The sequence below is a fragment of the Falco cherrug genome, chromosome 4 (genome assembly GCF_023634085.1).
Source record: "Falco cherrug isolate bFalChe1 chromosome 4, bFalChe1.pri, whole genome shotgun sequence".
In the NCBI taxonomy this organism is placed as follows: Eukaryota; Metazoa; Chordata; class Aves; order Falconiformes; family Falconidae; genus Falco; species Falco cherrug.
Genome location: NC_073700.1, coordinates 100,729,472 through 101,017,829, shown reverse-complemented (window position 1 = coordinate 101,017,829; position 288,358 = coordinate 100,729,472). Strand labels below are relative to the sequence as shown.

General features: G+C 40.3%; 3 protein-coding genes and 1 long non-coding RNA gene across 7 annotated transcripts; 2 read left to right on the top strand and 2 right to left on the bottom strand.

The window, feature by feature from the left end:
- Window positions 1-15,111: 15,111 nt before the first annotated feature.
- On the bottom strand, window positions 15,112-45,478 carry ABHD5 (abhydrolase domain containing 5, lysophosphatidic acid acyltransferase). The gene is made up of 7 exons (XM_055708643.1): window positions 45,271-45,478; window positions 28,439-28,524; window positions 27,774-28,146; window positions 24,888-25,042; window positions 21,170-21,281; window positions 20,452-20,638; window positions 15,112-18,175 (listed from the first exon to the last, which is right to left on the bottom strand). Exons 1-7 carry the CDS (start codon window positions 45,393-45,395, stop codon window positions 18,086-18,088), a joined length of 1,128 nt encoding a protein of 375 aa, XP_055564618.1. The 5' UTR covers window positions 45,396-45,478; the 3' UTR covers window positions 15,112-18,085.
- Window positions 45,479-66,653: 21,175 nt separating this feature from the next.
- ANO10 (anoctamin 10) lies at window positions 66,654-194,904 on the top strand. Of its 3 annotated transcripts, none has more exons than XM_055707295.1 (13): window positions 66,654-66,788; window positions 69,734-69,886; window positions 70,988-71,170; window positions 73,439-73,573; window positions 75,287-75,406; window positions 77,881-78,450; window positions 80,814-80,869; window positions 82,438-82,512; window positions 83,513-83,695; window positions 87,080-87,271; window positions 89,613-89,741; window positions 151,799-151,915; window positions 194,024-194,904. In XM_055707295.1, the coding sequence occupies exons 1-13, from the start codon at window positions 66,770-66,772 to the stop codon at window positions 194,057-194,059; spliced, it is 1,968 nt and encodes a 655-aa protein (XP_055563270.1). In that variant the 5' UTR covers window positions 66,654-66,769; the 3' UTR covers window positions 194,060-194,904. The 3 variants fall into 3 exon arrangements, with proteins under 3 accessions (XP_055563270.1, XP_055563271.1, XP_014140986.3); XM_014285511.3 differs by lacking the exon at window positions 66,654-66,788 and adding an exon at window positions 67,301-67,762; XM_055707296.1 differs by lacking the exon at window positions 151,799-151,915.
- A 2,923-nt stretch (window positions 194,905-197,827) lies between these two features.
- LOC129735865 (uncharacterized) lies at window positions 197,828-200,973 on the top strand. Its single transcript, XR_008731750.1, has 2 exons — window positions 197,828-197,945; window positions 199,241-200,973. It is a non-coding gene; the product is annotated as an uncharacterized LOC129735865 (long non-coding RNA).
- On the bottom strand, window positions 200,813-243,053 carry SNRK (SNF related kinase). Of its 2 annotated transcripts, none has more exons than XM_055707294.1 (7): window positions 242,735-243,053; window positions 231,691-231,789; window positions 229,676-230,359; window positions 213,385-213,526; window positions 210,669-210,881; window positions 209,486-209,620; window positions 200,813-204,674 (listed from the first exon to the last, which is right to left on the bottom strand). In XM_055707294.1, exons 3-7 carry the CDS (start codon window positions 230,262-230,264, stop codon window positions 203,456-203,458), a joined length of 2,298 nt encoding a protein of 765 aa, XP_055563269.1. In that variant the 5' UTR covers window positions 230,265-230,359; window positions 231,691-231,789; window positions 242,735-243,053; the 3' UTR covers window positions 200,813-203,455. The 2 variants fall into 2 exon arrangements, with proteins under 2 accessions (XP_055563269.1, XP_005445919.1); XM_005445862.4 differs by lacking the exon at window positions 242,735-243,053 and adding an exon at window positions 241,867-241,885.
- Between the last annotated feature and the right edge of the window lie 45,305 nt (window positions 243,054-288,358).

The window sequence follows — 288,358 nt, the reverse complement described above, 5'->3', positions numbered from 1 at the left end:
TGCCTGGGTGCAGCCTCAAGACCTGCTGCCCCAAGTGCAGAGGGGAAAGGCCACCAAAGAGAAGGTGGGTGGCTCCTAAGCTTAAAGGAGATGAGGTGGGATGGTGCAGTGGGATGTGTTGCAGTCGGCAGGGGCAGCAATGGGAGAGGAGTGCTGAGCGGTGGGGCTGGCCGCGGGGCTATGCCTGGGTCCCCATGCCACCACACACCCATAGGGCTGCTGTTGGCAGCAAGCACCGTGCAGGGATCGCACCCATCGCTTACAGGCAGAGGCAAGGACTGTGTGTGTGAGGGAGCGGGGTGTTACTGGGCTGAAACCACCGTTTCACACCAAGGGCTATGGAAGCCGGTGGTGGGCTGGTTCCTTGTATAGTGTTCCCGTTTAAAACTAGACACATCTCCAGGCAGTTAATCCCATTTTCCTCTCATGTGGTGTCTTTATGTGTGCTCACGTAACAGCAGCCATCCCAAGGAGGAGGCAGGAGATGGAAAGGGTAACACGGCTTTCTCATTTGCACTGTCATGCAGATATATACGTGTGCATTTGCACGTGCATCCACAAATGAGAGGCACGAGAACATACATCCACCTGCCAGCACTCCCCTAGTCCATCCACCCATGCCAGTTCCCTAGGAAATGGAGAACTGAGTGACTGAGAGCAAGAGCTTTGCGGCTGCTTCGCAGCAGACCACTGCCCCTGTTTGGGAGGGAATTTGCACTAAAGAAACTTTAAAAGGTGTGAAAATACTTTACAAAATCTTAATGAAGTCCCCAACCACATATCCCTGTTCCTGAGCAGACACTTACTTCCACCTTCCTCTTCTCTAAAGGGACAGATAAATTGTGCCAATTCATGATCCCCGTTCTCCCAAGAGGGAGCTCCATCCGTTATGAAATGGAGCAATCTCTGGGACAGCTGATATTGCCTTTTCCTTTCCCAAAGGCTGACAAAGCTTCAGTGATCAACAGCAGGGGAGGGACTCAACTACCATTCTCTGAGAGCCTGTGAATGCAGCCAAAGAAATACTTTGCCCCTAAGGGGACACTGGAGAAACATCTATGCATTTCCTCTGGTGCATTCATGAGAAGGCAGAAGTCTGAGGACTGCTGCTAAATTTGTCAGAGGACGTATTTTCCAAAGTACTTTTAACTCAGGCAAATTATCCAATTTATTTGCAAATTATTTGAAAATTCATCCTCTACTCAAAAGAGTAAGTGCTGTAATTGTGCCAGAGATCTGCTGTATCCGCACCACGTTCTTCAAGCACAAAGAAACATCGTAATTCTCAGCAGCACCCCATCGTGTGAAACACACTGGTTTGAATTTTCCAAGCATCGCAAGCAAAAGATTTCCTTGAGTCATCCAGAGCTGAGGGGCTTCAGGAGGAAACACAGGGGTAGTTCAGCTGTGAGGACAGGGAAACCACCGATGGAGCTTCCCAGTGTGGTTAAGAGCCTTCTGGGAGGGTGGGAAAAATAAGCAGGAGGTGTTTCCAGGAAGGAAAAATGGTAGAAGGGAGTTTGCTTTGAAAGTAATGTGTACCTCCCCCCACAGGCCACATACCATGATGGGGGAGATACAGGAGGTAGCTGAGGTCTGGCAGCAGACTCCCCCAAGCATCAGGTGCCCTGTGGTCCCCTCGGTGGCTCCGTGGAGCAGTGGCCTGTGTTTTGTGGGTCACAGAGCAGGACAGGGTCCCATGCAGCATGCGGGGTTTTAATTGACCAAACTTCCCAGGCTTCCCACAGAGGATATTACTACTAGGAACCATCCTAGCCCGTGGGGTCAAAGGCAATCATCATATATAATATCTATGTAATCATTAGCTACAACAAGGGGAAAGTTTTTCTTCCCTGATTTGTACTTTGTGAGAACTCTTTTTTCAAGGAAAGGGTGTGGGAGCTTCTCATCAGCAATGACAGCAACCCAAAGCAAGGGTGACAGTCCTTCCCCATGTGACTGGAGGTCTCTCGTGACCCCAAAGAGGTGATACTGCAAAAAAGGATTCAGAGAAGAGTCGGTGTAATTCCAGGTTTAGTTCGTCCTGTCACCAGCTGCTTGAAAGACTCCAGTGCTGGGCCAATGTCTGAATTGAGGGATATGGAAAGGTAATGATGCAAGGAGGAATGTAGTCCTTTGGCGTGAATGTTTGTGGCTGTGGGGAGAGGGAGACTGTGGCTGCCCTTGCAAGGAGTGTGCCTCACATTTCAGAGAAGTGAGAAACAAGGTGGTGACCACATATACATTTGAAGACTGCCTGATAAAACCCTGATCCATGTTCAAAAACAGATACAAGGCGGGGGGGGGGGGGGGGGGGGGGGGATGATGGGATGTGACCCCAGGGGAGTTGTCCTACTTACTACCTTCACACCCTTTTGGATAAGACATGTGGTGCCCTCCCTCCAAGGAAGAAGGATGCTCAGGGCCGGTGCCAAGTGATCTTTGGCCGGTGGCCTCTGGGCTGGGCCCCATTTGTCTCTTGTTCCCTTCATTAGTAGTTCATTGATGAGTTTAGGCTGCCGCAGCCCTTCACAAACAGCTGTTGAGGACCCTTGCCCAGCTCGCACGGTGGGTTACCAGATAAGTGGGCTGATAGTGGCTCTTTGCATCTTCACCCTGACTGGCACCGCACCGGCACCGCCTCTGCAAGCTTTGCAAAACCCATTGTCCAGGAATATAAAGAGTGGCCCTACCCTTCCCCCTAGGTGCCAAATCAAACAGTGGGGTTTTTTTCTTTTGCTTTCAAGCAGGTTCTCTAATTATTAACCACACAGAAGGGCTTAGGGTTTACTGTGTGGGCTACTGCAGAGCACCTCGCTCTGCTCGGGGAAGGTGCTCTGTGCAAGCTGGGGGGCTTGTTTGCTCCTTGGTGCTCCTGCAAGATAAGAAAGACATTGAACAATGGGAACCCAATAATCTTCCTTTTTTCCCCCTTGACCATTAATTTGATTCATGGTATTTTTTGTTTGCCACTGATGAGTAATGAGCTATTTCATCTTCACTCAGATCTATGCAGAAATGATAGGCACACATCACGCAATGTAAAAGACAGAGATTTAAGCCCTTTGCCCAACAACATGCTGATAATAACATGTCCCTTAGAAATAGTGCTGTTGTAGCAGAGGGCACAAGTATTTTTTTTAAATCTACCTTTGATTAGGGACATACATTTTTGGAGTGATGGCCTGCCAGAAATACAGTGTTACACAAGCTCTCATCATCTGAACCAGCATCCTGGAGTTGCTCATTTTTCTCTCTCAAGGTCATTTTGTTATTATGCAATTGCACAAGCATGGCAGGGACCAAAGGGGTAAAAAGACAAAGAAGATTTTGACGCACTCCCAGGAGCACAGGGCCTTTAGGACCGCCCATGTAAGTAGGTATGATTGAAATACTCCCCACACTTTCTCTCAATTTGGCCATTTTTTGTGCAGCTCCTATGCAGCCCAGGGCACAGAAGTGCCACCTGTACACTGGGTGCCTCAAGGTCTCGCCCTCCCTGTGCCAGGCTGGAGCTGTGCAAGGAGGGTGCTGTGCACATACCTGAGCCTCCTTCTCACCCACCTGTAGCACTAGGCTACAGGTCCCACCCTGAGCAGTCGAAGACAAAAGCCCCTGTGCCAGGTCAGCCTGGTGGTCCCTCCAGCCCAGTCCCCTTTCTTTAACGATGCCCAGTGCAGCAAGTGCTCGGTGCCTTTTGGACCAGTATAGGTTAGGGGCCATGGCACCTTGGCTGGCAGGCAGCCCTCGCTTATGCCCCTCAACTCACCCCGAGTGCCGACAGGAGAAAGTATGTGCAGGTTAATAGCAGCGCCGAAACAGAGAAGGTTTTCCAGAGCCCTCCAGAGCTGACTCATAGGACAAAGATGAGCCAGAGATGACAGGGGGATAGAAATAAGGGCCCTGACAAGCTTCTCCATCAATTATCTATTTATTTGGTGCACCATCTTCTCCTTCTGCCTGTTGGCAAGGCAGAGAATTCATAAATGACAGTAATAAATGCAAAATGACAGCTAATCTTAATTGACCAAAGCTTCCCTCAAAAGCCTGGGTCGTGCTGGATGTAATATGCCCCTAAACATAACAATATAAACCAGGAAATTACATTGGTGGTTTTACATGCCTTTAATTGGGCAGGTTTTATGCTGCCAAGCAGCAAAATCAAGATGGGACCCGGCTGTGAAGGGTTGGGGTTTTTTTTCCCAAAACGGCACCTCTGCAGTTCAGTTGCCTCGCATCGCTCCTTCGTCCGACCATCTCTGCTTCCCAAACCTGCAAATGTGGGCTCCAACATGGGACCACTTGTTGTGGGATGATTTCCTGCTTAGTTTAACCTCATCTTTCTGGGCACCTGCCACCTGCTCGGTGCAGCCACCATGCCGATATGCAGCTGAGACACCCCCGGGGGGAGCTCTGTATTTTGATGATGATACTTTACCTTGATGGGTTACTAGTTTTCTCTCCACCTATAATGCACCATGGACTGCTATTTTTCCAGGAAAACATTTTTCCTCCCAGGAAATGGTTGTTGATAGCAAGGTGCCCTCTTACATCCCATCAACTCCAGCACATTTCTCTCTGGAGACTGGTGTGGGTTGCCTGGGGGCTCACTGGGGCCGGGGGAGGAAAGGAGGAGGAGGCCAGGCACAACCTCAGCTATTCCCTGACAGGCAGGTGGTGTTTGGTGCACCCTGGAAGACCTCTACTCCCATCGGAGGCTATCCAAAAGCTGTAATATTTTCCAGTGCTCCCTCTGGGAGCTGTGCACCACAAAGCCAGGGCTGAGGTGGCTGCTCCTGCTCCTGCTTTGGGCTTGCAGCATCATCTCCTTCCCCAAATTTCTTGGCTCAGTAGGCAGTGCCTGGGACGCCGGGGGCTGGGACGTGTGAATGATGAGGGCCAAAGGAGACAGGAAAGTGAGGAAGGAAACCTGAAGATGAGCATTTTTGCAGTCCTGCCAGGATGCTCCTCCATGGGGTTTGTCCCCCCCTCCCCAGTTTGGGTAGGTCCCCTCCCCGCAGCCTCCCCTGCCTGCCATGCCAGCTCAGCTGGGGTTGTACTGCGGCACTTTCCTGAGAGCATCCCAGAGACTTCAAAACCTCCTCCTCGTCCTGGCAGAATGACTTGCAGCTTTTCTGAAAACTGGCAGGCAGCCTCAGTGCTTTACCATGGGAAGAGGGTTAACCCCTTCCCTCCCCTTCTCCTCTCCCCTTCCCTCTGGCCCAGTGCATCATCCTGATGGCTTGTCTGGGAACTGGCTGGGAGGAACGACAGAGGGGGAAGTGTTTATTTTTAACAGCATTTAGCCCTCATGTCTCCGTGGGTGACGGGAACGCAGCCCTGCAGTGATAGCCTGAGGTTTAAAGGGGCAGTTATTGAGGATTTAGGGGTGGGTTTGTTGGTTAGGGGGTGTGAAACGTTTAGAAGTGGAGAGAAAAGATTTATCCTTCAGGTGCTGCAGGAAGGAGCTGGCAGTGGCTCAAAGGGCTTCCAGCCCTGAAGGAATATTTGAAAGTTTTCCTATTTTTTAGCTCTAAGAAAAAGCAAGCTGCAGCAATAGCACAGCAGGGATCCAGGGCTCCCACCTCCTCTTCCTAACTTTGCCTTGAGCTTGCGGCATGATCTTCTTCAAGAACACCTGATTTCTTGTTTAATTTTCAAAAATGTTACTTTTTTCTTTTCCACAGGATACTTTGCAGGTACGAAAACATTGGGGTTCAATACACTGCAGCTGCAAACCTAGCTATCCACCCTGCTCCCCGGTTGGCACCTGGTTAACCCGGGACCCTGGGGTGCTGCCTCCCTTCCCTTCTGCCCCTGGGCTCCTCTGTGCCCACCATGTCGCCGGGGCACCCCTGGCCCCCTGCCACTGCTCAGGTGGGAATGACCACCTGGCAGAGGCTGGCCGGGACAGCCAGGGAATGTGTAGTGGGAGAGGTGAGGGCTGAGGAGGAGATAGACCAAGAGGCTGTCACAGCGAAGGGGGTCCAGTCCAGCAAGCCAGGCTTTAAACTTTTTTCTTTTTCTTTTGCACATTTCCACTCCTGTGATGTCAAGACTTCAGATTATTGTGAGATAAATTTAGAATAGATATGAAATGTAATTTAGAGACCTAAAATTATCCTCTGAGCCTGTCTATCCAGTGACTGTAAAACCAGAAGAGAGGAGAGAGAAGAAAAAATTACTGGGGTGTAGGGGGAAATAGGAATAAACAATGATTAGAGGGGGCAGCCATGACAGATAGAAATCTTGGGCACATGAGTGCCTGATCGCTGGGATCAGAGCTGGACAGCAAGTTATCTTAATTTGTCTCTTCATGCATTGAGAAAATACAGCCAGCTATTTCGAAAATAAAATTGAGAGATGTTGTTTCATGTCGCAGTGGGTAGCCCCACGCACCTGCCCACTGCTTCACCCTCTGCACCCTGCTCCGGCCAAAGGCATCACCAATGCCTGTAGCCCAGTGGGACATGATCCCTGATCTTTCTTTCTTTCCCTGATAAAGTCATGGGAAACATCATTTGCCCTGGGTGCTGAACCAGACGTGGAGCTGGTGGGAATCAAATAACTAAGGTGAATTTTTTCAGGAGTTTTGGGAAACTGAGTAAACACAACTTGGCCAGTGATGGGGATTTGGCGTAGCAAGGTTGGACATGGAGACCACTGACAGCCCCCAGCATGGTGACCCAGGCCCAGGGTGCCACCAGAAAATCCAGCCAGGAGCAAAAGGAGATGGGGATAGAGACAAGCGACAATGTATGACCAAGGTGTCCATGCCAGGGAGAAGACATCCACAGCACAGGCCCACAGTCCATGTTGGAGGCAGGGCCAGAGGCAGGCAGCATAGTGCAGGCAGGACTGGATGCCCCAGTCAGAGCTGAAACAGGTCTCCTGGTTCCCCATGAGAAAACAACCCAGTGGCACCAGAGTACTCAACCCCCACCACAGCACCAGAGCCCTCAGGGGGAGTGTGGCAGCCCCGTGGGGGTGTGAGGATGGAGCAGCAGGGACTGCAGATGTTTTCTGCATGCTGAACACAAGCTGCAGAGAGGAGATAAATGTTGGCGCTGCAAGCTAAGCTGTGCCTCATATCGCACCTTGCTTTTATAACCTCTTCTTTTTAATATCCTGTTGAGACAAACAGCCTGTGCATATGCACTGGGGGGGGGGGGGGCTGCTGAGCAGCTGAGCATCCTAGAGCATCTCAGCCTGAAAGATGCTCAAATGTCACAGAATTTCTTAGAGCATCTGAGCCTGAAAGATGCTCAAATGTCCCCTTCAGGACGTAGGCTGAGATGCTCCAAGAAATTCAGTACTGCAGCAAGTGCTGGGCTGCCAAATCTCTCCTGTCCCAACCTTGGCTGCCTCAGGGGTGACAGAGAGACATGACATGGCCACAGGATCTGGGTCAGGTACCTTGGTTTAGTGGTGAAAGACCATGCAGGGCAGGGATAGACCATGCAGGGCAGGGATTGCAGCAGGACAGGAAGATGATGTTAACAGGTGCTGAGATGGTCAGTCCAAGGACTGGTAGGATGCTGCAGACATCTCCCATGTCATCTTTTTGAATGCCAACTGGGCACTATAATGCTTTTGTTTAGCTGGAGCTGGCAGGCGTGGTGATGAATACAGGTTGGGTAGGTGAAATGTCTTCACGTGTGATGGCGCTGCTGGCCACCATGAGTTTCTGTCATAAAAATGCTCCTGGCTGCAGCAATGCCACATCTCCTTCTCTATCTCCCATCAAAAGAAGACGTGATGATACTGCAGCCCAAGGTATTTCTCCTTCCCCCCTCAGCACAAATCCCAGCTTGCAGAGGGTGTTGTTAGGTGTCCGGCAGCACACAGGAGTGAGGAGGCAGAGAGCAAGAGCCTCTCCTTTACTTACACCCATGTCCCCTGCTGACTGGTGCACAGCACGTGGTGGCATTTCAGTTTTTCCCTTGAACCATGAATTGCACCCTGTTTCTGTAACAGGTGCTTTTGGGGCAGATACATCATCCCTCACACAGTCTGTCACCATGCTCCCACTTCTGATCAGAAGGAGGGGTGCGGGGGTGTGTGTGGGCATCAGCCAGGGTGTCACCTCTTCTGGCACCATCAGTACTCAGAGCGGGAAGGCAGGTGCCCAACAGCCATGTCCAGCAGCACAACACCCACGTGGGCTTGGTCATGGCAGTAATTCCCTAAACTCTGGGGTGAGCTTTCAGCCTCACAGGCTTGCTCCAGCACCCTTTGGTATCCTGGCCAGCCCCGTGCTCCAGTCGTAGTAGGGCCAAAACCTGCTCCCCGCCGTGGGCTGGTCACCATCCCGGGTGGGGGAGCCGAGGAGATGGAAGCAGTCTCACTTTGCCCCAAGGCCCATTGCCCCAGTGAGGGACTGGGCTGACTGGGAATAGCCAGGAGAGCACATCTTACTCCCCTGTCCCCGTTACCAACACCAGGTGGTACTTTGGTGCCCCTCTCAGAAAAAACCCACCCGTTTAACTAAACACGTAGCTCAGACTACTCGTTTCTGTTGCATTGGGAACAACCTATTTTGCAGGGCACGCTAAGCCTTGCGGCTGCTTTGTGCCCCGCTCTGGGGCAGCCAGCCTTGGGTGTTGGGGTCCTAGAACCCATCTCCATGGGGGTGGTCCCTCCCTTGGGGATAGCGGGGGTCTTGTCCCCACCAGAGCTGCCCGACCCTCAGGCAGCCCTTCCCGTGCCACTCTGTCCTAACAGTGACATGCAGTGGTGGCACGCTGCAATGGAGCCTTGCAGATACCCTCGTGCTGGTGCCAGTTACAGCACCTAAGGGGTTTCTGTAGCCGTGTATTTATTTTTGCTCACTAATAGGTCGATATTATCTCGATAATTAATTCTGCTATTTTTTTACAGCATTGCTTTCTTCGAGTCCCGTTTTGTTACACCCGTGCATGCACGCATGCAGGCCTGCTAAAACGTTTTCTGCAGAGAGCTGGCTATGCAGCAGCAAAGCTGCCACCACTTTTCCTAGGGCATGGCCAGCAGTGGGCTGCTGCACGGCTGGAGCGCATCCAGGGAAGGGTAACAGAGCTGGCGAAGGGTCTGGAGCACAGGTCGTACCAGGAGCGGCTGAGGGAACTGGGGCTGTTTAGCCTGGAGAGAGGGAGGTTGAGGGGAGACCTTATTGCTCTCTACAGCTACCTGAAAGGGGGGTATAGGCACGTGGGTGTCAGTCTCTTCTCCCAAGTAACAAGCAATAGGATGAGACGAAATGGCCTTAAACCGCACCAGGGGAGGTTTGGATTGGATGTTAGGGAAAATTTCTTCACAGAAAGGACAGTCAAACAATGGAACAGGCTGCTCAGGGAGCTGGTGGAATCACCATCCCTGGAGGTGTTTAAAAAACACTTAGATGCAGTGCTTAGGGACAGTGATGGACTTGGCAATGCTGGGTTAACAGTTGGACTCAATGATCTTAACATTTTTTTTCCAACCTGTGTGATTCTATGCTTCTATTCTATCTCCCGGAGCGAGCAGGGTGTATTGAGAGGTGAGGCTGGAACGGGCCAGGGGACCCTGGCTGCCTCACCCATACCCTGTGCCCCACACAGTCCCCACTCTCCCCCATTTCTGGGGATCTCGGCACCTGCCCGTGACAGACTCACTGAAACATGGGGTGCACCTCCCTGCCTGTGGCCCCGGTGGAGCAGCCCCCTGCCAGGGGCTGGCAGCCCTGGCACAGCCTGCCCGTGGCCGTGCCCCAGCGCATGCTGCTGCACGGCTCACCTGCTGCTGCTTGCAGATCAAGTAGCTAATGTCTAAGCAGTCCCATTTAAACCCACAATCAAATTACAGGAACAAAATTAGAAGCCAGACTGGAGCCACTTTAAAAGTTGCCCCTTATTTAATAATTCTGTCGCAGTTATTTTTCCTCTTATCACCATTTATTCTCATTCTGGGGCTGGTCTGTTATAACAGAGGAGGTTCATTTGTGCTCCCCCTCCTCTTTCCAATGTCTAGTCTTTCTGTGCGGGTTTCATTTCTGCCTTGTGAAAAGACATTAGGATAAATAAAACAATTATGCAGTACTACAGAAGTCTACATTAATGGGACCATACCACAATCACCCCTTCAATGACCCTCCCTTTCCCACATAAAAGGGGTGAATCAAATAGATGAAATTCCTGTTTCACCCCTGTCCATACCTATAGGTATCAATCTGTCAGGTGTGGAAGAGGAAATTGCAGTGCAGCTCTTTCCTTCAAGGCAGCACCGCACAGAAGCAGGAGCCCAGAGGAGATGCCGGGGTGGTTTGGCAGTGCCATCTCCTCTCCAGAGGGGTCTGCACAGAAGTGACGGAGGAGAGGAGGTGAGAACCTCCCCCCTCCCTCCCTGCTCCTGCCATCCTCACCCTTGGTGGCCAACAGTGCAGGCGCGGGGATACTGGGGTGGTGGGGATGTACAGCCCCAGCTGGGAGCTGGCTTGCACTGAAGCAGCCAGGGGCAATAATTTTGTAATCATTTGCCTGTTAATAAAAGATATGACTTGATGAGAGGCCAGATTCATTCACCTGGCTGGATGTTCATCCGTTTCCAGATTATCGCTGAGGAGAGGAAAAAAAAAAAAAGCAGTTTCTCACTAGCCCTTTGGCATTTCAGTCAAAACTATTTTTAGAACCCTTTAAAAAACAAATCTATAGCCATTCTACAACAGGCAAACACTGCTGTCTAGTTAACAGTTGTTGTCTCCCAAACTACAGCAGGAATCTGCCAGTGTTGAAAAAAAAAAATAGTTGATGCAACATTTGGGTGACAACTGCCTCTGTGGCACACCTGAATTCTCTTTTTTTATGAAGAAGGCATGACCCTAACTCACGGTGGGTACTGACTCAGGCATTTGCTTGTAGGAACCATGGCAGGTGCCACACAGCCTGCAAGCTGCTTTGGCGTGACACACAAAGTCCCAGCATGGCCTGATCCTGCCTGTACAGAACAGGGACTTACCCACTAGCACTGGTGCTGAAGCACCAGAGATGTCCATGAAGGAAAGCATGAGGATTTGTGGCCAGGGAGAGGAGTTCCTCTCTGGGGGGACCTGCTGTGTGCCTGGCCTCTGGCAGGGCATGGAGAGGGGCTGAAAGCTGGGCAGCAATCAGCGTGGGGGGGTGAGCTGGCTGGCAGGTATTCTCCTCAGCTTTCTCTGCACCTTCCCTGCACCCATTAGTAAGCCGCAAAGTTTAGCTGCGTATTCCTAAAGGCCTCCGCTGCCAGTAGGCTAACTGCCAGTGGATTGCTTGGACAGAGGTGCTTAAGATGCCCAAGAGTCTCAAAGGTTTAATCCTGCAGCTCAAGCAGCTGGACGCAGGGAATTAAATCATGAGTTGGGGGCATGCGGCAAGCAGAGCTGGCAGTGGCACAGTGCCCAGGACCTGCAACAAGCCAGAGCCAAGGGCTGGATGGGGCTCATCATCCCACTGCTTTCAGGAATTATCATGTGCTGGTCCTTCTCCGCTATGCATGGCCCCACTACTGCAGTCTTCCTTCCACCCATACAGCCTTGCTGAGTGGAGTGCTTGCAGAACAGTTTTCCTTACCCTGTATTCATCAAAGCATGTACTGGCAGCACACATGAGGCAAAACTGGCCACCGCATGTGGTCAAACAGCCGGGCTCAGCGTCAAGCAGGATGAGCCGAGGGAGATCTCTGTCAGGCAGTGAGGAGAATGTGAACCTCGGGTAAACGCGAGCAGTAATCCCCTTCTCAGAGGGGTGCCCTAGCTGGGGGATTTGGATCCACTGAGCTGTTTAGCCTCTGTTTTATGTTTGAGCTCTGAGTGAATGCAAATATCTTCAAATAAAGTTAAAGCAGAAAGGCTGCTGGATATCAGGCAAGCATTTAAATACCACGAAGCCACAAAGGAAGCGATAGCCTCACCTTGCTCCATGCACAGCTCCAGTCATTTGCACATCAAGTAGGTGAATTCAAGAGTGCAGAAATAGACTGTAAATATATGGAGATTCTGCTTTTGCAGTAGTTCCTTCTAAAAGCACATCTGCCTCTTAGTGTGCATTTGGGGTCACGCTCCACCTCACAGCCCCCACACCACTGCCCAAAACAAGTTGTTTCAGCTTGCTAGCTTTCCTCTACAAGAAGTGTAAATACAAGCGAACACCTTCTAGTGCTGTCAGCACTTTCACCTTGCTGCTAATTACTATAGCAAATAATGTACATATCCAAACATGTCTACGTTTCAGTGCAGTATGTTCTGGTGTTTTTTATTTTTGAAATATGTGACAAATATTCCCGCACTTTATATTTCTACAATCTACTGACCACGTACAAATCTTAAGGTAACATATTCCTGTGACCAAAATGCAATGAGGCAAACTGGAATAGAGCCAAGGCCCTCCACTCCTCTCGTAAATGATGATCTTTACGATCTTTAGTGACATCTTCTTGTGCATCTTTATTTTTCATCTTATCTCAGGCAGTCCAGTGTCCCCCCTACCTCACGTTTTGCCATCAGCTCATTTTTGACTTGTGAGAATACCGTTTCTTGTGATTTCTTAAGCGCTGCAAGAGTCAGTCGTTCTTTAAATGTTTCCCATCTGAGTACCAGTCTGAGGCAACAGCGTCCAGCTTGTGAAATAGCACTTACGTTCAAAAGGACAAGCTTTAATCAAAGTAGCGATACCAAAACGTTACAGTGCCCCACATAGCGTAGATCCAAGCTCCCCAGTCTGACTTCCCTCTAGCTGGTGCTGCAGGCATCCTCCTTACCCCCGTAAGCCGTGCGGGTGTGGGCTAGATGAGTGGGCAGTGAAGCAGACAGAGCTGGCTGAACAGCAGAGCTCAGAGGGTTGTGGCCAATGGCACAGAGTCCAGCTGGAGGCCTGTAGCTAGTGGTGTTCCCCAGGGGTCAGTACTCGGTCCAGTCTTGTTCAGCTTGATTCACCAGTGACCTGGATGAAGGGACAGAGCGTACTCTCAGCAAGTTTGCTGATGATACAAAACTGGGAGAACTGGCTGACCCAGCAGGAGGCTGTGCTGCCATTCAGTGAGACCTGGGCAGGCTGGAGAGCTGGGCGGGGAGGAACCTCATGGAGTTCAACAAAGGCCAGTGTAGGGTCCTGCCCCTGGGGAGGGACAGCCCCACACACCAGCACAGGCTGGGGGTGGGCTGCTGGGGGGCAGCTCTGCGGGGAAGGGCCCGGCGGTGCTGGGGGACAGCCGGTTGCCCGTGGGCCAGCAGTGGCCCTGTGGCCGAGAAGGCGGATGGGACCCTGGGGCACGTTAGGGGCAGCATGGCCAGCGGGTGCAGGGAGCTGATCCTGCCCCTCTGCTCGGGCTGGTGAGGCCCATCGGGAGTGCTGGGCCCAGCGCTGGGCTCCCCAGTCACGGGAGACGGGGAGCTGCTGGGGAGGGCCCAGCGGGGGCTGCGGAGCTGGTGAGGGGCCTGGAGCACCTCCCTGGTGAGGAGAGGCTGGCAGAGCTGGGGCTGTGTAGCTGGAGAAGGCCGAGGGGGGTCTCACCCGTGCGTACCAACACCTTAAGGGTGGGTGGCAGGAGGACGGGGCCGGGCTCCTTCCAGTGGTGCCCAGCGACAGGACCAGGGGCAACGGGCACAAACTGCAGCACGGGAAGTTCCAGCTGAATATGAGGGAAAACTTCTTTGCCCTGAGGGTGGCACAGCCCTGGCACAGGCTGCCCAGAGAGGCTTTGTAGTCTCCTTTTCTGGAGATGTTCAAAACTCGCCTGGACACGACTCTGCAACCTGCTGTAGGTGAACCTGCTTCAGCAGGGGGTTGGACTAGATGATCTCCAGAGGTGCCTTCCAACCCTGACCATTCTGTGAGTCTGTGACTGTGGCAGCCCTAGCCAGCCCAAATAAAATTGAAAGAAAGGAGCTTGGAGAGGGAAATGCTAGCTTGCTGTCTAGTTGAAGTACCCCGAGAAAGCTGTGATCAAGCCAGAGACTCAAGTGTTTTAGCTGGGCAATGAGGAATTAATTACATGAGGAGATACTGCAGTTTAGCTCTTAACTGGATTACAGAAGCTGGCCGTCTGGGACTGTGTCATCTCCTTGCAGGCACTCCTTTGGCAGCAAGCTACCTTCTCCTCTAGCCCAGAACTCCACACCTACCCCAAGCATGCCAGCCAGGTTCTTCTCTCTCCTTGTTTGCCAGTCCTCACTCCCTCTGCCCTAGGCATCCTGAACCTTTCCCTCACCATTTCCCTTACCCTCACTCAGAGCTGAACTGGTTCTTGAAACAAGCGTTCACACACACACACACACACACACACACCCTTCAGCTGAATTTTGCCGTTTTCAGCATCCTTGTTCCTTTCTAGCTCTTAACTGTTCCTTGTGGTGTATGCTGTCATGCCAGCTACGTGCCTCTGCTCTACGCACTAGTCCACACATCCCCTGCCTGAACACCTGAAGTCTCCATCCATTTTCACTTGCTGCCACTGATACCAGAAAGCAGTTGTGTCCTGTTCTGAACTTACTAGTCTCACTAAAACGTGCACCTCTCCAGTTACCTTTACTGACTCATCCTTTGACAAGTTTCACTTGTTTCCTACAAAATAAATCCCTAGATGAAGGCTTCTGGCAATCTGGGTGCACTGCTATGCTTAAACATGGCAGGATGGGCTCATGGTGAACTGGCTGATGTAAAAGAACCCAACAACATGACAGATACGTGAAGAAGCCCCAAGAAATTACACATTTAAACAGCAGTTGACTATTAGCCCTATGCTTCTGGAAGCTCACATTTTAATGAATGCTAGCAAAACAGGCGTTCCTGAATATGCCTGCCCATACATTGAATCCAGATGTTTTTACTGCATTAAATCTTGTCTTACTTTCAGAAAGCTGTATAACTGATCTGGAAGGACTGGGAATTCGAGGAACCACAACAGACCACAGAAATCACTTCAGACAGAGACTGTCACATCAGCTCCCCACAAACAGTTGTAGCAACGTTCGAAAGATAAGGTTTAAAAAGAAATGCCAGCATTGGTTTAATCCAAGTGAAACCAGACGATGGCATTTCTCCTGTTCGGATCCATTTTTCCAAGCGCAACACCCACAAATTCACATTCTCCATTTCCATTTCACAATCAGATACAAAGAGGGACTTGTGATTGTTGCAAATGTTTTATTATAGAATCTTATCAATAAATTACTTCTCTGAAAATCAGTTTTTCAGAACTAAAATCTAATCTGGCAGGGTTCAATAAGTAACAAGATGAACTCAGCCATGCAAACAAAATATTACTAAGTTACTTTAATAAAATTTTATCACAACAACCCCAGGAAGAAGAGCGTGTCCTGGAGACTTAGACAGTTAATCTTTGATTTTTATTAATATTTTGGATTCTTTTTGTTATGCCCTAGCCTCTGGTACACAGCTGTCTTCATTTTGTTGCTAGAACAGGATAGATCTTTGGGTATCTTCATGCCTGTGATTCTCGTCTTATTTTATAGCACTGTAATAAAAACAGCATTCAGTATTCAGTGCTCACTGCAGTACATTTAAGCAACTGGTCATCGCACTGACACAGAACTATTGGAAAAACCGAGCTTGCTCCTAGACAGTAATTGCTCACAAAAGGTCTAGCTCCCATGTCTTTTTAGTATGTGCCATTCATTTTCTGTTCAGCACCTCTTCGGATGTTTAGTAGAGTAACTTTATTGGGTTATGTTGCACACAATAGGATATTCAATACTCCACCTTGACCTTCACAGCAGTATCTAATACTGCTTGGAAGACAACCAACAAACATTTTCTTTGTATATACAACCAGCATTCTGAACTTGCAGCTACTTGTTGAAAAATGGTTACCAGTTTCAGTTACAAACAAGAAAACCTAAGAACACTGAGACATTTGAAAGTAAGCATTACCATGGTTTTGGGGATGGTTTAGCTCAGCTTGTTAATTACGCTTGATTTCTAGGGCTTCATTACATAATTTTTACAAAAGCAACACCATGTCTTAATATTAATCAAACATAACATTTAAGATTTTTTTTTTATCGTGCAAAACTTAAGCAGTAAGTCTTATTAGTACAATAAGCTGAAAAAGCAAGGGATATTTAAAACAATATTCATATTCAGTGTGCAATTTTTATCCCTACTTCCATCTTTTGATGTGGAATCTAGAATTCCATTCAGTAAGTGCTATTTGCAAATACCAAGTTTGTTTCACATTTGTTATTTGGAGGAGACTCAGTATATTTTTGCACTACATTTTTACAAACAGAACAGCTGTTTAAGTTGAAAAATACAAATTAAGACACTGAAAAGGGTGAGAAAATACATACTGAAGGCATCCACCTAAACGGTGGCATGACTGATAATTTATAGCTTATATTCAAAAATACAATTGATATTCTGATTTTTCATTTTGAATTCAAGATTTTAGCAAATAACCGAAAACTTTGTTTAAAAAAATCTGGCATCTGCTAATTGAAAAAGTAATTCAATAGTAAATGTTAATTAAAAACTTTAGCTTGTTAGATATTAAGTGCTACCAGTCAAGGCAGTCAACAAAGACTGTTTGATGTTTACATAGCACCATATAGATAAATATCTCCTTCAAAAAGAGGGAGATTATGTTCAGCTGGTAAAATAATCAGAGTACTTCCTGAATATTTTAGGTATCTTTGCCTTCCACATCATAAATATGTGCAACAATTCCTTAATTTGAGAAAAAAATGCACTGAATTCCACTCAAGCTTTAAAACGGTGCTATCGTTAATTCAAATTCTCTATGTATAAAAGTATCAAGAACTCTTCAGTAGTCAATTTAAGATTCAAAAGCAGATCAATAGTTTCATGTAAACTTGTTAAAAAACAAACCACCACATAATTTGGCTTTAAAGTGACAAAGTATTTTGCTTAATATAATTTACTAAGCATGTGAAGAACTAACCTACGATTTCAAAAAGATGCAGAGACTGGATTATCTCCAGTAATGAAATACTCAATTAACATTTATACTTATATAAACAATCACCAAAACATGTAATTATAATTTGTTACAGTGGTATTGTTCATTCCAGTAATAATCCTTCCTATAAGGAGGCTGCACGTTAACTGAAATACACTATGCTGTTGTAGTTCCCGATTAGAGAACATCGGTATTTTCCCTCTGCCTCTCCTCCACCCTGAAATTACTAAAAAGCGGACTAGGTTTTCTGTCTGAAGAGAAAAGGAATTACCTACCCGTTAGCAAAATCTCGTCAACTTACAATTGTTAGATTTAGGCTAGTAACAAATCTTGCAGAAAAATGTTAAAAATAGATGGAGTAACTAGCAAGCCATCTTCTGCATTTTAAGTCACTGAAATCTACATATCAAAATATTTTTGATATGTAAGCATGAGTGCTGGGGACATCATCGACTCTTAATAAAGTGAGCCTTCCATAAAAGCTGCACAGATGGAAAAAAAGACTCCTTGAGATAAATGGAAATAAAATCCAACAGAAGAAAGAGTTCCTAGTATGAAGCCCCAATTCCTTACAAAGTAACACATGTATTTCAGTGGCAGACACTGCTCATTATTTTGGCCTTGCCCTTCTCCCAAAATCAGCTTCATAAGCTGTTATCACTCCAATGAAAAAAACCAACACCCTCTTAAAGTATTGTGTATGGAGCTCTGGATTTCAAAAAGAAAATACATGAGTGATTTCATATTCTTGCTATGAAACATCAACTAAAAAATACGGATGTTTGTAAAGAAACCAAATTGCATTTTATACATTGTCTCCGTATCAATACAGTTCCCTGTGCTAGTGGAGAATTCAACATTTCTAGAGACCAACATGTGCAAAATTCAACTAAATTTTGAAGAAAATTCCAGTTTAAAAAGTTACATGTCATTTCATATATGAGAGGCCAATAATCTAAAGCAAAGTTTGCTTCAAATCTCCCTAACCCCCCCCGCCCCTCAAAAGGCACTCAGTGGTTTAAGTGTGCAAATGGCTTCTTAGAAGAAACAGTGTGCAAACAGAGCCTGTTCCATTAGCTCCGAGTTCCTTAGTGATTTCCTAGAGAGTATTGCTATTGAATGCTATCTACGGTATGACTTTCTGAAGAACAGAAGACAGTCAGTCCACAGAATCACAGATATCTTTCACTTTCTGATTGAAGTCTTCAGGTTGATCAGCATACACATAATGACCTGCACCAAGGATAGCCTAGAGGATAAAGGTAAAGAAACAGGTCAAAATCACAAGAACGTAAAAAGCCAAATAAACACTGGGATATGTGAAGAACCTGACTTTTAATAACATTATTACTTGAAAAGAAAAATTTCGAAACAGTAACTGATGATCTCTTGCACCCGGCCTGTGTTAATGCAGTTAGCACAACTGCTGCCAGGAGGTGGTATCATACAGCCTAAAAAGGACTGTAAACACAAATGAAAATAAAAGCTTGTTTCACCTGTTGAAGGAAATTTGCTACACAGGAAAAGAGGGTAAAACTACTGCTGATTCAGCTGCACACCTTGTTGAAAAAGACAACCATACAAGTCACCACAACACAAACTTAGGAGAATGTGCTTTACATGTCAAACTGCTGATTCATCTTCATCCCCTTCATTCTCTGCTCAAATAGTTCTGCTGGTTGGCTCTTCAGTTCTGTCTCTTATTATAAAAATGATACGTAAGAGACTAAAGAAGGTACTAGGGCAAATGATTAAGAACTCAGAAGCTTAAATTGCTGGGGATTTTCTAGATTTGTGGAAGCACATTTCAACCCACTGAATTAATAACTCTTATGTTAAGCAGGGACAAGTAAAATGCAAATGATGCAACATATTGGGGGGAACTGCTCAATTGCAACCCAGATTATTTCACAGCAAATATGTAACAAAAATAAGGGCAAAAAGTAACCACACACAGGGTGGTTACCCTATTCCTAAAATTTATCATTTTCTGCCAGAACTAATACGAAGACAGCCATCACCACAGTGTACAGCAAAGACACTTAATCCATTTTCTTTCCATTCTATAATCACTCCAAGATTAATTTGTATTTAAATCTATTTTTCCCCTCCCTCCACTAAAACACTCCCTCTTAAGTGTCTAATTGAAGCCCACTAAAGTATAGCTATGATATTGTGTTAAAAACTCCCACAAACTCAAAGTAAAAATTAGAAATAAACACACATAATAAAACCCCAGAACCTCTGTGCATTTTACCAAAGATGGCACTATCAGTCCACATCTCAACCTAAGCCTCATGCCAAACCTTTGCATCTCATAGTTTTTTTAACGTCCCTATAATTTCTTTTTTTTTTTTAATTTACATTTTAGAATCGGTATTTACATTTACCTCCAATTTACATTTTAGAATCGGTATTTGTCTTTAAAAATTTTAACCTGGAATACAACCGCTTTCCACAGTCATTTCTAAAAGCCACTGACCAGACTGGAAGAATCTGCCCGAATAGTATATGCCTATCCTGGCAATATGTTGCGTACTTCTTAACAGAGACTCTTTGTTATAACTTTCTCTCTTGACTCAGTTAAGTGACACTTTCAGTCTTGATGTCAACATTTATGACATGCATTTGTGCTCTTTAACATGTAAACAGTTCAATAACAACACCTTTTCTCTGAGTTCCAGCTCTGATGTCAGCTACACCAAGATTATAAAATTTTGAGTGACTTCTTGTAGTGCACCATCAACACCACGTATCATACACTGCTGTCCAGACAGATCAGTAAGAAGACAGATGGTCTATTCAAACATTTTATCAAGCCATAGCACTGTAACATATATGCATGTTCAATTACCACAGCTGCCTGATGTGACAATGCATGAAGAACACTTAAATTCATTTGGTTTTATAGAAATCCACAAAAAATGCAGTGTGTACTTTCACATCAAGTTGCAAGTACACACATTTTAAATGATAATGTTGTACCTTTAAACAAGAATGTATTAGCTAGGAAGGCAACACTATGTATTTTTTTAAAGACTTAAAGAAAGACGCTTAGAAGAACCTTAAGCACCAGCTACAAACCACTCCCTTATGAGAGAAATAAAAGCATTATACAGATTAGAACAGCTTATGAAAGCCTCCTCACTATCATACATAAATGCAGAAATTAGGACTGCTGTGGTTTAAAACACAGACAAAACCCCAGATACTTACCAATGACCACAAAACCTACTTGTATAGCATACTGTAGAGGAAATTATTTTGCAGAGCACAAGAATGACGTTGCTCAAAGATCTAATTCACCTTCTAGTGCTACAGTGAGTATCCTTCTTACTCTGGGAATTCAATACTCTTTTGCCTGCTTTTTCTCTCTCTGTTACAGAAAACATAAGTTATTACTCCTGGCTTTAAACCAAAGGGCCAGCATTTCCACAGTTGGTATAAAAAACCCGTTAAGATACGACTTAAACAAATCCACACAATACACAAACAAACAAACAATTGCTTTAAAAGTCAACTTACTAGTGTCTTCACATACGAATTTGGTCTCAGGGACTGGATAGTGCTGCCAGAATTGCCATCTATACATGAACGTGCTCCATAGACCACAGTGATAGGAATGTTTTGATCCATTTGTGGAATCCGTTGCAGCATCGGCCTTTTTGCCCACCCGTAAGGGATTGTCATGTTCTTGAAAGCTGTTTCACCACTTCAAGTCATTCAAAAGGGTAAAAACAATTAAATTTCCACTGGATCTGCATTTTCTCTAAATTGGAATATCTGTGCCTTTTGGTAACACAGATTGCAATAGTACATGAGGCTAGGATTTTTTACTAGTAAGAAATAAAAGTTTTCAAGGTCTGCATGTAATTTTCAGCAGAAAAAGCCTATGTTTTTACAGTACTGATAATACTTAAAAGAATGACATGCCTTATTTTTAAGAAATTATTTACAAATTAAACCACTGCAACAATGTTTTTGTTAAGTGTCCAAGCTCTCTCAGAATTAACACACAGGCAGTTTAGAGGAAATACAGAATTAGGATAGCTTTTACATCTATCAGTTTCTGGAATTCAGAAAAAGTGCAATGCTATTTTTTTCTTCAATTATTAAAATAAATATTACAATTTAAAAAAAATCCAAAACATGCATGCTGTTGCCATGGCCATTGGAGGGAGTAGCAGGCACTCAGTAAATGAAAGACAGACTTCAAAACATGCACCGGGAAACTCGTACTCACCTGGGTGACTGCACATTGCAGTGATAGATATATTCAGCCACAGTGTTATCATCAAACATTGATGAGTATTTTCGCTTGAAATCTGGTCTTAAACGCTGAACAAGGCTCAATCCTGTTCAAACAGAAAATACTATTAGAGGAAGAATTAGTATAGACAACTTTATCAGATTGCCTAACAGTTTTCATTACAACCCTTCAAACATGTTCCCTTGAAACTTGTGGCTAAGCTTGATGACTTCTAAACCAATGTTTTGTTTCACCACTTGCATGTCTTGGGAAAACATGATGGCATTACACCATAATATTCCAAAGGATTTTATGCTGCACCAGAAGAGGGGCAATTCAATGCCTGTTGAATACATACAGGGAATGGTTAAGAAGGGCCACTTGCAGCAATAGAAGAAACATGTAAAGGGGACCAGCAAAAGGGCTAAGCAGAGTATTTTTTTGCCACCAGTTTAGTCTCACATGATACCAACACCATCTTTCTCCTTGCTCTGGCTGCACTGGGTGGGTCAAAAGCATCCCACCCTTCAGAACCACAAGGCACTGTTGAAAAAGCTGGGCTATTTCTCTTCCTTACATGTAAGTATGTGCTCTCCTTTTACATAACACTCTTTTTCTGAAGCTAGTTCTTCTTTCAGCTAAACAGTAGTTAGATCAGAAGTCTATGCTGAAAAACAGGTGTATAAATCTTGACATAAGACAAAAGAACTGTCGTAAGATTCAACCTGGGAAAGACATTGCCCCCATGCTCTCTAAACAGCCAAAGCAGAGAAGCGGGTCTCTTCAGGGGCTAGTTCAGGCTTTCTGAAGTTAAGCTCCTATTCTGAATCACTTCTTTAACGAAGAGAGGCTTCTTCTGATGATGACCAGATGCACCTCTGGGACAAGAGCCTCACCACAAGGCTAATCTTAGTCTAAGAACACTATTCCTCCCTGAAGAGATCATCTCACAGTTTACCTCTTGGACATTATCAAGTGAAAACAGAATCATATCATAAAATGGTTTGGGTTGGAAAGGGCCTTGAAGATCACCTAGTTCCAATCCCCCTGCCATGGGCAGGGACACCTTCCACCAGACCAGGTTGCTCAAAGCCCCATGCAGCCTGGCCTGGAACACTGCCAGGGATGGGGCATCCACAGCTTCTCTGGAAAACCTGCTCCAGTGTCTCATCACCCTCACAGTACAGAATTTCTTCCTAATGTCCAATCTAAATCTACCCTTTCAGCCCCTTGCCCTACTGCTACATGCCTTTGTAAAAAGTCCCTCTCCAGCTTTCTTGTAGGCCCCTTTAGGTGCTAGAAGACTGCTATAAGGTTGGCCTGAAGCCTTCGCCTCTCCAGGCTCAACAACCCCAGCTCTGTCAACCTGTCTTCATAGGAGTCATGCTCCAGCCCTCTGATCATCTGTGTGGCCCTCCTCTGGACTCACTCCAATGGGTCCATGTCCTTCCTATGTTGGTGGCTCCGGAGTTAAATCAGTACTCCAGATGTGGTCTCATGAGAGCAGAATAGAGGAGGAGAAGCACCTCCTTCAACCTGCTGGCCTTGTTGAACTCCATGAGGTTTGCACAGACCCACCTCTCAAGCCTGCCAAGGTCCCTCTGGATGTCATCTCTTCCCTCCAGCAGGTCAACCACACCACACAGCTTGGTGTCGTTGGCAAACTTGCTGAGGGTGCGCTCAATTGCACTGTCCATGTGACCGACAAAGATGTTAAACAGCACTGGTACCACTACGAACCCCTGAGGAACACCACTTGTCACTAGTCTCCTCTTGGACACTGAGCCACTGACCCCAACTCTTTCAGTGTGACCATCCAGCCAACTACTTATCCACTGAGTGGTCCATCCATCAAATCCATGTTACCCCAATTTAGAGACAAGGATGTCATGCGGGACAGTGTCAAATGCTTTGCACAAGCCCAGGCAGATGATGTCAGTTGCCTTCCCTTATCCACCAATGCTGTAACCACGCTGTAGGCAGCCACCAAATTTGTCAGGCAGTTTGACCTTAGTGAAGCCACACTGGCTGTCACTAATCACCTCCTTATTTTCCATGTGCCTTAACATAGTTTCCCGGAGGATCTGCTCCACTATCTTGCCAAGCACAGAGGTGAGACTGACCAGCCTGTAGTTTCCTGGGTCTTCTTTTTTTCCCTTTTTAAAAATGGGGGTTGTGTTTTTCCTTTTCCAGTGAGTAGGAACTTCATACTATTGTTAATCAATGCAATTATGATGATGTCACTTCTTTCCACTTGTCCCTGGCCAAAGGCCTGGTACTATTTATGTAGACCTTGTCACAGTGATCTACGCTTTTGTAACCTTGAGACTAGACTATTGCAACACACCCTTACGTATGCTTTAGAACAATTCAGAAAACCAATACAGCACAAGAGAAAGTAATTCCCTTGTGAAACAGCGATTTAAGCCCTGAAGTGATGAAGATTTTGCAAACATTCTGCAATTTGCTCTGCTGCTTGTATTTTCTCTATAGAGAGTTCAATTGCTGGACTTACAAGTGCAAACAGACAGACAGGTTTTTTGTTTGTTTTTTTTTTAACACAAATGATACAGTTGGTTGGGAATAAAAGAAAACACAGAAGAAAGTGACTAATTCTGCATCTTCCCCTGCCATCAGCAGAGGCCACAGCATGCCCATTTCCAAAAACTAAAGGACTGAAAGTTACCAAATTTTAGAATTCACTTTCTGTTTTGATAAAAAGTGTTTTGCCTGTGGGTCCAAACACAAAACCATTCTCCTTCCCTGGGAATTTACAGCAGAGAATGAAACAAGGAGTCAAGGCACCTTTGGAACAAATTTTGGAATGAAATCACACTGGTTCATTCTCATGATGTTAACTGAAGACACTCTCAACTGTCTGGCTGATGTTTTCCACAGTGTCTATGGAAACACTAAAATAAATACTAACACTGAAGACTGACCTCCACAAAAAATACAGTGACTTTACCGTTGTCACTGACCTCCACAAAAAGTACAGTACCGTTGTCCTGAGGAATTTTTAGGTATTCAGCTCTAGGAATGGAATTCCCAAATCTAATCTAAGCACCAAATCATTTTTGGTCATCCCTACCCAGTCCTAGTATTGGAGTAGACAGAGTTTATCTACCATCTCATCAGTGCTGTTGAAGCAGCATAGAAATATGAAGGAGAGACTGCCACTGTAATGCAGGACACCAATGAGACCCACAAAATTTGCTAGAATAATAAAAAAATGGCTAATGGAAAGAATCCAGTTTCAATTTAACTTCTCCGAATTCAGGCCAAAGACTAATGAGTTTATGAAAGAATGCCTTCCAATGGTAACCAAATTTGGAAATTCTGTTTGTTCATCAAACTCCACTTGGAAGGAAAACTAAATGGACTGTGACCGGAGGCAACCAGAAAAAAAACTTACCACATTCATGCTTCTGCTAGGCTTCCCCAGCAGATGACCACATAACCTGACCCACTGTACCTGTAGCTTACAATAACGTAGCTTGTTATAAACTGTCATACTAGTATTTCCAATAGAAAGAGCTTACACTCTTGTCCTGAAGAGTTCGTCTTTCCTCAAACCCTCCCCACTTTCTTCTCCATCTCTTTTCTCTGTGGGTAATATGGGCTTGGAACAAAGCTTATCTTAACGTGGTATCTACCCTATGATTATGTTTAATGAAAACAGAAGCAGGATTTAAATGTAGCTTAAACTCACCAAAGGGTCCTGCTATCCTCAGCCCAGCTAACGGATTAAAGGGACTCAATATAGCTCCTAGTGCTTTGATCCAAATTGGAATTGGTCTTTCGTGGTCAGCATTGTCAGGCCTCTCCGGAAAACCCCATGGCTCCACTAAGATAAGATGTTTGACCCTGTTGGCAAAAAAGGTTCAGAGGTTTAGAGCTCATTAAATTTTCTTTGACTGAGTGCAACGGAGATGTGTTACCTGTGGACTACGCAACCTATTTTAGTCACTTCTACCACAGTGGCTTATTACCTACTTCCTGATTCATCAATGATTTTGCTTTCAATTGCTAATTAGAGAGAGACTGAATTGCAAGTAATCATATGCATGAACACCAGGAACTTGGACGCTCATTTCACAAAGAGAAACTCAGTATTCAATAGATACCCACTGTCATACACATTTGAGAAAAAGGCCAGGTTTTTTTCTGTTTTTAAAAATAGCCTAATCTATATGCTCAGTCAATATTATTTGCAGGAGCAGTTTAATTTGAGAGAAAATAATATAATGCAACTGTTTCATTTAAGTAAACTTGCTTCCAAGCTACCTAAGCCATCTGTTCTAAGAAAAGATGCAACTAATCTGAAAAATTATCACAGTAAAATTTGAACTGAAAGAGGCAGACCAAAATTAGCAGGTGTCTTCTAAATGTATTGATTTTAGGTCATGAAAGAAACATCAGAGAGACGATTTGTAAAAATACTACTCAGAGGAATAGTACAGAAAGCATAGTACAAGTCTCCAGCACATGCAACCTTTCATCAATTCAAGCAAAAAATCTATTTCATCTCGGCAGATTAGAATCGTCCATTTCTGTTTAATCCCGGAAAATGATGTCAGAAGTGATTCCAAAGGCTATTCTGGACTATGATCAGTTCCGAGGTTGAAAAAATATTAACCTCACAAAGATGTTTCTTGGCTGTCAGCTCAGCCACGAATGTATTTGCACACAGCAACAAACACCACTGTAAGAGACTATAGGATAGAATTTAACTATACAAACCAAGCAGGAGAGATCAGACACTAAGGAGTGCAAGCAATGAGGAGCTGTTCCGGGCAGTCACACATTCTATGCAAAAACTATGGCATTAAACATAACACAGCAGAGACATGAATAAAAGTAAGAGTATGCTTTTTTTCATGCTTCCTTTCTTAATACTTTCCAATCTATCTGGCATTTCACCTTTTGGCAATCAAACCTAAAATGTAATGCGGGATAACAGGAAGCTGACCATGAGAAGAATCCCAGTAGTAATAGTCCAGAAGTTGCAGCATTTGAAAATCACCACCACCCAGGACTATTCTAAATGGGAATCTTTTTAGATTAGTAAACTCAGATGTCCCATGAACAACTTTGGTACAGCGCAGTAAATTAATGGATCATCTAAGCTTGCAGAAACAGATCTACTTGCCTAACAATATGTATCCAGAATCCCTTAAGCCTCTAAAGCATTGTTAGATAATCTGGCTGCAAGCTATGCTATGTTTATCACTTGATACAATGCCATCTTAAGATCTGACCAGTCAATTTTCTAATTTGATGGTGTTAGTTTAATTTCAGAGAAACATGAGTAATGTGAAAGCACAAACCGAAACACCTCCAAATTAATTAACTCCAACTTAAGCACAAGTGAGGCATGAAAACAGTGTCACTTTCGATGCAAGTCAGCAGGGGGCAGAAACAAAGTCCCATCCCACAGGGACAGGACAGTGCCATTTATAGGTATTTCCGAAAAAGGGGTAAGGAAATTGTGATTCCTAGAAGAAACTAACTACAGTTAACTAAAAGTTGTTTTATGCCCAAAGGGATAACAGGTTTACATCCCTAAAGCAGAGGACTGCATTTCTTCACTGCAATTCTGGATTTAGACACATACCTACTTTCACACATCACATCCAGCCGCATGTGACAGCTGTCATCCACCTAGAAGTGGCAAAGTGTTTCAGGAAAAAACGACGTATGAATTTACTTCAAAATGTCCAAATGAGAGACAAAGGAAGGTATATGGTATAAATCGATGTGAATATAAAAGAGTAAGATATGTTTTATATAATACAGACTCTGCCATATGATGTGGAAAGCTTATATTCACAGTTTTTCACAGGACTCCACTATGTCTATCTAAACAAAAGTAATGTCCTTTTCTTGGTACAGAATGACCTCAGCTGGTGGGATACTAGCTCACGAGGGGCTATATAACCAGACTATATAAAAAAAGAGACAAATTATTAGTTTAAGGGAAAAAAATGGATTAGCTCTTGGCCACAGTGTGGTGCAGAAAATGCTGATGAAATACAATTACAGGACTGCTGCAGCTGGGTTGTTTCGCAGAGAAGAAATATGAAGTGGCATTCAGACAATTTAAATCAAACAGTCACTAAAATCATTTTTACATCTTCATGCTGGCACCAGACCGACTGCTAGCATTTAGACATAAATTACCTACGGGAATTATGCTCAGAAGTTTCAACGTTATCCATAATAATGGGAAGTTTGATAGAAACAGGCCTCTTTTCCTTTCACAAACTTACATTTGATCAGAAATGTCACAAAACATTCACCCACAAATACCATCTTTGCTATTTCACCTTATAACATGGCAAGGGGTTACTGAACAAAAACAAAGTACAGAAAAACAAACAGAAAAGTATGTTTACCATATCTACTTTTTTCTATTCACCTGGAAACAAACCATATGATTAATACTTTGGGCTTAAAATTCAGTGTCAAGTTCCTTTAAATCAGCACAGTCACTTTTTAAAGATAATCTATAAAAAGCCTGATGAAATAAAATCTGTGTTAAAATCATGAGTCAAATACAGAAAGGGAATTCCTTCATTCCTTTATTTTCACATACCTTGATGGGTATTTTAATGAGTAAGCAGCAGCCAGGAATCCACCTAGGTTGTGTCCAAGTAAAATCATTTTTTCTAACCCCACCTCCTTTCTCCATTCTTCTATGGATTCCACAAACTGATTTTCTGCTTCCTGAGCATCAGTGTCAAAGTGCGGTCTACTGCTACGTCCAAATCCCAAGAGGTCAAAAGCATGAACGGTCCTGTTCTCACAGAGATCTTCAAAATTGAGAGCCCACAGTCCAACACCTCCTCCAAACCCATGCAGGAGAACAAGCGGAGTTTTATGTGAAAGGTCTGGAGAGAATGTCAGCGTCCATATTTTATTTCCATTAGATATATACACATATTGTTTATTGTATGTGCTTGCAATACCTGAAGGAAGAGTAGGAAAAAATGATGTTGCTAGACATGCCTAATAAAATATGATGCACAGTTTACAGAAACCACTGCTTTAAATAGGAGCTCCCTTTCCAAGGAGAGCCTACAAACAAGTATCTGAAGAAGGGAACAATGAAAATCTAATTCTAAACGTGTTTATTTCACCACAGTGTAAAAGCCATATTTAAAAACTTCTTTGGTTATATTTAATGTAGATTAAATCTAGTAGATTACATGTAGAAAAACTAGTTGTATTTATAAAACTTATAAAAAACCAAAGACTTACATTTTAGCATTTTGTCCTCAGCCTCTTTAAGGTGTAGCAGTGAAGTGGGACACCAGGCAGGAAGCCAGCTGAATAACCATCCTAACCTACAACAGCAATACAGAATAAAAATTTCTTCAGCATAACAGTAATTGTTTGCACCATGTGATGTTTTGAAGACATTTCTTCTGCTGCTCTTCATAAAAGAACCCATGTAAACTACACACCGTGCAGGACAGGAGTGCACAGTGGGAGGGAATTCACTTTCTCCTGACTTTATAAAAGTGCTGTCGTGATCAGGGGCATTCTTCAAACAGTGTGCTGTTTCTCCAACATCTGTTCCTTATCAGAACGTACTGATCTATCTCCGTCAGAGCAGGCTTCTTCTGAGAACCTGGAGACATCAGCCCTCCTGCCAACCCAACAAGCCTGGCAGGATATGTAACACAATCACTGGAGTTTCCAGCCTCCTCTTAAGTTCCCTTGGAAGTCTGCCTGCACACATATTACCTTGCGTGAACTTACTATTTCCAAAAAAGCAATAAACAGTGTGCTCACCAGACTAACCAATTCATACACTAGATAAATCTAAAAAGTGAAAAATAAGCAGGTTTATTCTAGCGAAGTAAAAACCTAGGGCCTTCCTTACCAACTTAGAAACAAAGTTCCAGAGGAAAACAAAACTGCAATGTCAATTCCCCGAAGAGAAGCTGCTTTTCCAGCTGTCATTTGCTATCTTGGTAGTACTAGCTTGACCGTGACAGCAGGGGCAATGACTCAGCTAGCAGCACTGCCTCACCCACAATGCTACAAAGCACACAACAACTGCGTACAGTTCTTCCTGGGTGTTAGTTTATCCCTTGTTTTCAAAATTGAATCCTCTTTTTTCCCCTCTCACCTGCTTTTGAAGCGGCTCAGACTACCAGTGCAAAGGCTGACTATCCCTAATAGGGAAGAGGAGAAGGTCACCAATCCACAACCAACTTACTTTCTTTAGCACTTCTTTTCCTACACTGAACTGCTTTCCAGTTAAGTTATAGGATTTTCAGGACTGAACGCTGCAAGTAATAATTGTATAACAGTTAATGTTAAAAGACTATACAGATACTACATGTGATTTTCCAGTGCACAAACACTAGATAACAAATTACAGATCTGGACGCCCAAGTTCTTTATCCAAAGGACCTTCCCCCCACCATTTTAAGGGGCTGAGCTACTGAGCTGCATAGCTACTTAAATTTGTGATACAACATGGAAGGCTTTCTGCAAGCAACTGCAACTGCAAGCAGCAGTGTTCAGATTCACAGAAACATTAAGGGATACCAAGAAAAAAAAAACCCTGATCAAAAAGGGTTAGTCATCCCATCACCCATGCCCATTGCTATTCAGTATTATTTACTCCTCTGGGAAACACGCTGATGCCTGGCTCTTCTATAAATAACCTCCCTAAACCACCAGACTCTGGGAATCGTTATAATGGCGTACTGAGGGACTGTGAAGGGAGAGTTGTATGTCCTTCCGTGCCATGTCCTCATGCAATCTAAGAAATGAAGTAACTCGGCATCTTACAGGAGCGGGCATCCAAGTGTTTTGCTTCCACGTTAATCTACACATTGATTAAAAAGTAAGATTTTTAAGAGGTTAAAAGCTGGCACCAGCCAAAAGCAATTTCACCAGCAAATGACTGTGAAATCTGAGTTTAACAACATCACTAACTGCGTTCCAATGTTATGAATTACTCTGGTAAATTATTACACAATAGCTATGTCACCACCCTTCTGAGCCAAACTTTCTGCTAGTTATATGCTCAAGCAGGTATTTTCATTCATAACTCAGGTCAGAAGCACAAAACTCAGTCACTATTTCCCTCAAGCCAAAACTATACAAAATGTTTCTTCTTGGCAAAACTGCTGATTTAGCAAAGAAACTTCTTTAAAAAATATATATATATATTTAATCTACAGAAACAGTAGATTGAAGACAGTGCAGAGATATGACCACAATGAAATAAAAATGAAATCTACAGTTCACAGTCCCAGAATTTCACTTCCCAATCTTAGGGAGACACCTGGATACGCAGAAAAAATATTTAGAAAATTGTATCAGAATAGGAAAGCTGCAGCATAGATGCCCACTCATTCTTTTGCTAGCTATCAGTACTGTTAATACATACTGAGCTTTTCATTCAGAAGAGACATCACATGCATGTATAGCTTGATAAATACAGTCAGGAAGCTGAAACGCTTAAAATAAAAAAGCATGTTTCCAATTCAGTCATTTTGTACTTGCTGAACTAAAAGTGCAAGTGAAGAAGGTTTTCTGTCAAAAAAAAAAGTAATCCCTTTCTAGAAAAGTTATTTTAGAAAGAGAATATTTACTTACCTATATTCAAGACTTAATCCTTTGTCACCCCTGCCCCCCTTCCAAAAAAAAGATTCACCACATTGCTAGATGTTTTCCACATGTGGAGAACAATCAACTGCTTAATCTATCTGAATAATTCCTCTGATAGCTTTGGAATCCTAGAGCATGGCTATATCATTTCTTTCGTACATCTGTGCTAAATGTGTCTCCTAAATGCACACAAGAATGTCAATTGCTTACATAGCCTATCATTTTTATTTCTGTGATATGACGTTAAAAGGAGCTATGTAGTGTCAAAAAGAAAAAAAAAGCAACAGACTTCTCAAGACAGTGTGCTCATCAGCAATGGAGATAAGACATGAAAGAAAACGAAAGGTTTCAGCAGTAAGTTTCACACTGTAAGTGAGCTACCCACTGACAGAAGAGGCAGACCTCACTATGCTCTCATCACCTACCACTTCACAGACACTCTGCTTCCATCTTCATTTTTACAAAAACAAAGCTCAACAGTGGAATCTTGTATCTTGAAGAGTTAAGAAATCCATTTGGCTTAGCTGTTTGCTGTATCAAAAAGAGCGAGCTAAATCTGGCAACTGACAGCCCAAATTTCTACAATTTGTATACTGACTGTACATATGAGTGTTACAGGTCAAATTACTAAGGTACATAACCAGTGAGATTTAACCCATATATTCATTTGTGGCCATGCAGTAACACAAACCAGTATGCACACCCACGCTAAAATAAGCAATAACCAGTAGGGCAGAGCATGCCATAGGATGCTCCCTCACATCTTCTGTTTGGGGTCAGTTACGCTTTTCACAGCCACGCAAAAAAGAAGTCACTCTCTCTGCCAACAGACCTCCACACTTGTGACACATCTGGGGCAGGAGACCAGAAGGCAAGGGAAAGCCCCAGAGACACCTGCTGAACAGCCTTAGATATGGAGAAAGTCAAGCTGATTAGTGTGAGGCTAGAAGATTAGTGAGACCATCAGTAGCCTGTGCTGATGGCCCAAACCAGTAATAAATAATGAAAACAAAAGGAACACAGGCAGAGAGATCTGACAATGTGGAGCTGCAACCTCTACGCGCAGGGGCAAGCTGCCAGTCAGGCCCTAACGCGATGCCTGGCTGGACCAGGCGGCCTGTTTCCCTGGATCCATGCATAATAAAGGATAAAAATAAATAAATAAATAAACAGAGAATAAAGAATCATTATTACCTTTAGACATCTACACAGTAAAGAATAACTGAATATTGTGTAAAATGTAACTAAGCGTAATACTGCTTTTCCTTAGCTGTTTGAATGTTAATTTGAATCAAGAACTTACTGTCACAGCACAGCTTAAATTGCCCAAGGGTAACTTTCAAAATAACTGAGAATCAAGTAGAGGCAGAGGCATAGTGAACTTGACCCACCCATCCGCCTCCACTAATTAGGTCAAATAGGATGAAGAATGTGGCAAATACGTAACTCACATACAACCATTCAGTCAGCTAGATTTATCCTGTTTAGCTTGGTGAGAACTGATTGATCTGTAGCCAGTTACAAATTTTACATACTCCACAAAAAGCTCATGAAGGGTCTAGATAATACTGAAGAATTGAAAACATCTATTGTAACACTGAGTTTTGCACTCAAACCGCTGAACACTTTATTTGATTTCTGGCTTGTAATGTGGATTTAAAAAACGAAGCTCTACCATATAAAGATGTTCAATGAATGTTCAGCAGAAGTTGTAACTATCTAGGAGATAGAAATGTACATACACATGGAGCTCATTCTCTCAGTTTTCAAGGTTTCAATTTATTCACATTAGAGTTATATGAATGCATGGCCTGCAAGTTGTATTAAGCTTAAAACCATAAACAGAGGCATCTTCCCATGTACACCACATCACTGTAGACCTGTAATAATCTATGGGAAGCCTGTGTGGCAAAAGAGCAAACCAGAAAACCTGTAAGTAACAGAACTCCACTAATTCATGGTAAATGAAAGCAACACCATTTGCTACATGATGATTTGTCAAAAATTGCTGACCTACTGAGACAGGACGTGCAGAGATCTTTCTACAGCGCTGAATAGAAAATCAGCTTTTCACTAACAATTTTGAAGCTAGTACAGTAACCAAAAGTTCCAGTACAGACTAAAAAACAGGTGCTGAAACATGCACCAGTGACAGAAGCACGGAGAATAAACTTTCCTGTCATGAAGATTATTCAGACTTAAAACCAACATCAGCAGGGAAACCAGAGCTCAGGGTATACAACAATCACAGAGTAACTCACAAACAGGGGATTACGGGAACATAACTGAATACACGAGCAACAGGGCTGCCTATCTGTTTCTGTCTTAACTCTCAGCAAATGAACATATTTAATATTGTTAATTGAATTTTTGCAGACAGTGTTGCAGACTACCAAGGTTTTAGCTAGGGAACAAGCTCAAAAACTTAAAAAGCTGAAACACTGAGTGAACTCACTGGTAAACCATTTCAAGCTTTACCCTTTACTCTAAAATCTTATTAGAATCAAGCTGAACTTTCAAAAACCCTAACCCTCTCCTTTCTCGACTTTTGGAATTAATTCCAGCTGTTTTTAAGGAAGGAAACAAAATCAAATTAACGCAGAGAATTTGCTGTAGTGTTTTTGCCCAGCACCGAGCTGAACGGTGGTGTGATTTTCAGGGCCATCCAGCTGGCATAGCAGTTACGAACATCCATCAGTTCAAGCTAGCCCCACATTCAGAGAATCCTGCACTGTAACAGGAAAACAAGGGTGAGTAATGGAAAGACAGCTCAGACTATCCCCTCTTGTTTCTGCATAAAGTATCTTTGAAGTACTGTGCTAACAAAGGAATTCAGAACTGCCAATGTGTTGAAATCTCAATATGACAAACATCATAAGGCTTACTATTCTAAGGTCTCACATAACCCTACCACACAAAAACACTTCAGCATTGCACTTCAATGAAACGAGTCATATAATTGTTCTGCTCAATTGAGTTATAATGCTCAGCATTTTATCAAAACAAACCCTAGATAATGTAAATATTATCATTAAGCCGTAAGGAACCCTCAAAAGAGATCAATAATTAAAAGAATGGGGCAACCACCTACAGGGAAAAGCAACTCGCTCAGCCCTTGCAATTGTTACAGAAATACTAAGAATGGGCAAAACAGGAGGAGTGAATCAGGCATTCAAAATAGGGCGAGAAGTCAACATACTAAATTTAAGGCATAGTGCCAATGTTAAAAGTAAAACCATTTTACCATAACGCTCTAAGAACACTCTATAGTTAACATAGGATTTTGGACAGATGGATGGATGCTTCAGTGAAATAACTAGAGATACCTTTTTACCTTTGTCATTATATTTTTTTCTTTTTTTCCTTAAGAGGAACAGCAGAAACAAGTCTGTTTACTGAACTTTTCTGCATTTTTCTCGGCATCAGCAGTAGTCTACACAAAGCCTAAGAGGTAAGGAAGATGTGGCTTCCTCCATTGTCAACACCACCAAGTTTTCAGAGAATATTATATTTCTGGTTACTAAATTTCAAGTTTACAGGTAGTAACTTGAAACAATACAAAGCAAAAGAAACAGTCACAGATTACACAATCAAACAGGACTTTGCGTGTCAAAATGTCACGAGAAAAGTAGTAGGCTTAAATCTGGCTAATTTATGTTCAAGGTAGAGTTAAGTTATAAGAAACTTTTTCTTTCCGATTTCATTAATTTAATGGCCTGCAACACCAGAATACTGAGTGCTGTTTACATGACTGATTATGGCAAGAATTAATGCTTCTTTATTAACATGTACCATCAACACTACCATTACAAAAAACCTACTATTTCAGTAAAGAAAAATATTTTTCTTCCCAGCATTCATGATAACCAAGTTCCATCTTGTTCTCTATTTACTCCCGGGAGAATTTCTTTTGAATTTAGGTTGTTTAACAAATCACTGGGGGAAAAAATACTTTGGAAAAAAATGCAATAAACCTATTTCAAACTAGTATGTGAAAGAACAAGAAAACATGTTCCTAAAACTCCAGTAGATTGAAAAGTAAATGAGGAGATACAGAGGTGGCAACTATTTTCAACTCAGTAAAGTTTAAAAATTGTTATATATTGGAACTGCATATCTCTGAATCAAATCCGACAATATTTTTCTGGTTGGTAACACAACGTTAAATGACTAATAGTGATAAGAAATTTAAAATGCTAAGGTAGTACCACTAAAATTAGGATGTCACTTAATCATTGTGGATTTAATTTTATGAACAGGTTCAATTTCTCCTGTACAGTTTCAGACAAGCCAGCAGTCTCTTCAGCATTTCAGCAACTGTAATCATTTAAAATGCAAGAAAATTACACATCCAGGGTTGGTACTAGTTTAAAGCAGAAATCTTGCTATGAGAATGAAAGTTGAGGTGGAGAAAGTTTTAATGTAAAGTAGTAAATAAAATACATTCTTAAAGAGCAATTCTTAAAATGCTCCCTCTGTTCAAAGAATATGTAAGAATATAAAAGTGAGATTTAATTAATGAATTTTATCGAAAATAACAGAATGCATTAATGATTAGCATGAAAAAGGACTCAAATTTCCTAATTAAATTTGGAAAGTTTACGAAATTATAAAAATACGTTTATTGTATGAAAGCAACATGCTCTGCATGAAACTCAGAACAAGATGCAGCGAATTAACATACATTAGACTTAAACCTTTGACAGAAGTAGTTGACTGCTGTTAATATTCAGTGTTAAGTCTGTTAAGTCAAGGAAAGCCAATTTTTAAAATAAGAAAGATAAAACGCGCAGAGGAGTCTGTGTGTTAGTCCAGCTCTGAGAACCACCCTATTTCTGCATTTTTATTCCTGATGGTGTCAGTATGCGGTAAACTGAGGGATGTAATGCCTGAATCCCAGGCCATCCTCACTTCCAGCAGACCAGAGCAGATCTAAAAGCTTACTATTTCCTCCATCTCACCAACTCTACTATTTTGTGGCTGCTCTCTCTATCAGATTTGTGAAATAATTCAGCTTTAAAAGGAATTGTATTTTAAACTAGATAATTATGGACACCCAGCTGCAGAGAAGCCAAACAGTTAACCAGCCAATCTGTGGGCTAAGAAGGCAGAAAAAAAGACCAGCGAGGCAAGGTGGAGGACAGCAAGCTTGCAAGTCAGAGCTGCCAATGACAGACAGTAACACAGAATCATGACCTCGGCCAGCCTGGATTTAACTGGGCAGGGATGCCTCAGGAACCCGACTCAGGATATGGTTTAATGAGAACTTTAAGAGCATAACCAATTTTGGGAGTCCTTGTTGTCCTTCCTCCCTGTCCTCAAAGTGCAGCATGTTCTTTAGCGCTTCAGTATTCTGAGAATAATGAATACAGTCAGAATTGTTCAAGCATTCACAAGCTGTGTACAATAACTGTTATTGCAAAGACTGCGTATGTCAGATGTAGTAACCACAACAACAATTTGAATGTGATGCTCCTAGGACAAAAACTAAGCTCCGGCAGCTGCAGACAAACAACAGGAGAAGAAAAATATCCCACGTTCCACTTCATAATCATTACATGAGAAGACCAAAAATGCTGTAATCCTCAGGGAAAAGACTTTGATGAGCATACCAAAGAGGCAAGATCCAGAAGCAAGAATGAGAAATACGTTATGGGAGCAAAAAGCTTCAATACTTTAACAAATGTTTGTTTGCCATTTTCATGAAGGAACAAAAAAAATGTATGGAATTACTGTGAGTGGGTTAAAAAGGAAAACAATTCTCCCCCCAGGTGACATTATAACCCTGCCTGTAAAGTTCTGTTTAGATGAGTTCTGACCCAAGATGTTCCATGCAATTAGATGTTGTGAAATTCTTGGATATTTCAGTAACATTAAAATAGAATGTTTTGAAAACCTCTACATAATATTTCTAGGAAGTGTAACGTACATCAGTCCCATTCCAACAAAAAGCCCATGATAGGTTATTGCAGAATATTGCTACACTAGGTCAGAGGTAAAAAACAATGCATTCCTCATGTACTTACTGCATCTTGAACTCTGTATTCAGAACATTCAACATCAGAATTAGTGTTGAAAAATTCAGAAGCAAATTTTACTACTGTATTTATATTAGCTGTGCTACACTGGACTACCACTTATTAAAATTAACCTGAGAATGTAAATAATGAATGTGAATCCATAACCAACAAGCACTTTCTGGCTATTTTAGTGACAGTGAGTTTATTTCTTGAAGTGTTATTTAAATTGAGCAACCTGAGCATTCAGCCAGTGAAGAGAACATAAAATTCTGTTCCCTCCCATGCTGAACCTCAGCCAAAGGGTACACCTCACTGTATACCTTGCATGACTGAAGCCCCTTCCCCATTTTCTTCTCTGTCTCCCGGTACTGCCTGCCTTTTTTTTTACCCATATGCATCCTTCTTACATGTTTTTGTCATTTCTTCCATCTTTCTAGCTATACCAAAAGCTGTCCATTTCAGAGCATGTGCTTTTTCAGTATGTCCCACAAGAATGAAGTTTATCCATGGACTGCCACGCAAGCCTGCAACCTGTAATGCTCATGCTGCTTACAAAGTAGCTGTGTTAGCACCCAATGCAAAAAAGGATTAAGTGTATGTGCAATAATGAAGAAACCATGTGTGTGGTCATACAGCTATTACTTATTCCTATTACTGTTCACTGCTATATAGATTCCAATCCTACCGTCCTTCAAAAGATCACAGTCTTCTCCACAGTCAGGTTAAAGCTTGGCAACAAATACACTACAGAGCAGAGAACTAATTAACTCTGACAAGCTTTCAGGAACACTGTTCCTCCTTAACTTACAACACACCCTCTAACATGCAGGCACTTCCTCTTAAAAACTTTATGGTCCACTGACTGCTAATAGTCATCTGCTAAGCAAACCCTTGGTTAGTTCCTTCCATCTCTTCTAAGGACCCATTATTTTATATTTTGATTTAAAAGATAACTTAAAACATAATCTAGAGAAAAATCATATTAGCAACTACAGACAAGGTATGGAAGAATACAAAGATGCAGAGGAGAGGAAAGGGGGAAGCTGCACTGTCCCACTAAAATTCTCAACCTTGTGACAGAGATCATGTGTGTAACACCCAGGTTAGGTGCCACTGAGGACCTACATCCCTCTGCCTCCTCCACAGTAAACTCATGTCTGATAGAACTTGGCACTGCCACACCTATTGAGTCTTTTTACAAACAACATGTTGCACATTACATTAACAAAATGTGAGGAAAAACATAGTTAAAATAAAGAAAATTAAAATTTCCTCTTGGTACCCTTCAGACATTATGTAACTTTCTACTACTTCCATTTCATTCACTCACCTACTGACGTCCTGCTGCTCTTCAGATATTGCATAACCTCAACCTTGTTTAAGTCTCTTTGTCAGCCTTCTCATACCTACCATGCCAGAGGCCCGCACTCCAGACTGTCCCTGAGTTCCATCAAACAGGACAAGAACAAAACACACATGTAACAGGCTCCTCTCATAAATCTGTACCACTGCCCACCCACACTCTACCCCACTTACCTTTCATTTACATTCCATAGTGTATTATGCACAATTTAGATCACACCTTAAATAGGAGATGGATGTTTTCATTTTACCATAAGGTGCCATGTAAGAACACCGATAAAAGACTGCCTAAAGCACGTGATTATTTCCCATAGCTCCAAGCACTTGTACTTGGTGTGAATACAAACTGAAGACTGGTTGTTTCACTGCAGATCATCAGAACAACTTCTACACTGTCTTCCTTTATCATAACCACCTACAGTGCTAACAGTTACCCATATCAAACTTCAAGAACTGGTACTCAACATTTTGGGCTACCTAGCCTCATTTCCACTTCTTGGAAAACCTAAGAAGTGCACAGCCCTTTTCATAACAGACTGTTTTGTGTACATGTCTACGCTACAAATGCTTTAGATGTCAAGGAAGTGTCTTAAAAATAGGTAGAAAGTTAAAAGGGTCTAAAAAGCCATTGCATCAGTGTCCCCTTATGCATAGGTACGATATAATTAATAAGCCTATAGTGTCAGTATGACACTTACTAAATGCAATCAAGAAAAAAATAATCTACAATAATCTGCTAGCATGAACCCACCCCATTTCTTTAATTCATTGCAATACCCTTCTCTTCCTCACTTCAATATGAGTGGACTTGCTCAATGGCAATAGGTGCTCTTGCATCTTTTGTTACATAATGCATTTTTACACCTGTATCTTCCCCTCCTTTCTGTAGTCTCCTATGATCCTGAGTTTTCTATTAACAAATCCTTCAGAGCACTGTCCTTCTCTGCCATTTCTCACCATGTTTTCTTGGTGTCACTTAAAATCCTCCTCTTTTACCCTCTTAACCTTATTCCAGACTAACCTCATTCCCCTATAGCTTCACTGACTCACAAATCTCCCTTCTCCACTGACCTCTCTCCTGTTGTTCAGCTTCTCATCTGGATCTTTCAGAGCCAATGCAAATGCAGACACTCACCTTTCCTCCCATGACCTCTTCTCTCTGGCTGTCAATACAAATCATCTAAAAAACCTATCCTGAAAGAACGTCAGAATTGCAAGTAAATACTCAAAAGTTATGAAACATGAGAATCAAATTTCCTCAACAAGCAATCTTAATAAAGCACTATATAAGAGGGAAAAGAAAAGATGCTTTAACAATTTATCAGTTGGGAGAGTTCTTCAGATTCTCCCATAAAAGTTCAGAAAAGTCAGAGATCCTCCTGACACAGACAGTGTCTCTTTAAGAGGGGTAAGTCTCTAACTGGGTCTACCAGCTCCCTAACAGGATCTAAAAAACTTCTAATATACTCAAACACATGCAATACTGGCTAAAGTTTGTGTTCTCCAATGACCCATAGTCACCAACACTACGGCAGCCCCACAGCTAGCTGCCCCTCTGGATTTATGACTCTGCTTTAATTTCCACTGGGGCTACAACCCCCCTCACTCACTGGTACCCTAATCCTACTTTGACAATTCTTGTAGTAGAGTCTTTGCTTGATACTCTGAAAGCTTCCACTTGACCCATACAATTAGTAGCAGACTTTCTAACAATGCTCTTTAACCTTTAACCCTTACTCCCCACCAGTAGCATCCTAAACACAAATTAAAAGCTACTACGTAATTACTATCTTCCTCCCTCTGCTTCTTATATTTTTCTTTAAAGACTTGAGCCAGATGTATGATAAATGCAGTCAGATTTTTGTTTTATGGGGGATTTCTGTCATAGCAGATGACTTGGCCAGGTAAACACTGAAGGAGAGCGGGATGTTCTACGGGAAGCAGTGGAAACCTTCAGGCCGGACACTGGAAGTGTCTGTTTCCTAGTGACAGTATCCCTAAGAATTTATGCCTCTCTAGTGCATGCATGATGCGTGCCTGTGTGCTCAGCAGTGACAGTGGAAACCACGCACTTGAATGATGCCTCAAAGGCGGCAACCAGGGCCACTGGAAAGGAGCAACTGAGAGGATACCCTGCTGTTCCAACAGAGGGGGAGATCTTCCACAGCTTTCTGGAGCACATTGGCATGGCCTTTCCTCCTACATCTAATGTAAGAACAAGTTTCAGAAAGACTGGAGGAGAAAACCTTTCAGCCTAGACATGCCCAGCCTGTGGCACTCAAACCTCTAGATGATGTTTCCTAAGGCACTGTCCCTTAGGAACCATAAAGAACTATGACAAACTGAAGAATTCTCTGAAAAATCATAAACATATTTGCTGAATTGTAAATGAAATGGATGAGATGCCCCAATTCTACTTGTTTTGTTTTTAAAATGTGAAACAAAGGCCAGGGGCCTCACTGTTGCCCCATGAACAGATCTTGACCAAGGCTGTGATCCTTTGGCAACCCCTTGCCATCAGCCCTGTAATCTAATTTCCAGCTAAGCTGAGGGAACTTGAAAGATGGTAAGTAAACGTATAAATGGGTCTAACTGAAACCTAAAAGTCCCCTTCACAAAGGCAAGTTCGTCAGGTATAACCATGGAGGACCAGTGTGAAATGAGTGAAGCAAATGGAAAAAAAAAATCCAAAGAGGAGCCAAAACCAAGTAAAAAGAGCTGAACAGATCATCTACTTTGAGATAGTAACTGCAATTATTAAAAAAAAACCAAAACTTTTTTCCACAATGTTTGCCTATGGTTGCCAGCCGGAAGAAGCTCAACATTACTGTTCTATCCTCATTAGTGTTTAATCAAGCCTCTCTTGGGGGCATTTAGATGAGATTCCTCCTTGTACAAGGACACGGCCATGACCATTTTCTTTCTGCCACTGGTATGAGAAAATAGCCCCTATTATATTTCGCCATCTTTCCCTCTCTCCCTTGAGCCTGTGTTGGGGGAGAAGAAAGATCTTCCTGACGAACACAGGCCTTCCCTTCCCAAATTCATACAAGGACAGGAAAACCGTGAGAAGAAATCCTATAAATACCTGAAAACCTGCTCATACATGTACTTTCAGATGAGCAGACAGATGTAACACAAAAGGCATTAAGCACTGAAGCTATGACTGACACAATCCTGCCATCAAAACAGACAAAATCAGAAAAGAGGAATGAAACATCCTTTAACCTTTTCCCACATGTGCTTACCACAATGCATTTATGTCTCACTCGCTTTTCAAAAACGCAAGCTGTCAGTACCAGACCTGCTGTCAGTCACCCGCACTATAGAAAAGGCTCTTGGAAACAGTCTCCTTTCACAAAGAAAAGCTGGGCCTTGCTTTCAGCAGTCTACCCATTCAGTTTGCTTTAAAACCCAGAGGACATAATGAGGAAAAAAAATCAAGCAAAAATTCCGAGTTGAGAGTGTTCCTTCATGTTTCAATATCATGCTTTAACATACCATTGATACCTGTGTGAACTGTCCTACTAAGAGGCAGACATAGGCTCTATTAAGCCTAATAAACCATTCCTCTTTATTAATCAAACAGCTCAGTTCAAAATTGTATAAATAATTCTGTAATACAAACAAGCTTGAAGGATAATACAAAAATAATGGTGATTACTGGTGTTGCAATTAATGTTTTTACGTATTACTCCAAGCCATTATTTTTTGAGACTACAGGCCAGTTAACATCAATTTGATGAAGGTTTGCAAGTGCAGATCCCCTAAAAAATTAGTTTTAAAGAAAGCTATTCCACTTATCTCAGAGGGGGAAACTCAACATTCTGTTTTGGGGATTTTTTTTTTTAGATATATATATACACACACATACATTTAGTAGCTGCTATTTCTAGTTATCTTACAAGCCACAAGCAGTCCTGCTGAATTCAGAGTGAGCATAAGTGAATTCAGCAACAAGTGAATTCAAAAGGCTTATGCTAGGCTGTTTACCTCACAGGCAGAAGTCTACATCTAAAAATTAGGCAGAGAAGGTCCAGGGCTATGATGAGGTTTGGAAATCATTAGCAGGTGACACGTTAACCAAGCAATCACTTCCACGATGAATGCTAAAACATACGTTTGGTTCATCTTTTCATTCAAAGTTAGGACAATGTCATGAGCATTCTTCAGCTGAGATCTAGAGAGTAACCGAGCCACTGCTATTCTGTTTTCACCATACTTTACACAGTTACCAGATTGCAAGAAACTGAATGTGTTGCATAACAAGTTGAATCACACTATTTTTTTCAAAGCAGATAAAGTAAACTTCATATTTATTTTTCATATACACCTGGCACTAACAATTTAATCTAGGGTTTTGATAGTATATTTTGTAACTTTCCCCCTCGCTGCCAGGGAATTTTAACTCAAAAAATATTTAACCTATTTCAATGGTTTATAAACTTCCTCTGGGTACTGAGCTTTGCTCAACTGCAAAAGATGAAGAAATGCTAATTTTGCTATTGTTAGAAACTGACCAATAAAAGCACTAACAACTTGGAGCACTAATATTTCATCAAAGCTAATGCACTTTCTGATTCATGGAAAAAAAGGATGAGATTTTGTTCTGAGAAGTGTTTAGGGAATTGCGGGCTTTACTCTTTCACATCAAAAGGCCTAACTGTTCAGAAGGGTGACACTGACAACATCCTGAAAATCACCCCCCTTTAAAAGCTATCCAGCTGAGCAAATGTGGTGAGAGCTTGCCATAATCCTTTCAAAAATTTAGCCTACGATTCCGAACCCTATGCCCAGATCATCTAGTGTTACGATCCTGCAAGCCTGACAGGCTACTGAAGCTGAGGGCGCTTGGCACCACATCAGCAGCACTCAGTACTCGGTGTCATCAAAGCAGACAGCTAATACAGTTCAGGCTAATGCGCTGAATGAACATACAAACAAAACAGGTTGAGGCAGAGCTATTTTAAGACTCTTACTTAGAAAACCTGTAAACCATCAACAAGAGGCTTTACAAATGACATGTATGTTATGAACGTGAACAGGTCAGAAAGAACACAGAACCAAGAAGGGGACCGTAGTTTCAAATGGGTAACGTTGCAGAAGGCAGGGTGAAGGTTATTTTGAAAAGCTATTTTGAGGAAAGGAGGAGAGCGCAGTAACAGTGTAGATGGAACTGCACAGTGCTTTGAAAAGGAAGCCTTTGAAGTTTATACTTGAAAAGAGAATGCTGCGCATATATGGTGATAAAGGCATAACAGGGAGTTTGGAAAAGACAGACAGTCCAGTTCTAGTCAGATTGAGCTGGCAGCAAAATATGTAAGATGAAATACCAAAGCCAGAAGCTGGAAAAGGGACCAAAAAGAGAAGACCAAGAATGCAGGTAGTTTTGAAATCTAACGGAACAGACACATGACAAAATGCGAATAGTAACATCCTTGATATGAAGTCATGAGTGCAGGGCATGATTTCGATGCAAGCAGCTGAAGAATTTTAAGTGGTATTTCACAAAGTAACACAAGACTTAATTATGAGAAAAGGGAGATGGAGAAACACAAGAAAAGGTTTTGAGGGCCACGTAATGAGCAATGAGATATACCACCTGGTATTTAAAGGATGGAAATAGGAAAAATTAACGTAAACAGTGCACACAAAGCACATTTACACATCTGACGGGATAAAGCACATGTGTAACTAGAGCACTGCTACACATCTTCTGATAAGAGTATTTTTTGCTCTAGAACCATAAAATATGATGGAACAAACTGGGAGATAAGTGACCAGCAGACATATTAACTATGTATGACAAACAGACTCAGAGATAGGATGACCGCATTATTCTATACTGGGATAAAGGGGGGCAGACAATATATTTAGGGGCAATGCATGAGTGTTAAGAACAAGTCTGTACTGGAAGCTGAAATGCACAACGAGAAATAAAACATGCACTGAAAGACAAGGTATGAGAAGGCATACAAGAGTAAAGAGTATGTGAATGGAAGAACAGCAGACCACTGATCAATAACCTGGTTATTATAGAACCATTTGAATGTATACGGACAAAAGATACCGTGCAGAACTAAGTAATTTCAGGCAGAAGAATGATAAATAGCGATAATGAACTCACATATTGAAGGTGTGAGTAAGTAGTTACAAACAAATATTAGGGATGTATCCTAAGAAAAGGGGCAGAATAATTTATTCTACAGGAATTATTCCAGTCATGCCTTGGGATAGTGAAAGGAAAGCAAAGGTTCGCAGTGACAGCTGGTGATGAGGTAGGCATGCGATACTAGGAAAGGGAAAAGCTTGAGCAACAGTGCCTATGTTAGTAATTTAAAGATGCGCTCTCGTCTCCTGCCGGTGCCAAGTGTTACACTGAGGAACGGCGGCAGAGGGGCTGGCAAGCCTTACCGCCTGTCCCACACCCAAGGGGACACACAGAAGGGACAGAACAAGCCCACAGCAAGTTTGTGCATGCGAGCGAAGCTGCGAAGGCGGGCAGCGGCCGGGGGCAGCGGCCGGCCTCGGGGGTGCAAGCGAAGGGTGGGTGACGTCGAGGCCGACGGCAGGCGCCCCCTCAGCACTGACAGCAAAGCGCGTCTCTACACACCTGCAGGCAGGTCGGCGACAGCCCGGGCCGGGCCGGGCGCGGCGGAGCAGCAGGGCAGAGCCCCTTGGCGACAGAGCCCCCGGCCGGCCGCCCGTGCGGGGCCGCGCTGCGCGCCCCCGAGGCAGGCGCGGCAGGAAGCCGGCCCGTGCGGCAGGAAACAATGGCAGGCAGCGCGCCCGGGCGCGGAGGGGGCGCAGCGGCGGCGGGACTGGCCGGGGGAGGGGACCCGGCGGGCCGCTCGGGCAGCCCGGCCCGGCCCCCAGCCGCGCGGCGCGGTGCCGGCCACCGCCGCCCCAGCGCAGCGGGCTGCACGGGCCCGGCGAGGCGCGGCGGCGGCAGGGGGAGGCGGGCGAGCGCAGCCCGCAGCGGCAGGGCACGGCCGGGGCGCCGCCGTCGGCTCCCTCCCCCCGCCGAGGGCACCCGCGGCGAGGGGCGAGGGCCAGCCCCGGGCCCGCTCCACTCACCCTTCGCTGGAGGTCTCCTCCTCGGCCATGGCGGCGGCGCGGTGGCCGGGAGCTGGCAGCGGAGGAGAGGCGGCGGCGGCCGGCAGCGCAGCGAGGGACAGCGCGACAGCGGCGGCACCGGCCATCACGCGCTCCTCCCTCCCTCGCGCCCGCCTGCCCGCCCGCCCGCCGCCTGCGTCATCCTCGCGGCGGCCACCCACACCATAGAGCGGGGCGGCCGCCCGCGGCCAGAGCGCCGCCGGGGCAGGCCCCGGTGCCAACCGCTGCCCGCGGGCGGGGCGGGGCGTTGTTGCGCGCCGCCGGGCGGGCGGGCGGGGGCGGTGGGTGGTGTCCGCTGAGGCGACCGAGTGGGGTCCGCGGGCCGCGGCCTGTGGGAGCGGGTCAGGGTACGCCTGAGAGGAGGGACGGTCCGGGGCGCTGCCCCCGCACCGGTGGCCTCGCTGGAGCAAGGCTTCCGGGGTGTTCGTAGGCCCCGGGGGCGCGGGGATCCCCCCGCCGGATCCCGCGGCAGCAGGGGCGGGAGGGCTGCGGCCGCCCGGCCGGGCAGGGGCTGAGGTGGCGGGGCCAGTGTCAGTGCGGCGTCGTGCTCAGCCGCAGCATCCCGCGGGGCGGCGGCGCCGTGCCGGTAGGTACCGGCTGGGCGAGGGCCGGTCTTGCTGCCTCCCCGCGGTGTAACGCAGGGGCTGCGCGCCGGGCGCTTACATCGAGGCGGCCAGGCCAGACCAGGCTAGGCCAGCCCACACGTGCAGCAGGAGCGGCAGTAGCAGACCCCAACCGAAAGCCTCGGACCCCCATCCTACCCCCCCAGGCATCATTGGCCGCAGCTTGCTCGGCGGGGCCCGCGGCAGTGGTGGTCAGCACTAGGGTCTCAGGCTGGTAGTTCGTGTTTGTGTTTACATACAAGCAGCAAATGAGGAGCTTTGGATGTAAGTTAAATACTATCTGTCCCTGAGGTGATTACCAGTAGAACCCTATCGTGATTTCCATTTTCAAGTGTTTTGAAAGACTTAAGTGCAGCCATGCCTGTGGGGAGGAGAGGGGTACGCTTGTTTTAGACAGCGTTTAGCTTCACGATAGAGGTTGCGTTATTTTTCAGCCGCGTAAGAGCTCTGTTTGTATTGAACAATCAACAAACCTTAACTGAAATAAAGCAGCAAGGTGCAGCCATTGGAAGGAGTGGCAAGATGTTTTTAAGTCTTGGAGAATATTGCCACTGAGCTTAAAGCACTTTAGAAAAACATATGGAAGATTGATTACTGTTTCTTTTGGTTTCTGAAATCCTTTGATAAAAAGCGTAAGGTTAATTTGCTAATAGCTGAAATTACTCAGAGCTAAAACCACTCTGCAATTTCAACAGCAGTGATTGTTGATACTACACTATCCCACCCAAAGTTTGTTTGGCTGTGTCACAATGGTTTGTCAAACTGACGTTTTTCTCTGGAGAGTGTATTTATTTTTTATTATTGCTCTGAAAGATTTTATTTACCAAAAATGTGACTATCAATGAGTGCAGAAGTATATGATCACTGGGAAACATTTGCAATGATGCTTTCTAGAATTTGCGAACAGCCTGAAACGACAGTTGCAAACGCTATGATTTTTTTTTTTCTTCTTAATTTCAACAGATTAGTAAACTTAAAACTTCATAAACAAGCTTCACACCCTACTCATAGAACGTGCAAGGTTCGACACAATTATCTCTGCAATTTTAATTGTGGTGCTCACACAAGCACTAATTGGTTACACTTGTTTAAGAATGTAAATGTACAAGTAGCCCACACCCACTCAGCAGCCCTTCTTTCTCTTACTGAGAAATGACTCAGTTTCTTTAGAGCTGACTTGATTATGTGGACAAATCAGCTGTATTTCTCTGCATGAAGAAATGACTGCGATAGTGCTGATAGTCAGAAGAAAGGATCATGCATCATTGGCTGATGTTGCTGTGTAAATAAATGAAGGACAGCTGTATTATAATGATAAGCAAACAGTTCAGATGAGTTTTTCCATTTTTGCATTTCAGAGAAATTTCTGGACACTGAAACTGTCTCTGACTTGAAGGGAATGGTCCCTGCCACTGTTTAATCTCTCACTTCTCTATGCTGATTTTTAGTGGGACTTGTATCTGACGCTTTTTATTGAATTAGTTTAATGTCATTCTCTTTAATAAGAGGGATATTACCCAATGTTGCTATTATAAGCCAGAATTTTATTTTCAGATCCATTCTTCTAACACAGATAAAGTTAAAATGGAAACACTTTCCTTTCTCACAGTGAAAAAAAAAAAAAGATAAATAACAGCAGATGCCTGCTCACTTTGTTGTTATCCTTACAGCTTCCGTTGCTGTACTTTTTTTCAGGGCAAACACCTTTTCCTGCTAGCATCAGAAAAAAAACCAAGTTCCCTTCGCTAGCAGAAGAAAAGCAATTGAGCTGACCTCACAAATTCCCCTTGTCCTGGACTGACATAAAAAAAATACCAATCTCCATGCTAGAGAAAGACTCCAGGTGATATTACGGAAGTTTTAGTGTCAAAGCCATCTTGCTGACTCTGGGTTTCACATAATAACTTTGAGACTATGTATGTTAGAGGCTAGTTCACAGTAATGATAATTGTTCTTACCTGTTTAACGTTTGGGGTTGTACTGACTGTCAATATTCTTCGAATACACAGAATTTCTGTATTATATGCACTATGCTTGTGATCCTGCTTTTGATCCAACAGAGGTAGCTACTTGTCAGCTGGAGCTTGTGACTTAATAAAGCATGAAAAGAGAGCAGTAGTGTTTATCACCCGCATTTTTTATAATGACCCAGTTAGCTATTTCTCCAAACTGCATCACAAATAGCTTGCTAAAATCAGTCTGAGCAAATAACAGAGAGGGGAAAAGGTTGTTTATGCTTGTTAATTATATGAACGTGAAAAAAGGCAGCTTGATGGAAGTAACATCATATACTGTGCCTATTCTGGCACCCCAGCTCACAAGCAAAGGGAATCACACTAGTTGCATCCTTGTGTTTCAGCAAGTATGTAGTTGATTACTGTACAGCCTCTGCAGGCCCTTTGTTTCTTGCTCCCACAGATCCTCTTCCCCTGAGTGTCTGCTCCACATGTTCTCCATCCTTTAGCTCAGGTGTAACTTCCACCTGAAAATGTGAGCCTTGCATCCCAGGTAGCCCAGGCTGAAAAGGAGAGGAACTTTATTTTGAGATTTTGTGGGGACTCAGAGTAACAAAGAAAAATCAGAATAAACCGGATTGGTTTCTGCTCATGATGCCGAGAGGACCTTGAAGCCATCATAGGATGTCCCTGGGAGCTCCTGTCTATGCCTTGCTGTCACTGGAGGACCTAGCTTATCTGCTATGTTACTTCAGGGGAGAAGCCTAATGTTTGTCAGCTGCCTCGGGGACTGCAGCTGCAGGTTTTGAAGCTAGGTAAGCCTGGGTGGAAGCCCCAGTAGGGCCGGAGGACTGAAGATACACACAGCTCTCAGCATGTGTAAATGAGGAAGTCTGCCCAGAGTCCTGTTTGTGTTTCTCTGGGAAGAGTTCTTGGTGTTGCTGAGGTGGAGGAGGAATCGTGACATCAGCTGAGGCTCTGCGGCCTGGTTCTGGACTTCAGTATTATAGCAGTCTGGCAGCTGGATGTTTCAGCCTTGGGTAAGTCCGTGAAGAAAGGAAAAGTCATAACCATGTCAGTCTTTGGTAGCGTCTGAGGTTCACGTTACCGGGCACTTGTAGACCCCAGTGGTCCACAGGGGCACTGCAGCCCACGGGCAGCTTGTTCAGCTTTTTACCTATCTCACTGCTTTGTGGTCTCTGTGACAGTGCTCCCCAGTAGGCTGGAGTGACGGTCTGAGGCCAATGGCAGCATGCTTGTTATGTTCCTAGTGTGACTGCTCCGTGTTATCCTGTTTCCTAGACATATCTGGGTGTGGGTGTGGGAAAAGAGTTTAAAATCAGTATAGGCTGACCAGGAAGTGTTCAACTTCTTGGAGGTCCTCCTTCACATTAATTTTGCCAACATCTTCTGACCAACACGTCTCTGCCTCTGATGAGCATAGGGAGGCTATTTTTACAGACAACCAAACTCCTGGAAGCTGTGAGGGGTGTTAGTGACATGGGAGACCCTCCTTGAAGCAAGGCTAGTGTCTTGCTACGGTCCTTGTGCCTGAGGCCTGCCCTGCATAGGGAAACAATCTATCTCAGCTTCTTGTCCTTTCACATTCTTGCTGTGCAGGAGGGCAAGATTTCTTGTGCCCCTTTCAAGACTCGTGTCTGATCCTGCTCTGGGAGCAGGTGCTCTGTGGACTGGGAAACCGATGATATTGTGGCCATGACTGTGAGGGGATGGTCCTGGAATAAATGGTAGGGCAAACAAGAGTCTCTGTGAGCCTGGCACTTGAGCAAAAGAGGTGCAGTTGAGGTTTTGCTGATTACTTCACCAGGGTCATGTCGTGTAAGTAAAGTAAATAGCAGTGCTGACTGAGTTGCTGTTTGCAACATCTCAGAGCGGGTTTGCATTCAGAGCCCCAGAGCCCCTATAGCACCATTTTGAAACCGTGCCCACAGCAGTTGCGGTAGGAAGTTGGGTAACTATGTGCAAGAGTCAGCTATGAGAAGGCCAGGAGAAGTTTAAGTGCTCCAAGAAGCAAATGAACTGCAAAGCGAGGTGCCTAGTATCGGCAACAGCTGAGACCATGACAGGCTGTGTTGCTAGCCAGAACTTCCATCTTGTCATACTTGGCTATTCCAGAGTGCATGACTCACATGTGATTAACCTGAAATTCCTTCCTGGATACAGGAGTGGCTGGGGAGAGACAAGGTCTCATGTTTTCAGGTGGGTGGAAGGGTGCTTCCATCAAGGGTAGACTCCCATCAAGGCAGACTGTGTCTGCCTGGTCATAGGCGCTAGCTGTGAGAACCCGTACCAATGCGGCATGCAGCTCCATGAGTCAGGGCGTGTAATCGAAGCAGCGTCCCTGTGCCACAACCTCCTGTTTTCCTCAGCTGTGAATGTGAATACCTACGTGAACACACAAGCTGAAGACAGATGAGCCTTCCAGGCTTTCTGGAGAAATCCACACAGAGCATGAGGCTATTCTAGTTTTGATTACAACCAGTAAGAAGAAGCAACTAGCTGAAAAGGTCAAGGTAAACTTTAGATGAGATTGACCATGAAATAGCAGTGAGTTAGTCGTCTGCAGAACCAGAATGAGGAGTAGGATCAACGTAAACTCCATGAAAGTGAGGAAGGCAGCCTTCAGTGACCTTGGAGAAGAGTAAAGCAGGGGTCCCCTGGGGAACTTGTATAACGAGTAAACGGAAAAGAAAGAGTGAGTTCACAGGAGTTGCCAATCCTAAGAATACATATACAGGTTTTCATTGTGAAGTCAGCAACAGTAGTCAGGAAACCAGCCTGGCTAAATCACTCAAACTGAAGAAACATGTATAGGGAAGGAGAAGTCAGATTAGACTATTAGGGCTGAGAATAAAAGTATAACAGAAGCATGTAGGAAAAAATCCGAAAGGTACAAGCGTGAAATGAAATGCAACTAGCAAGCAAAATGAAACCCCCACATCACTCTAAAAGCCCACTAATTGTATGAGGTAGAAAGGGTTCTCTGACTGTGAAGTGAGAAAACTAAAAGGTGCCAGGAAGGCAGACTAGACTTCACTAAAAAAGATGAGTAAAATAAGGAAACTAATGCATTAGCCTCAGTTAAGTAAATGGTAGAATGTTTAAGTTGGGTATTTTCAAATTGACCTCGGAACTCTCGTTAACTTCGTCCTAGCAGATTTAAAGATCTTGCTAACAGAATCTCAGTGTCAATAGTCAATGTCTTTGAGAAGTTATGGATGTTAGGTAGGATAGAGGGAGGCTGTAAAGTGACAAGCATGGTGGAGAGAATGGAGGAGAAAAAAGAGAAGGTATGAAATTACTAAGCAAATTAATTTAAATTCCTAGAAAAATAGTGAAAAATATATTTGTACATCCCTGAAAGATAACATAAGGACAGTAACCGTCAACAAGAAATCACGTCTCAAAAATCTGATTGCCTTTACGACAGCATGACATATCTTATGTATAGAGAAGAGCTATAGATGCAACATGTCCTGAGTTTCAGGTAATTTTTTATATGATTCCCATAAGCAAATTAATGAAGCACGTTCCACATTGATCTGCAGCTAGGCGTGTGCAAAGCTTGTTGGAAAACCAGAGTAACAGGGTGGTACTCTATCAAAATGGAAATGTGTATCAAGTTGGATTGCACAGATCCAGAATCTGGTGACCTGGACAAATGCTTATAAAAGGGAACATGCTTATTGAATTTACATATGTATCAGGCTGGGAAGGAGTATGTATGCTGGAGCACAGGGACAGAATAAAAAATGGTTTTCAATTAGAAATATGAACAAAATGGGAAGCTACTCAACCAAAACAGCTGCAGACCTATGCAGGAATAATCAACTGGTAGGGAAAACTGGTTAGGCAGCAGTTCTGTACAATAGTAACTCAGGCTCTGAGTGGGTCACAGACTGGGTGTGAGTCAACCGTGGCTTGTTATTGCAAAAAAAAAAGATAAGCGTCCTGCTGGGATGTATTATGAAGATTAGAATTTGCAAGACTTGGCAAAGAATTCTGCTTTGCTTAGCAGTTGTAAAGCTAGTTTTGGATGTTGCACGTGAAGAAGGATGTGGACCACCAGGAGAGCAACCAGAATGTCAAAGGGCCTAGAGAAAATAGTGACTTATTTCAGATGGGTTAATTAGTGAAGAATAAAATGAGTAGGACATTTTGTCAACATGTCCACAAATATGTCCACCAGGGGCAGAAATTGCAATCAGGATATTTTAGGTTAAACATTAGGACAAACATTTTGCAAGGGAAGAGGTACTGGAGGAAAGATTGCCATGGTATGGTCAGGGTCTGTCACTGGGGTCTTTAAGAACAGTCTATGTATATATCATCCATAAACAGAAATTTAGTAGGTGTAGCGGAGCTGCCTGGAGGCAGGGAGGCTATCCATATGACTTTCTGAGGACCCTTCAGCACTATGTTTCTATTGTTGCTAATACCATAGAATCATAGAATCATTTGGGTTGGAAGGGACCTTTTAAAGGTCATCTAATCCACCCCCCCTGCAATAAGCAGGGTTATCTTTCACTAGATCAGGTTGCTCAAAGCCCCGTCCAGCCTGACCTTGAACACTTCCAAAGATGGGGCATTGCTTCTCAGGGCAACTTGTTCCAGTGTCTCACCACCTTAATTGTAAAAAACTGCTTCCTTACACCAAATCTAAATCTAACCTTTTTCAGTTTGAAACCATTGTCCCTTGTCCTATGACTACAGGCCTCGGTAAAAAGTGGATTCTGCCTACCAGTACACCCCTTGTCCCATCTCATGTCCTGGTTTCCGTGCCTCTCCACTTGATACTAATTGAAGGTTTCAACCCAAAAAATCCTCCTCATAATCCTGCTCCTAGTTAAGTTAATTTACCTGTGAAACAGAGTGCAACTTCTCTGTTGTAATCCTGATCTCATCCTAACCCGGTTGGCTGTAAATAAAAACTTGTGCAATGTTTTGGAGTTTTCTTTTTACATAAAACTACATCTCTTTTTTTTTACCTTAAAATGTATGTTGTAATACACAACTGGTCAACAAGCTCCAAACATCTGCCATGGGTAAATAAAGGAAGTGTCTTGTGGGTATTGTACTTGATATCTGGTAAACTCTGAACCTGAGAATTTCCAGTCATTACCGTTGAGAAATAATTTCCTACTGCAGGCTTTTTTTTTTTTTGTTAAAAATATGATCTTTAATACTTCTCTATACTTGAAACAAAATAATAAATTCTAATGTTAACCAGATTCATAAAAATAAGCGTTTTCCAGACATGTTGAGTCCCATTTATTTATGTATACAACATTAGCAAAAAATAATTACCTTTACTAGTAATATCTTTTGCTTTGTGTGTGTGAAGAGAATATTGAAAGCAGTATTTAAAGTCTGTAAACATGTTTGGTTACAACTATTTAATTGTTGTTTCTTCTTTTGAGATTAATTTCTCTTCTTTTGTTCTTTTTTAGTAATAAATTAGAGCTCAGTAAGGCAAAAAGAAATATTTTTTATTTACACTGATTCTAGCTGGTAGAAAATAGTAGTAGTAGAGTGGAAAATATTTCTCTTTGTGGAGTTTGGCCTTTTTAACATAAAGATCACTTTTATAAGGCGATGCCAAGATGAGTAACTGCTTAAAAACTCAGTTTAGAATTACTTCCCCCCCACACACACTTTGTAGCTGCTGCCGCTGGCCAGATTCAGCCTTGTGAGTTGTTTTTTTTTGAATCGGGGAATTCAGTAAAGGAGAACTCAGTTGTGTCTGTGGTGCACTATTTTTATTTACAAGAAATGTACACGAAGTTCTGTTTCTCTGAAAAAAAGGAAGACTCGAACAACACAAGGCAGATGGTCTGTTTACAGTTTGTTCTTTTGACTTTCTCTTGGTGACGTACAACTTGCTTCTCTTGCTCTCTGTGACTTTTTTCTATTTGTGTGCTGGGTGCTGATGACAACAGATACACACTGTCCTTCCAAACTATACTCAGCCTTTGCATTTGCATTCAAACCGCAGTGCTACCCTTTATACCACATACTTTATACCTACCCCAGTCTTGTCATGTTTGTCCAGATTTTAGCCAGTATTTTTTACTGTGTCAGTTATTGGTAAATAAAGCACATTTAACATGATTAGATAATTCTGTTCTGCCCACTATTTTCAGCAGTGCCCACAGAACAAAGTCAATGGCTACTCCCAGAGACAACAGATCTACAGGATAAATTGATTAATTAAATATGTATTTATGTAATCTTAGTGTTCAAATTGTTGTGGTATAGGGCAGCATGTATGCTGCATTTGGGTCTTTTTTCCTTCTCAATGAAAATACACTATCACTTCTGAGGGAAAAGGGCTCTTTCTCCCTCTGCTATTTCCCGCAGGACTGCAGGAGAGGGCTGGCTTTGAAACTTCTGCTTCCCACAGGTACAGAATGGTGCTGAAGTGTTGCTGTGAGAGACCCACGGAACACAGAGATAAGTAGGAGGAAAGGACAAGTGACCTTGCTGTGCACAGGGCAGCTTTTTCCTCTCCTGGATGCTGTGAGTCTCAGCTGAGATCCTAATTCAGCTGCCCCGCAGCTTCGATCTATCACGGCTGCATGATCTGCCTCTGTGTTGGGCAGGGAGCGCTCATGGAGTTCAGAGCTTGTCCAAAGGTGGGAAAACCTGCAGTTCAGCAGTGGAAGAAATGGCTCCTGTGAGCAGCACTGTTGGTGCATCTGAAGTGGCAGAAGCTCCGTTTACAACAAATGCCATCCACGAGTGTTCAAGGATTTAACAAGGCAGTCTCTGAAATGGAGTAAAAATCTTTCAGAGAGGAAGAGAGTATAATGTTTTTCCTGACTGGTGTGGAACAGACTTATTCTTTCATTGTTACCACACCTGCACCTCAAGACAGCTAGCTGTCACACCTCCAGGTAAGCTCCTTGGTGAACAAGTTCTTCAGATGAACTGACTAGATCCAGATGGGGTGCCAACGGCAGCTGTGGTCACACCTTTTCATTAAATCAAACGTATGATTCTGTGTGATGTAGGGGAGTTTTGTCATTGACCTAATTAGAATCAAAAACAAATCCAAATAGCCGCCTGCAAGACCCTGTGATGTCAGTGAAAGTTCTGCCATTGTACTTTTGTACCAACTTCTTAACACACCACAACTTCCATCTGCGTGTGCACAGAGACCCAATCAACTAGAGCTTCTGAGATAAAGCTGATCAAAAATAAAATACTGGACCAAAATCTGCTTTGAGTTATTTTATGTTTCATACAAATTTAACTCCATTAATTGTTGGAATTTCTTTTCAGTTGCACTGATGCAACCAAGGGCAGAGCTTTTGCCTCAAGTGTCTCCCCAGCTTCAGAAAACCTTCTGATCAGGAATCTTTTAATTTCTTTCATTTTTCTTAATGTTATTTCACTAACCCTTCTTTAGCTTTGCTGATGAATATACATTTGATTACTAAATTTAGTGCTTCTCTTCACATGACCTATTTCTTTTGAGTCTTAATGCTGTTGCTTGGATACGCTTCTCTCTTCTGAGGCACTTGGTTTCATCTTGCTTTTTTCTGTGCTTTGGGCAATACAAATTGATTGTTATTGAATATTTTTTCAGGTTTTTAAATTTATTTGGTTTGTCTGGCACCTTGGTTTCAGCAGAACTTTTGTCTTTGATTGCAGATCTGTGGTTTTATGTGTAGTATATCCTGTGTAACATTGAACAGCTTGCTATTCTTGCTTTTCTTTACAATCAGCTACAAAAAAGACACCATAATGCCAAGTAAAGGCCAATTGCTACACAACTTATGGGAATATGAATATTTATAGATAAACAGGGAGAGATCCAATTTCCTTTTTGTATGGGTACTGTAGCTGCAAGTTAATTCCTGGAGTACCTTACATGCATTCATCTTTTTGTTTTAGTCCTGGGCTAGTAAAAGTATACAACCAGGAATAAACTAAAGCATTTTAATGTGGGCTGAAGTATTCTTACTCATGTATGGAGTTTTGCTTACACCATTTTGAAAAAGATATAGTAGACCAGAACAAAAAAAAAGCTGAAGGAAGGGTGGCAGAGACTTTCAGTGATAGAGAATAGCTACCATGTGTGAGGAAGTTAAGTAGGTTAGAATTATTGGCGTAGAAGAGTGACGATGGAAAGCAGCACAGGAAAAATCTTTAAAGCAGTGGATGGTGTAGAAAGGTGAACAAGAAGCAAGCATTCACATAATCTCACAATACAGTATTTAGGACCATCCTGTGAATCATATAACAGATGAAAAAAAATCACGAGGGAAGTACTTTTTCAGGTGACAGAAATAGTGGAATGGGATGCTGTTGCAGACTGAAGAGAAGTAGGTAGGGTAATGTTTGCTGGCTGCCACTGAAGATAGTGGTGACATACAAACCCCATCTCAATGCTTTTGTCACTGATTGCTGGAAGCTGAAAAAATGTACAACAAGAAGCTTCAGAGCATGTTGCTAGGTTTTTGTATGGGTTGTATTCTGATTTATATAATTTGCCGTCTGGCCTACGCTGCTACATTTTCACTGCTACTTGTAACTCTGCTTATTGGAGTAAAGCTAGCACACGTATACACCACCACCACCACTACCACCCCGTACGCCACAGGCACATCTTGATTTTGTTGTGTAGGGTGTTTTGGACATGTAGAGCAATTCTGAGAAGAAAGGGGAAACTTTTGAAGTTTACTTTTGTCAAAACATTCCATATGCTTACTGGTATGTGGCTAAGTAATCACACTGACGTGAGTGTTACTGTGTATTTTCTTTTTAGGCGCACCCAAAGTTTCATTATGGTTTGTACTGCTGGAGAAATAATAGAAATCAAGGGAAGTTCTGTGCAGCGAGCAGTAATTGATGGGGATGTGTTATGGAAACACATGCCTGAAACAAGTTAAGTACTTGGACATTCCATTCGTTAACAGTATTACCAAATGTTATTTGTATGAAGACATTACTGTAGGCTCTGCGAAAGAAAATAAATGCATATGCTTGTTAATGATCACAATGAGAATAATATATATAATCATGTTCTTCATGGGTAACTTCTTGTGTAAAGAACTGTTGGCTTTTGAGGCTAATGCAGAACACTGCTCTCAAGAAAAAGAATAATGTGCTCACCTAACTAGAGAAGCAAAAAGCTAAATAAGGTGCTTAAACATAGCTGACTAGTACCATTTTAGTTGCTTTGTGGTATATCTCTCCTGTCCTCCAGCTGTTGCTTCAGAAAGCTGCAGATCTGTCATCAGTCCTGTGGTGTATCTGCCAGCCCTCCACAGATATCTTTGATACCCAAGGGTGTGTCAAGCGGCACTAGATGATGCAGACAATCTCTGTGTGGCAGCTGAAAGGTCACCCAGGGGGCTCTTGCTGACACTCCTTCAGGTAACAGAACTGTGGAGGAATCTATCTGGGGAACCAATTCCTCACCTAGATGTGTCAGAGCACTGATGTACAGCCCCAAAAATGTATGTTTATACAGCTAGATATCTGGACTGAACTTAGTGGAGTCAATACAAATAGATCACACTAAAAAAATATGTATATGTGAGTTATGCAAGAGCAGGTTCTACACCGTATGCAGTACAGTACTGGGTACTACTACTTTGATTAAATTTTTACTTGATTTTGGTACCTAGTATGGAGGAAACTTTAAGAAAGGTCAGATAAATGCTAAGGTATTGTTTTTTCTGGTCTTTTAAGGAACTATTAATTTTCTTACCATTTTCCTCCTTATTCAAGTTCAACAGAGCCTGTTGAAATTGTTCTGTACAAAATGTACATTTAAAATAGCAAATAAATGTATGACTTTTGAAATTAAAAAAAATATGGTGAACTAGCTTTATTATCGACTGCATCCCTCAGAGTTGAATAATGACATGTAGTGAATAAATCAACAATTAAATGTAACTACCCCATGACAAACAAATAAAAAAAATTAACAAAACAACCTTTACAGATCTAGATAACAAAATCAAGTAAGATATTAATATTGAGAGAAAAATATCCATCAATAAATAAATAATTGAAATAATATTACACGAATAATACTATGTTACCGTAAGAGATTTACATTTTTTTAATAAATGTTAACATTTTTGGCAAACGTATGATGTTGTTTTTCTTAGTATTTATCACACAACATTACTTTGGTCATACAACAAAACCCCAGGAGTATATTGAGATGTTCTGAAAGCACGTTTAACTAAATGAGGCACAAATGTTGCCTGTGAAGTGCAAAACGCCTTTCATCTTTGAATCTTAAAGTCCACTTTAAAAATGTCAGAAAGGGATGTGTGTTTGATTACTTTGCAAATGATTAAGGAAAAAATCCAATGTATCTGACAACTCAATATTGCTTCTCATTAACAATTGCCTAAGCAAGGGGTATGGAAGACCTAAGTGTATTCACAACATGTCTTTCTTCTGGCTAGATGATGCTGATATCTACAGTCTTACAGCATGCTGTGTCAGTGTTGCCAAGTGGATCATTACTGTCAGTGTGAGGGACTGTAATTATATCATCTAATATTGCCAGTACTTATACTAATTCTGCCATTTACCAATCCCCCTGCTTTTAAGAATGTTAAATGTCTAGAATGTTTTAGGTTGGAAAATTTCAAACCTAGGTCAGTGTGCTTTTCAAACTTCTCTGAATCAATAAAGCTCTGTAGCCTGTTCTACAAGTTGTTGCACAGATCTGTATTTCCAGACACACGAAGATCACCATTTCCAGCAGGTTCTACCTTTCTGGCATGTGGTAAGCCATGTCTCTAAACATGGTTGTCATATACCACTAAGGGCAGCCTTTCAGCCCTTACCACCAGCAATCTGTAAGTGCCTGAGGACTGTCTTGACTGTGTGTGTTACTGGTGTGCTTACACCGGTGTGGTGACTACTTGTGGGCACCTGAAACCATCTCACTTAGTCTGGAGGTGGGATTTCAATTCAGACAAGCTGGCCCAGCTGGGACATAGTGTCAGCCTTGCTTCTTACTCTCACTTTTGTTAGTAAGCTGACAGCTTTAGAGTGACAACATAAAGGAGTGCTGACAGTCACCCAGTATTTCCCAGCATTTCCAGAGTGTCCAGAAGAGCAGACAAGTTGTCTCATAGTTAAGTGAGAAAAAGACATAGATGCTGTTGCAGGTGTGGATTTAATAAAGCAATAGAGGATTTAATCCTCCCACACCTCAATGTTAGTCTTCACTGCCTAGCTCCCTGCTGTGATACAGGGAACTGGTGCTATTAGAATAGCACCTCAGCTTCTCTCGGTCTTCAGCCCCGTGTGCCTGGGAAGAAGCTGTGGCTGTCTCTTAACAGCCAAGAAGGATACGTCTCTCTGCCTGCACATCCACACCGTTGTGTGTCTCAGTCCAGGGGGGCTGCCTACCTTGCGTGATCTCTGGGGGAGTGTGTTCTTGCCAAGTAGCCTGATACGGCCAGGGTGTGCACCTCCACTGCATGGCCCTACACAGAAGACAGCAGCTTTCATCTGTCATCTTCATGAAGAGCCTCCATCCACCCCTGTACTTGCAGTAACATATAAAGCATTATGTTTCCATGAGTCCCAGGGCCTTATATGCAATACTAGTTGGACTCACTGTGTGACTCACAGCTTTAAATACACCCACGTACACCCAGGCTGGACTAACTGAGATTGTCTGTACCCAGACGCCTGTCACTCTCATTAAATCTGAAGTGAACACAAACTCTTGGTTATATAACATAATACCAAAATACAATTTTATTTTGACTGAAAAAGAAAGAAACCCCCAACAGAACTTGCATTCTGTACTCTGTTTTCAGTACATGACTTCAGATCCCCCAGGAAAAAGATTTTTAAAGGCAATATTAATTGTTAATCTTTTCTTGAGTTTCACTTGACATTTGATATTAAGAATGGAGAATCCTTTTTTAATTTAATGTTTTGCATAGCTTATTTCACTGTAGTACTCTTACAAAGGAGCAGCCCCTTCTGCAGCTTAAAATGGGGCAAATACTAAACTCTTCTACCATTCCATCTTGGCAAACACCAGACATCTGCTTCAGAAGGAACTAAATGAGGAGAACAGAAACAGGACTCCTGCTTTCTACCACATTGCATTTCTAATTACTGATTGGAGAGTATTTTCACTGAAATAATTTTTAAAGTTAGGTTTGATACATCTGAGTGTGCTTTAAATCAGATTACAGAATTATAGCCTACAGAAACAAAAGACAAATTCAATGACCTTCATAAAATCAAAGTTTTTCTGTACAGACTTATAGTACTGAATTTTAAGTGGACCATTTGATACTAATAAAGATAATGTAGCAGTCTAATTAGTTAGAATGTATAGAAAATTCTTTAAATTTACAAACTTTATGTTTTATGTTTTTATTTACAAAAACAAATTTACAAATTTATGTCTCTGCTATTTCTGAATGTATTACTATAGCAGGTCAGGTTAAATATTTTTTTTTCAGTTTCCCTCAGAGTGCCTCATGTTCCCCTGAACTGACAGAACATACCGTATGTCTTTATTACCCCATGCTTTGAACATTTGATGGCAGCACTGGGACGCATGTGGACTCAGATGGTGAAAAACTGTACCAGACTCTGCATTCAAGGAACTAACTGGACACCAAAAGTACACATTGAACTAGATCAGCACATGCAGCCTTTTAACAATAGCATATGCACACCTCCTTGTTCTGTCAGTACTTTGCTTGCCAGCCCTGTGGAAGAGATCACAGCAAAAGACTTTCTCTTTTGGTTCATCTGATTTTTCTTTAATAGCTAGTATTACTTCAGTGATTGCTTTGCAGTGTTTCACTGATTATTTCAAATGGTACTATTTTCATTAGTTCAATATTTTGTTCTTGGTGTTGTTAGTTTCTAAGGGGACAAGTTCCATAATTTTGCAAAGTCCGGTGACCACACTTACATTTTGGTCAAAAAAATCAACAGTGATTTATTCAAGGCTTGCAACTTTTATTTCTGTTTTGGAGCCTTGGATGAGTAGGTAAGTGTATACATCAATTGGGGGTCACCTGAAAATGGAGGGGAAGCTATGTTTCTGAGTATGTAGATGTCGTATGTAAACTAGACTGATGTCAGTAATAATTACAAGCTTGGGCCCTTAGAAACATAAAATAACAGAAATAGGATATCTGCGGTTTCATATATTTAACTATTTTTTTCATCTTCCAAGCAATGGTGAGAACAGTCAAATGAACAGATGTACAATTCATACTAGGGGATAGTAAGTAAACAATGAAATTATATGCGGACTTGCAATTGTATTATACAATACAACAGTGTATACTGTATGAAAGGAAAACAGATCTCAGAGTCTTTAGATTTAAAACTGTTGGACAGCTGTCAAATCTATGATTGTTTTGCCAGCAGTATGCCAGTGCTACAGCCCTTGCCTAACTGTATAAGCCAATGTATTTTCCTAGAGGAATCAATTTATGACAGTTTGAAGAATCAGCTAGAACTTACACAACTCATATTTTCATAACCAAGGGCTCCATAAAAGACTAGTTCCCAAGATATGCTTCAAGTTAAATAAAGGTTAGAGTAAAATGGACTGTATAAAGTAAAGATGCAATATCTGCATTTTATATATGTACTTTCATGCAGTTGTCTGTAAGAACACATGAAATATTTCATAACACACAATAAAACCCACCATGTGTGCATCTGATGTAGTTTGGAATGGCTGATGGTATTCCTGCCCTCTGATTTTGCTTTGCCTTAAAGCCTCGTGCTGTAGTTGTCCAGCAGCTGAACAGCAGCTGAATTCAGGCACAAGGGTTGAAAGGCAACTGGAATCATTAACTTCTTCAAACCTCCTATGGCCATTCCCATTCATAATTCAGACCCCTCAGAGTAGGACTGTAAGGGGATTTATCATATCGTTATCTTTGGTGAGTGTTGCTTTGAAGGTATTGTCTGGAAGGACTTTTACTGAATACTAAATTCCTGATCTTGCCTCTCCCAAACCTTGGTTAAGCTCTTCCTGCTATGATCATAATTTAGCAGCCTAGTTAAGAGTTAGCATAATCTTCCTTCAGTCCCTAAATCCAGGCAGAGGTGCTATTAAAAGAGCTATTTGAAAAACCCAGTCTACTGAAAGGCTGTATCAGATGGTGCAGTCAGGGACCTCTGTGAGGCATAGCCCTCATCATAGCACCATGACTACTGATGAATCCAGTCTCTGTATGTTTTGTTACAATGCATTGAATTCTGCTATCTAATAACTCATAGCAATTAACCAATTAACCTTGCAGTACTGTTTCTCGCCATGGACTAACAAATAAACCAATATGTTCTGCCCAGGTGGAATGAACTTTGAATCTTAGAATCACAGAATCATTCAGATTAGAAAAGACCTTTAAGATCATCAAGTCCAACCATTAACCCAGGACTTTCAAGTCCACCACTAAACTATGTCCCTAAGCGCCATGTCTACATGCCTTTTAAAATACCTCCAGGAATCGTGACTCAACCGCTTCCCTGGGCAGCCTGTTCCAGTGCTTGTTAACCCTTCCTGTTGAAATTTTCCCTAACATCCAGTCTAAACCTCCTCTGGTGCAGTTTGAGGCCATTTCCTCTCGTCCTATTTCTTGTTACTTGGGAGGAGAGACCGACACCAGGATTCTTTTTTTTAAATCGCCTTTCAGGTAGTTGTAGACAGCAATAAGGTCTCCCCTTAACATCCTTCTCTCCAGGCTAAACAACCCAACTCGTTCCTGCAGCTGCTCCTCATAAGAAGGTGGTTCCTTCACCAGCTCTGTTGCCCTTCTTTGGACATACTCCAGCACCTCAATGTCTTTCTTGTAGTGAGGGGCCCGAAACTGAACACAGGATTTGAGGTGTGACCAGTTCCAAGCGCAGGGGAAAGATTACTGCCCTTGCCCTGCTGGCCACACTGTTTCTGATACAAGCCAGGATACTGTTGGCCTTGATGACTTTTAATCCACTTTCCTTCAATTCATATACAGAATCACAGAAACATTTAGGTTGGAAAATACCTTTAAGATCATTGAGTCCAACTGTTAACCCAACACTGCCAAGTATAAATGGTGATTAACATTTTATGCAGATGTTTTACCCTTTACCTGCTCCTTCTGGGTAATAATTTGAGAGTGGTTTCTCTTACCTCTTTCAGGTTTAGGCAGGCTGATCCTCCTGGTTTTATGCTGGTTCCATTTTGTTTGACAGGGCAGGGGTTTCTGCTCTTTGATGATCTAATTTGGAAATAGAAACCCAAGATAAAACTAGATGTTCCTAATCAGCTAGACACTGTGAAATGGAAGAGATGTGTCTTCCTTGTACCTTCCAGATCAAAATTGATCAGCTTCATCACTCAGTGTTTATGAATCAGAGCCTCCACATTTTTACCCCAACAATGCTTGGACTGCCTGAACACACTTCTGTGAAAATTCCTGCCAGGATGTAAAAATTGTGCCAGATGTGACTAAAAAAATAATTTCCCCTCTATTTGCAGCAAGGTAAAAACATTGTAGTAATGTTTATTACACTGTTGGAAAGATCCTGCATAATCTGACCAAAACAACCACTGAAGATTCATAAAATGTCACTATACCTTACTCTGACAAATACATCAATTTAAATGTAATTACTAACATTTTAATGTAATTACCATGTTAGCCTTAAGCTTTAGGTGTCCCATCATCTGTTTGAGTGTAAAATAGATGATATGTCATTACTTGTGAATGAAAAGCATAATTTACTGTTAATTGCTGCTTGTTTTTATGATAACACAATGTTCCAGTATGCCTCAAAACCTAGGTAAAAGGTAAATCTTAAGAGAATGATTGCTATTATGTGTGACTTCAGATAAGAGCCAATATTAATCTCATTTATGTGACTATATAAAGTATGGTTGTCACACCATACATATGTCTACGTGCATTTGAATTAATAAGGTTTGCTGTATGGAAGGGTGTTTACCTTGTGCTAGCTCTTGATCTTATCAAGCCTTATTCTGAGTTTATTTTAATCACTAAAATAAAACAAAGCAAAACCAGCCAGAATGTGGTAGTTTTCTGTGGAGCTGGCGAATTGAATGGGCTCAGAGAAGGATCTGGTAAAGTGCCAGAGTTGGTGCAAGTCTGGGGCAGAGCCTTCAAGCTGGCAGTGAGGGCACAGGGAGAAGGAGATGGTAACGATGAACTGGGAGTGAGATCTTACCCTTTTAGTAGCAGTGAGATGCTGGATGGGCTCAGCTAGCTGTTGAACTATACCCATAATGTACGCAGAGTTTCAACCAAGTGTGAAAGAGAATTTCACTTCACAGTAGGTTAATGGCATGTTAATTTAGTTAAGTACTGTGGCAGCTATTAATCCAGGGAGAAGAGGGTTAACCACAGGATACAAAAGTCCTCTGCTCTTGAAATTTTGATGGATTCTTCCTGCCGCACCGCCGCACCCCCCACCCCCTTACTGCAGCTCATCCATTACACTCTGGCTACAGTCTGCGTTGTGACTGACAGAGACAGACCATGAAAATGCTATAATCAGCTAACAGAATCACAAGACTGGACTACAGTCATGAATGGATAACAAGCTTGGGATTTATATTTAGCTATAGTGACAGTGCAGCTTGCAATTTAGGGTGGGCATATCTGATCCATCTTTAAATTAGCTAATCCTCCTAATGGAAAATTTCTAGTCACTACAACACTGTGCTTGGCACAAGGTAATTTACTTTTTGCTGTCATAGTGAGACTGTTCCCACTGTGCCAGCAGTGTATGCATATGCAGATTACTTTGTAGACACATCCACCATCTATTTACGAATACTATTTTTCTTTTGTGAACATGGGATTATGTACTAACCGTTATGCATGTCTAGCAAAATGCGAATGTTTGAGAAAGAAACGGAGTGTAACAGTGACAAATTCATTGCATAGCAAGAATGTGACACCTAGTGGATAGACGACATTTAATAAACGTGATGGTACCGTCAAAGAATAGTGACATTAAATGACCCTATTCAGTAGAACAATTAATTTGATAGCAGAAAAACACATTGATCTTGAATGACTCTTTGCACGGGGCCAAAGTAATTGGGTAACGGCAAGTGCCCCCTGAAAGCTCAGAAGTCAAGATGGTGTCAGAGATTTATTTAAAGGATTTTTTTTGTAAACCGCTAGCAGGATGAAGATGTCAGTCCAAGAAGGCCAGAGGGCTCCTAAAAGACAGAGACCAAAGCCCATGAAGACAGTGTGGATACTCTCGAGATGCATCATAACTGGAGACTTCCAACATGAAAAGCACAAGAATAAAGTGTGTCTAAAACCCCCTTTTGTTAAACCCAGGTCTCTGTTACTGCCATGTTATCTCTTCGAGAAATGTGAGTTTTCCCAGTTAGAAATACTCAGCAGTGCATAACTATATGGTTAGGCCACTGGGAGCTGGACAAGACTGAGACACGGTTTAAGAAGTTTGACTAATGCATTCTGCCCAAACTACTTGATACAGACTGTTTTGCCTGCTACTCCCCACTGCAGTCTGTAATACTTGAATTTCAAATATTCGCATCTCAGTTTTCAGGGGTGCCCTAGTCCCTCACTGTTTCATTGGCTATAAAAGATGGAAAACCTCATCAACAGAGACTGGTATTTTTTAGTGGTTACAGAGTACAAACCAAACTTTTCACTGTAAAATTTACAAATTTTAAATCTGTATGTATTTCCAAATATGCTGAAAAGTGCATGTTGAGTAATAGCCAGATGCTAGAGGAAAGACAAAGCTTACCCTCTGGCAGTTGTGTTCTGCATGTGGTCTATATGTTGGCCCTAAAAAACCCATAACACTGGGGGCTTTTTCCTGCCATCAGTTCCCATTACAGTGGATAAGCCAAAATGAAGCTGCCTTGCGGCCAGCTGGTTTGCACCAGTCTCATCTTACCTGGTAAGCCGTTATGAATCCACTCCGAGTAGCTCAGAGCCATTTGCCGTTAGGCAATGTGCTGCATGCCTACTTGGCATATACCAGAGGCAAACACTGTGCAGCTCCCTGACGGTGCCTTTCAACCTGTGAGGGACAGTTTCTGTCACCATTCTAGGCCTGTATGCACTGTTCATATCTGTAGCTTGACTTTTTTTTTAATTATTTTTTTTTATGCAAGGCCCTAATATTTTCAAAATTTTCAACACTGAAGGCCCTAATATTTTCAAAACCAAAAAATATTAGGAGAACCTGGTTTACAAAAACTTCCAGAAGCCCATCAGGGGAGCATGCTTCGCTAACCAGCTGCTTCACCTGCTGTCCCTTCTCTGCATCCCAGCTTGCTCTTCTCAGCTACAGATGGATGCATGGAATTCTGTTCCCTACAACAATCTTAGCATCAAAATGCAAAAATGTCCTCTTTTGCCTGTAGAAAACGGTGTTTAAAATAAAACTAACCCAGCTGAAGTGCAGTGAGCTCTGGAAGGAGATCTGGCCTGACAGGAAACAGCATAGGAAGGGAAAGGGGGGGGGGGGGGGGGGAAGAGGAAAAAAGAGGATGAAACAAGAGGTCACAGCCCATACAAGTGCTGATAAAACACTGTAATAAAAGCATTTTGAAAGCATTATAGCGCAAAGGCCAGACGGGCCCCCAGCCACGGCCGCCAAGCGACCCCTCCTCGTCTCAGCCGTCCCGCGCTTGCCCCATGAGCACGCGATGGGGCGGGGCAGCGCCGCCTCCGGCCAATGGGAGGGGGAGGCCCAGCCGCGGCGGGCGGGGCCAGGCCGGTGGCAGCCGGTGGGCGGTGGCACGTCGGGCCGCCCCGGCGCCCTTCCCGCCCGCGCCGGCTGCCTGCGGCCAGGGTCAGTACCGCCCCGTCCCGCCCTGCGGATATGGAGCCGGCGGCCGGCGGTGAGTGCTGGGTGGGCGGCCGTCACCCAGCGGGAAGGGGCCCTCGCTGCCGTGAGGGGAGGAGCCTCCCACCTTCCCGCCCACCCCGGTCTTCCCCGCCGTGGCGCCGAGCCAGCGCCTAGTCGCCCCTCACTGCCCAGGCGCGGCTCGCCCGGCCCGGCGGCGTTCCCGGGGACTCTGGGCTGGGCCTGGAGCCGGCTGAATTACGGGAGCCGGCTTGTTCCCCGCGCGGTGCCCGCCGCAGCCCCGGGCGCCCTTCACCCGCGGTGGGCTCCGGGCGGCGGCCGCTGGGGAGGGGTGGGGCGGTGCCCGCCGGCGGAGCGCGGCCTGGCGTGAGGGAGCGAGTCAGCGGGCGCGGCGGCGGCGGCGGGCCGGGCGCGCCTCTCCCCGGCGGTTCGGCCCCTGTAAAAGGGAGGCGAGACGCGGCCGGGCGGCGGGGGGACGCCGTTGCCTATCGCCTCAGAGCGGTCACGGCGGGGGGGGGCGCCGCGCTGGCTGCCCGGGGACGCCGGGCTGGTGGCGGCAGGGCGATGAGCGGGCCGCTGCTGGGCACGGCCGCCCCGCGAAAAGGGGCCGCAGCTCCCCCTGCCCTGCTGGCCGCGCCGGCTCGCAGACCGCCCGGGGCGGCCGGGCTGCGTGGCTCGGGAGCTGGCTGCGGGGGCTGGCCACGGGCACGGCTGTCCCTGCGCCCCACGCTTCGGGTTCTGGCGTGGGTGCGAGGGAAGGGGCCCAGCTGCACCCGGCTGTGCGCCAGGCGGCGTGCTGGCAGCTCTGCGCTGCGGGCCGCGAGCTGGCGGGGTGCTGCGGGCCGCCGCTAGTTTTCAGTACTAATAAGCCTGAAAAGAACAAATCTTACTGAGTCACCACGCCAAGCACAACAATTCTGAATAAATTGTAGGAGTGAGTTTACCGAGCAGCGTGCTGTTTATACAAACGCTGTTTCGAGAAGACAACTGCTCTGCAAAGTGATACTGGTAACTAGTAACGTTTAATAATTATCTACTGCTTTTCATTTTTTCAATTCTTTGGAACCTGCAGTATGCACAATATGGCAGGCAGTATAATTTTTTAAAATAAAACTGATTAGAGAAAGCAATGCAATATGGTGGAATGACTCATCAAGGCAGTGCAGTCAGTCATTGACAAGCACAGTTACAGTACGTTATCCCTAATGTTTGCCTTGGGTTCACTCTATTTGTGCAGACTTGCATCTAAAATGTTTTAAAATACTTCATTAATCTAATGGATTTCTTTCAAAGACATACATACTTGTAAAACTGAATGCTGCAGAATTGTGTGTAAAAAAAAAAAAAAAGTGAACTAGCAAGTGAAGCTAACAGGAAAAACCCATTGAAATTCAGCTTGAAAGCTTTTTGTGCCAGTCAAAAGCAAATAAACTTGTTGGTTATGCATATGTTAACGGTATCACTGTATTTTGTAGGATAATTTATGCAAAATACTGGAGATTGTGATTTCTCTGTGAATCACACAAAACTGTCATAAAAGCTGAACTGCATCCTTAGAGATACTTAGAAATTAAGTAATTTCAGTCTTTGAACAGGAAGGGGAAAACTGCTGGAAGACTGGGTAAAATCCTTTCTTCGGTGAGGTTAATAGTAAAAAAAAACCCAAACCACCAAACCTTCCCTTCAGTTTTAAATTCTGTGAATTTAGTCTGTGATAGGTTTTTTGGTTGGGTTTTTTAATTTTTATTTTTAAGCCAGGTAGGTTAGTTCCAGATTTATCTTTTTATATCAACACCTCAGAGCTGCTTTATGAAGCATGATATAATGATCTCTGTAGACTCATTATACGGAAGTTGAAGGCACAATGTCAAAAGACTTAAGAGGAGCAGCTGAAGGAACCAGGGTTGTTTAGCCTGGAAAAAAGGAGGCTTGGGGGAGACCTTATCGCTCTGTACAACTACCTGAGAGGAGGAGGTTGTAGCGAGCTGGGTGTTGGTCTCTTGTCCCAAGTAACAAGAGATAGGACAGCAGGAAATGGCTTCAAGTTGTGCCAGGGGAGGTTTAGGTTGGACATTAGGGGGAATTTCTTGATGGAAAGGGTTGTCAAGCACCGGACCAGGCTGCCCCGGGGAGTGGCTGAGTCACCATCCCTGGAGGTATTTAAAAGTCGTGTAGCTGTGTGGTGCTTCGGAACATCGTTTAGTGGTGGAGCTGGCAGTGTTAGGTTAACCGTTGGAGTTCATGATCTTAAAGATCTTTTCCAATCTAAATGATTCTATGATTCTATAAAAGTTCACTTAGATATTTTGGATTATTTACATATAAAGTTATGCTGATGCTCCACGCTGTGCTGTTGTGGATATAAACCAGAACGCTTGGTTTGTATCTTTCAACAAGTCATTTAAATGCTTTGTGCATGGTTTGCCTATTTGTATGATGGCCGTCCTGCTCACCTATGCAAGGTGATGTAAGTTTCTGTAGTGTCATTAAAGCTTCACAAGGTTCCTCCTTCAACGTATAATGTGTTTGCACACTTCTAGCAGGAGAAGCTTATTGGTTTTAGATACCTGCTTGACTGATGTTCTCGTCTGTTAATGTTTTCATTTGCTGACGATACACTGTATCTTTTGTGTGTGTTTTTGTGTGCAAGCTGTTGTTCTTGACGCTAGTTTCTTCTTATTACTTTGTTTCAATGTATTTATTTGCTTTCTCATCACTACCTCTTTGCTGCACATACCAAGAACAATTTCCCTAGAGAGTAGCAGGATATAAATGCTGCTGAAGACTGGTAGCATCTTCCCAAATCACAATCTGAGAGATTACTCAAAGTGCTGTTTTCAGTAGGTCCACAGAAATGGGCAGCTACCACTTTGCTAAACACAGACATATGTCACTTACTATAGTAAAGTTTTGTGAGGTTTTAGGTTGATAGCAAATATTTTTTTAATACTGACATTTCTGTTTTGTTTTTGTACTTAGTAAGCGCTCAAAAGATGGCAGAAAGCTGGTCTTTCTTGGATAATTTTGAACCTAACTTCACGCCCCTGGTAGTAATTGAGCTTGCAAAAGGCACCAAAGAGGAAACCATAGAATGGTTCACTAAACGAATTGTGGACAAAAAAGCAAATGGAGGTGAGTGTAGTATGACCTTCTGTAATACTTTGAAATCGAATTGGCTCTCATCATAATATGAAGACACATAGAAAATTGGTATTCAGGTATGTTGTGGTTTAATTATTGTTTAGCCAATCACACTCCATTTTGTGTTTTTGAAGTTGGTTGATATTATGTAAGAGTAGAACTTTCATGTCATGAAAATTTAATAACTGAACCCTCTTAATCCAGTTATTAATGAAAATACTGGCTTCGAGTAACATGCCTGTTGAACTCTTGAATCCTTCCATTTTTACAGTGAAACCCTGATAACCTGTCTTTCAGCATAATTTTGTTATCAGTTTTTATCTTCATGGCCTGGAGCATGTTTCTCTTGTTCCTTATGAGCACATTGTGAGCCTTTCCAAATAGAAGACTCACCATATCTACTGTCCTGTCCACAAGACTTGGTACCATGTTGTAGAACACAGTTAAGTTAGCAGGAAGCAATTTCATGTTGATAAACTCATGTTGGATTTCAATTATCTTTTAGCTAGCTTGTAGGCTTTTGCAAAGACAGTGTTTCATTACTTATTTTAGTATACTCCCAGGATCTGAAGTTAGGCTAATGAATTTGTAATTCCTTAGGCTTTTTTTTTTTTTTTAACATCTTTTAGAAAGGCATTCTTTATTGCTGTTGTAGCTTATTATATCTTACAGTCAGTGATATTTCTGTGGCTGTTGGATTTGTGACTACAAACTTGCTTTCAGGCCTCTGTTGGATGTCAGGGGTGTTTCTGTTTTGTAAGTCTAGTCTCCTTAAAATGAGTGGGACTGTTTGCAGAAGTGCTGGTTATTTACATGATGTGAGCATTAGGGATGAAGATCCCAACTGTCCCCATTGTTCCAGTTCACCTTCTGTGAGCACTTCCACAGAAACAAGGCTAAATCAAGGGGTGACCCTGCAAGATTCTGACCACCACACTTCAGGTGCTGTTGAAGCCTTAATTCTTCTGGCCTTTAAAAAGATGAAGCTTCAGCGCTCCTTATAACTAGGTCCAATATAATGGATGCTAACACAGTAGGTTTTTGAGATGTAATTTTAATGTCTATTCTTCCTTATTTTGCTTTTCTTTAAAGGTGCACAGCTGCTGGTTAAACCATTGGTCATGGGAAATGGAGATAAAAATATTTATCTCGTTGGAGCTTCCCACTTAAGGCTGTTGCTGGGAGCTGAAACTGTGGGTTTGGTGAAGGAATGTAATGATAACTCAATGAGAACTTTTACATACAGCAGTAGAAAAACTTTCAAATATTTTGCAGGTAAGCAGTTTTAGGGGTCTTTGTCATTGCAAGGCTGTGCCTGAAGATTATAAGCAATAACACTGCCAGATCTTTCATGGTCTTTCTTTCCTTGAAATGGTAACAGTGAACAGAAATAGGAGGAACAAGCCATGAAAAAAATACTCATTTTTCCCTATGGGAATTCAGATCATGTAACAAAACTAAATTACTATTTTTTTTCACATGGATTTGATTTTTGCTTGTGTTCTACTTTTTGAAATGTTTTGAAAATTTGGGGTATACACAATATACTTTTGTATACTCCAAATATTCTTTTATTTGTGTGAAACATTTTTGTTGAAAATAAGACAAGAATAAATAGTTGATGATCAGGAGTGCAGGTTTATCAATCAATGTTATGAATTAACATAGCAATTATGTGAGCCCCTTTTGACGCTTATTACCTTATATCTTATTTTATTATTTTGTATTATATCTTATAATTAGCTGGAGAAAATAGAAATATTTTTCTCTTACATTTACACATTAAAGAGAATTAAATAGTTAAATAACACTACAGAGCCATTTGATAGAATTTGGGCATGATTCCTGGCTTCTTCCCAGTACAAACTGGAACCTCTTTGTCCCTCTCCCAGTACAGACTGGGACCCATCCCAGTACAAACTGAAACCTCTGTCCTTGCCCCAGTACCAACTGTCAGCTGTAGCTCAAAGCACCTGAGCCTGCGGGCTATAGGGAATGTGCTGATGTTTGGTTTAGTGCTGCGAGAAGCAGGGAGTTGGACTTTATGATCCTCATGGGTCTGTTGCAACTTGAGATCTTATGATTTGGGAAATAATTCTCTTTCCTCTTCTATTTTGAGGAGGTGCAAACACAGTAACATTTTCTTTTAAATGTGGTACTTGAAAGGTATTTAACCCCCTTACAGTGGCAGTAGTCATTTTGCTCTCCAGGTAAATATTGGAGTTCCTGCTTAGTTTTGCTAATACTTTTCACATGCCTGTTTTGGTGATGCCTTTCACCATATTTTCGATATAAAGGTTCCTGGGTCTGTCTGAAACAATAATAAAGTTGAGATTTGTTGTTTGTTTGATGCCAGTTTATTCAACACCGCTGTTGTGTGCAGTAACTGTTGCATTGCCTTATCTTTTGTGACCTTGCTTTTCTGAAATTAGGAAGCCTTGAGAAGAGTTGTTGCTTGCGAAGGTACCATTTCTGTTTCATTCATGTGTTTACATTCTTAATGCTAATCTGACTGTCATTGTGAACTTTGTTCTGTAATAGCAGCTGGAACTCCAGCTACTGTAAACCTAAAAGATAATTTTTGCTGTATCTCCTGGTCTTTTTTAAAATGCCAATATAATTTAAGTTTTGCCCAGACCTGATCAGAGGATAAAATAGTTGACCATGCTTAGATGAGATGAAAAATGTCATCTACAAAAGAAACTCTGCAGCCTGAGTTGTCTTACTATTATTTCTAGTTCCCCAATTTAACTGATACTATATTCTTATTCTTTGTATTAGAGATTTGTTGATGGTTTAGCTTCTTTCTTAGTGTATTTAGGGCCATCCCTACAGTTTCTTATTCCTAAGTGGAAAAAATAATCAATTGGTCATTATCTCAAGAAAATCATACTCTTGTTTCCTTGATGATAAGTTGGTGGGGTTGACAATAGTTTTGTTGCTATAGGTCTTCAAAACTTGAGATTTTTGGAAAGGTTTCTTATCGTTTTACCTTATTTCTGTATTTTTATCAGAACAAAATGTTTCAAATAGCTTATTGTTATGTTGAATGGGCAATAAAGAGCAAGATACTGTGATATTTGGTGTGAAATGCTTACTAAAAAGGAGATTTGTCCTGACATCTTAATGTTTTTTTGTTATGAAAATATTTCAGGAACTGTATGGCAGAAAGGGTTATGGAGATTCTGAGTCTGGCAAGTAGTGGATGCCTAAGTGAGAGTCTTTCAGCCGGGCAAGCGTATGTAGTACTTGCTGGTATACTGCCCAGTCTCCAGCAATTAGGACTTCAGGGGTGTCTTTGTCTCAAGTGATTTATTCTCTTAGTTCATCTGGATAGTCAAAAATGCAGTGGCCAACATGTGCCAGTTAGAGAAAACTTCTTCCCAAGTTTTAAAAAGGGGAGATTTTGCTAATGGATTTTTTTTGGCAGTAATTGTCACATAATTTTTTTTTCCTGATTCTGGTCATTTTTGGTAGTTATTTGCACAATTTCATAATACATTGTCCTGTACTGCATAATTTCATACCTTCTTTTTGATTTAGATGACAATCACAATTTCCTTACAATGGCAGAATGTCAGTATATCATCAAGCATGAACTCGAAAATTTGAGAGCTAAAGATGAAAAAATGATCCCAGGATATCCTCAGGCAAAGCTGTATCCAGGAAAATCAATTGGTAAGCAATGTAGTTTTTTGCCTGTAACTCACAGTGTTGATGTAGGATAGTGTGCATGGTGAAAAAAACCTTAATTTTCCTGCAGTGAAGAGAAATCCTTCAGACATTAGTTCCCCACTATTTTTAATCAACTTTTTCTTGGCACTCCACAGTGATAGATCAAGAGGAAATGGATGCACTGTGCAACAAGAGACATTCTGAGTAGATACTGAGAAAAATGTTTTTCACAATGAGGGTAATCAAACGTTGGAACAGGGTTTTAGAGAGATTTTGGTAACTGTCCTGTAAGACTTTTAGATCTTCACTAGACAAGGCCCTGAGCAGCCTGATTTTAGATGAACCTGCTTTGAGCAGGAAGTTGGGCCAGATGACTTCCAGTAGGCTTTCCATCCTGAGTCTCTGGAATTAGGATGGGGCTGAGACTCTGGCCTTACATTCTTCTCATTTGGATAATTTTCACATATATTGATGTCATCCTTTATTTTTATAATTAGTACAAAAATACTTGGTTTTTTTTTAAATTACATAATAATATATTGGATTGTCTCTATAAAAATACTGGAATGAGTAACAGTGTTTCAGAGCTATAAATTTCACAATATGAAGTAAGTTAGTTCTATTTCATTAATTTGATTTCATTTGTCATCCTCCTTGCTTCAAGAGCTCCCCTTTTTAATGGGAGAAAGAAGCAATAAGAGCTAGTGCTGTTTTTATGGTAGTTGGAACTAGTTCTTTGGCAGAGATGCTACAGTTTATTAGCAGAATTTATCTTAATGTATTTATGTCCTTTTAATAACAGTGTCTTTATTAATTAGTGTTCATCATCAAAGAGAGATCTGTGCATATCCGTGGTTCAAGAAATGTAAATAAATATAGATGTCTGATGAATTTACAGTGGTAATTTTTTATATAGCTAAGGTATTTTTCCAGTTATGTCAAGTAGATGCTGGGAAAGATGCTGGTTATGTCAAGTAGATACCATGAGAAATGGTAAAAAACTATCACAAAACTTCCAGTGTCTTCCTTCTCCTGTTTTCAAATTTATTTTCTTTTTTAATATTTCTATGGTGGTAACTTCCAGAGCAGTTTGTTGATTTTTTTATATGGAAAGCAATACTACCCGTTTATCCACATGGGTAGTATTGCTTTCCATAACAAAGTTAAATACAAATTGTGGAATATCTGGTTTGTTTGCAATGAAGATATGTTGTAATTTATGAATTAATGTAAATTGATAATTCAAAAACTGTTTTAGTACCTTCCCCATAATTAATACAACAATGGCTCTTCAATTTAATGTTTTGTTTTTGCTATGTCAGTTTGATTTGTTATGCCTTTATTTGCTCAAATGCAAGAGCCAGACCTTTCCCCACAAAGCTACACGTGACACTTCAGTTCTGACCTGTAGCACTTTTTGTTCAACCTGCATCTGATTATATTGCAAACCTATGGAATAGTTAATAGATGTAAAAACTTTACTCTTTGTCTTCTAGTTGACAGCACAGTCTTTGTAAGAACTGCTCTCTATAATGAATAATTTTTAACTAACATGCAGACAGATTATTTGTTTTTAGGATTTAAATGCTAGATTTATTTCTAAGGAACTTCAGACTTGCGAAGTACGTAATGTAACCCATTTTCTTGTATCAACTTCATAGTCCTTTGAAAGATTACTAGGTACCTTTTTTTTTTTTTCCCCCGTTTTGCCTCTAGTGAGAAGATTATTGACCAGTGGTATTCTAGTGCAGATTTTCCCACTGCATGATAGAGAAGAGTTGAAAAAGCTCCGTCACAGCTGGTATGGCCGAGTGAAAGTTGGCTATCAACCTTTAGGTATGTGAACGCTTACTTCACTATGAATATAGTGCAGGGTTTCTTCTGGAGAAGTTTTCTCTTCAGTTTGTGTGAGAAGACCAAGGGTCTTTCTAAGTTCTGCTCCAGCATTTAGAATTTGACTGATAGAATTGAAACTCCTGTGTGAAAGTATTGTACCAAGAAGTCTGTTGTTTGACTAAGAGTTTACCTTTTCACATCCCCAATTACCCATTGCAGTTCACCTACTCTCTCCATTACCTCTCTGCCCAAGTTGCTTTGCTGGCCATTGTGAATCAAAGTCCTCTGGTTTTGGAATCAACAGAGTGGCTTAGGCTCTGGCTAAGGAAACATCCATGTTTCCAGGCTTGCTGACATGCACAGTTGAGGTCTCTTTGTTGAGAATTCTCATTGATACTAAGATGGCTGTAAGGTATCTTTTGCTATAATGACTTGCAATACAAGTGTTCAGGAGTGAAGCACTGGATGTGCAGGCTGCTCTTTCTTGATTTTCTTTCTTGTGGCTGCAGGAGTTCTGTATATTTTGGTCATAGTTTCCAAGTCGGAGCTGGGGGGTAGTTCAGAGGCTCAGCATTTGCACTGTGATCATCTAGCTTAGAGTCTTGAAATTAGACCATTGTTCTTTTACCAGCTGAGCAAGTTTTTCCTCTCTCAGCATTTCCCATGTAACCTCCTGAAATGGTTCAAGACTTGTGAATTTGGTGGCTCAGAGGCTGGAGATTCAATGTCTGCAAGCTTCCGTGTAATAACAGTCTGCACGTCACAAATTCTCCCTACCAATGAGTAAAGCAGTAATGGATCAAGCCAAAGCTGTTTTCTCAAATTGACTCTTGACAGGAAAGCTCCTCTGTGTCTAGAATTCCCAAAGCTATTTTGAGTTGTAGACGTATCAAAAGTATGCTTACAACTGTTTGTTTTAAATTCATTGTCTGTATGAAGACTGTTACGTTGTTGCAGGCCGGTGTCACTTGAGTATATTTTACACACTGAATAAGCTTAAAATGAAAATAATTGTTAGTCTGGCAGTGTGAAAAGTTAAGTTCCAGATTGTGAACCTGTAAACTTTACTTGAAAATAAGAAAATAAACATTTGGGAGTTTGCCTGATTATTAATCTCTGGGTCTTGCAGTTGCTTGAGATTCTTTCCTGAGCTAAAGGAAGTTGAAGATCTGGCTTGATAAGGCCTGCTTCCAGAGTATTGTGTTAGGGGTCTTATTGTGTGCTTGTCTTCTGTTTATACAAGAGAGGTGTTTTTTTTTGACTAACACTGACTACATACAAAATTTCACAGTAAGTCTCAGGAAGCCTGTTATGTTTGTACTACTAATGTATGTCTCATGTTGTGTTTGGAGTGTGAAATGGCGCAAATGACCTACACTTGAACTTCTTCATTAATAAATTTTTTATTGAGAGTGATTGTGGAGTGCTGATTCTTCTGTCTGTTTGCCTTTCCTTCTTGCTTTCAGAGACTTACCTGATATGCAATTGTGAATTTCTGCTGTAGGGTTTTGTAAATGTCATGGCTGCTTTGTTAAGCTGGTGAATATGCAGCATTGGCATACAAGCAGTCTGGTTTTCCAAGCAGGCAAAGATAAAATAGATTTCAGCATTCTAAACTGTTTGCTAGGCTTTTCTATATCTTATAATGTGGTGCCATTTGCAGATTATGTGGAATAATACTCGTACACTTTTTTATTAGTATTAAGATAAATGAGATCTTCCTTGGAGGTAATACATCTGTCATTAAATATATCCATTAGTAGTGCACTTTTCAAGCCTTTATAACACCTGAGCAGATAACCTTGGTGAGTACAGCAAGTGTGTATTTCATGTATCAGTTATCTGCTGAAGGGAATGTGTCATCCTGGGTGTGCTATCTGACATACTTAAGATTTAAGATTTCAGTACACCTTTCCATCTATTCCTTTAGTTCCTTGAGGGCTGGCAAAGCACAACTAGTCCTTTCTGGCTGTGAGCAGGCTGAAATAGATTTTATTTTTTTTTTCAGGTGTATGTATGCCAGTGAGAAGCTTCAGAAGTTAGGTGTCACTTGCTGATAAAGTTTTGGTTCTTATTACACCAAATGTCTTCTGTGCCATCCTAGCCATTCATTGATAGATTCTGTTTTCAAGAATGCTAGTGTTTTTGTGCTCTGTTGGTTTTTTTGTTGTGTTGTGTGTCCTGCCCTGCCTGCCCAAGAATATATGACTTAAGGATTGAGATACTTGACTTCTCTACCATCTGAATATATGTATATATGGGATTTTTTTTTCTGTATATACAACAAAAAATAAATAATTCAAATAACCTTCTGAGCTTTTGGGACATGAGAGAAGAAGGAACCAAAAAGCAATAATATTCGTTATGTTATTTAGAAAAAAAATGCGGGCCAAGGGATTAATGTAAAGTCAAGTTTGATATTATACTGATGTCTCTGTTAAATGTGGTCTTAATTGATTTATTTTTCTCTTCAGATGAGATACGCTGCTACTTTGGTGAAACCATTGCTCTCTACTTTGGCTTCTTAGAGTACTTCACATTTGCCTTGATTCCAATGGCTGTCATAGGGATTCCTTATTATGTGTTTGCATGGGAAGACTATGACAAATATGTGATGTTTGCCACATTCAATCTGCTCTGGTCTACTGTGATACTGGAAGTTTGGAAGCGGATTTGTGCCATCATGACATATCGCTGGGGGACACTGTTGATGAAACGACAGTTTGAAGAACCAAGACCAGGCTTTCATGGTGTTCTGGGTATCAATCCTGTCACTGGGAGGGAGGAACCAGTGTACTCAAGTATTAAGAGACAGATGAGGATTTATCTGGTGTCCTTACCATTTGTGTGCCTTTGCCTCTACTTCTCACTTTATGTGATGATGATTTACTTTGATTTGGAACAGTGGGCTCTGGATTATCATGAGGAGAATGAGTCTAACTTCAGCAGCTTGATGCTGTTTGTGCCCAGTATCATATATGCTGTTGTGATTGAAATTATGAACCGTATCTATCGGTATGCTGCGGAATTTTTAACATCATGGGGTAAGAAAGTTTTCTTCTTTTTCCTTAAAGTTAGAATCCCTGATATTTAGAATTTGTTTCTTTGTAGAATACGTTACTGTGAGGTTTTGTTCAGTGGAATGCTAAAGAAATTTTCTGAAGTAGATTTTTACAGTGGGTTGCAAGAGATGGCCATTTTAACTTCTTACATCTATTTTGAGTGTTCTGAGACTGCAGTTTCATGTTTGGTTTAATTTGGTCTGAGTCTAGCATGCCAACAGAAGGGGTGATCCCTGCCTTCCTCCTCAGACTCTCTTTGCCCTTGGTGCAGAAGTCAGCCTTCCCTGATTTAGCTCTTTGGCTATATCAGCTGTAGTGCTGGCAAAAGGGATGAGTTGAGATCATGAGGATGGGAGCTCAGAGGTGGATGGCAGGACTGTCCTGGCAGGTTGCACCCACAACCTGGGTTTGCAGAGTATGTCTTAGTCTACTGGTACACCTGTGCGGAGGATGGCGGCACCGAGATAATGGAACAAAATCTAAACCCACCCAACTAAATGTCATATGAGAGTGTTTGTGTATGCTATATATAACAGAGACTGAGATTTCACATCCCTATCAAAATATTTTCCTCTGGGCACTCTTAGAAGAGGAGGAATGTTATAATAGATTGCCTTTTTTTTCCCCTTATGCATGTGACTTATTTAACAGATTGGGCCTTACGTTTTGTAACCTAACATAAGGATAGTGAAATGTTAGTATTTATTTTGAATTTTAGCACTCCTAAAGACATGTGCAGTCACTTTCAGACAAAGTTAATAGTTGAAGATAATGGGGAGTTAACTGTTTTTTGTAGCTCAATATGGCATGCATTTACAGGACAGAATCCAGGTTACTAAAGCTGGAGACACACAAAGTTAACCTAAGAAAGATGAAGTAAAAGGGAGGTTAATGCAGAAGACAGAATAAGAAGAGGTGTTTTAGTGGGGATTGGTTATGCATGCCAAAATGATTTGCTCAGCAAATTCAGCTTGACAGCAGCAATAGTAAAAGCAAGCAATTTCTTGATTTGTTTGACTGTTCAAGGATTTTATTTAAATAATGACTTTTAAATTCATATCTAGGTCTCAGTTGACTGTTTATTTCATTTTTTTTCACTACACTGCAAGAAAAAGCCTTTATGCAAAATGCCTGGTTGTGTTTATCAGAGAATTAAAATGTTCTGACGGGTAACCCAAGTTTTTTTAATGCAAATGTTTTTGGTTTTAAGCTGATGTTTCATATTCAGCAGCAACAGTATTTATGTAACTCACTACACTGACAGCTTATGCCTTTTCTGTGCTATCCAACATGTTTATGCTGCCGTGCTGTGAAGAGGATGGAGAGCTAATCTGACTGTCCTACCTTCCCTCCCACTTGGCATATTTTCAGCTAATATCAGACTTAAACAGCTAAACTGACAAAGTATAGGAAACAACCTGGGGTTTTTTTATGCACACCTCTTACACCTGTTTATCACGAGAACTGACCATTTAGTGATAGCTAAAAGCAAAACTTGCATTCAGTCACTTGAGTGCATCTTCCATGTGTCAGGCCCAAATTCACACCCCTGTCAGACTCTGCTGGTTTGTCCTGAGCAATGTCTGTGGGTGACAGTGTCTCCTTTCAGCCTTGTTGACACAGCTCATGCTAGTATGTTACCTTCTCCCGCTTAGCCAAGGCTTTAAAGATACAATCTGACAAAATAGCAAAAAGAAATGGCAGATCCCCCATTCACTTCCCTTTCCTCCCCTGTAGTAATGAGCCTTCCTCAAACATCAGCTTTTGACAATTTATCTTGAATAAACTGAAAAATCTTAGTTTTAGAGCCAGTAATACATCTATTGAACTTGGTGTACTTGAGTCTTGCTTTAATGCTTAGGGTGTGATCTAAATTCCATGGAGGTGGATGGCAATGTTTCTGTGAGCATCTACAGGTTTTGAAACAAACCTAGTATTTTCCATATGTATTTCAATTAGTTCTGCATTGTTTTCAGCCAAAGAAAAAAATTAATAACTAGGCACATTTTATTAAGTGTTAAGAATGATGGATGGTTTTTCTGTTATAGACCAGCTCTTCTGAGAAAGAAAGATGTAAAAGGAAAAACCTTTACAGTAGAAAAAATACTGGAGTTCTAGCCAAAAATATGTATGTCAGCACTGTGCATCAGATTAGCTTCATAGGTTAAGTGAGGTACTGGTACAGTATAAATTCTTTCAGCCATCAAGTGTTGGAGGAACTATTCCCCATAAACAGTTAAGTAATTTTTGGGTGGAGGAAAAATGTCTGTTTACTCTCATACCATGCCTAGTATATTATAAGTGCTTCTGCTGTTTACTAATCAATAATTCTGTTGGTATTTTAGAAAATCACAGGCTGGAATCTTCGTATCAGAATCATTTGGTACTGAAGGTTTTAGTGGTAAGTATGTAGTATAAGCAGCTTTTAAGATTATTTAACAAGAGAACTTGTCATGTTTTATTAGTGCTTTCCTAGCATTACCTCACTGACCTACAGTTTTGTTCAAGGCGAGATACTAGCACAAATATCAGACTAAACAGGATTTCTGCTGTGGTTGCAGTAACTGCTAGGCTGTTTTAGATGCCTCTTTCTATAATAGAGAGTTGGGGTTTTATTTATATTGATTTGTTCTTTCATTACTATTCTGTGTAGTTTTTGTCTTTTGTTAATTGATGTGGTCTTGTTTTCAACTAGGAACTCTTCCTTTTACTTCTTGCAGACTTTATGGTAAACCATATTTTAAAAAGCTCATGTATTAACTGCTGCCTGTATTAACATTCAGAAAACCAGTCAGAGGAGACTGAAGATGTATGTCCATCAATCTGCTCTTATGCAGTTTGTAATATTTTGTAGTATATACTGATCTATTTAATTTGTGGCTCTGAACAAGTAGCTCTTGTGTGTGTATGTATATATGTTTGGTTGCTCTTTTAGGTGTATATCCAGATGCAACACTGATTCTAAGGAACTGTACTGTAAATCTTGAGTTCCCATATAAGATATTCAGTAAAAGCGGTTGTAAAGATCAGTTGATTTTGAGTCTTAATTGTTTCCTTTTTGAAAAGATCATTTAAGTCTCTTCCAGAGTTCTTTTTTTCACTCAGCATGCTTTTTTTTTTTAACCTGCTTGTTATCCTTCTGTTGCTCATAACCTCTAGAGCTAAAACTCTCTTACATAATATTCATAGCTTTGTCTCAGCCTTTCTCAAAAAACAGCACCATCTTTTTTCCCCCATAGGAAATTAATATAAAATAATTTCTAAAATTATGACGTGTCAAATATGAGTCCTCCCAAATGTCACTTTCATGCAATGAGTGGCTCTCTGCACTCCCAGTATTATCTATGTTGTCTATGAGCTCCAAAAAAGGAGCTCTAGCCGTGATAGCAAGTAGGAAACTTCAGAGCTTGATTATAATTTTTCAGGTACAATACTGTGATTATGTCTCCTTTCAGAAGTAAGGAATATTTTCTTGGACATAAAACCTCTTGAAGTGATTAAACATAAAGCTCAACTAACATATATTCAGGAATGGTTGTACATATTGAGAGATATATGTCATCCAACATATATATGTTGGTAAAGTATTTCTTTGAAAAAACCCTACCTACCATTACCCTAAATTAAGATGAATACGTCCCTTTCCTTGTTACCTATGGGGAAACTGATAAAAGATGAACGTTAAGTAGACGGTGATGTGTTTCTAATGTCTACAATTCATAACTGAGTTGTAGTTCTCTTTGTATACCATGCTTTAGGAAAGCATTAAGCTTGTCAAATGAAAATACGAATACTACCAATATTGGAAATGAGATTTTTCTGTCCTAAGTTTTAAAAATGGTAAATAAAATTTTAATGAACAGTTTACATCTGAATGGAAGCTATTTAGTCAAGATAACTGTTAAGTTAGATGACAGTCTGCATTTGAATGTTTGCTTGAGAACTAATTACAGATATTCTTATTTGCAGTTCAACTTCTTAAATTGTTTTGCATCTCTTTTCTACATTGCTTTTGTGCTGTTTGACATGAAGCTTTTGAGGCAGGTGAGTTCTGAGAATGTCTTAAAAATGTTGAATATGGGAAAATAAAGGATTAATTAAAATGGGACTTTAGTTTTTAATATTGAAATAAAAAATATTTCATTGAAAATGAATATATTTTATATATATTTTCTTAGAAATCCAACTCATATTTCAGTTCCTCTAGCACACTTGCAGAATCACAAGAGTGGAGCATTTCTTTCCCTCTGTATAAATGAGGAACTGTTTTCAAATAAATTGATTGTTCCCTCTTGCAGATGAGGCTGGAAAATTTTCATTTCCTCCTTCCTTCCCTTTATGTTAGAAAATGTTTTTTGTCTGTGGTGGTCTTTATGAGAGATTCTTGAGGACAGGAGCATGTTTAATTTTATGACTACAACATGGAGCTGAGAATAAAAAAACCCCAAAAATAATTTGTAGTTAGTATTTTAAATCAGCTTTCTGTTGTTAATATCTTTTGCACTCCAATGCATGAAAATTGGGAATAAAGGAAAGATTTTTTTTTTTTCTCTAAATTTAACTAAACAACAAGAACTTCAACTCAAGGCCTCTGTTCCTCTAAAGAGATCTCTAGCAAAACACTTGACATATCTATACCAGACACAATATTGATCACATTTCCTGTGCTTTAAGGTAAAATGCAAGAAGATTAAAAAAAAAAATAGAAAAAAGTTCTTTGTTTAGCTCTGCCATTGGCTTTGGCATATGTCTTGTGTATCTTTGCCCTTAGTTGGACTTTGTGTACTGTCTCCAAGATACATCCAGATCAGCAAAATATTTAGACACCTAACTCCTATTTTGTCCTTTTCAGCTCATAGTAAAGAATGGCAACTAGACCACCTATACTTTTCATATGCTATTGCTAGTTTTTTTAGGCTGGCCTTCTTTTGTCATAGTGTAGCAACTTACAGTGTTAATAGAACATGCAAAATTGGAAATGAGCATAGGTTAATCACAATTCTATTAATTTTTTCTTTTTTTCTTTTTATTTTTTTAACTTAAGAGCTTGGCCACTTTGCTGATAACTTCGCAGATCCTTAATCAGTTTGCAGAATCCTTGCTTCCTTACTGGCTCCAAAAGCGACATAAGAAGAGGATCAAGAAACGCATGTGTTCTCTGAAAACAGATACGGACCTGTCATTAGTCGAACAAATCAACTTGGAGAAAGAAATGGGCACCTATTTTGTACGTTTTACTACCGTAAAAGAGTTAAAAGTTTTTTGGGCTGAAGTTGACAGAGGCATCAGGCAGTGCAACCTAAAATATTTCTGGCTGTCTGGCCTGGCAGCTTATTTTCAGCTTCATCAATTTTGCTGGTAGTGCTATATGGTGGATCAAGAAACATACAGTGCAGTATCCTAGTTACACCAGAATGAAGGGGTAGGAATGAACAGCTGAACCTGGAGCTACCTAACTCCATATCACTGGAAGAAGTATTTGTGTAATATACCCTTAATCTCCAAGGGTAGCCTGAAGGCTACCAGGGGGAGGCTTTTTCTGTTTTAGTTTGGTTTTGCAGTGATAATAGTTTAAACCATCAATTAAACTGTAGCCTGAGAGAGTGTGCTTATGTCTGGGTGGAGCCAGAAGTGGAAAGGGCAGAAGATGCCACCTCTTCAAACCAAAACTACTGCCGGAAGCTCTTGCTTCTTGAAACTACAGCTTTGGCACATCCTGTCTTCCTAGTTCTGTTCCTGACCACCTTCTACCCAGTACAATTTTAGATTGTATTTAAAAGACTTTGTGCAATTCATTCCTTGCAATTCTAAAGGAATTGACAAAATAGACATCAGTGTGTATGTTAAGGCCCTACAGTGTGGCTGAGAACTTGTTTGATCGGATGCTGCAAGCATAGTCACAAGGGTCTTAATACTTTTACAGAATAAGCATTATATGTAGACAGTGTACCTTCTATGTAACAGGTAGAGTTTAAAATTTGATGTTAATACTGCATCAGATTCCTCTCTTCCTGCATAGAGTGCCATGAAATGGGAAGAGGAAAAAGAAATGCTACCTTTGCAATTGAAAAATTGTACAAATATTAATACTTGCATTCCTCTGTGAAGGCTGGTATTTTGCACATTTTATATGGAGGGAGAGAGATTTAGAGAGCATGTCTATCTTGCAGTGGAGAACACAGCAGAAATCCCTGCGTTAGTGATTGAACTGATAAATCAGGACAGTTCAACACTGTGCCTGCAAATAGGCCAGCAGAACTCCAAAAGCTGTGTATTGGCATCAGGTGTTGATATGCCTGACCAAATAAGCTCTGCCTCTTAGAGATGAGCTGACTTCTTATTCTCAGCTGCACATACAAGGCCAGTGTGGTGTCTTTGAGTCACACTGCACAGTGCTTCTTGTGCAGAACTGGATCAAATATATCTGCACCTGTTGTACCATTCTGCTCTGAATAATTTTCCACGGGGATCCAACAGGTCAATTTGTAGAGTTATGACTTTGCCTTTGAAGGTTTCCGCTGCTAGTCTCATTTTCAGTTCAAGGTAGTGTGTATTCAAAGCCTTAATGTTATTTTCAGTTTAAAGATACTAATTGGGCTGTACTTGTGAATACATGATATTAGACCACTGATTTGTTTGCAAGCAGTGAGCTGTCAGCTGGCAAGAGTATTTCTAAAATTAAATCTGTCACAAGGGGGAAGCATTTGACTATGTTTAGTAACTGAGTTTAGCAGGAGTCTTGACAGAATTCTGCATTTCAGGCTCTTCTCTTCTGTTTTCCTTCCTTCACTTACGTTTCAACGTTTAATTATCTGTTTTATTTGTCTCCTTTCTCTCTCGCTTTTCAAATCTCCAGCCCTTAACTCAGTTTAAGATGTAAAACCACCCTGCAATATTTTTTTTATTTAAGTTTATGCTTCTCTCTTCTAGTTGATTTTCTGCCGTAATTTCTTTGTTGATTCTGTTTCCTTGATGCCATAGTTCATGTGCTGCTCTTGTGGGCAGCAATGGCATACTTTGAAACTTCTTTAACATTGTATCAGCTCCTGTTTTCCTGCACAAAGTGTCATAAATTGAGCGAGGGAGAAATAAATACTCTTTTTCTCTTTCTATAGTCTGCTGTTCTAAAAGTCAGTAAGTACTGGGCAAGGAAATGAGAAGAAAGGTTAGAGGAAGCAGTGGGGATACTATGTAGTTACCAGAAGGAGGAGCACAAAGGGAAGCGTTTTTCCCCGCCTGCAACAGTTGTCTGAGAAAGTGATAGCAGGGACAAATATGTGACTGCCACTCCAGTGAATGATCCTGCACAAACAACCCTAAGGAAGACCTTACTAAAATTCAGAGTTCATACAAACATTACTGTGAAAAAATCTCAGTGGTTTTAAAAGTTAAGTAGCTCCTCATGGTCTTGCCTGTGGATCAGTTTGTTAGACCCAGCTATATTGTGCAACTTGAAAATGAGCTGAAGTGAAGAATGGAACTAATGACCACCCCATGTTGATTTCTGAGCTTGCAGTCTTCTACTGACTCTCTCTGTTTGCTAGAAAAAGAAGCACTAGGTGCTGGAGAGGGCAGTCACTTTAACAGCTATAACCAGCAAAAAAGACTGGAGAACCACGTGTCTGATGTGTGGAGCCAAAACCAATTTTATGTGGTTCCTGTAATAATCTCAGTTACTGTCAAGTCTTTTATTATTTCATGTTTGAATGGGAGGACAGTATGTGGGCCTGGGCAAATACAAGATAGCTAGGTCCCAGTTTAACCTGTGTGTGGTATTTCACCATCCTTTGTCCAGTGAACACTTTTTCTTTAAAAATGGTTGGGTTTGTTCTTCACTTATATAAATAATTGCTGCATTCATAGAGAACTATTATTAATACTACAAAACTAATATGCAAATATATGATAACCTACATGTGAGTACTCAATCAGCATTTAAGTACCCACATTCTTGCTTTAAAGATCAGGCAATGTGATTGGATTTACCAAAATAGGGCTTTTTGTTTGTGCTAATTGTTCTTTTCAGATGTCAGCACTGTGTTCTGACATTTCAGCCTTCAAGTTGGCCACTAATTCTGGCTTACCTATTTTGAAATAAACAAGCAGAAATATCAGAAAAGAGTTGCCTATCTGCCAACCTGCTCTTCTGGTTAGGTCTTTCATGGACAGTCTGAAATACTAGGATCTTTCTTGTCACAATACTTTCAGGAGAATGTTCTGCCAGTTTAAATGCATGGTGCTGTTTTCCTATGCCCCCATGTTCCTTCTGTAACTGTTTCATTGAGATAGTCAAGAACTTGAATGGGATGAATGTGTTTATACAATTACTTCATGTACTAAGGATAAGAAATGTGACCTGCAGAAAATGTATTAGGCAAAAAGAAAAACCTTGCCCTCCCCTTATTAATAAGTTTTGAGTAATTGAATAATTCCAAATTAACTAGATGGGATTTTTTTTTTGTTGTTACTGTTTTCTGTTACCAGTCATTCCCAAACAACTGGTCTGGGATGAGAAAGTGTGTTTACAACTGTATTTGTTAAATCTGTGTTTCTTAGTTTTTGGGGTTTTTTTATGGGTTAAATTTGTTCTTATTTTTGCTCTGTTTTTTAGGGTACTTTTGATGATTATCTGGAGTTGTTCTTACAGTTTGGCTATGTGAGTCTTTTCTCATGTGTTTATCCACTGGCAGCCGTCTTTGCAGTGTTAAACAACATCACAGAGATATATTCTGATGCTTTAAAGATGTGTAGAGTTTACAAGCGTCCATTTGCAGAACCCACAGCAAATATTGGTGTTTGGCAGGTAATTTCTGAGTCTTCTGTTCATTTGTTTTAAAAGAGGTTTCAACAACTTTGAAACTTTAAAGTTTAATAGGTACTTTGTTCTCTTCAATGCCTTAGGATATTATCTATCCAGCTGTATACGCAAGTGGGTTTTTTTAGGGTTTTTGACCATGTGTTTTTCAGTTGCCTCCCAAAAGAAAAAAACATTCCTTTAGTCCTTGTATATTGTACTCCTGTTGCAAATGCAGCAAAGCAAAGCTGACGGATACCGCCTATTACTCTTTACAGCCAACATTTTAGAAATGGTAACATCTGATGAATCTCAGAAGCATGGAGCTCAGCAAGGGTTTAAAAAAAAAATTGAAGAAATACTTGGAGTCCTAAACCATGCTTGGCTGTGTGCCACTGTGATTACTGGTATTCAAGCTAACTAATTTTAAAACAATCTGGATGTGTGTGCAGGAGCTAGACCTTTCTGCACAACCTGAACATTGTAGTCTGTCTAAACAATTTCATGCTCGTAGTACTGGGTTAAGGATTTTCTGTCCTCAGTTGTTTGACCATGCAGTCATGCTAGCACCAGCTAGTTTGGAGCCTGCTGAGTACTCTGCATCAGTGAACTGATTCTGACTAAAAAGATCCCTATAAAACTCCTTCAAACCCAGAATTTTTCCTGAAAAGAAAATCATCCGGAGACTTAATAGCAGTGGCCTGATAAGGAGTGTGAAGTAGGTTGGAGGAAATCTCCAGGGGATGATCCATATTCTAATTTTATTTAACAACTTTTTAAATGATATGTCATGGAGACAAAGGGCACAATAAACCAGTGAATTGTTCTATTTGGAGGGGTTGCAAGTGTCGGTATGAAATGAAACAAATGGGAGATGAAAAATGAAATCAGGAAACCTACTGTAAAAAGTAAACCAGGTATTTGTTGTAAATACTTACAAATGTACAAATGTATAAACCAAGTATTCTGAGGAATTGTGAGACACGTACATAGGTATTAATGAAGTGGACTTATAGGAGAAGTCTTTTAATATTAAGTCATTAAAATGTGTAAATTGTAATCTGATTGCTTTTTAGCGTTTGATGTATTTTCTCAGTCCAGATCTATGCTGCCAACATCTTGATGGCATAACTGCATTGACCAGTGGTGTGACCACCGGATAAATGAAGCTGTAGTCATAAGTTCCAAGCGTAGCTGCAGGTATATTAATAGCATTTGGTTTTGCTAGAATAGTTTGTTTTAATCTAGGGAGTAGGCTGAAAAAGTATAACACTAGTGGTCCAGTCACATTTTCTTTATAGTAGGTTTGTAATTAATAGTAGAAATGCATTTGCTTTGTGAATTAAAAATTACGACTTAAAAATTTAGTTATCTGTTTCATGTGGGAAGTTAGAGCATTGGCTGAAAGATTTCTGTTAAAGGGATACTGGAATTATTTAACAGGTGAGCTGAGTCACCAGCTTGTTGTCAAGGAAAAGGTTACTTTGCTAATTCATTATGACAATTGCTACAATTCAACATCAGTCTTTCTCATTCCAGAGATGACCTCGCAATAGTTAACCACTATATTGCAAAAGTAATTATCACTCTGTAATGATATTTTCAGACATTTTGTGGGAGTTCTGTAGGCAAGAACTTCTTATATTTGTGCAATTGCATGCTTTAAAATGTAAATCATTCTTTCAGCAAATTTCAGCTTTTAAAAATGGCATTCTGAACCATCGTTACATTTTTCTATTACTCAACATTCAGACAAAACCTCCAAACCCAGGAGTGTTTGGACTATTATTTCCTCTAGGCATTTTGCATTTTTTTTTTCTTTATCCTGAAAGAAATTTGTGTTCAGGAGTACAACTGTAGGTGAGTGCACACATTTTTATATGTTTAGATTATGAGTCATGAAGATAACAGGTATGAGGCTGCTTTCCTGTCCAAATTTTTCAGAAGGTCATCTGGCATTACCTGCATCTAGAATATTAGTGGTTTCTAAATAACTTCTTAAGGTCTCTACAGTACTGTGGGATTGTGGAAGAATACTGTTTTTCTTCACAACACACGGATGTGCACATAGGGAAATCAAATTGGAGAGAAATTTAGGGTTGCCAGGTGGTCTTTGTGGTATTGCAAACCTTGTTATAGTCTTTCTTGTCTTTGCCTATTCTTAAAGCTGATGAAATCTAGACTGCTTGCCAAACAAGTCTTATGTTACAGAATTCAAAAGATGAAGGAAAATTAAATAATGAGTCTTATGATGATGTAAAAAAGAGAGAGGTATTGTTCAGAGCAATTTGGAGACTGTTAAATTAGAGATAATGGTTGTAACTATAGATATATCTATGTTTTATTTCAGTTGGCTTTTGAAACTATGAGTGTGATATCTGTTGTTACTAATTGCATACTGATTGGAATGTCTCCACAAGTGAATGCCCTTTTCCCAGACTCAAAAATGGACCTTATTCTGACTGTGGCACTGGTAGAGGTAAGTCTGCCTTCAAACAGTGCATGTGTTTTAGTAGCACATAACATGAACAACAGTGGAAATGATATCAGGGAGTAGACTTCCTCCCTGCACCCCCTTGTATTAAAAGGAAATGAAGATTTCCCTTTCAAAGAAGTGTTTCAAAGCCTTGCCTTTGGTTGCTTGCTTTTCTGTGTTTTCATGTACTGTGAAATGTTGCCATACTTTCCCATACATTCCCAAGATACAGTGTATTTGTTGCTTCAGGTATTTGAAGAATTTAAAAGTACTATTTCAAGAAACAAAATAACCAGTTTTGTGAACTAGCTGTTATTCTGCTTGGTTTGTGAACACAGCATATCTTATAAAGACCTCCTACCTAATCTTTATGGGAATTTCCTGTAAGGCTTATCTGAAACTAGTATATATGAGGACTATAAATAAGTGATTGTAAGAGTATTTGGGTTTCATCTTTTTCTAATTCTATGTAATAACCACTTGAGTGTCCTTCCTTTTCAGACAAGGAGGGATATCTGTGGGTATTTTATATAGTAACTGACACTGTAGGGCTTCGCCTTGGCATGACTTTCTTTCAGAGCTTTCTTGTATTGCATTGCCTTGACTTTCATCATTATGCTATTTTGGCTTTTAGGATCTGGATTACTTGTGGCACAAGGTCCGAGTTGTTTATGTGCAGTTGTTAAACTGTAAGGTATTGCCTTACAGAGGTGCAGCAGGAGCACATACTTTGTTGTTTTTACAGGTGTTAAGCATTATGCAATGAATTATAAGCTTGCTTTGAATTTTATTTTCCAAGCTTTAAGGTTTGCAGTTAACTGTAAATATGAATCATTTCAACTGTTTTGCTGAAGTTCAAGTCTGCAGACAGCCTGATACATTCTTCTATTATGCATGTGTGAACATTTGCATTAAGCTCAGTGAGGTATTTTAATAAAAAACTAATTTGGCAATTTAAATGTACTGTTATGGCTTGTTACTGGACAAGAGATCACATTATGAAAACTGTATGGCTAAAGTAAGCAGTTTGTATTTATGGCAACTTAAAGAGAAGGGGCTATTCTTGCCTTTGCTTCCTGGGTATTTATTCAATTTTTATCTGTTTTTAATGTGAAGCTGGATACATGGTCTCTAGGCAGACCTCTGTTCTGGGTAGGCCATAGGAAAATACTGATATTTTTCTCTATATATTTAAATTCTGCTTATAGGCAGTCCTTTAGATGGTAGGAATTGCAGCATGGTAGTTGATTAGCTCTTGGAATTCTTTAACAGTGTATCTCAAATTATCTATAAACGCGCTGGAAAGGGAGTTGAAGAAAATGACAAGCAGAAAGTTTGAAGAGAAAAGGTAAATTAGTACTGAGGGGAGGAAAGGCAAAAATGTTGTCTAATACTGAGAGGCAACGTTGACGAAGGCCATGAATCTATAACTAACATTGTATGAAGGGACTGATGGAGGCTAAAGCTGGGTGAGCTAGAGAGCAACCATTTGATTACAGAAAAGTCAGGTTTTCTCATACTGTTCTTAGTAAAAAAAGAAAACAACCCCAAAACAACCCATAATGTACTTGTCAGAAAAGGGGTATTTAAAAAACAGTTTTAATCATAAGTATCCAGTATGCTTGATACTTTTAAGTATGTTGGTCTGATTTTTTTTTTTTGGCTGTTTTTGTGTTATTACAAACTATTTTGCCTGAGAAAACACAAAGACACAAACCCAGTTTGTAAGTCTTATAGTGCTTTTCTGCAGCATAACAAGCCATGTGATTCTTGGAATGTTGTTGGTTATAAACAATTCCAAAACTGTTCAATGTGAAATTTAAAATTTTCTTGCAGTGTCCTGAGAGGCAGTCTTTCAGTACATTTTACACAATATTTAACAACTTCACAAGTGTGGTTTTTTGTTTATTTGGGAGGGGTTTTTTGTTTGTTTGGTGGTGTTTTTTTGATTGTTTTAAAGAGTCAAAGAATAGCAGAGAATAGGTCATATAATCTTGCAGGAAGTTGTTAATACAAGTTATGAAGTTTCTGGAGTCCAAAAGATCTCTCCAAAGTGAAACGCGTTATATGTATAATTTTATTTAAAAAACTAAAAACAACACAAAAACCATGATTTTCACTTCCGTTGACAAAAGTTTCCATTGTGTTGACAGTTAAACATGTTCTTAGTTACACAAATGATTCTTTTTATCAGTAGTTGTATGTTCTTTAGGTTAAAACGCTGATTACAAAAGGTAGAAAGAAGGGGTGATTACTAGAAGCTGTGGGACTATGAACAGCAGCAGTATGACTTTATGGCACCTTAAAGAGATGGGACTATTTTTGCCTTTGCTTCCTGTGTGTTTATTCCCATCTTATCTTTTGCACTGGCACTTTCTTTTATTTGTTGCATGAAGATTCAGATTAGGGAATTGTTCTAGGAGAAGCTGTCTGAATCAGTTCACTGGTGAAAGGGAGCAGGGCAGAAGCAACTGTGTGTGGAAGACACAATGGTAGTGCTGTAGGTTTGTGCTGGATTCAATTTGTGGGACTTCTGCCCCACAGAGTCTTTCTCCTGTAATTATTACTTCATCTACAGGAAGATCCTTAAACTAGGAGAGAAGCACAAATTTCATGTATTGGCATTATTCCCATATACCTTTCCTATATTTATTAATGTTTAAGCTGCATTTCAGTTGTAAAGAAAAATTCAGGAACAGAATATATCACATTAAACCTCTAGGACAAACCTAGTGCATCTAAAGTACATCAGTGTTAAGGTAGGAAAAAATTATGTTGGATGTGTCTGAGTGCTGATAGAAGAATGTTTTTATCACCTAGCAGAGATTCAGAAACACGATACAGGTGAATTACTTTATCTTCTGGTGTTTGCTGCAGATGAAGATGAGAATTTCACAGTGTGTTTATGCTGTTTTGATAGCAGCTTGGCAGGCTGTGTGAAAAGGAAAAGAAGAAATGTTTTTTAGTAGGCTATGTATGCTTTCACATGTTCAGTTGATGGGGTAACCTACTTAAATCTTAGCTGACATTAAGTATTTTTATCAGGTTTAAGCAACTGAGACTCCAGTTGAATATTTATATAGGTTTGATGCAAAGTTAAACAGAAAAAGCGCTGTTCTTACCAAAGCCAAGCATAGGTATTGACAATGTCCTCATTTTTTCCTCCCCCTCCAAAAAAAATGTTAGGACTTTAAAAAAAAATACTAATTCTCTTCAAATGGAAGCATATTTATATGGCAACATTTGACATCACTCAGTACAGACATAATGAAGAACTGTGTGTGATATTCTTGTAAGCATTCTGTACCCAGCCCCACATATTTATGCAAAATAATATTTTTTTTCATTAACAACTCTAACTCCACTGCTGTCTACACTTTGGCGGGAATACATATTGTATGAGCAAAGTATATGCTAATTAAATATAATCACATATTAACTATTTCATAATAAATAATGGTAAGCATTAGAATAATAACATTTAATAATATTTTTAAAGTCTTAAAACAGTGATTTTATTTTTTTTTGAACAGTTGACCTATTTTCATCAATTCAACATCTGCTTCCATGGCAACATGATTTGAACCAGGAGCAGAATCATGCAACTCCCCTCTTTTTCTTGCTGGATAGATGCTGAGTGCAGCAAGTGCAGTTTTCAAACAAAAAGTAGTAGGTGAATGTCATTAAAGCAGGAAACCATAAGCCCTAATTAACATAACTTTAAAATAGTTACATCCTGTAGTGTTTAGTTCTTCAGGCTTTACCATAGACACATACTTCTGGTATGAACCACAGGTGTAAAGTAGAACATTTCAAGCAAGCATTTGTGCTTGTGTGAAACTGTACCCAGTCACCTCTGACTTCTTACAGTGATTTGAAAAAAAAAAAAAAAAAGAGGAAATTATTCTGAAGAAATTTGTTGAATAGCTGAGTGGATTAAAACAAGGTGTAACCTTAATTCTGCAGTGCTTTTTTACATTTCTTTGAGAATTGTTGACAAGTTTTCTTCCTGATGACTGACTTTTTAATGTAGACTCATAAATTCAAAGAATGCTAATTAAATCAGTTTCAGGACTGCTCTGAAAGTTGAGTCTAAGAAATCAGTTGTATGTACAATTCTTAGTAGTGGTTTGGGTGGTTTCGATTATTTTTTGTTTTAAACAGTACATCAGTAGGAGTGTTTTGAAGCAATAGCTGTAAAGTACAGCTTAAGGTGCATGCATCCTAATATCCAAAAGTAACTTTTGTTATCCAAGCACTCAAATGTTGTGAACTAATGGAAAGCTTTTATGCAGAGGTGCACTTAGCCTGGATGTCTTACATCACACAGAGGCATTTGGGGATTACCTTGGAAATACTAAATAATAATGGAGGGCTCTCTTGATAGCTGTAGTGTAAAATCTGACCTTACAGTCTACAAATATGATCAGCTCTGGTATAGGTGAAAATGAGGACAAGACTAGCATATTAATAATAAACATAGATTAATAAACAATTCAGCTGTGTAAATTTGATTTCATGGAGTTCTTGCAAGGATTTGAAATAGATCTTCATAAAAAAATATTTATGTTTAAATTCTGTTCTGTAAGAGGTATGGAGTGGAATAAGGGAAGTAACCCTTTCTTAAGCTTTGATTGTTCTGGGTGAGGAGGAGCTGCCAGTCCATTTTCAAAGGTTGGAAAGAAGGAATCATAGCTTGTTAATAAAGATGAAAAGTTAGTGCTGTTATGTTTAGAAGTGTTAGCTGATCCAAAATCAAAGTGGTTGAGAGTTGCTTGGTACATATGCTTTTGTCTAGAGCTGTATTTTATTAAGTGTATTTCTTCATCAAAAGCCTCCTGGTGTACAGTAGAAGCTCTCTGAGCTTCTGCTGAGCACTTGTAATGGCCTCAACACTCAGCCACTTTAGCCAGTAAACTTGACAGTTGTTTCTGCAATGATGTGCCAAAGAAACTGGGAAACGCTACCACAGTTGAATGGTTTGGATTCTAGTCGATGAGAGGTTCTAGGCATCATCATACTTTGCTTTCTAGATAAACTGGGAAATTAGTAAGCATTGCATCCTGAGTGCAGCTGAAGCTCTTTTGAATTTGCTTATTGAGAGAAAGCAATTTTAGGTGGCTTGTCATATTAAAATCAAGAGTCTTTTCCCTTTATTTTCTTTTAAAACAAAAAAAAAACCTTTAAATGTTTTGCACAGGTTTCAGTGCTGTCTTTTTTTCCTGATAAAGCTGATTTTTAATTTTTTTTTAAATTTTTAAAGAAACACTGCTAGTTGACTTATTTTTTAGCAGTCATCTACCAGACTCCATTCTGGCAGGGTGGAAGTGAGGTGTGGTTCTGCATGATGTAGTGCTTCGCATGTGTGCAGCAAACAGCTTTATTTGTGTAGAATTCAGGACTTTAGGGTTTAGCAGATATGCAATGTACACTTAGATATTGGCCAACTTTACATAGTAAAGAAACTGGAAAAAATGCAGAAAAATAGGCTGCATCAGTATATAGACATATATAAATTCATTGACACTGAAGGAGTTAGAACAGTGCAAAATTGGAGCAAACCAGCTGTGCATAAGATGATTTTTTTTTTCCTGAAGTATGTCTGTGTTTGTGACAGGTAATAATTTAAGATACAGTAGATGCAGAGTTTCACATAAAGAATCAGAGAGTAATTTAGGCTGGAAGGGACTTCTGGAGATTATTTGGTCTAACCTGCTGCTGAAAGCAGGACCCTAGATTAGGTTGTCCATGTCCTTGTCAAGCTAAGCTAAGACTTGAATACTTCCAGCCAGGGTAAGTCCACCACTTCTCTGGGCAACCTATTCCATTGTCTAATTGTTCTCATGGCAAAGAATGGGTGTTTTTTTTCTTACAGCAAGAAAATTCCCCGAAGCAACTTGTGTCTTATGGCCTCTTGTCCTTTCACTGTGCATCCTTGTGAAGAAGGCATTTCCGTCTTCTTGAAAACTACCTGTCAGGCATTGGAAGATCAGTGATTAGATCCTCTCCACCCTCCTGAGCCTTCCCTTTTCTAAGTGGAGCAAACCTGGTTCCTTCAGTCTTTCTTCATATGTCAGATTCTTCAACCCTGTGGTCTTGGTGGCCCTCCAACAGACCCCCTTTCAGCTTTTTTAGTGTCTGTTTTCCATGTTGTCAGTGCCACTTTTAAAGAAATAAGGAGTGCCTTTCATGTGGGCTCATCCCTTTGTATGTCTGCTAGTTGCAGTGGGTATTCTTTCTTTGTCCTCAATCTATTTGCTCTTTAATCGGAGAAAATAATTTCTGGGAGCAGTTGTACAACTCTTAACTTGCTTACTGATGAAATATTTTTGGCAACAGCCTCCAGGTATCTCTTTCCATGTCCTAGTTCTTTTCTGTGGCAGTGTGTTTTGTCCATACTGATATGCATACTTGTATGCATGCATATATACTATGTGAGGGTGTTTCGTTTATAACCTGAGTAGTTTTTTAGTTTTCAGGTGTAAATGTAAGGCATAGTGTTTACTGGTAAATATTTGATATGTGGCTTAAATTTCCATCTAATAGTTAAATGTAAAGGGAAAAAAATATTATTTAGCTATAATAAAATAATATTAATTAGGAAGTTATACGTAAGGCTCTTTCTGAAATGTTTAATGGTAAGATACAAATCTTACTTGGCAGCTTTACAGTTCCTTTTTAAGAAAATACTTAGCAAGCTTATTCTTCAGGTGTTCTATTTAAGTGAAACATATCCTAGCCTAGATATGCTTGCACTTATGATGAAAATATGAAAATACAGAAAGATATATGAAAAAATGCAATTGATGTAAATTATGTAATTTTTTGGTTCATTGATATATGCATACGTAAAATAATTCTGCAGCATTACTAGTTCTGGATGTTAGAAAAGATTATTCCAAGCCACTGGTGATTTCAATTAATGTATTGTTTCTGTTCAAGGATACCTCTACCTCAGCTGCAAACACATATGTAATGCATATACATATACATAACAAATCATGCCTAAAAGTCTTCCTTTAGAAATCTGATGTGTATGTTTTAATTTTTAGTATCATACAAAATAGTAATTTGATTTTTATATTCTATGCTATACAGGTAAGTCACTGCAATTTGGTTTATTCCTAGACTTGCAATTGTGAGCCATAAAAATAGCTTGATATTTTACTTTCAAGCTGAAACCCTGGCAGAAATTACCAGAAGATGCTGAATAACATTACTATAACTTAGTGGAAGTTTCTGAATGTTTCTGTAGTATAGAGACTTAGGAAAGCTTACTGATTCTTTAGTTTACTCTCTGACAATATTTTAAGAATAAAAATTAACTCAAATTTTTGTGTATTTTATACACATTGTACTTTGCAAAAGATTCTTGAAATGGTAGCTTTAGTTTGAATACAAGTTTATGAAATATTTTAGGTAAGTTATTCTTCTGAGTAACAAGGGAACAGATTGTTTTCAGGTTTTTTTTTCTCACCTCAGTGAGAGTTTTAACCTTTCAGATGGGGGAAGATTTATAGGTTTATCTGTATAAGAGTCTGTAAGTGCTTGCTGCTGGACCAGACTCTTGGGACCATATCAACGAGGTTTAAAAAAAAAAAAAAAAAAAAAAAGACAAGTTTGCTGGTTGCATATTAATATGGATTATGTTCATTTCCAAAATCAGAATTTATCACAGATATTTTTAGTGCCATCTACTGGTTCTTTTGAGATATTCCTTCTGGTTTAGTGTATATTTTTGATCACTTTGAAGACCAGTAAAGACTAATGGCAAAAGCTTGTCAGAATGAAAACAAACGAAAAATTCAAAGATCTAAGTAAGTTTGTGGTTGCTGGTTGTATTCTGTAGCTTTCTGCTAGTATAGAAGTGAAAATGTATATTAGCATCCATCTATTCTTAAATAGTCCAATGGCTTTTTGAAAGTGTCAGAATTTAAGAGAGTATTTGTATGTTTTCTTATTTGTGAGTAGTTTTAATTTGTTCTTCCTTATTTTCTGTTTTTCTCAAACCCTTTTTCAGATTCTCAATTTGCTATGTTGGAAGTTGAAAAATAATCACACAGATGAATGAACTGTGCTGTTCAAACCATGTACAAACACTGACATATGTTAAGTGTGTGGGTATGTGTAGTAATGTGTAGGACAGCAAGAAACCACTGTATCGCATCAGGTTTTTCAACCCTGATAACTGAAATATATTGCTGTGTTGATATATTGACAGTAATTTTCATTCCTTACTTTAGGGTGACACAATTGAAAATAAGATCTTTATCTTTAAATAATATGTGCCTTGGTTGTAAAGGTCAGACTTGGTGTATGAAATAGTTTGCTGCCTTTTTTTTTTTTTTTTTTTTTTTTTAAACAGAATTTTTTGACCCAGTTGAACTGGGGGTATGTACAAAGGAATGGCCGAGCTAGATTGTGTCATGGGTCTCTCTAAGCCAGAATCCTTTCTGCAGCAGAGGCCAAGGGAAGACTATATTAGTATAGCTAAACATGTAGTCATGCTTCCTTAGAATTAATTCCCAGGATCTAGTGATCTGTGGTGTAAACCTTTATAAGGACCTGTCTTGTTACTGAAAATGAACTGGCCAAAGCTGTGTATGAAAGGGTGAAATGCTTTTATGCAATGGCATAGCCACTTTTTCAAAATTACTTGAATTGTTTTATAGTAAAAAAGCTAGTTAAGCAACTAATGTTAATATTATCTTAGCTTAATAAGTAATCATCGTGTGTATTGGTTCTACTCTGGATTTTCCTAGCTTTTCTCTGCTCTTTTCTCAGTTGTCTTTTCTGTGGAAGAAGGACTTCTAATTCTAAGTTGGATGCTGCCATTTGTCACTGCTGCATGTGGCAGTGACATTCTGGTGAAGGTTAAGAAGCTCATAGCAAAGGGAGCCCTCTCACAGGGAAAAAAAAATGTGGGAGGTATCTTAGTAGAGACAATGATAGCAAAAAGGTAATGTTCCCATCTTGCTGTCAGTCTGGTGGTGGTAGGAACAGGCAGGTACAGAGGTATCAGGTGCCAGGTAGCTCAAAGACCTGAACATTCAAGAAGGATCATGGCAGTGCTTTACTTCACATTGTGGTCCCTTCAGTAAGAAGTAGAAATGGGTGTGTCTTCTGGGATTGTGCCATTCCTCATGCATTTTAACATGGTCTGGTAGATACTACTGTATTTTTAAACCATGTGTATACTAGGAAAGTTGCGTGAGGAAGATACCAGGAATTCTTCCTGGAGGAGAACATATTCCTTAACTATGCTAATAGGTGCTTCAGAAGTGTCAGTCTGGAAGAACAGCAGGAGAAGACTGAGTAAGAATATTTTTTCTGTTCCTTCTGGGATTGTGCAAGGCTGCCAAAATGACAGAACTTCAAAGGAAAGATGAATAAAGAACAGATCTTTGGAGAGAATTACAAGACGTTTTAAAGAACTTTATAAAAATCAGACTTTCAGATCTCTTTAAAACCCACTTAGCCTAATATTTCCCACAAAGAAGTTTCCTTTAATGTTTAAATATGGTATTTCCAACTCAAGCCTGATCAGGATGTGCAGCTTCCTTGCTGGCAGTTGGAAGCTGAATGGCCAGACAAAAGCCAAGCTAATACCTATTAATATTCATTGTTTACCTTCCACTTGATCAAGATTAGTAATTGTTTAATGACAAGATAAAGTATGTACACTCAAAGCCTCCTGGCTGCACAACCGTTCCAAGGCTGGCTTAACATGTCATGGAACTGAGTTGTTTTGTTTTGTAAATAACATATTAGTTTATTCAGTTAAATTATTTAAATAATTTTCTGCAAATGTGATGTCTGTAGCTGCCAGCACAAGCCTGAATAATGGCATTTCCTAGAGGATAGGTGGAGCTATAGGATTCAGGTATTGTATTTCCACATCTATGTGATGCAGTTTACAGTAGTGTTTCTTTTGTATCATTCTTACTAGAAGCTTTCCTTCTCAGGGACTGTGACGTTCTTCCCATCTCCAAGGTTTTGTATAACTTTTGTGTCTAAGGTGGTATGTTCTGGTTGGTTGGTTTGTTTGGATCTGAAACTGCATGTAGTATTGGAGGATAAACCCAGGTAGTCATTTCTATCCTCACGTGATTGAGAGCAAAAATGAGCGGCTCTGAGCAGGTAAGGGAATCCAGAAGTAGAAAATGTGGGGTTTGCAGCTGCAGTTGGAGAAGAGATGAAGTGCAAGAGATCAGTAGAACTGTCTCCAAATAGCAGGAAAAAAGCCAGTCATATCTGTGTTGGTGCCTCTGTGTTGTTTATTAGATATAAACACCTCTCTTTTCAGAGGGAGTCTTAATGATGTAATATTGTTGCTTGCATGTTTTCCAGTTACAAAATTGCAGAGGAATTTCCTTTTCTTTTATTAAATTTTCTTTGCAATAACTTCTGACACTCTGGTTTGGAGTATTAAGCCTTCTGGATCAACTTCTGCATTCATGTTGTTGACTTTGTTACCTACTCAGTATTGTAAATATATTTAGTAGTCATTTATTGGAAATTTGTAGCGTAAGTTCTACAGTCTCTTAATTAAAAATGAGCTAGATTTGTTGCTGTAGCTTTTCCCATCCTGATCCTCTTTAGAAAAAGTTGAAAGCATCGTTTGTGTTTTAAAAGCTGGGATTATTTAAAAAAAAAAAATCCCTTTTTTTTTTTACTTGCTTGCTTTGTTTTAAGTGCTGAGAACCAGCTGGCCCACTACACTGAAAAATTATTTTGGAACTCAAATTGTGCAAGAAAATGCAGTACTGGACTGAAAAGCTGTAGTGTAGAGTTAATTTTTTTTTAATAGTCTCTGTGAAGACGTTTTATTAAATGCAGGCTGAATATGGTCATGAGTCATGCTGTGAAGTAAATGTCAGAAGAAGTGGGGCTTAATTACTTCATTTTTGCACTGAATTTTTATCTTTTACTGGGAAGATGTGTCAATCCAAAATTTCACTCTTCTGATCAGAAGAAATTAGTGGAATGATGTGTAATTTTCAAAGGGATTTTTCATTAACTGTGGCAGTGTGCAGGCTGCCTGATATGCTGCTGCTTTCTATTCTAATACCATGAACGGTTCTTTTGAAGTCATGGGAGATTTCTAATGCATGTCTATAATCTGCTAAATCTTTACAATGAATAATACAAAGGAGATACAGTTAGAAGTTGCTGAGAATTCGTAAACCACAGTATGTTTGATCAAGGTTCGTTTTAGTCAGAGGATTTGTTGTAAGATAAATAGTGTTTGTGCATGCGCATGAGTGTATGTACGTGCATGGTATAGGGATTACAGATAAACTGATATCAAATATAAAGGTATCTTTTATTAAACTTGAAATACAGAGTTTGCGATAATTGAGTTTATCTGCATCTCAGTGTATTTTTTTCAGAAGTTCATAGCTATTGCAAATTCTGAGTGAAACTTGTTTTAAATCTGGTGAAATGGCAATAAACAGTTTATTAAAGGAAACGTTTAAATTTTTACTGCTATAGCTTAGCAAATAAAATTATTTAATTCAAGTACTTTCTTGTTCTAGCTTCTGCAAGGCTTAATTTTTTTTAAAAGATGGCTATACTAAGAGTAGTTCCTAACAAATAAATTAATACATCTTGAAAAACAGTATGTTGAAAAAAATTGAAATATTAGTTTATTCTAACACTGATTGCATTTGGTAGTTCTGCTTTATTTCCTGTGTAATTATAACAACTGCAGGACCAAACAGGAGAAATATAATGAGTGTTAGTGTGACATCTCTCTAGTGGTTTTCCTGCCAGTTTAACAAAATAATTTGAGGAAAGTGTATTACATCTTTTTAAAAGCATAAAATGTGTATATAGGGAGGATTTGAGGGTTAATGCCTTACATGTGAATAAGGAGACCACAGCCTAGACTGTAGTGTTCCTGTAAGTGCTCCTGTTTCTGTTTCACCCCCTGTTATTATGGGAGACTATAACTACTTTCAAATTCTGACTGCAAACTACCCTTTAAGGATCAAAAGCAGAGCTGGTAGCTAGAATGGGATGTGGCCATATTCCTCCCCATGGAGACAGCAGGTTGAAAAGTGACGCTGGTACCATTATGCTAATAGGTTCATGAACTGGTCTTCCCTAAACTGGGATGGTTCTGTCACGGCCAAATAAAACTGACTTTGGGTATGTCAGAAGGAATGAGTGGATCTGCCTTTTTACAACTTCTAGTTCAGATTACTTTGGTGCGTATCTGGAAAGCCACATGCAGCACAACATGTAACTGCTGATTTCTAGGTAGTATTGGTGCTGCAGTTCTTTGACAGCTGCATGGTCTTTGTATTGGTGTGTTTGGAATTGCACGTTCTGAATTTGCTGAGTATAGGTAGAACCTTCTACCATTTTCTTATTCTGTTGTTTTTTGTTTTTTTTTTTAATATTTCAAGTTGCTTAGGCTTTCCAAGCATCCTCAGGTGCTGTGATCGTTACACTAAGACCTCAACTACCAAGAGAAGTTAACAATAACAGTTAGTGAAGAAGAAATCTTAGGGTGCACCTCACGTGGATGCTCTGTTATAGTATTATAATAATTTAATTCTGTTCTAAATCTTTAAAATGAGAGGTTCCAAATCTGCTGAGTTTTAGTTTGTTTTCCATGTCTTCTCCCCTCCATTTTATTTTTGAAGGTGAAGTGCATAGCAGTAGCGGCAGCTTGCTCTTCCCTCCCCCTTCCCCTGCAATGTAGGTTAAACTTTGAGTTCTGTAGTTACACAGTTTAAATACAAAATAATTTGTACAGCAACGAATCAAAAGCTATACTTTGTAAAATGTCTTCTGAAGCTGAAGTGTAAGAGTATGTACAGCTGTATGATATATTTCTCAACTTTTAGCTAGGGAAGCTATATGCAAGAATTGCCGTTCTAATAGAAACACTGAACAAAATGGGGGAGGGAATCCAGCTTCCTTTGCAATGTCACATTGTATTAATACTTGCAGTTCCATCTTGCTTTGCCCAGCTTCCCTCCGAGACTTCTCAGCTGCAGAGGTACAGTGAGTGATAGGAGCATAATGTTAGAAGCTATAAAAAAGAGACAGATGCTGCTTTTGATCCCACAAAGTAATTGTGACAAATATTAGAAAGTTGTATGGTGGCTTCTTTTTAAAGTTTGGGAGAAGACTTACATCTTTGCTTACTCTATTTCAAACAAAAAAAAGCCTCCTGTCTTGTCATTTTCTGTTAGTGTATTGTTTAGGGATACTGCCTTGGTACAGTAATATGGATGCATTTCTGCTGGTGCAAACATGTTCTTATGCACGTGTATACTTTTTATAACATACAGTAACAGCTTAGATTTTTTGGCAAAAAGTCAAGACTTAAATTTGTGTTACATTCTTTGTGCATGCTACCATCTGTAGCTATGAAATGTCCCTTTGTCATATGCACCTTTCTAATGTGCTTTGTATTACAGAAGTATAGCTACACCTAGGAAATCAGTGTGGAAACTGTGGAGAGCCTGAGAGGGCTACTTAGCATTTGGGTGTCTCCCTCAGGCAAAGGTTGATTTTGTCAGGATGGGACTTGTGTGTGGTGTTCTCCCTCTGTTCCTGTCTATCCTGTTTTTCATCGGAAGACATGGGTTGCTGTTTGCAGGTGGGGGAGCTGCAGTACAGTGTAACAGCTCCCCGGGTTTGGCTGATTGGTGAAAAAGATTCAACATGTTTTGTGGACCCTGCCCTGAAGTTTAGCTTATCTAACTTTTGTCTCCCTGCTCTGAGCCAGGATCTTGGCCAACTCCCAGAGATGTGAGGTTCCTGGCAAGAGGGTTTTCAGCCTTTCAAAGTATTCATGAACTTTCCGTTCTTGTGGTTAGAAAGCTTTTAACCAAGATCTCCCAAGTGCAGGTTAAGCTGACTATTACTTGTAATACAAAAAAGTAATTGTTCAGTGTTCCCTTCATGATGACTTCTTACAGCTATGATGTTCCTGTCTTCTGTTTTCTAAACTGCATGATCTCAGATCTTTCAACTCTTACTCACAGGTCAATTATTTCAAAATACTTGGTTTTGTTCTCACCAGGATTGTCTCTACTTCTTAAATCACAATACCTGAAATTAGATACAAGTGCATAAGTTTTACTGCTTCTGAGTATTTAAAAAGTTCAGGCACATCCTATGTTTTATGTGATGCTCTTTTTAGCATGTCAAAAGTCGGGGGGTTTTGTCTTTTTTGCAATAACCTTGTACTGGATCTTTCTTTTTTTTCTGAATTGGTGCTATATATCTTTCAATGTGTACCCATTTGTTTTTACTGAATCTCACCTTGTTCATTAGGACTATTTCTTCAGTTTTTCAGGATCACTGAGTTCTAATCCTGCTCTTCAGAGCACTTGGATTTCTCCATGCTTGATATCATATGCACAGTTCTAAAGCAGATTTTCCTGTTCAGTCACCAACACTGTTAATAAAACTATTGAACTAGGCTCTGGTCCACCACAGTAGGCTGGCCCCCATGAAATGGTCCTTCCAGCTTGACAGCTGGTAATGATTACTGTTGGAGGGCTTTTCTTTTCCAGTCAGTTGTCTGCTTCCCTATTCAGTTATTTGATTTGGAGTGTTTTGAGAGTGATGCAACTACTATCGATCTTGTCAGAGTAGATAAATTTGGTTTTAATGTTGCTTCTGGTTCCATATTTGAGATGTATGCATTTCTGCACTATGGTTTTATTTGTGAGTGATTTTGCAAGGAGTTTCAGAAATATACATTGATTGTTAGTTTCCAGCTATCAAATTATAAATAAATATGTTACTCATCCTCTGCCATTGTTCTCTGAATTATAATGAATGAGTGTTGTATCAAGGCATGGGCATATCAGTGTTAGAACCTGTGCATGATAGGCAAAAATCACATAAAATGGGTTTACGTAGGTCAAAAAGGGAATTGTTTTTTGTGTTGATGAAGTTTTGTTGGCACTTGCATTTCCAAAGAAGTCTTCATTTTAAATTCTACCTTTTAGTAGAGGTAATTATTACTATATATACCTATGTAGACTGCAGGTTTGTCCTGGTGAGAAAAGATAGGGGCCTATTCACTTTGCTGATGGCATGCTGTAGTTTCCTATATTGCCTGTACTCAGAACAGAAAGAGTGACTGAGGTGTTCTTAGGTAAGCAGTGTTTTGTGGAAGGTGATTAGTGATCTCTCCAAGCATAGTCTCCTTCGTTATATCAGCATGTGAGACTGTAAATACACCAAGGTACTGTCAGTGAGCTTTTGAGTCATTAAAAATATATTGAAAGCTCTGATCTGGCCAAACACCAGATAATTCTGTTTCATTAGAACTGCTGAATATGTGGAAACATGTACCAATTCCCTTTGGTCCCAATGGTCCCTTTGGACCATTGATGTTGTAATTACAATTTGCTGGATCGTGATGTTACAGAAAGAGGACGAGTATGAGGATGGGAGTTTTCTTCCCATGCTTGCCCATCTAAAATATAGCTATTTTATTTTAAAACTAGACAGTGTGCTAGTCTTCTGTTAAGAAATGGTAACATAAGTATTTAGTAATATTTGACAGTGTTAAGTCTGGCAGTGTTTGAAGTTGAGATGCTACAGGTAAAATACCTGAACATTGGCAACATGTTGCCAATCACAATGCAAAACACTGCCACAAACATAGGTCAGAGTTGGTGCTGTTTCTGTTTTCAGTTCACTGACTAGTATTTAAAAGTAGAGAATAAATATACTTAAGGGAGGGAAAGGAAATGCAGTAGCTTAAAATGGAAACACAAGCTAGTGTGCGATGGAGTTTATTATCTATGTATTAGTGTACTTAAAAATTCTGAAATTTCTGTTATTGCGCTAAATTAGTTTTGTCCCTTTGCTGACAGTTCTATTCTTTGTTATTCTGTTTTTATCCCTGGATTTAATAACAAAGCCATGTACTCATGCTTAAGATAAAGTAAGCTTGTAATCTTCAACGAATAGCTTTCAAAAGACGTTGTAGGTAGATAGGCCATTAATGGCTCAGCTGTAGTTAGGAGATATACTAGGAGAGTAAGTTTTTTGTCCTGGAGAGGAGGGTAGGTCTTACGTTCGTTTTACCACTAGAGGGCTTGTTTGTATAACATTGAAAGTGTGCCTGAGAAGGGTGCCCTGCGACAGCTTTCTGATGGTTCCTACGGTCCAAGAAAAAAAAGAGGAGAAGCTCCAGATATGGAAGTGTGACATTGAGGAGATGGGTATCAGGCTACAAAGTTAAGAATACTATGAACTACCTAGTTTTTCTAAACTCAGAAAATTATATAAGAGATTGTATCTCGATCTACAACTAGACAGAGAGGCTGTCAGGAGTAAGAAGCGATTGGAGAAAATAAATTAAAATAGCCCATCAGCCCATGTTTTTTGAGAGTTTTGCTGTTTGCTTGACCTACGCTTAAAGCATCTCTTTGACAGCCATGCATTTTTTGACACCAACGTCATTGTCTTGGTTTCTACTTTTTCTTTTGCTTTTCATCACAACTGAACATGTCTTCGCTTTTACAGTCCATGCTAGCATGCAAGATTATTTCCTTGGGAATCTGCTTAGTATGGAATGTGCCTCACTCACAGTACCAGCAAGAATCCCAGTGCAAGTATCCTCTCTTCCCTGTTCATAAAGCCTGAGTTGTTATGGCAGAATATAACACTTTCCAAGAGCCTCTCTTTTGTTTTGAAACATTGTTTGGCAGTTGCTTGGCTTGTCAGCACAGAATCTGTGGAGACAGCTTTCCCAAAAACTGCTACTAGCTTTGGGGTTTTGCATGCATATGCACTTTAAGTTATTTTTTGCAAAACTATGGAGTTGTTGGTCTGTTTCTATTCTTTTGCTTAGAGATTCTACAAATTCTATTTAATGAGTCTTAAAATGTACAGTTGTTCTGAGTTGTGTGCCTGTCACTAGCAAGTATGGAATCCCTAATGTTGACAGTGCAGCTTCATATTTTTCAGTAATTTTTAGTTAAGTTGTTTTAGGTTGTTTTGTTTTGTTTTTTAAATACATACAGCTCACCAACAAAACTGTTGATTATATACCAGAGTTTGTGCTGGTGCTGGTGGTAATTAAACAATGGGGAGCTTAAAATAAAATAAAAAAAAAAAGGCAAAATTTTGTATTTTGAAACACACAAAAAAAGAGTAGTTGTCTAGTTTTTATTTCCATCTTGTTCACTGATAATTCATTTCAAAAAGAAACCATCTCTTTGGAAGTCTAACATTCCACACCACTACAAAACCATATTTCTGGGCAGATACTACTTTCTCATTCGGTAGAGTGGCTTTGTGTCACAATGCTGTGATAAAACAAATGTTGGCAGGCATCACCTTTCTGCTCTAACTTGGCTTTTAATAGTTGTAGACAAAGATTTGGCATTTTTTTTCCCCCTCCTCCTGTTTCCCAGCTGTTTCCAAAAACTGTAGACAACAGTGACTTCTCTCATGAGTGTCCCTGACAGCTGTAAGACCCAGATGCCAAGTTTTGGCTCCCAAGCTTGACCTCTTGTTTGGCTTCTCTTCTGGTCTCTTGGCTGGCTGAACTGCTTGTTGCTGTGGCAGCTGCAGAATTGTCTCTGGAGCTGATTGATGCAAAGCTAGGTCATTCAGATTCTGCTTTATTGTTGATGATGCATGCCACTTCTCTTAAACTTAACTCAGAATTATCCATATGTTTTTAATAGATTCTAAGAGTGAGACTTACTAAATTCTCAAATTGCTGTGATTACAGATACTGATTTTTAAAAAATAATACTGTAAATAGAAAGGGTTTGATTCTCCTTTACTTGGAAGTAAAAACAGTCTGAATATAAATACGTGGCACAAAGAACAGTAATTGTCCATCGCTGACATTTTTGTTTGGCACTAGCTTTCTGGGTAAAAAGAATGATAGTACTTTCATTGTATGAAATATTTCAGCAACCTTGTAAAGAGCAAATATGTCTGAGACGTGGTTAAAATGGCTTAAAAGAGATGTGTTTATAATTTGAAGATGAGCATGTATTGAATGTATGTTACCTATTCACACATTTAATATCACTAGCTATGCATGAAGAGAGTCTAATCTGGTTTGAAAGAGGTTCAAAAAAAAGTAGATTTATTAGAGTGAAAGCGAGGAGCAAACTTGTGAATACAGGGTGCAAGGGCAGGTGGTGTGTCTTTAGACACCCGGAATTTATGAAATGGAAGCAATTACAGTATCCTCTCTTTTATCACCACAAAAAGTGAAGATTTAATGCCCAACAAAACTTTTGAAATGCAGTATCATTAAAGTCCTGCTCACAGTGAAAAAATACAAATAAATGACTAATGATGTTAGAGGTGAAGCGCTATCCATGTCTTTAGTAAAACTGTAAAGTGGGACCAAAAGCAGCCTTTTGATGAGGATTATGTGGTTGCACATTGGCAGAGGATCTGCAGGCTTTTAAGAAAAGCTGCTGTGTAACTAGGTAACCTCTGGGTATGTTTATTGCAATGCCTGTGGCTGTGTTTCAGAGCAGAAAAGACAGTTACAAATACAGAGTAGAAGAATGTAAACTGTTTCTGAGTATTTCAATAAGAAAGATGATGGGCAGGGGGGAGAGAAAAACAGGTTTGACACTAACTACTCACAGTATATCATAACATAAATGTTCTTCCTCAAACCACTCCAAAACAGCTGTGAAATAAACAGATTCAGAAAGGCCAATATCTCTTCCTGCGGGAGGAAAGGGAAAGAACAGATAGTCCTTGTATCAGAGATCATCCATATAAATGACAGTTCAGGTACTGATTACAAACTGGATTTGGGAAATCCCATATGGTTATGTATTTTAGGGACTTGCAACCTTCTGAGGTGGTCAAGCATTGTTTGCATCCTCCAAAAGATGTTAAATGCCAAATCCTTCTGTCTCATTGCCATGTTGCATCCCACACATTTGGCCCCTGTTCTTTATGAACCTCATTTGTTTCCTGAGGAGAGTTGCCCCATCTGAAAGCTCATCTATTTGTTCAAGAGAAGAGAAGTAGCAGAACAGTGGCACAGCACTTGCAGGGTAAAATGTAGAACTGTAGGAATGGGTAAGAATCTAAACCAGCTCCGGTCTGCAGAAATACTAGTTCAGAAAGAACCAGAATCTGTTAGTTGGTGTTTTCATTATCACAACAGTTCCTGACACTACTGTGTGCTGAGTTAATACTCCTTGCTTCCATGAACTGGAGAGGCAGAGCTTGTCATGCTCTCAGCCTCAACTGTTTGGGGGGAGAGGGAATTAAAAAAAGAGAAGTTAAAAATGAAATGTGTGTATGAGTCATTTCAATACTTGGAAGCTTTTTGTAGATAGGGAATGTCAGGTGCGTAACTGTACAAAGGGTAGGAGAAAGAAAGGACTAGATCAAAGCCCTTCTGGCTGGAATTATTAAAACATTTGCATATCAGTTAATAATTTGCCATAATTTTTAAGGCATATTAAATTTTTAAATGTCTCCAAAAATATACACTGTAATTTACACAAATTTATTCCATACTGTAGCTGCTTCTTTAATTTTTACCATTTACAGTTTGAACATTAGTAACCAAAATAAGAATAAATAGTAAATGTGAATGCCAAGATTTTACAAGTGCAAAGTAAATCCAGAACTGATTTATTGTTACTGATTTATGCCTCTTGATGAATATATTGCTTTTGCAAGACTTTGAGTGTTAATTTTTAATGCATCGATAGTTTTCTTTTTATTAGCTGGTTATAATTGTATGTTCCCAAATTAAAATTCTGACTAGACCCACCTCCAGATGCAAGACATTCCCTTCATAGCCTAAATCTTCATCCTCTGACTTCTGGAGATCTTCTAATGTGGTTTCAGGTTTTGAATTCTCTGTGTGTGCATATTTGAATCTATGAAGACATGTAGCAGAACACTGCCTTTGTTTTGCACAGGAGAGGCCTTTTTTAAATGCTGGATGCCGTGAATGCTGGGCATTTTTTGAAGACTTCTTTTGTATCTGAGATATAAGGGGAGTGTTACCTTGCTTAAAGGATTTTCTTATTTTTGGGCTTTTTCATCCCAGTGTTATTGCCTCCCGCTGCCTATCAGAGAGCATTGGCAACCACTTCCAAATGTATGCTTTCCTAACTTCATATAACCTCTTCTGCTACTCAGTGTATGTGTGTTTTTTGGAGGGTTTTGGTCAGTGCTCATTCAAGCTCTCAGTGAGCTTGAAGCCATCCTGGCTTTGTGCTAATCTATTTTTATCTGATAATTGGTTTTCCTGCTTGAGGGATTCACACATTGTAAATGAAGGTATTGATCTGCCTTGTCCCTGCATGATGTTTTTGTTTCCTGGTGAATTGCCATGATGCTTGGTAAAACTGGTTTATTTTACAGTATTAGCTGCAGATACCTTAAATCAACTAAAGTGCAACTGAAGGAAAAAAAATTAATATAAACACCTTGTGAATATGATAATCACAAAGTTTGATTAATTACAATATGCTTTCTTGTCTATAGGCAGAGGAGAATGTTCACTATAAGGATATATCTTTTTTTATATACAAAAATGATCAATTCATGTATGATATGTATTCTTAGAAGTGTTTTAAACTGAAATCAAATTTCAGTATTTATGAGTTAGGAAACTGGAGTTGAGGGGTGATGTTTTTTTTACCAGGGATAAGCATTAGTCTGTATATTGATTGAAGGAAAATGGGGAATTGAAATTCCTTATTTATCCAACTTACATAATGGAATAAGTCTAAATATCTTACTTGGGATTTGGTCAGTTTACTGCAGCTAATGCTATATTCTTCCCATAGAATGGCTGAAGATGATCGATGTTATTGACTCATAGCTCAGGCTCACTTCCTCTAGCAATAAGTCTATAGACAGATTTCTTTTCCTGGATCTGGCTGTATCTTTCCACTCATGTTTTTCACTCCTTTCTCACAGGCGGCATCATTGCTAATCTGTTGTGAGAATACCCTAGACCCATGTCAGTGAAAAGGAGTCATTGCGAATCATATATATTTGCTTATCTAACTTGAAATGGATCAGGTCCCACCCATGACCTTCAAATTCTGTAAAGGTCGTGCTGGAAACTAGCTTAAAAAATATCCCAGTACTCTTAGGAAATTGTTATAAGAAAAAGTTGGAGAAGGCTAGAATGCTGAAATACATGGAAAATGCATAGCTATCATCAAGAGGCACTATGCAGTGCATCATCCAGGTAATTTGCATGACGTTAACAACAGTACAAGTTGCTGAACAGAAGCAGTATAGTGAATTTAGCTAACTGATATATCTTTCGATTTAATCCTGAGAGTTGAAGTTTGTTGTTGCATGGAAATAATTTATTACAGTACCCTTTCTTACATAATGTTATTTTGTTAACTTTGCGACAGATCTTCATATGCAGCACTTTGACAACGTATTTACTAGAGATGCAGTTTGGTCATTTACTTTGAATTGAAACCTCCATGCATTCATTACAAAGTATTTCACATATTGGGTCAAATTAATGCTCAATCACTAAAACATTCTGTAATTCCACTTTCAGTATTGTGACGATACTGACATTGATAAAAATCCATTTATGAAAAGTTCGATGCAGATAGAACAGGATTGTGTTTGTGGTGAACAAAATAGAAAAAAGTTCATACCATTTTGTAAACTAATGTTTTTTCAAGCTATTTTTCCCTAACTGATAATCTTTTGTTTCCCATATAAAATTGTGAGCATTATGTTAAAATTCTGTTTAACTCAATTGCATAACAATGATATTATTCCAAAGTAACATACTAATGTTAGTTTGTTGAAACTGAAAAAAAGCATCTGTAAGACAGATGTATATATTTCCAAGCTGATGGTTAATTAGGCAAGGTTAATAAAAAGGAGAGACAGTATGTTTACAGCCTGTTAGCAAAGTGAAAATACAGCAAGTGGGATTGAAGAGCCACTTTATGGGACAGAGCTAATTATGAAAATGGTGTTTATAATGGGAGAGATAATTTTATAGTCCATATGTGAGTTATCTTGCTAAAATAATGAATTGGCAATATTTTTTCTAACTGTATCTTTCATTTTCTGTATGTGTTGATTCAGTAGATATTTTTTATTTTTTTAGTTAAAATTTCCTAAGGGAATAATGCATCCGTTACTGCATTTAACACTGTTGTGCTGAGTAGTGATTGCCTGCACAAACACAGGACATCTCAACAATAGGATTAAAAGAAAAAAAAAAGTTAGTGTTCTCACTAGCAGCATGTTCTTTCTGGGGGTGCTAAACAGGGGTAATTCAAAATAAGTTTTTTAACAAACTTTTAAAGTTCTGGTCAGTCATTTCACATTGATAACTTCTTATGTGTGTTACTGCATGAACAAATGAGTCAGATTTTGTTTGAATGGGGGTCTTCACATTTTTGCTAAATGTATTTTCATATGTGTTACTTTGTGGTAGCAATTGTTCTTTAACTGTTTCTCCTGTGTGAGGAGCTCTGAGCTCTGCCTGGAGTACTTATGATTCTTTCTAAATAATGGTATACAGTTACAACTGTGATCCCCATTAGATAGCTAGAATATATATCAAGAAGTTAGTGACTTGTTTTTATGTCATACATTTTGTTAGGCTACATCCAGAAATACAATATCATTATCTTCACTTGCACTGTTATGCTGCACAGGTTTGTTCATAATCTGTGGTCAGGAGAGGATTATTTTTTCTTTCAGCTAGAGTTACCTCATAGGTTTTTCTCCAAAGTAACTTGGAAATGCAGGATGTGTAAAAATATTTAGTTAAGCGAAGGGAGCTTGTAGGATTAAGTTTGTTACAATACTTCTTTTAAAATAGCTTCACGTATTAAATAAATACAAATGATACATATATCTGTAGCACCAATAAGAATCTTTAAATGAGAGAGAAGTTTGGTTGGACAAATACAGTTACCTCAAAATTTAGACAGCTGTTTCATTTTTCTTTTTGATGATCTGGTTTTTTTTCCTGAGTTTTAGCCTGAAGAAGTTAAAATGGCAGCATTATTTGGTGCATTATTTATACCAGTATACTGCATGAACTAAAATTATAATAGGTCTCCTAAGTGATATAATCTCCTTTTGTACTAGAATAAAAATATCTGCAAGGAATTACACTGAAATAAACCTAGCAGTATGAATGTACACGTTATCTCTTATTGGCATCACTTCTCAATTAGGCATGCTCTAAACGTTTGTAATATGCATTCCATTGTTTTTGAAGTTGCCCTTTCTCCCTGCTGATTTACCAAGGTACTCAGAACCATTTCTGCTCATTTAGTTGTAGAACTTTTAAGTTCTGTCTGCATTAGCATTTGAACTGTATTCAGGAACTTGATGGGTTTTAGAGGTTCCTTAATATTGTTTGGGAGGTGGGAATTCTTGTCCAGCACTAAATTGGAAAATGTATTTGAATTCTGATAAAGGAATATTTTTTTGAGGGTTTTATGGAACCACACTAAATGGAGAAGAAAACAATATAAAACAACAACCCTAAACTGTTTCAGTCCAGAACTGTGGAACCAGCTTTCAGAAATATTTTAATTATAATGTTTTTTTTTTTAAAAGGCAAATTCTTACTTTTTTTTTTAATGCCTTACCAGATGTAATTGATAATTTGCATTCCTGCCTACAGATGTTTCCCTTGTGACAGGATGTTTGCGTTGCAGAAAATAAACTCAATGCAAGTTGACTTAAAATAATTTTAACAGGTATCTGTTTATGATCAGTGACAACATAGGTGTGATCCCAGAATAAGCAAAATAATGATTTTGCTGCATGGAGAAGAACGAGTCTGTAATGACTTGAAATAAGAATCATCTGAGCACTTAAACACATTTTCCGCTCAGTATTGAAAGCTTTTTGAATAGCGCACACAGAAGGTGAGCTGTTTGGTTTTTATATAGACACACTGCCTTGTGATACAGTAAAACATGGCAGCAGATCCTTTGAACTAATAATGTATTTCAAGTGAAGAAAAATGTTTTCATCCTGAGTCAAAGTAGTTAGTGATCCTGTGTACATTGTCATATTATCTCAGCACTTGGGAAAATTGCCTAAGCACAAATAAATGTTCTGTCAAAGATCAGTGTTCTGTTTCATTTTCCATTTGTAGGCATGTTTTCTCCTGTTGATGTGAAGTACGTGGAAAAATGTGTAATGATGGGTTTAGAATTTGGTACAGGACAATTAGATTATTCCATCTGACTATTTAATAAATACTTATTTTGTGGTAAATGATAAGCTTCTTGTGAACTTATAACTCTGCTTTTATAATGCAGCTAACATGCTATTTTAAATCCCAACTGTGGGAAGCAAACTTTGGGAAAAAATATTACATAAGCAGACTGGATGTCATTTGCTCTCCTTTTCCTCTGCTTGACACTGAACTGGCTCCACAGGTCTCCTGTGTATACTCAGGAGTATTTTGAGCCAAATATTTCAATATTTATATCACACACAAGCAAACAAAAACAAACAAAACAGGCAAAACAACAGAGCTGGAACCCCAATGGGGTTAATTTAGCTGCTTTCTTCCTCTGCAGTTCAGATTTAATGTATTTATTTATTAAAGCATAGCTTGGTTGTCTTATCTTAACATCTAGAAGATACTTTGAGAACAAAATCATTGTTGTGCAAGTCCATCTATTTCTAAAGGAAGCTAATGATGAAACAGAAATGCTAGCTTTGATCACTGCTGTCAAAATTGTTTTGCAATAGTTGCTTAAATGTAGTATGTATTTTTTTAAGATGCTATTAGTATGGATCCCACGGTCGGGGATGCGCTTCTTCCATGTGTGGAGTAAATTTTTGGCTTAAAATAAGCCTTTTGATGAAAACAGCTTATTTAGTCTGTTTCCCTCTAGCAGAGCTACACAGTGATCAGGCTGCAGGGAATAATTGATCTGTTTTCAATAAAATTTTTCAAAATATTTTGTGAACGAAAAGACTAATCCAAAGATACAGATACAACCTCTGGCATAAGGAGTCCCAAAGCAGTGGTTTGCTTAGAGGTACGCTGTGGGAAGCTATCATTATCCACTCGTCTTTCCTTCTGCACTTTCTTCCAAGGACAGGATGTTGGATGTTTGTATGTAACATAATAGCATTTATTTTCATAACCTTCTAAAAGCCGCTTTCACATTCTTCAGTTTTAAAATCATTGTCAAATGGGTTGGGCAAAGGAAGAAGGGCTAGTTTGAGGAGACTCAGAAGGTGGGGGCAACGAAGGCTTCCCCAGCACACATTTTTCTGGGTAATCTGCAGTCTGACCTTACTGTCAGCACTAACTGCTCCAGGGTGTATTGTTTTAGGCAGGGCAGGTGTGTTTTTTCATGGAGAGCTGTGCAGGCAGAACTGAATCAGTACACCTGTTTCAGTGAGTGGGAAAAGAGTCAAAAGAATGAATTTAGAGTGAAGGACAAGAAGACAGGGGAATGGCGGCCATGCTTCTGCAGGAGTCTGCAGTGCTTCTGCACTGCCTCTCCCCAAGCAGTGCCATTGAGCAGAGACTGGGAGCTATGGGTTTGAGAAAGCCTGAGCACTGGTGCAAAGTGCATGATGGCAAGGGGAGAAGGGTAGTTGACACAGTGAGATGCATCTGAGGGCAAAAGAGGATTCAGGTGCTCTGGGGAAGGGCAGGGGATCCTGGAGACTGTAGGATCTGAATAGGATGGCATACAGAAGTGTTGGGTAGAAGTCCTTTCTGCAAAGGTGTGGAGTTGGTTTGGATTTTTGTACATTTAACACCAAATTCCTTGAAATGCATGAGGGTGTCTTCTGAGATCTCAGAAGACGGGTTTTCAAGCCATTTTCTTGATCTCTGGTATCTCTTTCTTGATTTTTGAACTTTGTTGGAATGGCTCTGGTGCTGTTTCTTGTCAGATAGTGACAACACGTTGGTGGTTATCTACCCTCTCCATGCAGTCAAAGGGAGCAATTAAAGACTAGCTTGCAAAGAAAAGCTACACAAAGTGCTTTTAGGGGTATACTGATGTGCATAAGGGAACGGATGCTAAAAAACAAAAAACCACATGCAAATGGTGATTTCAACAGTTAGAAATTACTGTTTGGAAGACCTCTGGTGGTCTCTCCCACTAGTCTATCTGAAAGAATATTCAATGATAGGAAAATCAAATCATGATTATGTGTGATAATATAATTCTCTCCTCCATCTCACAGTTTAAGAACAAAAGAAAGAGCTGCTTGGTGTAAATATTTTGAAGTATTAAACTGTGCTAGTTGGTGTCAGATGTCTGCCTTACAGTATGTTTTTCTCCTTTAGTTTGAAAATGAGCTTAGAGGAGGGAAAACTTTCAAAAAACACTACATTATTATTAAGAAAACCCGTCTTAAACGGTGGGCAAATGCTTACTGTGGCTTTGTTTGGTAGCTTATGTCTCAAAGGATGTGAAAGGAGGTGATAAATTATGTTCCTGTGTTTTTCTCTTGTTGCTAATAACAACATAAATGTATTGGTTAATGAGGACTCCTTCTGTATCTTGAATTGGTTTTGAAAGGAAAAATTCACATGTAATAAGGTTAGAAACAATAAACTGCCTTTTAGAATGCTTGATCATTCCTCCTGTACCTGCTTCTGTAGTCTCTGTAGCATGTGGTGAAATGTAAGGTAAGAAAATACACGCAGCTTTCTTGGGCATGCAGTGAAGCAAGAGGGCTGGGTCTGTATCAAGGTGTATTGCAAGGTTATTGCTAGGACTGAAGACAATGCTAGAAAATTTTTTAGCTGGAAACATGGTTATCTCCTGTAAGGTCTGAAAAGTAAGACTGATACTGCTGAAACTTACACTCGGTTAAATACATTGCAATTAATTCCAAAAAGAATTGTTAAACTTTTTATTCAGCTACCTAAAATACATTTTCTTTTAGGGTAAGTACAAATGTTAAGTAGAAATTCATGGTGTTTTCATATATAAACTGGAAATTTCTAACTTTAGAGTTGCTGCCTTCCTTGCAGGCAGCCCTAAAATTAATTCCATGCTTGTCTATTCTTCTCAAAACTAGATTTACAATAATAACTTGGTCTAATTTTGCTTCATGGTTTTTGTTGAACATCTGTGTTCCCTTCTTCCTTAGTGATGGAGTTGGACTTAAAACCCCTCTGTACTTCCCTTCCTGTTCCCCAAGTGACAGCAGCCTTTGTTTTTGTGGCCATTTCTGTACTCAGTGCTTATATATCTTAGCCTTCAAACCTTATCTGATGCACAAGCTTGCTTTCATTAAATCCATGGAGGGTGGTTTTCTATACTGCTTTCTTAGTGTTAGATTATTCTGGTTAACACATGCTCTGCATAAGAATCTTACAATAACGGATCTGGTAGTTAGCAGGGCTCTGCAACAGCAGTGCTGGATATTGCCATATCTTGCCTAAAATTCCTGCAATACTGCCACAGAACTGGCTGGGTATCTAGTGAAAAATTGATAGAGAATGAGCTTTTGAAGTGGTGGCTTATGCTGTTCATGGTGGATAGCAAGAAGGAACAAGTGTGGCATAACTTTACTGCTTTAGAGTGCACAAATCACTTTTTGGGGCAAATATACTACTATTGTACAGACTTCCCACATTATTTATTTACAAGTCTGACATAATTCAGTGTATTCATATGTACTTCATAAAAGCTCTTCTTTGTATATGTGTGACTTTTCAGTGGATGATTTTTGCTTCAGAACTCTATTACCTTTTTTCTTTGGAAGCTAAAAATTAAGATCCAAATGATGTATTTATGGCACCTGTTGGTCAGGTAAACAGGCACAGGATATCAGTCAGAGACTCTTGTTTGATACTCGGGGGAACAGACAACAAAATGAATTCTTTGATGTCTGTGTTTTGTGAACAATGCAGGAGTCCATCTCTAAAAAAATTGCTCACTCTCCAAGCTACCAGTGAAATAATTAAGTAGGAATTTTCAGAAATGAGAAACTACGAATTTGTTATTTCGTTGTTTCTTTCCCTTTTAAATGGAAAAATAGCATTTTAATTTCCTTGTCTACTTGGTGTTCTGTGTTCTGACACACAGTATTTGGGGGTTTGTCTTGAAAAAGGGACTAGCCAAACCGAAAATTTAACAAAATTAAAGACGTCTGATTATTTTGCTTTGTGGAAGTGTTTATATGCTTCTTACATAACACAGCTTGTGCTGTTAGCCTGGGACTTTTCTACCTTTAAGATGTTTTTGGACCATTGCAACTACTATGAAACAGCTAAATTGACAGATGTAGATTTTTTAATTCAATATATTTTACCAAAACAGCGATAAAACTTGAGTTTCAATAATTGCAAATGCAATTTACATTTCATTTGTGTGTTGGAATGATGCTTTATTTGGCTTCACATGAATTTTGCCTTTGCAAATGATTATTTTTTGCTTAAACTGTGCATTGATTCAGGAAAAATTTGGAAAATAATTTATTGCAAGATGTGTATCTTTAGCATGAGGTCAATTGATTTAACATTCATATCTAAATGGGAGACAGTGCTTATGAAAATATAAAGTAATTTGATATAAGAGCTAACTTATGCATTATTAGGAGCTGCATGGTTATTTTACAGCTAAGTATGATTACTGTGTCCTGTTTAAGAAGATTATCTTCTTTCTGGTTTTAAAATTGTATCATCTCTCCTGGCTAAAGATAGAAGGAGGACAGTTTAAACTTATGATGAGATAGTGTAAGGGCTGCTTGGGAGCTTAATAGAAATTTAGTTCATTTTAACTAAAAGTCAATAGAATCAAGTGCATTTACCCACTTTCATGTTACTCCTTTACCATACTGATAATTTACAGGTGTATCTTATTTCAATAGGAAAAAGTGACTAATGGAGGTGACAAGAACTTCAGGTGGGGTTTTTTTTTAATGGATTGTGCTCTGCTTTCAAAAGCAGACCATCATTGCACTTGTCAATCTTTGTAACGATCCAAGCATCTCTGTCACATGCACACACACAGTTACTGCAATTTAAGATCTGAATGCTTAGCCTTAGCAGCTGCTAAAGAAACTGTTAAATAGTTTTTCCCATTCTGAATTTATCAAGAGCTAGGGGTTAAAATGAGTGCGCTGAGTGAACGTGCTTGGATAGTCTCATTCAGGTGTGGTGTTGAAGGCTCTGCCTATGGCTTATGTCCGAGAGGTGATAATCACTGTATTGCCCAGCAATGCAGTAAGAATTGCATATATTCAACATTCCTGCATAGTGCTGCTTTTAGTCAGTTCATACATATTTCTATCTCAAAAAAGTTTGTATTATAGTTGAACAGGATGTTTAAAGATAGATAATAGGTAAGAAGTTTGGAAAAGGAAAATATGCAAATCAGAGTATTTACTGGAATAATCTGTCATGCATTTATTTATTTTTTTATTGTTACCTATGAATTTAAGGAAGTTATTCATACAAAAGTTTAGCTAAGGTTTTGTGGTAAGTTTTAAAGTATTGGGGAGTGTGGACAAATGTATGGAATGCCCTATATAAAAATAAAGTCCTTGAACAGAAAAAAACCTGGTTCAAATCAATATATAGTGATAAGACTTTTGAGACATATGCATTTTATATTTCTGTAAGCTCTGCAGTGTTGTGACATTTAAAGTATAGTTGAGCAGCTAAATTAAATGCCCTTGGTTTTTTTTTCCCCTAGACTTTGGTAGCTAATAAAACATAATAGAGGATGTTGTAGGGGATACTGAAAAACAGGTGCTGCTGCAGGAGGTCCCAAATTTTATTTGAAATCAGTGTTGGTAGAGGCAATAGTTCCCTGTTTTCTGTCTGACTTCTAAACTGCTTGCTTTTGCTGACACTGGTAATGCTTATGTCAGCTCTAAGAAACCCCATACATAAGTTCATGGCTTAGAAGAGAGGATAAATGGTTACTAGAAAAACTAGATCCAGACCAAGACATTTATACTGCCTACAGAAACCAAAGGTCACTAGCCTGTAGACAGTAGTAAAATTGGCCAAGAGAAAGTAATTAATAAAAAGATCTTTTTTTATCAAAATAAGTGCAATTCCACATCCAGATCTGCAGTGCAGTGATTTCTTAGAAGGAGATGGTACAGAAAGTATCAAAGAGTCTTATGTTCTGTGACTTCAGTGCGTCTTTACAATGCACTGCTAATCTGGACAGCCCCAACAGTTTACACTGGGCTATGTAACAAGTAATTTATCCATGCATTAGATTGATTTTTCTGCATTGCTAGTGGTTATATTTTGTGAAATGATAATAAACAACCTAAAATTGTTCAAGGATAGAATTAATGAACATATGAAAAATACTTGCGGGGAAAAACCTGAACAGATATTTTACAGTTTTCTATAGCTGTATAAGAAAATGAGATCGAGTTCTAATCCAGATGGAAAAGTAATAATACTGGTCTATTTAAATAGTGCATGATGATTATACGGGCTAAACCCTGGAAATTTGCAGTAAAAGTATCTCCAAAGGATTGAACAGTTCCAGATGTTAAATAATTTTGTGCGTGTCTCTTTTTACACTGTCATTTCTATGACTGATTTATTCCATAACGTGTTCTTGAGTTCTGAGAGAAGTATACATGAGGAATAGCACAGAATGACATGAACCTGGAAGTAGAGCACTCCAGAGTGCCCAAGGTGAGAGACTGGCTTACCCCTATGGCTTAATTTTATTCCTGGGCAATTATCTTTAGTCGCCTCATAGGTGATACTGTGACACTGGGTATATCAAATAGTTTTAAGATGTTTGAATGATCCTCCTTCCACTAAACCAAGAAAAATGGAAAAGAAAAGCTAAAATCATTCTTGCGTTAATTATTTAGTTCCATGAAGGTGGTTGCTAGTTAGTTTTCTGTTTGCAAAGTAAACATGGCAAGCCTTTTACATTGTGTAATGCCACTTTTAATACAGAACAGAATAGAAGACTCAAACTTACCACCCGCTTCTGAAAGGAAAAGATAGCTCTGTTAAAATAGGCATTTTAAGGAGTGTCCTTGATGGCTTTATGCGAATTCCAGGTCTTTCACAAAAAGTTTCTAACTACAGAATAAGCTGTTCATGGAAGCAGCAAATTATAATTTTCATTCACAGGTGCTTTATTTCCTATTCTTGATTGCTGTCAGGATCTTCAATTCATCTACGACAACAGCATCACATTTCTTGAGTTAAAAATAAAATACCTTCACCGATTATAGCTGCATGTAATACCACCTGAATTCTGGTAGGGAGTTCCAGTCCTTTCGCTTTCTTTTTTTCCTCTCTGATTGCATATTGAGATGCACTTCTGTATGTCTCATGAGTTGCTCTTATTTCAAAGTAGGGATAAGTATTCTAGGTGTTTATCCATGTTTTAGGTGCTTATCTACTCACTTTTCCTCCACCTTGAAAACATCCTGTATTGCATATTTTATTAACAGAAGTTCAGAGGAGTATTGGGAAATGCCAGATCCCTTTGCTTGTTAAAATGACTTTAAGGTACACCTGGTTTCTTATGTTAGCCTTCTTAAACCCCAGATAAGCAATCCTTGATGGGGTTTGGGTTTTTTTTTTAATCTGTTAATCCTATATGAACAGGTAGAATTTGAATTTAGACCATTTTCTAAGTCTTTCCAAGGTAAATGCATTTTACAAGATCTATATGATATCTGGTGGAGACTGACATCTTCTTGAATGGTTTGATAAATTTGTCTTCCTTTGTTACTTTTTCTTCGTATTCAGTCCTTCAGTAAAAGGTGGCTACCTGTGCTCAATTCCCAGTTCTTCACATGGAGTGTTCTGTCTTCCGTATGATCGCTCTTCTGCGTATTTGATGTCCTTTCTTTGAAGTTCTTCTTTTCAAATATATTGAGAAACTTGGTTCCTTTTAGGGGGTGATATGCAGAAGGAAAACTGGCAATAAAAAAAATCTCACCACTTCCATTACTCAGCAGCTGCCTGTTTCAAAATAAATTTCTGAAAAGTTGTGGTTGGGTACCACAACATTGTTGAGATTTGACTGAAAATATACTTCATCTGAAGAACTGGCTTTTCCCAAATTGCAGCATAGGGTCAGCTGTTCTTCTTCTCTAAACAGCAAACAAAATTCTGCATCATCAGACTTCATTTATTGTAACAGGATTGCTATGTCCTGCATCTTACTGAAAAGTTGATTAGAAGACATAAGTGAGATACTAAACTTGTTTTGCAGTCATTTACTAGGAAAGCCTCTAAATTCTTGGCTTGTCTCTTCATTCTGGTACTATCCCAGTGGTTCTTTTATACTGCCACCACTTTCAGCCTGTTCTTGCTGCTTCCCATGTCAGAGAAAAGAAAATTTATTTCTATGTTAATTAGATGATTTATGTGTCTTTTGAAACATAAGCAGTGTGGTTTCTAAGGGGGGTTTATTATTATTTTTATGATTCTTATATGTTGTGCTTTTTTTCGATTCTTCACTTAGAAGTAAACAAAACATAGGCTTTATACCTTTGGTCATTCTGTAGTTAGTACCAATATGCAGATCTGTTGAGATAATTTCAGCTCATAAAATAAAGTTCCTTTGCTACTACAGTAAAATTACAAAGATTTTTTTTCACTATTATGGAAAAACTTGCCTGAAAAAGGGAATTATGGAGCTTTGCAGTTTTAATTTTCTGTTGCTGCTGTTCATAGAGTATATGTAGTGAACGAGTAGGCAGTAGTTGCTATGTTGACATAATGGAGTCACAGTAGATTTCAAGTAAGTTAGAAGTAAAATGAGATTACTGGAAAGGCAATTGAATAATTAGTGTTTTTCTTTGTTTAACCCTTTGGGACTCAATTCCATGTGTAACATGATCTCTTAAATCTGACTTTCAGCTAAATGGAAATTGAGTATGAGATACATAGATGAACACTTTTACTGGATGTTTTTCAAAACGTCAGTTCAAGTCTTGCTATAGAAGGTGTTACTTTTGAAGTTATTCTGGTTGGTTTAAAATTAGTTCATTGCCTTATGTTGGCCAGCATCTATAGAACATGTTTTACAATCATTGTTTATAAAGCAGTCTAAAACTTAATGGCTTGAACTGTTTATCACATTATAAACATGGTAGACTATAGGACTAGTGATAACAAGAACATCTTACATGGTATCAGGTTTCCTTCATAAGCTACAAGATTGCCAAACGGGATTTGCACTTGTGAGAGTACTATGCGTGAGGGTATAGGTCTGCCTTGAAAATAGGTATTTTGCATAGAACGCTTTATGCACATAAGAAATTATTGCTCAGGTAGCTGTGGTTTATTTGTATTGAATATTTCTAAAGATGCGAGGTTTTAAAGCCAGAAAACTGCTCAAGCTGTCTTATCGCTGGCATGAGTTCCATCATATGTTTTCAGTTCCTGCTTTTTAAAACTTTGAGCTTGTAGTATATTTAAAAAAAAAAACAAAACACCACAGTTGTTGAAAATTATGTATTCTTGTACACAAGTTGCAAAAATTGTGACCTTTGGTACTTCGTTTCAAGCATAAATCATCCTTGTGATTTAAGAAAAGAAAAATCACCTGTTTTGCATTTGACTACCTTCAATTTCTTGTCATTCACTCTTCTTTGCCTCAAGTTTAGGGCCCTTCTGTTCCCTTTGATGCATCATTTGCATACTTTAAATAACCCTTTAATTTTCTTCTTGGTAAATAAAGGCTTCTTTACTGTGTCACTGTGATTCTTTAATCATTCATATGGGATTTTTTTCTGTAAGCTTTTCCGATTTTTTCAGTATTGTTCTTGAAGTGAGGAACATTTTTCTGGTACAGGTCTCATCAGTATCAGAGGCAAAGAAAGTAATTTCATTTCCTATCTTCTCCAGATTCCTTTGTTCATGAGGTCAAATACAATATTGCCATGCTGTCCAAGGAATAATATTAAAAAGATTATTAATCAGTACCCAGATCTTTTTTTCTTGAGTTACTGCTTCTGAGGAAAGTAATTCCCTCATTCTGTACCTGATTTTTGTGACCATTTGTAGATAGAGCATTTCGCTTGGTTGCTCTGGGAAGTTTGTTTCTTGGTTGTATGCAATTAATGAAGAGATGTAGTACCTCTGCATCAGCACCTTGGTTTCTTCAGAATTTATCAATGCTTAGGTACCACAGTTTTTTTTCCAGAAATTATTTCACTTTTCTTCCAATTCATCAACAGCTGAATATTCTGATTAGTACTGTCATTATGAGATGGTTCGTGTGCTGGTGCAGAGAAGGTACAACCATACTAGGATGGTATCCTTGAGCACTATCATGTGTCTCATTTTTAAGCCTGTTTAATTTATATCATGCTATTGTATTTATTTAATGAAAATGTGTAAAATCAAGTCACGTTTTCAGAAGCTGTAAGTATACTATATCCATTTTTTTGCTTTTTATCAAACCAAGCTTTATAATGTCCTGAAAAGTCAATAGCCACTTAATGTGATACATCAATGCAAGTTGATTGGTACTAATTGATTGATTGTTAATGGTGACAAGAAATTACAGCTCTGGTGTAAACTAGGCTGTGACAGTGTAAACCTTCTGTGTTGTGCTCTGTGTCTGTACATCGGATCCTTCTTGGGGTGGTTTTGTTTGTATACTCATTCTTTCTGATCTTTTCTAGTTAGCATTATGTGTCGTAAAAACAAATGTGTTACTTGGGAATGAAGTAATTCAGGAAACTTAGCTGTGACTGTAAATACATGAGAAAAAGTGGCTTTGTTGCAGAAACAAGACCTGGCTTAATAATAGAGACCACCATAATGGAGACAGTCTTCTCATTGTTCCTTTTGGGATTGATGAATTTGCATACAAGGGGTTCTCTGAAATTGGGTGTGTCACATAGAGCGGGATTCTTTATTATCTGTAGGTACTTACTGTTGTGATGGCCACACCACGTTTACCTTTATAACTGTGCTCTCCAGTGACTGTAGGACTCTTAAAAATTACTGATGTAGTTATTGAATGTAGGGTACTGTTGACAAGTAGTTTTTGATTTCAGTTCAGATAGTTCAGCCTCTTTTAATATGCCATTGTATAATCTATGGCATTTTTGTTTTTGTAACTTTGTACTTCATATTAACTTGGAAAGATGCTAAAAACAAGACTACATTTGTATTGAAGTGGATTATTAGCAAGTCAGTAGAAACACAACAAAAACTGAAATGGCTGGAAATTGTCAGCATAAATTTATCCATTGTTGAGATCCTGTTGTTTTCTCAGGAGCAGTTGAAACAATTATACTGGGGTGTGGGGCAGGGAAAGCCCCAGAAAGCAAGCAAAAAACCCTCTGTGATTTTATCACTGTCAAGCTACCAGAATGCTCACAGCACCAACGCAGCATGGTTTTGGTACGCTTTGTTACATGCTGATTTTTTTTCAGTTTGGTTTAATGTCAACACACTACAAGAACTGTTATTTACGGGCGTGAAATCATTTTCTTTGGGTATAAATTATATAAGTGACTTTGTAAATAAGTGACACAGGTAAATTGTAGATTGGACTTCTGACTCGTGTTTAGAAGAAGGAAGAAAAGGATTTTTTTTATGTCTCCTAAAAGAAATAGCTTAAGCCTATTTCCTTTGCTGTATGATGGGGATTTTGCAGTAGCAGGTATATGTGCCAACATAATAAAATTCCTAAAAATGCAACAGGCATTTCAGCATTGTTCAGAAGCCCTTATATAATACTTAAAACTACTAAAAATTTTAGAACTACTTTAATGGGCAACTTCTCAAGAAAGTTACGCTTTATATATTGTATGATAGCTATGTTTGCTATCACTTTCCTTCATTATGTTTCTTCACTAAAATTTCTTGTTAAAAAGATAACAAATATGACATTGTCAATAGTTCAATTTATTCTGTGCACACAAAGCCGGGCTGTATGGAGGTGACTATTCAGTGTCCCAGCAGGCTCAGAAACCTTGGACTAGTCGCTTTTATGACAGTGAGATCAATGCTGCTGTTAGAGCTGCCGTGTGTGTTTAGGCTGTAATAATGTCTGCACCATTAATTAACCAAAAGAATTCCAGAAGCACATTGTATGAGGTATTTGGTAAGAGTGTATGTTTGGTGGGTTGCTGAATTTGAGAAAATAGGAAGGGGGAAGCACTTATTAAATGAAATGTCTAGACTCTTGCCTGCAGGCATCAATTGACTCTCACCTATTTGTATATTCATAACACATCTCTAGCATGATTTTTCTCAGCTGTCACTTCACAGCAACAAAGTGGCAGCAGCAGTGCCTTAGACACAGCATTTATAACTATCGGAGCAGCAAAACAAAACAAGCAGTCATTCCCTATTGTACTGGGTTTCTTTTGTCTTTATGAAGGAAGAAAGGGATCTTCAGCTTCTTAAATATTTTTCCAAGATTAAAGCAAGTAGATATTTCTGTTCTTCTTTAGTCTGGTATGTTTTCACTTATTTTATGCACACCTCACTTGCTTTGCTGTTTTAAAACCAGCGGCACTGTATTTTTCTAAACGCACTAACTCTGTCCACACTATTTGGTTATGCAACTCCTTTCATGACCTGTATGGTTGCTAGTCAGACTTGATTGACAATATTTCCTCTTAGACATGCTAGATGTGAATGCACAGGAGGCACTTTTATAAATGTAAAGTACCTTCTGATGCCAGCCTGAAACACTTTTTTAAAAAGAAAAAAAAAAAAGAAAAAAAGTAAAAGAAATCCCAATAGCATTGGTACTATTCATGATGAGAAGTAAAACTGAAACAGTATTTTGAAACGTAAACTTCTAAAGTAGTTTCAGGTGACTGACATCTGTATGCACAAGTTAATTCCGAGAGAACACAGTAGATTATATCCCCTACGTGCATTTCTGTAGCTGTTTGTTGCCCCCCTTTAATGTTCTAAGATTTGTGGTGTTAAGCATCTGTAACAATAATAAGTAACATTTCATGTAATAATTCATGAAGACTGTTCTCTCTTATTAGCATGTCAAGGATTTATTTTCAGAAAGCCCTAATATGTATATTTACCTCTCCATTACAAAAGAATGAAATGAAAGGAGATGGTAGATGCTAATTCTTATGAATATCTTGGCTTGCTGATAAACACATGATAATGATTGTAATGCAGTTTTCCACTGGAATAAAAGCTTTTTTCCCCTGCATCTTCCTTCAACAAAGCCCAGCCCTCTTTTCAACCAAGACTGTTCCAGGAGACTGTGTCACTCGCTTTTGAAATAGTTTAGGAAAAAAACGCCAACACTTTTATGAAGAGATGGCTCCAATAATTCTTTTGTGTGGTTTCACTTTCATGAAAACCTATGAATTTTACCTTTGATCAAATCAAGCTAGAGGTTTTGATTCTGCTACCAATATATATCAGTGGACTGCTGTACACCATACAGATGTTACTAATTTCAAGGATCAGGTATAGCATGAAACCTTCAGATGTGGTTTGGGATTGCAATAGAATATCAAGCACAATACAATGGAAGAATGAGCATATGTATATTAAAATAGGTTATTTTTATAGTTAGGGAAAATGTCTTGGAAATACTTTGGTTTTCCCTCCTTTTTCCTCCCCCTCTTTCCTATCCTTGAAATACAGAACTTCTTAGTTAATGGACTGTAAAGTGGATATGTCCTGCAGGGCAATTTTGTCTTACCTGAGAGGGCTGAGGAGAAGTAGCTGTTGTTTGGACTATGAATTAAACATTTCCCATCTAGTGAGTGGTTAACTAGGACACCTGATCTCCTGACTGCTGGCAATGAGTACCTGGCCAGCTGACTTGTATTCAAATTGGTCAATGCTTCTCTTCTTTAAAATAAGGATTTAAAAAAACCAAAACATAAAATAGAACTGTTGTTAAGAAAATAAATAACCCTCATTACCCCCATTGGTGGGTCATTAATTTTTGTTTGGCTTTGCTAACCTATAATTTTGTAAAATAGACCTAATAAATGGTGATTGTATGTATCATGTCTAGTAGAGATTAGTGTTTCAGTTTCTGCCGAAGTGGAATATTGACAGTTTAACCAGCCTGAGAGAAGCAGTGATTTATTTGTGTGCTCACAGAGAGGGAGAGATGGTAATTTCATGAGAGGAATGGGAGGCAAAGTTGTTAAGGCATATTATCTAACACAAGGAGAAAGTGTTACCATTGCTTCAGGAGAGGCAGTGTCCTAGGTGCTGGTACCTAGGCTTAATTTATCCTGTTACAGAAGCATATGTGATGAGATAGAAAATGAATTAAAAAAGATAGCATACAAAATAATTAGGTTACTGGTGGTCTTCACACTGTTAGTGTTGATTTGCTATACTGGGCAACCGTAGGAGTCCAGGACTTCTATCTTTCTTGTTGGCTGTCCTCTTGGAAAGCGTCAGTCACATGGACTAGTTCACTGCCCCAGTTTCTTGAACTGAAAGGTGCAGATAATGGTTGCAAAACACCTGAATCAATAGTGTGAACATGTGGATGGGATGTACCATGTCAGTATATTATGAACTCATGCCATAATGATTTCTCACTGTGTCATGAGAAGGTTTTAAGATGAAGATCTGGTCTTTGCTTAATTCAGATGAGTTCCTTCTTTTTATCCTGAATGACCAAAAGCTACTTTGTTTTCAGTAAGACATTACTTTAGATTGATTTGCTTGAGCACAGAGGGTTTTTTGTTTTGTTTTAGGTTTTTTTTTTTTTCCTCTCCAGTGAAGACAAGGTCAAAGGGATTGAAGTAGCTTCTAGTTATGGTATGTAGTTCTGACTTGTGTAATATCCTTTAAGATGTTTGCTATTTTTTTCTTTTGGGTTTCTTTGATAAATCAGATCATAAATATGTGCAATTTTTTAAATAAATAGGAAAAAAATACCTCTATTCTCAGGTCCTCTGGAAAAAAAACACATTGCTGAATTCCCCACAAACTGGAAGAATTTAAATAGAAAGGAAAAGTCCTTTAAGCAAAAAGCATTAATTTTGCTGTCTTAAACTGGAAGAATAACTCAACTTTAAAAAGGAGCAATAGACAAAATGATTCATTCTGTAATACACAGCCAAATAACCTGAGCAATATATGCTCTTCCTCCACTCTCCCCTGCCCCTCTTGAGGGAAGGAGGGAAAATTTTTGAAGCAGGGCAAAAATATTTAGTGTTAGAGCCATGGTGTCCAGCTTGCATAACTTATTTATAGATGGGTTCAGATGTTGTTTAGCTGTCCTAAGATGGTTTATTTTGTTAAGATTTGTTTAACTTTATCATTAAAGGGGATGTACCACATAACAAAATCTTTGATTTTCTTGTTTACCATTAACTGCTAAGTGTAAACAACTTGGAGATAATTAAGTCTTAAAGCTGTATTCAAATGACAAGTTAATGCTTAAAATTTTCTGTGAGTGAAAGCTGAAATTATTTGTGTCAAAGAAGTAAAAAGCTAGAGCAATATAGTTCTGTTTAGTGTGCACGTATGATTTTCTCGAAAGCTCTTAGTAGACTGCTGCTGTAGGATAGTGTTGATTTCTACCAAATTTTACAGTGACTTTAATCTGGAAAAACTGACTGTCATACAGTGGTTTCTTGTTAATGGTGATGATGGGTTTCATGCATTCTTATGGATATCTGATAAATTTCATTACAGACATGTACTTAATACACTCCTGAACATTGTCTTAGAAGTTTAATAAGTAAAGGACCTTTTGAAGATGTTAAAGCAAGCAGTACAGTACTGAGATCTTGGAAGCATCATTAAATTCTAAAGGAAAATATTCTGTTCTGGTTTGTTGGTGTGTTTTTTTGTTTTTTTTTAAACTTCATAAATCCCCCTTATTAAAACACTTCATAAGCAGCACAGTGAATAAGACAAAATGCTGCACACTGCTATAGTTCTGGTAAACCAGAAGGTTTGTACGTGTTAAATCTGCTTAGTTTCAGTCTGTATTTGTATATATCTGGATAATTTATTTATTCTTTTTAGCCTTGAGTGGTGTTTGTTCAACACTAGACAAGTGTGGTAGATAAAAACAAAAATACTTTTCAAGACAGAGTGTGTATGTTAGAGGTGCTTGGTATGTGTAGTCAGGTGTGAGTTCAGACTGGAAAAAAAGGTTTCATTTACAATGTGGGAGCATTCTGGCTTGAGCCTCCAGGAAGGCTGATATTAGCCATTTGCTTTGCATCACCTTTCTGTCAAAGGAATCACAGTTATGTTTTTGGAATTATGTATCATATTGTTTGAAGACAAGAGCCTAGAATTACTGATTAGTATTTATTGTAGATTAGAATAGACAGAAAGGTGTTTACTCATTAGAAGAGTGTGATGGTTCACTGACTTCTTTCTGTCTCAGAAATTCTGTCACACTTGGATAAAGCCGTGGTTTGATTCATGTATAGTCACCATAAACAGCATTACAGCTCTGGATTTTATCATCACCTCAAGATGTGCTCATACTCCTCTGAGAGCTACTTGTGTGTAGACAAACTGAGTATGCAGCCATAGTAAAGAGCAGGATTTTGAAGTGGCTTTGTACTTCTTAAGGGGAAACGCCTTCAGGATATTATATCCTTGAAGCTTGCACTGAAGTCATGTAGACTTGTGTTTATGTACCTGTGACACTTGTATCTATCTGTGACATGGTAAGGCTGTGGTTACATTTGGTTTTCTTATGGTAGGGTAGGTAGATCTTAAAACAGTATCTGTTGGGGGACAGTGTGTGGGTGAGAAAATGAGGTGTTTACGTCTCTAAGCTTTATCTTGCTTTTTTTTCCTATGCCTATAATTAAATACATGAATATTTTTATTAGCTCTCACCCATTTTTCATCATATAGAAAAACGCATACTGAACTCTAGTAACTTAACTAGAATTCAATTCTTCAATCGCTTGTTAAAAGAAACATTGTAATGCTTTTTTTCCCCTCTGATACTTTAATGCAGAATTATAGATTTAATTTTTTTTTCCTTTGAACTTTTCTGGCCCGTTAAATCTTTCAGGTTTTTCCTATTATTTACAAATTTTCTTCATCCATAAATCTTACATTGTGAATGATAAATAATTTTGCAATATCATGTGAACTAGCTTAAATGCTCCATTTACAGAGGCAAAGGAATGTGTAGTATTTCCACATTTTGTGGAAATGGATGAGTGGGCCTGAGTCCAGAGAGTGTCTTTGCTTTCACTGTAAGATCCTTCTTTTCCTCCTTAATCACAGTATCTGTCCACCAGAGCACCTGATGAGCTACTCAAAAAGAAATTTTCACTCTGTATTGAACTTGAATGTAGGCAACTTTTGTACCTGTTATCTTAATTTTGTTCTTCTGTATTTCTTTGCATATTTGTGTATATTTTTTTGAGCTCAAATACAACGCACTTTCATAAGAAGCTCCTACTGTTGCTTTCTAATACAGTGTTCATGACCTCAGTGCTCATTATCAGAAATTGAGCTGTGATGGGAGAGAGGAGAAGTTTGGCCTAAATACACTGTCAAAATATTTGTGTAAGAAAAAAAATGAAATGAGAAAATAAAATACATCCATTTAAAATTATTTTACTATTTGTGTAGTGAGATTTCTGTCTTTGATATGAAAATTGATTTATTTCTGAATTCTAATTTTTGCATTCTACAAACAATAAATAAGATGGCAATGTAGGAGGAGTTACCTTTTCCAGCTGGATGTATATTTGGAGTTTTATTTCCATAAAGTCTCCTAGAACACTATTTTATTTTATTTTTTAGTGGGATCTATGGTGTTAGGTAAGGCAAAGACCATGAAAGGAATAATTTAATATTTCTGAAGTTATTGGTAAAACCTCACGAGAAATCCTGACCTCATTTACAGCAGTATTGGCTTATTGACCTGAAGCACTTGAAATAACTGTCTTAAACATCTCATGCAGAGGCTGGATTCTCCAGCTGATATATATGGGCACTGAAGTAATAATGTTATAGCTAATAATATACAAGTGGGGGGTGGGGTGTTTGTTGGTTTTTTGGGTTTTTTTGTGGTTGGTTTCTTTGGGTTTTTTAAAAGGTCATTTGCAGTCTCAAGAAGTAGAGTAGTCCTAGAATTCTTAGGACACAAGACCTATGCTGGGGTAGTTGGGCATCCAGGTTCTTGAAAAGATAATACAGAGTTGTCATGAAATGGGGAACCCCAGATTTCAGCACTTTAATGTAGCCCGCTCTTCTGATTTGTTGCACAGCACTGGGGAAATGGATTAACCTCAATCTTTTTTTCAGGAATAGAGCAGAGAGAACAATTTCACTCTTTTATAACAGATGGTATGAATAGTTTATTTTATGATGCAAGTTCTAAGTGGTTTTATAATACTGTAATCCCTCTTCCAGCTTAAGAGGTGGAGTAGTAAACAACGACCTAGCAGGTAATCAAGAAACTGGCATTTGGGATTGCTGAAGGTTAATGAAGCTTCAAACATTCGCGTTTGATGGTTGATGGGAAATATTAAAATGCAAATACTAATGTCCAGGGGGCTTTACTGGTAAATTGACCTAAATTTTCTGAAAAGGTATGAGACCCCTAATTTAATGTGTCACTTAAAAAACACATTTGACTGCACTAGTCTGCCCTGGGAGTTCACAGTGTACGTAGTCTAAAGGGAGGATAGGTGGAAGCGTGTGGAGATACTACAAGTTACCTCTTTTGATCTGGAATTCCTAGACCACAACTGACCAGAAATTTATCTCTGAACACCTACTCAGCAATTTCATAATACTGCTTTTACCCCAAATTCCTTTGTCTCTACATTGGTTTTGATTAGAATTAATTTCTTGTTATCTGGGCCTTGTTCCTTTGAAGGCTGGACTTTTGTGCGTTTGCTTTTCTGTGATTTGAGTTTTCTTTAGCCATGTAACAGAGGGGCTGCTGAGCCGGTAAAACCAAGATCAAATGTTTGCTGATGGGAGACTCACACTAGTGTGATGAAAGTTCACTTTTCAGCAAGAAAAGACAGTGTTGGGGGTGTTGCTTGACAGCCAGCTGAACATAAGCCAGCAGTGTGCCCAGGTGGCCAAGAAGGCCAACAGCGTCCTGGCTTGTATCTGAAACAGTGTGGCCAGCAGGACAAGGGCAGTGATTGCCCCCCTGTAGTTGGCACTGGTGAGGCCGCACCTCGAATCCTGTGTGCAGTTTTGGGCCCCTCACTGCAGGAGGGACGTTGAGGTGCTGGAATGTGTCCAGAGACGGGCAACAGAGCTGGTGAAGGGTCTAAAGAATAGATCTTATTAGGAGCAGGGGATTGCTTAGCCTGAAGGAAAGGAGGCTGAGGGGAGACCTTATCGCTCTCTACAACTACCTGACAGGAGGTTGTGGCGAGGTGGGGGTCTGTCTCTTCTCCCAAGTAACAAGCAACAGGACAGGAGGAAACAGCCTCAAGTTGTGCCAGGGGAGGTTTAGATTGGATATTAGGGAAAATTTCTTCACAGAAAGGGTTGGTCAAGCACTGGACCAGGCTACCTGAGGGAATGGTTGAGTCGCTGTCCCTGCAGGTATTTAATAGGCATGCAGGTGTGACACTTAAGGACATGGTTTAGTGGTGGACTTGGTAGTGCTAGGTTTGCAGTTGGACTCGATTTTAATGGTCTTTTCCAACCCAAATGATTCTATAATTCTTTCCTCAGCAATAGTAGCTTGCATAGCTGGGTGATGATGAGAGAGATCCAGCAAGCCAAGTGATCTTTGTATTTTGGGGAAGTGCATGAAGTCAGTAATTTTATTGTACATGAAGAAGTAGTGTTTCATAATTTCATCCCAGCAGCTTGAAAACAATGCATCCTTCCTGATTTTATTTTGAGGCACATGTGTGAATGTTTGGGATGTACCAGATGGTGAGCTAGGATCTTGGCTTAAGAGCCATGACTGAAATTGTCAAAATAACATATGAATTCATATCAAGACTTCACAGTTAACACTGGTATCCAGTTAAGATCACTATGTTAGTGTCAGGAGCAGAAAGGCTGAATTTTACTGCATTTAGCCAAATGGAGCCATGAGGTTACTGAGGTTACAGTGCTTCTGATTAATCTATATGGTCTTCTGTCGCTGTTAACTATCCTGTCATTCCTAAGAGTGTAGCTTACCAGACTTCACCAGCTACCTGCTGGTGGAAAAGCATCCTATATCCTATGGCCTAGTGCTTTATTCAGATTGAAGTAACTCTTTGCTGGAATTTGCAGTACATTCTGTTGGACTACCTGCATTCAGTGACCGATATGTGACACCTTTTCTTTCTCATCTGGAGACTTCATCAGCTGTAGAGGCTGGAATTAGCACATTCTGCAAAAACAACCAAAAAAAGCACTGTTTGTTTCTTTAATTTTTTTCTTTGCATGTGTAGTATTATTGAGAATGGTGGCTGCGTCAGTGAAGGTACAGCTTTGTGTGGCGCTTTTTTTTTGTTCCCCAGCAGAAGTCAGAAATTAAGAAAAAGGTTTACCTCTTGCTAATCCAGTGAAATTTTTTTTAATGAAAATACAGTAATTTTAAAAGGATTGAGACTGAACACATCAGAACATGTATGAGGACCTTTCCTAAAATATTCTCCAATATTGTAGTCTCAACATTCTTTATCTACACAAAAATAGTTCACAAATTTTTCTCCAATATTCTTCATTTCATATACAGGTTAGAGGTTTTCTGAATTCTTACTTATTAAAATATTCAACATGTTGTTATTAATGCTATACAGAAGTCCCAAAGAGATCTGTTGTAAAAAGTGGGACTTCTGTCTGCATCTGTTCACATGAATAAATCTATTAAGTACAATACTTTCCAGCCTAAACAATCTAACTAGTAGTTTGCTTCAATAATCACAACAAACTAGAAACTGTACCTCATATTTCATATTGCTTAAGTTCACTTAAACATTTCTTAATGTTTTAAAGTGACTTTTCTGCAGAAACTTAATATCATTAAAAAGTTTTGGAGTATGGCTTCTACTCAAGCACTGTTGTGCATACCTCCCACCGAGTTCAACTGGTGAGATTTTTATGGCATTTACTCTTAAATTTATATAAATTGGAAAACATAAGTCTCCCCTAACCTTTAGCTATGTGAAAGCTAATACCTGTCTGAAGCCAGTTGCCTGGGCTACTGCATGGTCAAGGGGGAGGTATAGGCACCTGCAGTGTGTCATTCTTGCCTTTGTTTGGAATGAAACTATTTGCCATCTGGGGATGTATAGTCTGGTAGATCTGGCTGTGCTCGATTTATTAGATAATTAAACTGAAATGAAATAAAACCTCGTATGTGAGATTTTTACTTTTCCTCTACAAAAAAAAACCCCAAACCAACACTTGACCCAACTATGCATGCCTAGCCTTTAATTTCAGGATAATTATTAATAGTGCTTGTCTGTTTCAGTGACCCAAATACTTGGACAAATGGTAAATATTGTATAGTAAGGCAGAACTTTTAAAATACAGGTGCCTGATTTCAACTATATGCCTGTAGATATGGAAGTAGCATTGACCTGATTTTCAGAACTAGAGCACTGCTGGTTGTACCAACAAAAATAGAGCATGCTGACACTTTCTCAGAAACTGTTTTTCAGCATATGATCTCTGAGCTCATGCTCTGAGGTATGTGGTAATAGGGGATTGCTTTTTATTTTTAATTTCTGAAGTTACTGTCCCAACCTGAAAGTATTTGGTATTCCATTATATGGAGGAAGACACATTTCTCTTTTAGTCTTGCTCTGCCTTTATGCCTCTATGCTATGTGGTGTACATGTTTTTTTGTCTTGTGAACTTCATAGTTAAATGTGTTTTGCATGAAAAAAAGGACGACTGCGGTTGTGTTAGAGTTTTAAAAAAGAGCCATCAAGATGAACTTGTGTTTCATCGTTCATTTCTAATTTCTAATTGTAAATCTATGCCACCTTGCTTGTTTGGAGTTGACAGTTAATGGCTTTATGCTTGATCAGAACTGTGGTATTTGGAGTGGAAGTTATTGGTCTGAGTCATCACTGGACATGGAGTGTGTGGGACTGAGGAATATGCAGGTGTCTAGCTGGACTAATTTAAAATGACCTTGCCCAGAACCAGATTAGGATTTTTATGTCAGTCATGTTGCCTTGTGCTCCTACCCATCTTCATGCAGTACATGACCCAGCCCTGCACAGATCCATATACTTAGTGGGAAGGCTGCTGCTCTCAGCTGGCTGGCTTCTGCACAGAGTGCTCTGCTGATGGACTGTAAGCAGCAAAGGCTATTTGCATTCTTAAGCTTCAGTAAAGTTAGTGATCAAGGGAATGCAAGTCTACCTCTTCGTGATTGGAAACTGTGTTGGTAGTGATTCAAGATAAAAACAAAACTAGTATTCTTGAAAATGCTTTTAAACTATTATAAACCTTGCTTTTATAATGGAGTGTTGTTCAATTGTAAGCACTTTCAGATACAAGGGGTTACAGGGGTTACTTTTGTTTGCCGGTGAATATTTAAAATTCATAAAGTAACTTTGTGTAGGAAAGGTCTTTTATTTAGAAAACTGTAACAAAAGTTAATACAGGTCATCAAAGAGTAGATTTTCCACTGGGAAGCATCTTATTGCATGTAAGGAAGAAATACGGTGTGCTACAGAGGTAATGCAGTTTGTCCAGTCATCTCTCCTAGCCCTGTTATTGACTGAGGCTAACACCGCATGCATTTCCTATAGCAGACCTGGCTGGCATTTCTAACCTGTTGTGAAGCTATTGAACATAGTCTTGTAGCATGGGGAAAGAACAAACATTAAAACAAGCCCAAAGCTTTGATAAGAATTGTGATTTTTAATGATTCATATTTAGTTGGAAGTTTTTATTGGCAAAATCAGATTTTGCAACTCCTTATTGCCTTATGGAAAAAAGCAAGTGATCCCTGATCTTAGTATCGGTTTTCTCCCAGTGACAGTCTAACCAGACTTACTTTCAGAAGGCGTATATAAATGTATGTAAAGAAAATATCTATTAGATTTGAAGCAAATAATGTTTGTCTTCCCTTTATTCCTTGTCTTCATTTGAGAGACAAGTATGCATTCTGAAAAACAGATCCATGTGTAACATTACAAACAGCATTATAGGTTCAGAAAATTATATCATTTTAAATGAAGCTTTTTTAGAATGCTATTGCTGTGCAAATATCCAGAAAGAGAAGACACACACAACACTTGAAAGCCAAATGCGAGCCATCACACTACGTTTCCTAGTTACAGAAATTCCTTAATGGCTGAATCTTTATAATTCTTGTAATAATCCTAGATGCTAAACTGTTGTCATTTGCTGTTTGCTATGGGCCATGATTGTTTTGTTGGGTGCAGATGGGTGGTCTTGTGCATCAGTGTTTTGGATTACACAAGGGTAGCACTTTAATTGTGTGAATTACTATATTCTCACTGTAACATCAAGTATAGAGAATAGAGTTGAGGGCTCCAGAGGCATAGCACCTTAGGAGCTTTGGTCCACAAGAAATCATTAGAGTGCATTTTTAAAGGCAGCGTTGAGAACTGTCTGTGCATATTACAGATTCTTAAGAGAAGCGCAGTAATTCATCCTATTAAACGTATCCTGCTGGTGACAGTGCACAAAAGACTGGCTTTACTGTGCAGCAGCAAGTCCACTTGGAGATAACAAGTTTGACAATAATTTAAATTAAAGAATTTAGATTTAAATTTAGAATTTAAAGTAAAGGTCAGCTTTATATATTTAAGCTTTAAAAACATAATTAAAGGACAAAGTAATTTAATAGCCCCTGTGAAGATAAGATTGGTGGCATGGTGGGGAATAAAAAGAGGAGAAAGAGGTGAACTTTTAGCCCAACCACAATAAGTGAAATTTATTTATTTTTAGTCCCTCAAAAGCAAAGCATTGTCAGAAAGATTACCCCTACTAACAACCAAGTATATCCTTAATGAGATCAAGGAATCAAATCTCTTACAGAGCCGGTGAAAAACCGCCTCTCTGATCAATGCAACTGTATCTTGTTTGTTTTGTAACACTAACCTCTGTTGTATCTCCTTTGGTGTTACAGCAATAAAATCAAGTAAACCGTTCCGTAATTACATTCTTTCCTTTAGAAATCTTATTTTAGAATTCTAAAGTGTGTTTTCTGTTTGCTTCAGGCAACCCAAGCTGACAAAGAAACTCTCACAACTTATCTGATTTCAAAATCTTAAGTGTTCTTCTTGGAAGAGTAATGGTGCTAAAGACGAGCTTACATCTTCAGAAGAATCTTGAGTGTTAGTGGTCCCCAAGTATTTTTGTTTTCAACGATGTTACCTAATTTTTAATTACCTTTTTATCTGTGTGACAGAAGTTAGGCAAAAATAAGTAAATATAACATGGAAAGATGCAAAGTTACTTAAAGAAGCCCCTTCCCTGCAAAACAACAATGCAAACCCCTCATTTCTAAAAACTTGAGCCAGGGTGAAATACGGTGATATACATGTGTAATGTGTTTAATGATACAGTGTTTGAGATATGGTAACTGATTTTAAAAGATCAGGTAAGCAGTAAAAAAAAACAACCAACCAATTGATTTCTGTGAACAAAACCAGGAACAGTAGTGTGTTTGGTGCTTCTAGTTGACATTTGGCATCCCTGCAAAATCTGAAAAGAATCCAGTTGCTTTTCAAGTTTGAGGTGACAGGATAGTATGCTTGTTCCGATTGGAATTGAGCAAAACAGTATCATTTCATCATATATGTCTGCTGATAGTAAAGACATTGTTTCTGGCTTGAGAGCACTAGGTATCTGTTATACAGCAAAGTCATCTTGTCTAACCCAGAACCATTCAGTACTATCAAAGAAAGGTAATGTTCCTCTGGGTTGAAAGTAAAATATACTCAATTTTTTTCTTGTGATACTTCTATGTCATGCTGGAAGGTCTTGCTTTTTGAATACTGTTTGGCTGAGAAATTTTTTTCCTGTGTTTGAGACATACTGATATTTCTTCTCCCAGTAGAAGTGCTAGATGAGATGTTAGGAAGAATGTGAAGTAGCAAAACTGATTTATGAGCCTGTTATCTGACATGACTTTAACCTTTTAGGATTTTTGTGTGACAATTTAGTATGTTAGAAGATAATTCTTTAATTATTATGTCACAGAAACCCACACAACTTCAAATACTGCCAGATCTCTCAAACTTTCCAGGACATGTGGTCCCGTTGTATTATTTATTTTTGATTTAAACCTTTTTGAATATATGGGGAATATTTCTTTTATACATAAGGATGTCTGTGTTTGCATTATCAAAGAACACTTGGTCACAGATATAACAAAGGAAAAAAGATAAAGTTTAGGCCAAGAAGTTTTCGGGTTTTTTTTCTCTCAAGTAACAGCTCTTGAAAGACTTCTAAGGGAAGGCAGGGTCACAGCAAAGTAACATTTTGAACCCTGAAAGTTTTGTTCATGTTTTTGCCTGTGCACTGTGCTATTAGTTTGTTTCTAGTTAAGATGCATGTGACTGAGGGAGTCTGTCTGGAAAAAAGATTTGAAGTGCTGTGGTTTTCGGTGATCTCACTTTTATAAATACGTGTCTTTTTAAGACAGCAATTGCATTAATTTATCAGGACTGCCTATTTTTAGAGGTGATCACCTGCCTCCACACCCCAGGAGTCATCTTGTCACTTTTGTAGAAGGCAGGTCTTGGAGATGGTAAGCTGGCTTGTGTTCCTGTTGGGAGGCAGTGAAGCGGACAGAGTGGCAGTGTATTGCTGCCGATTCCAAGGCACGCTCTGTCTGCAGCAACAGCTTGCTCTTGTGTGCCAGACTGGCTCAGTCCTGTACATTTGCATCCTTTTGTCTTTCTCCGTATGATTCTCTCATTTTTCCTGAGGAACTCTCTACCCGTGTTCAGCACAAAAAGGAGTGGCAATTTGCTTAATCTAGATGCTGATGGAAAGGCAATGTACAATACTTTCATTTCCAGTATTTTCTTTACTCAAAGAGAAGCACTTTTCAGTCATAAGGAAAATGAATAAATACAAATGGTCCACAGATTCAGGAAATAAATATCTGCTTTTCATCAATCTGTCTGTGCAGACCCAGGACTAGTTCAAGACTCAAGGTCTCCAGGGTACATACTTCTGTAATACCATCCTCCTGGTTCACAGTGGGGCCAAATCACTACGGCTAGAATTTATTCCTGTAGTAAGGTAATGCCTCTGCACAGGTTTCTTTCACTCCCAGGATGAGTGTTGAAGCTGAAACACAGTTGGTTTTGGTACCATGTTGCCCCTTTTAATTAAGAGTAGCACACTAGTCACAGGTACAGACAATTTCAGATTTTCAGATTCCCATGATAGCACTGGTCATCTCTGTTCAGATTCATGTGTGAAAAGTCTCAGCTTCCCACCTGTCTCTGCTTGAATGTTATAGTTACTCAAGGACCCATTCAGATTTAGTCACTGGTCCAAGATCTTGTTTGACATCTCAGCATTGTCCATTTGATATGCTTGAGGCATGTTTCAGAGCCATGTTCAGAACTGGTACTTAATTAATTTCAAATTGAAAGTGGCCTTCTCAGCTGAGATCATTTCAGCCAGAGAATGAGTCAGCTGCAGGTTTTTATGGCTGATTATTCCTATGTGATAACGTTTCATAGCAACAAAGTGATGCTGAGCCCTTGCTGCAAGTTGACTCCCAAATGGTCTTAAAATTCTAATTGATTCCGTAAGTAGTGCTTTTTTTTCCCCTTTCAGCATTGTTATCTGTAGGGAGATGAGAAGTTGTTCTCACTGCATGTTGCCAAAGCTGTTACACCGCTGACATTAAACTATTGGTTTTCTGTTCTGCCTGTAGTTCCAAAGGCCAAACTACTAAGTTTCAGAAAACACTCGAAGTGAATAAGTGAGTAACAGTCTTTGTTGCTGTATTGCCATTTTTGCTGGTATTCTTTTCTCCTCAGATGTCAGAATTCAATTGAGAACCTCTTTCTGATTCAAACAGGGTGGTTTCTGAGGTGTCCCAGATGCCCACTGAATTTGTCAAGCAGTAAGCACTGGATTACACTGATAGAAGTCTGGTTTTGAAGAACAGTACTGCACTGATGCACCTGTGTGTATCCCAATGTGTAGGAGAGTTACTACTTTCTAGTCTTTATGTTGAGATTCACATTCTGACTTGCATCCTCAGCTGACAGAACCACTTACTGCCACTGTGGAGAACACAGCTACTTCCTCTCTTACACTCCCTGTTTCCTCCCACCTCTCTTCTGGAGTCTGCACTTTTTGACGTGCTTTGCATTCCTTTAAGAATGTAAGCAGTTCTGGAAGCATTTCATAGGCTGCTTTTATGTAAGTGCATGGAGAGCTAAAGCTGGGAGGTGTGTTATTGCTGAAAAACTCAATTGCATGCCTGTGACCTTCAAAGGGTTCTGCATTAACTGCAGTATTTTGTCTCAAAAGTGAATTTGGCTCACAGTGAAAGATGCTCCTTTTGTCAGCTTGAACAGACCAGTTGTGTTCCCAACAAACTGAAGCAGGTCAGCAGCTAAGGCTAAATTCTGGGCTGTGCTCTGTTGCAGAGATCTGCCGTGAGCCATGGCCAGAAAAGTTGATGTGAGAACTGCATGGCTGGCTTCCAACAGCTTTGATGATGAACTCTTTTATAGCAAGGGCAGGTACTGGTGTTCCAAACCAGAGAAAATTGTATGTAATTTTGTGAATACCCATTCACAGAAAAAACGGGTAAAGAGGGCTTGAGGATGTACAGGTCTTTATTTTTTTTTTAAATATATGGGTTTTATGCAGGCTTTTTAGGAGTTGGCAGCATATCTAAACACCTGCTGCAGTGTTTAATTAAAATACTCCAGCTGAATGGAAAGCTTTTCTTCTGACCTTTATTGAAAAGCAAAGGAGTATTTGACTTTGCTTAGTTCTGACAAAAAAACCCACCCTAGTTTTCACAGGAAAAATACAGGTGATGAGTTTCCAGTATGAAAATTGTTAATTTAATTTTTCCCTACATAATTGTTTGAGATTATCTAGTTGTATTGTACCCATTTTTGTTTTTAATTTGTTTGGATTAAAGTTGCACAGAAATAGAGACAACAATTAATTTGCAGCTTATGGTGTGATATATTGCAATACAATTACTTTTCTCTGAGTCATGGCTGTGACATTTTCTTCATTATTTAACATTGCATGATTCACCTTTTGGTCCAGATTAAAAAATATGCCGTGTCCTACAGAATTTACAGGTTCGAACAGAAGTAAAGCATTCCACTTGTGACAGGGTGAATACACATAAGCTGTGCATTGCACAAAAATTTTGAATCATTCAATGAAAATGCATTTGCAGTGTGGTGGAATATATTTTGCTTTAAGTATGTTTATTCAGATACAGTTCTTACCTTAGTGCTGTGAACAGTTTTTTTTCAGTAGGGATAATGTTGTGAATAAACTTTGAAAGCATCATATGACAGTTGTATGTAAAACCAGGTAGTTGCAAGAGAAATAAGTAAATATCTGTAAATACAATGTGATGCATCTAGTCGGAGAACGTCTTACAGTTAAAGGTAAATACTTAGGTGTATATCATCTCTGGAGAATAACTGGCTGAGACTTTGCTCTTGAAACGAAATCCCAGTTAATTTTGTGTTACTTGTTGTCAAGACGACAGACAGAAACATCAATTTCAATGTTTAAAATAGTTTAAATTCTAATATGGATGCAGCATCACCTTTTCCTAGCATAAACTGAAGAAAAACATCAGATTGGCAAGTCTAATTGTCTTGCAATCTCCAGAACCAACATACCATCTGTAAGGCTTACAGTGATTTTACTTTCGTATGCGTACATTTTGATATCTTTTCTGAGTCTGTCCAAAACTCAATTGGGAGTTTTATACCTGTCCACTTTGGCTTGGACTAGGACAAATGAGGTTTGCTTGAGGCAGGAGCAGAGAGTTCTCAGAATCTGTGATGTCTATAGTAGGTGACAATTTCTGTTTATCACTGAACTGATTTACAGTAGTTTCAAACGCTTCATGTCTCCTTACTAATCCCACGTCATCCAGTCATGTAACCAGGGAGGAATTTCTGAATCCTGACAAACAGAATTCCTTACAATGCATAATTACAATTACATGTGCTGTAATTTACTTGCATTTTTTTCATAAGAGAAAAATGTATGGCTTAAAGGTAGAAAGATTTGGGACATCAGGGCATTTTGACAATAAACTATGTCTGTCAGAATGGGAGCCAATATGTAATGTTAGCAATCAGCTAAGAGGCACTTCATATGGCCTGGTATTAATCATACTGTCAATTTTAATTCCATGGGCATCCTTCTTTCCAGTTTTCACTTAGAATTTATTTCAAGAGCATGATCAAAGCTCTGCTGTTCATTACATCCAGCATTAGCTAATTTGGCTTTTGGCAACTCTTATCCCAGTTCGTATTAAATGCTAGCCATAAATTGAGATAAAGGTTGTGCCAAAACATTTCAGGATTATCAAATGGTAACATAGAGATGGGTGCATTATCACGATGCTTTCAAGACTGTTGGGTTGCTGCAAAATTAACCATTAGCAAATACTTACAAGCTCCAAGACAGATTTACACCTATAGTGCTTTTTTTCATGTTTTTTGAATTGACTACAGGATGAAACAAATGTGAGAAAAACCATGTAACATTTCTGAAACGCTTATTTGTGTATGTTGTAGTTTTATAGAGACTTTTATACAGACAGTTTTCCAAGTGTGTTGTATCATAAAAATATTTTGGGTCACAGAATACACCGTGTTTATAAAACCAAGATTATTAGGGTAACTGTTTTTTCCAAAACTGCAGTCAGTTAGAAGTCTGTGTACAAGTTTGATATAATTTATCAATGTTCTTTTCTTTAGTATTTTTTCTTTCAGCAAGTGTTTCTAGAACCTGCTGAATGTGTAATTTCTAGTGGTAGATGCAGAAATGGCAATTCGCCTGGAGAGAGGGGAAAGTGTTGTTTGGGTATGTAAAATATAACACCCTACCTTACCAGCCCTTGTCCTTCTTTTTTCATGTTTCAGTCTTGAAAAAGTGGTCTGAAAGTAGGCTTAAAAAGTCCAGTGTATAAGATTTATAAAAAGGCTTGAACAGACACATAAATTATGAGAAATAAAGAACTAGTGGCTTTTTTGCACCATCAAATAAGTTGGTGACAAAATTTCTGTAGATTTCCAGGCTGCCTCACATCTTAATTTTTACTGTTGGAGAAAATTATGGAGAACATTGGACACCTAAGTCTTTTCTAAAAAAACTAATAAAACCAGAAATGCTTTAGTTCATTAGTGACTGAATACGATGCATAACAGCAGTGGTTTAATCATTACTAAGAAATAAATAATAAAGTTATTCACTAAAAAAAACCCTAAAAAGTTGTCATGACTATGCAACTGATCAGATTACTTGTGCTTTCAAGTTTATTAGTACGCCAGATGACTTACATTTAAAGTTCTATCTGGTTTAAATACTGCCTAAGGCTTTCCAAGAGCAGGACTTAGTTTCACAAGCAGAGCTGACTTGCTTTGCTTGCTTTCTTGCTGGTCCTATAGAGCTTTTTTGAAAACAGAAGGACAGTATAAAAATATGTGAGGGCCGTAGAGACCAGCTTCCTCACTAGGAGATGGTGTTTACTTTATTCTTTGCTTTGTTTAACCCATTGCTTTTGCAATTGCTTCCTGGAAACACAAGCACAGAATCTGCTTCCTTAGAGATTATCTTTTTTTTTTTTTTTTTTTCAGACTGTCATGTTGTCTTATATGTTAGTCTCTTGTGCAGGAGTGCTGGTCTGGAACTGGCTTTTTTAAAGTAGTGATAGTACTTGAAGCAATAAGTAGTATTTAGAATAAATTTACTTTTTCTGAAAGAAATCAATTCAATAGTGTTGGCGCATAGGCTAAGATTTAACTGGAAAGGGTGATTTACCAGGGCTACTAGAGAGTAGTGCTGCTAATGTGTGTGTAACAATAATAATAAAAAAACCAGCAACCCTATTCTTATGCTGTAGCTTAATATTTCTTCTCATGATTGAAATGTATCTCAAAACTGCATATTAGAGCCTGGTATCTTTCTCAGTGTAGATTTCTGCTTGTGAGGTTTTATAGTGGATTGGTAATAAAAATACAGACCAGGATTTCTGCACTAATTAATACCATTTCAGAAGCGTAAATGTAAGAAGACTGTGCAAGCTGGCATTCATCTCTTCAGGCAGGTGAATTTACTAGATGTCACATCCTACCACCCCCAGGAAAAGAAGACATGCGTTGTGGTTCAGGTCTTAGAATTTTAAGACCCAAATCTGGACAGCCAGTTGCCCATGGGCCAGCGGTGGCCCTGTGGCCGAGAAGGCGGATGGGAGCCTGGGGCACGTTAGGGGCAGCGTGGCCAGCGGGTGCAGGGAGCTGATCCTGCCCCTCTGCTCGGGCTGGTGAGGCCCATCGGGAGTGCTGGGCCCAGCGCTGGGCTCCCCAGTCACGGGAGACGGGGAGCTGCTGGGGAGGGCCCAGCGGGGGCTGCGGAGCTGGTGAGGGGCCTGGAGCACCTCCCTGGTGAGGAGAGGCTGGGAGAGCTGGGGCTGTGTAGCTGGAGAGGAGAAGGCTGAGGGGGGTCTCACCGATGCATGTAAATATCTTAAGAGGGTGAGTGTCAGGATGGGGCCGGGTTCTTTTCAGTGGTGCCCAGTGACAGGACAAGGGGCAACTGGCACAAACCACAACATGGGAAGTTCATTCTGAATATAAGGAAAAACTTTACCTTGAGGGTGACAGAGCCCTGGCACAGGCTGCCCAGAGAGGTTCTGGAGTCTCCTTCTCTGGAGACATTCAGAACCCACCTGGACATGACTCTGCCTGTAGGTGAACCTGCTTTGGCAGGGGGTTAAACTAGGTGATCTGCAGAGGTTCCTTCCAGCCTTGACCCACCTGTGCGCTTGTGAGTCAGCAAATTATCTGGACATCATTTTTTAATCTACTTCTAAGCCTGGGCTTAAATGTTTTTCTGAACATAAATGTATTTAGAGATATACTTAAAACTAAACATAATGTTAATTACTCTGTTGAGCAGGACTGGATTTCACAAACGTGCTGGTGCGAGCAGTAGGAGATTGGTGATCTGCTCTTACCCTTCTGGTGGTCTGTGAGATGCTGTCAGAAATGCAGCAACCAGCTTTCCTTGGGTAGCCTTTGTGGGTGTGTGTTCATCGTCTAAGAGGATGAAACAGATATTCTGTTACAAATTACCAATGGAGCAGATAATGCTATCTCTGCTTACACTTTCTGACCAATTTTATAATTAAGGTTCTGTTTAGTTGCATCTATCTCAGCTATGTTTTAATGGGGCAGGCTGAAACTCTCCCTGCTGTATGGGTTTTTTTTAAGTTGTGAGTTTCAAGTTTCTGCATTTTTACATAAATGGCTTCTTGCTTTTAAGAAAGGAGAAAATATACAAAACCAACGTAGAATATTTATAAATACATAAAAATAAGATTACTGTTATGTTGAGAAGACACATTGTATCTGTGCTCTGAAGTAGCAATGGGAAGGCTGACAGCAGGCTCACTCTGATCTAAAGCATGTGCTTTATGATGCTGCTATGAGAAAACTGCCCAGATTTGGCAAAGGCAGGTGTATCTGAAACATCTTTGGTTTATGTGCTTTGTAGAGACTTAAAGGAGCGCAGCGGGTAAAAGTGCATGAATGTCTCACCTGAACTGAGCATATGCTAGTTGAGAGCTGAGGCAGACTTCACTGTGCCAGAGTGGCAAGAGGCATTGAATCTGAGGCGGGAAGGCGGCACTTCGGTCCTCGCGTTTCCCTGGAGTTTTGGCAGGGAAGAGGAGAAAGCTTATTCTGGCTGAAATGAGGGAGAGATGCATTATGGTGGTTTGGGATAAATGAGGTAGATGGAGGATGCAGATTGTAGCAGGCATCTGCACTGTGTGTGCATGCGTATGTCTGTAAGAGATGACAAAGTCTCAAGTTCAACAGGAGATGTGAAGAAGCCTTGAAAATAGGACCAACATGAAATAACAACTTTTTTATCATTCCCCCTTCCCAAGATTTTGGACATGTCTGTGGATAAAATGAAATTTTGAAAGGAATATCTGAGGTTTTTACTCAGGGAGATTCCATTCTCATTTGCAAATATTCCATAGTAATATGTGGGATATGAGGTTTTAAAAGCAACGTTTATCAGAGTACCAGAAGAAAGGCCCTTTTTAAAGTCCCTCAGCTGTGATGATTCTGCTCCACTAGCAAAACTCTGTAACGAAGCCAGTTCAGTCTAAAAGTGGGAAACAAAGTTTGGTCATGCTTTCTTTTTATGTATATTGCAGAAATATTTGCTCATAAATTTATCTTATTGCTGTCTATTAAAGACAATTTAATTGGACTTCCTGAGCTTTATGGAAATCTTTCTTTGCCTGTATCGCTCCCTTGACAGAACTATTTTTCACTTTCATCCTGCCTTTTTTCTACTCAGAAAGATGCAAGACCCTCAAAGCTAAAAACAGTTGCTACAGAAAGAATAATTTTTATATTTTTTTTTTTTAGTGTTTGATCTTAGCTTTAGTTTAATGTCAGAGTACTGTGATCTGGAGTTCTAGCAAAGAATCTAATGATCTCCCTGCCTTCTACTCCGACAGCAACATGATTTTGCAGTGATAGTTTCCTTTACATTTGGCAAAAGCATTTTGCATGTACCAGTAGAGAATAGAGGTTCAAAGTGATGTGCCATTCTCAGGTGTTGCCTTTTGTGAAGGGTTCCTTACCTACACAGAGTTAGTAACCGGTGACCATCTTGTTTCATAGTATGTGCTGGTTCTAGGCCGGACTAGGTCCAGATTTCTGATTTTAATTGAAAGTCTTTATAAATATTAGATTCTAAGATAGGCTTTCACAGCTACTGCTTATGTTCTTTTTTCTTCTTGTTTTGGTTTTGTTTTTTTGTTTTTTGTTTTTTTTTTAGTTTAGTAGATTGACAGGAATTGCTGCAGTAAGACCACTATAGAAATCAAATTAGCTGTTCAGAATTCCAGGAATTTAACCCTAATTTGCATTTGCTGTTTTAGAAAAGATGAGGTTGGGACCCACTGCTGCAAAACACAGCTGCTGCTTCTACTCTTGTCGGTGGCTTTGCAGAACAGAGTAGTTCTTCTGGGTCTCTTAAGCACCTGGCACAAGATCACAAAGAGTTTGATGGCACTGCGTTTATCAAGGGGGAGAGACTCATTGCTGTTGCTCTCTGTGCCCTCTTGGTAAATTGCAAAATAGGAGGGGACTTTGCTGTTGGCATTGAAGAGCTGTGAATGCTATCCTGGGTTTTGCTCACAGTGAGATAGTCCTCTTGTAATCATGGAGGGCATGTTCCTGGAAACAATACTGCTTTCAATGGTTGCAGTTATAAATAATGGTTGGGTTTGTAACCTGATTTAAAAAAAAAAACCCAAACAAAAAACCAAACAAAACACAAAAAACCCACCAAAAAATCCCACCCTAAACACAAAACCAACTCTATGAAGAAATTTTAGTACTGGGCAAATACATTTGTGCTAGTTGTGTAGCAAATTTTGGTAAGCTTTCATATTTTCATTTTATAATAATTCATACTACTGTTAATGTAACTTTATACCATGAAAGAGAATTTTGCTGTGTATTCTGGTGACTTATACTGTACTCAAGACATTTCTTTTTTGAAAACAGATGTCTTTTTTTTTTGTGAATCTGACTGGCAGGAATTACACTAAAACAAGATTAAGCAATTGGTACAGAATATGAATGACAAAATGAACACAACTACCCATCTCTCTATTTTTTCCTTCAGTTCCTCTTGAATAACTACTTATATTTCTTTAGTCAACTGGCAATTCCAAAATGCAGTATGAACTGTTAATAAAATTAGATATTTTCTTTTAAAGAAATTTCATTAATCATATGATCCACATTCATAATTTCTGCCACTTACCTTCTCAATTTTGTTCCTATTACTCCTAATCTGCAAATAGGAACAGCTGGAGAAGTTATCCAAGGGAGGTTGTTGCTCTGCTGTATTTTTTTCAAGTTCACTGGGAATTATGAGGTAGAATTGAACTGAATTTGCAGTCTGTTAAGTCCAGTGTCTTTTCTGAGGTCACGGTCTTGCACACAGGGATGTCCCATGCAATTCTGAGCATTTTATGACTGATAAAGCTTTGTTTTGGTGGGAGGGAAAAGAACATAAGCCATTCTGAGGAGTAAACCAAAGGTCTACTTAACTTAGTCATCTCTTTCCTAAGCATCCACTATGGGCCAATGTAAAGAGGATGATAGTAAGCAAGCAAAAGCAGTGACTTCCCCCATCTGTACTTGAGCTTTTGAGCCCTCTCTGGCTTGAAGGCTTTCTGAATCAGAGGTTCTGCCTTTGTGTTTAAGGCTGTATGTTTGTGTTTAAAGGCTATGAGTTGTGCTAGTGTGAAAACTGACTTCTTTTCTGACAAACAGCTAGTTTGCATGAAAGGCATTTTTTAATACATGTGGGTAACAAGTAGCCTATTGCCAAAAACCCCACCTCTGGAATGCTGTTGAACTGTTGGGCTCTGGTTAGCTCATACAACAATAAAATCCTTCACATGGTGAGGTAGTTAAAAAACATTGCCCTTCTAAATATATTTTTAAAAATACAGTGTTTTCAAGGTTTAATAGCAGTGCTTTTGTTGGTTGTATTTCTGGTTTGCCTAGATGTCTCTTCTATTCCTTCCTTGCCTCTATCAAAAATGGGGAAAACTTAGCCTGTCTCTGTTCTCCATAATATTATTTACATTTCCTTCAAATTATTCTGATTTATTTCCTTAAAAATTGTTTGGATTTGGAGCTACTTTGAGGCCTCTGTCTAAAGTTACAAGCTTGGCTTATGTTTTCAAGGCTTTTAAAGAGGCAGTGTCTGAACAGTTACACTTCTAAAATTTGATTCTTGCTTTTTAATAGGATTAAAAAAATATGATTCTTTTTTCTTTTGTTTAGCAAACTGAGATGAACCCCAGTCCAAGGGATCTGGGGCAGCTAGAAGCTATGTTTTGTGATACTGAGTCTTTTTTTTTTCAGCTGAAATGTCCACTTTAACTTTTCAAATAAATGTCCTCATTCAAATCCCTCAGTTTCCTCTAGTTCTTTCAGTCATTTGTCTTAAGTGTAAGATTTTACCCTAATCCTGTTACCTACTTTTGAGTTACTCCAAATTTTATCTCCTTATTTTGCTATTTCTAAACCAAATTTTTATCCATAGATTAGTTATTCCACTTCAACCTGTGATTCATTATGACTCTATTCTGCACAGGAGTGTATTCATTTTTATTATTGTCTTCAACATTTTACCTTTTTCCATTTGAGATTCCTCCAGCACTAGCTCTGAGACATGTTTTAATGTTACGTATTTCTAGCATAAACCAACATTGTTTGCTGTCTTGTCTTTTCTTTTCTTTTCTTTTTTTTTTTTTTTTTTTTTCAAGAAAAGTTCCTTAGTAGCAGATGCTATTAAATTGGGTGGTAAAAGAATGTTTGTTTGAGTGGGAGAATGTTTTACTGTTGATGTAATTCTTTTTTTTTTTTTTTTGTTAATAATGTGGTATTACCTATTGCATTACAAACCAGACATGCTAATTGCTTCATTAACCTCTTAATCTATGTTCAGGTTTTCACTGATGATGTATTAGTGTTGCATTAATATTCAGCCTTCCTTTCTCCTCTTTAAATAAAGCATTAATCCTTGCACTAACAGTTTGTTTCCTAGACCTACTAACTATTTTTCTGTAATAAGTTTTTAAAAATAATTTCATGTTCTGTTACTTGTTACTACTATCTGATTTCTTACTTTAACTGGAATTGGCTTATTTATTTTCACTACAACTTCTGTGAAGTTTGGTGGTTTTGCTAGCTTCTTGCTCATGTAATTCCAGAATCTCAGGGGTCTTTGGTCTGTTATGTTGTTACTCATGTGCCCAAGTGCATCAAGATCATATAGTTCAACAAACTATTTCAGAAAGGAGCACTGATCTGTTCCATTTTAGAAAAAAAAAAACAACAGGGAAATTTGATAAGTAACTTGGACATACAATCTAAATGTAAGCATGTCTATGAGTATCATCATGTCAGTTGGAGCTTAAGCATATACTTAAAGTTAAGCACATATATCTAAGTGTTGCCTTGTATTGGTCACTGTCTTCTCAGCTAGGAGCAAGTTCATGCTTGCAAACATATAGCATACTGTTAGCTCAGCCCTTGATAAAGTAAGATTTAATTATTCTTGTTTAGATAGTATTTATAGGTGACATAAATGAAGAAACAAAACCACTGACTTGTCAGTTTGGCACTTGGTTTTGGTGAGATGGGGGAATGGTGCATGTTTAAATGAAATTTAAAGATTGCTCAATTACTAAACAGAACTTCATACTTGGTTTCTCTTAAATAAGCTTATAATTTTTTGTGATAAATTATGACTAATTTGGCATCTTATATGTGGAATGTTTCTTCATTTCCTGGACAGTTTCTGTTCATGAGTGTGCTGCTACTTTAAAAATCATATTTTATTTTGTTTTGTTCTCCTCTGATGCTTTTTCAGGAGTGATTTTAGATTTCAGTAACTTGTGTAATGCAGGAATTCTGTGTTCGTGTCTTTTTACAGTGTGCTTGCTTCATTTGTATCATGACAAACGTATATGTGTGCACATATGTATGTTGTTATAATTACATCTAATTAGATGTAATAATAGTTATAGGTGCATGTATATATATGTAAAAATTTCACTATGAAACAACATGTGCTGAGTGCGATAATTCAATTTCTTTATAGCAATAATATGTTTTAAAAGCTATTATTTTATCTGGAATCAAAAATGCAAAATTAAGTTAGAAATTTATAGTACATAGTGAAAATAGGATTATTATGAAAATAAGCCAAACTATATACGTTTATATTCAAATTATGAATGTCTGTAAATAGAAAAAATATGGAGTAGCTGAGGCTTAATATGGTTAGAGTATGCTATCAGTGTTGTACATGTCACAAGAAAGAATTGTTTATACCTCTGTTACTAAAATTTGGAAATAGTCTTATGCTGTTCTCGCCGTGCTTCAAACTCTACAGAGCAATATTTTTCTTTTTACTTGTTTTTCAGCACTTGCTACTAGCAATAAAGTTTATCATGGCATTTGTAATTCCGGATAAACCAAAACATATCCAGATAAAACTAGCCAAATTGGAATTTGAATCTCTAGAGGCTCTCAAACAACAGGTAAGAGCAACTGAAGTGTTGGTGGCCTGAAGGAAAGATAAACCAGGGAGATTCTGCTTTTGTTTTACGTGGATAAATGTGTATATCGTGGGGTTTTCAAATTCCTGTTTACACTGTATTAAGATTAGCTAGCAAAACTGTTCCACCTCTACCCCACAGGTTGTGGTGGCAGAGCTGGGGTGTCTGAGTGGGTTTTGGAACAGTCACTATTCACAGTGTACAGCACAGACTATTAAATAAAGAGAAAATAGTGCTGGTTTACCTCCACACATTGGATTGTAAACTATAGCGTTTCAAATGATGCTTCATTTTCTGTTAAACCATCACTGCTTAAAAGTGGAGCAGAGAGCTGGAAGTTGTAACAGATTCATCTGTCCTTTCAACCCACCAATGTGTGTCAGTCAACAGCAGAAAAATGGTTTTCCTTTTCAGACAGCTTGAAATTCCTGGTATGGTTAGTAGTATAGCAGCTTGTAATGTCTGTTGTCCTTATGTGTGCAAACATGCTTTGTTTATATTGTCATTTGTAAAGGACATTGGGATCTATAAAACTTCCTTTAGTCCCCTGGAGGTGTTTGTTTTTGCAGCATTAGGATTTCTTTCATTGCTAGAACACAATCACAAATAAACAGTTAAATTGGCTCGAATATAAGCAGAAATTGTAAACAGGCTGGACATGTTTAAAATAACTGTGTTGAGAACTAAGTATGTATGATAGATTGGTAATGTTGCCTTATTTTACTGTCTATACAATATACTCATTGCATAAATAAGTATATCGTAAAATATACCTTTTATTAACAGGCATTCTGAAGCAATTTAGGAAAATAAGGAGCTAGATATTTCTACTGAAAACTTCTGTTTTAACAAAACATTCCATAGAGTGAGTGGTGGAAATCACAAGACATCAAGAATCATATGGGATTTGCTCCAGTAGGATACAGAGATTCTACAGACCTGGTTTTGCAATGGCAACATTCTTTAGGAGTTTCTGACCGTACCATGCTAGGTAGGATTTCTAAGCTAGCTTCCATATCAGAAAAAACAGACAAAACCGCAAACCAGCATGGAGCTGCAGAGATGTGTTCACCTATTTATCGTTAGCTCACATATTTTTACATTGCAGTGCATGGTTTTACATGAGCATATTGGTTTTGTGCTCCACATGCAAATGTGTAACCTTCTCTATACTGTTTTTTGTGTGGAATGGTAGGTTACTTTCTAAAACCTCTACCATAGCTGCATGTGACAAAACGATCTCTTAATTCTGGACAAACCGACCCTGTAAACAACACACTGCCTTTTCTAGTTAAAAAGCCACAGTTTTGTTTGACACTAGAACATTGCTGTTGAGGTCAGCACTGTCTTCCATAATCAGCCATAACAAAATAGAAATTACCATTGAATCTAATGCCTGGTAGTTTTGTTTTGCCTTTTTCTAGTATGTTGATATGATGGTGCCAGAAGCTGGTCATGGATCTCCTGTACTTTTTAGATAATATTAAAAGGAACAGGACTACATTTCTATTTTAGTTGTTCATTCTTTGTTTTCATTTTGCAGACAGGCAAAACTAGGTCACCCACTGGAACATTAAGCTCAAGTAAATATAGTCCCCTTTTGGTTATAATATGCCAACTGGAATATACACAGAATCTCTTTCTATATGAGTGTGCATGTCAGCAGTCAGGACTTCATCTCCTGGTCAGTCAGGACTTGCATCTGTGCGTTCCCTACAAAATACATGTGTGATTCCCAGTTCTGCAGGGTTGTTTCATTGATTCAGTGGTTAAAAGTTAGTCTGAATTTTAGTAAGAACCAGAAGCCTGGCAGTTCTCGCCAAATACTTCCAGGCTTCCTACAGGATTCAGGATGGTGGCTAGTTTTCAGGTGCCACTTTAACAACAAGTGTCTACCATCACCTTTTTAGATTTCCTGTGATTGATACTGTGCTATGTATCCCATAGACACATAGAGATTTAGGCTTTTTCTCTGGTCCCTTAATTTTTTGAGTGAAAAATATCTGCATTCAAAAGTAATACATTGGCAGCACAAAAAGTTACCAAAGCATTTATTTTAGAAGCACGTTTTCTAGTTCTTCCTCTCATAACTGAGAGTCATCATGGTAATGTATGATTTATATCTTACTTTCAAGCAAAAAACAGCCACAAAATCCCCCAAATCAACTTTTTAGAAAAACAGACATAAAAGTCTGGGACAAATGTGTTGTGGTATCACATGTTAAGGAGAAACTTGGGTTATATATTTTTGTGCAAATATGCATCACATTCCTCTCTTGATGCTATCCAGACATGCATGCCATTGTGTTTTATCATATGAGCTTTTTGAGTACTACGGTCTTGCGATGTAGCTATTAGAAGTGTCTTCTTCTAATCATCAGAACACCATCAGACTGTAAACATCTAAGATTTCAAAATGGATTGTTAGGCTCTGTGTATAGTGTGTGGAAAGAAAAATGGCCTAATACAGCTGCTCTGAACAGTTGTTATTGATTATGCTTGGGATCCTTAACGTTAGACAGTGTGAACACTTTTACGTTTTCGTTAACGTTAACCTAATTGCTTTTTAACTTGGTGCGGTGGGACTGTAACTATTCTGTTCAAATCCATTTGAAGATTGAGTTAGTGTCTGTTTGAAAGGCATTTTAGGGAATCTCAGCTTAGTAATAGAGATGAATGATCATCATTAGAGCTTGTTAAAACCTCCTATACGGAGAAAAATGCCACGATTAAAAAAAAATCATTGTATATTGGAATGGAAGTCTTGTTTTGAAGTTCTCAAACTTTAAGCAAGGTTGTTAGGAAGTTTGGAAATGTTTCTTTGAAACATTTCTTTACATAGTTTGTGTTAACACTGTTGAAAGGGAGTGGACTGTTTAATGGGTTGTAATAAATTGATCTATTTGGAAAATACTTGTTACAATACACTCAAAGTATCATAACAAAGTTTGTTGATATAACTCAAGACAAAATACTTTCCTTAATTTGGTTTCAGAAAGGTTAATGCGCTACATCTGTAGACTTTGCTTCAAATTGCCCTGATGTCCTCCAGCGTAAAGAATGGTAGGCTGGTTAGACTCTGTTGTTGTGGGGGGGAATGTGGATCTGGATATTTGCAGAGGAGCAAGACTGATTCCATTCACACTCCCTGAAGTGTTGTCACCTGGAAGGAAGCCTGCATGCTGGGCAACTAGATATGGGTACTGCCTGCTACTAGGGTGATGGACCTTTTTCTGGTGAACACCATAGTCTTTCTTAGGGAAGTAGCCAGCTAGTAAAGTGGGGTGAGGTGCCTGAGACTCCCCTTGCTGCTTTGCAGTACTCTGCTCTGTGGCATCTATTTCTTGCGAGCACAGAAGCATGCCACGCTCTTTGGTCTAGTTCCTATTTTAAGGAAGAGAGACCAAGTATAGGTGTGCCTGTGAGCAGCAAGGGAACAGTCAGACAATTCTTCAGTGGTTCAGGAATTACCATAGGCATAGGTGAGGACCAGTCCTGTAAAACTAGTGGGAAGGCACTACCTGGCATTTTCAGGGCAGTGACACTGAAAGCTGCACTGATAAGCGTTTTAGCTTCTAGACAAACAAAGCTTAATGAATAGACAAAAGGCCCTCATGGCTGGAGACGAGTCAGCAGTCTATCCTTATAAAAGGTCTAAGTTCCAGAAACACAAAACAACCGCAGCTTAAATAGCATAACTAGCATTTTGTGGACTAGATTACAGTCATGTTTTCAGGTACTACAAGACTTTCCCACTATTCTTCCCATTGAGGCAAATATCAAATTACTACCTTCTTTCTGCACTGAAACTAGACCCAGGCAAAAGAAATGAGAGACAAAGTAGGGGAAAATAATTATTCATGAAATTGTTTTCTGAGGATAGAATACAGATTGTAGCAACTCCCAAGGTGACATATAGCTATGAGTAATTTTTCAATGAAAAATAGTTTTAAATGGTGTAGGGAATGGGTGTGTCTTTTAACGAAGTGCAACTACATAGACAGCATTGGTAGTAGCTCTGAAAGCAAAAGTTTATTAATGTAAAAATGCTTGTGTTTTTTTATGGTACTTTGCATTTAAAAATCTGAAATAGATAAATTAAAGATGTTTTTCTTTATAGCATCTCCTTCGCTATCTCAGCAGAATAAACATAGCCCTGACAGCAACAAAAGAGAAAAAAATTTTAGTCCCAGAGTTTGCTTTTTCAGAGGAACTACAGGGGAAAAAACCTGTCCTTAAGCTGGAGCAGAAATGCAGGTGTGGAGGATTTTTTGGTCAGTGCATCCCTTCCCAGTTCCGTCCCCAGCCCTTACTTCCAAGGTGACCTAATTTATAAACATGACATCACTCCTGTGCTCTAGCTTCCTTTCTTAGTGTTCTAGCTATTGGTGTCCAGTATCTTTTAATAGGAATGCCTTTGCCTTTCTATAAGTGAAGTCTTTAAATGCATCCTCTGAAGAAGCGTGTCCATCTGCTGGATATCTGATGTCCATCTGCAAATGCTCCACTAGGAGACTCCAGATAGATAACATACTTGTGACCAAAGGGCCTGGTCAGCTGATTGACAGTTGTCATTATTCCTCAACTGCCAGTAATGAAAAGGGTCAAGCTTATTGAACACCAGTGTGAAAATGTGCCTTCTTTATCCTCCCTGCTGTATTTCTTTTCAGAGTGAGATAAAGCAATGTGGTCATTCAGCCTGGGTCAAGTGGAGAAAGACCTTTTGCTCTTTCATGCAGTATCTCCCATGGTGGTTGTACCACCTACATACAATTGTTTAGTGGCAGTGGTGTTGTCTGAATATGCGTAAACAATTGCTTCAATTGCTTTGGAGTGAGATGTAGGTGTTTGTAAGTCAGTAGCACTCCTTCTTAATGATTTCCAGCAGAATACCAAGTTTTCCAAAGCAACAGTAGGTACAACATTCATTAGGATTTCTCTAGCAATATCATCCATTTCCTGAAAATTGGGTCTTATGTCTCCGTTCCCTCTCCAGGAAATGCAAGAAATGAAGAATGCTGTGACAGATCTCTGAATACAATCTACACTGACAAAAAACTTCTTTAAAATATGATAGTGTGTTAATTAGCTTCTTTTTGACAGAGATGGTGAGACAATGACAGAAAGAGACAAGTGTCTCTGCTTCAGCACAGTCATATGAAAAGTTTAAACTCCCTCATTCTGCAGGTATTCTAGCATGTAAAAGTTGCTGTTCTCTGTAGTAGAAACCTTCTGCTTCAAGTAATTTCAGTGCTTTTAACATTTCAATTCACTACACCGCAGCAGCTCTAATAATTGCAAAGCTTTCTGGTTTCTGACTGCAATGGCTGGACTTCGCTGTTTCCCCTAGGAATAGTACCCACTAGCACTAATCTCATCCTTTCCAGAAGGAATACACTGAGCTTGAGTGTGCTGTTCTGTCTGGCCCCTGTCCTGTCAGAGTGCTTAGCCTCTCTGAGAACAGCTTTCTGTAGCTCAAGCATCTCTGAACAGCTTTCTGTAGCTCAGAGCACAGCAAAGAGATACTGCTAACTTAGGGCTAAGCTAACTTCTGCACTGGGCAACATTGACACTTGGTTCTTGCACCTCTTCAAGCTGTTGTTCTTGCAGAGATTTTCTATTTACTAACATGTCTTTGTGTTTCAAAGATATGACTGTGGATGTGATGGGCCAACATAGCTGCTTGAACTGTCAGTAAGTCTCAGAAATGACCCTTCTTTTTTGGCAGGGAATGAAAGAGAACAGGACCTTTTTCTTTTTTTTTTAACCATTTAACGTTGGGAGAGCATGAGTTGCTAGTTAACATCCTGCTTGCTTATCTTGTAAAATGGGAACTGAAAACAGTTTTTGTGAGGCTGAAACAAACTCAGTGGATTTCTGCCTCATTCAGTACTATAGATACCAGAACTCGAGTGCTCAGAAGAGGGCTACCTGTAGCTTCAGGACTACCCTCAAAACACCCACTACTGAAAATAGAATCAGAAGCTCATTCTGTGCTCACAGGCAGTGCTGAGCAAACTTAAGGCTGCAGTCAGACAGCAGGAAAGGCAAGTAGCTGAAATGAAAACTTTTCATTCCAGTAATCAAAGATTTGCAAAACAACCTGTAGGAAAGGCTGTTGAAACTTGAGCCCAAACATTGAATTTAGTTTAAAATAGAATGTGAATTTAGGTTAAAATAGAATTAGGTGAAATAAAACACTGCTTTATGTTTTGACAAAAAAAAAAATCCTTAAAAATAATATTGTTTCTAAAAAAAAATATTTTTAATCTCATTTTTTTCCAGAAAAAATGTTTGGCTGCACTTTTTTTGATAGGCTTCACTGGTTTGTGTAATTAGACATAACTCACAGGTGATGTGAAAATGGAAACACGTTGTTTCTATAATCACTGTTGTTTAGTATAGGTTTTTTTAAGAGTCCAAGCCTATTAATTCAACTTTGCAAATGGGGTTTTTCCCTATTGAGTAGTCAGAATGCTTTCAGACATGTCAATATCACATTTACATGTGTTTGGTAGCAGCAGGGATATAATGCAAGTAAGATTAATTTTATTCTCCTAACATTTTTTTAAGCATAGAAAGACTCGCACCCAGTCATAGGAAAACAGATTGTTTTCAAACTTAGTTTTGCCAAGTGTATTGTAAACATGAATTCCTTTAATGCTGGCCCTTTCTTGAGGGTATGTTTCTGAACATTACTTTCAATATAAGAGTGTTAGCAAAACCAAAATAAATTATGATCCTTTAAGAAAAAAGTAACATCAAAAGTCCATTAATTTAGGAAGAAAGCTTTTGTGTCTCCATTTGTAACTTTTCAGCTGAAGGTGAGATGACACCAAGTCTGCCTGGTTTGCCAGTAAGTTAAACTTTTAAATATGGGGCCATTGAGAACTAACGGTATAAATATAAACTTTTAAATAGATATGACTGTAACGTGATGGTAGTTGATACTTTTGCATGCTCCTATAATAGGAACAGAAGCAAAGAGTACACCCGCTTCCCAGCAGGTGTAATTTTCTCTTCCAACAATCCATTCATTCTCTGTGCTATTTCCAGGGTAAAATTGTCCATCAAGTTGTGTTTCTGTAAAAGCTGAGTCTCTCTGGAAAGAGAGCCTGTTTTACCTTTCTCAAAGAGTCTGGTGGTGGAATGAACATCAGTCAGTTTGGTCCTGTCTTTTTCCCTGACATCCCAGGTCATTGACAAGATATGATCTCAACAAGGAAACCTGGAGTAAGGAGACAGGATAAAAACTAGGTTAACATTGCTTCTACTGTAAGAATACTGCAGCTACATGAGGCTTTCATAGTTTCAGAACCCAGAGGGGATTCCAATTATATGCGAACTGGTTTGAATACAAGGGAAGAGGCTATTCCATTTCCCATAGAAATGGGAGTAAAGTGCACAGTGAGATTTGATTTCAAGAAGTCTGGTAACAAGCTTTCAACAGGACATTCATGTGTCTATAGTTACAGACTTCTAAATAATGGTTGTATCTGTTACTGAGAAGATGAAGGACTAGAGTGAGAGAAAAAATGAAATCTCTTGTCTTGCTAAAATTTCTTCAAAAGAAAAGAATTCCAAAATTTTACACTTAACATGATTTGATAATGAAATTTTCTTTATAAACTGAACAGAACTTGGTGATAAAAAAAAGTAGTATTTGTTGCAAGCAGCTATGGACTCCTACACGCCTATCACATTTTAAACATCCTTTTCCCTATGTCACCTCAAAAGATCCCAGTGGACAACAAGCCTTTAAAGGAAATGCTAGTTTAATTGAAATAATTAAATTTGACCCTAGAAGCTTTCTCTATGAGCAGGAAGATAGCAAATAGGATATATCTCGACTTCTCAGAGATGATGATTTCAGTAAAATTTTAGATGTTTAAATATGACTGGATTACCACCCCACCCCAAAAGATAATCTCAGTCACCCTGTTATCTTTCTGAGACTAACGAGATCAAAAAGCAGGAATTCCTGAAAAAGAGACAAAAATTTAAAGAGGGTTCATGTCAATGTGTTGCTAGTGATGGCACTCACACCATGACTGAGTGTTTTTGTACGTGCTGTGCAGCCTGCTCGTGAAGATTCTAAGAACAAGTACCCAATATGATGTGTTGCCTACCAGCCACTGGGGTTTATTAATGTTGAACTTGAAAAAGTCTCTGTGTATGCTGATGCTGCCTTGAATGCTCATCCTGTTTGTTGTATGAGAAATTGCACTCCCATATATGTCTGCCATTTCAGTGAGGTGGGTAAGACACATGCCAAATAGGCAAGTCCTTGCTGTATATATGCTTTGATAATTTTTTGTTCTGAAGTGAGATGTAATTCTTTGTCTGGATAACACAAAAGGAAAAAGAAGTGTTTTATATGTCTAATTTGTTTAAATTACACAGTGTCCATGAATACTTTATTACGTTATATATACAGCTTAAGTAGCACTTGCTTTTTATATGTTAGAGTAGTCCTTATGCAAATATTTTTGAAATTTTCATTATGGAGTACTTTGCAAAAGGTAGTTTTGTGGACCATTGCTTCTTGCACTCTTAGGTACCTTCCCTAAGTGTCTAGAGCTGCTATATTTGAAAATGTATTAAGAGGGGTGATTTTCAAGAGATAAGATAAAAATTAGCACTTGTTATGTTCATTCTGTGTTATTTTCCCTATTTTTCAGTCTGTGTTATTGACCTGAATATCTATGTTAAAGAAGTGCAGTATTTTAATGGGTAGGCCACAGCTTTTTTTTTTTTTTTTGTAATCACAGATATGTACAAATGAACCAGATATAAACAGTGTCACCAGTGTATAGATACAGAACATCTTTGCTTAATTCACAAGAGACGGCAAAATCCCTCAGTACAGTCAAGGACTGTGTTGCTGAGTAAGAGGAGACATTCTATAGACATTTTGATGCGTCCCCTACTGAATTCACTTGTAGCACTGTCTTTTCTGATACTTTCTGCTGCAACTATGGCTCAAGATTCAGTCTGATAAGGGATCTTTTATTGCAAAGACCAGTCCATTGACCATCACAGGCTGGACCCTATCCTGTGTGACTTGGATCCCTATCACACAAGCAGTGACAGTTTGCGCAGCTAGCTCTCCAACTACCACTCTGCTGGTACTCACTAGTACTGTCTGTTAGGATGACTTTTTTTTTTTTTTTTTTTCTCCCCTCTGTGAGCCTTCTCAGTGTCAGCAATGAATTATCTTAAATCACTAACTCCCTTATCCTCTCATCTAGTTGTAGTTGAGGATGGGTGGGATTGTTGGCCTTTATTATGCAAAGCTAGACAGAGGAGGACTGCATTACAGGGGGTTTCAGGCTTTGAACACCTCTGGCTCTTGAGGTGTTTTACTGGGGACACCTGCCTGGCAGGTGATGCAAGTGATTGACTTAGTCAAATTACTGTTCCCTAGGAACCACTGAGGTCCCCCAAGCTGAACAACATATGGCAACATTTAGGTTTTGGCTTGGGGGTTTTGTGCCACTCATAATTTTCTAGAACAAATTATCAATTCATATTTAATTTACGTTCTTGTAATTTATGCATGTTGTTTGGCCAGCTCAGTTTTGTCCACTTGCTTCTTTTGCTGCTTATCAAAATCTGTGATAGTTCACAAATCTGAACATAGTAAAATTTGTGCTGACGAAAGCCTTCCAAGTGAACAGACAGATGAGGAGCAGCTTGGTCCAACAGAGGTGGTTTTATTTGCTTGAACTCCAGCGCATTAGAAGGCTTCTGCAAACTCTACATATTTTCGTCTGTGTTAGCTGGAAAGTAATCAAGTTTGACATGAGTATCTCTATTGTATCAGAATAGACACCACTCGCTTGTTCATAGATACTTAGCGAATGTGTTCTATGTCAACACATTTTCTAAGACCTGCTGTATCCATAATATAAGGAACTTTGCTATTGATGTCTTGAATAATTTTACCCCTTACCAATATCTGCACTGACACCTAGACTACATTTAAACATGACCTGTAAGAGTTTGTGATTTCACAGAATCACAGACTGGTGTAGGTTGGAAGGGACAGCTAGGAGTCATCCAGCCCATGTTGAGCTGCTTGGCGTAGCTGAAGCTCCTTGTGGACTAGGAAAGGTGACATTTTTAAGATAAACATTTCCTCTAGATGGACACTTTGTGAGAGAAGGTTTTAGGATTTTTCTCCTATTTGCTTTGGCAGAATAAAGAAACAAAATTCATTATTTGTTTTCTGGGACACATTGAACTGTAAGTGAGACTTTGAAAACCTGCCATGCATGTATAAAAACAAAGAGCCCCACCTCTGTCACTAGTAGAGCTGTAGGTGTCTAACTGCAGATTGAATATACATGTGTGGCAGGACAGCACCAGCAAAATTTAGTCTGTGTATTTCATAGGTATTATAAGTGAAGGAAGTAGTATTTTCACTAATTATTGTGTAAGCGTGGTGGAGAGATACTGTTCAATGATGGTCACTACTTGACTGAAATGAAATTGGTAAATGATGAGGAATGGCAGAACTTTGATCCCTTAACAGAGCGTGACAGGATGTCCAGTGTATGAGGAAGGAGTGGAGACAATCTCTGCATGTGAAGGGAAGGGAGATTGTCCCCTTTTCTCCCCATCCCAGATCAGGCAACAGAACCATGACCCTGTGCTGAGTTACTTAGCTAGAAGTGGTCGTATGGGGTATCTGTTGGAAAGAAGTTTTAACTTGCGTTTCTCTCCATTTCATGTGTATGCCCTACCAAAGCAACCTGCTAGCTTCCGGAGGAGGGGACTGGTAACACTTGTATTCCCCAAGGAACTACCTTTTGGCCTTTTTTAATCTGTTATGTAAGATCAGGAAACCAGAAAGGAACTGTGGTCCCATAGCAAGAATGCAGGAGATGAAGACTGGGAAGTCTAGAGATTAAGGTCTTGGAGTCTTTCTGGCTAATGCACATTTAAGATGATGTGTGGGAAGAAGTGTGTATCTACCATGGGTACGCTCATAAGCGTTTTGTGCCAGTATCAGCAGTTCATTTTAATACACCTACAAATGATTCTCTTGAGTTATGTGACAGTCTCAACCAGCAGTTTGTAACCTTTTCTGCCATAATATAGGGGAGATTGTTTAGTGATGTGAGTTTTATAAGGCTCGTTTTATTTAGCTTGTCCAGAAATGGGTTGAGAGATGCCTTGTTATGTAGGTATGTATTTAGTAGTGCATGGAAGGATAGCAGGAGACTTTTTAACCTTCTTGATAAAAAGAAAAGTAAAGTGGTACAGTGACTGAAGTTAGATGTAACATGAAGGAGGCAAAATTTTGTATCTGTGATAATAGGTGAATGTCGGTCCAGATTAGAAATGGAGTGTATCAGGGACAAAACAATCTTTTATCAAAGACGGTGTGCCATTTCTACCCGCAGCCATAAACAGATGTCTAGGAGAGAGCAGGGAAGCGTGGCAACTAGGTGTTGTGCTTCTTCCTAAAACTCTCCTACTGTCCACTCTGTTTTTAGCTCTGATTTTTCTAAGATGGATGCAGTTTCTTTGTGTTTAGTGATCTTCAGTGATTTTCTATTCCATGGTGGTGTTCTGTCTCCTGTTGAACCATTTTTAGCTTTAGGGTCCACAGTGTCTTTTGGCAAGAAGTGCTACAACTCATTGTTCTTGGTGCTAAGCATGTGGGTTGGCTATTTGCAGATGTCTTAGTATATTCTAACCAGGTTTGGTGAAAAAAGTATTTAGATTGTACAAGTGAAAGAAGATACTTGGCTGAATTGTCATGGAGGTTCCTTGGCTTCTGGAATCCATGAATTTGAATTTCCATTATTTTATCTTATGGGCTTTGTGGAAAACATGGTGACCTGATTTGCTCTTAGCTTGTTAATGATGCTTGCAAATGTGCTTTAAGACAATTAGTATAATCAAATCATGTGCTTCAGAGCTTTAGTTAACTCCTTTTTTCTTCTGTTTGTATGTGGATGGCCAAATAATGTGAATTGGTGCAACGAGTCCTCTTTCTTGGAGGGCAGGTTAACATTTTGCTAACATAATGAAAGCCAGATTATTATCAAATTTGGGAAAATTCAAGTTGGCAAGGTTCTTGTAGCTTCTGGTCTTCTGCTATGGTATGTTATATGAATCAACTTAACCTAATCTGTTCCTTGCCACCATAGGGGGGATATTGGGAAAGTACGCTCAGTGCCTGTCCTTTTCTCATAGAAAATCATTTAATCTACCAAAAACGGAAAAGTCTGTGAACTGTCAGTTTGGTAGTTCTCATTAGATGAGTTATGCAGGAGTTGTTGGTGGTTGATTTTATGGCCTGTTGTGTCTTAGAAGTATGGTGAGCAGCTATACCACAACACAACAAGTGACGTTGTTTAGTTTCTTAAAATAGCTAAGGTCATTTCTATCACTTGGGTCTGGGACGTGTAAAAGTCCATCTTCCAAACTCTGTTAATTTTATAGAAGGTTTATAGGAATTGGTTTACATTGCTTAATATATATTGTTATTTTCACGTGTGACTTGTACAACATTGTGTTGTGCATCTAGAATTTTTATTTCATTATAAATATAAATTTAAAGTAAATATTCCATGAGTACTTAGCTATATTGGTTTTTATGAGAGGCATTTATGTGTAGAAGAGTCAAGCATTTGTTTCGTGAGAGGAGCACTCACAAATGCTAAGACGTTGAATCTTTCTGCTGTTTGGGATCTCCTGCATTTCAAGGGGGGCACTTTGCTTATGGAGTTCTGATCAGTGCCTCCATAATGAATAGCGAGATTTCTACAGCCCACGCTTTCTGCTTAACAGTTGAGTTGCATCTTTCCTTTGTAACTACTGTATGCCTTTATTTATTTTCTTAAAGGCTGATTTCCCTGGAGTAGATGCCTTAAAAGTTACTGTCTTTCTACTCATGGGTTGTGTGCATAATGTTTTCCAGCAAACATTAATCATAGCCGGTAGCTTTGAGGGCAAAACTGTTGCACTAAGATAAACATTTGAGAGTCTGCTTTAATGCCCAAAGCCTCTTAGCTTTTTTAGGTCAAATTATCTTGTATCCTCTGACTGTGTTTCTAGGCATGCTACTGCTAAATGCTACTTCTTTAATTCAAATTCTGTGTTGTTTTGTTGACAAGGTTAAAGAAAGGGTATCTCACAGTTACAACCCAACTTCAATGGCAAGAACAAGGTTGGGGTTCTACTTTCTTACAGATGGCACTTATTAAGAAGAATTCTAGTTGTTTTATACTTACAATATTACCTATGCTTTTTGTTTTTTGTATTCTGCCAGTGTCAATATAATAATAATGGTGGAAAATGAGGATGTTCCATTACAACAGTGTGCTAGAAGTTAAAATTTTTGTTGACCAGAATGTATGAGTTAGTCATTTACACTTCTGGTTTTCTGTTGGACTTAATTTTACAAATACTGCTTTTTCTGCAAGCTATAAATAATTATAAGCTTTTTTTTAAGAAAGCATTATGTATTGTGTAACTATCTTAGAAAAGACAAATAGAACTAATTTTCTTAAGAGCAAAATGCTTTGGGTTTTGCATTCATATTGGCCAAGAAAAAAGAACTCAGTTGGTAAGAATTGTTTTTTTCACAAGATATTTTCAGAAGTTGTAGCTTTGTTAAATCAATGAGTACTGCACAACAAATTTCCTTTCCCTTCCTCCACAGTGAAATGCCCTCAGCTAATATTTGCCATCCACTCAGCTAAAGATGGGATTGTTGAGGACTGAGAAGAAACATTTGTAAAAACATGGGTTTCTCCTGCTGTGAAGCAGTGGCTGTAGTGGGTGCACAATTTGATTTTTCTGAAGTTAGGTTTACTGGCAGGGGATATATGTGAAAATGCCTGAAAACCGCAGATGTAATCTGCTTCTGCTGGTAGCTAGCATGATGCCATTAAAGTTTGTAATCCAGGGAGCTTGGGAGTGGGGGGAGTGAAGGAGGTTTGTTAGTAGGTTGTTTTAAATATCTCCTTAAAAGCTGGATAGTGAGAGTGTTAGAGAGGAAGAGCTGTCGGATAGTGAAGTATCTGGGAGATGGTTTGGCTGTCACAGTATATGAGAATTATGTAAGGTGTATAAGCACATTATGTAAGTGCTCCCTGGTGCTCTAGGTCACTGGCTGCTCTTCCAAAACTAACCACCACCCGCCTGAAAGCAGAAGCACGGGCAGTGTGCGTGAAAAATGGGCACTGCATTATTTCTACGGCAGTGGCAGCATGTTTGCATGAGATACACACATGAGTATATTCAAAAGTAATGTAACGATTTGTATGAAGAACAAAATCAAATGTCCATAAGAAATGAATTTAATTCTATTTTGATTAAATGAGTATCAGTTTAAAAGAACAGATCACATACAAAAACTTGTGTGGCAGTGGGTTATGTTTCAATACTGTGAAATGGTGGGGAGTTTCTAGGCCCAGCAGGAAGGACCTACTGCTTATATACAGTTCAAATAAAGGTTTCTTTGCATTTGGAAAAGAGAATTGCAGCTCAGCTTTTGCTAGCTTTTTTGATATTGCTAGTAAAATCTTCTGGAGTTTTAACTGCGGTTCTCCTGCAAATAGAAGCACAGATATTTCTTGGGAGGAGGGGAAGAAAGGTGCAGGAAAATCTGCTGGGGCATCTTTAATCCATGACTGTTTAAGATCAAGACTGAAAGGTGTTTCGTGATGATTAACCCTTTCCACCCTCTGAAGTACATTTTAATGGTAGCAGTAAGAGCTTGACTCTTCATGCTTTGGTCGTGTATACATCCAGGTGTTCTGGAACACAGATGACATGTCCTGTTCAGGGGTTCCAGAGGCCAAGCGCTGACAACACTATGATGGTCACTGTCCAAACAAACCAGGAGCAGTATCAGTTCCATTCTGTCCAGAAACACCTTGCTTTGGACTTGGGATGTTCTCCATTAAGCTGAAGCCTCTGTACGTGTCATGTTACCTTACCATATTGCAGGTTGTGCTAGTACTCTGCTAATATGTATGTCCAGCCTATAGCCCAGTTACTCTTCTGCCTCTCACTGCTTCACAGAACTGTAGTCGGGATCTGCATTCATATCCAGTATTGCTGCATTGTGTGTGTTACAGGGTTAATACAGTTCATTGCCGGGCTGAGGGGCAGTTCAGCTGTAGGTCCTACAGTAATCACAGCTTTCAGTTAACCCTATGAAGAAACGTTATTCAGAAGCTGCTGCAGCCTGTTTTCTTACTTCAGTGCCATAAAAGGCATTTTGTCACCTCACAGTTGCTCGGATCTCATTGTCTAGTTTGTGAACAACTGCTTTTTGCTTTGTTAGTACAAACTGAGTTTTGTGCCTTTTCCTTGAGGAAAACCTCTGTTCTGATTTTCCATCTCTAGGAAGATTCCCCCGTGACACCATCCTGAAGTCCCTGTTCTGTTTAAGTGGAACATTTAACGTGCACATCCTCTCTGCATGGTAACTAGTCACTGGGAGTGATGTCTGTCTGGGCAGATTTTTAAAGAAAAATAATTGTTTATGTGTTGTAGTAAGTAATAGGTTATTCTTCAGGATCTGTAGCCTATGTCCATCATGCTGTGCCCTAATTCTTTGCCTCAACAAAGTTTTATATCTTACTGATTCCTTCTTGACAAAGAAATGGGGAGCTGGCTGTTCCTTCTTCAGTTGGGACTCCAGGACAGCCAGACTGCAACTGTCATGGAATGTCAAGTGTATCAACAGCAAAATACTTATGACAATATAACTTAAAGAACCAGTTAATGTAAAATAATATTTCTTTAGCATTTAGTTTGTAGGTAAACAAGGGGCAAACGAGTTAGCTCAGCGTTCTAATTGTGTACACCAGTCTGCAGCCAGACTTTTATCTTTATCGGACAAAAAGAGTCCCTGACTACGAAATATATGTGGTTTGTGGGGATTGTTTTGTGTAAAAATGGTCTCCTCCCCTTCCTGTCCTATTCTTTGAAATTTTAGACCTGCTTTTCTTCTTACTCTGTCTGTTGTACTTTGTTCTGAAAGGGGTTTTGTCTTCATTCATTTTGGTGTGTAGACTCTTCCAATCTTTTCAGTTTTGCATTTCTTTGTTTTACTTGGTGTTTATAACCTCCATGGGAGAGATGTTGTTAGGATGTCATGCAGGGAGTTACATGAACTTGATTTAATAAATGTACTCTTTACCTTGCTGCAGTTCAGCCTGAACTCTAATCAGTTGTTAGGCATTTTAAAGTCCCTGTACAGTGAGTATTTTGAAAACATCCATTTATTTGCTACTATGAGTGTTCCACAGCTCTATAAGCAGTGACAATGGAATTAATCTAGGAAAAGAAACGAGGTGAAAAAAGTCATTTAGGCACCCATGCCAGCCTTGCTCCACTAGGCAGTTTGTTTACATTGATTTTATTAGGACACAAACAAAGAACTAAGGAAGAAAAGAATCTATTCTGAATTGTGCTGTTCGCTCATCACAGTATTCAGTATTTGAACAAAATCTCTGTCTCTCAGCTAGATTAAATTGCATTTAATTTACCCTCATTATACACACATTTTAGTCATAATACTCAAAATATTCAGTTCTTGAAGGCCTTCATTTCATTGAGAACAGAATGTGCTGCTTTGGAAAGAAAGCCTGGTGCAAACAAAATTGAATGCTGAAACCTGAAATTGAAAACTGATGGAGGCGGAGGAGTGACAGGAAAGGTAGTTGCACACTGGTATGATGTTCCTTCATTTGAGTTTTAATTTCACATTGATACCAAAATCAAGGATTTTTGTTGTCTTTATGGTAGAAAAAATGAGTGATCATGTTGAAATGTACGTTAACTGTGAATTCTCTCATTTCTATTTGAAGTACATCTTTATTTTCCTAATACACTACCTCCTGGGCATGTATACACATCCTTATACACCTGCATGTGCATATGGGTCTGTACATAACCATATGTCCTTTATAACTGTTCTTTAGTAATAGTGAATCGGCTTGTTAGTGACAATTTTGATGTTAATTGAGGTACTGAATCATTCTGTACCTGCTTTATTTAACTTCTACTATTTCAGGGTTTTTTTACAGTAATTCTTTCCTTCTGGGTGTATGTGCAGCTTACGGCCCTGATACTGCATATGCTTATGTGGAAATATAATTTTATCTGTATGAGCTGTTCTTCCTCTGGTAAAACAACTTTCACTTTTGTGTGTCTTTTTGAGATAGAAGTTCTGCAGTTTGATTAGAAAGGCTAGGCTGGTCACAAGAAATTTTTAGATATATTAAGCTTTGGAATACTGGAGTAGAGTCTGGTTTAATTTCACTGAGTGGGGATAAAGAATGTAGATTTAAGAAGGTCAAATCAGTCATTGTTTTACAGCTGAGTAGAAACCAGTTTCTGAAGGCTGGATTGATGAATGAATGCTCTGTGGTTGTGTTTTGTAACTACTCAACTAAAAAAAAAATAAATTACCTTAACATTGTGAATCCGTAAGCAGTGTGAGATAATATTATTTTTGAAACATGATTCAATTAAAGTAAGAAAAGCATCATTGCACAAATTCAATAAGTTTGACATTTATATTGCTTTGAGAAGATGCACACTGCTGGATAATCTTCGTGCACTTTTATACGCTCAAGATATGTAGCTACTTTGGCTTTTGGACAAAGAACAACGTTTCTGTACTAAGGGCAGTCCTAATGCCTGGTATATCCACATGGACAGATACTTGCCATATACCTGGGAAGGTATAGAAGTTAAGGAGCCCTGTGCACGTGAAGAAGAAAATAATATTTTAACATCATAAAGCTCCTTTAAGTAATTGGAAGTATTTGTATAGTACTAGCATTTTGCTATCATAACTAGTACAACTAAAAAGTAAAATATCTGCACTGAATATTCTATAGACATACTAGGAGAATTTGCTTTAGATATGCTAGTCTTCCCTGTTCCTTGAAGAAAAGCAGAAAAAGAGCTTCCTCTGGAACATAGTTTAGAACAGGAACCTAACTTTGAGTTAAGAGCAATCTATGAAGTAACCTACCTCCGTCTGCTAACCATACATGGAGCATCACAGGAGAATTGTCCCTGAGGCTAAAGTGTGGATATCTTAATGAATAGACACCGGCTAAGGACTTGGTCCATAATATATATCCTGCTTGCAAATGAAAGCGTTTATATTTTGACCAAGGAACAAAATTAGATATGTCATAATTTACTTGAGGGTGAATAATGGGGACCATTAACACAAGGCTGAATCTGAGCTTCAGAAAATATGAGTTTCATCCCTATCAAAGATCCTGCTTGGTTGTATCTATCCATGTCTTTTCTTAAACTTTATTTAAACAATATGGCTTGTCTGAAATGGATGAATGGGTTGTCTTTTTAAGTGGTAGTCCTCAGTTTTACAAACACTTTATCTAAACATAGATACATATAAAAAACCCCTATGCATAAAAATAGAGAAAAGCACAGGCTGTTCTTGCTTATCCTGTTTATTTTTTAATAAATACCTTAGATCAGTTTAAAGAACACCAGGACCAAAATTATTTGTATCCACTTGTTTGTTTGTTTATGCCTAAAGGTCTTTCCATTTTCACTTTGGGGTTTGTTTCTACCATTATCTTAATCACCCTCTTACGCAGAGGGGAAGTATACAATTGAGTTTCCTGCAGAGTATTAAACAAGAACGATGTAGTTCACCAAGGGCAGTGCAGAAAATAAAAATAAAAATAGAGATACACCGTTGTCAGAGAACAGTATTGCAAACAAACAGTTTCTGTTCTGATCTTAAGAACTTCTGCATCTGCGCCAGGTATAAAATTAGCAATTGGAAATTTGCAGATTGGCTGAATTCCTTGAAATGAACACACTGGAGAGCAGTCTTTGTTTCCAAGGTAACAATCAACTGTGTTCCTAAAGACATGAAAGGTATTTAAATGATAAAGGTTGGCTTCGGAGAACATCTTACTAAATTTAAATTTTACATCAATTCAGAATATCTGGAACTACAAAACTTTCATAATGTGGAGTATATCTCTCTACATCTTTACTCATTCATGAGAAGAACTCACTCCTACAAAATACATTCCCTTCCCAACACCATATTCTAAATATGTTACTGTTTATGCTCATTTCCAGTTTCTCACTGTGACTAGTATAGGAGACAAGTAGTGATATCTATAGCTAAGATTAGCTAATACTTTCTGTTAAATGACGATATTAGAATGATAGCAAAATTAGGCTCTGGAGGACCTGGTAAAAAAAAAAATCAATTATTTTGGCAGATCTAATCACAGTTAGATCTAATGAAGAACTCTTAGACCCCCCAGGAGGACATGATCATGATGACTTATTAATGCCTGATCATGGTTTTATGAAATGTTCTTTATATATCAAAAGTGATTGTTTTTTAGGATACTTTTTACAGATGCTCATGGAGAGTTTTTCCATACCTGTGTGGCAACATGGAAGAACAATGTTTTTTGAGGGAGAAGCATACCAGCAAGGAAATGATGGCATTTATTTGGCAAAAGCAGTGAGAAGAGTTAGCTCTCCGTATCAGAGTGGAGCAAGTGGATGCAGAGTAGGTTATAAAACTTCTGAAAGTCAGAAGTTAGTTTCATGCAAAGGAACAGGAAGCTGAAGAGGATGATAATAAAGTCAAAGCAACAAATTTGAAAGATTATTTTAACAGTGACATGGTGGTTGTTTTTTTAATGGCAAAGAAGGAGGGATGAGTGTAGGCATAAAACCTCAGAGATTCAACTGACATGAAGGCAGGAATTTGTTATTGGGACAGGTTTCACATTTGTGAACAATTCTTTGCTGTCTAGTTACATGTCTTATTTCATGAATGTGCAGATTAAAATTCTTAGTGCATTTTGGGAGATCTGTCTAGCTTGTTTGTGAAGAGTAAATTTGGAAAGTAATGATCTTGAGGCAGTGCTATTGGGGAGAAACGATTTACTGAATAATGTAAGTACTTCTGCAAATCCTTGGAAACAGAATTCTCAAATTACAGTTTCTAATTCCATGGAAATATGTTAACATGAAATTGTAACCTAGTTAATTCTCTTTGTAGGGAAAAGATTGGTTTGTTTTGGAGGTTTATTAAAAAGCAGACACACTTCTCTGACAGCTATCATTATAATGGTTTGGAAAGCCTCAACTTTTTTCTAAAATATAGGTATTAAAGCCTGTGTAGCTTTCCTCTTGAGTCTAAACGGTGAAATGTACAAGTCTGATTCACTTCATTACTTTTTACAAGAGTCAAGAAGCACAAAAGTCTTCAGCTGGAATAATCAGCCTAACTCCATTAGATTTCAAGAGCCTCCTGCTCTCAAGAGATCTAGCCCAGCAGGTTTTTTTTCGGTGATGTTTGATGCTTAAAATGCATACTGTTTTGAAAGACCTTCTAAAATTTAAACCAGCTGTTAATTATCAGTACTAAAATGGGGACTGAAGGTTTGTTAATGATGTAATGATTGTAAAGAGGGACTAAAATGAGAAGTCATTAATTGAAGGGAACTTGCCAAACCACAGTTTTGCTTCTTGTGCTCCGGTCATTATTCGCAGTTGCACTACAATTTTTATTTCTCCCAATATTCCTACCTCGGTCTGTGATAAGTTGGATGGTGTTCAGTGAATGATGTTACTTTACCTAAATTTATTTTTATTTTCACTGTTTAGTGGCAAGGTGAATACTTTCTTCTCTGCTTATAACCTAACCCACTGTTCCTTGATTTACACGCTGTTTATTATTCACAATACACAGTTCCTCCATAGACAGTATAGAGCAGAATCTATACCTATGCAGTGTAAATTCAGAATTGTCTCATTTGCAAATACATGGTAGATCTACATAAGTCCTGGATCTTTGAAATTGTAGTTACACTCACTACTTCTTATTTCTCTGTTGCCTGCTTAAAGTATTCTGAGTTGTGAAGAAGGGTAAGAATTTTGCAGAAGTAATGTATTATAATGTAATCAAGAGCTAAAGTGGGATTTTTGGGAATGGTGGTGGATTAAGTGTCTTATATCCACTGTCTATCTACAAATTATGTGTGGCCTGTAGAAATTTTTTAAAAGTTCACCTTTCATTCATTTCAGTTGCCAAATACAAAACTGAATCAATGTGATTTATAATATTTAAATTCAAGTAAGTTTTATCAGACTGGCTAAGACTAATTTTTAGGGGTACACCTTCCATACATCTGGATTGCACAGATTGCTTACTCAACTGCAAACGACTGAAAAACTATCATGTAATACAGCAAGTGAAGTACTGTGTCTTGAACATTGCTAGGCTGTGGAGAAGAACTTGCAGTAGTCTCGGAAGAAACAACATGTGTTTCTACTTTCCTAAGACTAGCTGACTAGCTTTTTTATGCTGTAATCATTTGTAAACATGTTTGCACTCTAAATCTTGTTTTACTACATTTCTTCTGTTTTGCATGTTGTACAGTGTGATTGCTTGCAATATAACGAAATCAGTAAACAAAATACCAAATTACTTCTATCCTGCCAAGCAAGGTTCCATAGTTATTTAGTTTCTGATGAAGCAGCTAGATGTTTAATATACTATTCTAAAACCTTTTCTATAAGACAGTTGTTTTCAGTGAGCTGTCTGGTGCTCATCAGATGCTGTATTTGATGGAAGAAGTGGTTTCATACATATAAGTAGAAAGACACGTAATTATTTATTGAGGTATGTTATCACTTGAATTTACTGTAAATTCAAAAGAACATGAAGTGCATAAAAAAAGACTAATGCTCAGTTATGTGATAGTCTTTCTGCTGTCTGTTTATATCCTATATTGTAATATTTTTGGTAGCTTTTTATGCTTTTACATGTTTCAGAAATTTCAAAGTTGTATAGTAAAAAGGCTTACAGTAGCTTCTAAATATAAATAAGCTTAAAAATAAATCCTGCAAAACTGCAGCGATCCATTTAACAAAATACCCATTTTTGTCAATGCCCTGAAAGGAGTGGGTGAAAATAGTGTGACACATCATGTGGGCTTAATCTGTTTCGTATAAATTTGCTGTGAAAGCTCTAGTTCAATATAGATAATGTGCAATCTGTTCTAAACATCCAGTTGTACAATAAGGGTAATTTGTGGGAGACAGTTATGGATCTCAAGAGCCCTTTCATCATTCGGAGTATTGAATTAATCTCCTCCTAAATGTTCATTCAGAAAGTGCCAGAAGACTGCTCTGTTTGGTTGCCATGGCAGATATTGTTCTCCTGGCTCCTTGGAGAGCTAATTTTCTATAAACTGTGAGTGTTTTCAAGTTTATCAAAGCAGTAAGCTGTAGTTACTCAGATTGTTGTTGTTGTTGTTGACAGTTTCCTTCTGTCATATGGTTGCATTAGTTTATTTTTTTAAAAAATGTTCTAATATTTCTTTACCTGCTTGCTCTCTCAAATAGAACAATAACTTCCATTTAGAGACCAAAAAGGACCAAACATATTTTACATATAGACTCTTACAATCTTTTTTTAGATAAAAATAAAAATAAATCAGAAAACTCAGTACATGTATGCTGAGAGACTAGTGAAAACAGCAAAACTCTCTGATAAATGCAGGTTGTAAGCAGGGAAGGGAATGAAAATACTTTCCTGAAGTCTTATAGAGGCAGATTCCATAAAGGAGATTGAACTGATTTCTTATACAATAAACTTTTTCATTTGCATATTCTCATGTTGCACACAATCTGCTTATGAGTAGCAGAACTAATGAATATAAAAAATAAATTTCCTCAGGATTTATGTCTGTTTTTCCTGAACCTATATACAGCTGGCAGCTACTTGCTGGATGGTAGAAAGAACTGAGGTGCAATTGTGCTTTCAGTGGTGGGGTATTGGTTTGGATTTCCCTTTCTACCAAGCTACTAATTCTCATAAAATGAAGAGGCACTTAGTATCCTTGAGATCTCTGCAAATTTGATAACTTTTGTTGAAATTGGCTGGTAGCTGGAAAGTTACTTTGCAGTCCCTTTGTCCATGGTCCTGGCCCTTTAGACATACCTGATTCAGGTGATTTTTAAGGGACATACTGTCACTGTGAAAGTTGGAGGTTTTAGGAGACAATTGTTGGCAACCACTGAAATTCAGAGACTAGCTTGAGCTTTAAAGAAGAATTTTTTAATAATTATTCTGTAGTAATACAGCCTGTAAATTCAAGATGTGTGGTGATGTTTGTTGTTTGCTTGTTCAGATGCCTATTACAATGTGGATGCACACGTGCTTTGGACGCTTGAGCTTGGGATTTTTATTTTATGTTTCAAGTTAATTATAAGCCTATCACTAAGGAGACTAACTGGGTTGTAAGAGTTTGCAATGAGATACTTGTCTGCAGTTACCCAGGTATACACATCAGTGTTCAAATTAGAGTTGAACTCACAGATGATTCTGTGGTCCTGACATCTGAAAAGTAACCTCCTTGTCTGCTATTGTATTACCGAACTCTTCCCTTTCAAAGACATCCAGAAGCAAAGCTGTTCTTGGCAGTCCTGTTAGTTGTGCAGTTGAAAGACTCTCGTATCTAGCTCCTCATCTAGGATACTAGTAGAGAGGATACTGCTTTGAATCAGTGACGGTGTGAATGATTGTATGGACAAGCATTGAAGGGAGGAAGGGAAGCTACCCATTAATAATTGGAATTGTCAGAAGTGTTTTGTTGATTATGCTAATTTACCATGCACTTTCTTCTAAGTCCTCCTTAGTCTAGTGCAGGAGTCCTCAAACTATGGCCCATGGGCTGGATACGGCCCCCCAGGGTCCTGTCCTCAATCCGGCCCCCGGCATTTACAGACCCCCCTGCCGGGGGTTGTGGGGGGAAACCAAGCAGCCGCAGATGACTGCCTGCCATCCGCGCGCCGGCCCCCTGGTTAAAAAGTTTGAGGACCCCTGGTCTAGGGTATGGGGACAGGGCATAAATAAGCTCTTTGGGTACTGGATAAGCAAAAAAGTATTCATGCTTTACTTTGTTATGTGTATACACCTGCGGTGTGAAACCGAGTAAGGATAGTGGTGTTAGTCTTCCTGGAAGGTGACATTTGGGGTGTGTACAAACTGTGAAAATATGAAGAACAAACCTAAGAGGAAGGTGCATATTTAGAGAATTGAGAGGCTCAAAAGTAGGATGATACGTCATAACGCATTTGAAATTGGGTGTGTAAAATACGTTCATTACCATTGCATTTTCTCTTTAAATCAGATTTGTTTCTAGCACAAGATTGGGGAAAATGCTATTCTAGACAGAGCTTACATGTAGTTCAGACTGCCACCAAATCTGTTATAGACAGTCTTATTGAAACAACAGCTGCATTATGAAATGATTGAATTGTGAAGTGATTAAGCAAAGGAAAATGAATGTAAGAATGTTAGTCACACTAATGTGAGGGTTTTTTTCAATATGTAAGCAAAATAGAGAGCACATTAAGTGGAGCAAATGAGGCCTGATGTGTTTAAGAAGGATGTTTCTTTTTTAACCTGAATGTCTGCAACATTAGAGCAACATACGAGCATTGCCTGTTTTTTCTCTTCATTCTCCTGTGGTGCATCATACAACATTCCTGCTGCATTTGAAGTCTCATACACTTCTATGGAGCAGTAGCAAGACTTGACATTTGGAAAATTTGAGAGGTTTTGTGTTCAAAGAAAGATGGTTAGGGTCAAAGAGCATGTGAGTCTTTTAATTAGTATGCGGCATCCTTTTCAGTTAGCATGGGGGAATACTTTAGATTCTTATTGCCTAGCATGTAGTTAATTCATTATAGACTACACTGTGAAAACTGCAAGAAATGTGTATTTGTCAAGCTGAAAGTAACCATCTATTATTATTCATATAGAGGATGGGACGGTGTACATTTTAACAGATTATAAAGTACTGAAATGTATTCTGAGGTAATTTAGAAAGTAGACAACAGTGGAGTTCCCTGAACTATCTCTTCCTGAAATAAGTATTAAACTGAATTTTTGTCAACTCAGTATAAGATTCTGCTAGAAACTGGGGCATATATTGTAGCTTCCTATAGACAGGCATATATACATTATTGCATATATATCAGAATTGTTATTGCTGTGTTACAGAAGCAATATTACATTGCTGCTCTGTTTATTAAATAGACTGAAGTCTCCAATATTCAGAGGGAATTTTCACAACCCCCAAATTAATTTATGTACATGGAAAGCATCATACCATTATATAAATAACTGTATGCTTAACCAAAAGAGTTAAGTTTTCCTGTACGTACTCTCAGCGTTGGTTCTCTCTGATGTGCAGTTATACGAATTGCAAGTAACATGGCATGCACTGATAGGTAGCCTATATGCGAAAGAGAACACTGTTTAGAGCAGGTCTTTTGGTGAGATAATGTCTTTTTGCTTGTGAGAAGCAGGCTGTCAGGAGGTTTCAATGGTACTGTTAGGCTCTGCATACCAAAGCATGCTTTTTAAGATGCCAGCTCATGTAAAATGGATTAGAGAAGCCAGGAGGAAAATATCTGGCAAAAGAACTAAATTCAGACAGATGCTTCTTAAAGCTTTATTGTATTTTAAAGTTTTAGTAAAATAAATGAAAACTAAATGGAAAAGCAGGACTAGAAACAAATAGAATATTTCATAAGCTAAGGTACTCCAGTACTCTTTTTGTTTTCTACTGACAGCAAGTAAAACTTCAAAAATCATTTCAGAGCATTATGCTCCTTTGTAGTTTGCTAGGTTATTCACCCAGTGATGGGTGTAATGTGCACTGCTTATGGCTGTATATCCTGTAAAATGGATTGAAAAGAGAAAGATTTTCTTTCCTAAGAAGCATTTGGAGAATCTGAAGTTTAGTAGCTTGATTGCCCAGTTTGGTTTTTTTCTCGTTTATAGGTGCTTTTTTTTTTTGAGATTGCTTTAGTTCTTGAGTCTTTGTTAGGGCTACATAGCCAATCTATGAATTTTTATGTCTGATTCCCTTCTTAAGAGAATATTTTTTTCTCTTTATGATCTGAAGAAGCAGGTGATAATATTCATATTCCAGCATATTCTTTTTTTTATTTTTTTTCTTTTGCTACTGCCTCAATTTTTGTTTCATGTGGAAGACCTAGTTGGGAATGTATATGGAGAAACAAGCAGTACATGGTAGGTCACTTCTGCAGGGGCAAGGCCGTCCAGAGCAATATATACCGCAGTGGTGCACATCTCAATTATAGAGTCTGCTGCAGTGCACTGTCCTCTCCCTGGTCCCTCAGAGCAGAGAAGGAAGCACTCAAAACACGTCCTGTTTGACCAGAAATTCTTACCTTGTCAGACACTAGAAGTTGGCTTATTCTGAAGAAGCATACAAGCCAGAAAGGAACATCTCCCAGATAAAACTTGGAATGAATCAGTGGGGCAGTTGAGCAGAAAGGATGGAGAGGTGCAGAGAGTAATTATCTCAATTTAGGGGAGGGGGGAAAGGAAGGGAAGCAAAAAAAAAAAAAAAAAAAAAGCCCCAAAACCACAGGGAAAAGCAACAAAGACATTCAAGAACACAAAGCAAGGATTTTTCCTTTGAAAACCAGTTTTTGATACTACAGCAAGTACTTTCTTTAGAGATTTTACGTAAGGACAGAAGCATTTACATTTGATATCCAGTATTTTACTTTAATATTATAAATATTCAATATTGTAAATTTATAAACTGTAATTTACATTACAATTTACATTTGATATCCAGGTAAGCGGAGATAATACTAAAACCATTTCTAAAACAGCTAGGCAAAAAATGTGGCAGTATTTTGGTATTTTGAGTGATACTGCTCTAATGATGTCCAGATTGGTCGATCAGATTTTCAGGGATGTGACCAATCATAGTTCCTTCAAAGATGTGTTAGGAGGAGTTTAAGTTTTGATACAAAGAAAATAGTTTTAAAGTTTAGGAGACATGCATGCATGCTGACTCCATAGCTTTTGACAGGAAAGAAATAGGAAAGGAAAAAGTTGCAGGATTTTAAAAGTCTTCATAACAATTTTGGTAATTCTTTCATAGGGAGATGGTCTATCTGCCAGAATGGCTACCATACCCAGGTTTTTAAGATTCAGGTCAGACACTGAGACAAAAGAACTGTGTGGGATAGGTAGCTGCTTATATTGCAGTGTTTGTATAGTTGTAGCACTCGCAGGGCTTACGCATATTAGGACTTCTGTTGCCTTAGCTCCCTATAAAAATGCACAAGTGTTGAGTTTTTGCCCCAGAGGTCTTTTTGGACATCTGTGCTACATATACTGGTCACTGTCTGCTTGGCCATGCAAGTTCCAAAAGCTTTGTACAATTCTGCCTGTGAACTGCTTTTGGTTACCTAGGAAGAAAGAATACTTGAAAAAGCTTGGGGAGTGACACAACCCTAGATGTTTAAGGACAATTTCACATGCTATTGGAAGAGCAGGGCTGCCTGAAACAAAACAGAGATTGCTGATATTTTTTTTTGTTGAAGAGAAGCTCGGTGTTGGTGCTCTCTTTGCTTGAGTAGTTTGAAATAAATTGAAAAACTGAGGAAGTCTGTTTCCTTGAAAAGATGGGGTTCTTTATCAGCATTTTCTTAAGCTGATGCATTTTTTCAAAAGGTAAGAGTACAGCTAGAGAGAGATCTTTGTAAAAATAAGTAGTAAATTTGCTAAAATTTCTTATGACTCTGGGTCCTTCCTGTTTCTGACTTGAATGATTGAGAGATGCTATCAAATTAATTGGTCTGTCTCTTGAAAAAAGGCTTGGTCATCTCTGGGGAGATGGGAAGGTCGGTTCTTATCACATTTTAGCTGACATTTGATAACTAGTGATAAGGTAAAATCTTACTGAAATGAAAGACAATGCCATTTTGGTTTGGGTTGATGGAAGTACTGTTGAGCAAACCCATAATCTAGCTGGTCTGCCAAGTTGAGAAACTCTAAATGACTAGATTAGGCTCACATGTGGTAAGAAAACATCTTTCTTCAGCAGGTGGGACACACCCAGAGTTTCCCTTGGTTTTGACTTGAAGATGTTGAAATTATCAGACCAAACCATTAATTAGTTCATCCAGTTACTTCTTCTCTGTGAGTGATCAGTCCTGTTGCTTCCATGAGAAGTGTACAAAAGTGTAGTGAACACAGTTAAAACTGGAATAACTATTAATGGGAGCCGTTGCTTACTTTTTGTATCAATTGGTATTAAGCTTATCTCATGAATCGGAAGAATTGTCATTTCTGCTTCAAGAACAAGATTATTTTTAATGCCACTGTGGAGGTTCCAGTTTGTTGCATAAACATCTGATACAAGAGCATTTTTATGGATGTTAGTAATTCTGGGTTGCATTTTCTTTTTTTTCACTTATCAGCAGAAATCGAGCAAAGAGATTCGTTTATTCACTCACATGGGACAAAGGCTTCTTTTCTTTTGAGTTGAACCCCTGCAGATTCCATAAGAGAAAATTTTGTTGTGTTATTTATATATTTTTCCCAATATTATTTGTGATTATTCCCATGTCACAGAAAGATGAAACAAAGTCAAGAAGCACGTTCAGCAGGTGGCAGTTTCAATGGGATACATTTCTTTGATCAAAAGTTAATAAGACTGCAAAATTCAAATATAACGATTTGAAGGTTATTTATAGATAAGATTAATACTTAGTAGCATAGGGTAACATATCTATTATATATTTCAAATTAATTCTAATTAGCTTTTAGGATATACTGTCTGCTGAAGAACGCCTTTGCTAAACTGAAGTATGAATTCCCTATAACATTCTGGTAGCAATATTGGCCAATTTCTAGTTTTCACAGGTTACAAATGAGTAAGGCATCAGGAGAAGAATTCTCAAGGTAGCAAACTCCAAAAAACCAACACATGGAAACTAAAACCTAACAGCCTCCCATTAACATTGTTGATAATACCTCGTCGAATATAAGCATTATACTGACACTGCTCATTCCCATGAAACTAGCATTGATAAAGTCTTCTTTATTTATACTTCTGTGTGTACGCATTTTTTTATATTTTTTTAATGTATGTATAGATGCAGTAAACAGGTAGAGAGAGAGAGAGAGAATGAGAATCTGTGTGTGGATGCTATCGAGTTCTTTTTGTAGCTGCATTCTTACAGTGGCTTTTTGTAGACCACAGCCTACAATTTGTTTCTTTTTACTGGGCATACTCTTTTCCTTTGATGTATTTCCTTACAATGCTAATAATTACTGTTATTTCCTATTAATATGGAAAATGATGCACTGTCTTTTTAGTATGTGAGAGGTCTGTGCTTTAGACTATTGAAGAAATTTTTCACTATGGTGGTGAATTATTATTTTAGAAGAAGGTGTAACTGACTGCCATGGTTTTTGCAGTTCTGTTGGTCCTATGATGGCATGTGGAATTTTCACTCTTTGCTTTCTGGTTGTTTCCAGTGCCAAGAAGGAAACATGAGCATGTGAGCACTGACATACTATCAAGACTCAAAGTGCAGAAAATGAATTTCTGCAGCTTGTTAATATTTTGTAATTATTTATCCTGTCCCAGCTTGCATATTTGATTTGCCCTGAAGGATCAGTGGAAATATGTGTTCACCTTCCATCTTATACCATCACATACATTTACAGTGAATTAACTAGGTGACTCACTGGATAATATTAACTCACTTTACTGATGCAAAATCATATGATGTCTTAAACATTTATTTAGAGTCCTTTGACAGTACTTACTGGCAGGATTTTAAAATCTGGATTGTTTAACAGATGTAACAACCTATTTTATAAAGGTCTTACTATAAAACTTGTAAGACAACATATTTTCTAACAAATGGTAATGTTGTGCAGTGTTTCTATAGCAATAGGACAGAGTTTTGATGCGTTACAGCTAATGTGCTGAAGAGAAATTGTATTAGATATTTGTGGTTGAATGCTAGATAATATATTTATTGTTGTGATAGATCAAAATTGAGAAGTAGGAATGTGATGGTGCTGGTAACCCAGGGTACCCAGTAAAAGCACTTTGCAATGTATAAGAAACATTTCAAAGCACAGCCTTGAGGTCTGATAGAATTAAATTAGTGTGGCTATTTAACATGAATCACAACAGTTAATCCCTCAGTGCATGCTGAAGCTGGCACCATTAACTCTAATTTCCATTGAAGCAAAAGAAGAAGGTCAGTCTAGAACAGAAGCTGAACTGAAGCAGTATCTATCTGTTCAACACATTTATTTCTAGGCTTCAGTTTGTTGCCTGGCTTTTACCAGCCCCTCAGAGCAGAGCAGCAAAGCGGGGCTGTGCTAGTGGTACTTTGTTCTTCCTTTCCTTCCCACCGCTCCTGAAAAGCGGAGTGGGAGGAGGAGTGTGGCTGTATTCCCACCGGGGAGCTGCCAGCCTCCAGGGCCAGTCCTCTCAGCAGTTCTTCTGCCAGTAAGTTTGACCCTTACCAGCCAGTGAATTTAGATGCAAAAGGAAGCAATTTCTTGGTTTGAAGAAATGGGAAATAAAAATCTGAGGGAGAGGGTGCAACTAGGACAATAGAACACAAGTCAGGGAATCAGCAAGGAATAAATAGAGTAAAATGCTTTAATATAGAAAGCAAAAATACTTGACAGAAATGAAAAAGCAGAAAAAATAAGGAGTGTTACCAAGGCATATGAAAATCAACTTATTCTGTGCATGGAAAGACTGCATAGGCACAAGGCTTATGTTGAAAAAGCAAAAGAATCATTTTGGGATGCTCACCCTTTTTTTGCAATTATTCAAGTTCTGTTTAGAAGGTAACAGTTTTAATATGAAGTTCTAAACCCCAAAATTACAATGCTATTAAAATAAATTCTTACAAACGTATATGCGCTTTATATAATGAATTAATCTACTTATGCCTTTATATATAATTTTGCACAAGATTTAAGTTAACAGAGAAACTGGGATTATAGGATTGGCAAGGCTTGAAAATCAAATTAAGTAGTCAGAAAACATTCCTATGTTTTCCCAGTCTTCCTCATCCTAAAATCTTTTTCTGTAATTGCTCAGTTACGATGTGTAGGGTGTTCCAAGGCACTAAAGCCAATCTCAGAAACAGAGTATACGCTAATACGCAACATATCTACAGATGGTTGTATGTCTTCATGTTACAAAGTTGCTTAAAAATTCGTATCTCTTCAGCCTGAAGTAGTAGCTATTATACAGCTTTAATTTTCCATAGCTTGCTCTTTATCGGAAAATAATTTCATAAAGCTTGGCAAAGAAATTGCTGACCATATTAGAGGCAGAAAACTGCAAAAACTTGTTAAGGTCTCTGATTGCAGTACCAATAGCTCTGAAGAGGGTGCTCCAGAGGAAGGGCACCGAGGGCGAGGCAGTACTGATGAGTACAGCAACTCCTTGTTGTAATGCACAGGAGTACTTTGTTATAGTGAAAAAGCGGACAGACAGACAGGAGCTTTACCACTCAAGCATTACATCACTTTTGAACAAATGTGATAACCTGTAGCAAAGAGGTTTTCTTCCCACTAATTTGTTGGAAAAAAGGAAAAGTGTTTTGTTCACTAGTAACCTAGGAAGCATGTAAAGGGAAAGTCTGGCTTCACTGAAGTAAACGAGAACTTTGCCACTGCCTTCAAGGAAACCAGACCTTTACCCTTTGCTACGTTGTTTAAAATTACTGCAGGTATAGCAATTTATAAATATTGTTATACCTGTAATTTAGGACTATGTCAGCTGTTGTAACTTTACTCGTGTTGAAGAACTGCAGTTATAAACTACCAAACTGACCTTTTACTCATTTTCAAAATACCTGTGCAAGTTAATTCAAGGTTTATTCTGGCTCTCTTACATGGTCATTAGACAATCTTTTGTAGTTCTCGAGGAGTAATGCTTCGTATCCAGTTGTGCATCTTCAATGAAAATGGCAAGTTTAATAAGCTGTATGTGTCCTTTGCATATGTGTGCATATCTGCGTAAGGGCTGTGAGGTCAAGGGTTTCTCTAGGTCAGGCCCAGAGGGGCAATAAGCAGATACCTAGCATAGAGCGAAGAGCCCGGCTAACCTATTTCCCCATAACATTTTCCCATGCTTAGTTCAAGAACTTCCCTGAGACAGATCAAACCATAAATCCACTATAACTAGTTTGAGCAATTTGCTTTATGTGAGTAGGTAAGCAAATCAATACCTGTAACTGATCAATACTTACGCTTAGCCCAGTGTTTAACTAAGGGAAACCATGTTGCTGCTTTTTCCATGTGTGCATAGTCGTCCCAAGGAGCAGGGTACTTGGCAGAAGGGGAATTTGCCTCGTCACAGGTGTCTTAGGTGGAAGAGAAATTCTGTCAGTGGTGCCGTTGCCATTCTGAAAGAATTTGCAAAGGGCCTTTGATACGCTTTACAATTGGTAGAGCTGATTTCTTCAGAGTATCTATAAAATTACTATAACTGGCAATTGGTTACCAGCTCTATGTTGTTTATTTTTCACTGGGCTGTGAATAGAAGGTAGAAGAAAGTTTGCATTTGAAGAGAAAGACAAGAATTACAATGTTACTGGAAATTATATTTTAAGGACAAGTACTTGGCAGGAGAGCTTCTACAGGGGAGGAAAACAAGATGACCCGGCCAGGTCCCTTCTGTTGCTGGTCTTGCACTCCTTGCCTATTAAACTCTTGCATAGAACTGAGAGTAGTTCTGCTTCACCAAATCATTTAAACGTTGAATAGTTTTTCCTGCTTTACTGCAGTGAAATTTTATTCTTTAAATCCTGTGGTAACAGTAACTTTAGAATTAAACTCACTTTCCATGCTGATATGGCAGATTAATGGAGAGACAAATTTCTTCTCAGGAAGAAGTCCTTCAAAGAGTGGTTGCTTTGGCTATGTGTCTGCCCGACGCTTGGTATGGAAGTCTAATTTCTAAACATGTGGTTTATACTTCAAGTATATTTTAATATTTTCTACTTATACTGTTGTTGTTTGATTTCTTTCATGTTATCTGATGTATTTGTCAGGCTGAAGTTTCTTGCCTGCTGCAAGGGAGATGGAAATTTTGTACTTGCAGCACTGTGGCAGGTGTGTGGTACCAGGACAGAGAATAGCCATGCACCCCCCATGTCTGTTTGGTTTTTATATCAGATTTATGGCACAGATAGAAATTTCCAAAAATAGTGCCTGAAGTTGGATTCTTAGTTTCCTATCTGGAGGCCAATCTAGATCACCTAATTAAATCCCTGTCTAGAGTAACCTTTGTTTGTTGTTACTTGTTTTTTGGCAACCAAGCAGGGCTCTGTGCAGATCCACAAATTAAGAAATTTGGAAGGAAATGTGAGCCCAGGTTATAACTCAGACCAGCTGGGCTTGGGCTGGGGCTAGGCATGCCTTTGTGTCTGCTGGCAGAGCAGAGGGTGGACAGGGTGCTGGTGCTTTAGGTGTTGGGCTTTGTATGCCTGGGTTCCAGCGATGGCCAAATCTATGTCCAGAAAGTAATGGTATTATGGGGTGGGGTTTTTCTTCTTGGGGTTGGGCATAATTCATTTTGAAAAACCATCTCTGCTTTTCACACAGTCTGTTCCCTGCTGTTGTACAGATTACAAGGAGTCACGTTCATGCTCTTTTTTCCCCTCTGTTCTTTTAGCGGCATTAAGTAGTTTAAACTAGTCTTTTGCCTTTTGTGGAATTTGTTAAAGGATGTTGGTGAAAACTGTATGGGTTTTGGCATGTGTAATACTGGAATAAATGTTGTGTAGTCTCCTCTGGCTAAACCTCTGCGATGTGGGTTTTATGCACTCGTGGGAGGCTTGTGTCTATAACCCAGCACATCCCTTCCAGCCTTAAGCTGGAAGAAGTGGAAGCACAGAGCTCACATAGCTTTGCTCATCTTGAAATTGTTAGACCAAAACATATATTCTCTCAGAAGCTGTAGTGAGCTGTGTATTTTTGACATCACCTGAGCCACCTTACCGTTCAAGCAGAAGTGCAAGGAGGAAGGATGTTGGTGATCTCACTGCAGCGCTGCCGACCACCTTCAAGTCCGTCGTCACTGGTGCTGGCGTTCTTTCAGATGCTGTTTTGCTGGTTTTGCAATTTCTCAGCCATGCCTCCTGAATCACGAGGCAGGGTGAGTGCAAAGCATGTGAGCTTAAGGAGTGAATTAGTGTGTACTGAGCAACCTTTTCTTAGCCAGGCTGTTACTGCTATTAGAGTTGGTGTAAGGCTAACTTAGCTACGTCTGCAGTTACACTTCAATGTCAGGCATACCAATATCCATGTATTAGGGGTTTGCATCCAGGGGCCTAGTTATACTCTCAAAGTGCTGGGTATTTCTCTTCCAAAGGATAGGTACCTGCTCAGGGGCATCCTGCTTAGCATATAAGCTTGTTAAACTTCAGATGGGAGGAGTGGTTTGTTTTACCCATTTTCTCTTGACCATAACTAGTAATAGCAAAGTGGTAATTAACATTATCCAAAACCCTTGAGAAAATAAATTTTATCATCGCTCACCCTTAAATCATTAAAACATTGTTGACATGCTATTAACCTAGGGACAAACTGCACCTTTAAACTGTGGTGAAATCTGTTTGACCCAGGTTACAAAATTAAAGAAATATATGACTGATAGGCACAGATCTGGAAGGACTATGCAGCCCATCCCTCTGCTCTGAGACATGATCAAGGTCATGTCATTTTGGATATTGTTGCTTCATTGCTTTCATAGCTATTCAATAGTTTCTGACTCCAAAATCTATTGACTGGCTGCTTATTGGATGGGAGATAATTGCATAAGCTAAAGGGGAGAGCATCTGCTAGGCTGGTCTGGCATCCTGTGAGTGTGGTTAGAGCACACACTCTTCCATAGGCATTCAGAGATAGTGTTTAATGTTGTGTATTTATCCTTCACTTTGCAATGACATGGTCAGTTATGGTGAAAGAAGATAGTTTTTAAAAGTGTGAACTAAAACTAGGTTAAGATAGTTTAGATGTTATAAAGGTCAGAATACATAAGCTATACTTGACGGAAATACTGTGGTACTCTAATGTGGCTTCTACTGTTTCTGCATTTTTGTACTATCTACTGAACTAAAATAAGGTTCAGCAAAGGGTGACTAATACTGCAAGAATATTGTAATGAGTATTAATTATTACTTGGCAATTTAAATCAATATTTACAATTATGAAGACAATATGAAGTAGATCAGAAAAAAAATCTTGGAAAAAATCTCCTACAAATGGGGTTGCTTTGTCTGCTATGGCTTGCAGCACTATTAAACAGGCATAATACTCCAAGGCACGTATTATGGGATTCTGCAAGTTTTCCTGACTCTGCACTTAATTTTATTAAATATTATTAAATATCTAATAAAGAAATATTAAGCAATCTTATTGTTCCATTAACACTAGTAGCTTTTTGTACTTGGTACTCTGTCATGAACTAAGCATACACAAAAGGAAAGAAGAGAATTATTCTTTTGCTGTTTGCTGTTACCTGCTATTAGTTGTGATTCTCACTCTAGATCTGTAGAGTCCAGGCAAACTTCTCTGTCACAGTTCCTGTAGGAACAACTATAAAAATCAGCCTGGGAGGGACCTCAGAAGGCCTCTAGTCCAATCCCTTGCTCAAAGCAGGGTCAACAGCATTTTCAGACCAGGTTGCTTGGGGCTTTTTCCAGTCAGGTCTTGAAAACCTCTGAGGACAGAGACTGCAAAACCTCCCAGGGCCTCTGCTGCAGTGCTTAGTTATGCTTGTAGTGAGGTTTGGGGGGGGGGGGGGGGGGTTGGCTTATTACTTTATGACCATTGTGTTTCTTGATCTCTTGCTGTGCACCTCAGCAAAGAGCCTGGCTCCATCTTTTTGCCAGCCTCCTTGTAGATATTGGCAGGTGTCTCAGCCTTTTCTCACAGTGCATGTGCATCAACTTTCCACCCATCCTGTGTCCCATGGCTGGATTTGGTGAAGCTGATCAGTATCCTTGTTATACTGGAGGGCCTAAAACTACACACAATATTCCAGATGCAGCCTAGAGGTAAGGAGAATAAAATAGGCGCAGAGCTTGGTAACTTTTCAGTCCTCAAGAAGTTAAATTACTGTAATTGCTTACAGAGTCTTTCTCATGAGAGCTATACAATTCAGCATTTTCTTTTGTTATCTTCAGTTTAAAATTCTTCTCACCTCCTTATCAATAATTTGCATTTTGGCTGTTTAATGCTTATGTATGTCTTTTCTTTGTGGAGAGTCGTTTTCACTGGTTTGCAGCATCACAGGGCTATTCCTCTTGCCTCTGGTAAATATGGAAGTTGTTAAGTTGTTCCTACAAGTCTTTTATCATATTAAGCAGAGGGGAAACTGTACTCTGGAAATCAATAGCTTTCAGGAAGACTTAAGGGTTGTATTGGATGAGTTACTGAAAATAAGCATTCAGTGGTATATTGTGGCTGTGTGATACAACACAGAAGTCCTGGGATTTATAAACAGGACTATACTAGCATAGAAGCTATTTATCACTACTGCAAACAAGCCTCCGTTATCACCTCCAGCTATAGCAACTAAGAGGTTGCTGAAAAACTGGTCAGAGTCAGAAATGAGGCTTAAAATTTAGGTCAGACCTGAAGTCCTTAAGCTCCGTTCCCTGCAGAGGGTTCAATGCCATGTGCAAAGACCTTGAGGGAAGGTTTGTAGTTCTAGATACAAAGTTAATACAACTTCCCGCCATTATAATCAGTGAGAAAAAATTTCCATTACACTTTTACACAGAATAAAGTATTAGATGTGGAAGGAAGAGGCTTACTGAGTTTTGCAAGTGGGTGTTAATTTGCCACTTCTGTAACTGGCAGGTGCTTACAGATTAAGTTGATACAGTTCTTGCAGTTGTCAGCTCAGGCAAGACCCAAGGAGCTACCTTTGTTGTGACTGTGCACCATTGGGAAAGACTTAATTTTAATATATCTCCATCATAATTTCATATTATAATTAATTTGAGAAAGTCGGAAAGATACCATGTAATGCTACGCTTTCTTTAAGCAGTAAAGCACTTAATGAGCTGCTCTACATGGTAGATACAGGAAAAGCAGAAGATGGAGTTGCTGATAAGAAACATGCCTTCATGTCGTCTTGCATTTAACTATATGGCTATTTACATGCCTGTTCCTCATATATGCAAACATACGTGTACAATTGAGTATGCTAATGGAAAAGCACCAAACCCGTGAGTCTTAACTCCTGGTTTCATTGATTTTCACTTTTAAGTGCTTTTATTTTTTAGAATTGTTTTCCTCAGGTTGTGGTTGAATTGTCACTTGGCGTTAACACATGCAGTGGTAAAATTAAGAGTACTTAGAGGCTGGCTTACCAGGACTGAGCATAACTAGAAAATAACAGTGTTCTAAGCATTTGACATGGCGTTCAGCGAGTGCAAGAAATCGACATTAAAAAGATCAACAGAAAAAAGGAATGCAAAGACTGTTAACCCCCTGATGTTGGCTGTCCTGTAGAAACCATGAAGGAAAGTTGAGAGTGTGTGATTAGGTTATGAGTGTGTGTGAAACGAGCAGTGGTAGCTGCAGAAATGCTGGGTCGTCTCTCATCCTCTCTTGCAGAAGGAAGGTCACAGATTGATTTGCAAGATAGGGTTTGCGAAAGGCAGCAGACGCTTCCTAGCCGCATGGGTAGAATGAAGCTTCACGCCGGGGCACGCAGTGTCCCTGCTCAAAGCAACCCTACTGCACAGAGTGACACGCAAAGTATCTTGTCACCCATGGGCTCTGTGAGCAGGGTTTGAAAATGAAGGTGGGCCACGGTTCTCCTCATGCTGTGCAGAGGCAACTTGGATTTTCTGTGAGGCTGTGGCTTGACCAAAGCCCTGGCACTGCTAGTGGTAAATCCCTTGGCAACTCAACCGGTTTGGCTTTAGTCAAGGTCTGTGGTGTTACTGTGTATATCTGTTAGTTCATGTTTGTGGCTATTTGTTTTACTTGCATATATAAGGTGGTATTGTAGCACTAATTCACAAGATCAGACTGCCATAGACCTTCGAACTGGAGAGTTACCAGTTGTTGGTAACTACAGTCAGTACCCTGCATACTAGAATTTGTGGCTGTGGCTATGAACACACAAAGGAAGTAGCCTGATTTCCAGGCTTGGTATGCAACTGTACTTGTAGTGCAAAAGTATCTGTTATGTTTTATTAAAATGCTTTCAGAAAATTTAATGCTGAAGTGTAGTGAAAACTAAGTAATTGGTTTACAAATAGGCTTTACCACATTGAAGGATTTTTGCTGTTTCTACTGAAAATACTGTCTAATTATATTATGTGTGCTTTACAAAGAAATCTAAATTTAATAAAATGGAAATAGCAAATCTATTGAATTACAGCAGATAAATATTTAGAGCACTTCCTAACAGTAGAATTTTAGAATAAACAACACAATAGCCCCACTACAATAAATTAGTATTAGTTTAAACATACGCTTCGCATACATACTGCATGCACAGGGTACTGTAGCTAAGTGTGCCGCATAAAACGGACCACTGAGTTGGTACAGCCCCACAGTGGGAGAGAGATGTGGTCCTAGGTGCTGCACAGAGCCAGGCCTAGCTTGATAGGGAGCAGGAGTGTGTGATCACTTGTCAAGCACCAGCCACCTATTTTGCAAAACAGAAGCATAAACCTTTCACCAGTAACCCTCGGCTGATAATAAAGAGTGGTTTCTCGAGCCAACTCATTTCTGAACTGTGCCTCTGGTTAGTGTACAGAGGCTTTTAATACCCCTCAGCTGAGCGTTGTTTTTCTTTGTCGTTACGTGTCTAGTAGGTTTGAAAAGTGGATAAATAAGTTTTTAATCTCCTTTTTCTGTATTTTTAATACACTACTTAAAACTGACAAAGAAATGCCTTTTTGATGGAAGGGCAAACTCAGTCCCATAGGTTTGTCATTGAGCCTGTTGGGGCCATCAGGGGAAAGGTGATTTTAAAATGTGCCTTGTCAGTTCCCTTTTTCATTATCAGAAAATACATACTCCCTTTCCCATATGTTGTCCTAGAGAAATATTTTCCCAGTAAAAAAGAACATTTCCTTTCATAGTGAAAGAAACGAAAAATTCTTCAGCCTGAACTTGGCAAAGAATTTCACTGTCTAATGGTGCCACCACACGTTTCTTGCCGAAGTAATAGCTCTTAGGGGAGCCTGATGCTGTCAGGTACTGCGAAATATGTTTTGGTATTAGAAATTATAAAGAAGAAATGAAATATGCAGCTCTTGGGGTTTTTGCATTGCTTGTGATTAATTTCCTGAAATACATGAGTGACTGCATTTGGACTGGTTTTGCCCAGGCTGTGTGTGCCATGGCAGCATGTGAAGCTATTTTAAGAGTTTTTTCTACTCACTGGCCCACTAAAGAAGCTGGGAAATTTGTTTGTTCTTCATATATTTTAAATTAATATATAGCATAAGAATATATATATATGTATGTATAAATAATACGCTAGTATAAGATTCCCAGCATAAAAGAATATTAGCATAAGAATTGCTCAGTTAAAACTAGGAAGGCCTTCAAAAATAAATTACAGTAGTCCCACTTGTACAGAGATTTTGGACAGATTGCCATATAGTCATCAGTAATAGTCATGTGCTTGGGATTTTTTCCAGACTTTGGCAAGCTCTGCAGAAATCAGAGAATAAAAATACGTTTCCTGTTTTCTATGTTCCTCATCAATCCCCTTATAATTACAACAGTGCTCAGAATTTAAGAAAATCATTCTAAAATAAGAGAATTAGGTTGTAATTGGGTGCATCATGAACTGAATTAAGTAGGTTCTGTCTTCTGTACTTTTAAAATGTTTTTACGATAAGGGTAGAAGGCACTTTAATTTGAATGCTATACTTTTATACAGACACTTGTTTAAGTAAATCAGGTTGCAGAAGAGGAATCTGTATTCCAGCATTTAGCTATGGCTTTTTTTTCTGCACTGTTGCTATGGAGAAGTGTATAAATATTTGCATCACAAACTAATTTTACTTCCCTTATAGATGGCATGGAAATACAGACTAAAAGTGGTAAAGAACAGTTATTGTAGGTGGGTTTTATCATGCAGAGTAATGTTTTGGAAAGGGTTCAGACACAGACTAACAGCAAAGGAAAGTTAGAAGGTGCTGTATTAAAGCAATCTGATGTCTTTATGTTATGGACAGAAACTGAATGAAAGTGTCCACTGTATCTGCAGTTTCCTCTTTTCCAGTTTTTTTTTTTGTAGCATTATTAGGTATTAGTCTTTCTAATAGCTCATATGTACTGGGCCATTTGTATAAAATCAAGCACAAGCATAAAAGAAAAGACTTTTCAGAAGCTTATGTCCATCTACCACTGGGTGGATGATACGGAAACTACACAGCTGCTTAGGAGTTGGAAGATGCATAAATTCATATGATCACTTACATTTTTTCAGCCTTTTTTCTTTCCTTGTCTGCCAAATTGCCTCGAAGGAGGCAGTCATGCTGGACACCAGCCTATGGCCTCCTGAATTCCAGCAGTGCTGTGCATCTCCTTACCTTTGCTCTTCACCCTGTCCTTTGGGCTGGTCTCCATCAAGTCTCCTTCCTTTGACTGTTGTCTCTCAGTCTTTTTTTTTTTTTTTTTTTTTAATTAAGTCATGTTATTTCTTAGTCTATCAGGGTGGTTTCCAGCCTTAGAGACAGTGCAAGACCCTTAGCTGACAACCACAGGTTATGCATGAGAAAAGCCTTTGACACAGTTTAAACTCTGCTCTTATTGCCTCTGTAGATTCTGTATTATGAAACATCCTCTTTAACAAGAAGCTTCAAAGAATGGCTCTGGTTTGTCTTACGCAGCAGATATTTTTCACGCCTGGAACTGTTATTCTAGTTTCACATTGAGATCTCTCTGGTGATGTCCTAAGATAATGAAAATAAAAACAATTACACATATCACCATAGCAGTCTGCTACCTCTTTTTTTATATCACAGGATGTTTTCGTTCAATTCAATAGGAAAAGAAAAGGGGGGGGTGGGGGGGGTGGTAATACAGAAATACTGAGTAACTTAACATCCGTGCAATGGGAAACTGGGGGCGGTGTTGTGTTAGTAGTTCCTTGACCTTTTGAGAGCCCTTAAAAATTTAAATATTTAAGACTAAATTACTTTTATGATTTTTCTAAAACGAAAAAAAACCCTCCGTAGTACTGAAGACTTCATAGTGAACTAAAATTTTACATCTGTAAAGCATGTACCTTAAAAATGTGCATAACACTTTGCCAGTAGGTAGATTCTCCCACTGACTAAGCAAATTGCTTTTGTGTCTTCAGAATGAATATCTGTTATATCAAGGAACAATTAATATTTTTTTTTTAAATTCCCTTTGTGTCTGAGATTCTGATATCACAGTCTTTCATTCTGGTGAGCATTTTGCTTATATGAAGTTATCTCAAAGAACTGCGTTTTAATAAATAAATCAATCTGTGATTTGGAGATAAGCAGTCTTATTTCTAGCCTGGTATCCATGCCTTCCTAAACGTAGGAGTGGATTTCCAGGGAAGCCCATCAGCTGTACCTGTCTGTGCTCACTGCCATTGTTTTAGGTAACAGCCAAAGAAGAGATAAAGTGACTGCCGGTCACCCTGCACACAGGCGCGACCAGAAATACAGGGGTCGGGGATTTCCAGGGGCAGCGGTGGCGATGCCAACTCGCACAGTGCATTGTCACGAGCAGTTACTGCCTAGGAGTGGCAGAAGATAGTTCCAACACAACAGTAATTTCCCCCAGCTTTTCATTTTGCTTTTCTTGCAGCAGTTCCCCCCAGTCATGAGTCTGAGGGAGAAGGGGTTTTTTGGTACCTGTTGGGCCCAGTAATTTCAGCATAAGGCATTATTCATCGCAACAAGAATTAACACACAAATTGTGTCACTTGCCGAGTCTTTTGGTGTGAAAAGCAATACCTCTGTTAAAACTGTCTTTTGTAAAAGTCAAGCATAACATGTTGACTTGTGGGGTTTTTCTAACTATCAAAGCAAAAGTTATTTTTTTTGTGTGGTTTTATTATTCAGTTGGGTTCAGAAGTGTCCTGCTTTCAGATTTTGCTGTTTTGTGTAATTCATCATGCTACCACTGCACTTAGTGTACCTTTTCTTTTTTCCCTTCTCTCGCAGCAAATGAAGCTTGCGGCTGAGTCACTGAAGGAGTAAACATGAAGGAATGAGGATGACTAAAGCAGTCACATGTGAATGTGGGCACTTCTTGAGCGTTTGTTTATGATGATGTATAGCTCTCAGAGTGTGCACTCTACCATCTATTGAGTAGGTGGTACCTGCTTATATGATACTTGGTAAATATTCTTTGCCTTATGCTGTAAGAAAAGTATTTTCTCCTGCTCTCTTTGTTTCTTACATGCAACTGTTCATGAAGCTAACACCAAATAAAACACTCCAGCTTATGCAAAGTCTGGTTGAAATCTGCCAGACTCACCGTGCTTCAAGTGATTGAAAACAGATCCTGTGAGCAAGCGTCCAGAAATGACTGGAGTTTTCAACTGCAACTTTGTAAAAGAAAAAAGAAGGTAGACTAGTGTTTAATTCACAGTGTAATGTCTCTTTGGGGTCATTGCCCCTTTTGTTCCTTTATTACAATAGCTAATCAATCCTGTATTATTTCAAAGACTTGCTTATTAGCTGCTGTTTGCACATAGCAAATTAATTTAAATATTTTATACATTGCATAATGAAATACATGATTGTTCCCTGTATGATCTGAGAAAAAGCTGAACATTATATAATGCATACTTTGTAATATTTCTCCCGTGTGCTACTTACCTAAATAAGCCCCTGCTAAAGTCTTTTCAAAAGCTGGGTAAAAAGCATTTTGTAGGAAACAGATTGCTGATCAGTAATGTATGAAGTGTATTTATTTTTTAATTTACATTAGATTTTCCTATCATTTCCCTGGACCTTGAACTGCAGTATTGTATGAATGCATCTTCTGGTTAAATGAACCGCTAGTAACAGATCAATTAAACCTGGCACTTGATACACCAGTACTTGTATATGTAGTGAATATCTGATTTTTTTTTTTCTTGCATTTCACAAAAAGGTAATTTTCCTAATGTTTCATTGTTTTCTGACAGTAATAGGACCAAAATCTACAGTGTTTGCTCCTGTGACCTTGAGACAGTTTATTTTCTCCTGCTGTGACCTTCATCTTTGGTAGATGTAACTTACCTGTATGTGATACTTGCTGGGACTCTGGAAAAATCTGCTGTTACAGTAATATAAGGTATTTGCCTACTTTGCACATTTCAGATTTCTGCCACAGGTCCCCCACAGCAGAGTAGTATAACTAAGCCAAAATAATGTATTCTGTCTGGAATTTAAAATTAGCATTTCTCAAACCCTTCAAGCGTGACCCAGTAAGAAACGACTCTCTTCCCTTGGGAGAGGAGCAAAACTGTGCTACAGCTGCTGTTTCTGTTCTTGCATCTCCCACTGTGCGTCCCACACGCTGCTGCTATTTCAGGGGTATCTCACCGGCTGCTGCCGTTTCACAGCCTGTTCCTGAAGCTGTGGCGGGTTGTGGCTGCACAAGCTCTGCCCTGAGCAGCCAGCAGAGATCTCCGAGGGGAGCGCATCTCCCTTCCTGTAGCACTGCAGAGATCCCAAAACAGAAGCTTTTTTTGAGGAGAGGACCAGCATGTTCTCCATGAAAGCTCCCCAGCTTTGCATTTTTCTTGCCCGCTTTGATCTAAAGTAGCTCATGTTTGCTCAAGCAGCTCGTGCTGCCTAGTCAGTGCTTTTGAGTGAACAGTTCAGGAGAAGAAAAATCTGTGGGATGGGTTCCTTGCGGAGTATGTTCTTGCAAACTTGTCATAGCCGTTTTGAAGGGATTCTGCTGGTCTGCTAATTTGTGCTGGTTTGTGAGCGTAAAGTTGGTGTGGTTTGCTGATGGCAACTGTATCAGGTGTCTGGAATAATTTTATAAGATGGATTAGAAAAGGAATCAAGTAGTGTCTCAACTGTGATCATGTGGAACAAAAAAAAGTAGATTTCTGCAAAACAGACTTTGTGGTTGTCCTCGTGGTCCTTTCATTCTCCTGTTTTCTGTAGACTAACAGGAAAACATCTAGTAAGGGTTTAAGTACCCGGTGACGTAACTTATCTTAGCTGTTGCCCTTGCCTTGAGCAGATCCTTTTACTTCTGCTTAGTTTCCTTATCTATAAATGGAGATAATACTGTTCTTTAGGTGGATTCTCCACCTAAAGCTAGTAGGTATGGAGGAGTTGTCATCCTCTATAGTGTGAGTGAAGAAGTATGAGAATCCTTTTGTTTTGTAGGGATTAGTTTGTTCTAGATATTGGGGGAATTCTTGTTTTAGCGTCACAGATGCTGCACATGTCAAGTCATGACAGAGTGTTTCTGCCCTGAAGAGCACATGCTTTAGCTTGCTGAGAACTGTTACCTGTATACGGCAAGTAATAGTTTGTCTCTGAACTGAAATTTAACTCCTGTTCCTCTGTATGTGCTGCTCTTTGTCCTTTTACTGGGGGGGATTTGCTGTGTTTCATACTGTTTAATATTGGTTTGACACTGGATTTTGGTTTGTCCTTTTGTGTTTTGCATTAATGATGTCACCTGCTTTCTCATTTGAGAGCAAAATTGTTTCTGTCTATGCTTCTGAATGTCTTTGTTTTCTTTCTGCTTTCAGTGTGTCTATACAAATTGTGGGATGCTAGGGATGAAACTTACTGGCAGATGAAAATACTCGAATGAATAAATAAGATATTTACCAGTAACTGCCATTCATAAGCTATGTAATCTGTATGTCTGTTCCTAGTCCAGCTAAGTGTCCCCAAGGCACAGGGGAGTGGTGACTTCACTCATCCACTGTGCTCAGGCCGTGCCCCGGTGCAGAGCTGACATATGAGGCCATGGGTCTGGTTTTCTCAACATGCAGCAGGGAAGGGCACAGTGGGCTACAAGGGAAAGCGCACTGAACTGAGACAGAGCCACCTAGGTCAGAGGCATCTGGTTCCTGGTAAGCATCTGCCATCTTCTTCCTTGAGGTCACTGAGCAGTTTGCGTACAGTGATAGCTGAAGCTGCAGCTCAGGCCCTTTAGGCAAAGAGTGGTGGGTTCCTGCTGGGATTCTGGAAAGCATGAATGGGCTCCGAGCTGCTGCCTCAGGACTGGGCACGATGCAGTTTACATTCTGCCTGTGCCCCCATCATGAGCAGCAAGTCCCATCCTTGGAGGTTCCTGGCACAGTCAGTGACCCTTCCACCCCACATGGGCAGCCTTGGCTCTGGCCCTTTCATCAGGAGTGCAGACAGACAGACTTGGGGGTGCGGCAGTTCTTCCACTGCCTGGGTCTAAGAAATGAAGTAAGTTCATCTCTGGTCTCCAGCTTAGGGAGAAGCCTAGGATGAGTGTGGAAGGAGCCTGTTTGGGAAGGTGACTATGCAGGAGTAACCTGTACCTATCTATCTATAAGGCTTGAATTTTACACATCTCCTTAGCAGCAGCAATAACAACCAAGAAAGCTGGTTTTAAGGAAAAAATTACTGGTGGTACAAGTTCTGTCATCAGGTATGTTGGGAGCCACAGGTCTAATTGTGTGGCCCAGAGGGATCTGCTGCCTCAAGAGCTCTGCTGTACTTGCCAGACTGCAGCACCTCCTGTGAATCTGAGGACAGCAGAAGAGGAAAACACTGGAATCACTACATGAGGAAAGGTTTCTCTGTAAGCAGGCAAGCCATTCTGGATATTTTAGCCTACCTAGACTTGAGGGAACCAGTCTCAAATCTCCTTCTGAGAGACTTGCACCAATTTGAGAGTTTATTTCCTTATTTGAATAAGCAAAGCCAGTGGGAACCATGCCTACTACCACAGCGTACTTTTGCTAGCCTAAGTTCTCCTGTGCCTCATCCAAGTGTTGGAGGGGTAAGTGCCTGGTGACTCACCTGCCAGCCCTGAAGATTGATGCCCTCAGAGAGGAGGAATCTCTCTGCACCCCACTGCTTCACATTAAACACAGTGGTGATGGCATCTGTCATCGCTGGTGTGATGAGGGCGATCCTGGCTGTGGGGTAAGAGGGCTCATCAGCCTTTCCTCCTAGCTCCCATCCCAGGCCTTGGGCCTTTGAGCTCAGTGGATGTGGCACACAAGAGCCCCAGAAAGAAAAACAGATTTTTCCCCCCACCCTGTATTTCCCAAGAGAGAGTAGCAAGAGGGAGGAAATAGGAAGATGTTACACAAGGGTTTGCCGAACTTAATTACTAAGGAGATCTGACACGACATGTCTGAGAGCCTAGTGAAGTCCTTACAAAAACCCCATGCTTTTCAGGTCCTCTGCAGTATCAAGTATACTTACATTTTTCATACAAGGTAATTCTTCTACCATCTAAGAAAGTAAATATTTATATTTTTTTTATTCCCCTAGCATAACAGACTTTACTCTGTCACTAATTCAGGGTTCCTGACTTCTAGAAATTGATGTCATTTGTAATACATGCAGATAGTCCAAACTGATTCAACCTGTTACGAGCTAAAAAAAAAACAAAACAAACCAAAAAACCCAAAACCCAGAACTTTTACTTCAAGGAGGGAGCCAGCTAAGAGCTACAAAGGAGGGCAATCCTCAGGAGAAGGGCAATCCAGCTGTCCCTTGAAACGCTGTACCTACATGACTTCGGTGAGGGAACCTCGCTGGCTTCAGGCAAGAGGCAGCTAAGCGAGTCAGCTGCGCTTTCCCAAGTGCAGTCACATCAAGGTGTTATTACTCAAACACCTTTTACTGAAAGCAAGTCATAATCTGGAATTAGCAACAGACAGAGCTCTACTGATTCATCCACATCAACTGAACCATGAGAAAGGCTGTCAGCTCGGTTTGGCTGTCTCCGATGTTTGGGACATTCCAGTTTGCCCCATTCTCTATTGCCAGCCATCTACCTTGGGATTTCTCTGTAACCGGCTACCATGTGTCTTTATTTGCTAATGAAAAATTCATCAAAAGAAGAAAACTGACCCGCGTATACCAGCTACTGAGATGTTACTGCTTGGCCTTGTCATCTTAAGGCTACAGTACAAGACTTGCTACACCTTTCCTTGCTCGGGCATGGTCACAGCCCCGCAAGTTCCTTGGCTGCTCCTTGCCTGCTGCCGCCTCCACCCCACTTTGCATTAACCAGAGCTGGGAAGCTCACCAGCAAGGGCAAGGTCCCAGCTACAAAAGCCTGTGGGTACAGCTTCACGCAACTAGCCAATCATAAAGCAATCACACATTAATTGCATACAATTACAAAACCTGTTAAATGCCAGTAATCCCTCCAAGCATGCCAAACACCCTGTGTCCATCCCATCTCTGCCTGGGTTACAGTTCGTGTTTCACAAGCAGTTCAATCACGGGCGCTGTGTTAAGGCACTGCAGGCGAGCAGGCTGTGCCAAGCTGCTCCAGCCACAGGTCACCACAGACATCGCTACGGCTGAACCGGTAACACGCATGAGAAGACACCAGAAGCCGTGAGAAGACACCAGAAGCCACCCGCTCCCCAGCAATCCAGCGCACCATGCTGCAGCGCATGCCCGCAGAACACGTTCCAGCAGTGCTGGCTGGCTGCCCCCTCCCTCCCGCATCGTTTTTCACAGTACCTCGGGAAACAGCGATAAGCAGCACTGCTCCCCCACCTAGGGCACAGCGGTTTGTAAGTGACCACAGCGGGAGCACACGCCTGAATCTGAGCTTAAGTATATCAGTTCTCTCCATTGTGCACTGACATACTTAATTTTACGTTCACAGCAGATGTTTTCCAGCACATGGCAGTCTAAACATTGCTCTGTGGGGCAGAGTTGTGAAATGTTCACTGTGAAGCAGTTGCAGTAACTGGAATTAACTCCTGGGATCCTGTTACACGTGACAGTAGAAACAGAGCAGAGCCTGCGTGCAGAGCTCTGTCTTACCCTGGGGTTTTAGATCTTGTGTGGTTTGGGTGACAATAGCCTTGACTTCAGGCACCCGTCTCTTTGCACAGAGCCCGCATGCCCTGCTACTCGCTTTTGATATGCATCAGTGCTGATGCCGACATTGGGTTTTTGACTATTGCTCATTTTACATTGCAAAGACGACTAGTACTGAGTTAGGTTTGGACTAAAAACATTCAGTCTGTACTGGTGAAACTTCCACTCACATACACCTTCACGAGGGAAAGGCCCTCACTAGTTCACACACCACCTATGCAGATTTGGCAGACTGGTATATGACCGATGATTTCATCTAACAAGAACCACCCAACGCAAGCAAAGCACCTTACCTTCCCAAGAGTTACCGCAGGGGCGGGTGAAGGATCCCTCCCGTGACTGCAACAGACACCCCTGGCCGCAATAAGGCCCATCTGACTGACTCAGCACACACAGAGCAAATATTTTAACTGAGATTTTGAAGCCTGTTGTGTTCTGAATTCCAGAGCTGCCAGGCACAAGCTGCCAGAACAGCACCAGGATCACGAAGAGGGTAAGCCAGACAAGGTATCAAAAGCGTTTGCTAGCTGAACAGCAGCTTCCAAAGCTCACTAAACCGTCTGAAGCATCCTGAAGTTCTGCCTAAGCCGCAGCTACCCCAACCTTTAAACAAAAAGCTATTTTAGCAGGTGCCAACCATGACAACCTTTAAACCCAAATCAACAAGTTCCATCTAAGTGAGAAAATAACTGAAAGTTTGCAAATTAACATGCATCCACACATGAAGCTGTATTTTTTCAAGGCAACACACCGACATTTCCACTGCTTTCTATTTTAATTTGTTACTCTTATGTGAACTCACTCCCCACAAGTGTGTCTCTGGAAGGTCTGACCTCTGATGTGCTGCAGCCTGGGGACTCGGCCAGGAGCTTGCGTCGCCCTCACACAGGGAACACCAGGAGAAACAAACTGCATTGACATGCAAATCATCGGTTATGCATCAATCAAGGTATCACTTTTATTAACTGGATTTAATCCATTTCTGTCGCACACCATGAATGTTTATACAATGAAAAAGCCAAACATTGCTGGAAGCAGTAAGATCTGCTGATATTTCTGTACCCTCTTAACACACACACACAGATTCTTTCTTGGTGAGAAATTTTTATATTTCTGTTCATTAATTCTGCTTATTTAGACTGCTACTCTTAAAATTCTGTGTCAAGATTGTCACATCTTAAATACAGATTAAGTTGCTAGAGGTACATTATTTTTATATATATATTTATATACACACATACAGAAAAATACAAGACTAACTGGTTTTCCACAATATTTAATTTATACGCTACTGTAACTATATGCAACTTTTAAAGACACGTTAAGGGGTACAAGAAACTGTTTACTTGCTCTAAATAGTTTGGTCCAATATTATCGTAATGTAGTGGTTATTCTCGCCCTTCCTTTTACGTGACAACATAATACAACATACACCACATGCACAATCATTCACCTATCAACAAATGGATAAAGGACACCACTCAGACTAACATTTGTACACCCAAAGGTTCAACCAGCCACACACAACTATAAGGCTATAATACAACTATGCAGCATAAATGGTCAACACTGCTGTTCTAAAGTGAGCACCATATATACAGTTGTATATAAAAACATTGGAAACAAAATACACTTGGGGTTAGTTAAAAGGTGCCATTCCAAGGCTGTACATAATATCAGGAAAGAGTATTTACAATACTTGGAAAAAAGCTGCAACAAATAAGTTTATTGCCAATGCCCTTTATAAACTTGTCTCCTACTTGGATGTTACGCTCACAGTCTGTGAACCACACATCTCTTTTCTGGCCCTTGGTAAGATCCCTGCTCAAAAATGTCAAGCAAATATGTTCTATGGCTTCACCCACACGTCTACTCTTGTAGCTTTTGATTTAAAATACCACACTGACTAAACTGCAACTAGAGTTTAAAACTTTAACACTTATCCTTTGCCTTGTGTAGGAAGCAGAATGTAAAATCCCTGGCAAGGCTAGCCAGGGAGGATACCCCATGCAATTTAGACGCTTAGTAAAGTCTTGTACTAAGCAAGAAGAGCTGTCATGAGCTGTAGAAATTATGACCAAGCATAACGCCGTTCTTTGGTGCTCTGCTCACTCTGCGGTGGACACGAAATGCGTTGTATTCGACCATTCTGCAAGCGTTACAAGATGCTCAACGGTGTAAACTCCTCTCAGACATCCAATGTCTGTCTGCCCAGGGCGCTGCTACATAACACCACCAGTTTCACTAGCATTGCTTAGAAGACCCAGTGCACAGCATGAAAAAATAAAACATTCTTGCCCTTCCCAAAACTAGGAATCTGCAATATATTTTATTCTAGATAATAAAATTCCACAAAGTTAATTCATCTGGTCAAAAGTATCCTTTTGTACAGAAATACTCTAAATCAGGACCTTGCCATGGCAATAGGAAACCTGACAGAAAGGCTAAGAGCTGTAAAATAAATACTTTCCTATATGCTATTTTAAATGGACTTTATGAAAAAGCATTATTACCGAGGGGAAATAAGTGGTGTACATGTGGGGAACAGCAATATTTTAAGTCTTAAAAAGAGTAATAGTGAGAAAAATGCAAGTGACAATAACGATTTCAATTTGAATCCAATTACCTAAAGGTTTTCCATCCCTTATTGCCTTTTGAAACCTCAGGGAGGGGAGGAGAGGATAGGGGAGAAGGTTTACAAGGTAAAAACCTAAAATATTAAGTGTCATGATATACTAATAACAAAAGTAATTCATACAAATACTTTATTTTCAGTTAGCATGTAAAAACTCAGAAGTAGACTTAATTTACCTTTGTTATATTAAAAACGAAGATTGTCTGCTTGTAATATTAACATATTTCTATGGGAGAAAGCTGCCTTACAAATCTACTTACCTTTTTTTTATTTTTTTATTTTTAAGGAACTGCCTCTAGCAAAACAAGATCTTTTCAGTTTGATTTTTGAGCCACAACTTAATCCATATCATAGCTTAAGACAAATAGGTGTGGGTTTAAAATCGTATTTCAAGATCACTAATTTTCAGTGCATCTTTGCTTTGTACAAGCCTTGGAACATCTGAAAGCTCCCTGAAGAGTTTTCAGCATCAAAACATTATTGCTTTGGTTCTGTTTCAGACACGTAGAAGTATGCCACATATCACGTATTTTAGTTATCACAGAAGGTCGGAACAAGAATTAACATTTCACAAGCAAACAAAAGCTTCTCTCTCTAGTTTAAGTGCAGAACATGAACTTCTAAGTGCTCCATTTACATTAGGATCCAGATATTTATTTTAATTTAATCCAGATCTTTCATAGTAAAATTATAAATGTAAAAATTACACAATAAAATATTCTGTTTTATTGAAAAAGAAAAACATATCTGCTAGCAGCATGCAAAGACCATGCATTGTCATACCATCAAGCAAACACAAAATTAAAGTGTAATAAATAACTGCTCAAAGCCCACTTAAAAATCTAAAAACAACAAAAGGGGGTCCGTGACAAGGTGTTCACAGCTCTGAACAGGAAGAATGATGCTGTCAAGTAGATAGAGTTATTAGAGTCAGGTCATTGTCAAATGACATGACAACAACTGGTTTGACTGGAGGTACACAGCAGCCCCTCCTTTGGGTTCCGCTGAATATTCACAGATATCATCTTTTCGCAGAGAGGTAGTTGTAGCACATTATTTTTCAAGTTCCTGTTCTTTATCCGTTCCAATTCGTTTGCTGTGTCTGACATTTGGTCAGAAAAAAATTTTAGGTTGCCCAACGATGAAGCCTGGTTCACGCTTCCGCTGGAACTTATACACATTTTCCACGTTGATTTCTCCTGTACTTTTACACTGGAAAAGGACAGATTGTTTTGAGGATCAATAATGTATTTAGTGCTGCCGTGAATCTGTGAGCCTAGGCAAAGGCTCATTAATTTCAGGCTTTCAACCAGTTCCCCTGCGCTTCTGGACGATAGCTGCATTGAGTTTCCAGATCCAGCGCATCTCCGAGTGGAGCCTGAAGTGTTGTTGGTGCTACCGCTGGAGCTACCGGAGGGACTCCCCCCACCTTTGTTGTTATCACTTGGGCTCGTTTTGTCTACCCCTCCATTCCCATTACTTGGTTTGCTTTGTCCACCACCATCTCCTTGACTGCCAGGTGGCCCTTCGCTACTATCCCGTCTATGCCAGGAGTAAGTAAACCCACTATCTTTGTCTAGGCGTCTCCTACTTTCTGAGTCGTCATCACTTGTTTCTGAGCTACTGCAACTGGAGCCCCGTCCCTGGCTTTTCCTCCTGTGATAGCGTTTATGCACTGTGCTAGGTGAAGCAATATTCATTTTTAACCTGCTGAGCTTTGGGGGCAAGTTCTCATCCATGTCAAACTCATCATCTGACTCGCCCTCCTCAAATATTTGATTGAGGACTGGTGCACTCTTTCTTGAAGTAAGACGATTTGTAACTGACGGCTTACGGCGCAGAACAACTTGAGTAGAAAGAGAAATAGGTTTCTTATCTTCTTCATCCTCCTCTTCATCTTCTTCTACTCTGAACAAGCACTTCCGCCCACTTGTAGTGGGTTTCAAGCTCACCGACGGGACTGCTGAAAGTGCCGGTCCAGCTAATTCAGGGATATCCTCCTTCTTTGCTGAATCGCCAAGGGCCTTGCTTCGGTGGCCATTGAGAACGTTCTCAGCCGTGCGAGCTGGTGACTGAGGAACAGTTGCATGGGAAAGAGGAGAAGCTGTAAGGTCATCCTCCAGATCCTGGGGTACATCGATTTTTGTTGGCCACGATTGCCTACATAAAAATTACAAAGAATAAAAGAAAAGTCAGTGCTTGAGAAGCATTTCAGAACATTAGAAAATGTAAGATCTGCACAAGAGAACCACAAACGCTGCCACACAAATCGGCCTGCTGAGTGGCATGTTTGTAAATAACAGCTCTGAGTAACTGAGGAAAAGAAAACATTCTCAGAGAACCTGCATTCCTTTAGGATGTTATTTGAAAGGAACACTGTATATACAAAACAGTTTAGAAATGATGTTGGTTACTGTCTAATGAAGTCTTAAGATTCCACTGCTCTCAGAAAACGAACTAAGCAATAAAGAAAAGGAAATAATCGTGTCTCAAAGACAATAATCAGAAGTAGGTATAGAACCAACAGTACCTGCAGGAAGATACCAGCTGATTCAAGCACAACTTAAATAAGACAGTATTGCAAGCTACTTTTAATCTGAAGCTTCTGTTATCCCTCCCCCCCCAAGTATTCTTAATATAAAAATTAGGTTAGAATTAACATGAACGAGACTGAAAAGCTGAGTCAGAAGAAACATTCTCTTTCTCAGTAAGTCTCATTCAGACCAAGCTCTATTCTACAAAATCTCCTTTAATTTTAAACACACACAAATTGAGATCACACATTTATTAGTCCTTAGCTGAGCAACTGGAAAAATACAGCTGCATGAATTCAGGACTCAAGCTGCTTAAGAATATGACACTTGAATAAACCGTAAATCCAAGTTCAAAATGTACGACTGTGTACTAGCATAAGCTCAAATCAAAATGAAAGTAACACATGAGTGTAAATCAGTTTTACAGTTAACAGCTGATGTCTTCTCTCCAGTATCTAAGCTAGCAGGTTTGTATTTTGATTTCTATTGGATTTGTATTTTACTTTAAATTCAAATATATATTGTAATCTTCCCATAATGCACACACAACAAATTAAGAAAAGAGACTGTTAGTCTTTCCACCGTATTTTGAAAGCCTAATCCAAAAGACCAAAACCTTAATGCTGAACATTTCTTGTGGGGACTAAGAAATATTTTCTAACCTCTCAAAGCAAGAGTTATCTTTAATTTTAGAAAGTCTGCCAATCGTTTAACTTTACATAACTGAAATACTCTAGCATACTGCATGAAAAGCTGTAGTGGAGACCTGTGTTCACATATGGATAGTGTATTACAAGACATTCCCAACAGTATTTCGGGTGTGCCAGAAGAAAAAGCTGCCTGACTTTGTAGCACAGTTTAGAAGCAACGTGTAGGAGAGGAAGCAGAGAGCATTTCGTACCAGGTGCGGCCCCAGCTATCTGCTTGGGCAGCCTGCATACAAAGACCGAAGGATCGTACCAATTTCCTGATCTCTGCTGTGTTGAGAGCTCAAGCTGAAGAAACAAGGAAAGCTCAGACGCCTCTTTGCTATTCTTATTCCAAAAGCGTTCTTTTGAAGTGTTTAAAGTCAATGGAAGCACCTGCACTAGGACTGCGTTTGCTTGAGGCTCCCACTGTAATGGCTGAATAGCACGAGATGCCTGTCTACACACAGGTAACGGTTGACAACTGTCTTCCCAACTGTACGAGCTTTGAAGAAGAGTACCTTATTAAAGCCAACATTCAACTCGTCAAGCCTAGCTGCACACTTTGTTTTGAAGCGCCAGCTTCAGTTACGCCTAACAAACCAGCGATCCAACAATCCAGCAGGATCCTCAAGCGGTGGGAGCTGGCTGCCTGCACACCCCTGTAAGCCTGCGCATCCCACTCCCTGGGAGCAGCCGCACAGGCTCTTTCCCGTCTGATCAGGCACTGCGAGCTGCTGCTGGCCTCCCACCAGCTTCTCTCCAGCGAGGGAGGCCACGCAACCAGCAGCTCCGACCCGAGCCATCCAGACAAGAAGCGGGACCTAGGCCAGGCTGACACCGGCATCCTCCCTCAGGCCCCAGCTGACTCCAGACATGCTGGTAACCACTGACCTAGTTTTCCGATGACTTGTGCTACGCTTGGCATTTTAAACACAAACAACTGTCTGTGATTAACAAACAGGACAAATAAATTAGAAACATAACTACAAAAGTGACAGAAAACAAAGACCTAAATCTTTAAAGAATTCGCCATGCCTTAAGAACAGCCTGGTTTGTCAGCAAAAGAAGGAAGAGGTCTGTGGCTGTCACAATAAAGGGTAAATATAGCATCTAACATACTGTGGCTTCCAGGCAATGAATCTCCTCACTACGGTATATGTTTCTTTCTCGTAGCAGCCTGTGTTTGCCTCCCTTCCCTTTTCTCCCTCCCCTTATTCCCAGTAGGCCTAAGGGAAGAGTGGGACAGAAGAAAGCTCCAGGTTGAAAGTAACTTAGATTTATTTATTTTTAGAAAAATCTTTTGAAGTCTCAAAATCAAAGCAGTGCTTTGTTGTTTTTTCCATTAAGTCATTCTACATAAACACTCTGAATTTAGAACCATCACGAATACGAAGAAAGCTACCTGGGACCATTAAGGGCAAAAGTTCCCGAGTTCATGCAGATGTTCTTGTCATAAAAAGAAAATTCATATTCATAAGGCAGGCTTCAACTACTCCAACTTTACAAACTCGTATCAAGATTTAGATTCAATGAACTTGTTTGTTCCAGTTCCTCATATAACTGGAGCAGCTGTTCTACCAAAAGAGTGACACTGACACAGAGTAAAAACCAAAACAATTTAAAAGCAAACTTCATAGTTTTAGAATTTTTGTTTGAAGGTAAACACACAGTTTTCCTCTAAAGTAATGTATTCTATAACTAATAGTTATAATATAGTATATTAGTATATATATAAATCTAGTATATTAGTGTGTATATATATTATATAAAAATTATAATACCACATTTGATGCTTGGCTTGGATTTCTTTTTTAAAATTGACATAAGAGAATGATCCCCGATGAGAGAACTGCAGAGTGAAAGTTACAGGATTACCCTTGAAGAGAGGAAACGCAACACCAAGCTTCAGACCATTTAGGTAGGCACCCTTTGCTGCCTGCAACAGTAACTCTTGTAAAGTACTTGTAACCGCACAACGTAAGAAAAAAATTCCTGCTTAAGTGACCATTGAATGAATGACCTTTTAAGGGCAGTGACAAAATTTCAGTCTACTCTAGTACACAACACAGGGTGCAGTCTCATCTGGAATTTACAAAGATGTTGAGAACCACTGAAAGGTTCAGAGAAAAACACCTCTTTATTCAGGTAGATGGAACGGCATGCAGCAGAGACTCCTTCTAAAAGCCTCCAAAATCAGCCTAAATCCAAGGTAACAACCAGCAGAGAGAACTATCTTTAACCTGTTTTCTGAAGTGCATGCCCTTCATTTATAACACGTGTCCATTTTTTCTAGATCAAACTCAAGGTAGCAGTACCTTACTTATATCAATTAGGCCAAGAAAAATATGAATATGCACCAAAAGGACACCACAGCGTTTGTGTCCCTATTATCATTCATATTAAATGATCTCACATGTGACCTTGCATGAAAGCTGCACAAAGAAAATTACCTATTTTGCAGTCTTCTTTAACTCCTACAGATAGATTAACAACACTGAAGGTAGGCAGCCACTCTGAACATCAGCACAAGCACTTAATACTCTTCCCTCATTAAAAGATTAGCTACTAACAATTGTTATTACTGCTAGTAATAGTCACCAGTATTTTGCCAAAATCTAAAAAGGCCACTTTTGAAGAGACTGAAGGTTAGAGAACAAAAATTAATGGAAATGCCTTAGCACAACCTCCATCTTCACTGGAAGGGTTGTCAAGATGGGCCAATAAATACTGGCCTAGAAAGCAGATCCCTAGTCATAGTCTAATGCTTAACTCAGGAAATCAAACCCAAAATATTTAAGAAAACCAACTGTTCAAAACTTGCATCCTCCAGTATCAATGTGCAGGCAGAAACCATGTTTGCCTTGTGCTTGGGTTTTGGGTTGGTTTTTTTTTGGTTTGTTTGTTTTTAAAAAGCATATGCCACTCTAACTGAAAATAAGGGATGCTTGGGTGACTGGTTGCAGAGTGAATGGACTGGTTTAACATATCAATATCCATGCATGCCAGAACCTCACTTCCCCCTTTAGTTTTACTGTGTCAGAAGTTGAAGCTTTGAAAATCTCAGGGAACCTTACTGTAAGGTTTTTTTTAAATCATGTTTTTGTCAAACTAGAAAAAAACAGAACACCAAATCCCACAAAAAGCTACCATCTATCGCAATGTCTTTAAATGGCTAATTAAAGCAATTAAGTCAACAGTTTTCCTTAAACAACAGGCATATCAACTGACATCACAAATAACGTAACTTACAGATGCTTGCTCTAAGCTTGATTTAGGGGACATTCAAGTCATTAAAACTGAAAGCTAACAACCAAACCATAACATCAAATTCAGGGTGATTTCTCATTTCTAACTAATTCCCCATCAACATGTTTACAGATTATGCAACTGATTTTTTTCAAGGGATGTTTACATACACAATTTCTATGAGGAAGTGAAGGCCAAGGAACATGCCCTTTCCTAGCAGGTGTGAAAACTTACTACTTCAGATACAGGCTTCAAATTGGTAAGTCATTTCCTGAAAATGGTAGGAATTGAAAACACTACTGGTAACTGATTTCCGAACAGCTTCTGAAGCATCCACAGCACTTTAGAGACATTTAAAATTTGCAATGTGTAAGTATTTTACTGTTTTTAAGAAAGCAGTACTTGAGCAATTCAATAATGTTCTCAGTAAGTCAACTTTCGGGGGAAAAAAAAAAAAAAAAAAAAAGAAAAAAGAAACCACTTAAGATTCCTAAATTCTCACCTGAACTGAGCTTTGATGTTGCTAGGGCTTGCAGACCTGGTCTGAATTTCCTTTTCTTGTTTTTCTCGCAGAATCCTTTCAGCTAGTAAGAAGTAAGTTGCAGTGATGTGATTGTATTTGTTAGTTTCCAATGCCCTAAGGAAAGTACGAAAGAAGAAATAAGCCACACATCAATGATTTTCTAAAAACTGGATATGCATCTCACACAACTTGCTGTACTTCTCATAGCAGGAAAAGCACCTGAAAGCAGAACTGCGTATTTTTAATGTTGTAACAAGCACGTCTTGGTTTTATTAAAAATAAAGAGCCAACAAGTCTAGTAATCTCAACTGTAGTTACATGAAAACATCCTCAGAATATCATCCAAAAAATTAAGGAATTCCCCCTTTACTGAAAATTCCTTAAATGACAAAATTGTATTTCATTAATGTTATGCTTTCCCACTGGCACATACAACCACATAGTACTAATATTTGTTCATACAACAACTGGAGGAAAAAATCTTCATTATTTTAGGGCTGTCAGATTAAGTTTACTATAAAATTAAGTTCATAAGCCAGTAAGCATCATTCAGCTGTCCTGTTATGCAGCTAAAAGCATAACAAACTGCTGCTTCCCCACCCTCCCCACAAATGGTAAGATAACACTTTTCCCAGCTTAAACACAAATAGAAAGAACAATTTTAAGTCCTCAGTTTGTGAGTATTTTAGAAATTTGGGGGGTTTAATCTATCAGAAGAAACTATGTAGCTTTCTAGCAAGCTCACTCAGTGACAATGACTACTTTGCATTATACAGATAAAAGGCATAATACTTTAAATTAACAAAGCTTAAGGGATACTGGAAATGTTCTACAGGAAAAATGCTAGAATTTTATCACCTCCAAATATGCATGAGGTACAAAGCACAAGTAAGAGCACAGATTTCAAAGCAGTTACGTTTACTCAAGATGACAAACTACCACAGGAATGGAATACTGTTCCAACACATTTTTGTGAAGTTTTTCCTAAGGCTGGGCCTACATAACTAACTACTTCTCATCCTAGAACATCCTATCACAGAGCAAGACTGTTATCTTTTGTTTGTTAACTGAATGGCTTGATATTTAAACAGGTTCTCATGACACACTTCTCAGAAGTGACAGGTGCACAAAACAAACTGCACATCGAAAACTGACAACTTACTCCACTATTGTATCTCGGTCTGCTATATCACCCAGAACCATGCGTTGTATTATACTGTTGTGCTCCTCCTCAGACAGATTTTTATATGACACAAGAGGAATATTGTACTTCGTTGCAGGAGATGGGTCAACTCCTTGGAGCCACGCATGGTTTTCAATCTCTTCCAAAGATGCCCTTCGCTTTGGATCTCTCTGCAACATCCGTGTAATTAGACTGTGAATAAAAAATAGATCTAAACAAAATGCACTCACATGTTTAAAAAGCAGCCACTGTAAGAGCAACATTAGGAAGACATTTTCTGTCAGCCCACACAGAACTTTAGAAGTCTCTACAGTAAACAATGTGATGGGAAATTATTTGTTCTCAAAGACATTCCAAATATTGCTGAACTGAAGCAAACAATTTACTTATGAAAAACTATAAATATAAACACTGCCGTTTTCATTTACTACGCTTAGATTCTTAACCTGATTTTTCTGGTTTGTTTGGTTTTAATAGGTCTTATAGGGCAACCGTCACAGATGGCCTACAGGCTGGTCTGTAAAGTAATAGAAATATAATTTTCTATTATTGCTGCTGTCAACAAGAACATGCAATGGCAAGATAAGCAGAAATATTTTATTCTGAAATAGCTATCAGACATTTGATTCTTCAGTATCCCTGAAAGAACAGTGATCTATCCATAGAGGGGAAAAAAACCACACCAAACCCAAACCCAAACACCATCTGGGATGATGAGGTGACAAACCTACTAATGGGTTGATACTGAGTGTTTGCAACTGCTGGAAAGGAAGTGCATAAATTCCCCAAATAAACAGAGTAAGGAGACTTGATTAGGACAGCACATCTTTGCTCACTTACTAAACATGGAAAAATTCTTGGGGGAAGTATTTTTGGCTTTGCATAACAAAACAGAACATGAATATACAGTTTTGATGCCAAGGTTTCAATGAAACTTTATTACTCCAACATGTGGAATGAAAGTTCTGCAGTTCTTACATAATGCTTTTTATTGCACTAACTATACTACATATACACAAATCACAAAGGTAATAATTTTTTTTAATTATTTTTTTTATTAGTGTGAGATTATGTATGGAATTTAAAAAGGAGGTTAATTCAGAGTTCTTAAAACTCTACTGTAAAAAAAGGTCACATATATACTTCCTCTGCCTCTACCAAAAGTAATGACAGGGTGAGCCATGGAGCCTCGATTTTCTTTGCTTTTGTTAATATTATGACAGAAAGGGAACAAACTATATACTTTATTTGACCTTCTTTAAACTACACCTGCAGTAAAACCACACAAGTATACCATGTGCGCCTCCTGCTTCAAGCTTGCTTATGCATCCCAAACCACCAAGAATGCTTTCACTCCAAGGAAAAAGTTTAAATATTCCTGCAGTCTTTTCCCTAAGAAAACCTAATCTACAGAGGACTTGGGTAACTGACTGTACATTGTTCATGCATTGCATAGAGAAGCAGATCTACTTGGGCCTTTAAGCAAACTGCAAAAGGCTGCAAAAAGTAAGTTTCCTGGCCTCAGCACAGCATACAGCATCACTAGAGATTTATTCAATAAAAATCAAAGATAAGATCTCTCTTTTAAACCTCTTCCTGTACAAAGCTCTTCAAGCTGCTGAAAGCACTGACAGCAGCTTTTCCATGTTACTAGAAATGCTAGACACTAATGACAAGACATGAAAACCAGCTATGACATCATGTTATGCATTAGATTCCTGGACCGCACAGATGACAGGTGAAGAGAAGAATGGTCATTATGACCACAGCTGTAACAAACTTCATTTTGTGTCAAACAACAGAATCCTAGATGCTGTTCTAGGTTTTTTTGACTGGACCAAATGCATTTTTCTAGCATTTAATAAAGGTATCTGGACTTTCATATTGAAAATGAGAAACTCTACTGCAGATTCAAAACCACATCCAAACATTGTAAAATAGTCTAAGTGATGCAACTGGGATATATATTAAAAGGACTGAAGAGGTCATTAATCAACAGGGAAATATTGATAGATATAAAAAAAATAAAAAAGCTCCAGCGAACGCTGCAGAAAAACAGCACAACAAAATGAGTCATGATTCCCAAGTGGCATATGGTATTTGCAGACCGAATATTTTTCTCCCTTGATTGCCTAGAATGTTGATTTGAAGTTGCAATTTCAGTAGATGAGCAAAACTTGCTGTGATGTCCTTGGGTTTTGACAACTTTTATTTTGAACAGAAATCTACAGGAATCATTACCTTTTTAACCCCTGCCACAAAATACACTCAGCAACACCTTGTAATATGTCCAGCAAGAGCTTTGGCCAAAGCCAGACAGTGCTGAGCAGTTCCTTCAGTCGTTTATAAAATGCATGACAACTGAGACACATAAAACAAAGGTACATTGTGTAAAATCAAAATGAAGTTTCACACAAGTGTGAGGAAAACCTGTCAGCAAAAAATTTCATGGGATTGAACTTTAGTAAGAAGAGGCACAAAGAATAAAAAGAAAATGCAATACTGGTGCCCAAGAAACTACTCGATGTGAAGAAATACTAACAACTACGCAAAAGCGGTAGGCATACTATCTTATTAACAGGCAAGGAGTATTCCAAATGCTGGCAATATGGTATGGGGAACTCCCAAAGATAGTGAGAATTCACTCCTGCAACCGCTTCCAAGTTCTTTAGTTACTTTTAGTTACTTTACTTACTCTTTACATTCTTTGGACACATGAGGTGGCACTGTGTATTTGCAGTCCATTATCATAGTCAGAGTTTCACTGTCATTTGCTTCTTGAAATGGTGGTTGTCCACAAACCAACATGAAGAGGATGACCCCCAAACTCCATATATCTGTAAATACATAGTGCATATTTTAAAACAGCTGTTGAGGAAACAGACAATTACCAATGAAACCATGAAATATTTTTGAGGTGCATAAGGGGGTGATTACTGCACTCTTGATTATGACCATTACTTATGGAATTTGCAATTCCACTGACATACAAAATACAGTTCCCCTGTTTGACAGCTTTTATAGTTTTAGAAGGGAAAAAATAGAATTCATGGCTTCAAGGATGCGTAACAGTCTGAGATGCATAACACCTTTGACAGCAAGTGTTAGATAAAGGTAATCTGGCCATTCAGAAGACAAAAATTCATGACCCTTTTCTTCACAGGCAGGCACAGGTTATCAAATCACGGTCCTTTCTGAAGGACTAGCACAAACTTCTCAAAATTGTTTACATGTTACTCTATGAATTAAGAAATTACAAAGAAAATAACACCGATTTAGGTATGTTTTTCCTTCGGTGGTGTTGCTTCAAAAAATTCTTTGCTACTTCCAATGGTACAGAATAAATTAAATAATTTTTATAAAACCACCTTCTTAGACCAATCATATTACAAAGTGTGGGGGGGTGGGGGGTGGTTGTTTGGTTGTTTTTTTTAAATATCCAAACATAACAATTAAAAGTGACCTCTACTATGCTCTGGGAGTTGTCTTGTTTCCTTCCAGTTCCTGCTTGTGTAGAATAATAATAAAAAAAAAAAAGCCCAACCAAAAAAACCCTTTCTTGTTCCTCAGTGAAATGACACACCAAAAGACGAAAAAGAAGTACTTTGTGGCATGAAGCTCTTTGGCAGGTTTCTACTTACTGTAAAAGCTAATATTTAGTTCAGATCTTTACTGAAAGTTTGCCTAAAAGAAAATACTTCACAAGTCTCACTGCATTCAGTGCAGGAAGCTTAAATATTAAGAAATACATCATATTGTAGAAAAATAAGTAACTCCAATATATGCTTAAAGGCCATGTTCTTAAACTTCAGCAACAACTCCCATGCTGTGGAAATGTCAGTAGCAATTTTGGGCCTTACACCCTAACGTTTCAAAGATCTGTACCAGTACAGTCCTGTACACCAGTAAAACCAACCAACCAACCATATGAAGCGAGGGAAATGAACAGACAGGCAGACCGCTCCTGAGGAAAGAGGGGAGAGCAGCTGGCAGCGGTGGAAGAAGCAGAGCGCACCAGCGCTTTGCCGGAAGGGCTTGCAAGAGGGGAACCACACTGAGTTAACCCACCCAACTGCATCTGGCTTTCTGTGGCCTATTCAAAATACTTGACATACATTTAACACCAAAGAATGGCTACAATTTTATTTAATAATGTAAATCACACACATTCATCCCTAGAACAAATGCTCATTTTGCTACTTACAACCCATTCTTCATATGGTTTAGCTGACAGAGGAACAGAAACGCTACATGGTAATTTTCTTTAGAGTTCTAATTTGTAGTAAGTGTATGCTATTAACTCGGACAATTGTTTGATTTCTGTTACGCTTGCTAGGGCCGCAGTTCTGTAGGTACTGAGCATTTTGAGGCCAGTATACCATATCAGATGTGTCTGCAAATTCAACATGACTACTCCCATATTTAAGATTCAGTAAGTACTTTAATATTTTGATAGCCTAATGCCAGAAAGCTGAATGTTCTGGAATACAGGATTTCGAAAAGCCTCACAAGACAGAGAGGTAGTTTCACCAAAGAGGTACACCTTTAGATTTGTAAAGCTACTTACACCTTTCTCCTCCTGTTTAGTTTGAATGTGGCCAAAAAGTTTTAAGTCTCAGTAGAGCACTACGGTAGCAACAACTACACTTTATCTCATTCTTACACACGACAAGGCAAAGCTTACTATTACACTTTTCTGACAAACACAGCAGAGACTTATTCAGATGTGACCAAGAAATAACAGTGGAGAGAAACAATTACTTGGCTTTTATTTTCACTGTAATTTTATAGCTGTGGCTGAAGATCAACTTCATTACATCTACAGTCATGGCTACTAAAATGACTCAGCTCAGAGTGTCAAGGACACAGCTGAGCAGCCTAAGCAGACTTACAAGTATACTAATAACTAGGAAGCAAGCAAATAACGTGCCTAAATAAGTCTAATCCCCTTGTAAAGACTGAAAAGAGAAAACTCACTGAAAGACTTAGTGCAGACCTTACTGTGTCACAAGAAAAGACATCATCTTGGGGTTGTCTTCACAAGCCTCTCCTCATTTATGGAAGCAAAGCCAAGTGTTTGGATGTCTGCAGATGCATTAAGAGGACACATTCAAGGGTTCTATCTTGCCTCCTCATACGCAGACTCTCAAATCGAGGGGTTGCTCCATTTTCTGTACCCCAGTTTGACTAGACCCAGGCGCTTGTTCGCAACTCCACGTGCAACAAACCAACCTGATGAATGACGCAGCATCTTTAATAAGGCTCTTTCTGGTCACCTGCAAGTTGCCACCTTGTTAAAGGTAAAGGCACAATGGAAAACATACATGCTGCTACAGCCACAACTAAGAAAAAAAGACTGGTTTTGTGCCCCCCAAAAAGTGACAAAGCTTGTTTAGTACAACTTCCAGCAGCTTTTGTACTACATACAAGTTAACCACAGATCAGCCTGCACACATCTTCAGTCACAGGTGTCTGCAGTTTATGTTCTTTGACTGGGAAAGTTAGGATGGCCAAGCTTGCTCCTATGTTTTGCTATCCAGCATTTCAAGCAACAATTTATGGGTGTTTGTTTAAAAAAAAATAATCATGAACACTTAATGAATCACTATAATAATGAATCACAATAATTAGGAGGGGTGTTGCAGGCAGGTCAAGGGAGGTGACCCTTCACCTCTGCTCAGCACTGGTGAGGCCACACCTGGAGTACTATGCCCAGGCTGAGCTCCTCAGTACGAGACAGGGAACTACCGGAAAAAGTCCATTGAAGGGCCATGAAGATGAAGGGACTGGAGCATCCGTCCTGTGAGGGAGGGCTGAGAGAAGAGAGCTGGGAATGTGAAGCCTAGAGAAAAGGCGGCTCAAGGGGATCATTGTATACAAACACCCGGAGGGTGCAAAGAAGATGGAGCCAGGCTCTTTCCAGTGGTGCCCAGTGACAGAACCGGAGCCAACGTGCACAAACTGAAATACAGGAGGTTCCCTCTGACCATGAGGAAACACTTCTTCACCTGACTGAGCACTGGCACAGGTTGCCCAGGGCGCCTGCGGAGTCTCCCTGCTTGGACATACTCAAGAGCCACCTGAACAGTCTGGGCAACTGACTCCAGGTGTTCCTGCTTGACCAGAGGGATTACACCAGGTGACCTTTAGAAGTACCTCACTGGAGTATGCAACAGAAAAACTGTGCTTCTTTTAGCCAATAAGCAGTGCATTCTAGGTGTTTATTTGAGAAACAAAGCATGACACAGCACAGCAAGAACTAAAATAATGTTGATGGTGTGAACACACAGAAATGGAATGTTCCATTTACACCAGCACAGGTTGTCTCAACTCCACTACAAAACAATTTTTCACTCTTCACACCAGAGTGTAAGGGATGGTAAGCGTGAAGGAAGTGGTAAAAAAAGCTGACAAAACAGGAAACACTAAACAAATTTTTGAACTAACTTCATTTGAAATATACAAAACCTGCAAAAACAATGGAAAAATGGAACTGATAGCTAAGTAGTGGATTGTCCACCGATATTTCAAACTACCACAATCACTCAAACAACAGTTGTGTGCAATCCTGAACAAAATAACAGTAACAACAGTGTCTTGCCCTTACCAACCTACCACAGTTTCACAATGGCACTTTTTCCAAGGCACTCAGAACGCTGGGTGAAATAAAACCCAAAAAGAATAGGATTACTGGCAGATCTCAGTTTCCAGGACAACAAAAATCCCTGTCTGTTTTGCATTATAAAGTTTTTATTTTGCATGTTTTAAAGACGCTTATAGCTTGATGCAGGTAATACTACCAAAAAGGGAAAATCATCTCCTCTTTGTAAAAAAGATCCATAAACTTGAGGGTTAAAAAGTCTTGCTTATTTGTAAATATCTCTAAATTTAAATAGGTGACCTACGCTCGCAACATGCAAGTAAGTTTAAACGTGTTGGTTTGCTAGCCTTCAGTGTAATTCTAAATTAAAGGGTTAGAATCGGAAGTCTTCAAAGCAGATATTCCAAAATAATGAGTTAATACCTCACATCACTTTGAAAGATTTAAAAGATCATCAGCTAGATGACTATATGGTATATGTAAGAAATGCTAATGTCTGTACCTGATGTATTAGTTTTAAACCATTCTATACCTGAAAAAAAACCAACCACCCAATCCTTTATCTATCTGTGCTTCCCACTTTTCTCTTCTGGAGATCCATAGCTACAAATTTTTTCAGTCAAATTCAGAAAATATACCGAAAAAAGCCTTCAAAAAAATGAACATGCCTTCTCTTTAAAGATACAATTTTTGTTCGTCCATTTAATGTAATAACCACGGTACGTTCCAGAGAACCATTGGTTTCCAGAACAGTGCCATCTGGCCGAGAGATGCAAGATCTTTAAGCATGGCTGGCTAGAGAAATTAGTAAAGGAGAATCAGAGATTTTCATTATAGCGCATATTTACCAAATTTTATTATTTCCCCAAACAATACAAAGCTACACACAGGAATGTTCTTTACCGTACTGCTTGTGCTCCCATAATCAGCCCTGCTCTATTCTTTCCCATTAATAAAGAGAAAACTCAACTGTCCTTTGGATCCCAAGGAGCTTAAGCAATGGAGAGGGCTGGTACCTGCTGCCCATTCATGCACTGTACCCTGCTACTGCCAATTTCTGCTCACATGCTACATGTAGAAAAACTGAAGTAACTCCTCTTGCTGGGGAGATCACCTCCACCAGCAGAGCAGACAATGGCACCTTGATCTTTCATTTCTAAATCCCGAAGTGTTCTTGCCCTATTACAAAACAGGGTTTCACTCAAACTGAGTGAAAGCCTCAGTCATCTGATTTGGTCAAAAGCATCATCCAGTTGTGAGCAGGTTAGAATGATGACGGATCAGCAAAGAAATAAGCCTGACATCTAACCAAAGCAAGGCTTCTAGAGAGAAGCAGCATCTCTTATTAGACCAGCTAATAACTGGGGAAAGGGGGAAGAAAAATAACTCAGTTCTAAGGTACAGGTTTTTTCTTTAGATCTCCATACCCTTGCAAAAACATACTTTTTTTTTTTTTAGTGAACACAGCCCTTATAGTATGTTCTTAATTTAATATACCTTATGGCAACACGGGAAAAATCTTGAGGCAGTTTCCTGCTTTCACACATCTCAAAAACTGTAGCTACACATCCAAAAGCAAAGACGACAACATCTACTTACATTTGTACCCATTCACTGAATGGTACTGGTTCACTAAAGGGCTGCACAAGCACTGGCGTTCAAAAAAATGCAAAGGAGAGTGCAGAACTGTATGGGCAGGATCTCAACGCAGAGTAAGACTGCTTTTTTGGGACCTGTTAAATATGCTGCACCATTTAAAAAAAAAACCCTCACCTTCAGCTCAATGCAAATATAGTTTGACATACAGTATACACAGTAAAGAACTCCGCAGACATCTACCTCTCCTCTACCTTCACACCCCTGGCACACCATTTTAAGAAAATCTATTAGCTATGGTGCTATGTTAATGCTAAAAAAAATCATCACGTTTTAGGCAAAACTTTTACATATTGTAGTAAGTTTACTGCTTCAGCATCCAACCAGATAAATGAGAGGATTTTTTTAAGCAAACCTCCTTGGCTTGGGCCAACAACTGAGCATACATTTTCAGCTATATTCCCTTATCACAGCTCAGAACTTAGGTGCCACTGCCAATTCTAGATTTGAGACTCTTAACTGAAGGAAAACAGGGAAAAGAAGGATTACCTTTAGAAGAGCAGATTTAAATAAGAATTTATTTTTCACAATTTCAAGGTTTTTTACTACTTATAGTAATTAGCAGTTGAAGGATTCATGGAAACTGCTTACATCTCCTGTCCTCCAAGGGTCACCTAATTCACTGTCTTCAGACAACTGGTAGACAAGCAGAATTTAGGCCTGACATGCTGCATGCATTTAACATGCTTATAGCCTGTAAAACTTCAAATGATTATGGTGAAGGAAAGCACCCTTGTATACTGCAGTGGCCAAAATCAAGGTTTCTTTCAAAAGCACAGTGAAGACCAAGATACAATTTAGCCTTTAAATCTGGTACTAGTAACTTGAAACTGCCACTGCTGTAACAAGAACAAAATAAGAGAGATTAGGACTTTTAAAAGCACTAGTAACTAGCCACTGTAGAGAGTATTTTATTGTTTTTAAAGCCACTAAATCATGTTGATCAGGAAAGGCCTGTTCAAGCAGGATCCCCAGAACCATGACAACCAGTGCCGTGTATATGCAACTTCCTTACATAACACGAAGTCACTGCCATGGAAACCAAACTGCGTCATCAGCTGTCTGCTACGTCTGTCTTAAACACAGGGCAGTCACATCTGTTACGGTCAAGTTCGTACGCTGCACGAGGGATATCCATATTCATCTGTTTCACCTCTGAGCTCGGCCTCACCATTTCGTTAGCCATCTATTGCTTTCTGAAGTTCCTGACTTACTCCCGAAATAAGCACTACAGATTTCAGAAAGTTAGTTTCTGTGACGGTGGGGATCCAAGATTTGCTCAAGTTTCTGCCATTCCTCAGAAGTTCAGACACTTGTCACACTTCATATGTTTTATGTGAATTTTTGATTGTAAGCAGCTAAAAATCACATTCATTTTGGAATAGACATATTCACACTTAACTACCGTAAATTGAGCCTGTCTATTGAAGTTGTTTATTTCAAAACTTGATGGGAAAAATTCTTTTTGCTCCTCAAATGTAGAGGTGCTTAATAGCTTACACAGTGTATATTGCTCAGTTGCTACAATGGATCTTTCTACAGAAAGCCTGCTTCTTCAGAACTGATTTGTAGAATTGAGTCATTTTTGTCAGGTTTTATACGTTTCTCATTGCAATGTTTACTATAACAGCTCAACATTATAGTTATCTTCAACTCGAAGTCACTTAATAAGCAAACCAGAAAACATCAATTTTTATGGAGATGACAGAAATGCTTACACATTTATTTTGCCACTGCAGAGGTATCCATGGACTGCCGATAAATGAAGGATGGAAACGGACCCCAATTTCCAGCATGATGCGCAGTTACTCTAACCACTATCTTAAGACATTAAAGAGAATGTCATCACCACTGCTGCTACAACCTCTTCGGAGCAGGCATGTGAAAGAAAGGCTAATCCATAGAAACCTGTTTGAGTACAAGCCTTGAAAAGGACTCAATGTATCATCACTTCAGTATCAAGTTCTTCTATGAAGAGCTAAATAGGAATAATCCAATACAAAGATCATCAGCACCTCTGCCCTCTGGGCACATTCAGGGCTAGCCAGCCAATAGGCAGTATCTGAAGACCGCTGTTTTGAACTCTGACACAAAACCCCATCATGAGCTACTTTATTTGGACTGCAATTTAGAGGTGGAACCTTCACTGGGCTCAGGAGTAGGTACAGGTTGATAACTCCCAAGGGTAACGGTGGTAAGCATGCTTGTTACAAGTTGAAATTTAAGATCCTGTTCACAGCATAGGCTATGGAAAACAGAACGAACACTCAAATTTATGGCATAGCTTCACATAATTGTCTGAAGAACCAAAACACAGTGTAAAAGTAAAAATTCATATGACAAGTCAAACACTGCAGAAAATGATACTTCTATCAGAAAGTGATGAAAATTTACATACCACAGTGTAAAAGGATAAAGGCTGCTATCATACCACTGAATAGTTTGAATGGTGCCTGTTATATTGTTGATACACTTGTGCTTCAAAAGGAGAGTAAAAAGTATTTTCACCCCTGTGTCAGCTAAAAAGCTTAACTCAGTTGCATCTCATGCATAAGAAGTTAGTAGCACCATAGTATAGAATAACTGTGTTAATGATGTCAGCATTTCGATGTATCTCAAGTATTTTTCACTACCATGTGCACAGACAGACTGCTGGCAAATCTGGAAAATGCTCAAACAGTGCCAGTTGCAAAATCTGAGAAATATGGGGAAAGAGCAATGATTACTTTTTCATATATACTTGAATTTTCACTGATTGAACTATTCTTCCATTCTTTAACTTTTAATGAAAAAGGCTTTGAATAAACTTGTGTACTGGCCTCTTGTCCTGGTTTTGGCCAGGATAGTTAATTTTCTTCCTAGTAGCTGGTACAGTGCTGTGTTCTGGATTTCGTATGAGAATAATGTTGATAACACACCGATGTTTTAGTTGTTGCTAAGTAGGGCTTTCTCCAAGTTAAGGACTTTTCCAGTTTCCCATGCTCTGCCAGCAAACAGGTGCACAAGAAGCCAGGAGGGAGCACGGCCAGGACAGCTGACCCGAACTACCCGAAGGCGTATTCCATACCACGGAACATTGCATTCAGCATATAAACTGGTTGGGAGCTACCGATCACTGCTCGGGGACTGGCCGGGCATCAGTCAGCGGATGGTGAGCAACTGTATTGTGCATCACCTGGGTTTGGGTTTGTTCCCCACCTCCACATCCCCGGCCCATTTGCCCCCTCAGTTTTAATTTCTCTCTCTCTCTCCCCCTACCACCCTTTTCCTTACAATTGTTATTATTATTTTAATTATATTTTACCTTATTTCAATTATTAAATTGTTCTTATTTCAACCCGTAAGTTTTACCTTTTTCCAACTCTCCCTATCCCACGGGGTTGGTGGGAGTGGGGAAGGGGCATGCAAGTGAGCAGCTGCATGGTACTCAGTTGCCAGCTAGGGTTAAACCATGACACCTCTCCAGTTTTCAGCTATGCCACTGACTTAATTAACCTTTTTTTTTTTTTTCAGTCTTTTTAAAATGGGATTTATTTTTCCCTTGCAGAAGACTGAGGATCATCTGCAACGAATGCTAACTTTTTCAAAATTAACAGGCATAACTGGGTTTTCTTCTTGTTTTAAAGCACTACAAATCCAATTAAAATTACTATTAGAACACATAGCAGACGAGAATTAGGAGAAATCTTTTCCGTCCCCCATCCCTCCTGAAAAGAGCATAAACAGCAAATGGCTTCTAGCAAATTAATTTAGTAATTAGCTTATCTGTCTGATGAAACAGTCTGTTCTATATGTTATTTTATTTGACTAAGACATGGTCATCGGTAACTCCTCTTATCTTTGAGCAAAAATAAGAATTGCTTCCAATCTGGCAACTAGTACTCATTTTTCCCTGAAGACAATAGCACAGGTTTTGCTGGTTGCATAAAACTATTAAAAACCAGACAAACAGTTGTTGTTTATGTTTTTAGTAACTACATCTCAAATTTCAGTAGTGATATTTTAACAAAAAACACCACCATTGAAAAGTACTCCTGAACACATGCCACTACCTTTAATTCAAAATAGCCTGGTTTACTCTGATACATCAATTCTGCATATAGAAATATATTCTATCTCCTTTGGTTTCTGTTGCTTAGCCACATTTCGGAAGTTACTGAATCTGTATCAAAACCAAAAGCAAGCCCAACATTTTCTGTGTGAATTCCAATAGTACTACTACAGAAAATCATTAGCCAGGCTGAAAAACAGTGTTAGTTAAATGTAGAAAGAAGGTTTTCTCTGTATAAAACATGTTCTTAAAATCATTGGACAAAAAGTCTATAAAGCACATACAGTTTATGTACATGTTTCACTGCAATGTTTTTGGTCTTTTTTGTATTTATATACTAAAGAATTTGCTCCTGGTATCTAAGATATCCTTCATATTTTCTGATCAACTATCTTTTCCTAAAGGTTTTAGCTGTACAGTATATAAGTTATACTTCATTTATAAAAATTAATATCTTAGTACAGCTTTACACATGAATGCAAAACTTGAGCATCTGGTTTGTAACTAAGCAGTACACCATTGATCTAGGTTCCACCACATCTGTGTTGCCAAATTTCAGCCATGGGCTGAACATGAATATCTAAGTACTTGTTTGCAAGATAACATGAAATGAAGCTTCCTGGCTGTGGAGATGTATTTATCATAATGAAATCTTGCTCCACAACAGCAGTTTGAAATACTATGAAAACAGTTCTCCCAGGAACACAGCAAAATGACCAAGTAACTATACTTAGTTACAGTGTAGCTGATATGACTACAACTGAAGACTATCTGGACAGCTTCTCCTCTGCAGTTCCACTTGGATAAGTTATTCTTTGCTTCACCCAGCAGTTTATCAAAAATGCATTAAATCTTGGGCATAAATTATACTTCATAAATATTAGCTGGTACAGATTATTGAGAAGTCATTAGGATCACCGACACATCCTTCATTACAGCCCTGCCACATAACTTCATTTCTGAATAAAAGGCTCCGATACCTGTAGCAGTTTGAGGCACTACAAGTACTTTATTGTCAATAAAGTAATCAGATGGGGGGGGGGGGGGAGCAAAATCAAAGAATAGCATACTACATAAAAACTGGATTCCCCTTTCATTAAAAAACACATTTTGCTACCTGCACCCACATTGCCACAGAACATAAATTCTTTAACATGCCATTAATATCCTCAGGACTGAAACTTTCTGGAAGGGAAGTGTTCTACAACCAATTTCTTATATTTGCTTCTTCTGGAAAATATAAAAAGTTCATTTCTGATGATTTTTCAAATCTGACTTTTTTTCAACGTTGTGAGACACACAGCACAGCCATACACAAAGTACTCGCATCAATTCTTCGGTTTTGCTTCAAAAAGCATTTGAAGCTGATAAGTAAAGCACACAATTCTTCTAAAAATGCACTGGCAACGATACTCGATTAATTTCAGTCACATGAGTTTCTCTTACATGGAAGGTGAAGATAAGTGAGCTAGGCTGAGTTGATCTAACCTAAACTTGCTAACACAAAAGAGGGGCAGGTCCAGCCACCCTCCCCCTGAACCCAAGCTGCGTGCTCCCTTCACAGCAGCTACACCGCTGAATGCTAAGGGAACAAACAGCTCTGCTAACCTGGCAGAAGTTATGCCTGCAGAAAAGTTAACAGTTTTCTGTCAAGTTAGCTGATCAGGTCATCAAACTGCCAGCCAGCCATGCAACAGTGCAGCACACGAGAAGGGGCAGCTCTGCACTAACGCAAGCAAAAAGGAAGGGGGAGATGTCTTATGCTGGAAGCAGCTAAGTGTTACGCTTTTTGCCTTCTGCTAAACCCTTATATCTCCAAGCTCATTTGACAATATAATTATATCTAAAGTGTTGCAACAGAACATTAAAAAGGGGATTTTCAGAACAAAACAATCAGTGAAAAGCTTTTGTAGGACTTCTTGCTTTTCATTTCTGTCAAATTTGGCTATAATCTTACTTTGAGTATACTGAAACTCCAAAATGCTGTCAGGTATGCTAAATGATTCAATATTATGTATTGTTTGCAAGTATCTTACCACTTGTTCTTTTAACTCGAGTCTGTCAAATCTTATATTCAGCTTTTTCATCATGTAAAAGGTTACTGTATATACCCACTGGCCACTGTGTTTACATTAGTGATTCAGTTTGTGAATAAAGTGCTATGCACGTGCAGAAACACCAAATCTAGCTCCACACAGGCCATATAGGGTTGGTCACCTGGTCATCACTTGGCTATGCTCAAGCACCTGGTAAACGTGGCTGAAGCTTTGAACAACCACACTTCAGCAACAGTGTATGCAAGTAAGAAGCCCTTGCAAATGCTTGAATGCAAACCCAAATAGAAAACAAAAGAATTTGAGATCATTCCAACAGAGATGAAGTGGGTCTAAAAGCAGTATCATGATCTCAGGAAAGCGAAAGCTATGTATGGGCAAATTCCGTTTCCTTTAATAATCAAAAATCTATGACTGGATATTGAATACATACATTCATTATTATCTTACATTATTAGCATAGGATACCCAGGTCTGAGTTCTGCAAGAAAGCCAGCATCTAACTACTAAAGCAATGGATGTTATCCAAGTGGTTGGCCTCTGCAACTTCCAAGGCGGCAGCAAGTTGGGTTTGAACTACAAATTGCCCATTGAATAGCACTGAGCTACAGTAACCATAATATTCTTGTTAGGCATGTGCTAAATAACTGTGACAACGCTAAATTAACTGTGTGTTAATTGTGTATTACAGTACCGTTCTACAGGCCTGTGCTCAACTGTGCTATATAGACAATCCCAGTCTTACAATCTGAATTTGCCCATTATTCATCCCCAGAGGGATGAATTTCCTCTGCGAACATTTCCATGCATCTATGAAATCACATACAGAATACCCGACTACAGTAACAAAAGCCTATCAGAAGTGTCAATGTCCTCCAGAATTACTGTAGCCTACACAGCACTTAATACTTTGTAGATATCCCAAGCAGTTAAAACAGAACTTGTTTTCCTCTGAAAAAATCAACTAATCTGAAAAACTGTAATTCAACTTTATCACCTAGGAAAGAGGTGATTTCTATTTATTTAACGATCCAATCTCTGTTGATGCTGGTATAGCAAAAGGAAAAGTACGACCAGAAGCATGCTTTATTCTTTCTCATCTGTAGTTATCCACTTTTGAATACTGCCAGAGTTCACTGGATTACACCACTGCTCTAGACAGAACTCTGTCTATCTAAAATATGTCCACTTGATTTATGAAATGAACTTTCTGTTTCTGTGCAACAACAGTACTCTCACTTTCCTCCAACTAGAACAAGTTTTAATTAAGTGTGAAAAAAACCTGGGAAACTGCAAGCAACAGAACTTCCCATTATCTAACTCAGCTTTTTGAAAAGCCCTGGGAACATATGATCATTGCTTAATATTCCTCTTGCATCATTTTAACAACAGCCTTAAACACAAAAGGAAATGAGAGACTTAATTTAACTAGTCTCTTTTCAAGTGCGAAAACTTTTAAGTAGCATCACAAAGGGGAGATTAATCCCTAAACTAGCTGAAAGTTTCATAAAGCAAGATTTTCCATTATATTTATTAAGCATACAACTTATTAAAAGACTTGCCCCAAATATTTCAGCCCTTTGTAGCAAGAAAATTTAAAGTCTTTTTCCTTTACATGCTCATTCTAATGTTATTCGTAAGACATCAGAAAAACCATGTCTGTGGCAAAGGTCTTTGGAAAAAAATGCAAAACACATCATATACCTTGGTCAATTTGTCTCCCAAACACTTTTATGAATATAACAATAATTCTGGATAAGTGAAAATGGGGGTGTGGGGGGTTACATATTATGACAAATGGAAGATATGCTCACAAAGGGGCAGGACCACGTAGTTGCACTGGAGAAAGCATGACCTCCTTTCTCCTAAGCAACTAGCTTTTAGGTTGATTCAGCTATAATGTAATTTCATCCTAACTGGCAAAATCTCTTTGCCATTGTCAGTCAGAGTTATTGCAATATTAATAGCCCTATTCAGCCAACAGCTGAATGAGTTCACAGCACTTCATCACTATTTCAGGTTATATATATACACTTTGCACATTACTAGCATGAAAATGTAACTGATGTAATTTCTCCTCTTTTGAAAATGTCCACTTTGAATTTATACACACTTCCAGCCCACAAGTATGACCTCATCTTAGCGTGAAAGTTTGTCTCTAAAGGTTAAGAAAGGTTTGCACAAGCTGATTTCTCAGTTGCATAATTACCTGGTTAATGATAAATTTCCTAAACTTATATTCTTCTCACATTTTACATTTAAGACTCCATTTGGGGGAAGGAGGGCTTTAAAGCAGCACTCTTTTTTTTTCTTTTTTCCCCCCCCCACAATCTTTGCATTTAAAATACACAGATAAGTCATATATAGAAGCTTTACATAGTGTTATCTTACCTTTTTACCCACAGTTAGAAAAGGAAAATCAAGACTCTTCCAGGTCATTATTGGCAACTCGTAGTAAACTGATATTTTTATTCTGTAGCTACTGTACTGACAGAGATTTTGTAATGCATTACAAAGTGTTGAAAACTGTGCCACTGAAGAACTTAGAATACAAGCACTGCAATCTAGCATTTAGGACAGAATTTCTAGTATCCAGTAACTGAGACAGTATACTGGGAAATAAGTAAGCAAAACCTAACCACTGATGTGTATTTAAATGTTCTCAGAAATACAACTAGCATCCTTAAACATTAGCTAGATGAAATTATTTTTTCTAGTTTTTCTGCTGTTCACCTCAATCCACTTTATATTTGCTAGATGCCCTCTATGAATCCGTTCAACCATTTCGTTCTAGTACTATTCAGAAGTTCACCTACCTGTTTACAAAGTCCTCTAAGAAACATTTTATGTCACGCCACCATTCTTACATTTATCATTAAGAGGCCCAAAGTGCGCTTTTTAAACTATGCTCCTAATGCACTCCCTTCCCCCAATCATTAATACCCATACACCTTCTTTCTCCCAAGCATCTTCAGTTAGGCAGCAATATCAAAACTTTGGGTTTTGCTCATCCTCCAAAATTTGACTGCTATTCCATTTTTCAAGAAACAATTCACATAAGGCACTGTATAGAATATTTAACAAATGCACTTTTCCATCTAGTTTCAGAGGCCGGTGCAATCAGTTATACTCATGCTCCAGGAAATTCTCAAAATAATAAAAAAAAGCCACCACAGAACACAGAACTCTGGAATTAGGATGTCTAGTTTGCCACTAATAAGACTAGAGCAACTCACCTAAAAAAGTCTCTAAATAATTTTGTCAAGCATCACCGTAGCATCAACGTGGATTTGCAAAACCACAAACAGCACAGACATCTAAAATTCCTAGCTCTAGCAGACTTGAGAAACTACTTTCAAGTACAGAAAGCCCATAGTAAAATACCTATTCAAACTCAGAAGCCATGAATTAACATTCAAATGTTTAAGCAAAGACCGTAAGATCTACAAGCCAAAAGTATTTGTATTAAAAATAATGCAGAAATTTTAGTTCAACAGTGTGAGGGAATACCTTGTCAGCATACAAAATTAGCTGGTTGTTTATCTTAGGAAAATTAGCAATAAATTGGACTCGCCAGTCTTACTTTAAACCATCACTACAGCCACTACTATAACCATAGCAACACACACACAGAGCGACAGAGTCCTAGTGGGTGTTAGGACAGTAAAAGCATTAGATACTGGGCACACAAGAACAAAAGGCACGTTGACTACAATAAGCTAATTTTGAAGCATCATTTGGAATTATACGTACCTAAATTTGTGGGAGAAGTGAGTTCTACCTCAACTAACAGATACAAGCAGTCTGTATGAGGACATTAATCAGTAACTCTATCAATGTTTACAGCTATTTAAAAAAAAAAACGTAAAACACACACCTCTAAGTTACTTCCAACATCTATGTAGTAGACTTAAAGACAGTAACAGAATTATCAGTAGTAGTCTGTCTAGCACACTCCTTTCCAGTCAGAAACATGCAGACTAATTTACACATTACTATTTTCTCTTACCTTTTGAGCAACTGGGAACTAAGCCCCCACTTTCAGTTCTCAGACAAGAAAAGGGCAGAGAAGGGTTAGAGGGAGTTAAAGCCTTCCTTAATTCCCTGTCTCCTCCTTCCACAGCCAAGCTAGTATTTACTAAAAACTGATTCCTACCACCTTGCCATAGAACATGTAAGCAGCCTGGGCTCACAACGTCATTCTTATATGGCTAAACTGAGCAAATAAAATCACTGGATGGTTGGACTTTTTTGCAGGGAGAGAGGGAGGGAGTGGCAATGGCAAAAATACATTAAAACCAGGCACTTCTCTGAAAAGAAGATGCATCCTCTAACAAAGTAAATACAAACATACACATTGCATTCACATTACTATTAATAGAAAAGTTTACGAAGTATACAATTGCGTCATTTCATACGAAAAGAAATTTTAAGCATTTTTGAGAATGTTTTTAGTACCTCCTTCAAACACAGCTGCTCCAACATTAACTCACCCAGGTTATAATATTATTTCTTGCCAATTAGCTAGCTTCCACATATGGCATTATCTTGAAAGTGAAAACAGAGTGGCACAATATCACTGTACTGAAATTCAGATTACTGGTTGAATTCAAAGAGGACATACCCACTGCTGGTGCATCATATTCATCCCCAAGTAAAATTTCAGGAGCAGAATATGCAAGAGATCCACAGCTTGTGGTGAGCTTCTTTCCAGGCTGAAATTTGTTGCTGAAGCCAAAATCTGTCAATTTCACAAGTCCTTGTTTTTCAAAGAAGACCACATTCTCTGGCTTTAAGTCTCTGTGAACTACATGCAGTTTATGGCAGTAGGATATAGCATGTACTATTTGAGCAAAATATTTTTTTGCCAGATCCTCATTCAGACCTTCTTCATGTTTCATGATGTAATCAAACATATCTCCTCCATCACCAAGCTCTAAGATAAGATAAAGCTTAGTCTGGGTGTCAATCACTTCATACAGCCGTACTATATTGGGATGCTGCACTAATTTCATGCATCTGACTTCTTGAAAAAGATGTCCAGTGGCTAGAGTGTCCAGTTTGGTCTTGTCAATTACTTTCACTGCTACTTTTTCACCTGTAAAGACATGCCGAGCAAGTTTGACCACAGCAAAATGGCCTCTGCCCAAAGTTTTATCCAAGTCATACAATCCAGCAATTTTTCCATCATATCCTCGTTTGAAGCCTGCCATTCTGTTTCAGAAGTAAGCTCTTTGGAAACGTGATCTTTTCATATAAGAGTATCATCTGATGCAAATAAATAGTCCATTGTCACTGCCAAGCATATCTAAAAATAAAAAGACAAGATTATTTATTTGTATAAAAATAGGCAAAATTATCCTGTAGATCTCCTAAAGTTACATTGGCACATTATTACAGATAACTTATTAAATTCTTCAGGGCTTTTTGCCAAGGGTTTGATAAGCTATGCTGTGGTAACCAACACATTTCTGAAATCACATCATCAGTACACTTGAAGAAAGTGAATTTCAACAGTACAATCATGAAAATTTCTCTGAAATTCAGCGGCCTTCATATTCTTGAGTTAGAAACGTTGCAAGTAACACTTGAAGAAACCAGTGTTATAAGGATAGTTAAAACTGGCAAAGCTGAAATCTATACCTCTTCCGGCTACATCAGAAATCATCTGGGTAGCACAGAGTACTGACAAGAAGAACATGCTTGATTTATCTTCTTTTTAGCATATTCCTTCATGTTGCACCATGAAACTGCACAAATACAAAGTTCTGATGGCACGACTTTGGACTTTTACCTTCTTCCTTTTAACAGCTTCCTGTTCAGCAAAGCTTAGGCTGACATACAAGACTTAATTTTGTTACTCTAGTTTGAGCATTATCAATCAATACTGTAATTACAACAAATGAACAAAGCTTTACAGGCTGAAATGACACATATGGGTTGGATGTACTCCGTGCTAAATAAAGTGTCCTGTTAAATATTTTGACTGGAGTTATAAAAACTGGTGATAAAAAGTTTGCATGTAGGTTGCGTATGTCAGTCCTGGGAATGAGTCATGAGAAGGGGAAGAGTAGGAAGGAAGGGGACAGAACTCAAGAGTTCAGCTTATTTGTACTGTACTGCTGCTTACCAGTTAATTTGGCATTTAAGAACCAACTTACAAAACATCCATATTCAAACCTGTTTTTGAAGGTCTTATGTCCCATTGCCATTTTTTTCCACACACAAAACCTCCCAAGAACTTTTCCTGCATTTTTAACTTCGATTGAGGTTTAAATAAAACTCTGTAGCTCTCAAAAAGCTAACCATTTCTCCCACTTTGAGTGCAAAGTAGCTAGAAATATGAAAATTAGATGGCTTATTGCCAACTCAACAAAATACAGAAACCAGAGCTCTATAGAATGTATTTTCGCAGTTTCAAAACTGAACTTCAAAAAGAAAATCTTTGAAAAGGAAGCTGGCAAACAAACAGCCCCTCACATTTCAACCTGAGAATAACTAATGTAAGCATTAGATTAAAAACACTGCCTGCTAAACAAGTTATTTCACAGGCAGTGAAACTAATGAACCTGGTTTCATATGGATTAAATCACAAGGTTGGGGGTCCTATGAGGATTCTCTGATGTTTAACAAGCTCACCTTACTGATTCTCTCAGCTGTAGCCATGGTACAATCTCTTCTCCATCCAGCTGTCTACTTCAACAAAGTCCGTGGGAATTCAGTTTAAGACCTCCACCCCTGTAAAATTTGAATGAAATCAATCAACCTTTGAAACCTCATAACTTAAGCAACAGGGTAATTAACAATCATATAAACACTGGGGTTTGGGTTTGTTTTTCTTCAAAGATAATAATCAAGCTTTGAAAAACTTCACTGGTTTTTGTGTTACTGTACCCTTTCATTCTGCTACTAAGCACTACGCTTCAGATGCTCTTCCAAAACTCACTCCACCTCACTAGACTATGCCATAGCATCAAAACCAGGGTTGGCATATCTGCTTCCCGACATATCCCATACTGCTCTTACAAAGTCTCCCCTGCCACTCCCAATTAACCATATAATACCATCCCATCCTTACTCCAGAAAGTACAAAACCGGATTAAAGCATGCTATGTTAAACCAAACGCCCATGTCAAACTCTCCCCTACCCAGTAAGTACCCATTAGAGGATGCATAGGGAAAAACACAGTACAACAGCAAACATAATAAATAATGAAACTCTCCTTATCTTTAAGAGATTCAAAACCTTCTTTACATCAGAGGGCAGTGGCTTTGTGTGTAATAACACTTGGATTCCACCCCTCCCTGCGAAACTGGGCAGGTGCTTTATTAAAGCATGTGAATTTTTAGTTTCAAGGACATACTGCAGCAAGAAGTTTAATAGCTTAACTACATACTGTGAGAAGAACCACTTCCTCTTGTTTGTTTTTCATCTCCTGATAATTTGTGCATCTTCTCATTCACTGTCTGTTCCAAAACGAACTATCATACTCTGTTTATCTTGCCTCAAGCAACTCGGTTTTAGCTTCCTCCCTTCAGTTCAATCTTATTCCAGTCCTAGTCACTCCTTTTACAAAGGTTATTCCACAGGCTTTACCATTCTCACATTTCTCTACACATCTTCTGGTTTGTTCTATACTCCTTCCTTAGGCCAATTTGGTTTTGGTGGGAGTGTTTTTGCTACTAATGAGCACTGACATAATGTTATCATATAATGCTTTATTAAAGTTGTATAACGTTCCATCATACTGACCTAACCCCCCAAATGCAGGCTAATGAAAAAAAGTCCATACACACACATAAACCGCCTAACCTTAACCTGTACAAAGCAACAGGGGGAATATTGATCAGCTGTGCCCCATATGGTTGTGCGACTACTATCTCAATCTTAAAAGGACTGCAAGCATTTAAAAAAAAAACAAACCACACAAACATGCTTTGTCGGGCAGCTGTCTCCACAGCACCCTAATCAGACTCTTCATTGCTTCTAGACCAAAGAAATAAAAGAAAAAGAAAAAAGATTAACTTTCTTGAACTGCCACTAGGACATCACCTGTCCTTACAAATCTGTTTTACTCGCAATGCATCCTATAGTCAATACATTTTGCTAAACTACTTAATAGTTTTAGAACACTTAAATTAAAAAAAACCCACAACATAAAAGTTGTATCAAAAAACAGCCAGCCAATCCCTATGCAGCTGAAGTTACTAACAGAACAAAATCCAGTGCTCAAATTTATAACAGAACATTTCTTTCTTGAATGTTAAGTCAAACCTCAATATTTATATCTTTGTTCGCATGAATTCATCACATCCTACAAATCTGGCCCAGATCATGGAACACCTTTACTCTGAGGGGGCATGGCTTTAAAAGAGATTTTATATTAAGTCTTTGGTGCAAAAAACAACACCTGCAGATAGAGCTTTCTTAGTGCATGACAAAACCAGTTCTGTTACTGAAAGAGGTAAGGAAGATGGAGGTGAAAAAGCCTCAGACAACTTTGACTTAGCTTTTCTTTCTTAAATTCAAGAAGGTTCCATCCCTGGCAGAGCAAAAGGGAGAGAGAGCAAACCAGCCAGATGTAAAAATGTAACATCTGAATTTAAGTAACCATAACACTCAGCAGTAAAAGATTTATACTAACTATTCTGTTCACTTGGCACGTTGTCAACCATCTTTGTACAAACTCAGTAAGTGATTTATCTCTAAATGACAGAATACACATAAACATCAATTTGTCAACAGAATTCCAGCAAAAATCAGTTACGCTTAAGCCTTGGAGAAATACATCAGACAGTAATCAATAGGATAAAAGCTTACAGAAATGGAAGATAAACTATGCTTAATAATTTTGCAGCACTATTAGCGGAAATAAAACTAATGCAGATTTATTAATAGTTTAACATGAAGTCTCCATAATAACAGACCAACAAACCTTCAATTCTGTTTTAAAATAGAACTTCAAAAATTAAGCTCCCACAGCTAAACACAAGGATCTTAGATGCACACATGGCTTTAAGTGAACACACCAATATTAAGAATCGTTCAGTAGTAGGAAATGGATGCAAAACTGTCATAGTGTATATAGATACAAGCTTTGATTATAATTTAAATGTGCTACCTGAAGGCTCACAATTGCTATATCAATACTTTTCACAATAGCTTCTTTTCTAGAGCAAGAAAGCAGAACTTTGAAAGCACAAGAATCAACTAAGTGCAGTTTCACAAGGTACCAGCAGCTTTCAAGCTGAAGCTTCGTTGTGACCCTTTTTCTTGCAACTGTCTCCTTAGTCACCTCAGTAAAACTTTTGCGGCTAACTAAAAATGGAACCACCTCAAACATCCAGATTTAACTATCTACTACCATTACACTCCAAAACAGGGTTAGTTTTAACAACAGATCATTTCATTGATCCAGTTTACAATGTGACATCTTGAACATTTTTACCAAACAAGAAGAGGTGCAAACTGCAGCACACAACAATCTAAATTTCAACCAGCCGTACTTTGCCAGCAAGCCAAGCTACAGCCTAAGGAAAAACAGTTAAGGGACTGTTACATCACAGAAAATATTTCCCTGTCTTTTCATTCACATTACCTCAAGTCCTTTTGTAAGTTCAGTTTTCAGCATTACAGAGTTTGGGTCTTCTAGCTGGCAAGCTTACTAACCATCAGTAGCATTTAATCCATGTGGCTAGGTACAGTTTTAAAACTGCAGTTTTCCCCTATACTAGAATTCAGCTACGCCCCCAATACTCATTTTATGCAATGTAGACATTTACCAGTAAATAGATTCAGAACAGATCCTTCCTTCCATAGAAGCTTGTATGTCCTATCCCACAACAGACTGCAAACAGCCTCTGTAATGGAGATCTGCAGAAGCTGTTTTGTAATATTGCATGCATCCTGTTAAGAAGCTTAGCAACAGTACTGTGATTCAACCATCTCTAAAAGATGGATGAATAGATCTCTAACAGATATGTTTAGAAAAACAGCATGTTTCAGAGACAATAATTTTTAAGCGATTAATCCTGTCCAGAAAGTTTCATTAGATTATACACTGCTTATAAGACCAGCCTAGTTCATCTTACCTTGCTATGTAGATTAACTTCTTTAGAAAATGAAGATTCAAGGTCCCATTTCAACAAAACATTGTACTACTATCAATGCAAAAACTTCCCTGCATTACCAGGCCAACAGACATGAAAGCTGAAGTAATCTTCGCTGGGACTTGTCTGTCCACAGAGAGCTAACCATTCCTGTCCCCCCTCACGATAAACGGAGATTCAGTCAACACAGGTAAGAGTCTGTGATAAAACAAATTGCACCCTAAAGCAGATAGCTAAATACATCCAATGAATCATTGCTTAAAAGTACACATTTTCATTTTCTGTAACAGGAGTTTAGGATGACTAGTTCAGCAGATGCACACATTGCACACAACCACAAGACAGATTAAGTAAGTTTCACCCTGTTTCTCCTTTTGCTCTCTCATCTCAGATAAATAATTGGTATAGATGCTGTTATTTATTTACTACATAATTATATGTTGACAGTAAGACTTATTTTGCTAGTCTTCCTAGAAACTGTAAAACAAGATTTGACATAAACTGATCAGAGATCCAGAAGAATTTTTTTTATTCTAAAAACAATTTGTACAAATCATTAGAATCTGAGAGCAGACTGAAGGAAACAACTCAGCATACAAACTGCGCAAGTATAATTTTTCAACATTTTTTCCAGTATTTCCTGTAATTTATCTGCCACCCTACTGTAAGATACCTTCACAGCCTAACCTGCAAGCCTTTAAAAACAGTCAATCTTTGTTACTGTATGAGCCACTACTTACATGGGATGATGTTACACCTTCACCAGTGTACCAATCTGCTTTTCCCCAAGTGGGTTTTCTGTCAGCTTTCCTTTTATATAAGGGAAAGCCAACATGCCAGAAACAGGTACAAAATGTTGCAAGAGTGAAGCCTGAAGAACATACACACTTAATGCATACCACATGCTCTGAAAACTACTCATGATGCAATTCTTTCAGAGTATATGAAACTTTTTAAGCTTCATACTACCCAATACTCCTTGAATATTCGAGACTCAATAGGGGACTTGGGATCTTAAGTACCTGTATTCTCCTTTTGTTTCCGCACATGGGTGTCACAGTCCAGCAAAGCCCCTCCTCTACAGCCAAAGACTTTGCAGATGCAGCATTTGGGGGAGGCAGGGGTGGACAGAAGACAATGTACAGGGGCGGCAGTGTTACAACTCAGGCCTTACATACACAATGCTATCTAATGCGTTATTTTCCACATTACATCATGGCACTACAGCATCTTCCCCCTCACTGAGGACAAATCCCATAAACTCTCCTGCTCCTGGTGAATTCCACAATAAAACACTACAGTAGATTTTTGAAGGTGTACATGCACTTCTTTTATTTTCCTATCATCTCACACAGCATCAGCATCCACCTCGTACAGCATTACCAAAACGTCACAATGTATCAGAAAGTCTCTCTACCATTCAGCATGGCTAAGCCTAAAATTATGAAGACAAAAAGTTATCAAGTAGCTCTATGTTCCAAACAAAAAGAATTAATCTGCAAAATTTAATTTTATCCCTTGCTTTTAAATAGTCTTCAGAATTTTGCTCTGAAAAAAAACAAGAACTGCCAATTGCTGATACAATTTTGCCATTAAATATAAGAGAAGCCTGTAGTGAAACGTTAGTGTTTCATTAGTTTAGAATGTATTGCAGGCATCAGAGCTACTGGTGCCTAGCCTTAACTCCTCTTAGAATCCAGAAATAAAACCAAAATGCTAACAAGAATGCTTCAACTCTAAGGTCCACTCTTCAGTGAACAGCCAGCAGCAGAAATATTTGGCAGGCCAATAAATTTAATGAAACATTGCTCCTGGACCTATAAACAAAAAAGTTGGGGGGTGGGGTGTAGTATTTTAGTTTTGAGACGAAATTAAAGTTACTAATGTTATTTTGTAACAGAAAATTATGAGAACCTGCATGACCTGAGATCTAAGAGCGAGACTTTGAAGCAGCTCTGATGTATAAGAAAAATTGAACTTATCCTGAATTGCACATCATATTTGTTATCTCAATTAAAGAATACTTTTATTTATTAGACAAGAAATTCCCAAACTTTTAGACTTATGGATTGCTGTCCACCATCTTATTTTCTAAAGATTAGTACAGTCACATCAGGCATGGAAAGTTTTAAGCTTTCCTCTTCCACATGGTTTTGCAAAGCTCTGGTGAGTGGTTTGCAGAATGCTAGCAAAGAGCAGACGAAAACTTAGGAACTGTGTTGTAGAAACCCCACTAGACAGTTGATAGCTTTGCAAGAATCATCTTCAATACAGACAAGTGAAAAAAAGTCACTGGATCTGAACTGGTCCTTCAAGGCCCCTCACTTTAAAAGTCAAGTTTCCTTTTTCTTTCACTAAAAGCAGGTGAATGAGGGGAGAAAAATACAGACAGCAAAGTAGGTAGATATTGCAAAGCAACAGCAAGATAGTAGCAGTAATGGCAAGATTGTGATTACAGACTACACACCAAAGCTATTAAGAGGACAGATGTGCCAAACTACGCTCCACTGACAAACCCATCATTAGTAGTCACTGGCATTGATTCCAACTGCCTCTAGTTGTGAAATGTGCTAAAAGCCCAAGATACTTTCATAACCATGCTAATAATCACTGCAGTTCACAAGGCACTTTCCATTCTAAGAGGAGGCATACACAAGACAAACATGATCTGCATCTGAGAACTCCACTTAAAGCCCTCCTACCAGCCACAGCTCCAAAAGCAATTAATTTCACATTGTCTCCATTTTCCTCTTGTGCCTACTCCCAAAGTCCAGTATCTAGCTAAACAAATTAAAAAAAAGTAATACAAGCAGACAACATCACCCCCCTGTTCACATACCAGATGCTTCAGCAATACACCACTTAAGATCTAAAGTTGTTCTTATAGTATTACCACAGATTAAGAGAAGAACAAATATCCCAAATGGCCACGCCCCTTAAATTATCTTCTTGCACAGTAGTACACAATAACATGTTTTAAAAAGGACTTGCTCCAAATTTTGTGATTTCTGCCAGTATTTTCTTTTTGTACCTGCAAATCAGTTAGAAAACTTTGTTCAGACCCCGTGATGCCTTTAAATAATAAAAAAATTAGTTTAAATTTAAATGATCGCATTTTGCAGTTTCCACCGAAAGAAAAAATTCTCCTCAGCTACAGGAAATTAGCACGGGTGTTTCAGTTATACACATTCATAAACCTAACCAGTCAAGATCTGATACCAAAGAAGTCTGCAGATTACAGAAACCAACAAGCTTTACAGTCAATTGACTTATAAGCAACAGAGATAATGGTAGCTGGACTGCCTCGCCCAAACTTACACTTTTCCAAGCTTGATAAGCAGTATCCAAGTAGCTGCCTGAAGGCTTTAATATTCCAAATCTCATCACATTGTCCCTTTTTGTGTGTGTGTCCGTCCCCAAGTAACTAGGAACATGAAACTGATGAAGAAATACTTTGCATATCAGACAGAAGTCATATCATTGTGATTCATGACAGTATCGCTATCTTTTAGATGGGATACTACATCTTTATTTCCAGAACACCTACTGCAGGAACTCTGCAGAAAACAGACAAGTCTGACTTTATTCCACCAGTCTGGACTCCTTTAGAGGAAGCACTTCACCTACTCCATGTTCATGAATTCTCAGACTTGTTTCACCTTTTTAAAAAAATCTACTTATTAACATCACCCCATAATTTTCTCATGCCAGACCACATAGCGAAGACCCCTAACAGGAGCATTCCATGATTAATCAATAAACACTTCAGTGTGGCTTAACATTTCAGAAAGTTACCACTGTTGTGATACCTAACACGACCTTTGCCGTGTAAATTCAGAATGAAACATAATTTTTATTCTGTATCAAGGGAGCATCAAACACTAGCTCAAATGTGAGTATTCAGTTGCAAATATGTGTACATACTCTTAGTACCTATTACAAACTATAATAATCTCTATCAAATGTCTTAAGAACTATCCCTGAACTTAGATATCACATCGCTTCACCCATTTAGCAATACATGTGGTAACATAAAACTTAAGTAACTGAATTGACTTACATTGCCTCTGACATACTGACATTTTCTATTTAGGAAGCCTTAAGAAACAGACTAACCCCAACCTATAGTAACTCAGTTTCAATACTTTATCCTCATTTATAGAATCCTAAATTAGTTAGGAACTGGCAGACACTTGAAATTCACCACACTTCAACATGAACTAAAATTATAAAAGTCTAGACTACCATCTTATCTCTCAAATAAAGTTGATTTAAGTCCAGTCAGTAATCAGATAGAAGACTGTTGCAGAAGTCACAGAACAGTATATGAAGAGGGAAAAATCAGTCTGTCAAACTCAGTGCAACACTCATGTCCCAACACTGTGGTAGAAGACCACTGTGCAGCTGAGAGATCAGCTTCTCAGAAAGTGAACATGCTCTGTTTTGTATTTCACAAGTGTAAAAACTACACAGCCCTTTTTCCTCATTAAGTTCTTAACATTGGTGACTTAATCAACTTAGGTGTACTAGAACTCTGCTAGGGTAAGCTATCCCAGAATTGTAAGTGTATATACAGTTTTTCAAATCCTCCTAAGCTCTTACATAACACTGTTATGTGTATTAAAACAATAGCTACTTTACATTATTACAGAAGCTGTAGCTTTCCAGTTAAGTGCTTGAAAGCAGTGTGACAAGGAAGATGTGCAGAACCCCACAGGTTACTAGAGTTAAGAGCTTATGCAATTTAATGGTACTATATTCATCATATACTGCAGTTCAGCCCTATATACAAAACGAACCATGTTTCGCTGGTTTCTTATTTTAAGACATAATTAAAACCCACTATTAAGTAGGAATGTACATAAGTTCATCAAGAAGTTTTATAGCTACAGCATTTCAGTGATTTTTTGAAAGCGGACAAAAATCCAAGAGAAGTAGTGCGTTATTTCATGACAGACACATTCTGAGGAAAAAAAGGTAGCTGCACCAGGATACTGCGCCCTTGAAAGCAAGGCAGGCAAAGCAAGACAAAGGCATTAGTTTGGCATTACAGTCACTAGTGGGATAAAAAGAACAACAATACACTGAAGGCGTTAGACTGCAAAAGAGTTATTCAAAGGTGGTATTGAAGGCAGTGAGTTAAAGTCTTAGATCAGGTTGGTCAGAACAGTGCACGAGGAAGATGACTACTGCAAGTAGAATATCTGCAGTAGCATATTAACATGCGTACTCTTAACATTCTATTTGTTTAAAATAATCAGAAAGCAGACGATGTATTTACAGTGCAACCACCCACACCACAGGGGAATATCAGTTCTCATAGCAAGATGATTCAAGAACAGCAGTACACCACACAAATTTCAGTATCCAAAACTCAATCTCTACTCGAAAAAAACCCACGACACAACAGTTTATCACTAAGGCCTCTTAAGATGTTATCTTCCCTTTTCCCAGTTTTTGTTGGAAGCCTCAGCTGTGGAACGCAAAGATTCTCTCAGAGCCAGATGAACGTGCTGTCTTAGATGATACCTTGCTTAGCTGGCACTACTCCAGCATTCAGGTTAGCTTCTTTTCCCAACCACTTGAAAAATCATGCCATCATTCTACCACTTTTCTGGTCATCGAGAATATTCAGGAAAAATGCAAAAGACTGGACTTCCTCTCCTTTGCTTTTATTGTTAAGTCCTCAAATCTGGACGTTTTCATGCTCTAGAAGAAAAATGTGCAGATACTAGTCTATTTAAGTTCACATTTCAACATGTTCCACAACTTAAAATTTGATTGCAATATATAGCAATGACTGTTAGCTTTGTAAGTTTCTTTCGGATTCTTTCTTTCTAAGGATTAGCAATAGTACAAAAATAACCTCCAGCCAAATTACCACTTTCTGTGATATACTACCAAAAAACCCCCACCACTGATTAACTCAATTCCTAATGGTGCACGCCTTGCAAAAACTGCTTAATTCCAACATAATGAACATTTGCTTGTAAACACTTCTATATAGATTTCATTTTGCTGAGATTCATTAAACTGGTCCTTCCCCAGAGCCTGAAGATCTAAACATATCCATAACAAACAACTCCAAAAAGCAGCCTATATGACTAAGTAGTGACTGCACTACAGAGGGCAGGCGTAAGCAGATTTGCATGCAATTCATTCATGCTAGATGGCTGTAAATCACACAATACACTTCAGCTGCTCCAGGAACTGTAATGGTACCATTGAGGAAACCACTTCTTTGCATATCTGCTCTTAACAAGCTTTTGAAAGCAACCCGATCAGTAAGAAACTCTCTATGCACAAGCAAAAACTCAAAGCTTTTTATAAGCCCACGTCAAGCTTTCTCCTTCACAGGTGTTCCAGCATTCCTTACCAATAAAAACATCCAATCTGAAAATGGGTCACATTTGTCACCAACCGTCCTCTGGCCAATGTAGGCTTTTTCCCTAGTGGATGTTCTCCAATAGTTTATTCAGTCTACTCATTTAAAAAAAAAAAAAAAACCAAAAAAACCCCCCACAGAACAAAAAACCACCAACGACCAAACCCAACCACACGTATCTGTCCTTCAGCTATTACCAATACCGTATATCAACCAAAACAGCTTTAAAAGTAACGTTCCATCAACTTAACCAGTGGAGTACCATCTGGGTGCCAAAACCCACCTCGCAAAAAGCACGGAGACCTCTATGCTGGACTTACCTACTTATCTGACCGATTTCTATAGTAACGCAAAGGCGGTAAATTCGTTGCAGCAAGCGTACTGCCAGAAGCAATGCGCGTATTGACAAAGAAGAAGGGGCACCAGTGCCCCCCGGCTCCGTCGGGGACACGCTCCCGCTGCGAGCGGTGCCCCAGCTCGCACGCTAAGCGAACCTGTTGGCTCCGCACACGGGCCGAGGGGCAAGATGCACCGTCATTCCCCCAGCGCGCACCCGTGACCGGACCGACTCCCGAACCGGAGGGCTTCGCCTGGCTTGTTTATCCCTTTCCCCAAGCGACAGAACACACGAGGCGGAGCCGGCGAGGGCAGCGCGGTGGCGGAGGGGCGAACGCGCCGCCGCTTCTCCCGCGGTGACCCTGCAGGGCGGCCGCCGAGGGCACGCGGCCGGGCGGGCGCGCACGGGCACCGCCACGCGCGGGGTCAGGTGTCAGCCGCGCGGCGGGGAGCCGGTCACACGCGCGGCTGCCGCGGGGCCGCATCGCACGGACAGCGCCTGGGCGGGGGAGAGGGCCGGGCGTGGGGCACGCCGGGCTCTGCCGCCCGGGGGGCGCGGGAGGCTCCCGCCGGGAGCCCGCCGTCCCCGCAGTAGCACCCGCTCCTCCCCTCCCCCCAGATCCCGCTCCTCCAGCCCCAGGCGGCACCGACACACCGACCTTCGGCGGCCGGGAAAGGTCCTCCCGCCGCCTCCTCCTGGGCCGAGGCCGCCATTGGGCCGGCCGAGCGGAGCTCGGCGGGCGAGGCCGGCTCCGGGAGAAACGGAAAGGCGAAGGCAGGGGAGGAAGGGAACCCACCACACCCCACCGGGCCGGCCCCGTCCTCACCGGCCCAACCCCGCCGGCAACTTACTGCTTGCAGCAGCGGCGTCTTCTCGGGCCGCCGCGCCCCGCGCCGCCCCCTGCATGGGCAGCGCCCGTCGCGACTGCCCTCGGGAGCGGCGGCGGGGCCGGGGGGCGCGGCGGGAAGGGAGAGAGAGGGCCGAAGGCGCCAGCGGGAGCGGCGGGGACACCTCGACCGGGCGGCAGGGGCTGCGGCGGCGGCTGCCCCGCACCTGGCTGGCCGGCCGGCCGGCTGACTGGCTTGCTGCTGCTCCGCCGGGCCCTGCCGCTGCGGCGGCTCCCAGACGCAACTGACAACAACGGCCGCGGCGGCTCGCGGAGAGCCGTTGGGGTGGGGGGGAGGGGGCGGGGGCGAGGCGGAGCGAAGGACACCCGCGCGAACCCGCGAGGAGGGCAGCGCTGCGCCTGCGCGGGGGGAGGCCGCGCCATTGCCGTCACGGCGGGCCAATGGCGGGGGGGAACGCGCCCGCGACGGCGGGGCGGGGCAGAGAGCGGCGGGGGGGCCGCGGAAGGGGGGAAGCCGCCTGAGGGGAGGGCAGGATGGGGCAGTTGAGGGCAGGGGGGCGGCTCGGCGGCACTCGGGGGCAGGCCTTGCTCCCGTTCCTGACCGCGCTGGGCTGCGGCTTCCTAAAGGTCCTGAGCAAAGCGCCCCGGAGCAGGCAGGAATGAGGGGGGAGGTCGAGGCGTAGAAGGCCCTCGGGCCCGCCCGGCTGGCGGCCGCTCTGCTGCCAGTTGGCCGCCCGCTCCCTCCGGAGGGCATGCTGGGCTAGAGGGCTAGTGAGCGTGGTGAAATGGCCACGCCTGTAATTCCCGCCTGGTCCGATCGCACGGGAAGGGGGTAGAAATAATAGCGTGTTAATGAGAGCGTGGAGGTGGCGCCCCCTGTGTGCTGGGCAGCTGGCCTAGGTGGCGATGGCGAGCGGGCCGCCTGGCACGCTGCCGTTGGGGTCCCCTGTGGTGGGGGGGACAGCGTCGGCGTGGATGGTGGAGGTCGGCTGGAAGTAGGGATAATGAAAGGGGAGGGTGACGCTGAGGCTAGTAGGAGAAAATAGGCCAGGGGATACACCTGGCAGGTGTTTCAGAGGCAGACAGCTGTACATGTAATGAGGGTGAGGGAAAAACCTTGAACGACTGTACTACAGAAGAGTTCGGGCTCCTGTGTGCTAAGGGGTATGAGCAAAGTGGTTGCTGCGAGCATCAGAAATAATGCAAGACTTTCCTCCAAAGATCAAGGACATTAAATTTTTGAATAGCAGGGAAAGGAAAGACTTAAAATTGGCACTTTGGAAAGTGCCCTTGTTTTTTGTTTTTTTGTTTTTCAAATAGAACTAGCCAATCAAGATATGTGGAGAGAGAAGACAAAACCACATTGTAGTGAAGCCCAGTTTTAGGAAAATGTTTGATAAATGCTTTTTGGTTTTCCCCATGCTTTGACAAAATTCAGATGTCAGTCTTTTGTGAATAGCTTATATTACAATGTACATTAAAATAACTTGGAATTTCTCAGGTTGAAACCAATAATTTGTGAATAAACGAAACTGGAAAATACAGTTAACGAAATTACTAAAATAGTGTGATCATATGTAATAAAAAAGACCTCATGATTCCTATTTTAAAGTTTCAAAAGAGAAATAGAAAAAAATGCAAGATTTCAGGATGTGTTGATGCTGATCACTGCTTTCTAATGAGAATGAGAAATTCTTCATTTTGTTGTCATTTAGACCATTCACTAGGCCTGATGCTCCACTCTTAGACCAATTTGAAATCAATAAAACACAACTGATTGCTAAATTTACAAGATGGATCTGATGTAAGAGATTGCAATAAATTCACCTCTGGCTGCCTGATTATCACTGCCTTCTCAAGCCTGAATTTGCACCACTGTGCAGCAGACACTACTTGGATTTCTGAGCCTACTATGATCAGATGATGCCAAATATTTATTGTTCTGTAAAACATAAGTCCACATTCTGTCTCTAGTTAATAATAGCTAAGACTTCCAGTTGTTCTTCTGTTTGAGTTTTATTTGCATGTTAGAGAAGGCATACCTTGCAAATACCATATAGGTACGAAAGTTGTGATGATGCTTCAGTTCAGTGCTAGTAAGCCTCTCCTTGCAAAATATTTTGGCCTAAAGGACTTGTTTCTGTTTGCCAGAAATCACATTATCTGTTGCACTGCCACATAGGGCATCACACTGAGATGTGCTCAACCATTCAGTCTGTTTGCATGTGTATTTGCTTATGTGAGAGAACAGGTGGGTGTGAAAGGATACGTTTGCAAGGAAAAAAAAGAATATTCTCACCTGCAATATAGCTGTTGTGAGATCCTGTACTTTGGGTCACTTGTATAATACAATAATTCTTTTACCCAATGTGATGAGTCTTTGTAGATGAATATGTGTGAAAATAAAGAAGAGGGTCAAGGATACATGCAGCACTTAAGGGGAGATAAGGACTGGAAGGAGTCTGGCAGTCACAGTGGGCTGGAATTCAGTATAGGCTGGTTTGCCTTTTTTCAGGCACTTTTAATACTGCTTACACAAGATCACATGCTGTGGGGGTGAGATCGATATTATTCCCCTACCAGGCTAATGTAAATCTGTCACATATACGGTTGCTTGCAGTGGGCTTTGTCTTCAGTGGCACAGGACCTTGTTTTGGTTTTGTTGAGGTTTTTCGCAGTGGAAACTTAATTAATGTGGTAGCTACATGCCTATAAATCAGACAAGCTGCAGCTAGGTTGCTAGGGGAAGTCAGCACTGCTGCTGCTTTTGGTTGGCCTCACCTGGTTTACCTTGCAATAAAAGTGCTGTGTCTTGTCTCCGTGTCGGTTTTAAAACAAGATAGCTAATACATGTTAGCTATGCCACAGCAAAACACACCTCGCCCGTCAGTCATTGGCCTGAATGTATTTGTCTAGGAAAGGTGACAGCAACAGCCTCATGCATATATTTGAGAGGTTGTTCATGGAATGTATGCATCCAAATCAGACCAGACAACATTCCTCTTTGCTAAATCCAAGCTTAGTCTACTAGAGAAAGAAAATGGTAGATAATATTTCTTTTTACAGAAGTCTTCTTGGCTTACATTAGAAACAGCCTTATTTTATATAAGATACTAAACATGTAAGCCATCTGTGAAAAGCATGGAGTATATATATGCGTATGAAATTGTTAGTCTACAGTGTTTGAGAAGGGATATGTTTTTCAAAAGATGAATCATTACGGTTCACCTGTTTCAAAAATTAGGCTAAATACTTGATGTAAATTATTTTGCACCTTTCCAATGAGATTTGTTTGAAATGCAAAGTAGTGAAAATGTTGGGGTGTTTCAAAGTGCGTGAGGCTTAAATAATGACTTTGGAACAGCGTTTGTCAGTCTGTCCATTCTCCCTAGTAATTCCCAAACCCACTGGTCAAATTTGAATTAAAGGGGTAGATATCTCCAGAATTACATGTTTTCCTAAGTGTCATAAAATGAGGGCTAGGAACTAGAGAGTAACTTTACCTGTATTCCCTGTACAGCAAAAGCTGCAGCGTGAGCTCACCCTTTATTAGTCACAGGAGAATCCGCATGGATGAGAGTGGCTTTTTCCCCTCAGGGTGGAAAAAGCGTCAGTCAAAATTCACACTTCATTAGACACTGGATAATCTGAGCATGAGGCTCAAATCCATAGGCCTCATTAGTTCCCTTTCATTATTAAATTATTAACAGTTTTCCTGACAAAGCAGAACAAAGCAGCTGCCTTTGGACAGATATAGAAGAGTACAATTTATACTGAAGCTTATGCGGGACATTCAGATATTACATTTCTTAATAGCCTTGGTGCTAGCGTTTGAACGTTCTGTACATTTCCACCATTGGAACAGCTAACTCAGGTTTCTGGGCTGATGTAGAATCTGCCGCAAATGTCCAAGGGGATCACACACAGTCTCTTTCCCGAGGTCAAAGCTCAGTTAGAGTTAAGATTTGTAAGGGATCTTAAGGGCAACAGGAAGAGCTTCTGCCACAACTCCAGGAGTAAAAGACTGAAAAAGGAAAATGTGGAGTTGTTCCCAAATGGGGAAATGGTCTAGTAATAATGGGAACAGATAAGGCTGTGGTACCCAGAGCAATCTTTGCCTCCAACCTGTCGTCAGGGTCTCCCAGCTATCTGTGCTTAGGATTCAAGGAGAACTGCCAGCAATGGGATTGAGTCAGGGATTACATGGGAGAACTCGACCCATAAACATGCATGGGATCAACTGAGCTGCATCCAAGAGTGCTGAGGGATCGGGCTGTGGTCACTGCAAGGCCACACTTTTATCTTTGAAAAGACATGGAGACTGCAGAAAGGCAGATGCCGTGCCCATCTTGAAAAAAAAGTCCAAAAGGAAACTATTGGCTCATCAACTTCGCTGCAGTCTGTGTGGAAATCCATGTCCTCTTGGAACGTTTCTGGGCACAGGAAGGAGGTGGTGATCGGGAACAGCCAGCATGATGAATCATGCTCACCAACCTGATTGCCTTCTGTAATAAAAAGACTGGATTTGTATATGAAGGAAGAGCAGTGGGTATCATTTACCTTGACTTTTGCACAGCTTTTGGCACCACCTACCACAACCTTGTATCCAAACTAGGACATTACGGTCTGGATGGATGGACAACCACTTGGGTAAAAAACTGTTTGGATGATGGGCCTTGGAGGACAGTGGTTGATGGGCTGTACTCTATCGGGATGGAGGCCAGTAAGAAGTGGAGTACTGTAGAGGTCTATCCTGGGACCTGACCTATTTAACATCTTTATCACTGCCTAGAGGAGATGACAGTCAAGTGCCCTGTCATCAAGTTTGCGGATGACAGCAAATTGGTGAGACTAGTCAATATAGTCAAGGGTAGAGCTGCCATTCAAAGGGACTCACTCAGGCTGGAGGAATGGGGTGACAAGAACCTCATGAATTTCAACCAGGATGAATGGTATCTGGGACAGACTCACACACTGCAGGGTACTGGGGTGGGGAGCAGCTCAGCGGAGAAAGGCCTGGGGTCCTGGGACACAGCTGGGTGAGACCAAGGCAGCAGTGAAGGCTTCCACACCGGGCTGTGTCAGCAGGAGTACAGCTAGGAGATGGGGAAGTGACTACCATCCTCTATTTGACAGACCACATCTGGAATGCTGTGCTTTTCCACCACCGCATAGTTGCTCCACCATGCTGCAGGTCTTTCCAAGAGGGAAGAGGGGCAAAAGGACCCACCCACAGCCTGTACCAGGGGACGAGAGACACAGAGCAAGACCGGGGTGCTCTAGTGCTGTGGAGGAAGGTGTGTGCTTCCTGCCACGGGTGGAGAACAGTGTTTCCCGCCAGTGCCATGGAGAATTAAGAGATCCGATGCCCACTGTGAAGGAAGCATGTATCATGTCTCCTAACTCACTCACTTGCTTTTTAGTCAAAGCAACCAATCCAGCTGGTGACACAAGTAGCAGAGGCAACAATGTGCAGGGGACAGGGTAACCTTGTACCAGGAAACCTGGGATGTGGCCCAACCTGACTTATCCCAGGCAAGGACAACAAAAATATCAGACTGAGACCAAATGCACAGCCTCTCCAAGTCCTGCTTAGTGCAGAAGCAGTGCAGAAGCTTTGCCTTTTCTGATACCTTTGTCTCACATCTAGTTCTGGGGAGCTGATGACAGTTCACAAGCTCCTACTTCACTCAGAAAGGAACAAGACGTTAAAAGAACATCAGGCATAGAAATGATGAATGAAGTCGGGTATGATGTGGCCTCCTAATGCCTCAGTTCGAAAGGATAAAAATATGTGAATCTGGAGGGAAAGGTAGACGTACAAGGTCTGTGGATATGCCATTAGTGTTTCAAGTGATAAACTAATTAAACATAGTAAAGTTAGGAGTGGTTCTAAGGCTTGTGATTTGCATTCCTTTTCACTTATGGTTTTGGGCTTGGCCCGAGTTATTTAAGGATTCCCAGTAACTTTTCTAGGAGAGCCAGGATAGGAAAAAGTGAGTCAGTTCCAGAAAAAACTTTTCCTTCGTGCTAACATGTTACTTTATAGTAGTCAGGAGTTTAACTCGGAAGTGCTCTGTGTCTGTCTTTGTTCTGGGAAAGTTTGGGAGGCCTTTGTGTGGGACAAAGTCCCAGGTTTCCTCATGCAGGTGTCATGCTGGCTGGGGAGGACTTTGCCTGAACCAGATTCTCGAAATCCCCCATCACCTTGCCAGGGTAGAAGAATAAAGAATGCAACATTGACCTGGAAGAAAGGAAGGCAGGGTTTAGAAAAACTGTCCTTCTGAGGAACAAACCTGTGGTGAGAGACTCTCTGAAAATCAATGGCAGAAAGGATTCTTTCAGTTTCTCTGTGAAATAGGGGGTTCAAATACACTGCATGGTAGGAAGCATAGAAAAAGCAGTCATGTGTTGGCTGCTACGGGAAAAAAGTACACAATTAATTTGCGTTAAAATCAAAATTAGAATTCTGATCATGTGACAGATTACTCAAGCCCAGTGTTTGCTACTGAAGCGTAAGTGCTAATGGCTAGGATATGACCTATATTCCACGGTGCCATTTCAATGGAGGAAATAAGACCATCATGTCCTAAAAAGCAAACATTTAAAAGCTTTTTACTGTATTATAATTGTTACTTATTTTTAGGAATGTTCAAATATATATTGCCTAATGAAGGGTCCTTAGGAATACATACCCCTGATTTAACAGCAATAGTTCTGTCTGTGCAGTTACAAGAAAACTTAATTGCATCTAGTGCACTACAGAAAATAACAAGATGCAATGTGGAGACCTGTAGCTGAAGACCTGTAAAACCACATCTCAACAATGTAATGCCATGGATTTAAAAATAAGCAATTTCTTGGAAGGAAAGGTCGATAATTGCACCTTTGAGGCCTATTGTAGTCATGGAACAGCAGTAATCATGTTTTACACAGCAAAATATGTTTCCCTGGAATAACTGATGTTCACCTAAAAGGATAGTGTTGCCATTTTTACAAGTGCAACGTTTTAGTTTTGAAATGAAACATTTCTAAAATTCATGTCAACAAAGGATTTGGCGGTAGGATTTTTTTGTTAGATATTTTTTTATTATTCTGAAATGCCATACTAAATACTTAGACATCTGCTTGTAGCGCTGCAGCAAATGCAGTCCAAATGACCTCTGCCAGTGCAGTAAAAGCCAACGGTTCAAGCTGTGTAGTTAAATTCACCCCCTGGAACGAAGAGCGAAGGGCAGAGCAGCTTTCCAGCATTAGCAGATTTAATCTGCACATTCCCAAGGATTCGCAGCTCCAGTCCTGGCCTGCGCTTCCCTACCAGTGCTGCGGAAATTGTGTCCACCTACACCTCATCTTCAATCTGGCCTGCGCCTTAAAGACCAGGAGATAGACCTTCTATTTTGTTGGGGATTTTTCTTTTCACTCATTCTGCTTTTCTGTACTCAGTCTTCCTTTTCTTTAGGTGGCCTGAGAAAAATGCTATGTGTTTAATTCATCAGAATTGTTTTACAAAGTTACTAGCAGATGTATAGAATCTCAGTTCAGGCTGGAAAGAAAAAAAATGCAGTTTTTTGTATAATGACTTTGCTTCTGACACTGAGTAGGTGCACGGTAAATCAAGGTCTCTGGGAGAGATAAAGAAAGGAAAGAGCCATTTTCACAGAAAATGCATCTTAGAAAATGGAAAGAGAAGAAATAGAAATGAGACTTCAGAAACTTCTGGTTTATGAGATCTGTCACTTAATGTAGTGGTTTGAAACTGAAACCGCAAAATAGCTATGCTCATACAACGCATGATTATTTGAGCAGCTGATGGGATTTACTGTGGTTTAGGCAATCTTCATGCTGTTACAGGCAGCTTGGATATGTTCTTTAACATTCTTCCAATTTTACAAAGAGAAATAATATTGGAGTCACATTTTTTAAAAAATCTCCAGGTTTAACTCCAAACGAAAGGCAACCCCAAACATAATTGAATGCAGAACTTTAAAATTCCATTTCCATGTTTAAACAATGACATTCTCTTGCTCAACCACTGGTAAATAACATTTGTTGTCCATTTACAGCTACAGTATTAAAAAAATAGGATGTTGTAGTTCCTAATTAGAACATTCATGTGGAAGGGTTGCCAGTCTTCCAAGATAGATGCATGTATTTCTCTTGTGTTCCTGCAGTAACTATTTTATAGCTGAGACAGATCTGTCACTGACATCTCTGAAACTATGTCGACGTTTTCTTGAAGTCCTACCGAGCTCTTTCCTGCAGATACTCAGACTGAGAATCAAAGGGACTGGATTCTTTGAGGACTGAAACTGAGCAAGTCATGTCATGAATCCACTGTTGTGCTTGTTCTCTGTTCCTGTGAAAGACCAGGATCAGTCTTTCTTTAGACCCACAACAGGAAAATGTATGCTATTTCGACTCCCTTCACCAGTCTGAGGACTGAAAACTCAAGGAAGGAAAAAAAGGATTGCATTTTTTTCCTCTCTGATCACTGCCTGCAAAGCAGTATTTGTCCCATGGCACTATAACCACATTCATTGTAGGACTATTTTAGAAAATGATCAAGACTGTTTATTTAATACCACTATAATGTATAAATGAGCCTGTATTACTCACAGTGAGCATATGCTTTGCTGTATTTTACTCTCATGTCAATACAACCCCATTATTATAAATCAAACCAATGATTTGACAGACTACTTCAGTCACATCTTGCTTGCTTCTCCCACTGTTCACTGTAACATACACAACATGCCATGTGTAAAATTAACAAACTCCAAGAGGATTTTACTTCATTTAAGAGCAGAGTGCATCTCTGTATAACATCAAAGGTGTTTTACCTTTTTTGTTTTGACTAACAAACTTCCTAGCTAGCTCATGTAATATTTGTGAAATTATGGTGGATTGTTAGAAATGTATTTAAAACAGTTATAATTCACTGATTTCAAGCTCTTCAAAAGGCACTGTACAATCTTATCAGCAAGAACTAAATATTCTACTTGAGAAGTGAGAGACACATTCCTTATCTCTTGTTTGAACAAAGAAAGGGTGCGGACATTTCTTAACCAATCACCCATTTTAAATGTTTCCAGATGGAATCACACCTGATAGTTTTACACTGAAGAGTATAAATTACTGCAGTAAAGTATATTTCTTAACAGAGCAAAACAAAAGCTACCTAAATGTAAGATTTGGTGACTGGTAATACATTTTGTCATAAAATCTTTTCTTTCACATTGATAAAATATAATTGGGGTGCAGCTTGGAGAAGATTTCTTAAAGAGATAATTTTCTTGACATTTGTTTTAAATTACTCATTGCATTTTTTAGGTTTTTTAGTGCTTGTATTAAAATTACTGATCTGTTTGTTTTATCACGTCTCAGGGAAACACAAGCATGTACATGTAATAAAACTGTTATGATACTTGTTTGTGCGCTTTGCATGCTAGCTGACTAGGCAAGCAATTATGCTAATCTAGCTGCTAAATGTATTTATTACTTGTGCTGGAGTTACAGCCACACCTGTCTGCTCTATCTCGCACCGAGGCATGGGAGTTCAGGAACAAGAGTCCTACTTCAATCCATGGAAAACTCTGTATGAAAGTTCATACGTGCAGACCCTTTCCACTCCAAACATCCTAATCCTCAAATACTTGATTTTAGGGATATTTAATCCATGGTTCATTGGGAAGGATTCACTGCTGAGTTACAGACAGCATTTTGAAATCTCTGTGACTGCTTTTCAGTCTTTGGTGGATCCAGGGGCTTGGGTTCTAAGGGAGTCAGAGAAATGCATCTGGACAGAAGTTCTATTTTGTCATGTCTCCCCTAGTTGCATGGGAAATTCCACTATTCTGTCCTTACTAAAAAGGTCTTCACTTCTTGTGGTAACAGACAAAGGATCTGCAAAGGGTTGGGAATAGTGTTGCCAAGGAGGGCAAAAGTAAATGTTTTCTTCTCTTCACATTCCCCTCGTGGCTCTTAGCTCTGTCCTGAGCAAGCCCAATGAGGGTTTGGAGGTGCTGGGGTACAGAAGAGTGAGGTTTAGGAGAGGTGGTAAATTGTAATTCCTAAGAGATGCTAAAGTGGTTATTTTGTCTTAAGTCAGCGGAGGCAAGGGCAAGCACTGGGTCTGCAGGCATCTTCCTTCATAAGCACTTAGGAGGTACAGTCTGATCCTAAAGCCCAGTTTTGTCAGGACTAGATTCCACGTAAATCTATTTAGTGTTGACCACTGGTGACTCTGTGCTCTGAGCCTTACTCACATCTCTGGAATAATTACTCAGAAGCCTTTTTGGTGCCAGCCAATGGAAAAGAGTAGGCACAAGGATTTAGGCAGAATTTAGGCCAGCAGAATCTGGGACTAAGATCAATATTTAGATTAATTGAAGGTGTTATTCACCCTTCTCTCTCCCTCATTTTGCATAACTAGCAGTCAGTCTTTTATTTCTTTTAGATGTCTCAACATCTATGCAACCAGGAACAAATCTATCCCGAACTCCTTTAGGCTTTCCACAATTAGTCCTACCAACTTCACTCTGGACTTGAATCACCTACCTTTTAGCAGCGATGTTCAGAGCACAACTGAGTGGCTGTCAGCTGGCCAAGCTTGCACATGCTTTGGAGTGCATCTCTGGTTTCCTAGGGAACCTCGCCTAGGTCCTCCTGTGACATTCCAAAGCACCCAGGAGACATTTCATTAGTGCCACTGTTCATGGTTTTGTACATCTCTCAGTAATCAACACATCAAAGCTGCATTTGCATTTTTTATTCTGCAGTTTCTAAAGCAGTAAAATGAATTGCTGACCATACAAAGCTGATGGTACTTCCAGCAGTAAAACTCATGAGCCTTGCTCAGAAGTTTGAAGTTGAAACTCTACCTTATTTGTCTCACCTACGCTGCCGGTACAGGCTACTGACTGGTACTGCCGTTTTCCTTATTATGTTGACCGGTAGGCCACTGTTCATCCAAGCAGCTACCTGTGGCTTTGCTCTGATTTATTTATCTGCTGTTGTTCAGGGCTAGTTTATTTTTCAAAGCCCAAGTCTCTCTCATAGCCCATATTTCTAATGTCATCCTGCAACCATTAACAGCTTACCTCTTGCCTTCCACGGTAAGCTAGCAAGGCTGAACTTTCTCCAGGGAGTCTTTAATGTATACACAGTATCTTTGCTCAAGAATAGTCTATTTATTTCTTAAAAGAAAAAGAAGGGAGGGGAAAAAGCATTGGGTATTGAGTATATTGGCTAAAATATTTTTGGTGAGCTTTTCCTTCAAAACAGGAAATACTCTGTAGAGAGCCAATGGTTCTGGGGAAAGCAAAGGTTTAATTAGAAGATTTTCAGTCAGTCTTCGTATGCATTCATTCATCTGTCTCTAGAGACTCCGAGACCCCTGTCACAGATGTAGGCTTGATATGCACCTTATCTTCTCTTCTCTACACATACAGATCACAGATGTCTGAATACTACATTTTCCATAGCAGGCTGAGGCTTTAGTGCTTTCCCCTGGAGGAGAGATAAGAGCCAGAACACATGTAGACTGCATTACATTTTCATTTGTAATCAGCGATGTGTAAAGTTTCTAAAAGTTGTTGACACTCGTATGATATATTCTGTCTCCATGGGAGGTGTAGTGGACGGGGTTACATGGTCAGAAACTATTTTGTTTGCAAAGAACTTCTCTCCTTTTACCAACCCAGAACTGTTCTCCGTCACTTGCGTCTCATGCAATAAAATACACAGCCTCATCATTTTCCAGTCTTATTCCTCTTTCTTATCATTCATATTTCATGTATTTCTACCTTCTATTTTGTAGCTGTTTACATTTTATTGATTCTTGGGTGCAGTTTACAAGTCAGTGATTTATAATCTTTTACTTCACTTTGTGCTGACAGGGAACATTGCTATTTTTCTACTTTATATGTAATGTGAGTAAAAATATTTGTGACTGAAACCCATGAAAATGTAAGGTACACATTTAAGCTGTGCTAATTGTTATTACACGGACTTTTAGGAAAAGAGAGAAGGAAATTCATGGTTAAGGGTGACACCCCATTTTCTGCTCATGAAGCTTGGTATTGCAGCATATGCAATTTATTAGCTGTCACTGTTTAGAGGGCTGTACAATGTCTGACACAAGAGAGGACATGAAAGATCCAGGCCAGATTTTTTAAACTTAGGTACCAGAAGATGGGTATCCAAGATTTTTGAGCCAAGGATGAATTTAGGAGCCTCTAAGTTTAAAAACAGGATAGAACCACATTTACGCATAAAAATAAAATGCTTAATTTAACAGAAACTCCTCAAAATGAGCCAGAGTATTTCCTGCACGGGGTGGGTTCTGGAGCAGCGCTGTGGCCTGTATCACTTTCCAAGTGCAGATGCTGTAGAGAGGCAGGCAAGGGGCAGCAGCATGAATAAAACTGGAGGGCGACACGACCTGACATGACACAGGACAGGGACCAGCTGCAGCCACAGGTCACTGCTCAGTTCCCTGCTGATGGCAGCAGTGGGGAGGACTGGCCTCAGAGGTTGGCCACTCTTTCCACACCAGGCACTTCCAGAGCAGGGGTCAGATCCTCCTGGGTGCAATGCCATTGGTCCTGTCCTTGGCTCCTCTCTGCTTTGTAAATGAGTTTTTGGGGGGACAGAAGAGGAAAAATAGGCCACGGTACTGAGCTGTGTTGGCAATAACCAGTCCCCTTCCTCTGGCTCACCTGACGAGGCTGGTGCTGTTGAAAACCTCACAGATTGTTGGTGAAGGACTGAGTTTGTGATGCAATGGCTTGGCAGAAATTATGCCTGGCAAAAGTGACTTATTTGCTTAGGAAAAATAGTCTTTTCCACTCCTCGTGGAAGATGTGTGCCTGCCATGTGTTGGTTTGCACACGGAGGCTCTGGGTGGATTCCTGTTGCACAATCACAAATCAGCAGTTTCTAGGAAGTTTCTCATTTTTGTCTCTCCGGGGTGTTGCAACAGTGCATTTTTCCCCCATAGCGGGCCTTGCTATTGCAAGTTATTTGTTGCTTCACAGCTGAGTTGCTGCAACAGGCTCTGCTTGGGCCACCTCTGCAGTCAGTCCAGCACAGTAGGCAGGTACTCCCTTAACCAGGCAAGGTATTTCACCATGAGCAGCAATCTCACAAGATCAGCTGTTGGTTTTGATGTGAACAGCTTGCATGGGATTTACTTACCACATCCATTTTCTGCTGTTGAAGAAAAAGATAGAGCACAGATTTGAGCTCAAGATAATGGAAGGACGCTTCCTGTGAAGAGCTCTCAGCTTTGGCATTTGCTCAAGACTGTTAGGGGGATGTGGGGAGGGGGGTGTTAATGATCAGGACAGGCTGTGAGTCACTTCTGTTTTCCCAGGATTTCAGAAAAGATGGGGCTAGACCTGACAGCATTCCCCAAATCTGTTATGTTTGGAAAGCGTTTTAATAATGCGACTGATATATAATCCTGTGATCTCCAGCTGCTCATCATAAACACCAGTGTGGCTCTCACCACGGTCCTATGCCTCACCCTCACTGCACTGAGTCGACAGGAGGCTCTTCAGGTGCTCTACACCTACGCACCTTTTTTGCAGCCTTTCTCACATGTTGCTTGGCCACAGGCTCTCTCTGTCTTTCCCTGAGAAGAAATAGGACTTTGTGTAGAAACCATATGCCCCAGGCCTACAGCTGCCCTCCTCAGGCTGCTCAGCAGCTTAAGCAAATTCCTGCTTTGAGCTCCAGTTCTGTGAGTGCTGGAGGGTTCACAGCTCACCCCCCTGGCCATCGGGAACAGAGGAAACAGGCAGATTTTGTCACTATTCCTAAACTGAGCACACTTGCCTAGATGGTGTTTCCTACTGTATTGGTCAGGGACAGAATATGAGTCTGGGCAAGGCATTTATTGTGTTCTCAGGTCCTACATCTGGCAAAAGAAATATACTGCTCTAGAAAGAAAAACAAACCCCGCATAATGCCAATAAATAACTCTACATATTTCCCTGTTTAAATTTCCTCCCCACTTGATAGTGTTCTTTGGGTTTAAGTCTAAGGCTTCCCTGAGTGCACAGCATCCTCCTCTCCCACTCCTCCCCAAAGAGTTCTTTGGCATCCTTTTCTCAGCTGGTTCAGCAGCTGAACCAAATCTCTGTGCTCCTCCTCTCTCCTGTCAAGTTCCCTCGTGTCTCTAAATCTCTCTAAGTCTCAAGCTCTGTAGCATTTCAGATCCCAGGTTAATACCTAATCTCTTTGTACTGCTGCTAGTGGAAGTCTCCTCTTCCAAACATCCTCCCTGCAAAAATACTTTGCAGGACTAGTTTTCCCAAGTCTCACTGTGCCATCATCCAGCTTGATGACTAGATCAAAGGAAAAGAAGGGTTTGGATGGATGACTTGTAACTGCACCTGACCTAGAAATCTTAATACATATTGCCAGCGCTGTATTCCTAACTAGTGGATCAAGGGGAGGAAAAAAGGGGTTTTGATGACGTGTCCAGAAGACTCAATGAAAAGGAACAAACTGAACCCACTAGAAACTGGAGTTTGTATGGATCGTATGCAATTATTTAAAATAAAAAGAAATTTACCTCCTGATGCAGTAACCTAAAGACCTTGCCCAAATCCTGCTACTGATCTCATACTCTGAACTGACAGCTGTTGAAAGTCAATATTGGTTCTAGTTCTAGAAAGGGAAGGAATCTTTTGGTCATTCAACAATGCCTAGTTAAATTCAATACATTTAGCTACAAATACTTTAAATAAGGCCCATGTATCTGTTTGTTGAGGTCCCTTTGGAGAGCATGAAAAAGGTGGGGTTTTGGGTGAGACAGGAGAAAACCAGAAGATTCCTTAGGGTGTCTCAAGATGGGGAAAAAAAGAAGAAAATAAATTCAAGGCACTGCTGCTCTGTTGTTGAATGAGGTCACACTTCATGCTGTATGTTGCTAAAAGACAAGACAATTTCCCACTTCCCATTTCTGTTCTGTATTGCCAGGTTAATTGTTGTCATTGTATTCCCCACAAGAGAAGCTTCAGCAGTGATGCCAAATAAACCAGATTAGTGTTCAGGGGCATTTGCTGGAAGTGATGCCAAATCCATTCTTGATCCTAATTATATGAAATATGCTCCAATAATTTTCCACAAGGTGAATAAAAATAATGCCAGAACTGCCACTTTCACTAAAGCTCAATTAGGAGGCATTCACTAATCCCAAGACGTATCATAGCTTCTTCTGTGCAATTATATTCTCCTTTTTATAAACTGATGTTTACCTAGAGAAGATGAATATCCTAATTCCTGGCACCAATACGGGGGTGATATCAGGAGAGAGAGAGAAATATAGACAAGACCTGGCCCATATCCCAGCGTTAGGCAAACCGACCTTTGGTTTCGACCTCTGCAGAAAAGATGTTACATCTGTACAATTTCTGGCAGTACACATAGGAGATATGCACTTGAATACAATGGTCATTCCTGAATCTAAATGAAGAAATGAAAAGCCACTTAACTTAGAAAATAAAATCAGATTAAACAAATTATCCTTTGTTAGTCACGGAACATTTCCCGCAGTGTACCTTACCTTGTTCTGCAATGAATTTCTTATTTCATGATGACTGATTTGCAGCAGCTGACAGAGGTATGTGTCAAAACCAGGCACTCACTACCAGCAGTTACCAGTTTGGACTTTTGTTCAAACTACTGAAAATTCATTATAAAGTTGAGAGTCATTCTGTTAGCATATAAGCACAATGAAATATGTTTTGATTGCAATAATTCTTTACAGCTAGAGTTGAAAGAGAATCGACAAGCACGTTTACCAAAACAATATGATAACAAATTATGTTCATATTCTGTAGTTGGCTTACATAATAGTATCATCTTTCAGGTTTCTGAAAGCACAAACCAACTTTACTTTCCATTTAGTACAAAGCTTTCTCATCTTAGAGGATTTTACTAATATGTAACCTTCCTGTTCTTCCTTCATGCCTTTGCTTTTGTAGAGTCTCACAAACACCAAAGCTAATATTGCAGAATAGACATTATATTAGATACAACATATTACAAATAGATGTAATATTACAGAAATAGATGTTTCATGACTTCATTTACCCTCTATCAATATTTGAAGTTTCTTCTACCTCTAAAACTGCTGAGGAGACTGTGTTTATTGATCATCTGATACAGAATCATAGAATGTCTCAAGTTGGAAGGGACCTATAAGGATCATCTAGTCCAGTTCCCTGCTCCTCATGGGACTTCCTGAAACTAAACCGTATGACTGAGAGCATCATCCAGATGCTTCTTGAACTCTGACAGGCTTGGTGCCATGACCACTTCCCTGGGGAGCCTGTTCCAGTGACCAACCACCCTCTCAATGAAGAACCTTTTCCAATGTCCAAGCTCAGCTTCCGCTGATGCAGCTTCACACCATGTGTTTGCTAGCCCAAGCTGTGACTAATTTGTGGGATCATGTAATGGTTAGTGTGTGATAGAGTGAAACCTGACATTTAAAGATGACAATGAAATTGTTCAGGTGAGTTACTGACTTCATGGTCAATATGGTCAATGTGTTCATATGCTCATGGCGTACTCTCTGCTGCTGTCACAATTGATCTCTCACCTTTGGCCAATAGTCACAACATTACCTCCATAGCTCCATCCTGCCCAGTGGGATAATAGAGTATGTTGGGATTATGGAAAAAGCAGACACACATCTCTCTTCTCTCCACATATGCCAAATTCTGATTATACTCCCCCAGCCTTCTCACAGGATTTGGCTGAACAGATGATGCACAATAGCTCGCACCCATTCAAGCTGAAGTGCTTGAGCAGGCTATTGTTTTCCCCTTGGCAAAAATCCTCCCGCCCCCCCCCCCCAAATTCATTAGCTGTTGCTTATCAAGAATAAGGACAGGAGATAGTTGCATCTCCGCTTGTAGACTGCTCCCTAAAATCCAACATGACAAGCAAGCCCTTATGCATACAGTGCAGAGGTTTACAGCTGCAGTGTTTCCTGATATTCAAAGCGCAATGGCTTTCTGGATTGCTGCTGCTGGATGGCATAATGGATTTTGTTCCATTGACTGCGTTACCTCCTAATACAAAGTCATACCCTTTTTTTCCAGGAGCACTAGAAACTTGTCAGCAACTTGGCAAAGCTAAAGAGGTGATCAGAGTTCTCCTGGGTGAAGTCTGAAGGAGATGAATAAGAAAGCTAGAGCATGAGGGGAAGGGGCAAACTCGCCTCTAGATCAAGGGATGCAGATCTCACAGCAGGTACCCCCTGAACTGCCTGTTTGCCTTCCTTGCCACAGATGGATGCCCAGGGACTTCTGAAGCAGGACAGATTGAGATGGGGGGAAGCTGCGTTTCAGGAAGGGCTTGAGGTCTGGGAAGCTCTCTTGTTTTGTTTGCTTTTAATGAGCTGTTTTAGGATGCCACGTAAAATCTGTGTCACTGTATTTCCTCAGTTTTTCTCATAAAATGTTAACTGGAAGGTGGGAGATAAGGAATATTTGTAGTCTCTGGACTGCGTCTGAGGAATCAGTACTAGATCTTGAGGGAAATGCAGGTTTCAGGGAGGAAGCTGACACAGAGAGGCTTTGGAGGGAGGCTGTATGATCAATGGGCTGTACCTCACTTAAATTCAGGGGCTTGTAACACCTGGAAATTCACTCCTAGGACTCCTGATTTATAGTAATCCAGTGCATGTCCAAGGCAGGTATTTCCTAGCCCCTCTTTTAACATATAGATAGAAGACATCAGCATACAGAAGGCAGCCAATGCAAATGTAACCTTGGAAAAAGGCCCATGGCGATCTAGCGGCAAGCCTCCATCAGGGTTGCATGTGCTGAGAAATGTTCACTGTGGGTTAAATCTTGCGTCCCACCAATAATCTGTTTATTCAGTTAATGACGGTAAAGTTGTTGCTGGAATCTGAAAAACATAGATGCATAAAAAGCAGTATCAGTATGCCTCATGATGATATTAATTGAGCTGGCCAAGCGCATTGTTGTGTGCCTCTGTGAACTGCATGATGCAACTTGCCTGCACTGATGGAGTTTCCTGGAGGCTATGCTAGAATCAGGGTACGAAAATGTATGCAGGCATGGGACAAAGCAGTTGCAGTAAGCATGTTCTCCATTGGAGCAAACGCAGGTGATTAATAGAGCTGTAAAATGACCTGGGACAAGGAGACTGTTGTCTCTTTCCAGTGCCAGGAACAAACATTTTCTGGTTGCTGAGATGGAGTGTGTATGTCAATTAATTACCATTTTTCAATTAATTGTTACTGCAACATACCTTTCCCTAAAGAAATTATTGAGCAATACAACCAGAACACAAACTAGATCTGTCACAGCTGAGAGGGTAACTGACTGCATTTGCAATTCCTGCTTCCCAGATGTCCCACATTTCTTCAGGTAATGGACAGAAGCACAAAAAGGGTGATTTGAGATTGCCATCTCTGTTCCCAGGTCTCACTGACTGACACTCAGCTTTCTTCTTATTTTGTCAAACTTGCTCAATGTGATGCTGATGGTTTTGTTAGCCAGTGGTCTCAGCGGAGCTTGAAAAAACCTGAACGTTTGCATGGGCTCTGTATTTGCAGTGTGGTGGAAACTAATGGAGGCTGTCTTTACAGAGCCTTCAGTGGTCACTGGTTGTCATTAAAACACTCCTAATGAGCAGCTCTTGCAGCCCCATTAGAGAAATGGCCTGCCACTTTTTCATGTTGCAATCGCTGTATTCATTTTCCTATCCAGAAAACACTGCTTTATTTCTCCCTTCAACAGATGAAGCCTCACCTTAGATGTTATATCATATAAATGCAATTTAATAATTTCTGAAAAGACACTTTCTCCCTGGAAATTTTTGATCTACAAATGCACTTCGTGGGCCAAAGTCAAGCTCCCTTATTGTGCTGTGGCCTATATACTCACAGCATCAGAATTTAGCTTTCTGTACCTTTATTCTATTTACCTGGGTACCCATCTAAAGAGTGGGAGCAAATAACTAACAGACTGAAGTTCCTTGCAGGTTACCTGCTAGAAATAACATTTACCTTCTTCTAATAAACAGAAAACGTTTTCTGAGGAAAATTAAAGCTTGAAGCACTCTTGGTTTGGTTGTTGCTGTTTCAAACTATTTTTGAATCCCCACTAACCTTGGAAGACTTCTCAAAGGAACGATTGCCCAAATTAGAATATCTATTTCACATGAAATATTGGGAAAGGAGAGGAAGGGTTATATTAGCTATTTCATTAGAACTAACTCTCAGGGTCTGTATCCCAGCCTGCAGCAGAAATGTCAAGAGGAGCAGCTGCTACAACACACAAACCAGCAGAATATTTCCATCTCTGAACAAGGCAAAGGGGGCGGGGGGCAGGGGGGAAGCTGCATGAATTACATAAGACATGAACGCTGTAAAGTAGCGATGAAGGACTGTATGTCAGCAGAGATTGAGCTGAACCCTTTATCTGTCCATTTCCAGAGGTTAAGCACCATTTTCTTTGTGAAACATGCAGACCTTTGGTAGTGCAAATGTGCCATTGCTTTGGGGCTTTAGGTGGCTCCAGCAGAGTACACTGTCCACCTCAGCCCTTTGTAATACAAGTCATTATTGGCACAGCTTTTTCTTACCTCTCTATCTTCACTAGATGCCAAATAAGCAACCCTCTTGCCCTATTACGCTACTTAGTGTTACCAAAGAACTCTTGCCAGCATAAAAATACAGCAAATGAACTGAAAAGAACAAAGAGGACAGTCTTTCATAGGTCATTTCTTACACTTCAGTCTCACAACTGCTCCCTGACTAGATGGGCCATCAGCAGCGTAATTGGGATTTATCTTGTCTGTCATATATTTCTTTGTCTGCCTGAAGTCAGAATTCAGGTCTTCCTGGGAACCACTTTGCCTAGTATTTCTTCAAATATTGCTTAACACTAACACATTGTACTCGTAAAGTATGTGAAAGGGCTGGGTTGTTGCTATGCCTTTTTAGTTGATGTCAGCATGTTGGACTGGTGTCTCACTGTAAAACTGTCATGGTAATATGCCAGGCTTTGAAAAAAAAAAATAAGAAAAACATTGGCACTTTAAAAGGCATGCAAAGTATATAGCAGATCACAGTGTATACTCACTGCCAGTACATACTTCGTTTTATCCCGATGTCATTCCCCCAGACTTGTAGGTTTCATTAATAAACAACATCCAAAGGGGAGAAAGTAGAGCAGTATGTGGCTTTGGATATTTTCACATACTTCCACGTGGCTGAGCTACATCTTTTTGATAAGCTAGGTTGTGGCTGCATGTCTTCTTTTGGCCAGCTTAAGAGGTCACCACCTGTAGCTCCTTGTTACGCCCCATATCTCCTCCAGCCAGCTACTCTGCTTGCCAAGTTGGTTGTCTGGGCATTTCATAACCTCTTTGAGACCATTTAAGGTGATTAGACGAGTCACTTTGGTGGGAGAGCTTGGCCACTCTTTGCCTGAGCACCATACCAGGAGCTATGAGGGAACAGCAGATGCCAGCAGGGAGGCGTGACAGAGCTGAGGCTAATTTTTTCCTTCAGGTCAGTTGTGGCAGTAAGATGTGGCATGGGCACAGTCTTACTTCTGAGCTAAGTCACGGTCAGCTCATAGACCACTGCAGCTGAGAAGCAGAACATTACTACAGGGTCATAATTGCCATGTGCTAAAACTATACCCATAGCCATTTAGTGTAGCTCAGGCTAGTTTGTGGTGACTTGGTCACGATCAGATAATCTCACTTACTTGCTTTCATTTCATATTAGGTCTTGGGCCACTTTCTAGGTACGTTGACCCCCACCTATTCCATTTGTATTAAATATTCTTACTGACCTGCCAGGTTACCCATGCATATGCGCAAGAGCGACATCGTGTAGGAACTTCTCATTTACAGAGTGAATTTGCTCAGACTAAGAATTCCTATCGCAATTCAGACCTGCTGTACCGTATCCAATGTTACAGCGAGCCTTCTTGCAGCACATGGCTACCACTCTGTGTAAAGTCCTGGTGATTCATGGTTGGGTGACTGTAGAAAGGCTTTTATTTTTTATCTAAATTGGAGATACCTGTAACATATCTTCTCTGACCAATAAATGAATTACTTTATACTCAGCACAAATATAGAACTTGGAGGGCCACCTGGGCTGTCTGACTCTGTTCCACACAGTCTCAGGCAACGAGGTGATAGACATTTATGGTCCAGGAAGGTCTGTGGAGCATTCGCTTTTCCTATGCATTATCTGCCTTTTGTACAGATTAAATTGTTTGTTTCTGTAAAGTGACTGCCTAAATAGATACTAAAGCTTAGAGATGACATTTAGCCTGACTTCCTCATAATACTCATCCTAATGCTCATTCCTGCGGTGGAGGAAATTAATCTTTGCTATTAATTTTGTCTATTAAAGCCAGAATTCAGATCAGTCCATTTGCAGTCCTTATTAAATAAGGACCCCTGCTGGTCCTTGTTAGATAGATGAAGGACCAGAGTGAACTTCCTTGTTACTTAAATGAAACCCGTGTTTAGCAAAGATGTTAAATCACAGCTGAAGGCAGACATATTGATGAATAAATCAGCATTCATGAATAAATAATTGACATGAGTGCTAAAATGGGATTCTCATTTTCATGCTGTTTCTGTCCTTGGCCAAAAATTGAGACAGTCTGCATGAGTGACAGCAGTGGCCCTTGTGGTGGAGACAAGGAAGGTCAGGTTTGAAAAGGTGTAGATATGATTCTGGTAGGACCAACAGAAGCGTCTCAGTCTTTCGAAGGCCCCAGCTCCTTCGGTTTCAGTGGTTCTGATGAGTTAGGGAGCTGAAATGAGCCTTACTAGCATGCCATAGGACATCAAATAACATGAGTCAGTGCTACTCTGGGACACATTTGCACTTTGATCTAACAGTTAAAGGCTCAGTGTCCCATTACCAGTTCGTTGAAGATGGCTGCCTTTCCCTGTAATTGTGCTGGTTATTCGCACCAGTGGAACTTCCATCAGCCAGCAGCTTCCTGGGGATAATTATTTCCCACTTTGCATTACCAACCTTAAGTAGTTATGAGTCTTGCAGCATTTTGTGTACAAGGACATGAAACGCTTCAAGAAGAACAACGCTTATGGAGGAATCTTTGTGGGTTTGTGAGCACGGTGGCTGCATCCTGCCTGAGAGACAGGAGGAATCGCATCCAGCGCTTGTCTCGCACACAGGCGACTCTGGTATGTTTTAGTCTCCTGCTTAAGCACTACATGGGACCCACAAGAACTAGTCCGGCGTGCCATCTTATTTTGCTAAATATTTAAAATACCTGTGGTTATGGGGAAATGCCAATTCTGAAATCTGCCACTTTAATAATACAAGTGGTTTTCAGATGCTGGGGATAAGGATGCAGCTGCTCCAAGAGCCCAGAGTGCTGGTATTTGTAAGAACTGCAGCCAGGCACTTACAATGCACTTGTGTCTTAAAGCCACAGCAAAGGGCAGGAGCTGGTGCCACCCGGGAATCAAAGGCTGCCATTTGTGCCTGTGCAGAGCAGGCAAGCAGAGCCTTTGGAATACCCCTTGTATCAAAACAGGGCTCAAATGGGACTAAAGCGGTGCCAAGTTCTTGTCATTGCTGTGGTTTTCTCCTTTACACCTCACACATTGCTTGTGATAAACATCAGTGCCAGTTGCTGTGTGTGAAGGGCCAGTGGTGGCATAGCATGCAGTCATCTGCAAAGATGCAGTGCTAGTACACTTGCAGAAAGAAAAAGCAGGATGGTGTCTTATTGCAGGCCATTTTGGGGTTATGTCTCCAGTCTCATGAGCTCCTCACCTAGCATAAATTGACCCAATTCCATCCCAGTCAGTGGAGTTACGCTGACTGGCACACTTTGGATTTGTGCAATATAAAGCTACTCATTCTCAATTTCACCAGTTCATAACTTCATGAAGTTACAAAACCAGCCAATAAATATTTGCATATTATAAAACCAACAGGTATGTCCTGGAAACAGAGGCATTCCTGGAGTCCTGGGGCACTCATCTGCCCAAGTATGCAGCAAGCAATTGTGTGAGGCATTTAAAAGCCACTTGCTAGCATCAGACTCTGTGAAATACATTAAACCAATCGCATCGTACCATGGCATGTAAAAGGAGCAGGTACACAGCATCAGCCTCATAAACAGGAAAAGTTCACCTTTCGCAGGGGGTGAATGAATTGGCTAACATGTGTGGTGAAAACACTTTCTAGATGAGGTTTAACAGACAACCTGGGCAGAGAAGCCCCTAGTTTTGGACCTTGTAAGCACTCCTCTCCTCAGCTATGCAGCACCATGAAACTGCGCTGCTCAGAGGTAGTTCAGAGTAGAAAACTGGCTACTAGCACAGCTGGCTGGGGGATGCTTGGGGGCTCATGGACTCTCGCTGCCTTTTACACACAGTAGCTCCCCAGGCAGGGTTTTGAGAATCCAAACAAGTCTAAGCTGAGACCTGGCTCACCTGGTAACCAGACTGGTGGCACACAGGCCTGTGCTAAAATCTGAGCAGAAGGAGAGGATGTAAGGACATGCTGTGCCATGTTTTTTTACAGCTGAGCTCCGTCTTGCCTAGGGATGCTGCCCTATGGCCCTTAACATCCAAGCTACGCTCTGGCAGCAGACAAGCTAAATCCAGCAATGTGGACAGTGTGCAGGCAGGAGAGGGCCCTGGATCACCTCTGACCTTGCTCTTTCAGCACAAGAGTGCCTATGTATGGAAACTGGGGCACCTGTGCAGGAAATCTGGTGGTACAGATGCTGCATGGCGAACCCATGGGCCAGCCTATCAGTGTCTTCTTTTATATATCCTCAGCCATGGGTTTGCTGTATATGTCACTAAAATACATGTGAATGTGGGAACACTGGAAGATACTTGGGTTGATCAAACTCTGTGATGCTAAAGCTGGCTCCAGCCTTGTCAGATCCTGTTAGCTTGGAGGCCTATGCCAGCTGTGCAAGGCTCAGCAAAGGTGGTTTAGACCTTCTTCAACCTTGAGAAGCAAAGTTTAGTGGAGAAGCCTTGTAGGAGTCTGTACTACCTACAAATGCTCCTCGTTAGCATTTTAATTATTTTTCTCTCTTGGTTATCTCAGCTGGAAATGCTGTCCTTTTGAAGTTCCCTATAGGACTTGTTATAATTTGCTTCAGCTCCTCCAGGATTTAAAAGTTGTGATGTATATTTTTCCCTCATCCATTTATTACCCTGAAGTTTTTTGGGGTTTCCCCCTGCCTTCAAGGCACCTGCATCTCTGGCCTACAGATCAGACATTCTGGACTCTTGCAGGCCAGACTTCGAAGGGTTATAAAACCTGGCAAAAGCTGAAGGAGTCCAGGACAAAAGATAGGTTGACATTTTTTCAGTCACCCAAAAAACCCCATTATTTTGCAGTGGAATCCCAGAGGAAGATTGTGCTCATCCAAAAATTCTTGCAGGAAATGCTGTTATTCCCTGCAAACTTAAAAAGGGAGAAAATTCTCTCTGCTTTTGTTCCTCAGTGATTGGTAACAGCAGATAATGAGGTTGTAGAACATCGTTTGTTTTAACAGAAAGGTAGGCTAAAGTGGAATCTGCATCAGCTGTGCAGAACTCCCTCTGGCCCAGCTCAGAGGCTGAAGTGCTGGAGGAGCACAGGGTGCTGTGCACAGGAGGTAATACGTTTTGCTCAGGTAATCTCCCTGCCTCAAGCATTTTCAGGAACACACATCCACAGCTGATTTCAGAATCTGCTAGATGAAGCCTTTGGCTGGATGGTTTTTTCTTAGAAATTTTTAAAAAATGGTTATTATTTTTTTTTACATATTCTAACATTTTAACATATTCTAGTCAAAACTTTGCTTTTATAAAATATTTCTAAGGCTTTTTTCCAAGATTTCCATCGACTCCAGCAGGCTTTGGCACAAACTTTAACTGTACAAAGCCTGGGACTATAAATATAGATTCCCAAGGACTTGACTGGAGAGAGTGACAGATGTATAGCTTGACTCTCAGATCTGCCAGGGCAACATTTTCCAGAAGCAAAAAACTGAGAATCATCTGTGTTAAATTTATCCGCGCTTGGACTTCTTTAGTACGTGCAGGAGGAAATCGCTAGGGAGCCGATGACTTTTTAGTCTGCCAGTAGTGTAAAGTTTGTGTGCTGTCTTTGCGGCAATGCTGTTTATTACATTCCCTGGGTAAATATTACCTCTGATGCAAAGTATATAAAATATCTTCACAAGGTAGAAGGGAGGATCAATAGCATATGGTGAATAACTGTCTCTTCAGCGCCTGCTTGAAGCGGTGTTGCCGTATGCTCTCATGACACAGTTTAGATCTCGGGACCATATGGCCAGTCTTGCTGTTGATGACACGTGCTCCCTGAGGACCTGATCTGGACCCCACTGAAAAGCTCCTTGTGACCTCAGTGGCTTTGGAACCAGGCTGAAATGCGTTGATCTCCTATTGACGCCCCACTGCCTACCAGGAACCTTCTTGCTCTTGGGACTGGAAAGGAAACTTTTGTTCAGTCTGGCTAACAGTCCGAGAGCAGAGTTATCTTTTTTCCTCCATTTCTGGTGACCTTTGGGTCTGGAAGTGCGTTTTGGATGCCAGGTCTCGGGTGCTGTGTTTGCTTCTGCTGTGGCGAGGACGGAAACGTGTGTTTAGAGGGAAGTTCTGATTAAGATCATCAAAGTGTTTCCTTTCATCAACTCAAACAGACCTGCACAATGGAAGTGCTGCAAGCCAAAAGGCATGATTCAGTGCTTTAATCATTACAAGAGGTGATGGGGATAGAAAGGAATTGCTAGTTTTTCAAGGCATACTGGGAAGGAGATGCTCCGTACCAGCCTTGTTGGCGTGGCCTTTCTGCCAGCACCCACCCATGCCCTTCACCAGAGATGGGATGCAGGGGGAGGTGGAACTTTGCCTTGACGCAGTACTGATGCACTTATGCTTTTGTCAGTGGTTTGCAGCGATGAGTACCGGAGGCAGCTGGAGCTGACTGGCTGGAGCAGGGCTGAGTAATCCGTGCATTTTGCAGTGCAGGTCAGCGGGAGGGCCCTGGGCAAATCTCGCCATTACATCTCCTCAGTTTTCCCATCTGTCAGAGGGAATAATAACGCTGACGCTGCCTGCCTTGCAAGGGTACCCCAGTGGGGCCTGAGCCATTTGGGAGGGGGACAGGCTCTGCTTGCTGCCACTGGTCCCAGCACAGTTGCTTGGTGGTTATTGAGAGGAGACCATGGCCAGTCGAAGGTAAAGAGCTTCGAAGATGAAAAGAGCCAGTGCTAACTGATTAGATCACAGGGGTTGACACACCTTCGCAAAACCTGTACCTTAGTGTTTCCTGACAAGTGAGGGAAAGCGAATGCCTCTCTGGAGGGTCCAAGCTCAATCCCCTCTCCGCCTGTCCCTGAACTGGCTCCTTTCTTCTGCGTCGGTGGGAAGTAGGGGCTGGAGGCTGGCGGCAGCCAGCCAGCTGGGAGTTGTTCCAGCAGCAGGGAGCACTCAGCTGGCAGCACACTGACAGTTTGGAGCTGGAGGACCATCCCCCCCCCCCCCCAGGAACCACGGCCAGATGGCTGGGATTAGAGTATCCCTTGGGCAGTTTTAGCCCCTGCCTGCACGGTGGAGAGAGCTGGGGCTGGAGCCGAGCAGGACAAAGATGCTTTGCACTGGTTTAACTGGGAGGGCTTCAGGAGAGAAGGAAATATCACCCACTGTGTTCCTGCGGCTATTAGACAGGCTGAGATAAGGGAATAGCTGCACAGGCAGAGAAAGGACCACTGGTGCCAGGTACTGCATGAATACTAAGTTTAAACTACTGTGTGTGCAAATGTTATTCTTGGATCGGTGATGGCTGGCCCTGGAACGCGTCACAGCGAAGCCATTTTTAAAAGCACTGGAGATTCATTTACCAGACATAAGGGTGGTCTAATGAAAAGGTGCATGCTGAAATATCTCCTCCACTAGCCTCCACTGTACTGCTATTCGTGCTTTTACATGGAGGGAGAAGTTGCTGTGCTGCTCTCAGCAACTTCTGTGCTGAGAGTTAGCCTTGGTTTGCTGGACCTTTGTATAAGGAGGGAGATGGAGCTGCCTGCATGGCCAGCCAAGGCCTCACCCCTGTCTTTCCCCTACCTCTGGGCTCCAGTGTCAGTTTATTCCTGCCGTACTCAAAAGCCACAACCCCCCAAAGATGTCCTCCCTTACAATGCAGCCTGCATCCATACCCTCCTTAGGGGTGAAGGCAGCTCCCCCGTTGCCGCGGTGCAGCTCGGTGCTCAGCCTGGTGCAAGGTCTCACAGCAGCTGCAATCTGAATAGGTGAGCAAAACATTTTGGACACAAACCTATGTGATGGGTGGCCAGAAGGAAAAGGCTGCTTTTGGGACTGGGGCCCTGGGTTGGCATCCAGAAATTGTTCTGCTGCAGCCTTGCTCCGTGGTATCGAGCACGCTGTTTACTTGCTGCTTCCTCTGCCCATCTGCTTTGGCACAGGGGGTGGAAAATGAGAAATCTGCTGTTGAAACTCTGGGCTCCTGCACAGGGTCACAGTTTTGGGATATGTATGGTGTGATGTGATGAGGAGTATGGCCTGCTAGTGAAGGGAGGAAGGGGGACTAACAGGGCTGAAGCCTTACCCCTCCCAATGCTGCACATGTGTTTTTGAATCCCATGACCCCATCACGGCCATCACGTTTGTGACAGCTCAGTCACAGGTACTGGCAAAATACCCTGACCTTTTACAGCCAACACTGATGTGGTGAGTGAACAAATTGCTTCACTGGAGAAATAGGGGTTTTAGGGAGGGGGTTAGGAGGGCTGTCAGAAGCAGCCTTAGATGGAGAAGAAAAAGAGGGCTTCCAGATACAAAAGGCATGAAGAAGAGAGTGGCTCAACGAAGGGGTCTGGTGGCTGGGTGAGAGGTTTTGCAGGGCAAGGAGAGCTTGAGATGCTGGGAAAATGAGAGGGTTGCAGTCCAGCTTATTCCCCACTGGATGTGTGCAGACCCCATTGTAGCGCCTCGTGCCGCCTGGGTACTGGCGTACCATGGGCTTGCAGCTACTCAGGGAAAATAAGTGCTGCATAAATGTAGGATCATTATTCACTCAGCATGTCGACTTGTTTAAATTTCTGCGAGGAGAGCAAGTATATTACGGTATTGTTATCCTATGTGGAGAGTTGTTCATTTTTAATTATAGTTCATGAGAAATACAGACTCTTACAATGCATTGTCTGTTCAAACAGATTTATACATCTTAGGGAAAAAAAAGAATAGTGCTGTTAAATACCTTTCTTATAAAGTGTCAGAACAAAGCACGTGCACACATCTCCTCATACCCAGCAATAAAATAAATGTAGAGGATTAAACATAGAAATGTGTCCTACAAATACGTGTAGCAGCTAACCGTGAGTCAACAGGGCTGATCTGTGCAAATCCCTCAGGTACCTGTATGTAAATAGATACCCCCACACCCCAGGGCTGACATTCATGAAAAAGGCAGTGTCTCGTATTTCCTGCTTTGCTTCCTTGTTCTTCAGAAATCGCTATTCCTGCATTTGGCAAAAGATAATCTAGGGATAAACTGGGAGCCAAAACCCGATGTGATTCAGGGGGGGTCTTCCTGCCCACCGTGGATGTTATTCACATCACCTCGCTACTGACTGCTGAGAACTGCAGAAAATGAACTGTTGCCATCATCCTTTGTCTTGCAGGCAGCAATTTTCTGCTTGCCTGTGGGAAATAATCCTCTTTTAATTTAATTATTCATTTTTCAATTATTTAATGCAGTACTCTGGGATAGCAGCAAGGCTTTTGGTTAGTTTTCAAATTGCTGCCACCTCAGACAGTAGAGCACTGGGATCCAGCTCCCTGGGAGAAGAGATTTGTTGTCTTTGAGCCGCTGCTTTCATTAGGAGGGGTATGCCATCTCCTTTCCCTGGCACATCCCTCGGGAAGTTTCCATATATCCTGCCAGCCTGCTTAGGTCCCACGGAGGCTTGATCCTGCCTGGCCAAAGTCAATGGCTCTGGACGAGGACAGCTAAATGGGGCATCAGTGTTTCTCTTCTCACCAGCAAGGAGGCTCCCTGGAGAGCCCAGTGAGCACCCTCCCTGCTGACAGCACCTGTGCTGTGCTTTAATATTTTCTAGTGTGTAGGAAAAGCAAATGCTGGCCCCCTGTGGAGCTGACCCCTTGAGCAGGCATAAGAATCACTTCTCGTATCGCTAGGGTCTTCACCAAGACTGATTTTCCACTCAGTTGTATCTGTGTTAGTTCCTGAATGGCATTGGCTCTGATGTGAGGGGCAGAGTCAGCCCTAAAAGATTACTGCATCAAATACAAAAGGTGTTCATACAGTACCGAGTAGGAAGAAATTTAAAAGAAAAGAGGTCAGTTCTGCTGTCACTTGTGCAGTTTTTAACAGATGTAACTCTATTCATTTCTGTATAGCTAATTTTGTTTTATGCCAGGCAGTCAGGCTTTCCTCCTGCAGCAGATAAAGTGAAAAACATTTCTATTTTTAAAGCTGAAAGCATTTTGTACTTTTATTTATCATGTGTCACTTTGTTGGCAGTGATGGTGTAAACGGCACAGAAAAGTTAAATGAGCTATTTATGACACTGCTTATGACCCTAATGCTCACCACCCCAACAGTCAGTCACCAGGCATTGCTTGGGCAGCAGAACCAAGGAAGCCTGGGTTGATAGTGTTCACCTCTTCCACCCCAAAGCCGTTAAAAGGGTCTCATTCTTCTTTATGAATGTCTGGTTTTGCACTGCTTCTGGATGCTTAATACCTCGAAGCTCTCCAGATCTCTGTAAAATTTGGTCAAAACTGGCCAAAGGATTCAAAAGCTGTTACACAAGTAAGAGAGGAGGAACAGGGGAGAGAAATTGAAAGCTTGCGCAAGTCTCTATTTCCCCAGTAAATGCAACTTAAAAAGGGGGGAGGTGTTTGGTGGTACAGTCTGCAGGACAAAACCTGACTCCAGTAAGCACCTCCTGTGTCGGGGACCCTGCTGAGACATCACCCAGGCTGGTAGACAGTTGTCTAAATAAGAAGGGGAAGAGCAGAGCAGCTCACAGCAGCTTCTCACATCACCTCCAAGGCTCCCCCTGAACAGCACACCCTGCTGCCATGCCAGCGTGGGATGAAGACCTTCCCTTGTTTTCTCTTCATTCACCTTTCTAATGCCTTGCTTGCAACGCAGGAAGGCAGGATTGAGGCCAGGAGCGAGGGCTGCTGATCCTGGCATCCCTTTTGCAGGTGTGGACAGTGCAAGGATGGCAGGAGATAAGCAATGCAGAACAGGCTTGTGGCTGACGCTCTGTTCTCGGGGTGACGGTGGACTCTTCCCTGGTGAATTTGCAGGCTTATTGGAATACAAGATTGTACTTCTTCCCCTCTATGTTGTAGTAAATCCATTGGTAAGGTGTCTTACAGAGACATTTTGTCCTCTCTCACAGGAAGAAATTTCCCTCCGGCTACGGAATTTATTCCCTGTAAAATTGAACAGGGGAATAAGATTTCCAGAGAGAGCCTGCAGCTGAAATAAAGGATTATTGCCAATTTCTTAGGCTGTGTACACAGAGCTTGTCACTCGGGCAACAAATTTTGTACGTCCAAAACTCCACAACTGGGGGTACACAAATGTCAGGGTGCAAAGCCCACACCGAGCAATGACAAGAATGCTTGTCTCGAGATGAAGATTACCCCGGAGGTCCTGTGAGGCTTTGCCACGCAGACTAATGAAGCAGGTCAGTGGTACAACATTAACCTCAGTTCACTGTGGTGTTCCCCAAATTTCCAGGGAGGCTGGTGGCCAGGCAGCTCACCTCCCCATCTGCAAGGCAGAGAGAGGGGCCCTTTTTTGTCTCCTTTACAGGGGGTCGTCACACTGATTGCATTAAAGACTGCAACATGCTCCAAGTGCTAAGGGAGCCATACAAGTACCACGGGCTGAGATAAATATAAAATGCTATAATTTAAAGGCTCTTGTCTTTCAGTTGCTAATGGCTTAATTAAACAATAACATTTAACAGATGTGCTTTTTCTCCTCCAATAATTCACTCCATCTGTGTCAACATAACTAGGCCCAAATTACTGCATCAAAATGTAGATGTTAATGTCTTATTCTAGTTTTTATGTATCAATGTACATTTACATATATATTGTTTCATCTTATGATAAGATGAATGCCTCCTTAGGAGGTATTGCACACTATGGAGTTTAAAGATCCTCTCTTAGTTTGTAGGGTAAGAACAAAAAAGCAAAAATCCAGAGACAAGTACAGGTACCTTGAAACGAAAAGAAAATTGGGCACGTGTATATTAAGGGTGTTACATATTGAACTACAGGATCCGTGGCTTTTTAGGACAGTGAATAGTTTGTGGCCCTTTGTTTCTGAAGCAATTATTCTCCTAACTTCACATGCTGAGAAAAAAATCTTGCCTTGCTGCATGTGAAAGCAGATGAACATCTGAACCCCTGGGCTGGAGGAGCGAATAACCTAAACTTCTCTGTGGAGAGCTTTGTTGTTTTATGAAATAGCTTTAATAGCATTAGAGAAGAATATAGCTCTCCTGATTGTTATTATTATTACTTTAAAACACCCTTACTTGTACTAAGTGCTTTCTCAAAGACACTTGGGAGTCCTTGAAGACCTTGCGGGCTGTGACCCAGATCTTGCAAACCCTCCTGTGCGAAGGATGCTACGCATGGAAGCAGTTGCACTGCTGGGGCAGCATGGATGAAGGTAAGGAGTACAGGATCACCCGCTGGCTCCATGTTGCCCTGCTTTCTAACACGTACCATCTCCCGCACACTGTGGTCTCAGCTTGCCCAGCAGTCAGGATGGGATGCTGCAGGGTGCCAGGCACAGCCTGTGGCCTCTTGCATGGCTGCGTGACAGGTCCCACTACCAGCCACACTGTCCCCTGGGGAGTCTGCAGGCTGTCCCAGAGCCAGCTAGGTGTATGGCGGGGCGAATGAGCGAGCGTGGCATGTTCCTGGCTGCTCCCAAGACTGGTCTTACAAGCCATGTGAACTCCACAACTGAATCCAGCTGGGTGATGCCTGCGCAAGAACACTCCTAGGGCTAGATCCTTTCTTTCCTTACAGTCTGAACAGCTTCTTTTTAATGCTTTTGCTGTGAACTCTTATGAACTGACTGGGTTACTTGACTTCCCCCTAATCTAATTCAGAGTAATTTAATTTTAATCAGTCTGTCTTCTCAGCATCATATTAACTTTCCAATGAACTATAAGGGGATTGGGAAAGGAGACAGTCTACATCTGTTAAAATATTAGCCTGCTCTTTGGGTTGCAAAGTATTAGACAGCAGAAGAGTTGACATGGTAAAGGCAATGGTGGGTGATGACCCAACCCTATTCTCACTGAAGACTCCAGCAAAACTGATTTAGTGTCTCCCCAGGTCCCTTTGGCCAAGCTCACCCTGGCAGTGGTGTGGAAAGCAGCTGGAGCTGTCTCTGCCACGAGACTACCAGGCCCTGGCTTGAAAGCATCAGACCTTGCCACTCTGAACCCAAGCAGACACTGCAGACCTGGAGAAGCAGCTGGTCCCTAGTAGGTATAACAGGATTAGAGTTGTATCTGCCTGGTTTTCCCTCCTGTCTTACTGCCTAGTTTGCCATCTGCTTAAAAAATTGTTCAGACTCTAGAACAAATTCAATAGTATACATATATATAATAGATTGGCCTCAAGTGTTAGCACCTGCCCAGGTAAATTTTGCTGGCAATCAGCCGTGATGTCTTCACAGCGTTGCCTCAAAGGGGAGCTCAACTCTACCGAGGCACAGCAAGGTGGCAGGAAGACTTCCCTCTGAGCCACCCCCCATTTTAATGGGTTTTTTTTTTAAATTAAACAGGGTAGGTAGTAAGGCAATTTAGCTAAGAAAGGTACGGGGGATATGTGATTACTTTGTATTTTTAATGTTCTGTGGGTAATTCCTCACTCATCGCTAGGAAGAGAGCAAGGTGGCTAACTGGGGATCCTCAGCATCACAGAAGTCAAACCCTGCAGTACTCTCATTTTGACGTGGGGAAAATTCCCAGCGAATGTGACCAAGTTTTGCCTGCTAAGGACTGACATGGTCGTTTCAGTTAGTCAGAGCCTATTTCACCTCTTTAAAAATAGGTATCCAATGAACATGACCAGTGGCTATTAAAAGAATAGATATTTCTGAAAATCAGTGAAGCTCTGCCAGTGGTCTCCGGAAAACTCATATGCCATTTGGCTTAGCTAAATCTGCATTCCACCTTGCCAAGATTTCTCTCCTGTATAAGCCTTTGCCACTAGGGCTGTTACACAGTCGTGGACAGGAGGAGAAGGGCTTTGCATTACTGCAGATAGGATGGAGAGTCTTTTACAGGACAGCCTTTTTATTAGGGTGCAATCTGCAACCTGAAATCGGGCATGGAGAGATGGGTGACAGATACATGCCAGTGCCATAGCCCAATGCAGTAGGCTGTGGAGACTTCTGCACAGGGCCCAGGAGCTGATGGGTTGTCCCTGCAGGGCTCTGCCCAGAGTCCTCAGCCCAGGCTGGAGCTCAGTGGCACCATGGTCCCAGGATGCTCTGTGTGATAGACAATCCCTGCGCGAGTTGTGCAAGGCTTGCTCAAAGTCCACATTCCAGCCAGGGCTTGAACACCCAGCTGCAGGCACCTGCCTGCACCGCAAGGCCAACCTTAATCTCAGAAGTAAAGGCTTCCCCTGCTTACTAGGGACAGTCGGCTCTGATCCCGCTAACACCCAGGCCTCTGACAGATGGGCTCTGGCAGCCTTAGCGGTGGGGCTCAGAGTGTCATGACCCCCCTGTTTCTCCATGTCAGGGCAGTCCTGGGCTGCTGCGGCAGCTTTAGCAGGCAACGTGCAAGGGCAGCGCCTTAACCCACTGCCAGCAAAGCTCAGAGCCTGCTGCTCGTGACATCCCTTGCTGGAGTCACTCCAGGCTCAAGCAGCGTTTTACCCACAAATGGCCATTTTCAGGATGGGGGCATGGGAAATGCGGTGGAGGCATTGCACGAGAACAGCCACCCCTTTTGCTAATGACTCCTCTAATACCTGCTCCAGCTCTGCCTGGCTTTGTGATTTCTTTCTGTATTGGTTTGTGTGCAGAGGTCTCCAACATGAATCGATTGGTGCTGTACAGCGCTTGGAGGATTAGAGTTCAGTCAAGAAAACAGAGCTGGCAGAGCACCATCGCAAAGTCAGCCCCTCGGAAATTAAGAGCTGTTAAAAAGGACATTGTTTGTGCAACTTTAATTGAACACCCCCTACAAAACACAGACTTTAATTACTAATGTAACTGAACGCACGTTAATCCAAATCTGATTTTTGTATGGGACTCTTGCCATCATCAGTGCATAGGATAGAAATCCCATTTGATAGTCACTACTGAACACAGTGTTTTCCCATTTCCCCATTGTGTGTCTCCCTTACCTTTCAGTCCAATTTCATTCTTTTCTGCCCAAGCAATCCCAGGTCTCATTCAATTCCTCATCAGTTTTCCGTCCTGCCTGCCTCACTGCCTGCCTGCCACCTACAGCCTCCCCAGTCACTCCTAGTGTTTGCAGCTGTGACAAGCTTTCCCGAGTCCCTCGTGGATCAAGTGTGCCCACATCAATCTTCTCCAGGTCAATTATTCCCCCTGGCTAAACCAGTTCGCTTGGTGCCTCTTCTTCCACCCACCAGTCTGCATCATCCACTCCCAGGGTGTCCCATGCAGGTCAGTGGGACACCCAGTGCCAGGGGAGAAGCAGGCTGGAGCCTGGAGGGATGGGGGACCTCAAAACTCATCCTCTGTGTCAAAGTCACCCACCCTTAAACCAAGCCTGCGTAAATTAGGAGTAAACAAAAAGCACTTGCTTGATGTCTGCGGAAGCGTCCTTCACTCAGGCGGGAGTCATCAAACCAAACTTCTGCTGTTGCTCACCCCTCCGGTTCAGTGAGGCAGGTATCCCATGGGCACGGCTCAAAGCCACTCTTACCTGCCCAGCCAGAAAACAGTGTCAGCCAACAATTTCTGAGAGGCTTAATTAAACTATAAGCAAATGACTAATCTATTGTGAAGTGAAACACTCTCTTCTTCGCCGTGGCCACACAGACAGATCTCAGACCGGGACCTTCCCTCCCCGCAACAGTGTGCATGACAAAACCACGTGACTGGGATTATTTTGCATGTCAGAGATTAATGCATGTGGCTCGTACACAGCTTTTGTCTGAGAGGAAACACAGTGGCAAGCCCTCTCTCTCTGAGTGGGAATGGGTTTGGGAGGCTGTCCCCTGGTGTTGCTTTTGTGGGATGTGGTGACTCAGGGCCACCTTGGTCTACCATCTGCTCCGTGTCCTCACCCCTTCGTGCAGTCACTCTGAACATCCCCTTGCTCTGTGGTTATTAGCAGGGTGAAAACAGGGAGCTCTGAAGAAACTGTGACCCTGCTTTCCATCCCAGTATCCATACTGGGACCTGGGGATGTTCGGATAGAGACCCCAGAGCCAGGTAGTGGCACAGAGTGGGAAAGTAGTGTGAGACTTGGGGAAGATGAAATTATTGGGGAATTCCACCGAATTACTGAAGTTCTTACATGTATCTTAACATATGGTCTTGTTTTCCAAAGGTTTATACCTAGCCCAAATTTGGGAAGATTTTCACAGGAACAGCAGAAGGCACACCCCAAAGGCCTCTTGCACCTGCCAAATTTCACAACTCTGCTCCAAACCATGGAAAAATAGAGCTTGGAAAGGTCACTGATATTTTTAGCCTTACTTCGTAAGGAAATACAGCTATGCAATCACTCTGCTGCTCACTCCCTGTGCATTCCGCACTATTACGTTGAAATCATTGGCTGGCCTCAGCCAAATTTGACAGAGGAACAGGAAGTGCAAAGATATTAAGTTCCTACAAGCCTAATGAAAACAGGAACTGGGTGAAGCAAAGATCCCAATAACACCAGCAACGAGAGGGAAGCAGCAGGCGCTCAGCCTTCACTGGGCAACAGATTAAATATCCTTCCTCTGCTTCAACAGCAGGCTCCCTCTGAGACCGCAGTGCCCTAGGGATATATTTTGGTTTCTTCCTATGTTAGCACTTTGTAGTCTCTGGGAGCAGAGCTGATGGGCTCATGGGGAAGGGTCCGTGGCTCTTTGCTCCCCTGATGAAGTGTAGCATCCAGGAGAGTCCCTGTAATGATGCCCTCAGTGCAGCTTTGCAGATGGCGTTAGGGGGACCTCTCACCCCCTGATGATGTTACCTAGGTGTCAGGTGTCAGGTGTCAAATATTTGGCTGAGTTTATATTAAAGAAAATGTCTTCTGTGATCTCCAGAACCTGAGGATTTTGCTAGAATATTAGCCAATATCTAAAAAGGGATGCCTGATATTTGAGTAACATAATTTATTTGCATCCCTTGGTGTAAATATGGGCTAATTACTTTCTCGCTTTAACTTTAACGAACCCTCGTATTTTATGTGGCAATAACATCCTGAGAGGACATAAAAGATAGCACACAAATATGAGGCTATTAAGGCAAAGATTTATTTGTAACATTTGAAGGAAGGATGTTTTGTGCCTGTAGGCAAGTCCCCTAGAGAATCCGAATCAGCAGAGCCCAAAGGCCCCCAGGGACGAGCCAGGCACACCAGTGTCCCTTGTCCCCGAAGGGATTTCGGGATTTCGGGAAGCCTGCTGGGATGCCACGTGCCGAGGTGGAAAAGAACTGCAGTCCTACCTCCATAGGGTGCCCAGTGCCTCGAAACCAGGATTAAAGGGAGCTCTGCAACTACAAGGAGCCGTTAACAGAGCAACAGGAGCAACAGGCTGGTCAACAAGCAGGAGGAGGAAGAACTCGGGAGGCACAGAGTGTCAAGCTGGTCCAGGCCGGCTGATGTAAATGCCCCTGAGGCTCTGCCAGGATCTTCTAGGGTATTAAATTGCAAATACGGCTCTTACCGGCCTAGTTAACCTCACAGGCCGGATGCAGGCACTGGTCACCTGCCTTGTAAACATCTTCTGGTCCTCAGATGTATGGGTTTACGCTTGGCTTTGCTCAGTTGGGTATTTTTTGCTCTGGTGTAAGTCGCCAGGTGATGCTGATTTGCGATATCCTTTCTGTTACCAGTGTATGCCCCGGCATCTGTGTCACCCGCAAGCATCATCAGTGGTGATATTAGGTTTTCTTCTAAGAACTTAAGAAAAATATTAGCTGTAATGGAGACAAAATAAATGATCTCTGAAGGGGTTTGCATGCAATGCACAAAAGAGAAAATGTTTCTTATTCACAATTTATTTTAAGACATAGACATTAAGCAGCTTGCAGTTACCTAATTTAATTTAATATTGACACACTGATTTCATACCATTCTAGTTTCTAAACCGATGTCACACAGTACCAGATCCAAGGCTTTTTATCTCTTTCAGCAAAATTCATCATCTCATCAGAGGCATCCAGTTAGCTTGAAGAAGTACATTTTATATAAACCAGTGTGAATTGGCATAGTTTTTACTGACCTCCTTTAGTTCTTAGAGCACTCTGCCAGCTGTTGCATTATTTGGCCTGTATCTTATTTCACTTTATTAATTTGAATCTTAACCCCATCCTGCAATAGAGCCCTGAAGCAGTTAATGTGAGGGTCATGTCAGCTTATATAGAAATTACCTGGATAATTTCCATTCTTGTAGTTTCCTCATTTTATTCCGCTCCTAATCCAAAAGATTTTGAAATAACCCCTGGAATTAAAATTCACTTTACTAGTATATTTTGATTTAATTGAAAGGTTTTCAGCAAAACAACAGATCTGCGATGTTTTAGTAAGATCAGAATGCTTTGCTTAAACAAAGAAAATAGTAATTTTATCAAAATCAGTACATGGGGCACTTTTGTGCAAAAAGGCAATCTCTAATAGAAAAATGTTTGGTCAGAACATTTTTGGTCAGCTCTGTGTAGGATGAGTGACGGGAAGATACACAGTGGTGCTCCCCAAATTACTGGCCACCCAGGCCGGTTGCTGTATGAAGCCCTGGCACCTAGCCAGGTGCCTGCTAGCACTTTTCCCACCTTGATTGCACTGAGTCCCACCAAAAGAGGACCAACCTGCTGTGTGCACTTTCCCTGTGAGCAACCGATAGAGCTGTGCAGTGCTGGCACCCCACAGCAGGGCTTCCCACGTACCTGGTGCTCAGAGGAAAGAGAAGGGTCTTTTCGAGGGGATCAGTAAGTAGGAAAGGAGATGAGCCTGAGAGCTTGGCATTCATAACAACTGGGAAACAACAGCCTCTCTCTCCAAAGGGGAAGGGGGGAAAGGAACTTGGTGTTCCTGAGTTGACCTCAGTTTATACCACTGTTTTTCACAGCCCCAGAAGAAGGAAAACCAACTTTTTAATTTGAGCTGTAGCAGTTAATAGATGTAAGTCTGGCAGTCGGGGCTCGGCCCCCCGTGTTGCCTGCGATGGCAGCAGCAGAATGGGCTCGGTGGAGCTGCTGGCATCTCGGTGCAGTGAAGAGATCTCAGCAGAGCAACATCTGTGTTCAGATACCAGCTATTCCATAAGTTAAAAAAGAGGGCTCAGAAATCCCTGGTTTACCTTTCTTAGCCAAAGGGTAATAATTTTTGTTGCCATAGCTCATGCTGCTCCATGGAAGTCGAGGGGTGGGGGGTGTTCTTCGGAGCCTGGCGGGGTGGGGAAGGGGAACTGGAAGATTTTTGAGGTGCACCCCTGGACCAGATGTGGTAGCCCTGGCCAGAAGTGCTGATAACCTTTTGCTCAGCTGGTGGTTTATGCCGACTGCCACGTCCTCGGTGTGAGCAGGGATTACCTTCTGTAATCAGGTGTCATGAATGGCGAGTACTTAATCAGGCTTTTTTGTGGCTGTTGTTCTTACGACAGAGGAAAATATTCTCCTGTCATGTATTTATTAACATTTTTTATGGAGGTAGCATGTCTCAGTCTGCATCTCTGCTACAGCCAAATGCAAAGCCAAAGAAATGATTTCTGTTCTTACTGTATAAAACAGATCTCTAAGTCAGGGAGGCAAAACCCCTCTGTGTACTATGGAAGATTGCTCATGATTTTTTCTTAAAAGCTGTGTCTATTTCCTTGAATGTCTTTCATGTTATCGTTTGGCCTGATCGCGTAGATACTTCGTCTCCTTGACAACAGCCAACATCCAGCGTGGAGCAGCCCACTGTCTCCAGATGCTGCGGGAGTCTCGCCGCCTGCCCGGTGGGCAGGAGGGCTCAGCCCGGAGCAGGAGACAGGAGCCTGTTAGCAGGGAGCCTGCGAGGGGAGGGAGGCAGTCGGTAGCCAGCCTGCCTTCAGCCCTGCTGTGCTCAGCCCCGAGTACGTCTGAAAAGTCACGAACCACAACAAAATTAACTTTTCTGCCTTTCAGAAATGTAAAAACTCAGTGCGATGAAATAACTAATGCAGCTGATTAAAGGCAAAGATTACACATTAACAAGGGAAGATAAGCATTTACTTTCCAGCCTTACTACATTTCAGACTGGAATATTGGTTCCAACAGTGGCTGCAGACTTATTTGCCTTTCTATATATGTATGTACATAATATACACATGTACGATTACAATCTCCTGCCCTGCTTTAATAATATACTTAATTGCTTTCTGGCCCCACCTCAAGCTGCCTAAATTCATTTCACAGGGAAAAGATTATTTGCTGTTGGCCTTTAGCAAATAAATTGCCTGCCATCCTTAATCTGGGTAATAAAAGGTACTGCATCAGCCTGCTCGCAGTTCTGCGTTGCATCTGCTTCCACACCAAGTATTACTGACAGCTATTTTCCTTGTGCCCTCCCCAGCAAATGGAGTGAGTACATAATGTAAAATGTAAACCCAACAGATTTTCTGAGAGTCAGATTCCTTGTCTTCCATTACTCTTGCTGTGACATTAAGTAAATTATTTGCATATGACATTTGCATTACAAATTACATCTACCATGCTATCTTTTTTAATGCCATGCACTATAATAAATGATGAATATACAGGTGCAATACTTTGATCAACTCACATGTTTGCATGTATGCATACTTAAACACAAAAGCATGCATGCGCACATGATAATACACTCTTACATCCACGCATCTGCAATCACAGAAACCATGTCTATGGTTCACACTGTTCATGTCAATACACTTTTCCACCAAAGTATCAGGCAACCAGACACAAATTGAGCTGGAAAGGGTAGAAGACAAATGAAAAAGAAACAGGGACCGCTGTTCAGGTCAGATTTTTCCATCCAAGAAATTGTTGATGTGATATTTTTCATTACAGGAGGGTACCAGGAGGCAGGATTGACCAAGGACAGGGAGAACATGCAGCCTTCACTCTTATCACTTTCACATGGGGGACTGTGGGAATGTAAAAGGTCCACGGTGGCCCAAACATCATGGCCAGGCAATTCCCAGAACATCAGGTGTGAGGCTGCAAAGATGAGAAGCACATCACATCCTTTAAAAGTAATTCAGTGGGAGGAAAGAGCTCCTGAAGGTACCATAGTCTCCTCCTTGGGGTGCACACTGTGCACCTGTGCTTAAGTGTTTAGGCACCTGTGAGTGTCTTTGGTGGAAGAATACAGGGCATTGAAAGCTTCCAGTCTGCTTTTCTTTATATATGTATATATGTATATACACATACATTAGGAGGAAGGGTTAGGATATGACATTTTTCCTCTGATAAATGTCAGACACATTCCACATTGAACTTACCAGAAAATAAAGACAATGCCAGCAAATGCCTGTGCAAATTTTGTCACAGCCTCATTTTTTACTGGTTTTGTTCAACTCCCAATCAAGTGAACAGCCAGAAAGAGCTTGAAATCGCGAGAGGTGGGACGTGGTCAGGACTGGGACACAACCTGCAACAGAGAAAACAGATCAAGGCTGGTCCCCAACATTGGCAGACACAGAGGAGTACGGGAGGTGTATGGGTTTGGTCCTCAGCGTACCTCATGGCTGGTCCCCATTTAAAGCCAGGCAGATATGAAAACAGATGGGATATTGCTGGCCTGCCTGGTTTAATGATGGTAAAATATCATTCCTCACTCAAGCAGTAGGGGGTGGCCAGCTTCTCAAAGGCAGGAGGTAAAGGCAGTAATTACAGTAAATTGAAATTAGCTGATGAGTTCAGGAACAGCAAGGAAAGAGGGGAGGTGGGTGCCCAGCGGAGTGCCCCCTCCGCTTCTTGTGAGAAGGAAGAGCTGCACCCACGCCCCTCTAGACTGTCTTCTCCTGGGGAGAAGCATCCTTTGCCCAGGGTGTGAAGTAAGAGGTTTCCTCTGTGGTTGCTCCTGAGCATCCCTCTCATACAGGCTCTACGTTTACCTTCTGGGTGCTCTTGGGCACAGGTTAGGAAACTGAGGCAGACATGCTGCTCCTTCTTCACCTGTGCTGTTTTCCAAGATGGGCCAAGTGATGCTCAGCTGCATCCCTGCTGAACCTGCACCATGGTCATTCAGTCATGCCAGGAGCTGGGCCTGGACAGCCTGGAGCTGCCAGTGTCCTCAGAGTCATGTCCAGCAGCATCATCCCCATGGCTGAGCATGCGTCAAAATGATAATGGTGAGACTTTCCATGTCCAAGGCAACATTTTGCATGACATGATAACCCCAGACAGAATATCCCGATGATGTGGCTCTTCTATCTGTACCTCCATTGACTCATTGTGAGATGCACCAGGCAGATCAACATGGCTAGCGCTGCACGGCTGGGCAAAAAAAAGGCAGGCAGAAGTAGTGAACAGCTTGTGCAGGATGATGGGCTGGATAGGCTGGGTCGTATCAACCTGAAAGTGAGGTGGCTGCAGGGCAAGGGTGAGTATGCAAGAGGACTGTGAAAAAAAGGGAAATGGAAAGGAACTTTACTTCCTTCTTACAAGACTTAAAGTCATAATGTAAATTTATTAGGCAGCAGGTTGAAAAGAAGCAGGGGAAAAACAGTATTTCAGCACTTAGTTGCCCTTTGCGATTGTTGGCACAGGATGGTGTGGGTGCTGGGAGCTTTGTAAGGGGTCAGAAAGCAGCTGGACAAATTCAAGAAAGCAAAATCCTTCAAGGGCTGCTAAACACATGGATGTCACCTCAAGCAGGTGAGGTCTGTGAGCCACCAGTGGGATTGCCTGGGGTACACTCATTGCATGCCTGCACTTTCCCTGTGCCCTCCCTAGACATCTGCTCAGGCAGCTGGGTAGGGGCTGGGGGTGGCTGGCTGCCCAGCATGGCTGTTTTCTGTTCTTGCAGCCTGCTGTGCTGTTTTGACATTCCTCCCGAGTGAATCACCTCGGCCAGTTTTGCCTCATGAAATTAGAGATTGCAAGGGCAGAAGCTGAAGGACTCAGCATGCTCAGCCCATGGGTTGAGTGGGGAAGTTCCCCGCTGAGCTACACGAGTCCCACGCTTGGGGGAGGACAGAGTGTGTTTACATCTGCACCACACATGAAGCTGCAGTGAGTAATGGCATGCTAATGAACAGGCTGCTTTGCAGATTGCAAGATACTCTAGAATACATTTCGCACATTTGTCACAAGGCTCCTAACTTGCTCTGGCCCACTTTTTCCCACTTCAGGGGTAAGGCAGCCTCAGTTTTGCAATGGAATATTTTGCTCCTTGTGAATATCATGAGCAGCCATGATTAGTGGCGGATTTTTAAAAACCAAATTAAATATGAATTTCAGAGTTTCTCATCTGATGCCTTTCCATGCCATTCATTGTGTGGCTTGATGACACTTAAAAAAAGTCTTTCATGAAAATGTTCTGGCATTGCTGCAGTTCCCCATTCCTGTAGCTCTGGGCTGAGAAACACGGAGGCTGCAAGGAACCTGGAGCTTGACTAAGCTCACAGGGACAGAAAACCAGAAAACTTTGTAGCTTTAGTGCTGAGACCCACTGCCTGCTACCAGCAAGGAAGCTGGTTTTTAATTTTAGAGGTGCAAATTAAACCATACGGGAGCAAACTGCCAATGAAAACTAAGCCACATGGGTGAAACTCCTAAAAATTGAAGTGTAGGAAAGGCAAGGCAAGGCAGGCTGTGCTGTCTGGGAAGAGGCTCCCCAGAGCCTTTGTTGCAAGAGCCCCTGTAGGCTGCCCCCAGGGAGGTCCCTGAGCATGCTTGCAGGACAGCCAGGGGCTGGCTGGCTCATCAGGTTCCTGATGGCTTTAATTGCGCTGCATCTTGGATTTTCCTCCTTCCTCCCCCTCTTTCTCACAAAGCGAGTCCCTTGGGACACATAAGGGGTCATGAGAAGAGGCACGCTGCCTTGGCAAGCCCTTGGGGACCCTTGTGGAGTGGAGGTGGACGAGTGAATCTGTGGACTTTGCTCTTTATCTTTGCAGGTACAGCAGCTGTGCCTGGCCGTGTGCTGGCAGAGGCCATCATTTAAAAATCATGCTGGAAAGGTAGAGCTGCACAACATAGCCCTTTCCTGGGGCTCAGCTCTCTCTCCTCTGGCTATTGGCCCTATGTCTGGGCTGGCAGAGCAGGGGGCGGCATGAGCTGGTGGAGGGGCCATGAGCACTCCCCGCAGGCAGAAGAGACCCAAGGGATCACCACTTGCTCTGGGACAGGGAGAGGAGGAACAGGTCATGGGCAGAAAGCCTGGGCAGCTTCACCAAGGCAACCCGTGCAAGGAACAGCAGGGCAGGTGGGCTGGGGTGCACCCGTGTATAGTCACAGCATCCCCATTGCCACATGTGTCCTGGACTCAGACCCCTCTGGGCCTCCCATGGGAGGAGGCTGAGGAGGCTGGATGCATCACTGGCCTGCCCGCACCGGGTAATTGAGCCATTCTTTTACCCAGAGACCATGGCCAAAGGGTCGGTAAAAGGGATTTCTCCTTACCAACTTCATGGAGTGTCTGGGAGGCTCAGGCGCTGCTCGCAAGGCAGGCATGCTTGGGGCACCCCAAGAGCTTCTGAGGTCCAGCTTTGAAGGGAGGACCATATGCACCACTTAGCACCAGGGCTCAGCTTCAACTTTAAAATCTTTAAGTCTAAGAAAAGCGTTTTTTCCCTTCAGTTTCTGCTGGAGATGGGCTCAAAATGAAGCCCTGGGCGCACACTCCAGCTCAGATTTGATATGTAAATGCAAATCTGGGGTTCACAGGGCTGCAGCATTACCCAGGGCTGCAGCAGCATCCCAGGTGCAGGCATCAGCAATGTTGGGAGTGCCTGGAGCCAGAGATGGAGAGCCGTTTGTGTCTGGGGTCTCTTTACTTGATTTATTCTTAAGAGAGCTGGAGTTGCCTGTGTATGTAAATCACTCTGATTATCGTAGTTTTACTACAGCACCATCTGTTTTCATGGGATTTTGTGGCCATACAGATAGTTGTTGCCACGAGTGTGTATGTATAAATTTACACAGGGTGTAAAGGTGTCAGGTATCCTCAGCTCCCTGCAAGCAGCAGCCCCGCTATATCATAATCCGAGAAACTCTGAATTTGGAGGCAGTGCACCTCTGCACACAGAGCAGGTGAGAGACCTGAGTTGTTTCAAGACAGTGACTGGAGTATTCATTAAAAGGAGTATCTCTTTCCCGACACCCCTTGTTCATAATGAAACCATCTTCCTTGGCATTGGTAGCCTGATGCCAGGAATTTTTCTGCCCTGAAATCCTTCTAATTTAATGCTTTTTAAGGTTACTGGCATAAAAGAAGGGATGGGTATTCTTTCCTCTGGTTTAGGACAGCTTTTTCTAAAGAAAAGTCTTGCTCCTGGCCAGGCAAGCAGGTTTCTGTTCCCAAAACAGACATTTGCACCAGGGCTGGAGCAGCAGCAGGTGACTGGCAGAAACATAGAGACACCCAGAGCTTAGAGCATCCTGAGCAGAGCAGGGCAACATCGGCTCTGGTGAGACCAGAAAGCCCTGGACTCTGGAGACGAAGCATGAAGACCTGCTGTTGGAGAGAAGTATGAGAGGAGTGAAGGAATAAATTTGTTAAAAGAGCAAGGTTTTGTATATCCAACAGAGTTCAGAGCTGCAATAACGCATAGCATTAAACTGAGCAGTGTTTGAGCTGCTAATATATCTCGTTGTCATGTTTCTTCTAGGTTTGCTTTGTGCTGAAGGGATGCTGTCAGAAAGCCTCAGCCAAAACCTTCAAGTTTATAAAACAAAAGGGTCTCTATGTTTTTTTTTTAATTATTTTAATAAATAATATGTCTGATGCTTGTTTAAACACCCCTGGCTCGTCTTGGGAAGAGAAACAAAACAGGGACCTCTGACGCAAGGAGGAGCAGAAAGCATCAATGGCAGCTGCGCGCACTTGTCCCAGCTGAGCAGGACATGAGGCATGCACCCACTGCCTGAGTCCTGGAAAAAACATTGCATCCTGAAACGTGCTCAGATAAAAACACGCCCCGGGTCCGAAGGGCAGGATCTGGTGAGGACAGAGAAAAGGAGTTAGGGGGCTTTCATGCCCTCCCCGGCTTTAGCAGGAGGCCTCAGTGTTTGATAATATTTACATATCTCAGTATGCAACTGCCTTGCTGAAGAAGTTCAGCATTATTTTTAGGCATTTGGGATTGTTTTTTGTACTCAAAAGCTCTCTCTAGGACTACAAACAGGAGGCCA

Bases quoted from the DNA above. Each gene is read 5' to 3' on its own strand.
- ABHD5 (XM_055708643.1), bottom strand. From the start codon at position 45,395: ATGGCCGGTGCCGCCGCTGTCGCGCTGTCCCTCGCTGCGCTGCCGGCC. The intron at 28,147-28,438 runs GTAAGTCTTTGG...CTCTTCCTTCAG, and splicing joins TGAGGACAAAATGCTAAAAT to GTATTGCAAGCACATACAAT. The intron at 18,176-20,451 runs GTAAGTTGACTT...TTTATCCTCTAG, and splicing joins ATTCGTATGTGAAGACACTA to GCTATCCTTGGTGCAGGTCA.
- ANO10 (XM_055707295.1), top strand. The intron at 71,171-73,438 runs GTAAGCAGTTTT...TTTTTGATTTAG, and splicing joins AACTTTCAAATATTTTGCAG to ATGACAATCACAATTTCCTT. The intron at 83,696-87,079 runs GTACGTTTTACT...TCTGTTTTTTAG, and splicing joins AAGAAATGGGCACCTATTTT to GGTACTTTTGATGATTATCT.
- SNRK (XM_055707294.1), bottom strand. From the start codon at position 230,264: ATGGCAGGCTTCAAACGAGGATATGATGGAAAAATTGCTGGATTGTAT. The intron at 213,527-229,675 runs GTATGTCCTCTT...ATGTATTTACAG, and splicing joins ATATGATGCACCAGCAGTGG to ATATATGGAGTTTGGGGGTC. The intron at 210,882-213,384 runs GTAAGTAAAGTA...TTTTATTCACAG, and splicing joins GTGTCCAAAGAATGTAAAGA to TCTAATTACACGGATGTTGC.